The sequence below is a fragment of the Eupeodes corollae genome, chromosome 3, assembly GCF_945859685.1.
Source record: "Eupeodes corollae chromosome 3, idEupCoro1.1, whole genome shotgun sequence".
In the NCBI taxonomy this organism is placed as follows: Eukaryota; Metazoa; Arthropoda; class Insecta; order Diptera; family Syrphidae; genus Eupeodes; species Eupeodes corollae.
This window is the reverse complement of record NC_079149.1, coordinates 19,152,771-19,394,641: the sequence shown is the minus strand read 5'-3', so window position 1 is coordinate 19,394,641 and position 241,871 is coordinate 19,152,771. Positions and strand designations below refer to the sequence as shown.

Here is a 241,871-nt window from a genome sequence, read left to right as displayed (position 1 = left end):
CAGATAATTGTTTAAGGTAATAGAGAAAATGCTGCTGTCACACAAAATTGAAATACTAAATGCAATGGAACAAATTTCAATTTTGATTGCATTCGTTGTAAACATTCTTTAAATTTTGAATTAAAGGTGAGTTCCTTTAAGCTTTAATATTATTTAGCAAGGAGCTCTGCCAGCGTTAAATAATAGATACAAGTTTTTTTTCTGGTAAAACTTAATTTATTTACTTTCATTTACTATGGATTATTTATTTTGAAGTTGCAAACAGCACGTTGCTATTGGCTGAAACATAAACGGTCTTCAGCTTCGGTTTCGCCTGACGTTTACAAGCTAGTTGGAAGAAGAAGAATTCAATGAAGCTTCGACCTCACGTTTTATTTGACAATCATAAGAAAATAACGTAATGTTACGTAATGTGACTCCAAACGGGAGCTCTAGTTCAAATTTGCTTTGCCTGACAGCTGTAAAAAAAAACAACAAACAAAATACATTTGCTTTTGAAGGGGTTCCCATTGGTTATTATAGGCTGTGTAAGCTACTTCCGCGATAAATTTAATTTTTTCGATTTCAAAACTCATTTTTTTTATTCTGAGAAAAAATAACACCTTCTAATGACAGAAGTGCCATTTTTAAAATGACATATTGGAAGTCTCATTCAAAGCAACCTCGAAGCAGGCCCAACGGTACGCAGATGAAATATTGAACCGTGTTTGTGTTTCAGCCATATTTGACACGTCGTGTCAAACTCAGCTGGTGTTTAAAGTGCCTTGTTAATTGTTAAATGGTTGACATTTGCGACAACAGAGGGCTTTTAATTGATTAAACATTTCATTAAAAATGTTTAATTTAAGCATAGCCACTTTACACCATAATTAAAGTCATAATATACAAAGAAATTTGAAAAATTGTGCAGAAATTTGAAGAGATTGCAAGAGTTGCTGATGTATTTAGCCCTTTGCATCATTGTAATACGCTTAGTTGAAAATATTGTTGCTGCAAATGCAAAAGGTTGACCAACATTTGAAAATCATGACTTAGACGATGTGTAAATAGTTCCAGGTCGCGCGAAAATTTCTATTTTAATTGAAATCTAAATTTAAAAATCGATAACAACATAAAGATTGGTAAAATAGTCACTACCGTTTTTTAAAATTCCGTCACTGACTCGAATTTTTGTACATTAAGTTATAATCATTTCTGATGCGTAAACTTCATGTCTTGGTGAAGAAGTTATGTAGTTTGGTGAAGATTTTGAAAACTTGTTCAATGGTTCAACGATGCTTTTAGGATGGAAGTTTTAAGCTTCTAAGTCTCAAAAACAACACAAAAAACGTATACAAGCGAAAGTCAAAAATTAAACTGCGGATGGAATTAAATAATAATTTTGTAATTAATTAGTTTTGTACCATTGTTAAAGTGTTAAGAAATCAATCCGAATCCATCTGCAACTCAATCAACGGATTTTATAACCACCATACATATGTTAATCCTCTTAAAGTTACTGAATTTCGATTTAGGAACTCGTTTAGTAAACCCGCTGTCTATTTTATTCTTAACTGTGTTGTAAAGGAAGAAGGATATGAGATAGGCTAGTGAAACTTGTTGTGGTAAACTTTACCGCACTTTACTTCTCAATTGCCTTCTAAGTCCAAAGAAGCAGCGAGATTTGCAAGATTTATTCTTCGTTTGATGTCAGCGCTGGTGTCGTTGTCTGTGTTTATAGCGGTGCCTAGGTAGACAAAGTCCTTAACTACCTCGAAATTATAGCTGTTGGCAGTGACGTTTTGTCCAAGACGTCGTTGTTCAATGGCTTTTTTTGATGACAACATATACTTGGTCTTGCCCTCATTGACCACTAAACCCATCTTCTTTGCTTCCGTCGCAATGCTCAAAAACGCTCCACTGACATCATGCTTTGATCTTCCGAATATGTCAATATCATCAGCGTATCCGAGTAATTGGATGGACCTTTGCAAGATTGTGCCTCTAGTGCTGACGGTTGATTCTTTCCAGAACGATATTGGAGGAGTCGCATGAAAGTGCATCGCCTTTTCTAAAACCTTTTTTGACATCAAATGCATCGGATAAGTTTGACAGAAATGCCAAAACTAGACATTGCTTTTTGTACGATAGTGGACTTTCCTGGTCTGAAGCCACACTGATAAGGACCTATCAGTCTGTTGACGAACGGCTTCAGGTGATCAAATAATACGGTAGAGAGGATTGTATATGCTATTGTTAGGAGACTGATGCCTCTGTAGTTGGCGCAGTTTAGAGGGTCTTCTTTCTTATGTATCAGGCACACTATGCTGAGATTCCACTCATCGGGCATGCTTCCTTCCGACCATATTTTGCATGAGTTGGTGCATGCTCCCTACCAAGTCATCGCCTACTGCTTTAAATAGTTCGGCAGCGATGCCGTCAGCTCCAGTAACTTTGTTTGACTTCAGTTTAGATCGTCCAATTAGGGTAGACGGAATTGTTGATCTGCGTCGCCTAGTTTGAGTGTTTCTATTCCCTTACAGCGAAATTCCGTTCGTCATCGCCGGTATATAATTTGGAGAAGTGGTCTTTCCATATTCTCAACAAAGAATCCGGTTCTACTACAATGTTCCACTGACCGTCTTTACGTCTTCGTTTCGTGGCTGATACCCTTGGGAGGTTTTTTTACCTTTTGGTAAAATTTACGAACCTCATTCCTGTTGCGACATCCCTCTATCTACTCGATCAAGCTCTTCTCGTGCTCTCTTTTTTCCATCTAAGAAGCCGGTGTTCCTCTCTCTCTCCTCTTCTCTCTTGTCTTCTGCTCGTAGTGCTCGTGAGCAGTCTTTTACAGCCATTGCAATATTCAGGACTTCAAAACCAAGGTTCACCGACATCTCTTTTCAAACCTTCTCTCCTTTTGCTAGGGTTCACACTATGGTCGCATTCACAAAGCTAGTGGCTACGTAGTCTAGGGATTCTGATTGGCTAAATCTAACTACAAAAGTAGTTGAAATCTCCCCTCCGACGTAGTGTAAAAAGTTTGGCTACAAAGTTAGTGGAGAATGATTTTGACGTTTTACAATCAGCTGCTCGGTAAGGACACAATAATTCAAAATGAAATGAATCTTTCGGTATTTAAATACAAATATAAATCAATCATATCATATCTTCTATTTGGTTTTATTGAATTTAAAAAGAAAAAAAAACTATTTAAAGTTCTGAAAACACAAATGATTCTGTTTTTCTATACATATTTTTATTTGTCATTAATGTGACAGTTCCCGAATCCGGATTGACTAGCCTTGCAGTGCAATTTTGCATTAACAAAGCTAGTTGAATTTTGACTACGTAGTCACTAGCTTTGTGAATGCACCATAAGTCTCTGCAAAATAAGGGCAGTAAATCCCCTTTAAAATGCGCTTATTAAACGTCAAAAAATGTTACTTTATAAAAATTTTTAAAATTTCTTAACCATGGATTAAATATTGACTCGATATTGGATTGCGAACAAATGACAAAATCATAGTTTTTTGTATGAACAGTGTAATTACACATCTTGTGTTTTGTGTTTTTAGCAGGTGAGTTTTTCTTTTTAAGTTTTTCTTACACCCGTACGATATTGTACTTTAAATCGTTTCCTCTACTGTACTTCAGCACTTTATTTCAACAAAAAGAACTCTTAATCTCGAAACTTTATGTGGAAAAAGCTTTAAAATGCGCACTTTTAAAGTTAGAGTAAACTCTCTTCTTCATAGAGCATGACGTATTCTTCTTAAGACTTAAGTTAATCGAAAATCAAATGAAAAATCCCATTGACATCTCTTTTTCGGCGCACAACAATATTAAAAAATGAGCAAAGAAAAATGCTTACTTTTTAAGAGAACCTAATGTCTACCTGTCTACAAAACATAACCTAGGTGTTTTTCTGCTTATGTTGTACCTACGTATTTTTATTATTTTGCCTACTCAAGGTGTGTTTTCAATTTCTTACAAAAACATCCACTACAGGTCTTTCAAAAATTAACAAAATATATATGTTGACAAAAAAAATATAAGTAAACATAAATGTTTAAACGGAAATGTAGGTATATAGAATGAAGTATACAAAATCAAGTTCCGAATTCTATCTTGAATCTTCCGAAAGCAATTTCCGTCAATTTATTTTAAGTGTCACATTTTATTTTTCAATGTTAAAGTGCCCAACTTAAATAATGTCATTACGCTTTATGATATGTGCAAAACGGTATAACGATGACTTAATATCAGACCCATTCACAACAAATATGTAGCTATAGGTATGCTTTTTAACAGTAAAAAGTCAGCAGACAAATTACGTGTAGATATAAAATTGTTATTGTTTTTAACAACCAAAAAACCACCACAAAACAATGTGGATTTGAGAGAGCGCGGAGGTATACTTGTTTTTATTTTTTGGGGGGATGCGCGTAATTTGATGACATAGGTGGATTTCATATAAATCGTGAAATAAGGCGTATCCATTTTTTTAAAATTATTTCTTAGATTTCACTTAAATTTGTGAAAAAAATGTAGGTAAATGGGCAACTGTGGCGCATGCGTGCTATTAAGAACAAATTTAAAGGCACAAAGTTAAATTCACTACAAAACGAAGTTTTTTTTATTAGATTTCCTTTAAACATCGTGGAATTGTTGTTCAGGTCTAATAAAGGGTGGTTTTTTTGAGGTAAGGATTTTCATGCATTAGTATTTGACAGATCACGCGGGATTTCAGACATGGTGTCAAAGAGAAAGATGCTCAGTATGCTTTGACATTTCATCATGAATAGACTTACTAACGAGCAACGCTTGCAAATCATTGAACTTTATTACCAAAATCAGTGTTCGGTTCGAAATGTGTTTCGCGCTTTACGTCCGATTTATGGTCTACATAATCGACCAAGTGAGCAAACAATTAATGCGATTGTGACCAAGTTTCGCACTCAGTTTACTTTATTGGACATTAAACCAACCACACGAATGCGTACAGTGCGTACAGAAGAGAATATTGCGTCTGTTTCTGAGAGTGTTGCTGAAGACCGTGAAATGTCGATTCGTCGCCGTTCGCAGCAATTGGGTTTGTGTTATTCGACCACATGGAAGATTTTACGCAAAGATCTTGGTGTAAAACCGTATAAAATACAGCTCGTGCAAGAACTGAAGCCGAACGATCTGCCACAACGTCGAATTTTCAGTGAATGGGCCCTAGAAAAGTTGGCAGAAAATCCGCTTTTTTATCGACAAATTTTGTTCAGCGATGAGGCTCATTTCTGGTTGAATGGCTACGTAAATAAGCAAAATTGCCGCATTTGGAGTGAAGAGCAACCAGAAGCCGTTCAAGAACTGCCCATGCATCCCGAAAAATGCACTGTTTGGTGTGGTTTGTACGTTGGTGGAATCATTGGATCGTATTTTTTCAAAGATGCTGTTGGACGCAACGTTACGGTGAATGGCGATCGCTATCGTTCAATTCTAACAAACTTTTTGTTGCCAAAAATGGAAGAACTGAATTTGGTTGACATGTGGTTTCAACAAGATGGCGCTACATGCCACACAGCTCGCGATTCTATGGCCATTTTGAGGGAAAACTTCGGAGAACAATTCATCTCAAGGAATGGAGCGGTAAGTTGGCCACCAAGATCATGCGATTTGACGCCTTTAGACTATTTTTTGTGGGGCTACGTCAATTCTAAAGTCTACACAAATAAGCCAGCAACTATTCCAGCTTTGGAAGACAACATTTCCGAAGAAATTCGGGCTATTCCGGCCGAAATGCTCGAAAAAGTTACCCAAAATCGGACTTTCCGAATGGACCACCTAAGACGCAGCCGCGGTCAACATTTAAATGAAATTATCTTCAAAAAGTAAATGTCATGGACTAATCTAACGTTTCGAATAAAGAATCGATGAGATTTTGCAAATTTTATGCGTTTTTTTTAAAAAGTTCTCAAGCTCTTAAAAATCACCGTTTATGTTTATTTATTTTATAATTTCGAAAGTAAAAACTAAATAAGACACACTACAAAAGTTTACACTTTGCCATTAAGGCATGGTATGTAGCTCAAGCTAAAATTAAGCTTCCATACAAAATTCTTAGTGAAGCTAGAATTAGCAGAAACATTTAAATCAAGTGGCACACAGCTCTTTAACTAAATTTGCATATTTTTGTCTCATAGTGTACATTATTGAGCTGTCAAAATTTAGCAGGCTGATAAATTACTCTGTGCATTTATTACGAGCTTAATTTTGACAGATTTGTTGAGGTCCTAGCTAAAAGGCGGATTGGTTGGTGGGAGTTGAATGTCCTTAGAAAACAGGTGTAAATGATATTGCAAACATAAATGAGAATAAACATAATATCTTCTGCTGAATTTTTATTGTTCAAAAGGTTCTGTCATGAAATAAACTGTATTTTGTGTGTTTGCTTTGTGCCGTATTTAAAGAAAATTGATACTTTCGGAGCCAAAAACTAAATAAACCACGATAGACGAACAAAGTGAGTCGGAGTCTGGAGAAAAAGAATTTGACGATGATTGTGAGGCAACATCCCTCAATTTGGAACCTTTTGGAAGATAGTTTCCACAAGTTCAATTGCATTTTCTACACATCGTTCTTCTGTAAAAAAATTAAGCTTAGATTTTTGCTGAAGTTTGGAGGAAAAACGTGAAGAAAGTTTTAGCTCGAGCTGCTGTGTGAAATACAATATATTTTTTAAATGTCCGTCTTTCGAACTCTAAAACTCAACATGGCACTGTATAGTTCGTTCAGTTTTATTGTCCCTACCAAACATTTGCTTTGGAAAATGCTCGTTGCTGCGTCAAAATTGGAAAAGACTCGACCGAAACCTTCGAAACCACCAGAGGACTTCGACAAGACGATGTGCTGTCATGTAGCTGCTTCAATATATATATTCAAAATATTGTTCTTGAAAGAGTGGTGCGCGCAACACCAACTCCAATACAAGTGGCACCATCTTTCAAAAATCAGATGACATCGACATTACGGGAAGAACCAAACGAGCAGTGACGGGTGCCTTCTCTAATATCGAGTCTGAGACGAGGAAAATGGGTCTTGATGTTAATGAGGACAAAACTATCGTCAAATAGAGTCGATTCACACCGCAGACTTAGTCAAAACGTGACAATTGACAGGTATAATTTCGAGGTGGTAAATGAATTTGTTTATCTGGCACTGCTGTTAATTCTGCAAATGACATCAGGATGAAGAGTCTCTTGATATCTTCGAGAGGAAGGTTCTGCGTACGATCTATGGTCCGGTTTGTGTCGACAGGCAAAGTAACTTCTGTCGTAGAACATATAAACTGCGTGTTGACGCTTAAGATGGGTGGGGCATGTCGAACAAATGAAAATCGAAGCTCCAGCCCGTAAAGTATTCAACACCAAGCCGGTGAAGTGATCAAGTTGAGGCCGACTCACGTCAATTTGATATACAAAACTGGAAGCAGCAAGCTATAGAGATCAACTAAGCTGGTGAAAGTTATTACTTGAGGCCCAGGAGCACAATGCGCTGTAGCGCCAACTAAAGTAAAGTAAATCTTTGGATAAATAGGTAGTTTTTAACTCAATTTCCAACAATTATATCTTTTTAATGCATCTTGATTTCAAGAATTATTCGAGTAAGTGTGTTTTTTGAGTAGACTTAAAGGAAGATAAATGTAACGTTGTCAACTTCCCATACAAGAAAGCCATAATTATTAGTATTGTGTGGTTTGCTCGCTTTCGAACCACAGATCGGTCAAGTCATGACCTTCAATCTCAGGCCAAAAAAGTAGGTATGTTACATTTAATTGCTCCAAACACTGAAAAATTGATAAATTCAGAACATTATCATCACTTGAAGCATCAATATTTTCCACTAGGCGTTCTTTACGATGATGCACAGTTGTCACTACATACATTCGCAACGCTTTAAACTTAATTTTTGTTTTAATTTTAAAAGTTGCTTCCCTTGAATCGACATTATTTTAATAAATGTCGGTCCATTATTGTAAATGGAAAATAGGCGACTAATATTTTGACACTTCAAATGACAGGTGTCAAATGCCAATCTTTTTCCTTCAATATTTCATAGCATATTTAATAACTTTAACATTTCTAAAAATATAAACTCAAGTACAAGTAAAGGCTGTTTTTTAGAAGCATAGAACTTAAAAATAGAATAAATCATTAATAATTTCTTAAATTGACATTCAATTTACTTTATTCGAAAGAAAAACTTCTGGTATTTTAATTTGCATATTATGATTTCTGATATGTGTGATTTGAAGATTTAACTTTCAATAACATTTGTGACCGTATTTTCGCGATAACTCGAATTGTTTCCTTCAAGTCGTCATTCATTTAGAGCTTAACGACGTAGACTAGACTTCATATGTCCTCACAGAAAATAGTCAAGTGGAGTTAAATCACAACAACTGACAAGAAAAATTCACGGTACTGTAACATGAAACTATTTGTTTTCAAAATCGTACCTTGTCACATGTTGCTTTATAGCCTTTTCACCCATAACCGGTTTTTCAGCTAAATGTTTTTGAACATCCGAAAATCGTTCACACCGAACACATACGCGTTTTCATTTGACATTTAAATACTTGTAAGTTTTACACATGCTGTCAAATTCTTTATTGATGAAAAAATTTGTGAGTAAAAAGTTTTTTCTTCTCAAATTATTTGTGAAAACAAAATGAATGATAACCAATGCAAATTGATTTTAGAGAAGAAGAGTTTCAATTAAACTTCTGGGGATGGGTGGAATGGGCTCACGACATGAACCAACAAGAACTACAAGCTCGCTTGGCTGCAGCTTTCCTCTTAATTCACTTCAACTGGTCCAAACAATTCACTAAGGAGAAGCTAATTGTGTAGGAAATATATCATAGAATCAACAACAAACAAAACTGTTACAATGAAAATTCATTTTATTTAAAACATTTTCTTCTTCTTTCACAACAAATCCAATCCAAAATACTGAGCTTATGACTATTGCTTCTGTTGGTCAAATGTGCCTTCAGAATCGGCATGTATTGTGGCCGTCCGAGCAACTTATAGGCGGGGTTGAGAAGATTCTGAATGATTTCGTGTAGGTCCTTATGGCCGGAGCAGTTCTTAGTTCCAGATTCGTACCAAAATCACACTCATCCAAAGCGATCACTGAAGCTGTTATGATGGGCTGCAATTTATCCATGACTATTTCTTTGGTTTTTTTCTTTGAGGACTCGCCTGGCTTGTCCAAAGGACTGAGGATCTTCTTGATGTTGGAATCGCTCTTTATCAAGGGGCGATAGCCCACTGTTGTAGTTTTATTTACTGCAACAACGATTCCCACATTGTGGAATGTTTTGACGCAAATTTTCCTAGCCCGCTGCGAAATAGCCTCCACCAAAAATTTTCTTTCATGCTTATTCTCCTCCACAAATGAACTTATCCTATCTCATATCTCCCAAATCCTTGTGATAGAATGAAGTTATACTGGAAAGTATTTCTCCAGCTAGTAAGCGAAAGTGTCAAACATATTTGTGGCGACAAGTTCGAAGACGCTTCCCTTGGAAACGGCATTTAGAACTATGAGCAAGTCTTCCTCATCCTTGTGGTCATCACGCTAGTAGTCATAGTGAATTCCGGTTCCTCGCCTAACAAAGAGCGTTTGAAACTCTGGGGGATCATAAAAGAACCGCCAGTGCCGCATATAGTCACTGGGGATTTTATTCTCGACGTTGGCAGCTCCCCAAAGTTTCCTTTTTTTCGTTTTTTTTTTTCTCTTCCACATTCTGTAAATAAAAACAAAAATTAATCATTCTTACCACGACCAAATTTATTTCAAAATGAAATAGGTATTTGTTTTGACAGCAGCCATCAGCTGTTTTGTTTACATTAATTTGAGCGCTGAATGTTTCGAAAGGTATGTTTGCTAAGATCAACTTTGAATTCTTACTAGTTTTCGAGAGGTTTTATATAAAACTTGTGGTTTACCAAAAATGTATGACAAAACTTGAGTTTTCGATGTAGGTTTTGAAAACTGATAATTTCGTGAAAACTGGGTTTTGGACTTGGTGTGAAAAGCTTATTATCTTATTGAAACCATAGCTCTTGCAATTCAATTGATGAATCATGGCTCTTTAGCTGTCACTATTGATTGTAACGTTGTTGTTCAGCATCGTTTTCAAAGAAGTACGGACCAACTATTCCACTAACTCATAAAGTACACCATACAATCAGTTTTGTGGATGTAACGGTGTTTCAGTATGAACTTGAAGATCATCGTAACTCCAATTACTATGATTTTCAACTCAAATTAAACTTCATCACTAAACAAACTTTGCAAACCAAAATTAATATTGAGACCATGATTTACAAATATATTAAAAAAAAGTGAAAGTGTCACTCCACTTGTGTCAAAATGCAAATCAATCTATAAAGGGACTTGCATGCGACCCACACTGTTAACTTCCCATCTTGTCTGTCAATTTGTCTCGCTTGAATCTTTAACAAAATCTTCCTAACAATACTTGAGTCGCAAAACCATTTCTCAACAGTGTTTTGCTGTTTGTTTTTAAATGTTCTTACCAATTTTGGTAGAATTTCTTGAAAGTTTTTATATTCTACATAAGAAAAATACAGATTGGATATTTCTGAGAAACTTAAGCACAGAATTAAATCATTTTGAAGTCAATACCTTCAATTATTCACGAGACAAAGAGAATCGAAGCATTTTGTAAATTTTAATTTGTATGAAAAAATTGACTGTTGGATTTTTATACAACATGTGGATGAATGTTGAAGTTGATCTATATTTTCTATAAGATGAAATTAGTTTGAAGCCAATATCTTTAATTTTGAAAAAGATATTTAAGTTGAAAACCAGTTTTTACCAACTTTTAGTAAATTTTGTTTAGGTTTTATTGTTTGCAAGAAAATTGTCAATCTTCCTAAACGAATGGAAGTACAGAGTCATCTCTCTAAAAATCTTATATTTAGATTTTAGGAACCTTGAAACTTCGAGAACTTTAAAAAAAAAAATCGACAAATTGGACCGAAAACAATAATTTCCTATGAAAAGTTAAAAATCACTTGAAAGCAGATAAAATGGCCGCCATTTAAAAAAGTGTTGCTAACTTAAAGTTCAATGCCTCTAAAAAAACATCCATTATAAGTTTCTTTACATTTTCAAGTGAAGAAAGTAGTAATTTGACTTGTAAATACTTATAAAATTAGGTGCCAAAGAATTTTATTCGAGTTGTACTTGATTTTGCTCTGGAACACCTTCAAATATACTAAACTTGCTGAAGCTAAAAGAACTTATAAAGTAGCTGCTAAAATTCTAAAAATAACCACGAATAGATTAAAATTTATACATTAAATTAATATTAATTCCTATAACCACCTTTAATCAAAATGATATCTCTACTTATTAATTAATAACAACGTTGTCATCCGGAAATAATTTTAACGTATCTTAAACCTCTTCAAAATTGTACTTACTTTGTAATTTTTAAACATTTAAAATGTAAAATTATTCTTCAATTGAGATAAGAATATCAACAAAATTTTCTTATCACTATAAATAAATAAAAAAAAATTAATAGACCTCTTAATGTGCTAAAATTAATCACCCAGTGACGTAGTGTTTTGTTTTTTATTTTGATTCAATCGAACGCATATTTTATCTCTTAAATAGACAATAAAAGCGAAACTCTATCAAGACGGACCTGAAAAATTGATTCAAAACAAATCTAACATTCAACTGCGAATTTTGCGGTATAACGAGGTCAGCCAAAGTATTCATACCTCAGTATCATTTTAAAAGGCATTCAGATTGGAACAACGCTTTCGTCGTTAATATAGGTTTTGAGAGTTGGTGTCAACCTTTAGAATATTATCTGACGTTCAACGCACGTGCGCGTGATTTTAAGTGTAAACTAAACTTTTCTGGAGAACCAACTTTTATTTTCTCTTTAAAAGCCAAACAAAAAGTATCTTAAAGATTTGTTATTGTAGGTACAATCCCTTTCCTGTTGTACTCATATCTCATATATGTCGTCGTTTGAAGTAAGGTGAAGGCTGATATACTCGTAGATAGGTAATTGTGAGTTTTCTCTTTAGAATTCAACGACACGACGACGACGCGACGCGACGGCGGACGACTTCAGATACCTACGTCTTTACATGGTTTTGAACGCGAACAATTCTATCTGTACATCCAGTATTCTCTAAGTACTCGTTCGGTTGAATCGATAAAGATCCATAGTCGCATAACCAAAGTTGAGTGCGGTTCAACTTTTTGTTTCAAAGTACCAACTTCCTACATTACACATCATATATGTAGGTACCTTTAAAAAATTTTTGTGTTGAAGTGAAAAAAGTGCAAAAAATTATATCGTCCTTAATTCAAGGAGAAAAATCATACAAAAATTTCAGAGTGAAGTTTGTGAAAAGAAATATAATTAAATATTCATACCTCTGTTTCCTTCCTGAAAGTTCTACCTTTTCTTTTCTTAAAATTGCCATACCAACGAATCTCATTGATTAAACTTCTTCAAGTCAAAGCAGAGTCTCAGGGAAGAAGGTAAAATTTTGTTCTTTTTTTGTTTTAATAAACTTAAAGTAAAAGTATCTTAATGTTACGTTTTGTGAAGGTATCTATATACATTTAAAAGTATCTAAAGGATAATATAACTTTGCATGAAGCTTTAGAGAATATTAAATAACTTAACAGCTACACATAATTTATTTGTTTTTTTTTTTGTATTAATTTATTAATAATTTTAACAACACCTTGAATTTCAAAATCACATATCAACCACACCACACCACTTCCCTGATTTGAATTCACATCACAATAATTCACAACGCACAAAAAAGGGTGAAACAGGTTTTTCGAATTTTTGTTTTGTATTGAAATCGAATTTATGTACCTAACATTTTCAGCGATTCTTATGGGAAAACACCTAAAAAAGATAGAAAAGAATCTAATGGAAATTTTAGAGGGCATTCCACTCAAATTCAAGGTCAAGTACAATACAGAGAGGTTGACAGGGTAACATTCCCAGTCAATAAAAAAGATACTTGACAACAAAAAAAAAGATACAACAAATCTAACCACACTATCTACTGAATACAATGCAAAAGAATCTTATAGATACATTTAGAGAAAATTTCGATTGTCAGTTACTCGTTTAAAGTTGGAATGTCAAATTATATTTAAATTGACTCTGGTTAGTTACACTAAATTGGTCTGATGTCAGTCTCTATAAAGAAATGCCTTAAAGATAGAAAGATACAAATGCATTCTACATGAGTTCCTAGAAGCACCGAGTTGATTAAGTCAAGAAGTTAAACATAACACTATATTATAGTCCACCTACAACAAACAATATTGTCCTCAATAAATTTCTAATATTTTCCCAGAAAAAGACTGTCTGTCTATGGTAAGGTCGGTAGTATATATGAATCTTCATAAATTAGATACAAATTTTCCAGGTGAATTAGTACCCACCGACGCAAAGTCATTGATTATTTAATGTAATTACTTTCTTTTTGCACTCGCCTTGCAACAGTGATGGACGCTATTTTCACACACAATATTACTTAAGTTCTTCCTGCTGGGTGTTGTTGTTTTCTTTTTGAAGATACAACATTACAGCATAAATAAAGTATAAAAAGATGCAAAAATGTACCTTAGAATTCAAGACAAACAAAAAGGAAAAACATAACACTTTGTTTATGTGTACCTTCCTTTTTATTATTCCGATTTAATGAAATTTCTTTTTCCTAAAAGGGTTAAAAAAAGCTAAGAATGAGGACTAAATAATGAAAATTGATTATGTAGCATGGCATTAATATTGATTGTAAGAATACAGACTTTTAAAGACCTTAAATAGAAATTAAAATTTCAAAGCATGGCCATAAAGGATTCTATCTTCATTTTGGTCAAAAATATGGACTAACTTTTATACAGGTTTTCCAATCAGAGATTTTAATTTGATATTAAAAAAAAACGACCATTTCCTAAAAGGAACGAATAGGGTTATCCATTTTGCGGTTTTAAAAGTAAACGTAAATAAACATAAATATAAAATATTTCGTTTTCATGATATTTATGGCTGAAACAGAAACACGCTTCAGGTTCGTCTTCACCTGACGTTTACGAGTTCAGCCATGGGAATTCAATGCATGCTATCACAATGGAGCTTCGACCTCACGTCGATTCTTTTGAGGTAATTTTCTATCACTTTTTGACACATATTGGGTGGTATCTCAGCCATAACTTGACGAATGTTGGTTTTTAAGTGCTCAAGAGTTAAAGGTTTATCTGCATAAACACGGTCTTTTACGTAGTCAGCCAGCGGGGTCAAAATACATGATCTTGATCTATATGGCTCTCTTGTCTCTTCTATTACTTCAAGCCGTCCACCGTCAGTTGTTTAAGTACCCATTAGACGTATCTACGACGACGTTGTGCACGGTCAGCTGGTTTCAGTTTTTGTGTGAGCTGGACTTTTTATGGATCTATGTAGGTGTTGATCCAAATTCCTTAGAACGGCAAGGAATCGACACATTCGGGTCTTCGGCAACACTTTCACTTACAGCAGCGATATTTTCGGTGGTACAAGCAAAACGATACCCGGGTTTTGTTAAAACATCTATCAATAGTATAGTAGGATTTTACACGAATAATAAAAACAATATCCGTAGTATGAATACTACCGATAAAAGTTAAAGTAGAATCTTACTACGGATGGGTTTTCAAATTTATACGAGTCTCGAATGGATCTTATGTTATTTCGTTCTCAAATGTTGGCACGATTGAAATTACATTTGTATCTCGATGGAAGTGTTCGTTGAGTAGTTGTGCATTTCGAATCATGTGTGTTTTCCATTGGGAATACATTGACATTGTTTAGTTTTGTTAGTGAAAATGGACTAACCGGAATTAATTTGCAAAAATAGAAAAGATAATTAAGTTTTGCTATGATTCCACCAAAGGTTAATCTCAGATAGATTAAATATATCTTTTTGGTGTTTCCACTGCACAAGAAGATTTAAAAATGATTAAGTTTGACAGCACTTGGTGTTTTGATGTTTCTTATTAAAGTGCAAGTGAGATAGTCTGATTCATGTTAAACAATGAAAAACTGAATAGATCAGCACCATATAAGAATATGCTAACCCCCTTCTTGAAGTTTTTATTTTATGTCAAAGCTGCAATTGTTATATGAACGTTATTTTTTATAGAATCTCAATTTTTAGATATTTTTTTACCATTTCTTCTTGAAAATTGTCCATTTTAATAGTTTTAGTTGTTTTTTTTGCTGGAATTATTTTGACTTTTGATTTTCACAAAACTTTCTTGTATTTGTGTGTTTTTTGTATTATTATTCTGACAGGTCTTCTTTCAGTTGTACCAATTTTTAAATACAAAAATCAGGCTACTGCCGATGCGTTTTCTTGGGAATTTTCTGCTACACTATTTATAGAATGCCAAAAAACACGGGTGATGATGCATAGGCCTCACAATTTTTTTTTTTTTTGAAAACTGCAATTGATTTGTGAATTGTGTGACAAGTACCATGATCTTGTTGAAAATAAACACCTATCAAATCAATGTCTTCTACGTAACAGTTGCACCAATCTCATTTTCGAAGAAGTAATGTTTAATCATAAAATCTGCTCAAAAACCACACCAAACGTTAAGGAGATGCTTTTCAACAACCCAAATAAGACAATTCTGTTTGTTAACTTAACTTCTCTGCTGTAAAAATGGGCCTTATCACTAAAGATGATTTTTCCCTAAATGTCGGCATTATATTTGTTGTTAGTTGTTGGCAACTATTCGACTTGAGCTGTTATGCAAACAAAAAACAAATCTTTAAAAGCCTTGCAAAATACGATTTTATGTCGTTTTCTGAATTCTTAATTCAATTAATTAATAGACAAACAGTAATTCCTTTAATTGTTATATAATTTTGATTTCAGTAGGCCTTATTTTGAGTGGTAGTCTGAAAACTTAACCATTTCTGGAATTGCTGATACATTTTTGTGTTTAAAATTTTTATCAGATCTTTGATAATTGTCGAACATTTAAAGAAACCAAGAAACAGTTGTGTGTACTGCGTAACAAAAGAATTAAGCCATGGAAAAAAAAACCCAAAGTTCTGCCTTCAATCCACTTCTCTTTTTAGTTTTAACTATTTAATGAAAATAAGTCTTTTTCTAATTTTTAAATACGCTAGTTATGTTGCTGATAGGGGCACCTCTTTAAAAGAGAATCATTAGAAATTTTGGAAACTTGTCAACTTAAAGAAAAAATCAGATGGCTTTTCAGTAAATTTCACTTACAAGAACCTTTCATTGGATACAATTCAACAATTGTTTGAGACTGTAACGCTTTTGATGAAGTATAAGCTACTTGTAGTCATATCCCTGTGCCACAGAGTATAGTCCTTGATCTTCTGTCCGTTTTGAATGACGACTCCTCAGCCGCTCCCGATGGTATTCCCACGATAGTATTAAAAGAGTGTAAAAATGCTTTAGTTACGTTCATATTCAAACTTTCTCTAAAAACAGGCAAATGTCCCAAGATCCAATTCAAGAAAGGTAACAAGGCGGATACAAACTACAAAAAAACTACAGGCCTATTGCAAAACTTTCTTCTATTCTTAAAGTGTTTGAACAAGTTGTTTGTGAAAGTGTAACAAAATTTTGTGAAACAAGTTCAACAGTTACAAATCTTCTCAAATTCTCAAACATACGTTCAAACGCTTTAAAATAAGATTATGAAGTTGACTCTGTATACATTGACTTTACTAAAGCTTTTGACCAACTTAGCTACGAAACTTTTTTATTTAAAATTAAAGCTCTTGGTTTTTCACCATTTTTCTTAGCTTGGATCAAATCACACCTTGAAAACAGATCCTATGAGATAAAATTTAGAAATGATCGTTCCAAATCTTTTGTTCCTCACTCTGTTGCTACCCAGGGAAGCCGTCTTGGCCCTTTTCTGTTTATACTGTCTAGTAACGACGTAACGTCATGTCTGCGCCCAAGTGAAGTTCTTATTTAAGAATTTCTACATCACATTAATTTTAAGTAGTATTCACATGAGCGCGACCAACGAAGGACGAATGAATTACAGAATGTGAATTTTTATACGTTTGAAGACATTATTTCCACACAAATTTTGAACAAAACGATAGCAATATAGTTTCTATTTGATTTATGAAACATACTTTTACTTTTTAATGTCATATATTAATAAATTTAAGAAAACAAATTTATTCGTCGCGAACAAAATTTAAGTTTATACGAATTGTCAAACTTTATTCGCGTTCCACATTATCCACACTCGCAACGAATAAAATAATCGCGCGTACTTAACCTAAAATAATCATTCTTGTTCATTCATTCGCGACGAATTAAAAACTCTCATGTGAAAGAAATGTCAAAATCGACGAATATTCGTTCATTCGTTGGTCGTGCTCATGTGAATAATGCTTTATTGTTTATTGATTTATTATCCATTCCTGACAACAGTGGTCACACAAAGAAATGGTTGCGTGTTGTAAGTCACTAGGCCCTGGTTCTCTACGGACTGTTGCGCCACCTAATTTATTTTTTTATTTTACTAATTTAATTTTTATCGTGATAAAGTCACCATTTTTAAAGACAATTTTGTAATTTACAGTAATGTTCCCTGCCTGTCAAAATTTGGAAGATGACAGATTAAAGTTACGCTCTATGTCAAAACATGAGAGATCCGAAAGTGACAGCTTTTAAAAAAGTGGAGTGTTCCAAAGAAAACCTTTTATTTGAAAACACTTTGTTCTTTTGAAAAGAACTTTTTGGCCAAAATTTTACTTATGAGCATTACAAAATTATGGGAAGAAAATCAAAATATTACTCTATTTTATCATGGTTAATATAATAAATGAGTCTCTGGAGTCTTTGAAGATTCCTAGAATATAAACTGACAACAGTTAGTTTTTGAGATTTGCAATATGTATGTACTTATTCCGTTACGTATAAATACACCTTGTTTCATTGTATTTAGATCGTTTTCCTTTTATAAGAATTGACTTTATTCGTTCATTGTTCGTTATTATTTTCTAAGAACCATTGAAATGATACGAAAAGATTCATTCGTTTGTATTGTGTTTCCGAATGCTATTAAGTACTTAAATAAATAAAAATCTTATCTTACAAATAAAAGTGTTTTATATGTACGTGCAACTGAAACTGAAAGTGTGTAAACTTATTCCTACTCGCATTTGTTTGGATATCATGTTCTTAAATTCTATTGTTATGGGTTCCAATGAAAATTGATATTATCTCGTTATAGGTTATATACCAGGAAACTTTACGAAAAATATTTATTTACTGTTCATATATGTGCATAAATTTAATACGTTTCATAAACAATATAAATGTTCGATCGTATTAATAAAGTCATAAAACACAAACAAAATCAATTGATTTGTTTATTTGAATACAGTTTAAAAAAAAAACAATGAAACTTAAATTTGACCCATCCTTTGTATACGTATGTACAAACACCAATTTCATTACTTGTTCTTAAGTTACATTTCATTAATTATACTATTTACATGAGAAATGAACGACTGTTCCTTTTTTCAGATCCCCAGAGCTATTACTAGCACATGAATTTTTAGTGAGTGAAGGGAATTAAGTTCTTTACTACGTGACCTCAGATGTAAGCCAGCAATTAGCTGTGTATTTCAAAAAATTAAATAATTTCCTAGCAACAAGCCAGTGAAAATATTAAGGATATCCATGGTTCAACATCTTAAATCAATAGATTAAATATTCTTACTAATTTATTAAGTTTATCTTTTGAACTGTCAAATTTTGTGTGAGAAATATTTAACGCAAATCCAAAGGTTTTAAAATTATTCAAAAGGTTATTGTGACATTTAGGATAAGGCGTGTTTAAGAATATTGTACTTATGATAATTGAGAAAACTAGAACAAATGATAAAAGTTAAAAAATAGATCGAATATATCGAATTGATAGTTGATATTTTTAGTATTCGATAATTTTCACCTTTGTTTTGTGTTTCGAAACTTTAAGTATTTGTCTGAGACTTTTATCTTTGATTCGAATTGAGCTGAGAGTTCTTCTCTGAACACGTCTCATCTGTCTCATACCTATGGGCTGAAACAGAAACACGCATCAGCTTCGGCTATGGCTTCGGCTGACGTTTACGAGTTCAGCCATAGGAATTCAATGCATGTTATCACAATAAAGCTTCGACCTCGCGTTTCATTTGACAGTCGAAAGGAAATAACGTTGTGTTACTTAATGTGACTTCAAACGGAATTGTAGTTCAAGTTTGCTAAACATTTTCTTTGTCTGACAGCTCAATAGCTGTAAAAAAGTCAACAAACAAAATACATTTGCTTTTGGAGGGATTCCAATTGGTTATTAAAGGCTGTGTAAGCTAATTCAGCGATAAAGTTATTTTTTTTCGGTTTCAAAACTTATTACTTCTTTCATTTTGAGAATAAAATAACAGCTGCTAATGACAGAAGTGCCATTTTAGAAATGTCATATTGGAAGTGTCATTCAAGCAACCTCGAAGCAGGCCCAACGTAACGCAAACGAAACCGAAGCTGATGCGTGTTTATGTTTCAGCCATAAGGTTTTTAACGACCAGCTGACTCGAAATCGCAGCAGCCACTAGTTGCCACCCCTGAGTTAATATACGTTTAAAGACATATTTCCACAAAAATTCTTAACAAAACGATAGCAATAAAGTTTCTTTATGATTTATTATGCATACTTTTACTATTCAATATCATATATTAATAAATTTAGTAGATACGAACTGTCAAACTTTATTCGCGTTCCACGTTATTCACACTTGCAACGAATAAAATAATAGCGCGTACTTAACCTAAAAAAATCATTCTTCTTTTGGTTTCGGTTGTCAAAGTCAAATTTCATTCGCGATGATAGGAAAGAAAAGTCGAAATCGACGAATAATCGTTTATTCGTTGGTCGTACTCATGTGAATAGTGCTTAAAATTTTGTTGAAATATTCTTTTCTGTTACTGGCTAAACACAGTGGTAAAGCCAAAGCAGAGCTGCAATGCGAAGTTGAAGCCGAAGCTAAAGAGCAAACTGAAGCAAAAGTTCTGTGAACTTTTACTTTTGGATTCATGCGGCGCAGATTTTTGACAATTGTATGGTTTATATGGATAGTTGAGCGATCAAGCTGAGATCTTTTGACTTGATGCTGTTCAGATTTCAATTCTTGTTGCGCTTCACTACTGTGGACGTATTTTGCTTCAAAATACTCCTTCTAGTGTTTTTTAAAGCTTCAAGTTTCACCATTGTTTCACCACTGGTTTGTCTCAGTGTCATTCTATGTAAAGTGAAAAATAATTAAGACAAATTAAAAACACCAATTCTTTGTTAAATCGATTTCTTTATTATAAATTAGAATGACAAGCAATTCTATGACTTTGCCTTGTGAATCCTGTTTGACGCATTTGTATCATCAAGGTTTGTTCGTATCTGCCTCTCCGTTTGGCATCCCTGTATGTTCGAACAGGTTAATGTTTTCAAGTTAATACCAGAACAACGCTTTTAAATTCTGGATAATTTAATTGAAAAAATAATTCTTCGGTAGGTATAGCTCATAGAGCACTTCGTCCACTTTAACGGTGTTTTGGAATGAAGATCATTTCTGGTTAAATGGCTTTGTCAATTAGAAAAATTGTAGCATATAGAGTATTTGTTTGGATATCATGTTCTGTTAGGGAATTAGTCAAGCCAATTTCCACCATAGCATCAATTCATGCCCTGGTAGAATTATCGGGCCTTAGTTCTCCCAAAAAATCTGCCGTAACTGTGAATGAATAGCGCTTTTAAGCCATGCTGACTGATTTTGTGTTTCCGAAAATTGATCAGCTAAGCATTGACTACATAATCAATTTTGTGACAACTTTATTTCTTGAAAAGCTCCTACTAACTCGAGCGTCGAACTTGTCGAGTTGTAGAGGCTGAGTAGGGTCAATAATTCTCGAGAATTTATCTCCAGATCAGTCCTGAAACCAAAGGTCGCTCACATACCTTCACCCCTCCTTTGAATTAGAATGTTATTGGCCACACCACTATTTTGAACTCGTTCAGAACTATAAACAGTAATATTGATTACACCATACCGCATCCTCAGTTTAATAACTATAGCTTCAAAGTGACTATACCTCCCAGGTCTTCTTGGGAGAATACATCATTTTTGAACTATGATCCTATAAACTTTTATACAGACGGATCCAAAATGGATGATGGGGTTGGTGGAGGCTTATACTCAGATAGACTAAACTTAAGTCTCTCCTTTCGTCTACCCGATCATTGTAGCGTGTTCCAAGCTGAAATCCTGGCTATAAAAGATGTCATATACTGGCTTAAAGAAAACGTTAAATCAACTAATGATATACGCATCTTCTCGGATAGTCAAGCTGCGTTAAAGTCCCTAGACTCTGTCTCCAAACCCTCACTAACAGCCCTAAATTGTCGATCATCTCTTACGGAGATGGCTACACAGTCCAACATTCACCTTTTCTGCGTGCCGGGCCATAGAGATATTCCAGAAAATTGCAAAGCTGACGAACTTGCAAAAAGCGGAACAACTTAACCTCTGCTGGCTCACAATGCTAGAATAGCTACGTTAACTCATGCTAAAGCAAGATATCATAGAGAAAACAAACTTCAGGTGGAAGAACACCACCACCTGTTCAGCGACAAAACAATTAATCTCTCTGAGTATATTGCACATTAGCTACGTTATAGGTGTCCTGGCTGGGCACTGCTTAATAGGAAGGCATGCTATTCGACTTGGAGCACCTGCAAATGATTTTTGTAGGAGTTGCATGGACGAGGAGGAGGAGACAATCTCCCATCTTCTGTTCACATGCCCTGCCTTATCACAAAGACGTAGAATCCACCTTGGAGACTAGTACTTCAACGATACCAGCGATCTAAAAAAATCTGACATTATTTGTCTCCTACGCTTCCTTCGGAGCTCCAAATGATTCGACGAGTTAAGCTGATCAACTGATCCATGTGGTACCACAACGGACCATACTTTGGTCTGAGTGTGTTGGACTTCCCAACCAACAGCCACTTTTACCTAACCTAACCTACTAACTGGATCCATCGTTCGAGCAACTTAACGCCTCTCGATTACTTTTTATTGTATTTTGTTTAATTATTATTTTTTTCCGACAAACCAGAAGCTTTTTAAGTACCGAAAGCCAATATTCAAGCAACTATTGACGCCAAAAGTATTCAAAAAAAGGGGATTAATCAAATAGTCCAAAATTAACTTTTTACTTGTAGTGTATACTTTTTGAAGGCATGTACCATTTCACAATAATAAACAACAACTCTCTAATTTGATTTATTCCGATACGAATAGTTCTGATTTTATAATTTTATTTGCATATAAATAGTTCAATATCTACCTTGTTCAATTTATTCCCCAAATAAAACCAATTCATTCTGTTTCCTTTGAATTATTTAAAACTCCTACAAAAATATTGTTTCTATCGCGAATTTTTCTTGGAATCAAAATGTTGTCGAACAAAACATTAGCATAATTCACGTTCTCAATCTTTTTTTGGGATTAGGGAAATATTTCCACAGAAAAATCAGGGTAGACATATTGTCAAGGAAAATGGCAACAAAAAAAAAAAAAAACCTTTTGAGGTGTTAAAGTCTAAAATCTATGTAAATCAAATCCAATTGGAAATTTTTACTGGGAATAAGTTTTAAGATTTTACATTACAGATGAGCCATGAAAATCCTCTCCGAGTGATAGACGTGAGATGAGTTATAATAATTTTGTTGGAAATTTGTAACTAATAGAATAACGCTGAAGCAATGTAAAGGCGAAAAGTTTGTTTAAAGATTGATTTCGTACCCTGCTCATGCGAAACGAAGAATTTCAATAGAATGGTATGTTTAAACTTTAAAGAAAACAGAACGAACAAATATTATTCGGGACTTCCCCAATCTACAAAATAAAATACAAAATTAAAAAGACCCACGCTTTAAACAACAATAAAACAAAAATGTCATTTTCCACACTCAATTGTTTTAATTAGTTGTTTCGCTGTGTGATTTTTGGTTGAGATTCTAAGTTTATCATCAACAGCTTGTTATTAACTCATTCTAACAAATTTACCAAATTAAATAATAATTAATAAAAAGAACAAGATTTAAGGAATTTCAAGTAAATTGGATAATACGAAAATTATCAACTCAAAAATGGTTAAAAAAAAACAATAAAAAAAGTTTTGAAAAATGTAGATATTTTAGAAATGAGACAAAAGTTTTAAATATTCGGTTTATAGGGTTTGACACGGTTTAATGAATTTTAAAAATGCTTAACAAGAAGTTTTAAAGATACAAATGTTAATTCTATTTTGTGTTGTATTGTGTGTGGTAACGCTTTTGAAAAATTGCTAAAAGTGTACTTTAAGGCGAAAATGTATGACAGTTTGAAAACACCATAATTCAAAAACGTGCAGAAGAAATTCATAATGATGTGAAAAAAAAGTAAAAAGAGGATAACTTCCCATCCTCTCTCTCTGTCGATTTGTCTTGCTTAAAAGTTTGTCTATATGTACTCGTATCAATTTTTACCAAATTTGCGTGCCATTTTGTGTAGAATTTATTTGTTTAAAGAAAAAATGGACTGTTGGATTCTTATATAAAAATTACTGAATATCGAAAACAATATTTTCTGTGAAATAAAATAAGTTTGAAGCCAATATTTTTAATTTTTGGAAAGCTATTTGACTAGAAAGTAAATGTTTACCAAGTTTTAGTATTGTTTTTTTTAGAGTTTTATTTTTTTGTAAAAGACTGTCAATTCGATTTTTCTCAAAATTTTTCCTAATGTTGAAAACAATATTTCTTATAATATAAAATAAGTTTGAAGCCTAAATTTCAAGTTTTTATAAACATATTTGAATCGATATTCAACTTTTACCAACGTTGAGTAATGTTTTTTTAACTTCCCATAGGAAGTTATTGTAATGGGTTCGATTTGTCAAATTGAAAATTTTGACATTTCTCGAGGTTTCAAGGTCACTAGAGTCGAAATAAAAGATTTTTAGAAAGATGTCTGTGCGTGCGTGTGTACGTACGTTCGTACGTTCGTACGTTCGTACGTCCGTACGTCCGTCCGTTCGCGACGTTTTTTTCGTCGTCCATAGCTCAAGAACCAGAAGAGATATCGACTTCAAATAAATTTTGTTATACAGATAATAAGGCAGAAAGATGCAGAAAGGGCTCTCAAGAAAATTGCGTGGGTGGTTTTTTTACCATAGCAGTTTAAAAAAAAGGTGAACATTTTGGTTAACCCTAAATATCTTACGAACCAAAAACGCTAGAGACCTGAATTAAATTTTATATAATAAACTGTAACGTGATCTCAAAGAAGTATATTTTTTGAAAAAAAATCTATCTAACGGTTTTTTTTTCTAAATCAAAAAAACTGAGAAAAAAAATTAGTCACCTCCTAAATTTAACGACTAACATATGATTTCATCTCCAAAACAGTTTTGAGCAACGGAGAATAATGTTTTTGAAATCTGATAAAATTTTGAGAAAAATCGAATTGACAGTTTTTTTTTATAAAAAATAAAAATCTAAAAAAAACATTACTCAAAGTTCGTAAAAATTAAATATCGATTCAAATATCTCTTCAAAAACTTAAAATTTAGGATTCAAGCTTATTTTATCTTACAAAAAATATTGTTTTCAACATTCAGTAAAATTTTGAGAAAAATCGAATTGACAGTTTTTTTACAAAAAATAAAAACCTAAAAAAAAATTAATAAAATTTGGTAAAAATTGATTTTCGACTCAAATATCTTTTCAAAACTTTGATTGGCTTTAATTTACTTTTATCTTTCAAAAAATATTGTTTTCAACATTCAGTAAAATTTTGAGAAAAATCGAATTGACAGTTTTTTTATAAAAAATTAAAAACCGAACAAAAATTAACAAAAGTTGGTAAAAATTGAATATGGATTCAAATATCTTTTCAAAAACTTGAAAGTTAGACTTCAAACTTATTTTATCTTATAAGAAATATCGTTTTAAGCATTCTGAAAGATATTGAGAAAAATCGAATTGACAGTTTTTTACAAAAAATAAAAACCTAAAAAAAAATTAATAAAAGTTGGTAAAAATTGATTTTCGACTCAAATATCTTTTCAAAAATTGTAGATATTGGCTTTTAACTACTTATATCTTTTAAAACATATTGTTGTTAACATTTAGTAAAATTTTGAAAAAATTCGAATTGATAGTTTTTTTTACAAAAAATTAAATACCTAAAAAAAATTTAACAAAAGTTGGTAAAAATTGATTTTTGACTCAAATATCTTTTCAAAACTATAAAATATTGGCTTCAAACTAATTTTATCTTATAGAAAATATTTTTTTCAACATTCTGTAGAATTTTTAAGAAACTCTACAAAAAACAATACTAAAACTTGGTAAAAATTTACTTTCGACTCAAATAGCTTTTTAAAAATTAAAAATATTGGCTTCAAACTTATTTTATTTTACAGAAAATATTGTTTTCGATATTCAGTGATTTTTATATAAAAATCCAAACAGTCTGTTTTTTCATAAAAAATAAAATCTACAAAAAATAGTACGCAAATTTGGTAAAAATTGATGCGAGTACATATAGACAACCTTTTAAGCAAGAAAAATCGACAGACGGGATGGGAAGTTATCAGTGTGGGTCGCATCCCAGCCTCTTTTTATATTTTTATTTTTTATAAAAAAAAACTGTCAATTCGATTTTTCTAAAAATTTTGTCAGATGTCAAAAACATTATTTTTCGTTGCAAAAATTGTTTTGGAGATGAAATCATTATGTATTCGTAAAATTTTGGAGGTGACAAATTTTTTTTTCATTTTTTTTTGTTTATTAAAAAACCGTTATATGGATTTTTTCACGTTACAATACATTATTTAAAATTTAATTCAAGTCTCTAGCGTTTTTGGTTCGTATGATATTTAGGGTTAGTCAAAATTTTCACCTTTTTTTAAATTGCTATGGTAAAAAAAACCACCCACACAATTTTCTTGGGAGCCCTTTCTGCCTTTTTATTTGTATAACAAAATTTATTTGAAGTCGATATCTCTTCTGGTTCTTGAGCTATGGACAACGAAAAAACGTCGTGAACGTACGGACGTACGAACGTTCGTACACACGCAAGCACAGACATCTATCTAAAAATCTTTTATTTCGACTCTAGGGATCTTAAAACGTCGAGAAATGTCAAAATTTTCAATTTGACAAATTGGACCCATTACAATAAATTCCTATGGGAAGTTAATAACTAACAACGTTCACTTTTGAAACAAAAACTTTATAGTTGGTGACGATGTTAAGACATAGCAGTTTTGCATATTTTTCAAAACCTGCTTTTAAATTTTCTCGTAAATAGTTTAACAATGAAAAAAGAAAACCGACGATGGTAATTCACATGCATCTTAATAATCGTTTCAGAATCAGTAATAATCCGTGTCCAATTTTCTTTTGAAATTATTTTAACTGATGTTCAAATTTAATCTAAACAGTTTGGATAAGCTCCTTCAGTTTTTATTGTTATAACTTAATTTGTTTCAGGATTAGGAGTTTTATTAGGTGCAAATATTTGTATCATAATTATTATCATTATGTTCAGAGAAATCTCATAAAGATTTTAAGTAGGATTCTGAAACTCTGTATAATAGTGTCTCATAAAAATAAACAAAACAATCTCGATTAAAAGTATGGCAGAAACGAACTTATAAAAATGAAGTGTTTATGCTTTATTATCGTGGCGTCATCGTTCTCAATATAAATTGAAGACTTTTCAAGCAAAATAACGTGGGTCTGTCACTTGTCAATAGTGTCAAGATAGATGTCTATATTTTGAGTAAAACTATTCTAAATAACATATACACGTAACAACCCACTTTATTTTTGTTTCCGCGTAAGCGTAATCTATGTTTTTATACTTTTAGCATTAATGTTCTTGTGTGGGTTTCAATGTTTATAAATCTGCTACTCATACTCATTGGATATATTTTTTTAATACCTTTGGAATAATTTTGTTCCTGCAAGAATAAATATCTTTTACTATACTATAAAACCCATACTTGCGTTGTTTCGCATATTCACAATATCAAACAAATTTCTTGAATGAAACCCACACTGATAAATGAATGTTGGTTCTCTTAAAGATTTTCAAAATATATTGTGATACGGCAAATTTTCATTTTAAAGAACTTTAATACAAAATTTCAAATAGTGGTGTTTTCTGTTAAACCAATTAAGTAATATTTTTGATAGGACTTTAATTTCATTCAAAAGAAGCTATAGTTTTTTTCTTAAATAATATTTTCGATAAAACTAAATAAGTTTGTAGTCAATAGCCGCGTTTTGTTGAAAAATCTATCCATAGTATAGTAGAATTTTACAGGAATAACTAAAACAATATCCATAGTATGAATAACACCGATAAAAGCTAGAATATAATCTTACTTTGGATGGGTTTTTGACATTTATACGAGTCTCGAATGGATCTTATTTGATTTCGTTCTCAAATGTTTGAACGATTGCATTTGTATCTCGGTGGCTGTGTTCGTTGAGTAGTTGTGCATTTGGAATCATGAGTTTTCCATAGATGAAAAAAAAATCAGTCTGTTAACGAACTTTTTATACAGGGTCATACTTTTATCGGTTTTGAAAGTAAAGTTTAATAAAACACAGAAAGAGATACATTTTTGATAAACATTTAAGACTTTGAAGTTTGGTAATAATAGTCAATGTCATTCTGATGGTAGCGATTTGCCAATTTTGAAAGAAGGTTTTAACTAAATTTGCGGGTTATTAAATTGTTATGCGATCCACTATCGTCAATCGAAAACATACAACTAATAGCATGATACTTTAACTGACAATTAATTTTGACAGGTTTCACGAAATGAATGACACTTTATGATTGTGAGTGTAAACGTTAATTTAGAGAATATTAGTTCGAAAATAATCGAAGAGGTCTGCAATTCTAAAAGTCGAAACTTTTGAATCGATGAGGTGCAGCGAAGATTAAAAGAGATTTTTTTGAATGCAAGGTTTAAGTATATCCATTCAAAATATAGAAATTACTACTTTTTGTACATAAATTAACATCAATTCATCCAAAAAGAAAAACACTTAAAATTAACTTAACTTTATAAGTAATTTTTGTATTACTTTATTTGTAATTTCAAATATGAAGCTATTGTAATCGGTAGAAATACATATTATATCTCAGCGTTTGAAGGTCCCTAAAATCCAAATTAAATATTTTTAGAGATATGGTTGTGGTTGTACGTACGTTTGTATGTATGGGAAGCTTTTTTCATCGTCGATATCTCAAGAATTAGTACAGATATCGACTTTAAATAAATTTTGTTACACATAAAATAATGCAGAAAGATTCAAGATTTCTTGACCATAGAAATTTAAAAACAGTGAACATTTTGAATACTCCAAAATATCTCACGAACGAATAACACTAGCAATTTGAATTGTGATACCAAACTTATATAATTTTCTTATAAATAAAAAAAAATTAACACCTCGATTTTTTTACGAACGAAAATTAATTTTATCTTTAAAATAATGTTTGAGTAAAAACATTACTAAGAGTTGGTTCAATGATTTTCGACTTAAACATCTTTTAAAAAATTGAAGATATTGACTTCAAACTAATTTTATCTTATAAAAAACATTATTTTGCGACACTTATTAAAATTTATATAAAAATAAACCAGTTAGTAATCTGTATTTTTTTATGTAAGAAATAAAATCTTTAAAAATGCCGTTAGCAAAAACAGATTTTAGATTCAAACTATTTAACCATATGCAAAATATTGTTGCTAACTTTAAGTTCATTTAAAACAAAAAATCAATTGACTTTTTTTTAAAAACATCAAAAAACTGATAATAGGTGGTTTTCGACTCAATTATTAGGAGAACAAGGAAAAATATTGACTTCAAATTATTTATTTAACACAAAAAATTGTTATAAATATTTTGTTAAGGTTTTAAGCAAGACAAATCCACAACCGGAATAGGGAGTTATCAGTGTAGAATGCTTCAGAGCTTCTTTTTGAAAACTATAATGAGCTTTTATAAAATTTAAACGTCAATTTTTATCTTAAAAATCATAATTTATAATTTAAAAACATATATTAGTCGTCAACTGAAAGAAGATCTGTCAGAATAATAACTAAAACAAAAACACAAATATAAGAAAACTTTGTGACAATCCAAAGTTAAAATTAACTTAAGTAAAAGAAACTAACTAAACTAATGAAATGGACAATTTTCAAGACGAAATGGTAAGGAAACATCTGGAAATTGAGATTCTAGAAAAACAGTTCATTTCAGCTTTGACATAAAATAAAAACTTCAAGAAGGGGGTTTGTTCGTAGACTACTGCATTAACTTGTATTCGCCTCAATTCTTTATATTCATGATTCGAGTTGAAATGAGCTTGATTTAACTTAATTCCGGTCGGGAGTCGATTCAAAATTTGTGAAGAAAAACCTGTGTGGAGGAGTTGGTTTAAGAGATAATGCATTATGGTCTGTTTATTTGCATGTTTGTGTACGAAAAATATAGTTTTGGTTTATATCAAATAAAAAAAATTGCACATGGAGTAGGTAGCGTATTTTTATATTTTGCTGAACTATTCAGTTCCTTATTTTTTAACACAAACCAAACTATCTCTCTTGCATTTCAGTAGCATTTGATAGGGTTTGGCATCAGGCTCTCTTATCGACAATGCGTGCTTTCGGTTTTCATGAATCCCTCCTTCATTGGATTAGTAATTACCTTTCGAATCATTCGATACAAGTTGTATTCTATGGATTCAAGTCTGAAAACCACAAAATAAATGCTGGTGTGCCCCATTGCTCTGTTTTATCTCCAACACTCTTCCTCATTTTTATTAATGATCTCTGACTGAAACATCTAATTCAATACATTGTTTCGCTGACGATAGTACTCTTAGCTTTTCATATTCGTTTTCAGATTCACATACGTCTTCTTCGGATGTGGAACTGCAACAACAAAATATGATAATTTCATTAAATTCCGACCTAACAATGTACAATGGGGAATAAGAAACCGCGTGGAATTGAATGCTTCGAAAACACAATGCTGTCTTGTATCGTTAAAGCGAAATATACCCCGCTGCCATTATCCATAAATGGCACTTGAAATCAAGAAAACTAAACATCTCGATATTCTCGGTATGTTTATCACCAACCACCTTTTGTGGAACGATTACATACGCGATGTGGCCAAAAATTAAGCAAGATGTTTGGGTTTTCTAAGGCGATGCAGAAAGTTTTTCTCCCCCTCTGTTCTGGCTGTTATTTACAAGTTTTATATACGTCCAAAGCTTGAGTATAACTCCCATATCTGGGCTGGTGCTCCTGTAACTTACTTAAACCCTTAAACCTCTTGGATAGTATTGAACGTAGAGCATTTAGATTGATTGGTAATATTACCATCATAAGATCATTTACGTCACTTGAACATCGGTGAAATGTTTCTTGTCTCACCCTCTTTTACCGTTATTTTAATGGTTTATGCTCTAGAGAAATAGCCAGCTGCATTCCTCCCCTTAAACAGTTCAACCGTAATACTCGCGCTTCTAGGAATGCTCATCAATATACCCTCGAGCCCATCTTCGGTCAAGTACAGAGATTCGTTCTTTAGCCGTACTATGCGAATGTGGAATGCCTTGCCACACTCTATCTTTCCCAGCTATTGCAATATTCAGGAATTCAAAACCAATGTGCACCGACATCTCCTTTCAAACCCTCTCTCCCTTTCCTAGTGCTCACACTGTGTCTACATAATAAGGGTAATATATACCTTTTAGTGTGCGCTTATTAAAAAAAAAGAAGAAACATCGAAACGCCATTTGCATTTTAGAAAGTGCTGTCAAACTTAATCATTTTTAAATCTTCTTTTGCGGTGGTAACACCAAAAAGATTTATTTAATCTAAACAGTGATAAGCCTTTGATGAAAACATAGCAAAACTTAATTATCTTTTCTATTTTTGCAAACTAAGCCCGGTTAGTCCATTTTCACTAACAAAACTAAATAATATCAATTTATTCCCAATGGAAAACACACATGATTCCAAACTCACAACTACTCAACGAACACTTCCATCGAGATACAAATGCAATATCAATCGTACCAACATTTGAGAACGAAATCACATAAGATCCATTTGAGACTCGTATAAATGTCAAAAACCCATCCGTAGTAAGATTCTACCTTAACTTGTATCGGTAGTATTCATACTACGGATATTGTTTTTGTTATTCGTGTAAAATTCTGCTATACTATTGATAGATTTTCCAACAAAACGCGGGTATTTTAATCAATTTTTAAACCATATTTAATATTGGGGAAATCACCATTATCACTGACTGTCTCCTTTGATTGAAATTAACTTTAACCTTTGACCACTTTTTCATATATTTTAATTCTCAAATGAACTCTGAATTTTTCCAATTAACTTAATTATCATACAAAACCCATCATGCAAGTTTCTTTTTAATTATTTTTGAGGCATCCAAAGGAAAAAAATAATTACCAATCATAATTTTCAAGCATGTCTTTCAAATTTATTTTTGAAGTAAAGGAAATTGAAAATTAAAGGTTACATTTCTTTCTTTTTTTCGGTTCTTAAAATTTAATGTTGACAATAAAAGCTCTGATTTTTAATCTGATATGAGTTGTTTAATACATTTTATATAACTTCAAAAGGTTAATTAAGTTTTTTTTTTTCGGAATTTTAAAATGGAAATCTTATACCAAGAGGAAAATTTATTATCTTCTAATCAACTTTTTTTCAACTCGCACGTCGTTGGTGCAAAGAATATCAACGTCTTTTTTTTAATCAAATTGATTAAACTCAAGTGATATGAAAAGTAGAAAGAACATTAACGTTTGCATTTGAGTGTGCAGAAAAATGAACACTTAATTTAATTTATTTAGCGCAGAATATTTTATGAAAGGAATACAAGGGAAGGGAGTAGCATATATGATGAACTGAGTTTTCATTCTATGGGATATCATCTAAGCGCATCTTTTATACGCTCGTAGTATAACCACTGATGCGAGTTATAGTTAGGGAGTTTATAAATAAACTTAATTTTGTTTTCCAATTTAAAAAAGTTATTAAACAAAAATGTGCACTATACTATATGTGACACGTATGACGTCCGTAAAAAAAGGAGTTTTAAAACCGTTTTGCGTTGGGATAAAAACAAATGGGAATATTTGGTTTACAAAACAAAATTACACAACACAAAAGATAAACCGTAAAAATAGTTAAATACATTTTTTTTGTTGAATGTTATTTTCTTTTGCTACTGTTTCATAAATAATTAAAAATTGTAGTTTTTAAGCGGAACTTGCTCAAGAAAAGATTTTTAAAGACGGGCTAAATTAACGTAAATTTTTCGAAATTCTGTTTCTATATGCCGAAAGACCTTGAACATTTTAGTACTCATATTGAAAAGACAAATAATTACTTAAAATTTAATAAAAGAAAAAACAAACTTCCTGCCATCAGCACAAAAATTAGCATGAAATGATGGATAGCATTTCTCTTAGCTTGATGATGATGATGCATCATTGATGGACTTTTTGAATTGTTAATTTTATTTGTTCCAGTTTTTCGTTAACTAAGAATTGAATGCCTTTTAACAATCAAGTTTAAAAAAAAACATTAATTTATACAGAAAGGTGTGATGTGTGATCAATTTAAGCTATTCGACACAGTTTTTGTCACGTAGTGATGTGTATTTTTTATTTAATGAATATTAAAAACGCGTGTTTTTTAAAAGAAAAACAATGAATGTTAATATAGAGGGTATGTCAAAAAAAATGGAAAACAATATGAGCTCCATGACTGATTCGGTATATGTTTCGTTTTCATGAATAATTCAATGTCTTCAATAACTTCAAGAATTGAATCTTTAAGGCACTAAATCGGAGATTTTGCATTTACCTTAATTTGTTTAATATATTAAGAAGAGGCTGGGATGCGACCCACACTGCTAACTTCCCATCCCGTCTGTCGATTTGTCTTGCTTAAAAGTTTGTCTATACGTACTCGTATCAATTTTTACCGAATGTTAACAACAATATTTTTTGAAAGATGAAAGTAGTTTAAAGTCAATATCTACAAGTTTCGAAAAGATATTTGAGTCGAAAATAAATTTTTACCAACTTTTATACTTTTTTTTAGATTTTTATTTTTTGTAAAAAAAACTGTCAATTCGATTTTTCTCTACATTTTTTAGAATATTGAAAACAATATTTCTTATAAGTAAAAATTAGTTAAAAGCTATTATCTCAAATTTTTCAAAAAATATTTGAGTCGAAAATCATTTTGGACAACTTTTGTTAATTTTTGTTTGGTTTTTATTTTTTGTAAAAAATATTGTCTATTTGATTTTTTTCAAAATTTTACTGAATGTTAACAACAATATTACAATATATACAGAATCTCAAAGTTTTGAAAAGATATTTGAGTCGAAAATCAATTTTTACCAACTTTTATAATTTTTTTAAAAAAAAACTTTCAATTCGATTTTTCTCAACATTTTTCATAATATTGAAAACAATATTTTTTATAAGACAAAATAAGTTTTAAGCCTAAATTTCAAGTTTTTGAAAAGATATTTGAATCGATATTCAATTTTTACCAACTCTGAGTAATGTTTTTTTTAGATTTTTATTTTTTATAAAAAACAACTGTCAATTCGGTTTTTCTCAAAATTTTATCAGATGTCAAAAACATTATTCTTCGTTGCACAAAATAGTTTTGGAGATGAAATCATATTTTAGTCGTAAAATTTTGGAGGTGACAAATTTGTTTTTTCATTTTTTTTTTCGATTTATAATAAAAAACGTTAAATAGATTTAAAAAAAAAATATACTTCTTTGATATCAAGTTACAATATATTATATACAATTTAATTCAAGTCTGTAGCGTTTTTAGTTCGTAAGATATTTAGGGTTAACCAAAAATGTTCACCTTTTTTCAAACTGCTATGGTAAAAAAACCACATACGCAATTTTCTTGAGAGCCCTTTCTGCATCTTTCTGCCTTATTATCTGCACAACAAAATTTATTTGAAATCGATATCTCTTTTCGTTCTTGAGCTATGGACGACGAAAAAAACGTCGCGAACGTACAGACGTACGGACGTACGTTTGTTCGTAGACTACTACATTAATATGTGGTGTTGAAGCGAGCTTGAAGATAGCCTCAATTCTTTATATACCTGAACCGAGTTGAAATGAGCTTAATTCGCCGCGATTCCGGTCGGGGATCGAAGTCGGGTCAAAATTTGTGAATTAAAACCTGTGTAGAGGAGTTGATTTTACAGATAATGCGTTATGGTCTGTGTATTGGCTGGAAAGCGACTCACACTGATAAATCCCCATTCCGGTTGTGGATTTGTCTGGCTTAAAACCTTAAGAAAATATTTAAAACAATTTTTTGTGTTACATAAATAATTTGAAATCAATATTTTTCCTTGTTCTCCTAATAGGTTTTTGTGTTTTAAAAAAAGTTGTCAATTGATTTTTTTTAAATGAACTAAAACTTAGCAGTGCCCTGGCTATGACATTAAAATTGTCTTAGGAGATTTTAATGCCAAGCTAGGAAGAAAAGACATCTTCGGTGGCATAATCGGGAGATACAGCCTGAACGACACCACCTCCGACAACGGATTCAGGCTGGTCGATTTCGCTGCTGGGCGAGACGTTCTGGTAGCTAGTACGCAGTTCACGCATCTTAATATCCACAAGGGGACATGGAAATCTCCTGATCAATCAACCGTCAACCAGATTGACCACTTTGCGATCGACGCACGACACTTCTCCAGCATCCAGAATATCCGAACATTCCGAGAGGCCAACATTGACTCGGACCACTACCTCGTTATAACCAAGGTACGGATGGATATCCCGATCCAAGCCAAAACAAGGAAGTACTGTGAGAAGATTCGACGTTAGACGGCTACAATCGCAAGAGACTGCCATGTCCTTTTCCGATCGAGTCTCTAATAACCTTTTAAGGAGTCCTAAGCTTCCTGCATTAAGCATTGAAAACCAGTGGCAACATTGCCTTGCAGCCATCAGAGATGCCTGAAGTGCTAGGTTTCACCCGGCCACCACAGCGAAACCCCTGGTTTGACGACGAATGCCGGCAAGCGCACGCAGCGAAACAAGAGGCATACAAAACGGCGCTGCACAAAAGGACTAGAGCTGCTCGCGAGCTCTACGAGCAGAAGAGGAGAGAGGAACACCGGCTTCTTAGACGGAAAAAAAGAGAGCATGAGATGCGCGCGATCGAGGAGATAGAGGGATATCACAACAGGAATGAGGTTTCTTAATTTTACCAAAAGGTAAAAAAAACCTCCCAAGGGTACCAGCCAAGAACCAAAGCCTGTAAAGACGATCAGGGGAACATCGTAGTAGAACCGCAGTCGATGCTGAAAATATGGAAAGATCACTTCTCCAAATTATATAACGGCGATGACGAACCGAATTCCGCTGTAAGGGAGATAGAACCACTCAACCAAGGCGACGCAAATCAACAATTCCGCCTACCCGACCTTGACGAAGTGAAGAAAGCTATATCTAAACTTAAGTCAAACAAAACTGCTGGAGCTGACGGCATCGCTGCCGAACTATTCAAAGCAGCAGGCGATGACTTGGTACGGAGCATGCACCAACTCATCTGCAAAATATGGTCGGAAGAAAGCATGCCCGATGAGTGGAATCTCAGCATAGTTTGCCCGATATATAAAAAAGGAGACCATCTAAATTACGCCAACTACAGAGACATTAGTCTCCTTAAAATTGCTTATAAGATCCTTTCTGTTGTATTATGAGAACGTCTGAAGCTGTTCGTTAACAACCTGATAGGTCCTTAGCAGTGTGGATTCAGGCCAGGAAAGTCCACCATGGACCAAATATTCGCACTATGGCAGATCTTGGAAAAACCCAGGAACTTGAAATCGATACCCACCAACTCTTTATCGATTTTAAAGCCACGTATGACAGCATCTATAGGGAAGAGCTCTACAGAGCAATGTCTAGATTTGGTATCGCTGTTAAACTTATCCGTTTGTGCAGAATGACGATGGAAAATGCACGCTGTTCTATCAAGGTCGGAAAAGATCTCACCGATGCATTTGATGTCAAAAAAGGTTTCAGACAAGGCGATGCACTGTCATGGACTTCTTCAACATCGTTCTGCAAAGAATTGTGCAAAACTCAACCGTCAACACTAGAGGCACAATCTTCCAAAGGTCCATCCAATTACTCGGAGATGCAGATGATATTGACATAATTGTAAGATCAAAGCGTGATGTCAGTATAGCGTTTTTCAGCATTGCGACGGAAGCGAAGAAGATGGGTTTAGTGGTCAATGAGGGCAAGACCAAGTATATGCTGTCATCGAAAAAGGACACTGAACGACGACGTCTTGGACAAAACGTCACCATGAACAGCTATAACTTCGAGGTAATTAAGGACTTTGTCTACCTAGGCACCGCTATTAATGCAAACAACGACACCAGCGCTGAAATCAAACGAAAATAACTCTTGCAAATCGCTGCTTCTTTGGACTTAGAAGGCAATTGAGAAGTAAAGTCCTCTCTCGAGCATCTAAAATCACCATCTATAAGACACTCATCATTCCGGTTCTCATTTATGGCACTTAGGCCTGGACCCTGTCCAAGAAAGATGAGAGCGTCTTAGGATGCTTCGAGAGAAAAATTCTTCAGGTGATTTTTGGTCCCGTACGCAACTGTACGGGCTGTACAGCAACACTGACCTGGATAGGTCATGTAGAGCGAATGGACATCAACGCTCCAGCCCGGAAGGTCTTCGAATCCAATCCCGAGGGACGGCCGGCGCGGCGCAGTAGAGGAAGACCGTGACTCAGGTGGCGCACCCAGGTGGGAGAGGACCTCAACCAACTTGGCGTGCGAAACTGGAAACAGCTAGCTAGGGACCGAGTTGGTTGGAGACGCATGTTGGTTGAGGCCCAGGTCCGCCCCGGACTGTAGCGCCACCTTAAGTAAGTAAGTAAAACTTAGCAACAATATTTTGCATATCATGAAATAGTGTGAATCTTAAATCAATTTTTGCTAACGACATTTTTAGTTGAAAACCAATTTTAGTTCTTGAAAGATTTTATTTCTTATATAAAAAAAATACAGATAACATTTTTTTTAAAAAAATTTAGCACAGAATGAAATCATTATGAATTAAATGGGAATATCAAGTTTTAATAATTTTGCGTAATATTTTTTGTAGATTTTGATTTTTATGAAAAAACTAACTGTGGGATTTTTATATACATTTTACTGAATGTCGAAAAATTATATTTTCTTTAAGACGAAATTAGTTTGAAGGCTCCCGGAAATTACGATAGAATTTGTTTTTGGAAAAACGCCAGAAAAATTCTTCATACAAAATTCTGGCTTTTTTAATAGGAAAAAATCCCAAATTTTTCTGGCAAAATTTCGGAGTTTCAAACATTTTTTCCTAAAAATTTTCTGGAAAAAAAATATTTGGAAAAAAGCCAGAAATAAAACTGTATTTTGTATAAATTGTTGTAATAAATAAATAGTTTTACTACACATTCCTTGTCTCTATCATCTATTGTAAGAATTATTGTTTAGTTTCTTTCGCGAATTCATCATTGACACTTGAAGTTGTGAAAAAAAACATGCTACGTTGTGTTGTTGCAGTGCAGACATATGAAAATATGCTCAAGTGGAACTTAAAGTTGCAAGATCAAGCAGTTGCAGATTCAAACGAAAATTAAAAATGTCCATGCTGCCAGGAAATCGTAGGAGACACTTTGCAAGTTTACATTTAAAGTTGCAAAATATTTTAAATTTCTATGGTCAAGAAACCACCAACTAAATTTTTTTTAGACTCATTTTTGAATCTTTCTGCATTATTATATGTGTAACAAAATTAATTTCAAGTCGATATCTGTACTAGTTCTTGAGATATGGACGATGGAAAAGGTTTCGCGAACGTACGTACACACACAGCCATCTTTTTTATGTGGATTCTAGGAACTTTCAAACTCCGAGACATGCAAAGGCGGATCCAAACTTTTTATCGCGTGTAGCACGCAAGAATTACACATTTCAAAATCTCTTTTCACTTCAAATCTCAAGACATTCAAAGCTTTGAAACGTTTATTATGTTTTTAACTTAGCCATTAGTTTATCAAAAGTGTCACTTTTGATTTTTTTGGGACATTTGTATTATTGAAATTTGTGTTTAAATCTCAGTTCTAGAATAACCAAAGCAAATTTACTTCAAAAGCATTTTTAATCAACAGAAATCAATTTTGACATCTAAAATGCATGACTGGGTTGCTAGAACTTGCTAATTTCTTCTAAAAATGTTGTTTAAAAATATTTCATATATTTTGAGATGTAAAAATGTTCCTACAAAATAAATTTTTCTTAAAAATTTAAATACAATTTAATTTTTCAAAAAAACTATATTTACTTATTTTTTTCGAAAATCATTTAAAATTTTAAATTTTGTCTTAAAAATATTTTTGATAAGCACTAAGTAAAGTGCTTATAAATGTACATTTTGAATTCAAATTTCCTTAAAAACTGTTGAGCCCTTTCAGAGATATCGGGTTTTGCAATTTACATTTAAGATCATCAAAAATCATCATAAATTTTATGATTTGATCATTGACAAGAGCTTGCACAGAAAGAGATTATTAATATCGGTCGATTACTTCTTGAGAAAAGTTATAAACAAAATAAATGTTTTATCTGGGGTACCCTTCGGGAGCAATACAAAAGTATGTTTTTCATGTAAAAAGAGGCTAAATTAAGAGAAAGTTTAAAAACTGAGGACTGCTGTTATTTTTTGTATTAATGAAATGAAAAAAATGTCTTAAGCTAATGGGCTGAAAACCTTAATTTCAATGAACACGATTGTTTGGACTGTAGGGGCCAGGAAAGAAAGACAGACGGACGGAATCGGAGTACTCACTTTTTTCGACATCTCTACCGTCTTAATGTCGTGTTTATTTAAAAGCTCTAGTTCGACATTTTTTACTAATGCAAAACTTGCTATATAGTTCTAATATGTCAAAAGTAAAAATAACTTCAATGGTCAATATTACTTTATTTACAAAAAAAAATTTAATAATGAAATTGAAGGCAAGTTTTGGGAATTTAAAGGCAACTTAATATTTAATTGATGATCTCTTATTTAAGGTATATTCTTAAAAACCTGGATATTTGCTCTTTTTCTTAGAAACAAATTTTATGAAAATAATTTAAGGCATGACTGAAGTTTTTTCAAATTCTAAATTGATTGAAAACAAAAATTTTAGTTGTTTTTGACAGCAAACCACTTTTTGGTGAATGTCATTAAATTACTAACAAATTTTTAGTTGAAATCTTTACTTATACAACTTAACTGTATAAGCTTTATGGCTCACATGACCCTCCTGGACCGTCCATTGGTCAAAAGTTGATGATGATTGGTCCAGTCTTCAGTTAAAAGTAGTACTTGAAGCAACAAAGTTTAAGGAAGTAAAATACAACTGTTGTTTTCATTAACAAAAAATAAAAATATAATGGGGATCATATCCATTATACGATTAGTTTTGAATTGAAGGGAATTACTACAAAAAACAAACAATTTATCTCCCAGGGAGGGGGCCATGACCCCTACGACCTTCCCTCTGGATGCGCCATTAAACATATTGAAATTTTAGTTAATTGAAAGAAAGTTAAGTTAATTTTAAGTGATTTTCTTTTTGGATGAATTGGTGTTAATTTATATACGAAAAGTAGTCATTTCAATATTTTGAATAGATGAATTCAAAACTTGGATTCAGACAAATCTCTTTTAATCTTCGATGCACCTCATCAATTCAAAAGTTTCGACTTTTAAAATTGCAGACCTCTTCGATTATTTTCGAACTAACATTCTCTAAATTAACTTCTACACTCACATTGATAAAGTGTCATTCATTTCGTGGTTTCTAAGTATGTAGCGTTATTTTGCATTTGACACCTGTCAAAATTAACTGTCATTTCAAGTGTCATTCTATAAGTTGGATGTTTTCGATTGATGATAATGGATCGCATAACAATTTAATAACCCGCAAAATTAGTTAAAACTTTCTACAAAATTGACAAATCCTTACCATCAGAATGACATTGAATATTATTACCAAATAATATGAAAGTCTAAAATGTTCACCTAAAATGTATCTCTTTGTGTGTTTTATTTAGCTTTACTTTCAAAACCGATAAATGTATGACCCTGTATAAAAATGTTCCTAAATATTTACTCAATTTTCTTGCACTATAAAAAAATTCTCCATTTATCGCGTCAATTCATTTGCAAACAAATAGAACAAAAATTCATCTCAACATCCGTAACAATTTCCCTTTCAATAAAAGTTTAGCCCAAGTTCAGCCAAACATCAATAATGTTGTCTTATCTATTGGTCGCAATAGAAAATGAAAAATACGGCTCGATACACATTGATGTGCCTTTTATTTTTTTTATTATTTACTCGTATTTTCTAACAATCTCGTTATTCGCATTTCATTTGAAATGATTGAGATTTATTTGTATTTTGTGTCGTCCTGGCGTCATATTGTCGTCGTCGTCGCTCATCGGGATGTTCAGACAGATGTACACGTTATTTGCAAGGATGAATGAAATTTGATTGTACCTGTTAATTCAAATGTAACAAAAAGGTAAGCTTATCTTATATAGAATCAAGAACGTAACAAAAGGAGGGGGATGGCGTTCCTTTTATTCGTTTTGTGCCTACATTTGTTAGGTTAAGGATAATGCGTGGAATTAAGTTTGACCTTTGTAAAGAAAATATCAAGTAGCTAATAGTTTAAGGCAACAACGTAATCATCCACATTGCTGGATTGGCAGCGGTCTTCCTCTACTGCGCTGTCCTGTGGGCGTGGGTTCGAACACTTTACAGGTCAGAGCATTGGTTGTCATGCACTCTACGTAACCCAGCCATCTTACGTAACGTAAGTCTACTGTACAGCCCGTACAGCTCGTCGTTCCATCTTCTATTTCACTCACCTCCGATGCATACGGGACCGTAGATCACACGGCGAACTTTTCATCCGCTTTTGTCATAGTCCGCATGCTTCTGCACCTTACAGCAGGACGAGGATGATGACGGTCTTATATAGCGTCACTCTGGTTGCTCGAGAGAGGGATTTTATACTCAGTTGCTTTCTTAGCTCAAACAAACAGCGGTTAGCAAGAGTAATTCTCCGGAGCATTGGTAGAGGAAGTCCTTACCTACCTTAAAGATACGTCTGTCGATGGTGACGTTTTGACCGAGACGTCAATGTTGTTGGTCCTTTCTAGATAGCTACATGTTCTTTGTTTTGCCCTCATTAATCATTAAACCCAATTTTATCGCCTCTGTCTAAATACTCACAAAAGCCCCACTGAAATCACGCTGAGTTCTTCTGATTATGTCAATATCATCAGCATGTGTCGGTAACTGGGCATATTTTGGAAAGAAAGTGCCTTTTTTGGTGTAGTAGGAGCTGCGCACTATTTTTTCAAGGACAATGTGTTGATAAATCGCAAGACAGAGCATCACCTTGTCAAAAGCCTTTTTTGAAATGTTATATTAAGTTGTTTCCAACCTTTAATGGAACAGCGCCATTCTCAATGGATGAGTTTGGCAGGGATGTCAAAACTAGTCATGGCTCTATATATGTAGCTGGTCTCTGTAGATTATGTCATATGCGGCCTTGAAATCGATGAATAGATCTTGGGGGTCAGTTTAATGTTCTTGGCTTTTTCCAGGATCTACCCTTATGTGAATATTTGATCGAATGTGGACTTTTCTAGCTTAAGACCACACTGACCTTTGAGATTGTTGATGATGGACTTTCTACGTTGACATATTATGGCAGAAAATATTTTGTAAGCGATTTTAAGTGGAGTGATTTCTCTATAGGTATATACTATAAAGGGTCTCCTTTTTTCAGTATCGGTCAAACAATACTGAGGTTATATTCATCGGGCATGCTTTCTTCTGACCATATCTTACAGATAAGTTGGTGCATGCTCCTAATTAAATTATCTTCAGCTGCTTTGGAGAGCTCGGCATTCAAGCCATCTGCTCCAGTGGCTTTTTTAGACTTCAGCTTAGATATGACAATCTTCACTTCGTCTAAGTCCGGAAGACCGAATTGTTGGCTTTCGTCCTTTGTGTTGAATGGGTCATCCTGTCTGACAGCGGAAATCGATTCGTCGTAGTCGTGATACATTCTACTGGAGGGGTTATTTTCATATCCTCAGCATTGATTGCGGTTCTACTATGATGTTTTCAATTTCGTTTTTGCAGCCTTCGGTTGGATGTCTATGCTCTCGAGAATTTCGTTTCACCTGCACATAAAACTTTCGAACTATATTTCTGCTCTTGAAACTGACAACGTCGTCAACCACAAGGTTCTCATGCTCTCTCTTTTTTTTTCTGAGAAGTCGGTGGTCCTCTCTCCGAACTTCGAAAAAAGGTTTTTTTGTGACTCTGTCGAAGAAGGATTTGGCGTCTCTTACCATTGTAGCCGTTCTACGTTGTATCTTCTCCTAGCATCTCCCTGTTTTGACTTGGGTATTGAAACCCGAAGTGCTAACTTGAGTACAACGAAGTAGTGATCTGAGTTGTTAACTCCTCGGAAAGTTCGGACATACTATGATCCTGTAAACGTGTCTAGCGTCGATCGCAATATGGCTAATCTAATTAGAGGTAGATTGATTTGAAGAACTCCAAGTTCCTTTGTGCATCCTGAGGTGTAGAAAACGAGTACTGGCTACCATGGAGTTTCGATCAGAAGCAAAACTGATAAGCCTGAATCGGTTATCGGAAGTATTGTCGTGCATGCTGTTTTTCCGATAATTTCACCAAAGATGTCTTCCCTTCTCAGGTTGGTATTAAAATCATTCAGGACGATTTTAATATCGTAGCCAGGACACTGCTCGTATGCTTTGTCTAAGAGTTTGAAGAACATATCCTTAGTGTTATCATCCTTCTCAATATAAACAAATATCAATCATTTTATTTTAATATAACTACGGTCCAATCATACAGCCATTGCATAAAAACGGCATCAAACAGTGACACGTTGACAATAAACAGGCTTTTCAACAATCCTTCTTGGATTTTCCGAGCTTCAAATGCTTCAAATCATTCTTCTTATTTACTTAGCTTCCGGGTGAAAAAAGGATTTCTCACTGGAAATAATTGTTTTCAATAAAGATCCCGCTCATTTTGATGCATTTCAAGGATGCAATTAGTGAAGATAACTAAAATCCTGTGTAAAATTAAATTTTCAAGTCTTAAGCCTAAGCTTTATAGCAAGATATGGCGTCATTTGTAGAATGCTGAATTTTTAAGATCTTCTGGTAATCAAAACCTGAGTTTTCGTTAACCCCACGAGCTACATCGACTATATAGTCTCAGTTGTTCCTAAGCGACGCACACTTCTTTGCGCCCCAACAGCTCAAATCTGTTGACTTGCCACCTCGACAACTCAAAAGTGGTTTAGTTTTTTGACCTATGACTTTAAAATTTCCACAATTTTTGAAGTGATTTTTTTTACAATAACAACTAAACATTAGTTGGAATCTTGTATATTTCCATATTTAGTATTGACGTACTTTTCAACTGTCAAAAATTATCATTCAAAAATGACAGCTGCCAACTTATGAAATCCTTTATTGGAAAATCCTTTAAAAAAAGATTACTCGTATGTTTTATGTCAAAAAATACGGTTGAAATGCAGTATCTGATAAAAATTTGTAATCAACAAAACACACAACAAGGTGTTTCTGATTTGTGTTTATATTAATTTATTAAAAGCGTTAACATGTCAGTTTCAGTTTAGAATTTTTCATGTCCTTGGTTGTTTTTTATCTTTATTTGAAAAAATTTTAAAATAATTGTGATACGGCCCTGACACTTTTATTTCAATTATTCTCTTGAATGCTTTCTTTACAGTAAATCACCAGCGAATGTTAAAAAGGATAAATAGATTTTTATGATCAAATATCTAAAAGATATACATATGCACCTATTTAGGTATATACGTATGAAGCAACGCACCAACCGTTCATTGAATTAGGTTCAATTACTTTTGATCTTTTGTGTAGCCTTTAAAGTTACTAATCTAATTGTGAGAAAAAAAAACTTCTCTTTCGAACCTTATTTAAAGTGGCTCTATGTAGCTATAAGATGCCTTAGGCACTTTTGGAATTCCATTTAATATTAAAATCTCTTTTATATGCTTAAAATAATAATTAAAAATAGACAACAAAATACTGGTAAAAGTGTCTTTTCTTAACTTTCAAGTATCAAAATATATCTTATACCACAAAGTACCCTCAAGACATCTTTCACACTATTATTTAGGTCTCTTGAGATCTTGAGATATATACCCTTCTTGGCCTTAGATATATGTATGCCTAACAACCATAACCATATTATAGCTTTGACATTTTGACCTAAGCAAAACCAATGCCCGAGGTAAAATTTGTTACATTTTGAGTGTTTTTTGAACCCGAAGTAATATTAAGTAAACAACAAAATTAAGGTATACCTGTACATACATATATATTTGGAGGTATACAAGTTCTATGGGTTGTAGGTTAAATATCTAACCTATGTAGAGGGAGAAAATGATGGCCTATTGATGTGCATATTCATGGTCTGTTGACTCAATTGGGGAATACAGTTTGTTGAAGTGTCAATGTCAACAACAAGTGACAAGTAAATTTCAAAATAATGATGAACACGTTCAAAAGATGTTTTGAGAATTTTGTGGCAGGTGAATAGATACATACATGCCAAACCCACCTACGGGTATATCTAGCACAAAACTTTTTGCTTATAACAAAGTCGGTTGTTAAAGCACGCAGTTTGATGAAAAAATATGTTTTGTTAACTGAAACCATTATTTTGCCATGCTTCACAAAGTATACAAACATGTTCTTGCACATGGACTTTAAAGTGTTTCTGTTTTTGAAATGCTTTCGTAGCTCTTTTTAAGATAACTCTGACTTTCGATTGAGATGATGGGCAGGTTCAGACAAGGCGACATTAAGGACTTGAAGTTAAGGAAAGTTTTTGAAATCTGAGTATCACATTAAAGCTGCCAAAAACTTGCCTTCCAATTAAGGAAATTTTATTGGACAGTTGACTAGAAGAATCTCCTTATGTCAAAATGACAGCTGATCATGTTTTTTTATCACTCAATTGAAAGCTGAACTCTTTGACTTTGTGATGTACATATGTATTTGCTGCACAATTCTATTTAATTTACGGCTAAAGAAAGAATCTCTGTACTTGCAGGGCTGGATTTAGAGGTCCAGAGGCTTGGGGACAGTAAAGAAGCGGAGGCCCTCTCGTCTAAATTATTTTCAAAATAAAGTAAACCATTTTTTTCACTCGAGTTTTTCAATAAATAATTTATTGTGAAACCAAGTAGATTCCTTTAGTATTGAACAAAAACATATAAAAACAAATTTTTAGGGTTAACAAACCTTTCGAGCTTTTTTAGCCGAACAATATTATTTGATTAATGCTGATTTATAATTTTCATTTTTGAAAATGAGCGCAATTTGTTACCATCAAAACCAAATACATTCTCAATGCAATTTCTAGGTTTGGGAATGTAGCTCTGAAATTTTGATTCTCGAGAATTTGGTAGTAAAATAGTTCCGGCGATTGATCTGTTCCATAGTTCTTCTCCTTTTTGTATGAGTCAATCAAAGACACAAATGAAACCAACCCATTACCAAGACTAGGCTCTAGTTCATTCCTCACGATGTCTTTTTGCTCTTTATTAGGAGATATGTTGGTTAGAGCTTCTTCGATTTTCGAATAGCCGTTGACTAATTCTTTCGTTGTTTTAGCTCGACAAGACCAACAAGTGTCGCTGAGCTTTTTCAAGACTAAAAACTGGCCGCTTTCTTCTCCGATAATTTCTCAATCAGAACTCGGTGCCGCTCTGTACTGACTGTGAAAAACGTGTAAGAATTCTGCACGAAATCAAAGAATTGAACAGCCGATGAACAAATTACCAATTAGTCAATAATAGTTTATTTTTCCAATAATTGAAGAACTCCAAATCTTAATATACAGCTTTCGCCCCTGTTGCCCTCCCCTAAATCCGGCTCTGTGTACTTGCAAGTGCGACCAAAGAGGCTTAAGTAAATTGCAGGAGCATTAGCCTAGATATGGAAGTTATGCTCAAGCTTTGCACTATCGTCGCGTCAGCTGAACAATGTATTGGATTATAAGTCGCAGACAGAAATGGGAAAAAGTGTTGGAGATAGAACAGATCCGTTGTTTGAATTTTCACGAAACTAATAATTTAAACTAACCAAGGAATATGGTTGCAAAGGAGTTTCATTTTGAATAGTCCGCTATTTGAGCAGCTGTCACTTTTGAATTTAACAACTTTTGACAGTAAGTTATATAATTTAAATTAAAATTCACTACAAAAACCGTAAACATTTTGCAGTCACAGTTCGCAAAACTAAAAAAAATCTCTAATTAGAACTTGAAATACATTAAAGCTAAAACTTTGCACAGAAAAATCATCTTCAGTGTTAGGCTCGTTTTCAGCTCGGCGACTTCGTTAAAAACTAGAGTTGTCAAAACTGTTACGTTGAATGGAAATGAATCGTAAGAAGGAGGGAATATTGATGACATTTGTTTTTAACAAGATGGCGCCACGAGCAAAATAAGCAACAAAACAAAAAATTATCAGAATTGGACACAATTTTGATCTAAAACATTAAGTCTTTTTTCCTAAAGGTTCCATAATCGATTTGAAACCCTGAAAATGGAACGCGAGTTGGTCCTGGACATTTTTATGAAAAAGATATAGTACTGCGAATTTAAGGAATTTACGAAGTAATTTTGTTGGTAACTCATTTACTTCAATAAAAGTCCTCAATAGTTGATAGTCTTTGCGTTACCTAGATTTACAAACAATTAAAAACAACTATAAACAATAAGAGTTTACCTTGTTTAACAAAAACACCCACACACTTTATCAAAGCTTAAAAGGTTCATAACAAATATGAAGTCCAGTCAAGGCTTACACATACAGTTTTGGAATTATACTGACACAAATTATTAAATATTTTTGTTTTAAACGAGACTTTTAGTTTTACTTTGCATTGACAGCTAAACCATTAAAAAACATGCGTTTTCAACACAGTTTTAAATGTTTGTTAGGTCCACAGAATTGATTCTAAATAAATGAGAAAACACAACACTTCGATTCAGCCAACAAAATGTATTCTTTATTTAATTGGCTTTACTTGAATTAAGATTTAGTTACAACGGATATTATTATTAAAAAAGAGGCTGGAATTAGACTCACGCTGATAACTTCCCATCCTGTCTGTCAATTTGTTTTGCTTAAAAGGTTTGTAGGATTTCGTGTTCTGTTAAAAAAGTTGCCAATTGAATTATTCTAAAAAATTTAAAAATTATTAACAATATTTTGAATATAATGAAATAGTTTGATTTCTTGTAGATTTTATTTTTTCTTATGAAAAAGCGGACTGTTTGATTCACTGAATGTCGAAAACAATATTTTATGTGAGATAAAATAAGTTTGAAACCAATATTTTTAATTTTTGAAAAGATATTTGAGTCGAAAATCAATGTTTCGATTTTCAAGAAATTTTACCGAATGTTTAAAACAATAATTCTCATATCTCATGAGAAATATTGAAATTAGATTAAAGCCAAAATCTTAAAGTTTTGAGTCGAAAATCGATTTTTTCCTACTTTTGTTAATTATTTTGTAGGTGTTTAATTTTTGTACAAAAACTGTTAGTTTGATTTTTCCCAAAATGTAACTCAATTTTGACAACAATATTTAAAAAAAATAAATTAATCAAAAGCCAAAAAAGTTTTAAAAAGTTATTTGAGTCCAAAATCAATTTTTACTACCTTTTATTATTTTTTTTTAGGTTTTTATTTGTTGTAAAAAAACTGTCAATTCAATTTGTATCAAAATTTTAAAAGATGTTAAAAACTTTATTTTTCGTTGCACAAAATTGTTTTGGAAATAACATAATTTTTTGTTCCTAAAATTTTCGAGGAAACAAATTTTTTTTTATTTTGTTTTGATTGATAACAAAAAACGTTAATTGGATTTTTTCAAAAAATAAACTTGTTTAATTCAAGTCTCTAGCGTTTTGGTTCGTGAGATATTTAGGGTTAACCAAACTGCTATGAAAAAAAAACCACCCACACAATTTTCTGGAGAACCCTTTCTGCATCTTTCTGCTTTATTGAGGCTTAGGCTTGGGGTAGGTCGATTTTTGTCCCCTTTGTCAATGTCACTTGAACACATGATTTTTTTAAATATATTTATACGTGAGCTCATCTTAATCCCAAAAATGAACAGACAAAATTGTAATGATACAGAATATAATACTTTGTATGAATTTGATTTCCTGATGATCTAAAATAAACCAAAGTAAAATTTGTTTTTCTCCCAAAAGCTTCAATTACCCACTGATATTCGTTAGCGAATGTTTAATGACCAAAATTCCTCTCTTAAATACCTTTCGTTAACGCATATTAATTAATGACATATAAGAAGGAAATACAAACTTATAAGTAAGCCCTTAAAACCCACATGTTTTTTATAGGTCCTTCATTATGGTCAATAAAATTTTATCGTTTATTAAATATAAACCTGACACGTTACTTATACAATATATTGTAGGCAAATAGTTAAACTATTAAAAGCCCTTAAGAGCAGTTAAGATATTAATAAGTGTTCCCTCTTAACAGCAAATATAAGAAAGACCGACGACGACAACTCGACGAAAACGTTGGAATAGTTACACGAAGCTCTGTCAGACAAAATGTAAACAAATTTGCCAGCGTTATTTTGTGGGTGCTTGAAGCAATTATTCAACTGCTGCTAAGAGCTTCAAATTGGACAAATAAAAAGAGAATGTTCATGCCGCCATAATATTTACTTTGAATTGTTTTTTATCAGCACTTTCAAAGTCAATAGTAACTCTTTCTCGTTCGGTAGTTGGAAAAATTGTTTATTTTGTATTTGTTTTAATTAATAATTCTTCTTTTTTTTTTGTTAAAACAGACAATAGCTATTTTCAGCAAATTTGTATTGTGATGGAATCATGTTGACCATCATAGAGTAACGTCTATTTCCATAGCGGTTAATTCAATTTATTATTGTTTGTTTGTTTTATTTATTTTTATTGTTTATTTATATAATCTGAATTCGAAGGGACAGTGAACTGTAAAAGTTTACACACAAAAAGTTTAAGATACCTAAAAATGATTTTTATACCTTTAAACTTTGAACCTTGAACATGGTGGCAATATTTTTATAATTACTAATAACATTCAATTATCAGTTGATATTTTTTTTAATAATTAGCGAACACTAAAAGGGTTTTGTATACCTTTAATATGCCAAAGACACAGTTTGAGCATTAATAAAAGAGGGAAGGGATGGATAGGAGGTGCCGGTGTATATTCATTTTGAATGCCTTAACATTGCAATTACAGGTAAAGATAGATCGTGGCAAGGCATTCCACATTCACGTAGTACGGCTAAAAAATGAATCTCTGTACTTCATAGTGCGACCGAAGTTGGGCTCAAGGGTATACTGATGGGCATTCCTAGCAGCGCGGCTATTACGGTTAAATTGTTTGGTGGGAGGAATGAAACTTGCTATTTTACTAGAGCATAGTCCATTAAAATAACGGTAAAAAAAGGTGAGACAAGAAACTTTTCGTCGATGTTCAAGTGACGTAAGCGAGTTGATGATGTTAATGTCACCAATCATTTTTAAAGCTCTTCTTTGAATACTGTCCAAGAGGCTTAAATAAGTTACTGGACCACCAGCCCAGAGATGAGAGTTTTGTTTAAGAAGTTTTTTAGATTGTAGCCAGATCAGACGGGAAGGAGAATTTCTTGCATTTTCCTAAAAAACCTATAGACATTTTGCGACATTTTTGGCGACATCGCGTATGTGATCGCCAGACAAAAAGCGGTTGCTGATGCACATTCCGAGGATGTCGAAATTTTAAGTTACGTTGATGCAAGTGCCTCTCATGGGTAGTGGCAAAGAAGGTATATCTCACTTTAACGACACAAGACTGTATTGGGATTTCGAAGCATTAAATTCCATACGGTTTTTTATTCCCCATTGTACAATACTGTGTAGGTCGGAATTTAATGAGCTTATCATATTTTGCCGTTGCAGTTCCACATCCCATGAGGATGGTTGTGAGTCTGGGAACAAATACGAGAAGCTAAGAGTGCTATCGTCAGCGAAACAATGTATTGGATTTGAAGTAGCAGACAGGAGATCATTTATAAAAATGAGGAATAGGGTCGGAGACAAAACGGAGCCCTGTGGCACATCAGCATTTATTTTAAGGGTTTTAAGACTTGAATCCGTCCAAAATAACAGGAATTGAGCGGTTCGAATCCAACAAAGAAGAGATTCGTCAATACCATAGGCACGCGTTTCCGATAAAAGAACAAGATGCCAGACTTTATTAAATGCCTTTGAAATATCAAGTGCAATAATCTTACTTTCTCCAAAACGATGCAAAGATTTGTTCCACTGTTCGGTGAGATGAACCATGATATCACCAGTGGACCTATTGCTACGAAACCTGTTTTGCTGGTCATTAAGAAGATTCCGTTCTGCAAGATATTTCTTAGGCTGATAATTAATCAGCGTTTCCATGGCCTTAGAAAGAAGGGACGTTAGCGCTATTGGTCGATAATTTGTGGGGGAAGAAGATTCAACTTTTTTGGGATTGGCTGAACAAATGCAGTTTTCCAACTACTCGCAACGAGCCCAGAAGAATAAAATAGATGGAAAAGCTTACGTAGTAGTGGAATTACACCTTTTCATTATAATAGTGGGGATATCATCAGGGCCAGAGGTTTTATGAATGTTGTGATCTTTAAGAACTATCGCGACAGTTCCAGAACTGGGGGAGCCATGACACTACCTAGTGAAGTGGAATTTTCGGCAAACTGCCTTCCAAATAAGTCAGCTTTATCAATAGACCTTAACTAAAGAAGTATTGTTGACAACAAGCGTAGGAACTGAGGAAGAATTCCTCATGTTTTTACTAATGACCAATAATTCTTACTGCCTCTTTGACATTTTCCATTTATCATTCCTTTTTAAAAAACCATCAAGAAGTTTATTAAAAAAAAAATTTCTTCATAAATTTATATATGTATTCTTAGAAATCTTTCTATAAAATCGTTTTTTGTAATTTAAAAAAATATACCTGATGTGATTTTGGGGACGAATTCAAATTGAATCCATTAAAACCCATCAAAAAAGTGCAATTTCATTGACAGCAGAAAACCCTTGCTTCTAATTTCGTACAATACTTTAGTTGTTTTTGAATGATTTTTGTAAAATTTTTGTTCATCCTATGTACACGACTTCTTTGGTGGGCAGTTAAAAAATTGATGCTCTTAAAGCCAGTTCAAATTATTATCATCAAAATTGACACTGATTAAACCGAAGACCCAACAACAAGAAAAGGAACAGAAAATGTATAGAGCTACTTAAATTCGAGGTTGGTGTGGGCTTAAGTGAGATTTGTACTGCCTTTAAATTATATAGCCTTTGGTTGATGTAATTTTCTTTATACGTTTTAAGGTTTACAATTTCAATAAAACAGACAACTGAGATACGAATACATTTTCAAACACCATCTATACAATAAAAACTAAGGATTGCAGTCTCACTCAGTATATTCACATTAAAATTATCTCGAAGATAACATTTAAAAAAAAAAAAAAAAAAACTCCACGAAGAACTACCAAGAAAGCTTCTACGTAGGAAAAGATAGGAAAAAAGGATGAAAATGAAAAACATCATATGGTTTTATTTTTAGACGATATAGCATTTTACAGCTTTGTGCTGAGGAGTCCGTCGCTCGTCGTCATCGAGTTGTACTTTGCGGTGCTAACTCTTAAATTTGCCCTAGATTGAAGCGATAAGTTCAACAAAGTTATACAAAAAAAAAGTTATATTTTATGGAGACCACAAATTGCTTTGCCTTTTTCTCATGCGGATTCTTTTGGAATATATAAAAGAAAAGCTATACAAAGCTGCTAAGGGATCCATTATTATTAAAGTGTTTTCCTTTTTCTTCTTGAACGTTTGTCTTTTTAAGGTATTGCTGTGTACTTTACGGTGCATATCTCAATTTTATAAGAGACGTGAACAGGATAATGATAAAGAGTTTTATACTTTTAAAAGGATTTTTTGTTATTCTTTTTTAATCTAATGACAAAAGTTTGAATCAAAAACTTTGTCAAAATGTGTCTAATTTAGATTTGTAAGATCCAAGTTTTGACTTTTCAATTCTCTTCAATTGAATTAAAAATATTTGACTGTAATGAAAGAATCATATTCCCAAATAATTATTTCGAGAACGATTTTAAGAAAACTTTGGTTTAAAAGTATTCGTGGAGTGATGGCGTAATATCGTGATGCGTAGTGCGTTGGACTGTCATGCTAGAGGTCTTGGATTTAATCCTTGTCTGTGCTATCTAAAGTTTTTTTTTCACAGGTACTGCCTCTTGTGAGGAATTGAGTAATTCTTGTCATGAAAACTGCTATCTCAATTAAGCCATTTTATTCACCTCATAACTGTAGGTCCATGTAGGTCCGAAATTGTGATTGTTCGTAATATAAAACTGTTTTGAAAGTAATGTATAGGGCGAGGTATATTCCTTATCTGAAAATCTAGACAAAGAGCGGATGTTAATAGTAATGCATTATCTAAGGTTTCTTATGATAAGTTCATTGTCAACAGAACAGTGGACAAAAGGATACCTACTTTTCTTTCAGCTGTTAAACTATCGCAACTCAGCGTGAATTCAGAAAATTTTTCAATATCGGAATTGTAGGTCATGTGTCTCTTCGTAAATCGACTTGTTTGTCGGTGGAAACGTTAAGGGTCATCAGTAGTGTGCAGAATAAACGTAATTCATTTTCCAGAACAGTTAAGTCGCCAGAAAACATCGAACAGATAAGGGCGGAGATTTTGAGATTCCCTAGGTGATCCGCACGTAAAACATTCGGTTGCTTAAGGATTTCTTATAAAAGAAATGAATGCAGAGAAAGTGTGGTTTCAAGAGGATGGCTCCACAACTTATATAACAAAAAGGTCAATGAATTTCTTCCGTGAACAATTAACCAAACGGCTCATCTCTTTTAGGGGCGATTTTCAGTGCACAAGACGATCACCAGATTTATCCCTTTGTAATTTTTTCTTGTGAGTCTACCTAAAACCCTTGATACTCGTATACACTCGTATACACGGGTCATCCAAAGACTGCTAATTCCGATATAGGCACAGATATGCTGAAAAAATGGACAGAAATTACAATTTTTAGTGCGTTGACGAGGACCGTGGCGAACTTAAAATGTCGTCTATAAACCTTGAATTTTTCCCAGTACACATCCTCTAATTTTGATTTAAATAAACCTGCAAAAAAGTTTGTTTTACAAAAATGTATTTAATGCCATTTAAAGAAACTCTAATTTTTTAAAACTTGTATTTGAAAACCGTAAGAGCGTTTTTTTTAATACATTTTTTTCAATTTTAGTTTAAAAATATTTCTGGTATGCAGTTATCAAGAGCTTATAATAATATACATACGTTTTACATTTTGATTTCGTAAAAAATGATGAATCGGTTTGTTTTTGACAAAATTAGAATTTTCGATTTTTGGCCTACCTACTGTTATTTTTAGTCTTAAAACAAATTTAAAATCCTAACGCGAATCGGCTGAAAACCTTAGTTTTCAAATTTAAAGTCAATCGACCGAATGCTTGGGATGTAAGGGCTAGCACAGAAGGAATACACCCACTCTTTCTACTTCCCTACCATCGTAATGTAATGTTTGATTAAAATCTCGAGTTTGATTTGTTTACGAATGCAAAACTTGCGAAATAGTTCCTATAGGTCGTATAGGTAGTAAAAATTCAAAAATTTTTTGTTTAAAATCAAAAATTGAAAAATAAGCTATTTCTTGTCAGCGTATTTGAAACATTTACTATATTCAGAGGTATTTTAAGTAGGACTTTAATTTGTGTACATTTAAAATTATCAATTTGAATTTTTTCCAAATAAAAGACAATTTTGAAAAAAATATTATGAATAAGTTGAAATAGATTTTAAGCCAATTTCTTAACTTTGTACTCAGTGCCGGATTAGTCTCAAGCCTCGCTTGAGCTAGGGGCCCCTCGCTCTGACTACGAACAAAAAAATTGTTTGAAGATGCACCTTCAATAAAAAACAGCATTACATTTTTTATACTTGCCATAAATATAAGAAAAAAGAACAACAAAAAAAGAAACAGTGTATACGTGTTTATAATGAATTATGACTCCCATGCCCCATTCCATCCTAATGGGCCCAACCCAGCGATGCCAGAATGAGAGATTTTTACCTTTTTTTTTCGGATTTTCGACAGTCAGCTCAAATTTTTTTCACGTTTTAATATCTAATAAAAGTTAGCAGGAAGTACAACTAAAATTAACTTTCGAACAGATTCGAAAGTAGCACAAAGTAACATAGCAGGGCCCCAGAAAAAAACAATATTTTCAAATGTTACAAATGATGAAATTCTTGGTTCTCAGCATAATGGTAACTATTTGGGAATTTTAGAATTACTCGCCGAGTATGATCCTTTTCTTAGTGCTCATTTAGCTAAATATGGCAATAAAGGAAAAGGAAGACCATCATATTTGTCTTCAACAATTTGTGAGGAATTGATTAAAATATTGGGAAACCGGGTTTTAGAATTTATTGTGAACGAAATTATCCAAGCTAAATATTTCTCCATAAGTGTCGATTCCACACCAGACATTTCTCATACTTACCAGTTGACTGTAGTGCTGAGATATGTCAAGTCAAACGGAGAAGTAGCAGAACGTTTTCTGGCCTTTATTCCAATGGCCAGTCATAAAGGGGAAGATCTAGCGGAAGCAATTTTGAAATTTTTAAATAAATATCATATTAACATCAAAAATGCGAGAGGGCAGTCATACGATAACGCTTCAAATATGTCAGGTTGCTATAATGGCCTACAGGCGCATATTAAAAAAATTAATCCTCTCGCACATTACGTTCCATGTGCAGCGCATTCCCTAAATTTGGTGGGAGTGCGTGCTGCAGAGTGTTGCATTGGTGCAATAAGTTTTTTTGGATTTGTGCAGACCTTGTATAACTTTTTCTCCGCATCAACTCATCGCTGGGGAATAATGCAAAATAACATTGAAAACGGATTAGTTCTAAAAAAAGTATCTTTTACAAGGTGGTGTGCTAGAGCCGACGCAACGAAAGCTTTATCAAAAGGTTTCCTCGATTTTCAGAAAGCTTTGCAGTCTATTATTGAAGACAAAACACAAACAACACAAACAATTCACGAGGCTCGTTGTTTGATCAAAGAATTTGAAAAAAAAAGAAAATGTAATAATGACACTTTTCTAGAATGCCATACCGGATCGGATAAATGCAGTAAGCAAATCCCTACAACATCCAGCCATCGAACTTACAACAGCAGTCGAACTTTTAAAATCGCTCTTACATTTTTTGGCACCGCAGCGGGAATTGTTTGATGAGTATGAAATGCAGGCAAACCAAAAAACCAACATCGAATACAGTGATGAAAATCAGAGGGTTAGAAGAAGAAAAAAGTATCATGATGAAGGAAGTGGAGAAGAAGTCTTACTGAATGGAAAACAAAAGTTTAAAATTGAAACGTATTTGCCAATATTATAGATATGCTGTACGGAGAATTATCGCGAAGATTAAAAGCCTATGAGGAAATTAATTCTCTCTTCGGATTTTTAAAAGATTTCATGACAAAGACGAACCAAGAGATCAAAGACGCATGTATAAAATTCATTGAATATTATTCTGACGACATCGAGCCACAGTGTGCAATTCAAGTTTTTTATGTTGCAATCAGAGGATGCACCAGAAAAATCTAAAATTGTGGATGCCGAGAAGTTACTCAAAATAATTTCAGATAAAATGGTCCAATCAACGTTCCCAAATGTTATGATAGCCTTAAAAATATATAGAAGTTTGATGATTTCTAACGCGACTGGTGAACGTCATTTTTCAAGACTAAAACTTATAAAAAATTTTCTGCGTTCATCAATGTCCCAAAAGTGATTGAATTCGTTAGCAATAATGGCGATAGAAAACGATGTTCTGGATGAGGTCAATTTTCAAGACATAATAAGCGATTTTGTTTCAAAAAAAATTAGAAAAGTCAATATTAAAACTTAACTTGGAAAAAACATTTTTCTTTCTTTTATTACATAATAATAAAACCAAAATTGAAACTTTTGCGTATGATTTAACTCTCCAGTTTTATAATGAAACCGTAAGTATACTTATACATTATGAATGCAAGATAATTTCTAATAACTTGTAGTTAATCGAAATTGTCTGAGAACCATGAAGTTGTTATATATATGTATATGCTTTGTTGAGATATCACTGCATGCATATATTTACTACAGTTATTAATTTATATATCAACTGCAGACTGTTGTCTAAGATGTTTCAAATGTTTTAGTTAAGATTTATAAAATGACAGATTATAGCTGATTATTCCTCAGGAGGTTACCTACACCTTCTAACCTAGCTCAAAAAGAGCTTATAATATCGAAAAACCATCGGAAAAGGGCCCAAGAATTACTCTGCCTAGGGGCCCATGACATGGTTAATCCGGCTCTGTTTGTACTCAAGAGTTTTGAGTCTAAAATCAATTTCACCAATTTTATCGGTATTTTTTGGAATTCTTTTTTTCTTGTTTGAAAATTGTTAAGTAGGTTGTTCTAAAAGTCTTACCAGATTTAAGAAATTTATTTGAAAAATATTTTGAAAATAGTATTATGCTAAGTACACAAAATAATTTTCCAATTTTTTGAGTTAAATTTTCCATTGTTTCTGTAGATTTTTCTTGCATAAACAATAATACTTGAGTCGAAAACCATTTCAGTTGTTTGTTGTTTTAGTAGATTTTCGTATTTTGTTAAAAAAAGTTGTCCGTTGAATGTTTCTAAAAAATTGACGAAAAATTACTAACAATATTTTGTATACTTTAAAATAAGTTTGATTTCAGGATCTGTTTTTCTCAACGATATTTTACAGTCGAAAACCAATTTTAGTAGCATTTCTTAAAAGTTTCATTTATATACAAGATATCGCGATTCGAACATCAATTTTTACTAACTTCGCTTACTATTTGTTGAACATTTTATTTTTTCTGAAAAAAATGACAGTTCGCTTTTTGTAAAAATCTTACTGAATGATGAAAACAGTATTTTCTATTGGATGAAACTTATTTTAAGTCAATATTTTTAATTTTTGAAAAGATATTTGAGTCGAAAAAAGTAAATTTTTTGTTTGGTTTTCATTTCTTGTAAAAAAAACCGTTGAGTAATATTTGTTTCAAAATTGTACTAGTTTGGTATAATTTCACAAAATATAATATAAAATTTAAGTCGTTTGCGTAATTAGTTCGTGCGGGTTCTTTTTTAAGTGCGTTGCTGCATTAATATCTTTATAACAACATTTATTTAAAGTCGATATCTCTACCAGTTCTTGGGAAATGGACAACGAAAAAAGCTTTCCGACCGCACAGACACCTCTCTAAAAAACTTTTAAAACGTCGAGAAATGTCAACATTTTTAATTCGACTTACTTACTTACTTACTTAAGGTGGCGCTACAGTCCGGGCGGACCTGGGCCTCAACCAACAAACGTCTCCAGCCAGCTCGGTCCCTAGCTAGCTGTCTCCAGTTTCGTACGCCAAGTTGGTTGAGGTCCTCTCCCACCTGGATGCGCCACCTAAGTCGTGGTCTTCCTCTACTGCGCCGCGCGCCGTCCCTCGGGATTGGATTCAAAGACCTTCCGGGCTGCAGCGTTGATGTCCATCCGCTCTACATGACCTAGCCATCTAAGCCGTTGGACTTTAATTCTGCTAACTAGGTCAGTGTCGCTGCACAGCCCGTACAGTTCGTCGTTATATCTTCTCCTCCATTCTCCATCTATGCGTACGGGACCAAAAATCACCGGAAGAATTTTTCTCTCGAAGCATCCTAAGACGCTCTCATCCTTCTTTGACAGGGTCCAGGCCTCAGCGCCATAGATATGGTGATTTTACATGCTCGAGAGATGACTTTACTTCTCAATTGCCTTCTAAGTCCAAAGAAGCAGCGATTTGCAAGAGTTATTCTTCGTTTGATTTCAGCGCTGGTGTCGTTGTCTGCATTAATAGCGGTGCCTAGGTAGACAAAGTCCTTAACTACCTCAAAGTTATAGCTGTCCATGGGACGTTTTGTCCAAGACGTCGTTGTTCAATGTCCTTTTTTGATGACAGCATATACTTGGTCGGCCTTCATTGAACACTAAACCCATCTTCTTCGCTTCCGTCCCAATGCTCAAAAACGCTCCACTGACATCACGTTTTGATCTTCTAATTATGTCAATATCATCTGCGTATCCGAGTAATTGGATGGACCTTTGGAAGATTGTGACTCTAGTGTTGACGGTTGAGTTTTGCACAATTCTTTCCAGAACGATGTTGAAGAAGTCGCATTACAGAGCATCGCCTTGTCTAAAACCTTTTTTGACATCAAATGCATCGGTAAGATGTTTTTTTAATTCGACAAATCAGTTAAAAATAAGCTGTTTCCTGTCACGATATTTGAAGTCGACAAATCCAAACACCACACATAAGTACAGTATTTTATCGATTTAAATTTAAAATAAGATAAAATCATATTATAAGAAACTAATATTTTGATTTTTCAGACTTCCTTATAATCGTGTTGCACTGTAGTTTCTTAGAGCAACATGAGTTTCGATACAAAATCCATAAGGAAATATTGAAAACTTCATTCTACAACGTTTATCAAGAGATTTTGAATGTCCGGAACAACACATACTCTAGCTACATGTTTAAAATGCCTTACTTCTGATACTTAAGTCAAAACTTTTTTGTTTCTCTTTCAATACTGTCAATAACTCAAAACAATTCAAAAGAGCACGAGAGCTAATCAGTTATAAGTTACAATAATAAACTACAAACAACAAATTGTGTCTATTTTAATTCCTGCGTTATCAGAGTCAGAGTCTCTGAAAGACTACATATTTTTTTTATTTTTGGCGCCTCTCTACATTCACTCATCACTCACGATCATGAGCTTGAAAAGAGGTCAAGAATTGTGCCAAAAATTTTGAATAAACAATAAAAATAAATATTGGACAAAATATTTTTGTGTCAAAATATAAGAAAATTTTTATTAATTTCAACTTAATTTTAGAAATAGACAATATACATAAAACTTAATATAAAAACATCAACAAAACACTCTTCTCATTCTCTTTTTTGTTTAAACAAATTGAGAATTCAAAAAAATACTCTCGAACCTTGATGCCTTGAATCGGACGTTAGAGAATAATCGGTATAAATTAATCAAAAGAAAAACACAAAAGTTTAACATGAGCATAAAATTGTAAAATACAAAATAATTAATTAAACAAAATAAAACTCTATATTAAAGAGAAAACTATTGCACTCTCAAACGCATTTAACTATAGCAAAAGTTATTTGTTTTATTTAAAAATATATACATACGTATACAGAAAACGAAATAACAACAAATGAAAATCTGCTACACGCAAACGCTCAGTGGTTTTCGAGTGGTTGCATTTGATTAAGTTTAATACTCGTATAGCGATCTTTCCTAACTTGCTAATTGTTTACAAATTTCAATGTTAATTTAGTGTTTTTCCTTATTGTTTTTATTTATTTTAAAGCGTCTGTGTCTACCTTGGATAAGTTTTGATTCTATTTTGTTCTAAATTCATAAATGAAATAGCAAATAAATTAAAATTGAACAAAACAAAACATTAGTATCTTTCTGATGAAGTGTACTAATTGTAGTCCAGATGCATTTCCTTTTGTTGCTATAATAATATTAAAGTGCGTGATTTAAAATAATTATAATATATTGTTATAGCGACATAAATGTGTAGTAAAATTAATATGCAAAGATTTATATTGTGAGTAACTAAATTTACGTTTATTTGTGATAAATTTCTATAAGGAAAAATTAGAAAGTGATTACTTAATAGAACTTCTTATAAATACTTTAGTTCCTCCTTTTTTCTTATTATTTATTGGTTTTTATTTATAAAGAAAGGATTAATAGTTTACTTTTAACAAAAAAAAGTTGTGTGCTAAAATGTGAAATTGAGGCTTTTAAGACAAGTGCTACATACGATTGAGAGACACATAAAACTCTTAAGACTAAAGCTGCATAGATTTTTGAAGGTTATAAAGTTTTCAAGGTTATTTTTGTTTTGATTCTTTTTGTATAAAAAATAAAAGGTATACATATTTTTGAAACAGAATACATAATTATACATATGTATATGTTTTGAAACAAAGAAAACAATGAAGTATTATTTTATTTGTTTTTTGTTTCCATTTTTTCAAAATCTGAGAGTTTGAAGAAAATTTAACAATTTTACTGTGGAATTTGAGGAATAATAATATTGTTGTCAGTTCAAAGATAAGATTTTGTTTTTGCTGCCAGACGGGGAGATAAAGACAAGATTTAATATTTCTTAATAACAGAGGCATAGTTTGAGACTAAATGTCTTTACGAAAATTGATTTTTATTTTTGTTTTATTGAAGTTCACTTAGCTACAATGTTTGTATATTATTTTCATATTTTACTTTATCAGAAGATATTTTTGATGTCAGAATTAATTTCCATTACTAGAGACTTACACGCAACATTTGTGTGATGCGTGGTAAGATAGGAAGAGGGTACCAACTTTTTTACGTGAAGATGCTCATGGATGGAAGGCTTGTTAATTTCTTGAAAGGGTCAGTGGTCTCATCATATAAATATTATTCAAGCAATTGACAATTTTCTTCAAGTTATCAATAACTGCTTTACGCTAAATCTTGATCTAAAAATGTAATATGAGTGTTTTTTAAATGTTCATTAGCTTATTTTATATACCTACGAATTTAGTGATACTCAAGACTTTTCAGTGCATAAATATGAAAAAGATATGCGTTAAGTTGTCTGATTTAGAAAAAAAAGTCTAGTTTAAAATTGCAAGAAACATCTTTTTTTTTGTAATTTTCTTCGGTTTCAAAAGTAAAGCTAAATTAACTTACTTTTTTGATAAACATTGTTTTTCAGAAGATTAATAGCTTGTCATTCTTTTGAAGTAATATTGTGCGGTATCACGTCCATAAATTGATTAATTTTGGGTTTAATGTGTCAAGGTTTAAGAAATTATTGTCTTTAATAAGGGGCCCTACTAAGTAATTCGATTCTACAATGAAATTGCTCGAATTCGAAAAATTAGTACTTTGTATCTATTTGATTACTTTCGAACCAACGAGAATCGAATAGTTCTAGTAGTGCCAACTATATTCTTATAAACGAGGAACTACGTAAATCGAAAGTAGAATTCAAAACAAGGAAAAATCGCAAATAATAACTTTTCAACAAATGTGTTTGCGAGCGAAGTTTTGTTTGTTAAGGTGTAAGTAAAATGTGAAATATGAGTTCCATCTGTCACCCCAATTACACCTGGAATTCGTGATTTTTCCAAAAATAGCGTTTGGATTTTCGTTTATCTTCCTCATTCATATCAAAATTCATCATCAGCAGGGACATGACACTTACGATTGAAGTCAAAACTTTGGCAAGTATTCTGGACATGGTCTGCTGTGAAATTTCAGCGTTCTTGTTACCACCGATTTGGTTTTGTCAACCTCCTCTTGCCAAAAATTTCAATACTGCTGATAACTTAAAGATAATCCGAACAACATTTTGTCTTCTACGAGTAGTCATGTCGGATGATATGGTGTTAAGTAAGAACATAATTCCGTCTTTAGAAAGACGGTAGCTATTAGCAAAACTAAAACAAAAGTATGTATATATTTTTTATTAAGAATGCGTTAAAATATTCGACCGTATATAAAGGGGGATTTTTTGAAATCTATAGGAAATTTTTTCAAAAGAAACATAAAATTCAGAAAATGCATGAAATCTTTATTTGAATCGATAGCACGGACCATATAACTTAATGTTTGAATATTATTTCATGCAAATGTTGACCTTGGTTGCGCCTCAAATGGTCCATCCGCTAAGTCCGATTTTGCCAATGATTCAATGTTGTCTTCCGATGCGTCAATTGAAGCGGGTTTTTTTGTATGGAAATGAGCTTCAACATAGCCCCACAAAATATAGTCTAAAGGTGTTAAATTACACGATCTAGGCGGCCAATTGACCGGTCCCGAACTTAAATTAAAATGTTCACCGAACACGCCTCTCAATAAGTCCGTTGTTCCACGTGCTGTATGGCATATGGCACCATCTTGTTGAAACCTCATGTCATGCAAATGAAGCTCTTGCATTTTGGCAAAAAAAAAGTTGTATATCATCTCACTGTAGCGCTCACCATTCACAGTTAAGTTACGATTCGCATAATCTTGGAAGAAGTACCGTCCAATAATGCCACCACCCATAAACCGCCATTAACTGTGACTTTTTTTGGATACATTGGCAGTTCTTGTAATGTTTCTGGCTGATATTCACTTAAAAATCGACAATTATGCTTATTAACGTACCCATTGAGCCAAAAATGAGCTTCATCGCTGAACACAATTTTTCGGTAAGAAAGTGGACCACTGTATTTTGAAAGGCATCACACCTAAATCCCTCAGCAAAATTTTCCACGTTGTTGAGTAAATGAGGCCCCATTGCTGCGAACGGCGACGAATCGATAATTGATGGTCATCATTAACACTGGCTGATACAGCTGCGATATTTTCTTCTGTTGGCACTCTACGTAAGCGTGTTGGTATGTCAAACAATGTAAATTTGGTGCGTAATTTAATCACGATAGCACGAATAGCCGCTTCAGTAGGTCGATTAAACTGACCGTAAAATGGAAGAAGCGCGAGATGAACTTTCTTAACAGAGCACGCATTTTGATAATGAAATTCAATAATTTGCAAGCGTTACTCGTTTGTAAGAAGATTCATGGTTGAATTATAGACCAACCTGAAGATGTTTGACATTGAAACAAAACACGAAACGTGTGCCAGCTGTTTAAAAAAAATGTTGCTAAAAAGATAATTGCTAAAAAATCACCATTTATATGCACAAACCTTTTTTCGCTCAGTTCCATTATTTTGTAACTATCTCTTATTTTTCTGCATTCAATTTGCTCGTACCGTTCTTCATTTCCTTGCAAATTAAACCAAATTCCACCAGTATCCATGTTTTATAACAATTATTCTTGACCAAAATTTTGATGTTTTCTTTTGTTTTGTTTTATTTTTTAAACTGTCAAACAACTCTCGATACTCGTTCCAAACCACAACTTTTTTTGAAAACAAGTTGCTATAACCGGAGTCCGATTCTACTTTCAACGTAGTACGATTTAAAAATAGAATCGGAAATGAGTTTCGAATAGAATCAAAAGTAGAATATGTACATAGTAGGGCCCCTCTTTTGCGAAGTTCTATATACAAATTGCATAATGTTGGAGGCCGATTGAGTCTTAAATTGCGGACAGCAAACTTCTCACACAATAAAGTCATAATTGGCCATGTTGTGTGGCTTGTTGACATAACTTTGTTGGAACCACATATCGTCGAAATCATCATTTTCATTTTCAGTTCAAAAGCACATGTCATACAACATCAGCAACGACTTCCAATCTCTTTGAAATTTTGCACATATTTTTTTACCGATTTCTTCTTTATGAAATCTTTCTTTAAAAAACGAAAAGGTTTTAACCTCATACAAAATTGAGCTTCACTCAAAATAATTTTGTGATGAAATTGGTTTTAAAGTTGCTGTCAAAAACTCGGAATTAATTTCGTCATTTATATTTTAAATACTTATGTATGAACGTTCTTCGTTTCCAAAATAACTTTGATGGAAAAGTGTTTTACCGTTGAAACTCTTGTTATTGACTGAAGGATGTGTATGTACATAAACTCTGTTTAAAATCTTTTCTTGTATTTTAAGATTAAAAAATGTTCTTGCCAAAAAAAATTAGTTTTCAAAAATTTAAACGCCAATTTGTATTTAAAAATCGTTAAAGTGTCTTTTTTTTATTTTACTTTAAAAATGTTTTTGGCATGCAGGTTTGAAGTGCTTATAAATATACGCGAATAGGCTCAAAACCTTTATTTCCAAATTTGAAGTCAATCGACCTAATGCTCTGGGCTGTAGGGGTAAGTACAGATAGCTAGACGAACAGGGTGGAATCGGGGGACCCACTTTTTTCGAATTCTCTACCATCGTGATGTTATATTTATTTAAAAACTCGAGCTCGAATGCAAATTAAATCAATTCTTCGATTTTCATTTGGAAAAGTTCATCATGATCTTTAAAGAATGCCCTTCCGAAGGTTAACATTTCAGAACCCGTAAGGGCAGAACATTAACAAAGAAAATAAATCACAGTTTCCCCTTCATGTTGGTGTCCATAGCTACGGCAGTGAGTATTGTCAGTGATACCCAGCTTTTTTGCATGCAATGTCCGGTATTTTCTATCACAAAATGTTGCCCTTTCCATGATGAATATTAATCCTTTCGCAAGTAAGCTATAAAGGTCTGAACCTTGCAGTGTCAACTTATCAGCACGTTTATTTTCACTAAGACCACTTAGACCTGGAACCCAAAAAAGAGTGACACGGATGTTGATTTTGAGGCAAGAAAGTTCCGACATTGTTGGGCCAGTATAGAGAATGTTGTGGCCAAATTGATAGCCATAAAAGCCATGTGGCTGTCAGTGCAGATAACAGTTTTTGTTTAAGTTTAATTTGAGTATTTTCATGCTTCTCTAATTGGTATCTATTCCGCTTGGGATACATCGGTACAATAAGGTAGCCGAAAAGACTTAGAGACATTTAAGGACTCATAGAAGATTCTCGACCTAACTAAACACTCTATATTTGACCTGTCAGTAAAGATAAAAAGGTCTTTCGTAACCCCTAACTTAAATATATTTACTGAGGTTCAAGGCTTGAATGCAGTAGTTGGTGTTTTATGCAAAAATATCGCTTAGTGTTGCCATGCCCATAAAGTCTGGAAAACCAATAGTTTGATTCTTTAAGCCGTGCTGCACGATACTGAATGTTTAATGTGTTTGTCTACTGGTAAGAGGTGCTGAATATAATTTTTGGCATTTTTTTTACAGGATTGAATACAATGCAAACCATATTCGATTTGCATGACCAAAAATAACGGCAAAAAATACTGCAATGGCATAAAGAATTTTTGGTCATTTTTAAGAAACATGAGGAATTCTTCGTCTTTCTCGGTTCCTACGCTTGTTGTCAACGACACTTCTTTTGTTAGCTCTATTGATAAAACTTACTTGTTTGCAGGGCAGTTTGCCAAAAATTCCACCTTACCAGATAGTGTCAAAGCTTCCCCAGTTCTTGAACGTGTAAATGATTCTATGGGACCAATCTTTTTCTTACTGGAACTGTGGCGATAGTTCTTAAATATCTCAACAATCATTTATCCGCTGGCCCAGATGGTATCCCGCTATTATTCTAAAGAGGTGTTCTTCTACGCTAGCAAAACTACTGCGTAAGCCTTTTCATCTATTTTATTCTTCTGGCCCGTTCCCAGTAGTTAGTTGCATTTGTATCTTCTTCTCCCACAAATTATCGACCAATAGAACTAACGTCCCCTTTCTTTCTAAGGTCATGGAAATGCTGATTACAGTGGAACAAATCTTTACATCGTTTTGGAGAAAGTAAGACTATTGCACTTGATATTTCAAGGGCATTTGATAAAGTCTGGCATCTTGCTATTTTGGTATTAACAAATCTCTTCTTCTTTGGATTAGAAATTTTCTTTCTAACCGCTCAATTCAATTTCTTCTGGATGGATTGAAGTAAATAAATGCTGGTGTGCACAGGGCTCCGTTTTGTCTCCGACCCTTTTCCTCATTTTTATAAATGATCTCCTGTCTGCTGTCTTTTAATTCAATACATTGCTTCGCTGACGATAGCACTCTTAGCTTTTCATATTCGTTTCCAGACTCACAACCCTCCTCTTCGGATGTGGAACTGCAAGGGCAAAGTATGATAAGCTCATTAAATTCCAACCTACACAGCATTGTACAATGGGGAATTAAAAACCATGTGGAATGTATTGCTTCGAAAACCCAATGCTGTTTGAGATATACCCTCTTTGCCACTATCCATGAGAGGCACTTGCATCAACGTAACTTAAAAGTTCGACATCCTCGGAATGTGCATCAGCAACCACGTTTTGTGGAGCGATCACATACGCGATGTCGCCAAAAATACCGCAAAATGTCTATGTTTTTTGAGAAGATTCAAGAAATTTTAATCCCCGTCTGATCTATCTACAATATTAGAAACTTATATATGCCCAAAACTTGAATATAACTCTCATCTCTGGGCTGGTGCTCCAGTAACTTATTTAAGCCTCTTGGACAGTATTCAAATAAGAGCTTTTAAAATGATTGGCGACATTAACATCATCAACACGTTTACGTCACTTGACCATCGACGAAAAGTTTCTTGTCTCACACTTTTTTACCGTTATTTTAATGGACTATGTTCTAGTGAAATAGAAAGTTGCATTCCTCCCCTCAAACATTTTAATCGTAATACCCGCGGTTCTAGGAATGCCCATCAGTTTACCCTTGAAGAGATTCATTTTTTAACCGTACTATGCGAATGTGGAATGCCTTCTCACGCTCTATCTTTCCCTGTCATTGCAATGTTCAGGAATTCAAAATCAATGTACATCGACAACTCCTATCCAACCCGTCCCTCTTTTCCTAATGCTCACACTGTGTCTTTGGCATATTAAAGGTATACAAAGCTCTTTCATTTGTCGCTAATTATAAAAAAACTAGCTATTCTTTGAACCTTCCTTAGTTTCTCGAAACTGTATTTCTTGTTAAGCACAGGTCAACAAACAATCGACCCATAGGAAAAAACATGACGATTAACGGTTGTGTACGTAAACATTCTCATCTTCGATTGGAGGCCCCACTTTTTACTTAAAGTTTTTCTACAGAAGTAAAAGGCAATGCACGAGTTCTTACCTAGAAAAACTCCTTTGGAGTCGTAGGAGGACAAAGACAGGATTTGACCGTTCAGTCGGGTAGCTGCTGGTTATGAGCTACAATTTATTGAACTAAAAATTGCACATGCAAAAATTATAACTATACTGGTATACAATAAAAGCGCTCTTAAGGAAGTAAATTACCACCGTACACTGGGGCGTATGTGTAACTTTTTTATACACATAATTTATTTTTTAATCTATTTTAATTGTTGAAGAGTTTGAGTTCAAAATTAGAATTTAACTTATGTTTTTTTTTAACATGAACTTATGTACACATATGCATGTACATACGTTTATAGAGTACATAAAGCTTACTTATGAAAACGATTTTTCACAGCTGTTTCATTTCTCTTAAGAACATTTAAACCTTTTGTCTATATCTACTTATAGTCATTTCGTTTAACAAATTCTTGACTACTTCTTGGTATTTTCTTTAGTAGAATTAAGTCTTAAATTGGCAACGTTTTAAAATCATCAAATTTAAATTAAGTATATAAGGAGTATATATTTAACTCTTACGTAAAAAAAATAGACAAGAAGAAAACATCATTTGAAGTAAAATAATTTTAGATTGTAATTCATGGAAATACCACACAAATTCACAAAAATTTACAAAACACAAACGAAGAGCTTAATTTTTCTTCCAAGAAAATTCATCTGAGTTTAACGAGGCGTATGAGTAATATAGGTACGCACTTCTAGAACTTCTACGTCTAACCAAGCATTTAAAAACAAACTTCTTCTTTTATTTTAATTGGTTTGGTTCTTTTGTATGGAATTCTATCTGCTCAAAAAGTTGTATTAGTTGAAAGTTTAACCATAAGAATTTATTTTATATTAAAATAAAAATTCTTAGAAATTTTCTCAAGTGTTTTTTTTGTTTAAATTTAAAATACTCTAGAATTATGTATGAAGCCTCAGATTAAAGATTACACTCAAAATATATTATTTATCAGATTAAAAACACAATCTCAATTCTTCGTATACTCGTTATATAAACAACTTGTCTTAAATGCCTTTTACTACTTTAAAACATCAGAAACTATAAAAACCTACACATATTTCAATATAATTTGCAGAATACGTAATATATAGTTAAAATCCAAATTATATACAAAACAAAATTTTTATTAATATTATTATTAATTATTAATACAGTATAATGGCAGAAATTACATCACAATCGGGACTTCGATCAAAATTGGGAGATTTGGTTGAAAATAGCTCATCGGCTCTTACAGAAGCAACTGAAGTTACAAAAGGTCTTAGAAATGTTGTTGGATGGTTAAAACAGGTCACTCTCTTGCATTTCTAACAAAAATTAAAAACAAAAAAATTTAAATTATTATGTGTTGTATGTGTTGTGTACTGTACCTATACCTACCTACCTACCTATACATACATTTTCACTGTTTTTAATTTGGACTTATTTTTATTAATATGAAAATTTGGTCATAAGTAAAAGTAATCATTAAATTGTTGTGTAACTATGTTTGTTGTATAATTTGTAACTTCTTATAATATTTATCCAATTTTTGTTAATTTCCTCAATCGTTGTAACAGATGTCTATTGTCTTTTTAACTTTTTGTTCATATTTTTATTTAAAAACAAAAATATTGTCAGAAAATAAATGTTGGCATATTTGGATGAAAGGTGTTGTTTGGTAATAATTTGTAACCAAGTTCATACATAGATGTGTAAACCTATTTAGCACGATTTTTAAATGTTAAGCACTCTCCCACTTATCACATATCTCTTCTTAACGTAATAATTATACATCTTTTGGTTTTTATTTGTGCGTCATAAGTTCTAATTGAAATGTTTTACAGATCATCAAAAAACCTTAAGAATTCGTTTGAAAATGTTTTGAAAACAAAAATAAATATTCAATGGTTGTGAGGTATTTCATGTTACCCAAAAAAGTTACTTTTTTATTAAACATACCTTAACTAGTTCCCTTAAACTTATATACGAACTAAAAAACTTGGTTAATTTGCATGAATGCAGGGCTTACAACTGTGAGCCGTGTTCTTATTTGCGTGTAGTGTATTATTAGACAAGAATTCATATAGCTTTGTGCTAGCTGCGGATATGAAACTTTTGTTCAACTTTTTATGTGCTAAAGGATGATGGGAATATCGGTTCAAAGACCCTTATAGCGTGACAGTATTTTTACTCGCATTATTTTTTATAGTTTTTCAAAATATTTCAATTGTTTGTTTATGAAGGATGTCATAATTTGTCATCATAAAACTTAATTTGACAGAATTAAGATTCTACTTATACATTTTTTGTATTTTAAGGGAAGAATATGGTAAAAAAAATAGTTCCTTGAACTTTTGAAGGGAAGAATATGGTAAAAAAAATAGTTCCTTGAACTTTTCAGTTCAGTTTTTATTTTAAGGACTTCCTTTTACTTCTTTTAAATGAATGATGATTAAGCAATACAAAATTTTAACTAAATTTAGTCAAGTTCTTAAACTTAAGTGAGAAATCTATTGAAAACTGTCTACAGCTTTATTTATGTATGTAAACGGTGATTTTTTAAGAGCTTGAAAACTTTTTTTAAAAAAAACGCATAAAATTTGCAAAATCTCATCGATTCTTTATTTGAAACGTTAGATTGGTCCATGACATTTACTTTTTGAAGATAATTTCATTTAAATGTTGACCGCCGCTGCATCTTAGGTGGTCCATTCGGAAAGTCCAATTTTGGGTAACTTTTTCGAGCATTTCGGTCGGAATAGCCCGAATTTCTTCGGAAATGTTGTCTTCCAAAGCTGGAATAGTTGCTGGCTTATTTGTGTAGACTTTAGACTTGACGTAGCCCCACAAAAAATAGTCTAAAGGCGTCAAATCGCATGATCTTGGTGGCCAACTTACCGGTCCATTCCTTGAGATGAATTGTTCTCCGAAGTTTTCCCTCAAAATGGCCATAGAATAGCGAGCTGTGTGGCATGTAGTGCCATCTTGTTGAAACCACATGTCAACTAAGTTCAGTTCTTCCATTTTTGGCAACAAAAAGTTTGTTAGCATTGAACGATAGCGATCGCCATTCACCGTAACGTTGCGTTCAACAGCATCTTTGAAAAAATACGGACAATGATTCCAACAGCGTACAAACCACACCAAACAGTGCATTTTTCGGGATGCATGGGCAGTTCTTGAACGGCTTCTGGTTGCTCTTCACTCCAAATGCGGCAATTTCGCTTATTTACGTAGCCATTCAACCAGAAATTAGCCTCATTGCTGAACAAAATTTGTGGATAAAAAAGCGGATTTTCTGCCAACTTTTCTAGGGCCCATTCACTGAAAATTCGACGTTGTGGCAGATCGTTCGGCTTCAGTTCTTGCACGAGCTGTATTTTATACGGTTTTACACCAAGATCTTTGCGTAAAATCTTCCATGTGGTCGAATAACACAAACCCAATTGCTGCGAACGGCGACGAATCGACATTTCACGGTCTTCAGCAACACTCTCAGAAACAGACGCAATATTCTCTTCTTTACGCAGTGTACGCATTCGTGTGGTTGGTTTAATGTCCAATAAAGTAAACTGAGTGCGAAACTTGGTCACAATCGCATTAATTGTTTGCTCACTTGGTCGATTATGTAGACCATAAATCGGACGTAAAGCGCGAAACACATTTCGAACCGAACACTGATTTTGGTAATAAAATTCAATGATTTGCAAGCGTTGCTCGTTAGTAAGTCTATTCATGATGAAATGTCAAAGCATACTGAGCATCTTTCTCTTTGACACCATGTCTGAAATCCCGCGTGATCTGTCAAATACTAATGCATGAAAACCCTAACCTCAAAAAAATCACCCTTTATTTGTTCTTTTAATACAAAATATATGTATTTTCCAATCTATGACGTAATTTTTTAAATGGTTTATTGAAAATTAAATAATAAAATAATAAAAGTTGATTGTTTTTGTTTGAAAGAAAGTTATTAAGGGTATTCCAATAGGCGTTAGGTTTTTTTCGCCTAAATTGAAAAATGTCGAAAGTACTCAAGACAATTTTATTTAAATTTTGTTGTTGTACGATTTGGGCAAATTTACTAAACCTTTGGGCGTAAAAGGTTTGTTGGGTTTTAAGAAATTTCAAGTAAAAAGAAACGTTTGGTCCTTTTTTCCAATAAAATAAGGCCAAGGTCTTAAAAATCGCCTGATAACTTTTGTCACAACAAAATTTCACAAAGCTCAAAATCAATTGTAAACTTCCAAAATAAATTTTAAAATATCATAACACCCAAAATACGCATTGACATACCGCCCAAAATATGTCATGTGTTTCAACATTTGAACATTTCAGAACCTTAAAACTCAGAACGTCAAGAAACCGAAACAAATATATTTGCCCTTATTTCATTTTCAGAAACCTGAAATAAATGGTTTGCTTGCTCACAGTGTGAGCACCCAGCATTGTCTGACATTAAATTTTAGGGTTAACGAACGGAACCTTTCGAGCTTTTTTCGCCAAAAAATAGTTGATGATTTCGAAATCCAGTTCTCGGAGTAAATCGCTTTCAATGCTCAGGAGAGAAAGCTTCGATAGTTGGTTTTGTCCCATCGTGGTTCGAAGCCTATATTTTATAGTTTTTATTTTTATAAATAATGAGCTCTCTCCAGTGAAATTTGTTACCATTCAAACCAAATACATTCTCAATACAATTTTGAGGTTTGAGAATGTAGCTCTGAAATTTTGTTTTTCGAGAATTTGGTATTAAAATAGGTCCGGCGATTGATCTGTTCCATAGTCCTTTTCCTTTTTGTATGAGTCAATCAAAGACACAAATTGAACCAACTCATTACCAAGATTAGGCTCTGGATCACGCGTATATATTTTTAACAATGTGATTCAGGAATCCAAATCTCGAACGTACAGCCTCATCGGCATGCAATCTTTCAGTAAGAGAAACGGATAGCTGGTCAATTACTGGGATGAAGGTGGATACCTTGGGTGACACATTAGCATCTTGTGCTATCCCGCAATCGAGCGGATTAAAACCTCACATTTCTCGTTCTGGTGTGGGTGCGTAATTGTACATATCATCAGTATGGGATATTTTTTTGTCTGCTTCCTCGTATTTATCAAAATCATTTCGTTTGGATTCCACGAACGATTTCAATGATTCTAGTGCACGCATTGCTGATTTAAGAATAATTTTCGGGTCTTGCAACATCTTGTTTGCAGCGTTGAATCACTCCAAGATATCGTTCCAAAATGTTGTAAACAAAGTGGTTTCGAGACTACTCATCTTCTTTAGAAGATGCGTTGCTTCATTCCTCAGGATGTCTTTTTGCTATTTATTGGAAGATATGCTGGTTAAAGCTTCTTCGATTTCCGAATAGCCGTTGACTAATTCTTTCGTAGCTTTAGCTCGACAAGACCAACGAGTGTCACTGAGCTTTTTCAAGACTAAAAACTGGCCGCTTTCTTCTCCGATAATTTCTCAACCAGAACTCGGTGCCGCTCTGTACTGGCTGTGAAAAACGTCTACGAATTCTGCACGAAATCAAAGAATTGAACAGCTGATGGACTAGTGTTAGCAGATGCCTTTCCCACTAAGTTCAGAGAAAGCCCATAACAACGTACGAACGCCGATACATGATTTTTCTCCAAAATAAGAGCTTATATCCCCTTATATTTGCCACTCATTTTTGCAGCATTGTCATATGAATGGCCGCGGCAATATATTTCAGTTAGTACCTTATCACCCATAGAACCGATTGGGGTACTCCTCAAGATGGGTAGTAAATTGGAAGTGCTTCTTATCATTTCATTTCAAAATTTTCCGAAGTCTCTATTGTGTGGCACCCGTTTGTGGAGGCTTGGGGGCTTCTGCCCCGGTTGCTCTCCCCTGAATTCGGTCATGTATTGTGAACCATGGTGCCCCACTGGAACCCTCCTCTACAGTGAGCCCAAGCAAAGGGTTTTTATGAAGTCATCATTTAACAAAAAACAAGAAATTTTTTGAACGTTAAGACATTTCTAAATTTGGGTGATATGACATTCTATTTGTGACTTTGTGAAGTTTCTATATTTGGACTTTATGTCATTTTATGATTTGGGTTAGATGTCGCTGGGTGATAAGACATAAGAAACAATAGAAATCATAACCGTCGTAATGCCCATAATAAGTGTCAGAAAGCGCAATTCCTATGTCATAAAATTCAAATTAAAAATTCTTTTGGGAAAAATGACAACTAGCAATTTGGGCGTTCTTTAATTCAAAAATTATTTGGGTGTTTTTTGGCTGCTTTTTTTTACTTTTTGGTCTTTGTGACGAATTTGGGCTTTATGACATTTAAAGATTTGGGTGTTATGGTTTTTAGCGAACAGACTTAACGCCATAGCAATAAGAGTTCTCCTTTTGAAAAGAAAGCTATTTTTGCAACTTTCATATTTGAAGCTGACATCTTTTGACATTTTATAAGCAAAAACGTCATTGCTGAAAAGGGAACGATGCATTCTTAACAAAGCTTTGAAATAGTTAACATTTAATTCACAATAATGATTAAAATTTTGTCACAGTTCACAAAACTAAAGGTTGTCCTGAATTACCTTCTTGTATAGCAATATTGAAATTGATGGAAAATTAAAGCTGTTAAGACAATTTAAATATGTAAAGAATCAAGAAAACGTATACATCGCTCAAAAAGAATTGAGAATATTGCTGAATCGCTTTAGCACTCAGTTTTGACGAAATCCCAAATTTTTAAGTTTGTCGCCGATCTTTGGAATAAGGTATTCTACAAACGATTTTCAACAGTATTTTGCTTAAAGTCTAAGGTTAAACACAAACAGGCTTCAGCTTCGGCTTCGCCTGACGGTTACGAATTCAGCCATAGGAATTCAATGCATCGTAAGGAAAAGAACGTAATGTAACGTAATGTGACTCCAAATGAAATCTCTTGTTCAATTATCTGAACATTTGCCTTGTCTGACAGCTCAACAGCTGTAAAAAAGTCAACAAACAAAATACATTTGCCCATCGATGGATTTTCATTGGTTATTATAGGCTGTGTAAGCTACTTCCGCGATAAATTAAATTTTTTTGATTTCAAAACTCTTACTTTTTTATTTTGAGAAAGCTACTAATGACAGAAGTGCCATTTAAGAAATGTCATATTGGAAGTGTCATTCAAAGCAGCCTCGAACCAGGCCCAACATAACGCAGACGAAGCTGATGCGTGTTTGTGTTTCAGTCATAAAGGGTTTTTAGGGTTCAGATAACCCAAGAACTCTCCCCAGAATGATTCCCTAAAATAAAAAATAATTTTAAGTGATAAGGCCCATTTTTGCCGTGGAGGTTCAATAGCTAGAAGTCTTTATTTGACTCTATATTAAATTTTTATATACTTTTTATGAGTAGGAATATTTTAGGTGCTGATTTCGAATCCAAACTTCGATTATAGCTCCTTGCTAAGATTTTAAAAATATTCCTTTTCAACATTAAAAACTTTACCACGGATTCGTCACAAAAACAAAAACTACTTTACAACCTTTAGGTTAAATATTGTTTACGCCAGCGATTCTTAAAAATGTATGTAAGACAGGTAAACATTGTTTTCGAAAATTGTATGAAATAATGAAAATATTTAAACTGAATATTGAAAATAGGGATTATAGATTTGAAAAACCATCATTAATCTTTTTTTATTCCACGGCGATAAGTGCTATGTCTTGTAGAGGTGATTACAATTGTCTATTGTCATCTTGTGGTTTCATAGCTTTAGACTTTTTGCTTTGGGCTACATGACAAATAAGGTTTATTATCGGTTCCACTCCACAAATCTGCCAATAGATCATTTAAAAATGCATACAGTTCCTCTTTCCAAATAAAATAAGCAACCATTAATTTTTCTTAAGAAATACTCAAAAATGAAACCTCTCACTGTACAGCTTTCATTGTTGTGTCCAGTTATGAAAAGCTTGAAGATTTGAGTGTTTATTGCATCACTTCTACTCTCAAATCCTCATTTGGAAGGAAGATTAAAATGTTTAAGTTGTAAAACAAGCATTGTTTTAACTTTCTGTTAAGAACTATGCCTTGAGTCACTCTAAACTTAACTTTAAAGGTACTTTTGCATTTTTAAAGCAATATACTCGTATTTTAAAAACTTGACATAATATTATAGTTCTACTAGAGTCTTCTTGAATTATGTAAAGTTTTTGCTATACTCATGGATAAATGTCTGGTTCAATGGAGACTTCATGCGATCATTTGATTTATCACTGAACAAATCATAAAAATTATTCTATCATAAAGTCATACAATTTATAATTTTTTCTCTCATATATGAAAAAAGTTCCTTTCATCACATCTTTTCAAGCTGAAACAACGATTTTTTCATTTATGCTTTTGTGGCTTTTTAAAAAAATAAATAAATACATATATGTATATTTTTTTTTGTTTCGAATTAACCAATTAAAATAAACATATAGATTTATAAAACAATTCCTTCTTATTATATTATAATAGGCTTCTATAGAAGTTAGAGAAGCTGGCAAAAGAGCTGTTTCACAAATCCAAACTCACCCCAGTTTCATATCTCACGAACTCGATTCGAGCATCAGTGTCGAAGAAGACGAACAATCTAACCAAAACTCCACCACCGATAACCAGAATCGCAATCAATCATCGAATAAACTTCAGTGTGATTCGCCGAAGCAAATTTATCGAAATAATTCCATTATAAGCCAATTGGAAAAATCAAGAAATACCAATATGAAAGATTTGAAACCCTTGACCATTTTGCACTATAACGATGTGTATAATGTTGATTCGAACTCGGATGTTGAACCTGTTGGAGGAGCAGCAAGATTTTGTACTGCAATCAGGTCATTCAAAGAATTGGATCCTTTGATTCTTTTTTCTGGGGATATTTTTTCACCAAGCATGCGTAAGTAGGAAATCGATTTCAGCACTAAAAATGTACTAAAACTTGTTTTTTTTTTCAGTCAGTACATTTACCCAAGGTGAACAAATGGTACCAGTCTTGAATGCTGTGGATACACACTGCGCTGTTTTCGGAAATCATGATTTTGGTGAGATTTTACAGAATTATAGTTAAAAAATCTTCTAAACCTTAAACTTACTCCATAATTTGTGGAATAATTTAAAATTAGTACAAGCCTCCTTTTATAGCTTTTACTATTTTTTTTTACTCTTAAGCTTTATTTCCCATCGACGAAATTTGAAAACGTTAATACTACTTTTTTACTGTTCTTAGAAGTCTATTGAAATATGATCAAAACCGTTCTAGGAACTTACGAGTAATTCTTGGTATTCATTTTTTCACTTTTTGATAATGGGAACAAATTCACAGGGACTTATTTATGGAGTGAAAAAGTTGTGAAACGAATAAATGTTATTTTTTTCTTTTCACTTTAAGATCACGGCCTTGATATACTCACCGATCTTATAAAAAAGACCAACTTCCCCTGGCTTATGTCAAATGTAGTGGATAACGAAACCGGACGACCTCTTGGTGGTGGCAAAATCAGTCATTTCATATTCCATAATCAAACCTCAATTGGTTTAATTGGTCTTGTAGAGAAGGAATGGCTTGAAACTCTACCCACAATCGATCCAAAAGAAGTTACTTTTATTGACTACGTAGAAGCTGGTAATAAGCTAGCTGAAGAGTTACGCAACGAAGGCTGTGAAATTGTAATTGCACTGACGCACATGCGAACACCAAATGATATAAATTTGGCTAAGCACTGTCCGGGTATTGATCTGATTCTCGGGGGACACGATCATGTCTATGAGATTTTGGATATCAATGGTATTAAAATTGTCAAATCGGGTACAGATTTTCGACAATTCTCAAAAATCACTCTCGACAAGATCAAGGGTGAGAATGGAAAGATCCAAGTCGAAGTGGAACCTGTAGATGTGACTTCAGCTTATGAAGAGGAACCTGTTCTTAAAGCTGAATTGGCGAAGTATTCTGGTAAGGTCTTTTAATCGTATTTTAAGTTCTTTGATCTCTTAGAACAATGTTATTTTTTCCAGAGGTAATTGAATCAAAAATGACCGAAGTCCTTGGAAACTTCTCAGTTGAACTTGATGGTCGATTCTCGTCAATAAGAACCTCAGAAACAAATCTTGGTGACTGGGTGTGTGATGTTGTTTTAGCAGCTACGGGCGCTGATGTTGTTGTCATAAATTCTGGAACATTCCGATCCGATCAAATCCATCCACCAGGTCCATTCACAATGAAGGATCTTGTCAATATTGTTCCTATGAGAGATCCATTGATTGTCGTAGAAGTTACAGGGGCTTGTATATTGGCAACACTAGAAAATGCAGTTTATATGTATCCAAAGCTTGAAGGACGTTTTCCTCAGGTATAAATTTTTTAAAATCACTGATCTAAGAGTACAATTAAAAGTGGTTCTTTTAAATTTAATAGGTCTCTGGTGTAACATTTGCATTTGATCCATCAAAACCACCAGGCCAACGAATAGATTCACAACTTGTTCAAATTGCTGATGAGTTCCTAAAAATGGACCAATTATACAAAATATGCATCAAAAGCTACATGTATGGTGGTTGTGATGGATTTACTATGTTTAAAGATGCTAAAGTCTTGGTAAGTTTACCATCCCACCCAAGATTCTATGTTCTTGAAATTTTTCGTTTTTTTTTTTAGATGGATGATGACTCATGTCCAGAACTTGGGCTGGTATTACAAAATCATTTCAAAGCGATAAATATGCGAACGGGAAAGTGTCGAAACTCAAAACATCGTCAGTCGTTAGTTACGCTCTCACGAAGACACAGCATGGTTCAAATGTTAGATAATTTAGACCTAGATGGACCATCACCTTTAAGAAAATTATCAATTGGACATAATTCAAAATCTATTGACCATAGCACAACTTCTTCGAAGGTAAGTTACTTCTATTATTTAAGTTATTTTTTAATCCTTAACAAAATATTAAATATTATATACAGTATATAGTTTTTGATTTTTTTTATTGAAGCTTCCTTAGAAGAACTCACAATTTCTTGACAACCTGAGAGACACTAAAAATATTTAGTCTTACTTACTTACTTAAGGTGTGAACTAGGGCCTTACCCAACAAAATTGTCCATCTAGCTCAGTTCCTAGCTAGATGTCTCCAGTTTTACGCTCCAAGTTGAGTGAGGTCACTTTCCACTTATACGCGCCACCTGACCCGCGGTTTTCTTTTACTGTGGTGTCCTGTGGGTGTGGATTCGAAGACTTTCTGGGCCGTAAAGTGTTCGAATCCATCTTTTTCGTTGGAATTTAACCCTTCTGGCTAAGTCTAACTCGCTGTACAGCTTGTACAGCTCGTCGTTCCATCTTCTCTCGAAACAACCCAAGGTGCTTTCATCCGCTTTTTTCATAGTCCATGCTTCTGCACCGTATAGCAGGACGGGGATGAAAAGAGCGGTAGCAAGAGTTATTTTTCGTTTGATCTCCGCGCTGGTGTTGTTTTCTGCGTTTACAGTGGTAGATGAAGTCCTTGACTACCTCAAAGTTAAGTCTGTGTTGTTTTGACCAAGACGTAGGTATTGTAGGTCCTTTCTTGATGACAGCATGTACTTTGTTTAACCGTTAAATCAGTTTTTGCCGCTTCTGCCTCAATACTCACAAAAGCCCTATTGACAACACGTTGAGTTCTTCCGATTATGTCAATTTCATCAGCATATGCTAGTAATCGAAATGACTTTTGAAAGATAGCGCCTCTAGTGTTGACGTATGAGTTCTGCACTAATCATTCAAGTACGATGTTAAGAAATCACCTTGTCTAAAACCTTTTTTGACAACGAAAGGTTCTGTTAAGTTGTTTCCAGCCTTTATGGAGCAGCGTGAATTCTCCATCATCATCCTGCACAAGCGGACGTGTTTAACAGGGATACCAAAACTAGACATACAAATTATAGGGAATTCTTATAAACTCGTTACCACGCTTGCTGTCAACGACAAACGGTTTGTCAGATCTCTTGATGAGGCTAACCCAAATCTTTGCAAGGCAGCTCAAAAAATATCTCGGAAACATGGCTTCTTACCAATAGCTCTACTAGTGATCTTATTTCACTTGATATTTGAAAAGAATTCGATTGAGTTTGGCATCGAGCTCTCTTACCTTATAATCGGTTTTGATGACTTCTCCTTCTTTGGATTTAACCTCAAAGACCGTAGTATTTGAAAGATTCAAGTTTGCAAGCCACAAAACAAATTCTGATGGTGTGCCCCAGGGCTCTATCCTATCTGCGACACTTTTTCTTATTTTTATTTATTATCTCTTGTCTGAAACTTTAAATGTACTCACCTATTTCTCTGAAGATGGTATCTTTAGGGCTGTCAAAAAAAAGTTACCTAAAATGTTTGGATTCCTAGGCAATGCCTTTTAATCTGGCTTATATATCTGTAAGATTTATATGCATACATACATGCAAAGCTTGAGTATAATGCTCATTTTTTAGCAGGTGTTTCAATACCTCGTTTTAATGTCATAGACAATATTCAAAGAAGAGCGTTCAAAATAGATGGGATAATAACATCATTGATTCATCTACGCCTTTTCAACATCGTTGTAAAGTTTCTTAACTCACTCCTTTGCACCGCTATTTTTACAGACTTTTATAGTACAATGGCCAATTGTATTTCCTTCTTCAAACAAATCACCCGTAAAACTTGCACCTTTATAAATGCTTATCAATACACCCTCAAGGCCAACTTCATCGTACTATCAATTGCAGATATTCGGTCTTTAACCGCACCACGCGAATATGGAATATTTTACCACTTCCTATCTTTTAAGCTCTCTCCCCTTTGTAATTAAGAAACGACACTAGATTTTTCAAAAATTAAGAAAATATGGAAGGATTTTAAACTTATTTGTATCTAATTTTCAGATGCTGAGACGTGCATCCTTAGACGATTTGGAACAAATGAGTTGTCAGCTAGCGCCGAAAATTCAACATCGAATAATACAGATTCAAAGTGAAGAGGTAAAAAAGTTTAAAAAATCTAATAAAAAAACATTTTTAAAAACTTACCAATTTGTTTGTATTTTGTTAGCATTATAATCAACTTCTACTTAAAAAAGAAACAACCATTAAAAACTCAGTAATCACCGAGGCCGATGATGAATAGTAAATTTAAACTAATGCAAGAAAAGCTTTGAGAACGGATAAGTTACAGACAATTTTTTTATTTCACTAAATTTAATCATACATAAATAATATATAAACATAAATAATTATTATTTTACTAAAACAAAACAAAAAAAGAAAAACATATAATTTTAGTGAAAATTTAACTCAAACAAAAAAGCTTTAAAAAACACAAAATTTATATAAAATTAAGTAGGTAATCGTTTTCTTCCATTTCAATATAATATTTATGTAATGTGTTATGATGTACTGTTCACAGTTCCTTTATTGTATTATTATAATAATTATAAATAAATAAAAATTAATTTATTTTTTGTTATATATCATTTTCCTGCACAAAGTTTCTTTATCTATGTTTTCTTTCGATGATGAAGAAATCCATAAAAGAAAATTTAATTAAAAATAAAAATAATCGAAGCAATATAATTGTAATAAATTTTTAAATAAAAATAAAAGCTTTATATTTAAGAACATTTATGGAATGATCGATAAATTTAAAATAACAAAAAATTTTATTCAAAAATACAAAAGAAAAAGGAACTAATGAAAGTTAAACAATGCACTTTTCTATTTCTATTTAAATCTCTTAAGCCTGACATTAAGTTAGAAAAAAGAAAAACTCATTTAAATATTAAAAGATATTATTTTAAATTATATCATTTTAATAAAAAATATATATTTAAACAAATAAAAAAAAAAAACAATATAAAACATAGCATTTAAGATAAATCTTTGCAACGAGAGAAGTTTTATTTTAATATTTTGTTTTTTAATTTAAAACTATACCGAATAATGTTTGTTTTTAAGAAAAAAAAACTAATTTATTTAAATTTAACAAAATAATTGAATTATTTTATTTGGAACAATTTATTTATATGTCGTACCTAGTACCTACCTATAACCTTACAAACAAGAACGGTGCCTCGTATTTACAAAATCCATTTATTTGTGTTCATTATTTACAGATTGTATTTTTCATATTATTAATATTTTGTTTTTGTATCTACAATAAATTTTGTAAATATTTTATTAATAACAAACAAAAAAAAACCTTAATAATAATCAACAAAATGAAAATAAATAATATATACATAATTGTATAATAACAAGTAGGTTAAATAATGTTTCATTTCTTAAGACATCAGTCCTCTTTCGAACTTTCAAATTCAGGATCCTTTAAGATCCTAAGAGATTATGGCCGGGAAAATTTCAGACAGATTGGGTACCCGTATACCTTTTTTTGTTAGTGTGTTACGTGTGAAGGGGCAGCTAATCCAAAACAGCTGGGTTGGAGATGTCAAAATCCAAAGGTATCCAAGAATTTTTAGTATATGTGGGTATCTGAATCTGACAGAACAGCTGATTTAAATATGGTTGAGTTTGAAGGAATCCAATAATTAATTTCCAATGTGTATGTTTTTCTGTAAAAATCTAGTGAACTTGTAAAACTATCTATTGAAATTGTTATTTTACAATAATATTGTTCCTCGAATTCTAAATGCTTGTCTGATTTTTCTGAACAGTTGAAAGTTATTTATCTAAACGGGCCTTTTATAGCGATCATTAAGAACAGCTGTCATCGGAAAAAATGAAATTGGAACACAAATTAGTGGAACGGTTTGTTTCACTTTTGAACATAGAAGTACCACCTGTTCAGGAAAATTTATTCCCATCTGGGAAATAGATGATGTACATTTTTAGAGAAAAAATTGAGGAATTAAACTTTTGTGTGTGTTTTCCGATCGATCAGTACATAATTTTCATTTCTGGTGAAAGAAAAACACCTTCAAATATCGATCCAAACATTTTCCAGATCAATTTCAAGGATAGCTATAACTATGGGCGCATTCATAAATCTAGTGACTACGTAGTTAAAAGCTTTGTGAATGCGAAATTGCACTACAAACTTAGTCAATCCGGAACTGTCATATTACTGACAAATGGAAATATGTAAAATAAGAAACATTTTTGATTTGATAACTTTAACTTATGGTTTGTGTTTTTAAATTTAATAAAATCAAATTCAAGACAAAATCTGAGGGATTTATATTTGTGTTTAATTACTGGACGAATTAATTAATTTTGAATTCTTTTGTATATACCGAGCAGCTGATTGCTGCTCCACTAACTGACTCCACTAACTTTGTAGCAGAATTGTGTACTCTACGTCGCGTCGGAGGGTAAATTTCAACTACTTTTGTAGTTACATTAAGCCAATCAGCATTCCTTAACTACGTAGCCACTAGCTTAGTAAATGTCCCTTATCAAGTCAAGTCAACTTATGTCAGAATGACAGCTAATCATGTTTTTTCTTTCAACTTAAAGCTGAACTTTATTTCTTTGTAATTTATTTAATTTCCATTTTTATACAATGTTTTGTGTAAAAGGTCTCCTTGTTAAATTGGAAAAGGAATTAGGACTTTTCTTTACAATACAAAATACTCTCAAGTTTTTTGTAAATAATAATGTTTTTGGTACTGTCTGAAACTTAATGGTTTGTCAAATAAAGTTTGAAATTATTGACAACTTGTTGCCTTGAATGTATATTGCGTTTAAAGAATGCAGTTGACTGCAAATGAAGTCCCTTATGTTGTCTGAATCTGCCCAATGTAAAAGCGTGATCAGCTGATTTTTATATATGTAAGTGGACTTTACCAGAGATTTTTCTTGAGAAGCTATCTTAACGTCCAATTTTTTTGATGCTTGGCTTATCTAAAAGTCTCCTTTATTGTCTTAACCTTACCATTTACGATTAAAAACTCACAGGAGCTGTTCATCCGGCAATAAGGAAACGAACGTTTAGAATAGGCAGGATCAGAAAATATAAGTAACTTGAAAGTAAGACAAATTTCTAGTATCTCATTGGCCAGTTGCCAAAAAATTGACTTCCAGTTAAGGCAACTTTCTTGGGAAGTTGACTGAAAAGTTAATCAAAATAAAATAACCCTAACTATCAACACAAGTCTACTTATGTTAAAATGACAGCTGGTTATTTTTTTTTTAATTCAATTGAAAGCCTGATTATGGGATTGCCAGCGAGCTTGCATTTTTCAATTATTGCTTTCGCTTTCGGCTTTTTCGTTTTGAATTCGACCAATTAACGAATTCGAAGGCGAATTTGAAGTGTCATACTGTTTGTTGGCGAGTTAAAATACGATAGCTTTTTTAGCGGATTCAGAGGCGAAAGAGTATTCATTATTGTTCACTGTTCGATTTCGTGGATTCTTTCTTATTGATTGTAATTATATAAAAATGTGACTTAGCTTTATTTTAATTTTCTTATAATTTATCCACTATCCACAATAAAATATACAATTTCGCATAAATCAACGCAAATTTCACAAATCCATTAAAACAAACAAATTTTGTTTGGAAAGCTGTCAAATCACTGGAATATGGAAAGCAAAAGTCAAACCGAAAGTGTTAAATCACCGGAATATAGGAAGAACTATTTTCGCTTCGCTGCGGATTCATTAATAAGACTCGAGCCGAATTTGAAAGGTCGAATTGAAAACGATCCACAAACCTCATAATCAGGCCCCAGAACTTTATTACTCTATGGTTTATTAATTTCCTGCACAATTCCATTTAATGTTTTGTCTAAAAGGTTTCCTTGTAAAATTGAAAAATAAATAAGTAATATTTCTATACAATATACAAATCGTGATAATTCTGTAACTTGTCAAGTAGTGTTTTGTAGCCAATCATTGGTTTTGGTAGTTTTTGCACGGTGGTAGAGGTTAGTTAAGTAAAGACACATACTTTGTTAATATTTACGTTCAAATTATTCAGTTGATTGCAAATAAAGTCCCTTGTGTTATATAAATCTGCCACTTGGTTTAAGATTTTTCTAGACGTTCAACTTTCCAATTTGTCTTAGTTGGAATGCAATTAACTGACAGCTGGCCAATCAGATATTTGGAACATGCCTTGCTATTTAAATTCCTTATGTCGTCTCAACCTGCCCATTAAAAAATAAATAAATTAGATGGCGCAACAGTCCATGAAGAACCAGGGCCTATTGACTTACCAATCTCAACTATTCCTGTGTGCGAGTAATGTTGTCAGAGATGGAAGGGACCTACAATTTATGTGCCGAATCCGAATGGCTAATTTGGGAAAGCACTTTTTCATGACAAGAATTACTCTTGGAGGATTTGTCAATTCCTCGAGTTAGGATCTTAAGCCATCGAGTTTAAAGAAAACCAAGTTTTGCTTTGCAAATATCTTTATTTGATCAACTTCCAACTAAGACTGTACTTCACTTACTTAAAATAATATTTGCCATCCCAATTTGCCATCATCCTCGTTAAGCTGATCTTAGGTTTTTTATTGAATTAGCGGTTAGTGCAAACATTTCCACTTGTTGGATTGTACTTTGATGAGCTGATGAGTTGGTACAAAAATAAGATATGCAGTGAAGTACGAACATAATAATGTTAGGACGTAACTCTCGCAAGAGGCAGTACCCGTGAAAAAGTTAGGTGAAGCCAAGACCCCTTGCATGACAGTCCAACGCACTAACCATCACGCTACGGGTACAACCTGCCCATTATGATTACAAAATTATAGAAGCTGTTAATGAACCTGGTCGTTAATTCTGCAAAAAGCTTCGCGAATATGATGCCCAGCTTCATTTGAAATGAAATAAAAAATTAATGCAAGCAGTCATTGATCTTGATTTATTTTGTTATATTTCTGAAAAAAAAAACTCCCAAAGAAGCCTCTAGGGTCTTAACACTCTCAAAAACACTTAATTTTGGAGATGTCAATACTTTACAACTATTCCTTGGACTGTATACATAAATAAGAGCCAAAGGTTCTTGAAACCTTATTTCAAAGATCAATGAATTTCAATACGAGTACTTTCCGAATTTTTAAATAAGAATTCCTTTTACATCTTATTGTATTGTTTGGGTTAGATTGTTACGTTTTGGCCTTAACTATTTTATAAAGCTTAAATTGGCGCCCAACAAAGTATCCAAAAAGCCAATATGGAATATCAGGCGTTTTTTCCTTTTAAACTCATAGCTGTCAAAAAAGATCTGTTTTCATTGTATCATATTCATAGCGCTCGGTTTGTTTTTGAATCAAAGCCAGCTCGGACCGTGCTCTATGAGTTCTGAAAAAATGATCGTGCTTTTTGAGTAAAGCTAAGGACGGTTCACTTTACGTCATTTCCGCGTGCAATTAAAGCGACAGATTTCAAAGTCGACTTTTACCAGTATATTCGATAAATAATTCGGAGAAGTGTTGTATCAGACTTACTTAGGCTCTACGCAGTGCTATGCTCTGTGCTTAGGGGCCGGTTATAGCTATCAGGAAAATTTGAGACAGGAGGAATCTGAAATGTTTTACTGATGAGCGTTTTAAATTAAATGTCACTTTGAGGCTTCGCGCCTCAGACAATTTTGTTACTGATGCTTTCTTATTGCATCTTATTGCATAAATCTGTAACATGTTCAAAAACTAAAAGCAAACATTTTACTGTTGGATTTTACTCATAGCTATAACCGGTCCCCTAGGCGCCAGTTATAGCTATCATTTGGTCATAGAGGAAATATATTATCTAGAGTCCCGACCGGTACCCGTCCTACCTGAAACATAATAATTTATTTCCTCTATGTCATTGGTTTTCATCATTGAAAACAAACATTGTAATTTTCTTGACAAGTCGTTTATTAGCTATAATTAAAAGTTTCTGTCATTGAAAAAATGTTCCTGTTTGAAATCCACCGACAAATTTTTACTGACAGAAATCTGTCATTGGAATTGTGTGAAATTGGAGCACAAATCAGTGGAACGATTCACTCTTGAATATAAAAGTATCAGCCGTTCAGGAAAATGAATTTCCGTCCCGAAAATAAAAAAACACATTTTTAGAGAAAAACAAATGCGTAATTACACTTTTTTTTCCTCAAACAAATTATTTGGGTGATTTCCGATCGATCATAGTCAAACAGTCAAATATCGATTCAAAAATTTTCCGGATCGATTTCAATGATACCTATAACTGGCCCCTTAAAACGAAAAACGCCTGTTGTATTTGGTTTTACACTTTAGAATTTCAAACTGTGTTGACGACTTTGTCCATTATGAAGCTCATTTCTGTTTAAAATGCTTCGTATCTCTGCCAGTGATGATAGGCTCGCCGGAGATGATACGATAAAGAGCATACACCCTAATTTAGTCAAAATTATGTCAAAAATTAGTTTATTTACTCTGCAACAACTATGGAAGTATTAGTCTCTTAAATATCGTTTACAAAATCCTGTCAACTATATTATATGAACGCCTGAAGTATTTACTGACGATTCGCCCTTACCAACGTGGTCTTAGGCCTGAAAAATCTAAATTCTAAATCGTTACAAATAGCCTCTTCATCGATTTTAAAGCAGCTAAGATTCTACTTACGATCTATGGACCGTTTTGTGTCAACAGGCAAAATAACACGTTACAATCATAAACTGTACGAGACTTGTCATCGGCCATTCAAACAACTGTTAAAATGGATAAGGCTTGTTGAGCGAATGAACAACGAAGCTCCAGCTCGTAAGGGATTAAATACCAAGCCAGAGGAAACAAGAAAAACAAGCGGACCTCATCTTGGGTGAAGTGACAACAGGACACCGATAAATACCACAGACTTGGCGACTGATTGGAGTAAGGTACATGCGCCTCAAGAAGCGAAAAACTACAAGACAAAATTAAAATGCAATGTAATTTTATATTTTTTTAAATATTTTGTTTTTATTTAAATAAAATAATATTGAAGGTCATTGCACCTTTTACATTAAAACTACTTTTTTTCTCAACTACTCTTCTACTCTGTGGAAATTATATTTCTCATTTGCCTGACAGCCGTTACCAATCGTGGTTCACATCCAGCACTCGATGATAAGTAATTCTCTGGCGAAGCCTTCAACAAATTCAGAATCTGACTCAATTGCAAAGTAATGGATAGGCCAAGTTCTTCCACAACATTTCCCAAATACTCAATATCAACTGAGAGCTGCTTAGCAGCTCCAGTTTGTAATGTTTTGATTTGTAAGATCTGACTTTGATACATGACGCAACATTGTTCAACGACCAACGATAGCAGAACATCAGCACAGGGAATACTCTGCGAATACTTGATATTACAAGTTTCCAAACCAATCTTGAGGAGAGGTGATGGCGAGAGGAGCAATGGCTCCAAGTGCTGGGGCAAAGTCAGCAAATACTGCCCAATCTGAGTGATGCACTCTTGAGGAGCAAAACTGAATGCAGGCATATCGACTCCAACTGGATTGTTGGGGTTGTCTTGTGGTTGAATGTTCCTCAGTTGCTGTTCAATCGGAGAGAGGAGAATAGTGAGGCTTATGTCGTGAGTTTCAATGAAACTCGCTTTGAGAGCGTCATAGATCGAAGGGAAGAACCCTACTGCAGAGGGATCAGTGCGTTTTTGTTGGGAGTCTCGGATGCTGTTGAGTAGACGCTTCAACTCAGAACCCTCGCAAATAGAGAATATTGTGAGTTCCTTACTCGAATTGAAGTTAGTTAGTTTTTCCTCCAGCGAACCTAGTTTCTCGTACAAGATCTTCTCGAACTTGGTCATTCTAGTTTGAAAATCGCTCAAACATTGCAACAGAGACATGCAGTTCTGCAGCAAGGTCCAATTCTGCTCGGAATGGATGCTTAGATTCAGTTGTCTTTGAGTTTTTACGTAGTTCTCCAGGACTTTCTTTAGAAACCCGTTAAGAATTCCAATTAATTTATAAAGACTTAGATCACCGGTAATGACTTCACACCTCTGGCAAGCCTCCTGTTGCCATTCAAAGATTTTCCTATTCGAATCCTCCAACTGATGGATGGAATCTCCAGCATTTGTCTGTCCAAAAGCTATCTTCTCGATGTTGTTGAAAAGGTGATTCTCTTCGATACGTGGATACTGTTGGATGAATTTCTGGAAATAGTCAAATACCGACTCAGCTAGAGCCGAGCTTTGATCTCTCGAGAGTGGAACTGCGTTGCTGCTCAACATCGAATTCAATTGATTGACGAAGGTTTTGTTAGCATTTGCAAATTTCTCCAGGACTTCCAGTTTTTCATTGGAGTTCTTGAGAATCTGAAGAATTTGAGCATCTCTTGGGGGTTGAAGGGCAGGAAGCACTTCGGTCAGAATGATAAATGGTTGGTCTTTGGATAAGTCTCCAAAAACCTGCTCGCACCACTTGACCTGCTTTTGGGCATTCTCAGCCAAATACTCGTAGAAATTCATGAGGAAATTGTTCGAGTTGTCTGCCAGTTCTATGGTCTCTTTCCAATGTTGTTGGAGTGACGTCTTCTGGACAGCACGATAATACTGCTTGAGTTGGGGAAGACGGGAAATGGCATCAAATATCTTCACGTATTTCTGGGAGTTATTCAGATCCGACATCGAGAAAGCCTGGACAACACTTGGACTTGCAAGAGCTTCGAGTCTGTTCTTGAAATCCTCCACCTGACTGACCCGTTCAGAGTGTCCCGATAACTTCTCCTGGGCCACAAGAGACTTCTGTAGAGAGACAAGTTTCTCGCAAACCGATACCAAATCGTTCCTCTCAAAACTATCTTCCAACTCCGAAATAAGATTGCCCCAACCATCAGATTCTTGAAGACTCTCCTTGACAATTTGTAACTTGGTTTGAAGTCGGTTGAGTTTCTCCAGAGATTCCATACAATCACCGGTTTCCTCTTGAACAGCTTGGACTTCCGAACGCACTTGGCCCATTCGCTGCTGCAGGCACTCCACATCCGAGTGAAGGTTCTTGACATCTTTGATGATTCGAGGAAGATTGCCAATCAACTGTTGACTGGTGTCTTCGACGGCGAAGTTTACCTGCTGGACATAGAGTTGAAGTTTCGAGACGAAAGATGAAATGAAGACATTCTTATCATTGCCTTCAAAGTTCTTGAAATTTGTATTAATCCAATCTGTGGAGTTAAAGTTTGTTTCGGATAATGAGGATATATCCATGGTGTTTTGATTTAAAAGCTGTTTTTTGTATTTTTAAATTTGTTTCACGAGAAATAAATGAAAACAGAATTTTTCTTTTCTTTTTAAAACATAAATATTTACGAAAAGATTTTGGTTGACGTCGACCTATCTGGATTGACGTTTCTCAAAGAAAAACGAAACCATTCAGACCTATTTTAAAATTGGACGCGTTCGTGTCTGATACTGAAGTACTGATCAACATGAAAAAATGATTTTTATAAAATAGGTTATTTTTTGGATTATATAGGTACATTTGTTTTCAAAAATACTAGACGTATGGTTTTTATTCTGGCAATACTTTTTTCGCTCCAGCGACATGATAGTTAGTGTGTTGGAATGTTATTCCAGAGGTCTTGGGTTCAATCCCTTTCTGTGCCATCTAAAGTTTTTTTTCACGAGTACTGCCCTCGCGAAGAATTGACAAATCCTCCAAGAGTAATTGTTGTCATGAAAGTGCTTTTACAAATTTGTTTTTGCGGCCTTTAAGAAACGTGTGATGTAACACCGCTGACCTTATTTTTAGGGGCTATTTGAAGTCACTTGTCTTCACACATCCGAGATGATTGATGACCTGGAAGAGAATATTCGATGTGTTATTGCTGCCATATGGCCATAATTTCTAAAATAGTGGTGTCCATTGCGACGGAAGAGTAGAAGATGGATTTAGTGGTCAATGAGGGCAACATATTATGAAGTCATGAAAAGTGGCAATGAAATGAGGATATCTAGCTCTAAACATCACCATGGACATCTATGACTTTGAAGTAGTTAAGGACTTTGTATACCTAGGCACCGCTTTGAAATCAAAGAACGACACTAGCGCAATCAAACGGAGAATAACTCTTGCAAATAGCTGCTTCGTTGGATTTCAACGTTGAACGTCTTAGGATGCTTCGATGATTTTTTGACTGGCCTGCATAGATGGAGAGCGAAAGAGAAGATACAGGGACGAACGGGAATCTACAGCTACACTGACCTGGTTAAAAGAACAAAAGTACAACGACTTAGATTTATAGGTCATGTTGAGCGAATTTTAACTGGTCGCTATGCTTCCTCGATAGTGACGTCGATTCCAGCGCAAATATGATTACAAATTTAATTCTTTGTGGAATACAAAATTGTATCCCGAATAGGTGAAATCTATCAAACCCAAAGAGAACTCATGGTTTGATTAGAGCTGTGAAGAGGTTATTAGGTTTAGAGATGTAATGAGTCCTCCTGTTCTTGAGAGCGTAAACGATTCTATGGGACGAATCTTCTTTCGCACTCGTGCAGTTGCAAGAGTACTGAAAGACCTTGACATACACAAATCCGCTAGCCCGGATAGTATTCCCCCTAAATTGTTCTGAAGAGGTATTCTTTACCGCTGGCTAAACCATTGCGTAAGCTTTTCCATCTTTTATACTCTACAGGGCTCTTTCCGAGTTTATGGAAAATAGCATTTGTCCAGCCAGTCCCTAAAAAAGTCAAATCTTCCTCTCCCTCTAACTATCGTCCAATAGCACTTACGTCCCTTCTTTCAAGGTCATGAAAACGCTGATTAATTATCAGCTCAAGAAATATCTCGAAGAACAAAAGCTTCTTAATGACCGACAGTATGGCTTTCGTAGCAATAGGTCCACTGGTGATCTCATGGTTTATCTCACCGAACAGTGGAACAAATCTTTACATCGTTTTGAAGAAAGTAAGATTATTGCACTTGATATTTCATAAGCATTTGATAGATTTTGGCACCAAGTTCTCTCTAATCGAAAATGCGTGCTTTTGGTTTTGATGAATCTTTTCTTCGTTGGATTAGAAATTACCTTTCTAACCGTTCAATACAAGTTGTATTGGATGGATTCAAGTCTGAAATTCATAAAATAAATGCTGGTGTCTTCCAGGGCTTCGTTTTATCTCCGACTCTCTTCTTTATATTCTAAAATGATCTTTTGTCTGCCACTTCTAATCCATTAGACTGTTTTGTCGATGACAGTACCCTCAGATTTTCATATTCGTTTTTAGATGCACATCCTTGTCCTTTGGATGTGGAACTTAACGGCAGAGTATGATAAGCTCATTAAATTCTGATCTTAACAGCATTGTCCAATGGGGAATCAAAAACCGTGTAGAATTTAATGCTTCGAAAACTCAATGCCATCTCCTGTCGTCAAAGAGTAACACACCCCCGATGCCACTATCTATGAGTGGCACTAGCATCCAAGAAACTAATCAACTGTCAGTACTCGGTATGTGTATCACAGATCACCTTTTATGGAATGATCACATATTTGATATTGCCGAAAATACTGCCAAGTGCTTAGGATTTCTCCGACGGTGCAAGAAATTTTTCACCCCTTCTGATTTGGCGGTAATTTACAAAGCCTTTATTCTTCCAAAACTTGAATATAAATCGCATATTTCGACAGGAGCCCCTAAAACAAGTTTAAGCCTTTTAGATAGGATACAAAAAAGGGCTTTGAAAATGATAGGAGATATACCTATAACCGAAACATTTACATCTCTCGAACACAGGCGCAATGTTTCATGCCTTTCGTTGTTTTACAGATACTTTTACAAACGCATTTCCAGGAATGCTCATCAGTTTACACTGGAGCTCAATTTCGGACGTTCTTTTAAGTATAGAGATTCTTTTTTTAACCACTCATCGAGAATGTGGAATGCTTTACTCTGTTTTCCCTCCCATTTCAAAAGTCAAAATTTTAAGACTAATGTGCACCGGTATCTCCTCTTTCATTCTTCTCTATTTTCCTAATACTCGCACTGTGTTTAACCGTAAAAGTGTTAAGGGTATTAATATCCCCTTGAGTGCATTTACTTCATAAAAAAATGGACATCAACGCTCCAGCCTGGAAAGTTTTCGAATAAAATCCCGAGCGACAGCGTAGCAGAGGAAAGCCACGAATCTGTGACGAATGAACTTGACCTCAACCAACTTATCGTGTGAAAATGGAGGCTGCTTGCTATGAACCGAGCTGGCTGCAGACCCATGTTGGTTGAGAGCCATTTCTCGCTGCCCGGACTCTAGCGCCGCCTTAAGTAAGTAAGTGGTCAAAAATTGGGCCACTTGCCTGAAATTAGTTCGAAATTATTTCTAAGACAAAATTATAAACCCCTTTTGTAATAAAGCTACAGTCTTGGCCATAACGTAAAATTAAAACTTAATAAATTTAGATACCCTCAAAAAGCCTTACGTTTGTGTTTAAATTTTGAAAAGCAATATCTCAAAAAAATCACGTAGAAGCATGATTTTCTAATTCTTTTTAGAATAAGGCCATCGTAACCCATGATTTTCTAACCGTTTTTGAATAAAGCCATCGTAACCCATGTGAAAGTACAATTTAGTTATAATTTCATTTTTAATTTTGTATTTAATTTAATTCTTTTGAAATCCAAAGTCTACTTACTACTCACCCTTCAAAATATCAAACATTAACTTTACTGAACTGACTCATCCATCCACCGGCATACAGTTTGAGAAGCTCTACCACTAATGACATTTCGATTGTTTACAAGTTTATTTTTTCAATGTACAACACCACAAATCAAAACCAAGCGTCATTTTTATTTTTCTCTTCAAGTTTCAATTTTCAAGTGTAAACATTTTGATTTTTTTCAAATCATCATAAATAATTAAATTAATTCGATAAGAATAATATACAAAAATGTCAGAAGCATGGGATATGGAAATAAAAGCAATTAAAAACAAACGCAACACTTATCGTGAGAAGCTAGAAAAACGTAAAAAAGAACGACACGATATCCTTTCGTCCACTGCCACCTTGCTGTCGTCACCAAACAGCGGCAGTAGCACCAAAAATGATAACTCCGAAGATTCCCAAGCTCCCATTAAAACAGAAACAGGTAAAAGCCTCATAGACCTTCATAAAGTGTTTCCCTAAATAATGACTCCTTTTTTGGAAAAACCCACAGAATCCGATACTGAAATCGAAAAGACAATCCTACAGATGCTGTCGTCTAGCTCATTGGTGCTTCCTATCATATCCACTCAACTTATTGAAAAGCTAGAGAGGAACTTGGAGAAATCAGCTCCCAAAGAGTTGGTCAATTATATTTTGGGTAAACTATCAAATCAAGGTGCAATTGGGATTAAGAGTGTCACAATCGGCAAAGAAGTTGGCTGCGAAGTGATCTCTGTGCAAAGAACAGCCGTCCTAAATCTCTACAAAGAGTTCGTATCAGAGTCTTATGGTGTCAAAGATGAGTTCAAAAGGAAATGTAAGTTTGAAACCATCAAAATATTCCCCTTTTTTATAAAACCTCTTGATTTCCAGATGAAAATGATGAAGATGACGATGATAGCAACTCCAGAAAAGCCATCAAAATAGACAACGATCGTAAAATGAACAAAGACAGTAGCAGCAATGATGCTTCCGATGATATCATGGTTTGTTTTTCGTCCCTCTAAAACCACTGATTCCCTGATTCATAAATCTTATTCCTTCTTTCACTTGCAGTCTCTACTCTCGATGCCCTCAACTCGAGAGAAACAAAGCAAACAAGTTGGTGAGGAAATTCTCGAACTTTTGACTAAACCCACAGCGAAGGAACGATCATTGGCGGAGAAATTCAAATCGCACGGAGGAGCCCAGGTCATGGAGTTCTGTCCCTATGGAACCAAAGTCGAGTGCCTCAAAGCACAACAAGCCACTGCTGAGATGGCTGCAAAGAAGCGTCGTGAAATCGAGCAGAATACAGCAAGCGAAAAAGCCGAGGATTCGAATGCCGAGACAAATTCCAGTAGCACTCTGGATGAAACATCAACAACTAACTTAGGGGAAGAGTGCAAAAAAGAGGAACAGCCAGCAACAACAACTGATCTGTTGGTTACTCCCATCATCGAAGAGATCATCATTGAGAACTCTGACAAATGCACAAAGTTGCATTTCAAGAAAATCATACAATCCCACACGGATGAGTCTTTGGGTGATTGTAGCTTCCTTAATACGTGCTTCCACATGGCCACTTGCAAGTATGTCCATTATGAGGTCGATGCTCATCCGAATATCAACAACAACAAACACGAAGACGTCAAGACCAATCTCTGCATCAAGCGGAACACAGATCCTAGTGTGACGCTCTATCCTCCCCAGTGGATACAGTGTGACTTGAGGTATGGTATAACCAAGATTCTACCTCATCCAAGTGTAATTCTGGGATTTTCTCCTTTTAGATACTTGGACATGACTGTTTTGGGGAAATTCGCAGTGGTAATGGCTGACCCTCCGTGGGATATTCACATGGAATTGCCATATGGTAAGTTCTTTGTCTTTCTTCTTACAACAAATTCTTTTCTTCATATTTTGTGTGTGTTTTTTAGGAACCATGTCAGATGACGAGATGAGACAGTTGGGAGTTCCAGCTCTGCAAGATGATGGTTTGATATTCCTTTGGGTAACCGGTCGAGCCATGGAGTTAGGCAGAGAATGTCTAAAGCTCTGGGGGTAGGTTAAAATGTCCATTTTTCACTCAAATTTATTTATGTGTCCATTTTCCAGCTACGAACGTGTCGACGAATTGATTTGGGTGAAAACCAATCAATTGCAACGAATCATTCGAACTGGACGAACTGGTCATTGGCTCAATCATGGCAAAGAACATTGTCTCGTTGGTATGAAGGGAAACCCAACGAATCTCAATCGTGGATTAGATTGTGATGTTATTGTGGCAGAAGTTCGAGCTACCAGCCATAAACCAGATGAGATTTATGGCATCATCGAAAGATTAAGTCCCGGGACAAGGAAAATCGAATTATTTGGTCGACCGCATAATGTTCAACCAAATTGGATAACTTTAGGCAATCAATTGGACGGTATTCGTTTGGTTGATCCCGAATTGATAACACAATTTCAGAAACGTTACCCTGACGGTAATTGTATGGCACCAGCGCAGGGCGCAAAGAAGTGAGTGACTGAAATTTCCTGAGATTTCTATCTTATTTGTGGGCATTTATTTATATTTGTAAGAACAAAAACAATAAAAACGAAATTTTTAAATTTGTTTGATTTTTACATTTACTAAAGTTGGACAAGATCAAAAACAAGCAACTCTATATTACGAATGCTTTTAATCGATTCGAATTAATGGGTGTTTTTTAGTATTTGGAAGAAGTAAGCTGTTTCTAAGTTCTAAGAAAGCATTTGAGTAGCACACCCCCCTTTTTTTAACTCCCGACCAACTAAAGGGTCGATTTAAAAGACCCTTCTTATCATTTCCACTCTGCTTACGATGCAGAGTTTCAAATCATTTTGGGTTATTTCGAGAGAAAAGTTCTATGAGTGATCTACGAAGACAGAAAAACGAGCTAAACAGGGATGTAGACTAAGCCAGGAGAAAAAAGTCAAATGTCTGAGCTGGCCCCTAATCCCCACAGGAAATTGCAGAAGAAAAGGGCCGTTGATTTGGTGGTCCATACACTAGCTAGGTATCGAGTTATATAAAGATGTTCGTTAGGTTCTAGTTAGTTCCTAGTTCACACAGAACCTGTCTTGCCACATCAAAGCAAATAAATCAATTATAAATCAGGATATCACTGAGCTACCTTTTCCTGATAATAAAATACTTATAGATTGATAAGACTTCTTCCGTTACCTAAGAGGGTTTCTCTTGGCAACTAGAACGCGAAGGATGAATTTAGAATCACTAAAAATGTAGAACTTAGCATTTTTGGCAAATTAGTAATTTTAACAAAGAAAATTACAGCTTGTTCTTTTGGTTTAAATAAAATATATGTACTTACTTAAGGTGGCGCTACAGTCCTGTGTGAACTGGGGCCTCACCCAACAAACTTCTCCATCTAGCTCGGCCCCTAGCTAGATGTCTACTGTCTAAGTTAGAAACTTTCCACTTGTGCGCGCCACCTGATTCGCGGTCTTCCTCTACTGCGCTGTGTGTGTGGATTCGAAGACTTTCCGGTCCGGAGCATTGGTTTCCATGCACTTTACGTGACCCAGCCATCTTAGTCGTTGGAGTTTTACCCTTCTGGCTAAGTCTATGGCGCTGTACAGCTTGTCGTTCCATCTTCTCATCCACTCCCCTTCGATTCATACGGAAACGTAGATTACACGAAGAACTTTTCTCTCGAAACGACCCAAGTTTCTTTCATACGCTTTTGTCATAGTCCATGCTTCTGCACCGTATAGCAGGACGGGGATGATAAGGGTCTTATATAGCAACACTATGGTCCCTCGAGAGAGGACTTTACCACTCAATTGCTTTCTTAGTCCAAAGAAACAGCGGTTAGCAAGATTAATTCTTTGTTTGATCTTAGCGCTGGTGTTGTTTTCTGCGTTTACAGCGGAGCTTAGGTAGACGAAGTCCTTGACTACCTCAAAGTTACGTCTGTCGATTGTGACGTTTTGACCAAAACGTCGGTGTTGTATGTCCTTTCTAGACGACAGCATGTACTTTGTTTTGCCCTCTCTACTCTAGTAGAGTGTTTTTGGGCGATGTTCATTTGATCTACATGTCGCAGCCATCTCAACCGTTAAACAATCGTTTTAGTAACGAGTTTGCCATTTTTCAATTATTGCTTTCGGTTTCGCCTTCTTCGTTTTGAATTCGACCAATTAACGAATTCGAAAGCGAATTTGAAATGTCAAAAAATTAGCAAGACCTTTTCGCCAAATCATTTGTTCAAGCAAGGCCAGTTCAACAAAGTCGGTCACGAGTAGGCTTGGACAACGAAAAAACCAAACCAAAGTCAGTAACTTATAAATACTTTGAGTGGATCTCGTCGGATAGAAGTATGTAAAAATGCTTTTTTCCAGATTTTGACAAAACGCGTGCGGAGGTGGATCGTCTTGCTTTTTTGCAGTCACATGGTAAGTTTCCAAGATGAAAGAAAAGTTATTAAAGACGACGATGATTCATATGGAATTATTTTTGACTATATGCAGAACCTTCCACTGCCTCATATCCCAGTCCAGGAAATATTTTATTATAGGCAGTTATGGGTAAAAGTTTTCTCGGAATTTACTGTATAAAAAAAAGAAAAGTACCTTTTATCTACACACGGAGGCATAGCCAAAAAATCTCCTAATGAAGTATGCAGTTTTGTTTGGCATTTTATTTCAAAACAATATTCCAAGCAATGCCAATGAGCTATATGTGTTTTCTGATGGTTGTGGAGGACAGAATCGAAACCATACAGTGGTGCGTTTTATGCACAATTTAGTTTTGGAAGGTCGCTTTGAAAATATTTATCAATATTTTCCAGTTCGAGACAACAGCTTTTTCCCATGCGACAGTACTTTTGGTGTAATCAAACAAAATCTTAAATGACAGAATCTATACTCCGGAGCACAATAGGCGGAGTATTTTCAAAATTCCAGCAACCTATTCATGGTTCGTTATGTTAAAACAGAATATATATTAAATTTCTAAGCCTGGTGGCCCCTCCATTTAAAAAAAAATATCGGAGGAATCTGTTGGAAAAAAGTACCAAGGAACTTGAAAGTATCTTTTAATATATCGAATTTTGGAATGTTTGTTTACCTCCAAAACAAGATCGAAGCACACGATTACATCGACGGACTTGTGAAGCAATGGCCCAATCACTTTTCCAACAACTCAAGTTTAAGATATTAGTAACACCATCGATGAAAAAAAAATCGAGGACATTCGAAAAGTTGACAAGTATAGCCCGGAAGAGTTTCAAGTTGAAACAATGTTGAAACTTTTCAATTCAATTCACTTTTTTTTTCTTTTCTGACGAAATTTCAAAAATAGAATGGAATTAAGATAAGTTTAACTACTTCAAAAATATATTTGAGGGTGTTTATTTTCAAAACATGACATGTCCAAAACGGTTTTTGAATTTTATCTTTTTAGCATTTTTTAAATCTGTAACGAACGGAATCCAGCAAGATGTCTTAAGGGTTAGGCTTTTCTGTGTTTGTTTAAGTTAAAATCCCACGCAAACATAAAATACTTAGTTTTTTTCGTTTCCTGAAAAATTTTAAAATGTGGACATGTCATGTTTTGAAAATGAACGATTCAATTTATCTACAATCCACAGTAAAATATTGAATATTGAATAAATCTCCGCACATTTCACAAACTTAATCAAAATTTGTGGAAAGCCATCAAACCAAAAATTTCAAATCACTGGAAAATAGGAAGAAAACGTCAAACCAAAAGTGACAAATCACTGGAACATAGAAGAACTATTTTCGCTTAGCCGCCAATTCTTGAATAAGGAAATACGATGCTAGTCGAATTTAAAACGTGGAATTCAAAACGATCCGCCACGAACCTCATAATCAGGCCCCAGGAAAGGCTAACAAATTCACTGACCTTACAACGACATGTCTAATGCAAGCCAAAATTTGTTCATAAGATGTTTCGTTGATGAATTAAAAATAGGTATTTCGGGTTTAAATTCCTACCTCCACGTAAGAGTACACATCAGCCAAGTTCAAATTTTAATCTTTATTTAAAAATGTTGCATTTATTGCATATTTTTTCATAACTTCCAATGACGTATGTAGAAAGTAATGATACTTAAAAACTATGTTTTCCAAGACAAAATACGCTGAATTTAAAATAATGCATAAATAACGACTTATGTATAGTTTCATTGCAGAAAAGGCTTTATCAAACTATAGGTTAGTTTATGCATGCCGTCATGAATGGAGGTAATGGGCAGGTTCAGGCGACATAAGGGACTTGAAAGTAAAACAAGTTTCTAGTATCTGATTGGCCAGCTGCCAAAAAAATGCCTTCCAATTAAGGAAACTTTATTGGAAAGTTGTCTGGAAAGTAAGTCATGAAAAATCTCCCTAACTTTCAAGTCAAGTCAACTTATTTCAAAATGACAACTGATCATGTTCTTTCATTCAAGTGAAAGTACTCTATAATTTATTTATTTATTGCACAATTCCATTTAATGTTTTCTGTAAAAGGGCTCCTTCTCAATTTAAAAAATAAATAAGTTTTATTTCTTTTCAATACAAAAGACAAATCGTAATCAACTTGTAGCTTTTCTGACGAGTGTTTTTTAGACAATAATGTGTTTGGTATTTCTTGTACTATAAACTAAAACTTAAAATTTGTGAAGTAAAGTTCTGAATTTGAAATTCATGACACTTGAAAAAATAACTAGTTTCCTTGGTCAAAAATTACGTTCAAAGAATGAAGTTGACTGCAAATGAAGTCCCTTCTGTGGCCTGAACCTGCTCAACGATCATGTGAATAGTGCTTAGTTGACCAGCTCCCACAAAATTACCTTCCAATTAAGGCAACTTTATTGGAAGTTCGGCTGGAAAGTTAGTTAAGAAATATCTCCCTTACTATCAAGTCAAGTTTATTCCTACCAAAGTGACAGTTGATCATGTCTTTGCATTCAACTGAAAGCTGACAACAAAAGGGTCTTAATTTGCAAAGGTCTTCATGACCAAGGCAACTAGTTAGTTTGTCGAGTGTCATGAATTTCAAATTCAGAACTTTACTTCGCAAACCTCTACTTTAAGTTCGTAGTATAAAAAGTACCAACAAAATTATTGTCTACAAAACACTCCTTAGGCAAGCTACAAGTCCACCACAATTTGTTTTGCATTGTTAAGAAATAAGTTACTTCTTTTTTCAAATTGACAAGAAACCATTTTACAGCAAGCACTAAATGAACTTGTGCAGAAAATGAATAAATCATTGAGTAATAAAGTTCAGCTCTCAGTTGAATGAAAAAACATGATCAACTGTCATTTTGATAGAAGTAGACTTAATTTAAAGTTAGGGAGATTTTTCTTGCTAACTTTCCAGTCAACTTTCCTTTAAAGTTGACCAATCAGATACTCGAAACTGGTCTAACTTTCAAGACCCTTATGTCGTCTGAACCTGCCCATTATTGAAGCCATAAAACGGTCCTGGGCCCAAATATCGCTCAATTATTTGACAGCACCCTATGAATCAATACACTACAGGTTACTTAAAGTAATTTAGAAATTAAAGGAAGTATGTAGCTCAGATAACAAGAGTTTCAACTAACCAAAAGAATGGGACAATCTAAGGGAGTCTCTTTCCAAGAAAAATTGAGCACCAAGTTGGCTTACATGGCCTTATATTCTTTTTTATCAAGCCCGGTGCGTGTTGCCTGAAAAAGTTGTACTCAAATTGTACGTTGGGATCCAAAACTTTAGGTCCCTTTCGTTCCTAATATTTATCGGTAACAAAATCGTTGTCTAGGAGTTGTAGTCACAAAATTTAGTTTTTGTGTCGGATCAAGAGACATCTTTGGATGGTTTTAACCCATAAAAAACCCATTGGTAGAGATTAGGCTGAATTTGTACCCATTCAAAGAATACTAACCTTACCACCTCGAAATAATAAATTTAATAATATATGAAGAAGCAAATGAGTCCTAATTTTATTGTTTTTCAAATCAATTCTTCTTTTCTCTATGAGAAATACGAGTACAGTACATTATTGGTAATTAAGTAATTAATTTTTTTGCGAGTAAATTAGATAAACGTCTTATAATAAAGTTATTTTACGTTTAATTAAGTTTCCGTACATTAAATGAATGTGATATATCAATGATTATAATTACTTTAAATCTATATAAACCGTTAATTAAATATAGTGACTAAGTGATTAGATATTTAATAGTTTAGGCCGTTTCTTTAAATATTCCTTTTTAGAGTAGTTTCTAAATTAGATAAGAACAATATTAAAATTACAAAAATTCTTCTTAACGCCAATTGTTGCCTTGAGAGGCTTTAATAATACCAAATAATCCCCTACAATTCCCAAGGGATCGGGATGAGCAAAATTCCAAAAACTAAAACCTCAAAAATCATCAAAACAAAAAATAGAAGAAATAAATAAACAAATTTTAAAACAAACAGAAACATTCACCGAAAAAAACATAAACAAATCATTTCGAAAAAAAATTATTTATTTTTCACAATAAATGCAAAAAGAAAAATTATGTATAAACAAAATGCGTCTTTTTCTTAAGAAAAATATTGAAAAACGAAAAAAGTCGAAACATAAATAAATAAATTATTAAATCAATCGAATTTAAAAAAAAAAGAAATAAGAAACAAGAAAGAAAGAGACAAAATAAAAGAGGTAGAAAATCAGTTCTCAATATCGTGGGGCGTAAAGTGTTGAAATAAAACCAATAACCGGATATCATTTCTTCTTCTTGTTCTTTCCTGAAGCTGGTGCTTCTGTGACACCAGTAATTGCGGAAAGTTCTTTCTTGAGGGCCAAAAGGACTTCAACTTCAGGCTTCCAGACGGCGGCATCGGAAGAACTCTTCAGTTGACGGACTTTTTCACCCTACAAACAAAAACAATTTTCTGTAAGAATCTAGGAATCAGTTGGGTGGTTCAAATGTTTCTTACCTGCTTTGAGATTTTTTCTTCCAATTCCTTTACTTTGCCCTCATCGATGGATGCGGCTGGAGTTGGTGATGGTGTTTTTGTTGGGGTCTTTGTTGGTGTCTTTGTGGGTGTCTTTGTTGGTTCTGCAGGAACAGCTGCAGTCGCAGGTGCTTGGGCTTGAGCGTTGGCAAGTTGTTTCTTAAGATCCAATAAAATGTTGACTTCAGGTTGCCACACCGATTTATCTGCTTTACTCTGCTTGAGAGCACGAACTTTCTCACCTTGGGTACTCACAGCCTTTTCCAGATCTGCCACACTCAAAGAACTTGCTGCTGGGGCACTTTTAGCCGGAGAAGAAACAGCAGTTTGGGCATTTGCCAATTGTTTCTTCAAATCCAAAAGAATATTAACTTCAGCTTGAACGACCGCTTTCTCGGCCTTACTTTGCTTTAAGGCACGAACCTTATCCCCTTGAGCAGCGATTGCCGCTTCAAGCTCAGCCACAGGCACTGACGCCGCCGCACTAGAACTCGAATTCGATGCTGCTGCAGATTGAGCTGCCTCCAACTTCTTCTTCAAATCCAACAGGATATTTACTTCTGGCTGCCAAACCGCCTTGTCAGCCTTGCTCTGTTTCAGGGCACGCACTTTGTCTCCCTGTTCTGCGATGGCCTTTTCCAATTCAGCCACCGACTGGGCACCACCAGAACTCGAACTTACAACCTGGGGACCGGCGTACATCTTCTTGAGTTCGTCAATACGAGTCTGTTCGATCTTGGTGAAGATCGGAACAGGTTTGCCAATTCTGTGACCGGTTTTGAGAAGAATACGGATCATTGGTTTCTCGGGAGTGATAAGCGGTTGCTTGACGTTGAGTTGGTCGAACATTGTCCTCGCTGTCGTGGGCATGTAAGGGAATAGGAGACTCGCCAGCAAGCAAGCGATATTACAACTCACACCGATAATAGTGGCAGCTCGAGCCTTCTCATCGTCTGTGCCCTTAAGAAGCACCCAAGGCTGCTGAGCTTGCATATAGCCATTACCGTGTCTTGAAATCGACAGAATATGCCGCACTCCATCCCTGAGACGTGCCTTCTCCATCGACTGCACATAGCCCTTGAATTCACGATTCACCAAAGCCAACAAAATCAGTTCTTCCTGAGTGAGCTTCATGTTGGGAATGGTTGAGTCGTAGTTCTTCTCTAGGAAGACCAGAGCTCTATTGACGAAGTTGCCCAGATTATTCAACAACTCTGAGTTATTCCTCGCTCCCAAATCATTCCAACTGAAACTAGAATCCTGTCCTTCTGGGCGTGCTGATGCCAAATAGAATCGCCATACATCGGCTGGAATACCGGTTTCCTGAGCATCATTGCCAAAGACTCCAATACCTCGACTCTTGCTGAACTTGCCATCCTCGTAGTTCAAGTACTCGGTGGCCATGATGTGCGAAGCCAGGGTGTGTCCCTTATCTGTCGCCAGCAACGATGATGGGAACATAACCGAGTGGAATGGGACATTGTCCTTTGCCATGAATTGGAACAGCTCAACATTCACTCCCTCCGCTGGCTGCCACCACTCAGTGTAGTGATCTTTACTGTATCGCTTGGTTATAGACACATAGCCATACGGAGCGTCAAACCACACATAGAACACCTTCGATTCGAAGCCTTTCAACGGCACAGGGATACCCCACTTCAGATCACGGGTAATGCATCGTGGTTTGAGGCCTTCCCGCAGCCATGAGCGGGTAATGACTCGAGCGTTATTCGTCCAACCACTCTCCGACTTCTCAATCCATTCCTTGAGTTTTGGTTCGATCTTGGGCAGATCGAGGAACAACTGTTCCGAGCTTCGGATCACGGGCGCTGTGTTGCAAGTCTTGCAGCGCGGACGGATGAGTTCGATAGCGTTGACTAGTTTTCCACATTTATCGCATTGATCACCACGAGCGTCTTCGTAACCACAACCAGGATGAGGGCAGGTTCCTTCTACAAAGCTGAGAGATGACATGAAAAAAAGAAACTGGGATTTAAAGAAAGAAAAAAATGCGAAGATCGAGCAAAGACTAACCGATCAGCTAAAAAGCGATCACACTTCTGACACAGCAGCTGCTCCACACTCTCGGTGAGGATGAAGCCAGCTTTGTAAATATCATCGAAAGCCTCTTGAACAACTCTAAGGGAATACAATCAATCAAAAACAATCTAAGAAGAAGAAGCGGATCTCGATAAACTCACTCAGTTTGTTCTGCTGTGGTAGTTCTTCCAAAATAGTCGAACCCAATGCCAAACCACCGATAGATGGAGTTATGCAACTCAAAGTACTTGTCGCAGATCTCTTTAGGAGTCAAACCTTCGGCCAGTGCTTTGTTCTCAGTCGCAGTACCGTACTCATCGGTACCACTCACATACAGAGTATTGTAACCGCAGGTGCGAGCGTACCTCGCAAAGATGTCGGCCGAAAGCACACAACCAATGATGTTTCCCAGATGTGGAACGTTATTCACATAAGGCAGAGCTGAGGTGATCAAAACGTTGCGTTCTCCCTTAATGGGTAGCACAGTTCGTGGTTCCTTGCGTGGTTCTTCTTTATCGTACCTGAAGACTTTCTTAGCGGCGATCTTCTCCTCCTCTGTGATGGTTTCGGCAATATTTCCGCCCGATTCGGCGAGAAGTTTGGATGAGTCATCGCCCGGAGTCGAGAGGACGACATGGTGAAGTCCGCCGAATCGATTCGAGTGTTGAAGGGAGTTGAAACTGAGCTCCTTCAGAGGTTGTTCCTCGAGAGCGGCTTTGATTTCAGGAAGTGCGGTGATTTTACGATACCATGCTAGTAGGTTCTCGATATTTTGAGCACCTTTGAGGGTTCCATCCGGTGCCAGAAGACACCAGACACACAAGTCAGCTGTGGTTATCTTATCCCCGGCCAAAAATGGAGACACCTTCAACCTATCGTCGAGTTTCTTGACCAACGCATTAAGAACTGGAAGAGCATTTGGGTCTGCACGATGGCCAACGCCCATGTTGTGAGCCAACGCTGGAGCCAACTGCGTAGCTGACCATTCCAACCACTTAAAAATTAATTACATTTTTTTCATAAAGAACAATTCCCTGATGAAACATTAGCCTTTACTTACCTCATCCCTTAACTTGCCCTCGTTGGGAAAGAGTAATTTCGCTGCCGCTGTTGATGAAAATAATTGCAGCCCACAGTCTAGCTCTAGGATGGGCAATTGCTTAAGGCCTTTAATTGCAGGATCTAGAGAGAGGGTAGTAGATGGCCATTAAAATCCATTTATAGACACATTTTTATATTTCAAAGGAGAGAACCTACCATTGAGGTTAATTTTTTTCACTTGGACATCCTTCTTGGCGAATTTTGTTAACACTAAGAGTTTTAATCCAAAAGGATTACCTTCGTTCGTGTAGATAATCATTGTTGAAACTTAAGTTTCTAGTTTGAGAGCTTGCACTTAAATTTACGTGGCAAAATTTTGATGAAACACGCGATTTGTGCTTGCACCTCTCGGTTTTCGAAGAATGAAATTTTATTCAATGTAAAAGAAGGGTTGTGTGGTGCGGTGACAGTTTGATGACAGCCAAGCAAAAATGCTTTGAAAGATGACATTTAGCGACAAGAATGGTACCAAGTGCATTATTTATTAAGAACGTAATTTACGATATTGAGTGTTCGGGTGTTAGACCCGTAATCAAGTTATAGCCTTTTCAAATGAGACGAAAACCTGGGGTTTTCGATAAAAAGTTTTAAAAAACCAATAATTTGTTCACACCGCTCGTTTCAGGGTTTTGTTTTACATTATCCACTTTGACATCAGCTGTCAAGTTTTCCATTGATCAAATATTTCTTGAGTTTGGTTATTTAGAGAGAGGTCTAGAAATATCAGGCTCTTGGAGTATGTAGGAAAATCTTGAAAAAACAAATACAGGATATTTATTTTTATCTATGAGGCTCATTTTGACTTCGGAGTCTATATTAAAAAGACGCTACTGTCACTGTTAAGTGAAACATCGTAACGAATCGTTCAACAATTCCAATCAAAGTTCTCTGTCAAAAAAAAAACAAATCTGGCAAATTTCAATCAGGAAACATTTCTTAAATCATCGCAATAAGCGACTATTGGTTGATTTCAATAATAAAAGCCGATTGGGAGCTATAACTGGCCATGTAGAAGAGAGTTTAAGGATATAGGAGATGAAAAATCATGAAAAAGAAATGTATCCTATGTAGTCATGACCTAACTGACGTCTTTTAATCTTATATCGTAAATTCTATTACTTTCAATGAAGCAAGACAATGAACAGAATTGGCATCACTGCAAATGTCATTTCTGTTTATGAAATTTAAAAGCACTTTTCAATTTTCTCGTCTTACTTTATTTACGTTTGGTAACGAAGGCTTCATTCGATAAACAAAATATTACTCCTATTTTTTAAAAGTCACTAAATTTATATAAAACCTAAACAATGGGTGAACGCAAGGGTCAAAACAAATACTATCCACCGGACTATGATCCAAAACGAGGTGGTCTCAATAAGTTCCTGGGAACTCACGCCTTGCGTGAGCGAGCTCGAAAGCTCCATGTAGGAATCCTGATTATCCGTTTTGAAATGCCCTATAATATCTGGTGTGAAGGATGTAACAATCACATTGGAATGGGTGTCCGGTACAATGCTGAGAAGAAGAAAGTCGGAATGTATTACTCCACTCCGGTGTACCAGTTCCGAATGAAGTGCCATTTGTGTGACAATCATTTTGAAATCAAAACAGATCCTGGGAATCTAGATTATGTTATAATATCCGGGGCAAGAAGACAGGAGAATCGTTGGGATCCATTGCAAAATGAACAAGTTGTCCCCGAGACGAAGGAAGTTCAGAAGCGATTGTTCGATGATCCGATGTATAAGTTGGAACATTTAGCGAAGGACATCAAATCAGGTGAAGATGCGAAGCCGGTGTTGGAGAAACTTTTTGAAAGAAACGAAAACGTCTGGGACGACTGTTATGAAGCGAATTCAAAACTTCGAGCTGAGTTTAGAGTAAGTTTGAACAAATCCAAGGAAACTAAATTTTTTCAATTTTAATGTCTTTTCAGAAACAGAAAAAAGAAATAAAGATCCAAAAGGAGTTGGATGACAAATTATTGCAAAGAAGCAGTCTGGAAATCGGACTCTTGCCTGAGAGTGAACAAGATCGTCAAATGGCAGCTCTCATGAAACTACAATCCAAACCAGCCAAGGAACGAGAGGAGGAGAAGAGACTGGATATTCTGACGAGGCCAGCTCTTCCCAGTTCCACACAAACTACATTTGGTGGTTTAAAAAGACAAAAGCTCATCAATTCAAAACTTAGTTTAAAAGACTTGGGTATCAAAAAGAAGAAGGAAGATGATGCACAACAAAAGCCTACCGAAGCAGAAAAGAAAACGACGTGTGAATTACGTGAAACAGATGAAGACAGTAAAGACTTAAAAACTGATCAAACCACCAACAATGGATGTGAAATTAAAAAGAGTAGTCTGGGACTTGTGTGTGATTATTCAAGCTCAAGTAGTGATTAAGTCTATTCAATCATTTGCACAAACAATAAATAATTGGAAGGATTTTTTAATTTAAGAAATGTTATTTGCTAGTCTTTATATAATTTAAATATATGTTTACAAAAAAGGATTACAAACATTTGTTTTATATTTTTTTACCGAGTTCTAGAGCTAATAGTAGAGTAGAATAAATCTGGTGTTTGCATGGTAGGTTATGGACCGCCATAGGAGCGATGAACAAAAAGTATGAAGCTTCAGAAATTGTCTAAACATTTACTCACAATATTGGAATACTTTAAACGAGCCAAGGTAGAAATTTAGCTTGGGATGCCTCCTTGAACCATCCATTTCAGTGGAAGTTCCACTATATACCCCTATTATGGGTATATCGTGAGATATTTTCATTGGCGAACGAACACATTCGACATACCATGGTTGGCGAACTTTACAATTCGAGTTCGAAATTCGGTGCTACCATACAAAAAAAAAAAAAAAATAGGTGTAAATAAACGTCAAGTCATGAATGTTTAAAAAAATGTGTTCATTAATTGATAATTTTCATATTTAATAAAAATGATAAGCAACATAGATTTGTTTTTTTGGAGAAAACGAAAATTACAGAAAAAAAGTAAGAATTCTTCGATTACGCAAGAATATTCGAGACAACTCTAATTTCTTGGAACTCCCTAATTATCTGTAAGTAGAACAAATATTTTGTATCTATTCAAAGTTCATTTTTTAAGTCATAATTATTCCTTAAGTTTCAGATTATATTTTAAACTGAATATTATTAGAGCAGCCTAGGAAAATATTTTGACTTAGGCCTGTCACAATGCCCGGTTTCCTTAGTATTAAAAGAAGTTGTGTGTGCAATTTAAAACAAATTATATGTCCAACCTGGATCAGTCTCAACATGTCATCCGATGAGAAACAAAACGCATGAAACTACTTTTTTTAACGGCCAGGTTACCAGGAGTATTAGGATGTGTTGACGGAATCCATATAAGAATCAGTATCTTAGCAGACAAGTTTTTTCCCCGAGAGTAGCTTTTGGTTTTTAGCTCAAGTTTTTAAGGAGTATGACCATAAAATGTGTATTCGTTATGCTGACTTAAGATATCCTGGATCAACCCATGATTCCTTTGTATGGAACTCCAGTAATTTTAAATCAGTTCTTGACACGTTGTTGTATCAATGAACGTTCAACAAATAATAACAGGAATGACGTTCACATCAACGAAGATTCGATAACGACAATAGAGTGAGATCAATGTTCGAAAAATGTTTGACATTTAAGTCGCAACAACGGTTCTCATTTCGCCAACGGTAATACAAATATCTCACACGTTTGTTCATTCGATATGGTAATAGGGGTATCTTGGGCTTGACCAGTAGTCTGGCAGTTTTTTTGCAGTCGCAATTTGGGTAAGCGTTCAAAGATGATAACCACATGAGTAATATAAACAAAATTAGGAAAATCCTGATTACAAAAAAGTTTGTCCTAGATATATTGGTTGCAGCCTTATGCTTCGTAGAAGGATTTTAATAATTTTTTAAATGCACTTTTTCAAGTCAAGTCCCTCATAACTTTTCACTTTATTTCCGAACGCTCACCCCCGACCACGGTCCATATGTATGCATTTTGGTTATCACTCCACTCTCAAAATTTGATACCGGCTATTGGTCTTTTTGAGGCTATCAATATTCATGAGGTAGTTTTTCATTTTCAATAAAGTTCGTGAAGGTGAGGGTTTCTCAAAGCTAAATCGCTATCTTCAATATTCAGTTTAAATACTGTAAGTATTTGTTTCAATTTTTAAAAAAATTTTCTTAATTTGTTAGATTTCGTAAACCTTACATAAATATTCAGGAAAAGCTAAATTATTTATGCTTACACGGTTCCCAAAAGAAAAAGGCGAAACGGTTTGAAATAAATTTTGTTTTCATATCGAAAGCATTTTAAATTTATTGAAAAACTATATTAGGAACAAAAAAAATAAAGAACAGTTTTCGGATTTCAAATCAGAAATAAATATTAGATTTAAAATTTATTTTTCAAAACCAATAAAACAATAAATTCAATTTTTCACAAGACTTCATCAAATGAGTCAAATAAAGACTCATAAGCATAACTAATGGGAATTTCCAAAATCTAAGTAAGATTCTTAGCCCGTTTTACGTAATCGTAAACTTACGAGGCCCGAAAAAAAAAACTATTGCGAAACACGTTCCTGATGGAAAATTTCATACAATTTTATTACGATCGAATTTCGTGGTGCGGTTTTTCCGACTTTGTAAACTGAATGAAAATTCAATGTTGGCTTATAGCTTCTTTATTGCAATAAAACATTATTGTACCTGATGACAATACAGCTATCCAACTCGTTCAACAAGGTATCTAAAAATCTACCTATCCAAAACAAATTATCTGATACTTGATGTGGGTTTTAACTTGGAAGTATCTGTTTAACTTCTTGTTAATATATACGTGCGTCGTAGGTTTTCTTTTCTCATAATTTCATCTTCTTATTATTTACTAATTTATTACATTAATTTTTAATTTTAAATGTTGGCGAATTTGTTGCCGTTCGTAATAACACCGAACTAAAAATTCTCAAAAACGTTCCACCTAAGTTCGACTCACAAGACATAACAGGGCCCTTAAACTGTTTCTAGATGAAAATAATTTGAACTTTGCAGAATCATCGTCATACAATTTATTATTAAGAACTGTGTTGTGTATTACCTCAGCCTTAAAAAGATACCGTTGTTGGTTGTCTATAACATTCAATAAAAGAAGCATATTTTAAAAACCTGATATGACAGACAAATTATTATAAGCAAGGTTTTAATTCAGTACAACTTAAACCTTTAAAAAAGTATTGGTTTGTTTTGTGGGACAGACCAGTGTTATTATAAATTTCATTTAAAACACAGTGGTGGTCAAAAATAATAAAAATAATCTTAGCTTGCAAATTCTATTCGCAAATTCAATTAAAAGTTTATTGAGAAAGGCATAAGCAAATTAAAAAAAAATACTTATTAACTGTCTATTTTTGAGAGAGTTAGAAACAAAATGAATTAAGGTATCATTAAATAGTTGCAAGGAGGTTTTTATATTTTTATGTACATTCCACCCAATAGCTCGTTAGAATTATATGAGGCACACATAAATAATTGTATTTTTTATCTTTCTAAACCAAAAAACGATCAACATGTTACAATTCTTGGTAATTTTAATCTGCCTAATCTTTGTTGCATTTATGATTCAGATGATCTTAATCTTATTCCATATAATATTAGGCTTGAAAATGAATGTTTAGTTGTTGATTCTTTTACCTCTTTTGATTTAGTTCAAATTAACAAGTATAAAAACAGTTTAGAAAGAACACTTGATTTTTTATTTGAAATAAAGAACTTTGTGTATCAGTCAATAATAGCCTTTCTCCTATTTTTTTAAATTCAATTCTCCATGTGGCTTTTACTTTTGAATTCAATGTTATTAACTTTTTTAAACCAAATCAAGATCGAATTAAATACAACTTTTCGAAAGCTGATTTCAATAACTTTTCGAGTTATATTAACAATTTTTCGTTGCCACCAGACACGATCGAATGTCAAAATTTATCAGAATACTGTAATAATTTCTTAAGCTACCTGAAAGAGGGTATTGATCTATACGTGCTTAAAATTATTTGTTTTAACGCATCTTAACCTCCTTGGTATAACAGACAGCTTAATAATTTAAATAATAAAAAATAAAGCATACAAACTTTCAAGAAAATCTCCATGTAATTCCAATCTGCGTACAAATTACTTAAATTTGGAGAAGAATTTTAATGTTTTTAATTAATTCCTATATAAGCATTATATCAATGAAATTGAATATAAACTTAACTCCAATAGCAAATATTTCTGGGCCTTTATAATTAATTAATAAAAGAAAATCTAATGGAATACCAAAATGTATGCAGTATTCAGGATCGACTTTAAATAATCTAACTGACATGCTTTCTCTGAGTTTTTAAATCAAATTATATTAATTCAAATAATAACTTGACTTTTTCTGATGAACACTCCTTTAGCAATATAATCATAGGACACTTAAGTATAACTTTACCAGAAGTACGGAATGCATTAAATAAGTTAAACGAAGATAATAATGTTGGCCCTGATAGAATTCCCCCTATTCTTTTAAAAAAGTGTGCTTCTGCTTGTTGCAAAATATTATGCATCTTTTTTAATAACTCACTTCATCATGGGTTGTTTCTTTCTGAATGGAAAACTTCCTACATAAAACCAATCCATAAACATGGTTCTAAACAAGAAGTTTGTAACTATCGGCCTATTAGTAAACTATGTGCGATACCGAAGTTATGTGAAAAGATAATTTGCGGAAAACTAAAATTTTTACTCAAAGAAATAATATCTCTTTTTCAACACAGTTTCGTATCTGGTAGATCCACTTCTACGAACTTAGCTATTTTTACTAATTATGTAGTGAATTATATAATAATAGAGAAGTATCACCATGTGGATGTTATTTACACAGATTTCGCTAAGGCATTTGACAGGGCGCATCACCATATTCTATTGAAAAAACTTAAAAAAATCGGGTTTCATTCTAATATGCTTAACTGGCTAAAAACATATTTAACTAATCATTGTCAGTTTGTACATATTGATTCAAATCTAACAAATCCTATAATTGTTTCATTAGGGGTTCACCAGGGAAGCCATTTAGGTCCGATCTTATTCCTCGTTTTCATTTATGACTTATCTAATGTACTTCAAAACTCAATGTGTCTCCTGTTTGCAGATGATCCGAATTTTTTTAGACGTATACAAAGTACAAGGCATTGCGATCTTTTGCAAAAGGAAATGAAAAACTTTCTGACTGGTGTAAGATAAATCAATTAAATCTGAATATTCCTAAATGTCAATCACTCTCTTTCACTCACCGCCAATTTTCGATTTACTACAATTATAACATTGGAAATCATACACTTGAAAAAGTTTTTACAAAAAAAGAGCTTTGTGTTATTTTTGACCATAAATTAAACTTTCGCAAGAATATTGAATTTTTAGTTAAGAAATCGAAGTCCATGCTTGGTCTTATTTATCGAAACTCTGTGAATTACACAATCCTTATATTTTGAAGCTTCTCTTTATAAGTTATGTATGGTCAGTTCTAGAATACTTACTTTAACGAACCATTAACTCGAAGTGTTAGAGAAATTAATAACTTATCAAATTATATTGACTTTAATTTTCATACTAATAGAAATACGTTCAAATATATGCATAGTTTATTTTTTTAACTTTACGTTCTTAGTTTATAACATAATATTTTAAATAAAACTTGTCTATTGAGTATACTGTTAACTCTAATTGATGTAATAAATAAATAAATTAAGAATGGTAGGTACTGTATTTTTGTAATGGGAAAAATTGTTGCTGGTCCTTAAAATCATGGTCGTCGTCGTTCCACATTTATTTTAGTCAACATAATTGCATCTTTCAATATAGAACTAACCACCTTCACCTTGTGGAATACCATCAATTAGTTTTAATTTTAACCTTAAGATGTCCTTGTTTTTGGCTCCTCTGTTTCTTTTAAGTTCACCTTAGACATATTCCCAATGGCGGTTCCAGGGTGGTAGGTTGATCGTAGGGGTCATGACCCCCCTGGGAGATAATTTGTTTGCTTTTTTTTCCGAAGAAATTCCCTTTAATTAAAAAATAATCGTAGTTCGTTAAAGGGTTTGACTCCCATTACATTTTGTATATGAAAACAAAATTTGTATTTTACTTCCTTAAACTTTGTTGCTAAAAGTACTACTTTTAACTGAAGACTGGACCAAGAACATAATATGAACCGGATATTTAGCCTTATTCCAATAAAAGCATAAATTCATCAACTTTTGACCAATGGACGATCCAGAGGGGGTCATATGAGCTATAAAGCTTATACAGTTAAGTTGTATAAGTAAAGATTTCATCTATAGATTTATTAGTAATTTAAAGATATTCACCAAAAAAGTGGTTTGCTGTCAAAAACAACTTAAATTTTTGCTTTTACGCAATTTAGAATTTGAAAAAACTTTAGTCAAAAAGATTTATTTTCATAAAATTTGTATCTAAGAGAAAGAGCAAATATTCAGGTTCTTAAGAAGAAACCTTGAATAAGAAATCGTCAATTTAAAAATATGTGAGTTTTTAAAAAAAAATTCTCTAAATTTTGTGTTCTTATTTTTTCTTCTTTCTACAAGAAAAACATAGTTTTTCAGAAGGGTATCCCCCCCATAAAACCTTCATTTTTATAAGGTTTCTCAAGAACTAATTGACCGATTTCAATAATCTTCTTTTTCTGTGCAAGCTCTTGTCGATGATCAAATGATTTTTGATGATCAAAAATGTCGTTATTTTTTATTTTAAAAAAAATATTAATTTTGTTTACAAAACTCTACTCTACAAGCACTTTAATAAGTGCTTACCAAAAATATTTTTAAGACAAAATTTAAAATGATTTTCGAGAAAACAAAATAAGTTACATTTTTAAATCTTAAAATATAGGAAATATTTTTAAACAGACTTTTTGGAAGACATTATCATGTACTAGCGACCCAGTCGTGCATTTTATTTCTTTCAAAATTGATTTGCTGTTGAATACAAAAGATCTTAAAATATCTTAAAAAATTAAATAAATCTACTTTTGAAGTGAATTTGCTTTGGATGCCTAGAACTGAGATTTAAATGCGAATTTCAATAGTATAAATGTCCCACAAACAGCAAAAATGACAATTTGTTAAACCAATTGCTGATTGACAAACATAGTAAACATTTCATATTTATTGATATAAAAGCTTTCTTGAGATTTGAAGTGAAAATAGATTCTGAAACGTGTAATTTGTGAGTGCCACTCAAATATTCAAGAACCAAGCATTTTTCTCTCTACAATTTTTAAGTTTTGTTGACTCCTTTAAGATCAAAATACGATTAAGTCAGTCTGATAGCGATAGTAATAATAGACTCCCGAAAGTTTAGCCCGATAAAACTATGCAAAAAAAGCCCAACAGATCTTCATATCAGATCGTCTTTCTTGAATTTTTGTAGCGCTCTTTGCATTAATAGAAATGAAAACAAGAAAAGTATATTTTATTTTTCGAAAAAAAAGCTACGTTTCAAAACAATTTCTTACATTTCTGCGTGAAACTATTGTGTTTTAGCTCTTAAATATGGCATATTTAAAAAATTGTTGGAATCTTGGAATGCTTTCATATGTAGAGAGTCATTCAAATTAAATAGTTAGACCATACCTTGCTGGACAACAGTGTTCTAAAATAATTTGATAACTAAAGTGGCCACTTTAGCAATTGAAATCTGTAAATGTAAGATTAAGATCCACATTATGTTGTTTAAATTTTGTTTGCCTCCAATAAAGAATATTTTGAAGCGGTGAATAAAAACTCATCTAAGTGTGTGAACCCCCTTGATTAAAAGTATGGATACGCCCTTGCATGTTCCACTATTTTAAATTCAAATAATTTGAATGGGCTTTCCATTAAGTACATTTTATTATGGAGACTAATTATAGCTTAATTGTATGAGTGCTTCGGTTGATTGTTTTCAGTGAATCCTCATTAATTGCCATTGCATTGCTAAGGGTCCCAATTCAGTCCCCAGCACATGTTTTTCATTTAATTCAAAAAATTTGCCTAGCTCCAGAGGATAAAACAAAACTATTATAGCTCATAGTGCTTTCACTAAAATCCTTAACTCTCTTCTTCGTGTATTTGAGAATGAACTTAAAGTTCTTTGATCGTTTGACATGATTTTTTGCTAAACTGAAATTTTGTCTTGTCGATATAATTACATTGAATAAGTTCTCCAAACGGCCTAAAATAAAGAAAGACAATTACCTTTATTACGGTTGTAGTTTTAAGGAAATTACTGAAAAAACGACATAAAACACTGAAGGCGATAGGTAACTTTCCGGTAGAACAATTTTGGATGGGTGGAGGGCAAAGACAACATTGAAGGGTCTTTTTTATTACAAAAACAGTTTACTACCCAACAGCTCCTTGTATAGTTTACTAATTGTTTCTTTAAAACACCAATCGTAAAAATAAGGATGAATATGCAACTTAACGATGGTGTATACAAAAGATGTAAATGCTTCCGTTAAAAATCGCATTACTTACTATAAGATTAGCTCAGAATAGAAAATCATTATAAATTATATATGACCTTTAAAGTTTGTTATTTTACATAAAAATGGAATTCACTTTCAAAGGAGAAAAGAAAAACAAACAACCTTCTCACAACTGCGTAGGTAGATTTTACTTCATCAACAAAAAAACCTTCTTCCCATCGAAAGGGAAAATTAATCTTAACTATAATTTAATTGTAATCAAATAAAAGTTCAATTAGCGCATTATTTGTATGCTTACATTTGTTAACATACGTACAAAGGTACGTACTTGTTTTGATTTAACATTAAAAAAAAAACTCAAATAAATTGCCCACAATAATGCCTTTCTAATAACCCATTAAATTGTTTCCGTTTCCCTTAGTTTCTTATGGTTATTTAACATGTTAAGATAAAATAACTACATGGTTGTAAAGACTTCTGCACTATGCAGACACTGATTGGTTTATTAAAAGAAAAAAACAAATCAGTGAAAGTGTTTTTTTTTTCAGTATGAATATAAACAATTAAACTTAAAAATAAATAATGATAGAAAAAAAAACAACAACACAATAATTACGCAATTAACAACATTACTGATTATGGTGCATTGTTGTGATGTCTTATGGTGACAATATTACAATAGTTTGTTACGCATATAACAGTATAAGGCACATATGCACGTGAACATAATTCTATATGTGAAATGTTTTTTAATAATTTTGATTTTGCAGTTATGTTTATAACTCCAATTTTAACTGAAAGCTTCTTGAATATTAATCTCATTTGGAATTGGACTTCAGGCATGACTATTAAATCATGATTTGAATAATTAGTAATTTTATAATTTGTATTTCATTAATATACAAATAAAAGTGATTTAAATTTGCACGTAAAATTAAATAATTATGTAAATAGATGAAATACCTTTTAAGAAAGTCAAGACTTTAGTTATATAAGATCCGGTAAACAAATTAGAGTAAAAGTCATCTTCAAAGGTAAGGTATGTATTTAAAAAAAATCAGTTATGATTATGATATAAATGAACCCTTTAAAGAATTTTTAATAAATAAATAGATTTAAAACAGAATGTATTGTTTTCGAGTTTCATGCTCAGCTCTTTTGTCTATTTAGAACCTTCTGAATAAAAAATTGATTTTAAGATTTTTATTGATTTGTCTTGGTGCAGACTTTAATAAAATATGTAATTTTATGTTAGGAATAAGCTAAAATTACTAAATAGAATTTATATAGACTTTATTCTTCTCTCTTTTCCTTCTTGGAAGGTATTTCTAAGTTTTTATAATTCAATTATAATTCATACGTATTTTTTCTTATAATTGGCATATTATTATTTTGTATTAAGAAGGCAGTGAAAAGAACTCAATAAATAATGAAAGAACAAAAGAAAAATGTGCCTAACTATTAGATTGATTGTTTGCAATCGAGAGTATTTCATGCGTGATGTTTGCCTTTTTTCCATTGAATTCCAATAGAAACAAATAAAAGCAGATCACTAGGCCTATTTTTTTTTGCTTTGCTCAAGAAAATAAGAATCAACCTAATTATTGTTTTCTTCATCAATTTTCTGATCATCGATAGTGACTACGCAGTAATAATATTGTAAACAAAAAACTCTCAATGTACATTAAGAGGCAGCTCATATTTTAAATGGGTTACAATTTAATAATATTTTGCAGTTTTTCGATTGTCTTTTAAATTAAAAGGTTTTTAGTTTTTATTTTAGTTTGATTGTCGATTAATGGAAGTTCTATAAAACAAAAATATTGATTAAGGAACAAAATTGACTTATAAAATTCGTCTAAGTGACGTGCACTAAAAAATGTAGCGGACACAGGCAAAAATTGAATCAAGACAAAGTTGTATATTCTTGCTCTAAGAAAAAATTATAAAAAATCATTTCTTTCGTGACTTCAATTTAGTGGCATTTGACAACTTTCGCTTGAAGTGTTTATTTTTACCCTTTACGAAAATGGATTGCTTAGGATTAAACTAATTTCAATTAAAATCTTAAGTAAATATCTAATATATAAAATTCTCCTGTCACAGTGTTAGTTGCCATACTACTCCGAAACGGCTTAACCAATTTCAATAAAATTTTGCATACACATTCGGTAGGTCTGAGAATAAGTTTGTATCTATTTTTTATATCCCAAAGTGCTATGGTTTAATTGCATCAACTTCGAACACGGTGCAACGATCTTGCGATAGTATTCAGTGACGCTAACTTACCACTTAGTTATTTCGGTATACATTCAACAAAACTGTAGAAATGGTAGCGATTGTTGCTCACAATGTCTCACTAATAAATGAAGAACAAAGAACCGTTTATGACTACATAATGCTCGGAGTTTCGGCAAGACGAGAAACCATTATTCTAAATAGCAAATTTCGAGATGAAAATATATTATACCCACTGACTATCAATAAGTCTCTCCGGCTTAGATTTGAGCACTTTATGTTTTTCACACAGACGTGGCGTGCTTTCGAGTGGTCAAACCATCCAGCTTGTTTGTATTGGAGAAGGATGGTGTCACAAAGAATATTTTTCACTGTTTTTTTTAGTATTGTCATAATAAGCGATATGTTTATAATTTTAAGGAATTAATTTCAATAAATTAAAAAAACTTTTTTGGTGATTTGTTATTGTCACCGTTTACAGTGCTCTATATCTCTCCCACTTATATACCACATCTTTACACACTTACAATAAGTTAATTATTTCTAGCAAAATATTCTCAAGAAATTATAGATAAATCTCTAGAAATTGAGTTGACCGACCATTTGCGACAACCTTTGGAATCTGGTGATATTATTAACATTGTTAGTACAAACTAAACAATATTACATTAAAGGATTAAGATGTCATAAATTAAAACCCTCAAAATAAATATTAATGTGCCCCAGGGCTCCATTTTCTATTCGATCCTATTCCTCATTGGTAAAGGGTTGTTAAATTTTAAGGCCAAAAATTGATTTTGAACAAAACACAAATTATATAGGAAATTATTGATATTTCTCTTTATTGTGATATTACTGGTGTGGATCCATTATGTATGGAACAGAATATTAGCCAAATGGGGGTCTCTAACTCGGCGTTGCACTTTCATTCGGATGGTCCATATTTTCGATGGCTCTGAATGATAATTGAGGTTTACGACGTAAATGTGCCGAATTATGTCATCCTTTAGCTTTTGAATTGTTGCTTATGTCATATCGCCCTACACCTTATCTTCCAAATAACCACAACACGGGCATTGAACTTGTTGCACAAAAGACCTATTATTTAGCTAGCTGTGTGACAAGTGGCACTGTCCTATTGAAATCACATAGTACTACGTTCATATCATCCAATTCAGACCATACAAACTTGCTTATCATCTCACGAAATATAACACCATTCACAGTAACTACCATATCAGCCTCATTTTGAAAAAAATACGGCCCGAGGATGCTTCCAGTCCATAAACCGCACCAAACAGTCACTTTTTGTGGGTACATTGGTTTTTCGACAATCACTCTTCAATTATCATTTGCCCAAATGCGGAAATTCTGTTTGTTGACGAATCTCCTGGGGTAAAAATGTGCCTCATATATTTTCTGTGAAAATTGATAATCCACTGTTGCCATATCTTGCCACCATTCTTACCATTGGCATCACTTCATATGGTCAAGAAGCTTTAGTTCTTGAATCAATTGCTCCTTGTAAGCATGTAAATGCAAGTCTTTATGCATAATGTTCATTGACGAAGAGCGTGAGAGGCACAATTGTTGGCCACAACGACGAGTCGAGGAGGACGGTTCTTTACCTGTTAGAGCCTAAACTGGTGTTTTCACATCTCTTTCTTTTTTGCACAATTTTTCATTTGGACAAAAATAGCATGAAGTGTACGATATGCATTTTGATTTGAACGTTCATTTTCAGAATAAGCCTGTCATTAATATTGATAGTTTTACATTTTGGTGTTTAAAAAACAGCCTTGCCCTCAACCCTTTAAAATGCCAGACGATAACTTTTACTAAAAAACGAATCGGTAGTGTTTTCGATTATTGTATATCACAGCAAAAACTCTGTCGCTTCTCCACATTCAAAGATTTAGGTGTTCATTTCTGTTCCAACTTATAATTTACACATCACATTAATTGTATTGTTAATAAAGCAAGTTCTAAGGTTGATTTTATAAAACACTGGGCAAACGAGTTCAATGATTTCTATGTTACTCTTTCTTTGCACAATTATCATTTTCATCCTCATCTTGAATATACTTCGCAGGTATGGACTTATTATTACGAACTTCATAGAAAACGTATAGAATCAATTCAACATAATTTTATTCGGTTTGCCCTTAAGGGTCTTCCTTGGGTAAATCCTTATCTGCTTCTGCAAATGCAATCTGTTAATAATGACTTAATATTTCTTTATCAACTTATTAATCTTGAAATTGATGCACCGATGCGGTACTCATCACCTGCGTATATTTACTTTCTGAAAATTCTGAAGTGTAAAAAAAAGAATAACTTAACGCGAAAATCGAAACTCTCCTTATAATTGTTTTGTCACATCAGATTTTATGAATATAGATCTTGAAAAAATTTAAAGAAAACTGTGGTTTTTAAACTACGTTTGTAGACAACACGGTTTACAATAAATTTTATGATGCTTTTGTAAATTAAAAATCTTGTAAAATATAGTTTAGATCATTTTAATATCTCACTTACGTACTTTCTGGAAATTCTCATTTTTTATGAGTCCTTAGCTTTCTACAAACCTCAAAATAAATGCTTCCATGGTTTTAAACATTTTTTTTAATTCATTTTTAGTGATGATTTCGGATCCAAAATTCCATTTCATTGTAACTAACTGTTTTAAATACATTTGCATACAAGACGACTAATTCTTTACAACAAAAAATTACTTTTAAAAACTGTGTTAACATAAATAGCTCAAAGTTTTTTCCATAAATTATATAGCCTTTTAAATAAATGAGCAATCCGAACGAAATGTGGCTATCATATAGAAAAAATATTTAAAGTTAGTTTATTTATTTATTATTGGAATTCCATAATATTTTACATCTGCATATACTCGTATGTTTACTTAGGAGATATGTAAAATTAGATTCTTTACAGCTTTAATATAGATAGTTAATAATAACATACAAATAATTTAACTGAGAAACAATTATTCTTAAGGGAAAACCTAAAAGAAAAAACCCTTATCTGGTACTTCAAAACTAAACATTGCACATAAACACAAAGGCGATATAAAAAATACCTAGTTTAAGAGATTAAGAATTAGCTCATTATTAGAATAAGAACATCTTCTAAATTTAAAAATTGTCTTGCAAAAATTACAAGCTGGAGTTGTTTAACATTAGCCTTATAATGAAGCCTGCTTGTAGAATAATGCCTTGGCAAATTAAGCATTAATTTTAATTTTTTGTTTTGCACTCTTTGAAACTCTTTTAAGCAGGCTTCAGCGCAGTCAAACCACACTGGAGCACCATAAGTGGGTGTAGGCTAGAAAATAGTTCTGAATATCAAAATTTTATTATGCACACCAAGACCTGATTTGCGGTTTATGAACGGGTACAAAATCCGTATTAAGAGATTAGTTTTGTTAATCGTGTTGGCGATATGTTTTTCAAAAGTCAGTTTCTTGTAAAGTTTTACCTCTAGGTATTTATCGTTTTCAGACCAAGTGATATCGACAGCTCCCGGAAATTACGCCAGATTTTTTTTTTGGAAAAAACGCCAGAAAATTCTTCATACAAAATTCTGGCTTTTTTTCCTAGGAAAAAATCCCAAAATTTTCTGGCAAAATTTCGGAATTTCATGCATTTTTTCCTAAAAATTTTCTGGCGTTTTTCCATTTACAGAAATGCAAAAAAGGCTTATTTGGCTTATTTCTGGCTTTTTTTCCTTTTCATGTTTAGGGCTGTTTTTTCCTGTTGTGATAAAATGTCTACAATATTGACCAAGTAGCGACTTTTAAAATGCAAAACATTTTCTGGCTTTTTTCCAAATTGATATTAGGAATATATCAATTGGTTTTCTGGCCTAATTTCCATTTTGGTTTCTGGTTTTGTTTTCCATTTCTGTCTGGCACAATTTCCAATGGTTCTGGCTTATTTTCCACAAAAGATTCTGCTTCTTTTTCCATTTTGTAGCAGAACAAATTTTCTGGCGTTTTTTCCAAAAAAAATTCTGGCGTAATTTCCAGGAGCCATATCGACGGAGTTTAGCTGTAACGAAGTTTGTGACAAATAATCTGGTTTTCTTCGCCGAGAAAACCATATAGCTTTCCATTTTTGAGCATTGACCTTGATTTTCCACTTATGAAAATAGTTTTGTAGGGTATTAAGTGAGTATTGTAGAATACTAACAGCACATTAAGGCAATAGGCTAGACGAAAAAAGTGTTCTGTCGTCAGAAAAAATAGCAAATTTAGTGTTTGCGTCTAAAGATGGTCGGACACGTAAACGGTGAAAAGTATGGGTTCCAAGACAGGTCCTGTGGAACTCCACTAACTATATCATAAAGAATAGAGTTTACACTGCCTGCTAATACAGCAAACTTTCTGTTTTGTAAAAAGCTTTTTATTAATTTAATTAGGTACTAGAGACAACCAAACATCATAAGTTTGTAAATTGACCCGTGCGTCGTCGTGCCAAACAGTGTCAAACTCCTTTTCAATGTCCAAAAGAACCAGACTAGACCGATAATTTTGAATTAAGGTTACTTTTGACGTGATTTTTAAATCTTAAAATTTGATGGCTTGAGGAGTGACTAGGTCTAAAGCTATACTGCTAATTAGGGTATATGTTTGCAATCTCGATATGATTTAGTTATCCTCGATTGATTAGCTTTCAAGCAGTTTATCACCCGTACTTAATAAGCTAATAGGCCTTTAACTATTAGGATTATTCTTAGCTTTACTAGGTTTTCAGATAGTTATAACTTTAGCTTTCTTCCAATAATTTGGGAAATACGAAAGAATCATACAATAACTGAAAACCATTGTTAGATACTTGATGGTAAGTCTTTAAGTAACCTGTTGCTCATACCATCAAGACCAGATGATTTTTTGGGTTTTAATTGTTTAATCAAAACCTTCACTGAACTATTTTTAAAAAAGTTGTTACTATTTATGTAACTCTCTAATAAATTGAGCTCAATAAGCTAACCTTGAACAATATTTTCAGTCACAATGTCACTGAGATGAGAGTAAATGATTTTGGCAAAAACAGTCAGCTAATGCGGTTACTTTTTTAGATTGAGTAACAAGGACACAGCCATTGACTCGAAGAGGAGGAATGATTGAAATTTTTTTTTATAATTTTCGTCACCTTCCAAAAAGGTTTGGATCCCTTATCAAATATCGGGTAATATAATTTGATTTGAATAAAAGTATTGGGTCTTAGGAATAGATAATTCAGCTGCTCTATTTACAGCTTCCATACAAGAATATATGAAACCATCAACCTGTTCAAATGAAGTAATGGAATCGAAAGAAACTTTGGTTTAAATTTTGAGATATATATGAGGTATAACGTTTCCAATTCTAAGCAAAAAAATTATAACTTGCAGGGACCACACTACTTTATTCTCAAGGCAAGTGTATATTGGCAAGTGATTTGAACGCAAATCATTCATGATAACAGGTTGTGAAAAACGAAAACCATTATTTAAAATAAAAAAGTTGAGGAATTTTGGGATGCGCAACTTGGGTAACATGTCGGTTCGAGAGTGTGTAGCGATCTACTCGTATTAAATGCAATAATATCACAAAATATATAAGTTAGTTTGTGTATGTTTTCAATAACGAAATACGAATTTGTATTTAATTTTTCTTTCACTTGCAATACAAATCGATTTTATTGAGTGTTAAAAACAGATATACCTACAACAAGAATTAAAATTCTCTTTCCCATAAATCATTTTATGAAAATATAAATCTAAAGATACAAGTGCCTATAAACGTTTTAGACAAATTCCTCAAACACCAATATGAAATTTCAAATAAAAGAGATAACACTGCACAAAAATAGCACAAACAAAAATATAATACAAAAAAGATAAAGTGAAAAACCACTTTACACTTAGGAAGAGCGACAAAACATACTACCATCCAGTGTTTATGGTGCCAAAAGAAAGATTGCTCATAGAAAATAACAAGAAAAAAAATAACTAAGAAGCTCTATCAAAGTCAAGCCATTTCTAACAATATAGGCTTGAATAAAAAGTACCTAACTAACTTGCACTCTCTTGGTTTTTCTATGGCCATGTTGTTTTGAGAAGTTGAAATATCTCTACTACACTCTCTCATTCACAAGACTTGGTGGTTAGGTTAAGGTATACAAAAATTCAAAACCGGCTGAAGCCACAATTGGATCTGGTATGGTATCGTATCTTTTTCTTGTCGCAATGAGGGTCTGCTGAAAGAAATCCAATTGCCAAGCGTCAGTTTTTACTGAGCCATCGTGCAGAGCTGAGGCTTCGATATATACCTTTCCTATTCACGGTTTATAAGATCTCGTCGTCGTCGTACCAGTCGTCGCCGTCGACTTGACTAAAGAGAATTCTCCAGTTTCGGTCTAAAAAATAATTGGTTTTGTAACTTTCTTATGAAATTCGTTGTTGTTAAAGATACAATATCTATATAAGATACAGTGACGCACGAAAGTTAACCGTCAATATTATATTGAAACAAGTGATAAAAGTTAATTGGTTGTGTACACATATTTCCAAAGGGAGTGAAATATAGATTATTCGATAGTTTTATCATTTTGGTGAAAACAATTTGCCTACTTACCCAGTGAATGTGAATCGGGCCACATAACCACATTTTTCATTCTTTTTATTCTTCATATTTTGTATTCTTCGGTTGCGTCCGCCTTACTTTTCATTGCTCGCGAGAGGTGCAAATCTATATGAAGGCACCACCATCGTGGTTAGTGAATACAACAACAACAACAACAAGACGGAAAAAATAAGATTGTAAAGTGAACCCCGTCATCACTGAGTGATCCAAGAAAGTTGAAAGCAAAAAAATAAGAAATAAAAGAAGTATCTTTACTTCATGTGAAGCTGCAAGCGCATTCCGGATGTCGTTTATGATATGAATTGAATCGCGTGAATCGAAACGTCGCCATCATCATCATCGTCGTTGACGTCTTTGCTATCATTTTGTCGTCGCCGTCCGTCTTGTTGATCTTTCTTGAATCTCCTATATATGACAAAAGTGCAACATAAGATCACATATACCTAGTGCTAATAAGGAATCTATACCCCCCACTGTGCCGCGCGTATCCCTCTTATTTTCCTTCTCCCTGTCCATTCTGTAATTGAAGAAGACTAAACAGGTTACCTATCTGCAACTGGACACTCGTCGCGCTGAGGATATTCGGAGTATATAGCGTGTTAAAAAGTTGAATTCCACACCTGGACCTGTAGCTGGAACAAGGTGAATTGCGATCGGGTAGATGATAATTGCTCCAACAAGCTCCTCTACACAACTCTGTACTCTGTAACGATTAACGAACGAACAAAATATAAAACCGTTTCTTGTACTATTTTCCTTGCGCACCGGAAAGTTGGACCCAATCTGAAATCAAACCTGATACTTAAATAAATCACTTTTATTAGGAATAGCAGTCATATTAATTAAAGGTAGGATTTTTATTTTAAATCTTTTTTTTTGTTGTGTTTTTTCTCGAAACCTTAAAACTCTCTAGATCTCTCAAAAAGTGGATTAATCTTCTCCTGCAGGCTTCATTGGATGGTTCATGGTTGGAGATGTCTTTTTTAGAGATGACTTGATAGTCAAGTTCATCGGAATGGAATTCCTTTTTTAAAAAAAGATACAAAATTAATGTGCTGCTTCAGAGATCTTTTCTTCGCTTCGCGAAAGTGAAAGCAAAGTTCGGAGGGACACGCAATCATTTTTCTTCTTTTTGTTTTTCCTTTTTTTTTTAATTTTATTGCATTAACTTAAAAACTGAATGACTATTTTATTTGAGTGCCTTTTTCACTTAGTGGAAAAGAATTTTTAAAAAGTAATCAGCACTCTTTATTTTTCATTTACTTTTATAGATAATTTATTGTTGGAATATAAATGTTAGTACCATAGCACCTGTGGTAGATTTTAATGTAAAGTTCAACGAAATAGAAAGTTTTTATTATTTTTTCTTGTCTGTAGGTACATACATACATACAAAAGAGTTTAAGAAAAATACAATGAAAAAAAAGAAGATAAAACGAGACACAGACAAATGACGAGAAAGATACGAAATATATGGTGAAGAAAGATACAAAAGTTACAATAAAATGCAATTTTATTTATTTTTCGTTACAGTTTGTAGTTTTAAAAAAAATGACTTGTCTGTCTTTTTATTTTTCTTGTTGATCTTGTTTTTATTTTTTGGTTTTTGTGAAACCCAAGAAAACGTTCTCGTATTAAAAATTTGGATGTTACTTAACACATCACTTCCAAGGTTTTTGAAGGGAAGCTTTTATTGTTTTACATGGTTTAGGTATCTTAATCTTGATTTCATAATGTTATGTAATTTTAATGACTTTTTAACTTTATTTTTGTTTAACGATTTAAATTAGTTTAAAATTTAAATAGAGTTAAAACCTTTTTATAGTTAACATAGTTTAGAAAAATGGTAAACTAAATCACCTTTGGAGTGTATCCGATTATCAGTAAAATATGTTAGAAATTTTAAAGACACTCTTTTGTAACACTTCTTATTTTTAAGTGAACGAAATTAAATATGATAAAAAAAGACTTAGATTCAAAGAAGACTCACTTTCAGTTCTCTTAGTCGAATTGTCTTCTTTTAATTTTGATAGTTTTAAATTCAGAAAAATTGAATATTCACTTCCAATAAAACGAGACTAAGCTGAATTTTTGTGGTTTAAAATTATCCTTATTTTGGACCCAAGCAAAAACTTTTAGGATTTTTCGTATAATTTGGATATTTAAGGACAAATGTATAGTCAAAACTGAAACCAAAACTTATATTTTTAGAAGTTTTGGTTTCAGTGTTTTAGTCTGGAAAAAATATATTATTTTTTATAGAAAATTAAATTTCAGAGTAGTACTGCCATTAAAACACTTCTATCTTGAAATAAATATTTGTTTTGCATATTTTTTAAAAACTCCCAAAAAGATAATTTTTTTCCAAATTCTAATTTTCTTTGAATGGAATATTTGTTTAAAAATTTATTTATACATTTTAAAAAACTCACGGTTTTGTATTTTGCTTCGAGATGCTTGTATAACTAGATGCTGTATTTACTAATTAGTTCCATCATATAGGGAAAGTATACTTAAAGAATTTCGTGTTAAAAATCAGAGGTTTAATTCCAATTTAATTATTTATTTTTTGTTTAAATTAACACTCTCATCATTTAGTTGTTTATATCATTAGTCTGTCAGTGTTTCAGATCACTTTTTTTATTCAACCCTCGAGGAGAAATTAGATTTTTCGTTTTGTTGCTATAATTTTAACTTAAAACACGCAAAATAGAATTTTGCAAACATAACTTATTTTTTGCTGTTGTTAATAATCGCATTATGAAAATCGAATTATCGAAGTTTGTTTTGCTAAAATTGTTGTTTTGTTTTGGATATTTTACTGTGTTTTAGATGGCTCGACCTAATCTATTGAAATTTTGAACATAGCTTCTAGGGATAATCATTTTAAGTTTTTTTTTTATATTTTTCACAATTTGCTACAACAACGTTAAAGTAGCTCAGGTAAATATTGCTGACTATAATTCGTTAAGACACGGTTTATCTTAAAAAAAAGAAACAAACTGGTTTCTATGATCAAGTCAAGTATTTTGTTTAATTACCTATTTTCTTTTCTAAAGATGACATTCATTTGTCATCTTTGCTAAATCAGTTGTGTTAACATTGATCAACATTGATAAAAATAGTTACAACAAGAATTTTTAAATTATTTTTTTAAAAGTCAATTTGGTATAAAGTTGGGATGGTAACTTAAAAACATAACTTGCAACGAAAAATACAAAAAGTTTTCGTTTGATTTTTTTTTACTTATGAAAGTATTCATTATTTTTTGTTATGAGTATTTTAATTTTCAATTGTTTAATGAGCTGAATTGATTGATGAAATCTTACAAATGTTTTGACTAAATATTGTTTGCTCATAATCATGTTTAAATTTAAGAAAAATTGTGCATCTGAGGAAATTGTCACCGGTACCTGTAACAAACATTTAATAATACATCTCCTTTCTTATCTCAACAATCTTCTTCTTTTATAGTTTATTCGAATAGTACTTGTATTCCCATGTTAACCCGTGTTGTTGAGTTTTTTAAGAATATACTTTTAGAAATAAAAAGAAGATCTCCCTAGAGTATAAATAAAGTATTTTTAGAGAAATGTCCAAAACAAAGAGAGAAAAAAAAAAATTATTTTATCTCCAAAATAATTGTATGCAACAAAGAATAACGTTTTTGACAACCGAATTGAAAGTTTCTACTCTCAAAAAATAAAAACCTAAATATATTTTCAAAAGTTAAAGACATTGAGCCACATTTATAGTTCTTTGATAAGTTCTGATTTTGTCTTTGCGAAACTAAATTGCAGTTTATGTTTTTCATAGACAATTTAAACTCCTTTTTAAAACGATAGCCTGGAGTCTTAAAATAAACACGATGAAACTTATGTTTAAGCAGTATTTAAGTCTATAAAACGTCAAAAATAAACAAACTGATTGAGAAAATTAGGTTGCAAGAAATTTTATTTGAAAATTTAAAAACAAAATTAAAATGTCAAAAGACTAAAGTATATAGTTACATAATAGAATGTACATGAAGTCTCACCCGGCTTAGAATCAATTCTCGCACTATTGCCGTTTGCAATGCAAACAGCATCTAACCATTCAAGTTAGTCTTTCAGTCTTTTGCAAACCATCTAGCATTCAAATAAATTAATAAAAAGTTAATAAATAAACAAGTTGTTTTATTGAAAACGGGTAAAACTAACTTTACTTTATATGTACAATGCAATATTTTGATATTTTGCTGGATGATGGAAAGCTACCACCTTACAGAAAAGAAAAGCTCTACTTTAACCCAATAGACACCTTTAAAATAGATAAGGAAGACTCTCATGAAAAGAAGATCGAAATTCAATAAAAGGTTTGCCAATATCTGTGTATTTCCAAGTCTTAACAACACCAATTAGACTTACATAAAATGTATCAACTAACAGCAAATAGAATAATTTAAAGGATTTCAAAGATGTTGGCTTTCCAGCTAACGCATTTTATTTTGTTCACCTTTACAAACCATTTTTTATAGGTTCAAGTGAAATTGTACTAGAATTGTAGCAGAATATACCTTAAACCTGTTTCTAACTAAACAGAGCTGTCAAATTCTTTATGAATAGCAGCTGTGTCTAACCTAGATGTAAAAGTTAGACTCCAGTTCAAATACATAGACTCGGGTTTGAAATAAGACTATGAATATGCCCCATTGACTTAAAACTGGTTTTTTCTTATATTATAAAAATTTTTTCGACATTAAATAAATGTTTTATAAAAATCCTACTATCAGTTTTTTCACACAAATTAAAATCTGCAAGAAATTGATTTAAAAGAAATGTCACTAAAATTGTTAAAAATTAGTTTTCGACTAAAAATCTAGTTGAAAAAATATATTTTAAAACCAAAATATTTCATCATATGGAAAATATTGTTGGTAATTTTTAGTTAATTTGTTTGGAAAAGTTGAACTAAAAACTTTTTTTAACAAAATATTAAAGCCACAAAAAAAAAAACAAAAAACTGATAAGAAATAGTTTTCGACTCAAGTACAAGGAGACAAAAAAAAGATATTGGCCTCAAATTATTTATTTTATCAGTGTGGGTCGCTACCCAGCCTTTTTTCTTGAGTTTTGTTTTTAGGATATAGTTTTGCAGAAATATTTATTTCAAGTACAAAAATTAAAACAATGAAGTTATTTGTTTCAACGTTTTTTTTTGTTTTATTTTCTTCTTATTATGCAAGGAGTACACAATATCCAATAGTTATGTGACTGTGTCTTAAGACTTTAAATTTGGTTTGTTCTTAAAACATTTTGATTTTTTTTAAACCCTTTGATAATCTTTAGCACATTATGTAATATATTAATGGAAATAATTAGTTCCTTGTAACAACAAAATAATTCTTGCAGTGTAATTTTTTCACGGCGGCAGTTTTACTACTAGCTTAAACTTAGGTGCTCATATCTTTCTTTTATTCTGGTCTTTAAGACTATTTCAGACTTGATTTTTTAACTTACATCGACGAAAAAAATAAAATGTATGCCAATAGTTGTGTAAGTTAGTTCATTGTGACTTTTATAATTTTTATTTCTGAAACTTAATATCCTTAGGCCTGGTTTTTTAGTTGGAAGTTAAAATAAACAAACACACTACGTGTCACATGAATAAGGACAAGCTATTTTCGTTTTTAGTTTGCCGACAAAAAATGTATGGTTTAGGTTAATACTAGTTTTATTAAATGAATCAAAATAATTTGTTGTAATGTGTGCTTCTTCCTGATTTCTGAATTACTTCAAATAACCTGTGGAGTATGCATCTGTAGAGTGCTATCGGATAATTGAGCGAAATTTAGGCCCAGACTCGTTTTATGGCTTCAATAATCTCTTCGTTTTTTGGTATTGCCGTCCTTCTTTGTAGACTTTTCTTGAAAGCCATTCCCACAAGTTTTTCAGGTCAGGAGTATATGGGGACTATGGTAATAGGTTCAAATTTTGCCCGTGATAACAGGCTTTTGTTGTCCGTGCGGTATGTAGTGATGCATTAACTTGTTGGAAAGTACATCGTTGTCTACCAAATACTTCTGTAAGGCTCGTTTCTGAATCGATTTTTAAGTGATTTTAGAGCTTTGAAATCCAGTTGCTGTTCCGTAATAGGTGGCTGCTCCCTATTCCTTAACACCACCTCCTTTGCTGTGACATTTTTGAAGATAGATTTCTTACTTTCTTAAATCATTAAAATAGTAGCTACCAGGTCAGTCTAAATTATTTTTTTTTAATCGAAAAAGACGACGGTATGCCAAGCTCGATTACACCTGCGGTGATTTGTTGCAAAGTAAAGGTTTTGCCTCTGACGTGCAGTATTCGATGGTGTTTTTTTCTTAATTTTTTGTTGTCGTATATGGTCTGCCGTCTGTATCACCCGAGCAACCAGTCGATCTACTAGTTTCTGCCTTAATTTTACTTTTGGAAAGCCTTGAATTTGAGGCAGCTTCCACTATCTGACGCCTTTCCTGAAATGATGTGACTTTTTTACTCTTCTTTTGTGGTATTATTTCCTTGAAATAGTTGTATACAACAATTGGACTTCTTCTAATTTTGCTGGCTATAAAACGGCTGGTTTTGCCGTGATCCCGGTAAGCTCGAATTTGGCCTATATTCTCCTTGGTTAGACCCTTACCTCCACCCATACTTCTTGATTCTATCAAATAATACTCGTACGAAAATCCCAAGTAATCAAAGTATCCTTTTATGTGATTTAAAACACTCGAATATGTAAATTTAGATGTTGTTATTATTCATGAAAAGAAGAGGTACTTTTTATGACCTTCTTCGTAAAAACCGCCATAACACGTGTATTAATCAACTAAATCCAAAATGTTTGTTTATAATATAAAATTAATACATAGCTCATTTATTCCACATTTGGGTTTTTCCAACAAAAAAACTCAAGGGTAAACAAATAAAACGAAAAAAGCTTGACCTAATTCATGGGACACGAAGTGTACATATGTTCAATGTATTTGTTCATTTAATTGTATGATACCTTGTTGAGTTAACTGTTGTTTAACATAAGTCTACAATACCAACCGAAAATGTTTGAATTTTATCAAAATTTACCTGTGTTCTCTTTAAGCAGTTTAAATAAATAAAGCAAAGCCAGAAAAATGATCAAAAGTTAAATTGAATCCCCTCAAAAGAGTAGTTTGTAGATAAATAAATATGTTTTAGTATTTACTTTATTTATTGTCATACAAATGTTCTTTAAGATTCTACTCATCTTTAACACAAATAAAACGTGATTTCATAGACAAATTATGCATTTGTTTATTAATTCTAAGTTTAATTCACATTTTGCTTAAAACAAAAGAGTTGAACACAAAACCTTTTTTTTTAAATCTATTTCTGTAATAAAAACTAATATCTTCAGTCTTTGCTTGGACAACGTATATTTCTAATAGGTTAAGAATATCGGTTTACCGGTATGTGAAAAAGTTCTCAGTTCTCAGTTATCTTTTATCATTTTACAATTTTATTCTCAATCACATTTTATGCCGATTAAATAAAACTCACCAACCATCTTTTAGTGTAACATAAAAACAAGTACTCAATTGTTGAATTAATTTAATTTTGTTTTTTATCTTTATTCTATAGATGAATTTTTGTTTGTTTTTTTTTTTGAGGGAAAGTGCAATCCAAAAATACGCAAAAGTGAAACTTAATTGAATCATACCTACTAAATCAAATCAACGAGAGAATAATTTTATGTGCTGATGATCATTATAAAATAAAATATCAAAGAGAGATGCTTTTTTTTTAAACAAGTCATTCGTGTTCATTTTATTTAAATAAAAGAAATACAAAAATATGGCATTGAGATTTTAAGAAAGAAAGCTTATTAATTTACACATTCCATCATCAGCATATTATCAGAGCATCAGCACACAAGCCGCACATGTTCCCACTCATGTGTAACCAAAAAACCTATTTATGCTCATTCTAAAACTTTAATGATGTGCACCTATATATTTGGTTATTCGAATATTACACACCTTATTTATAAATAGAAAATATTTAAATGAAATTCTAGATGTTTATTTATTTGATTGGATTGAGAACTTTTTTTTTGTCTAAAGTTTAATGCCCTAATTTTTGTTATAAATAAATAAATTCTTTAAATAATATAAACAACAATATTTTTATTTTTGTTGCAGGAAACGAAACCCAAATTCGCCTAAAATGGATAATGGATAGTGAAAACATACAAATAAAATAGAAGTGAATTTATAAAAAAATTGAATATTAGTGTCAACAAAAACGAGTGATTCAAAATATAAACATATAAAAAATATGTTTTTAAGTTAAATCAAAAACAACAAAATTTAAATAATACTAATTTTATTTTTTAAATAATTAAAATGTCAACGAATTCAATTATTTGGACGCATATAGCGATATGCATTGGCTGTTTGCTGGTATTTTGTGGTAAGTTACGATACGGAATTATTTTTCTAATAGATTTTTTAAAATTTCTCCTATTTTCGAAATAATTTTAATTTTTTTAAATTCGAGCAATCCAGGTCTTGACATATGCTAAAAAATGCAAGCCATCAAAGTGTAACGAACCTATTAAACACTCTTGGGTTGTACAAAAAAGTCTTAGACTTATAATGTTATGATGTGTGCATACAAATTTATGGAAGAGAAACTATGTCTGCAAAACTCCTCCGACAATTGCTTTAACCTAGAATATCTCCCTCTGGGTCTCATCTCTATTCAAAGATCAATTCCAACATTTTTCAGCCCCAGACGAGGCGAGACCAGATAATGTATGTTGTTGTACGTGTTTATGTTACACAAGGCGGTGTTGTGCGATGATGATGATGTTAAATGGCATTTGGCTTTATTTGACCAAACCATGCGATAGCGATGGTATATAGTGAAGAAAATGCAAATTAAGAGACACTTTACAAAAAGTCGCCGTTTAAAAGATTTCGCTGGTGTAAAAGGAACGCGTGGTTCAATAGTTTGAAAAGAATTCTACTTTTATAGTTTCTTTTTTATTTCAAATTTATTTTCAACCATAAAATAAAACGCATTGAGTATTTTTTACACATCCTAAAAAGCTCAATTACAATTCAAATCAATTTATTTTACATACTCAGAATTTTAAGATTTTTTTTTTCAATTTTATCATATACTCGAGTGCAACTTTCACTCTAAAATTTAGACCTTAATAAATTTGACAAAAATGTTGTTTCTTTGAAGCTTAATGGTGACACATATTTAATTGTGTTAATGTTATAAATACATCATCGAAGCGTATCAAATTCCAATATTTGCGGTATTGCATACTTTTTCTAATCAAACTTTTTCTTCGGTTTGTTATTAACAATAATCACTATGTGCGGTTATACCTAAGATGGCACCACAATGCAGAAGAGAAATGTTGAATTTACAAAAGAAATGCATAGTGTATCTTTAGTATCGCATGTCAGAAAAACAAATAAAAACTATATTGATATGCTTCAAGGGTTATACCTTCTATAGATACTAAGAGTAACACTGGGATTTCATTTTATTTCACGTCTCCTTCCTCGGAAAAATCTAACTAAAGATATCTTTTTCTTTTTTATGGATTCATGGTTTGTTGATTAAATATATACAATTATTGTGAAATTAATTCTTTTTTTAAAGAGTTACATTAAGATATTAATGCATTTGTTTTGTTTTTAAATGAAATTGCCAATTCCATGGTGAATGTAGTTTTATTTCTTTGATGGTTCATGGTAGTTAAACCATCTTTCTAGCCTAGCGTTTCTTTGTTTTAAACAACAATGGTTAAAGTTGTTAAATTATAGGAATAATAAAATATAAAACATGCATCGTGAAATGACATAACACGCTGCTCTTCAAGTGGTAACATGGTCTTCTTTTAAGTGGTTTTATGTTGGTCCCTTAAGTAAAAACAAAATTGGAATGTCTTTCAAAAGAACATGATTTGAATGATTTTTAGGTCTTGATGGACAATTTTTTGATTACCACTTTAAGAAATAACACGGTTATTTTAAATTTATGTTTCAAGGGAATTCTAACAGTTTCTTCTTTAAGTGATTGTTGTTTCATTTCTGGTAAGAACACAAATTTTATAAGTGCCAAATTTTAAAACACAGTTCTTCAAAAGTAACAGCTGCCCAAATAGTGGACTGTTAAAAATTAAACTTCTAATTCGAAAACCTCTTACAAAGTTTCTGGATTTGAATAAATATGATCAACTTAAACCATTGCTTATCATTGATAGACACTCTGATAGTAAATTATAAGCACACAAGTAAACAAACAAGCAAACAAATTGCAGGAAATCACTCAATTTTTTACATGGAGAAGTTTCATAAAACAAAAGGTGACTTAAAATAAGAATGGTCTATAGTCAATTAGGTAATCAATAAAAATACATTCACCATTAAATTCCATCGTTCAGCTTTAAAATTGTTGATTTTTCTTAAATGGCTAAAACTTTTAATGAATATTATTTTTATTTTTATGAATATTATTTCTGAAGCTGGAGTAAATCAATGTAGGTTTTCAATACAAAAAAGTTGTTTCTTTGAGAATATATCTTCTTTTGAAGTTTATAAGGTTCTTAGAGCTTTGGACAATTTAAACTTCATAAAAAAGCACATTTTAATGTAGTTGACATTTAAATATACTAATTTAATTTATAGGCCGATATCTTTACAAGCAGTATTCAAAAACAAAATTTCTAAAAAGTCACCAAATGTAGACTAGTAAGATATGCTGAGGACATCTCTTTTTTCAGCTCAAAACAGTATATTAATTTAGAGGTGGTAATTCAACTGAAGATGCTATTTTAGCACACTGTAGTCATATTAACGATGAAAACAGTTTAGGTACTGCTGTTCTTTATATTGATATTAATAAAGCTTTTGGCAATGTAAATTATGCTGTTTTTAGAGGTTTTACGCATCCTTACTAAGTGACAGACAGAACAGAGTCAAGATAAATGGTGCAATCAGTGAAATTCCAAATATTTATGTAAGAGTTCCTTAAGCACATTTTTGAGTCCAATTTTGTTCTTTATTTACCTAAATAGTGTATTCAATCCTGATTTAAAAGGGAAAATGACTAGCTATTTTTATGAAATAGCTGATGTTTTATTTGAGAAATCTTTGTTTTAAGGCACTAATGGAAATCATCTATTACAAACTAGATCAATCGAAAATTGTTAGTCATGCAAAGCATATACTATGGCCGCTTTTTCATTTGCAAGTCAACTCGCGGAAGTCTTGCAGAAGTTTTTTGCAGTCTCGTTTACATTGTCATGTGAATTCCTTCAATTTCTTCTGCAATAAATGTTTTGCAAGAAGCTCGCGCACCATATTGTCGCAATTTATTGCAGATGTATTTACACCAGGAGAGCAATTAATGTAACAAGAAATTTGGTTGTTTACTTAAAATTGTGAAGTCATGGCGAGAAAACGTCAACGAAAAGATCAACTTGGGTTCGAGATTGGATTTTGAAAAGACGGGAAGCTGGTGCCTTCTATACTAAACAAATAAAATATAGAAGATGCTCAGCAATACTTTAATTTCACTCGCATGACCGCAATTTATTTGGAAGTTTTGATATTGAAAGTGGGTCCTATTGTAAAAAAAAACGCGGCCTAAGAACTATCTGGAAGAAGAAGAGATATTAACACAGCTTTTCGTTGTTTGTCAGCTCGGGTATTCTTCATCTTAAACACCTCTATTCTTACTTACTTACTTACTTAAGGTGGCGCTACAGTCCGGGGCGGACCTGGGCCTCAACCAACAAGCGTCTCCAGCCAGCTCGGTCCCTAGCTAGCTGTCTCCAGTTTCGCACGCCAAGTTGGTTGAGGTCCTCTCCCACCTGGGTGCGCCACCTGAGTCGCGGTCTTCCTCTACTGCGCCGTCCCTCGGGATCGGATTCGAAGACCTTCCGGGCTGGAGCGTTGATGTCCATCCGCTCTACATGACCTAGCCATCTAAGCCGTTGGACTTTGATTCTGCTAACTAGGTCAGTGTCGCTGTACAGCCCGTACAGCTCGTCGTTATATCTTCTCCTCCATTCTCCATCTATGCGTACGGGACCAAAAATCGCCCGAAGAATTTTTCTCTCGAAGCATCCTAAGACGCTCTCATCTTTCTTTGACAGGGTCCAGGCCTCAGCGCCATAAATGAGAACCGGGATGATGAGTGTCTTATAGATGGTGATTTTACATGCTCGAGAGAGGACTTTACTTCTCAATTGCCTTCTAAGTCCAAAGAAGCAGCGATTTGCAAGAGTTATTCTTCGTTTGATTTCAGCGCTGGTGTCGTTGTCTGCATTAATAGCGGTGCCTAGGTAGACAAAGTCCTTAACTACCTCAAAGTTATAGCTGTCCATGGTGACGTTTTGTCCAAGACGTCGTCGTTCAGTGTCCTTTTTTGATGACAGCATATACTTGGTCTTGCCCTCATTGACCACTAAACCCATCTTCTTCGCTTCCGTCGCAATGCTCAAAAACGCTCCACTGACATCACGCTTTGATCTTCCAATTATGTCAATATCATCTGCGTATCCGAGTAATTGGATGGATCTTTGGAAGATTGTGCCTCTAGTGTTGACGGTTGAGTTTTGCACAATTCTTTCCAGAACGATGTTGAAGAAGTCGCATGACAGTGCATCGCCTTGTCTAAAACCTTTTTTGACATCAAATGCATCGGTAAGATCTTTTCCGACCTTGATAGAGCAGCGTGCATTCTCCATCGTCATTCTGCACAAACGGATAAGTTTGACAGGGATGCCAAAACTAGACATTGCTCGGTAGAGCTCTTCCCTATAGATGCTGTCATACGCGGCTTTAAAATCGATAAAGAGATGGTGGGTATCGATTTGAAGCTCCTGGGTTTTTTCCAAGATCTGCCGTAGTGTGAATATTTGGTCGATAGTGGACTTTCCTGGTCTGAAGCCACACTGATAAGGACCAATCAGGTTGTTGACGAATGGCTTCAGACGTTCACATAATACGGCAGAGAGGATCTTATACGCAATGTTAAGAAGACTGATGCCTCTGTAGTTGGCGCAGTTTAGAGGGTCTCCTTTCTTATGTATCGGGCACACTATGCTGAGATTCCACTCATCGGGCATGCTTTCTTCCGACCAAATTTTGCAGATGAGTTGGTGCATGCTCCGTACCAAGTCATCGCCTGCTGCTTTGAATAGTTCGGCAGCGATGCCGTCAGCTCCAGCAGCTTTGTTTGACTTAAGTTTAGATATAGCTATCTTCACTTCGTCAAGGTCGGGTAGGCGGAATTGTTGATCTGCGTCGCCGAGGTTGAGTGGTTCTATCTCCCTTACAGCGGAATTCGGTTCGTCATCGCCGTTATATAATTTGGAGAAGTGATCTTTCCATATTCTCAGCATCGACTGTGGTTCTACTACGATGTTCCCTTGATCGTCTTTACAGGCTTCGGTTCGTGGCTGGTACCCTTGGGAGGTTTTTTTTACCTTTTGGTAAAATTTACGAACCTCATTCCTGTTGTGACATCCCTCTATCTCCTCGATCGCGCGCTTCTCATGCTCTCTTTTTTTCCGTCTAAGAAGCCGGTGTTCCTCTCTCCTCTTCTGCTCGTAGAGCTCACGAGCAGCTCTCGTCCTTTTGTGCAGCGCCGTTTTGTATGCCTCTTGTTTCGCTGCGTGAGCTTGCTGGCATTCGTCGTCAAACCAGGGGTTTCGCTGTGGTGGCCGTGTGAAACCTAGCACTTCAGAGGCGGCATCTCTGATGGCTGCAAGGCAATGTTGCCACTGGTTTTCAATGCTTAATGCAGGAAGCATAGGACTCCTTAGGAGGTTATTAGAGACTCGATCGGAAAAGGACATGGCAGTCTCTTGCGATTGTAGCCGTCTAACGTCGAATCTTCTCACAGTACTTCCTTGTTTTGGCTTGGATCGTGATATCCGTAGCCGTACCTTGGCTACAACGAGGTAGTGGTCCGAGTCAATGTTGGCCTCTCGGAATGTTCGGATATCCTGGATACTGGAGAAGTGTCGTGCGTCGATCGCAATGTGGTCAATCTGGTTGACGGTTGATTGATCAGGAGATTTCCATGTCCCCTTGTGGATATTAAGATGCGTGAACTGCATACTAGCTGCCAGAACGTCTCGCCCCGCAGCGAAATCGACCAGCCTGAATCCGTTGTCGGAGGTAGTGTCGTGCAGGCTGTATCTCCCGATTATCCCACCAAAGATGTCTTCTCTTCCTAGCTTGGCATTAAAATCTCCTAAGACAATTTTAATGTCATAGCCAGGGCACTGCTCATATGTCTTGTCCAAGAGCTCGAAGAACATATCTTTGGTGTCTTCATCTTTCTCCTCTGTTGGGGCATGCGCGCATATTAGGCTTATGTTGGCGAATTTAGCCTTGATGCGGATTGTCGTGATGCGCTCGCTCACACTGTTGAAACTCAAGACTTTTTGCCTGAGCCTAGTTCCAACAACAAATCCACACCCAAATAGACGCTGTCTTTGTTCTCGGTAGCAGTCGCCGTAGTAGATATCGCAGTCTTTTAGTTTGCGTTTACCCGGTCCATCCCATCGCACTTCTTGGATGGCTGTAATATCTGCCTTGCAGCAGTTTAGGGCTTCCGCTAATTGTTCGGCTGCACGTGGTCTGTTAAGGGACCTAACATTCCACGTACATATCCGAAGATCGTTGTCCTTATTTCGTTTGCGTGGGTTGTCAACAGTGAATCCGTCCGTATCCGAGGCTTGTTGTTGCTTCGAGACTATGATGTTTTTACGTGGCCAGGAAGTCACCCCGACGGCACAACCCCCAACCTGGAGGGCCAGATCCTTAGTATAACTCCAAGGAAGGGGAGCCGGATGAACCGCTCCTTATAGGCCTGGGCTCCGAATATGTCGAAGAAGCCCTATAAGGTGTTCACTAAGTAGTTCGACCTTACTGGAACTGTAGACGCCACCGTTGATTCTATCTCGAGAATTCGTCCGCTGCCGCCTGGATAAGGAGAGGTGCCTTAGTGGAAACACCTCTCCCCCCCTCTCTCGTTTGCTGCCCCCAACAACTTTCCACTGGGGTTGGAACCCAATCTCCAGTTGAGGTACTAGGCACCCGATGTTCACCGCGGGGAGGTGAGAGTAGGAGTTGATAGACAGAGGTGGGTTTTGAGAAAAACCTGTGGACGCTTGTGTCCTCTTGAATGCACATGTCTACCATTTGAACATCACCTCTATTCTTATAAAGTGTTAAAAATATTTGTCTGTAGAAAGTGGTATGGCTTGTAAATCATTAATGGGTAAGTATAGAAATCTTGTTGTCATTCCTGCACACAACACTAACAGCTTTTTTAATTTCTGTGCATTAGTAGACTGCACCCTCTGATATTCATACGATCCGTTTACCTCATTATTTCAATCCAAAAATTAAAAAATGTATTTTTAACTTTAATTTTTCGCTACATGACATTATTTGTAAAAACTTGAGGCTTTCGATTGAAAAATATGTACAAACAATTGCTGCTTAAACAGCTTCGCTTTAAAAATTCTGAGAATGGAATTTTTTTAATTTAAATTCAGAACTGTCTATCCTTTATGGTCAATTCAAATACGTGAAAAAGTTTAAAGAAGTACTTCCAAAATTCATTCGAACAATCATGTCTCAATATTTTATCACTGTATCAATAATTCTAATACCCTAAATCATGTTTACCCCTCCGAAATCAATAAATTAAATTATAAATCTGCCAAACTGCTGATCTAGTTTATACGAGTATATGCCTAATAGAAATTTAAGGGACCAGGCTAGTTACACAAAATATAGTTGCCATTTGTTATTATCATTGGACTTTCTTATTCCATCCTTGCTATAAAAATTAAGTTAGTAAACTTTAGATTTTTGGTTTCTAAAAAACACTTAATATTACCCAAAATCTTGCTTTTAATTCCTTTTTGTTTTCAATGATGAAATTATTTGGCCAGTTTATATTTCTAAGATCTCAGAAATTTCTTCATTTATTCTCAGAAATATAAACAATATTTCTCATTTTTGCTGTAAAAACTCATAGAACAGAAGTTTTATGATTCTATTTCTCAGGTAAAACCACGCAAATCTAGTTTTTGTAATAATACATAATATGAAGTCTGTTTATGTTTCACTCTTCTGATTAGAAATCTTAGAAATAGAAACTGGACAATTTTCAAGAAACATCTTTTCACATTTTTATATTCGCACCATCTCTTCAATGAAGACGTTTTATTTTCTTTGTATTCTCAATAATAGACATTTTCAATGATCGCTATAACCTTTAAAAAAAATTTGAAACCAATGACATCTTAAACTGGCCTATCAGAAATATAAGCTGACAGTTCATCTGTCAACTGTGAACACAGAGATGTCTTGTTTAGACACACAGGTTAAACTCTCTTGTCTTTCGGTTTTATATCAATTTTTGTTTGCTAGTTTTATACAAAACGAATTAAAAAGCTTTCAAGAGTTCGTCGGTGTATTGACCTTAACCTCATCTCACTTCTCTTTTAAGATTTTACTTTCCGATTGTTAAAAATAACAACATTATTTTATTTTTGGTCTTTTTTACGTCTGGGAAATATTGTATACCTATTGAAACCAAATTTAGCATAATTTCTATGGTTTTTATCGTTAACCTCAAACTTGTCATTTTAGGGAAATCAAGTGAAATTTATTCACGATTTTAACCTAACCATCAGTAAGGTTTTTACCTTACCTACCTATAACTTGCATATACCGAATCACGACTTTTACATTATGCCTCATTAGATTCGCTGAACTATAACTTCATCATAAAACTACATTGTTGCAAAGTTATGGTTAATGTTATTGTTGCAACTTACAATTCTGCAGTAGAAGACTTCTGAACAAAACTATATTACAATCGAAAGTGTTGATAGTCATGAAATTACAGACTTCTAAATCTGCAATACTTCCTCTTATATGGAACACACATTTCTATAGCAAAGGTTCAATCCAGCCTCAGGTGGTGGGTTGGTAAACCATTCTTCAATTAAATTGCATTTAATGTTGAATTATGTATTGTGCAGAAATGTCGGATGGCCTTCATTTCATGGCTGAAGCCATCTTCAGTTCCATTTAAAGATATAAACAAGTCCGAGAGAGAGAGAGAAAATATAAATGAGTTCGAGTTGTTACTCGTATATTCTCTGTTCTCGTTCTTTATTAAAGTTGGTGTTGTTGAGTGCTGGGTGCTTTTATAACAACATGCAAACTTTTTGCCTGCCATGTCTACGTACGTGAAAATCTTAACTTCTGGTGCAGCTCCGGACTAGGAATGCACAAGAGTTGCACATGCGCGCAATCTTCGCTCGGAAAGCTATATCTAGCCAAGCCAGACGTCCAACAGAGCGAATGACCTTAATCAAGGTCTGATCTAATATCAGAAATATAAAAAGAAAGAAAGAAAACTACAAGGAAAAAAGGAGTTATATCACGGGCAACAGCAGCGTCCAACTACCAACGAATAACGACGACGACGATGAAGACGCGACGGATCGGAAAAGCACCTAACAACCAACGGACCACAAAGAAAAAGAACTCGCTCCGATTAGACGGATTAGTCCTATAAGCGGGTTCTTGTTGGTTAATGCAACAACATAGTTTTACTCCATGGTTCAGCCATCACCAACATAATATCCATCTACATAAAAACAAGGTATCATTGGTGCTATGTTGTGTTAGGACATTTAGCCAGCATATATTGAATGCCTTTAGCAGCGTCATCGAGTTCGTCGTTGTTGTCGTTGTCGTTGTCGGTCGCCTATGGACATTTTAAATAATTACAAACATTCGTATATAAATTGAAACAATACGACGTTGTTTTTTTATTTTATTTGGTTGTCTATAGTCGAAGATGCCGTTGACTAATTGATGTCATTAAAGTTGTTTATCATTCGTATAATGATTGCAAGTAAATGTTCTAGAAGATGTTTTTTTTCTTGTTGCCTGGATCAATGGACTTACAAAAGAAGGTGCCTACATCTTCTAGGACTATTTTCAATTTGGAACGTAAAGAAATATAATTGGTGTTCTTGATTACATCATTACTGTGATTAATGTGAAGGCCACGGACCCAGACAGGTTTCTTGAAAAAAAACTAACCAACGATATGGAGCCTAAAACAAAAATGGAGTACATCCCACATAACTAATTATGTTGGTTAAAAATTTGTAATAAGTGGAAACAGCTATAGTTGGAAATTTATTTAATTATATAAAAAAAAACTCCTCAAATTTTAAGATTTTTTTGGGGAATTATTTACCTTCCCATTCAAAGTACCTAATTGAAATCAGTCTGATTTTTCAAATTTGAAATTTCTCGACGTTCTTTTCTTTGGATGCCTTTTTTCGAAATCCATGTCTCAAGGTTTCAAACACAAGTTTCTTACCCAAAAAATTAAAAAGGAATTGATTTTCGACTCAAATATCATTAAATAAAAAACATATTTTCACTTAAAAATTATATCATCTTATAGAAAACATTTTTGTTAACAATTGGTGTGTTTTGTGCATAAATTAAAGTCATTAAATGACAATAAATCGGTTTACAAAAGCAACTACAGAACTAAAGAGCTACATACGAACGTAAAAAATGCACCTTCAAAAAGTGTATTATCAACAATTTTGAATGACACTTAATTTCAAAAATCATTGCTTTGGTCTTTTTAATTAACTTTTTTTAAAACAACATATTTCGTTGTTTTGTGCTTATCAAGTTACGTTTTTAATTTGAATTTTATTTAAAAATATTTTTGATACACTCAGCTTTAAATACTGCGCATAAACATTTTGGAAAATGCTTTTTACATTTTTTAAAATGTTTTTTACATTTTTTAAAATTATTGAGGGTATTTGTGACATCTGTCGATTCTAACTGCTTCTTTAAAATGTTAAACAAAAAACAATTACAAATAAAACTGTGATTCTTGTTTTCACCCATTTATAAAGTATTTCATACGTAAAGAAGAAGGTTGTTTTTGAGACAATTAAATAGGTACAACGCCAATTTAACTTTGGTTACAAGCGTTTTCAAGTACTGGATAGCTTAAATCAACAATTTTAGCGTTTCAAGTTAAATTTAATTTCTCATCTAAAATTTTAAGGCCAATGGGTGGATCAGTAGTGTTTCAAAAGCTAAAATCGACTTCACCTAACACCAAGACCTAACCAGACATGCAGCAGCTAATAAAATTGGCCGAAGTCTTAGTGGCGTTTATTCTTACTTGAAAAATAAAGATTCGTATGGATAAAACATTGAGAGATGTAAAAAGAACTGCAAAAACATCAGTTTTAAGAAGGAAAAATTAAAACAAAAAATTGGTGTAAACGCAAGTCTTTCAACAGTTTTAAGGGTTATCAACATTTGAGTTATCTTAAACAATTTTAACTGAAGAACAAACAATCTGGAAAAAATAATGGTATCACGTGGTTTTTTCAGACGATAAAACTATTTCATTTCTATGGCCTTGATGGTTAAATCTTCTATTTTCACGATTTGAGAAAATAAAAAGGGGTTAAAAGCTTTATCACAACTACTGTGAAATAGGTAATATGGAAAGCTGTCAGTTCAAGTTAAGGTCGTTATGTCAAAAACTGCTACAACTAGATGTAAGTGAATCTTGGAAAGAAACTTTGGATTATATAATGCAACATTTGTTGACCCAAAAAACTTGACATTCCAACATGTTAATGTTCCTATTCGCCCGATGCGCATAATAAAAGCTTGGACATAGGAGCAAAATTGGCACTTCTTTTAATAACCGTCGTACTCATCTAATCTAAAAATATTAAATATACTTTTGGATGGATCGTACCCTCAGTTAATGGGGGTAGTCATTTGAAGACAAAGAATCATGAATTTCTGCCAGTAGCGTTTAGAGAAATATCGTTGAATTATATCAAAAGGCTGCAAGATTCATACCGGAACTAATTTACGAAATAATTGAAAGTAAAAATGAAAGTACCAACTTCCAAACAAACAAACGATTTTAATTTTCATACCTATTCAGTTGACTCAAACAAATATTCAATTTTTCCTTTGGAACGCTTTGCAAGTGGGCGAAAAAAAACTAGTGGTTGATGTTGGATAATTCTTTAAAAATTATTATTATTTTCTTAAAATCCATTAATATTTTTAAAAAATGTGGAAAGTATTTTCAAAAATGTGTGTATTCAGTTAGGAGGTATAATCCAAAAAAAAGTATATTTTTCTACCGCCTAACGCTTCTCTTCCATCGTAATTCTGGTTGATTTCGAATTTTTTTAAGAATGAAGTACGTGCTATTTTATTCCTATATGTCGTATATGTACAAAAATTTGGAGTTCGTAATGTTTACAATTTTATTATAACTTCTGAATAAATGTTTGAGACATGACATGGACTGTCGTCTGCCTGAGCGGCATTTCTATTTACATTTTGTAATTAAGTAATATTAAAACATAATAATAATTATTATTATTAATAATTTTTATTTCAAATGACTATAAAAAACAAATTGTAATGGAATAAGAACTTTTAAATAAGTTAAATTAAAATAGATATTTTATTTAAATTTAATTTTTTTAATTTTAGGAACTTTTAGTTTAGTCAAAACAAATTTTTAAGACTTTTAGATTAGTTAAATCAAAATATTTTACTTGAATTCCAATGAATTTAATCAAAATAACAACGAAATTTGAGAGGATTTTCAATATAGCTAAAAACATTTTTAAAGGACTTTTAGATTAATCAAATCAAACAAAAATGTATTCGGTGAACGGATTCTTATGCCTGTTATTTATTTGAATCAAAAATGTTCATCAATGATTCGGGCTCTGTATTTTATCGCTTCTTTATAGAATTCGGAAAGGCGCATCCAGTTTGCACCATTCAGATAGTTCATAACCTTTTCAACTTGCAGAAAGCTTTTTTCAAAGTGAACACGCCTTATATCCATCAGCGCCTAAGAAGTGTAATACATGCTCTCTCTCATGCTGATTACAGACGGTGCAAAGATCGATAATCTCATTACGATGGGGCTTAAAGCTTATTAACTTCCCATAGGAAGTTATTGTAATGGGTCCGATTTGTCAAATTGAAAATTTTGACATTTCTCGACGTTTCAAGGTCAATAGAGTCGAAATAAAAGATTTTTAGAAAGATGTCTGTGCGTGCGTGTGTACGTACGTTCGTACGTCCGTACGTCCGTCCGTACGTTCGCGACGTTTTTTTCGTTGTCCATAGCTTAAGAACCAGAAGAGATATCGACTCCAAATAAATTTTGTTATACAGATAATAAGGCAGAAAGATGCAGAAAGGGCTCTCAAGAAAATTGCGTGGGTGGTTTTTTTACCATAGCAGTTTAAAAAAAAGGTGAAAATTTTGGTTAACCCTAAATATCTTACGAACCAAAAACGTTAGAGACTTGAATTAAATTTTATATAATAAACTTTAATGTAATCTCAAAAAATCTATCTAACGGTTTTTTTTTATAAATCAAAAAAATGGAAAAAAAAAATTTGTCACCTAAAAAATTTAACGACTAAAATATAATTTCATCTCCAAAACAATTTTGAGCAACGGAGAACAATGTTTTTGAAATCTGATACAATTTTGAGAAAAATCTAATTGATAGTTTTTTTTTATAAAAAATAAAAATATAAAAAAAACATTACTCAAAGTTGGTAAAAATTGAATATCGATTCAAATATCTTTTCAAAAACTTGAAATTTAGGCTTAAAACTTATTTTATCTTATAACAAATATTGTTTTCAACATTCTATAAAATTTTGAAAAAAATCGAATTGACAGTTTTCTTACAAAAAATAAAAACCTAAAAAAAAAATAATAAAGGTTGGTAAAAATTCATTTTCGACTCAAATATCTTTTTAAAACTTTGAGATATTGGCTAAAATTCACTTTAATCTTTCAAAAACTATTGTTTTCAACGTGCAGTAAGATTTTGAAAAAAATCGAATTGATAGTTTTTTTTACAAAAAATTAAAAACCGAAAAAAAATAACAAAAGTTGGTAAAATTTGAATATCGACTCAAATATCTATTCAAAACTTTGAGATATTGGCTTTAATTTACTTTTATCTTTCAAAAAATATTGTTGACAACACTCAGTAAAATTTTGAATAAAATCGAATTGACAGTTTTTTTACAAAAAAATAAAGACCGAAAAAAATTTTACAAAAGTTGGTAAAAATTGATTTTCGACTCAAATATCTTTACAAAACTTTGAAATATTGTTGAATTATTGGCTTCAATCTAATTTTATCTTATAAGAAATATTGTTTTCAACATTCGGTAAAATTTTAAGAAAAATCGAATTAACCGTTTTTGTACAAAAAATAAAAACCCTAAAAAAATGTATAAAATTTGGTAAAAATTGATTTTCGACTCAAATATCTTTTCAAAAATTTTAGATATTGCCTTCAAACTTATTTATTTTACAGAAAATATTGTTTTCAATATTCAGTAATTTTTATATAAAAATCCAACAGTCCGTTTTTCCATAAAAAATAAAATCTACAAAAAATAGTACGCAAATTTGGTAAAATTGATACTAGTACATATAGACAAACTTTTAAGGAAGACAAATCGACAGAAGGGATGGGAAGTTATAAGTGTGGGTCGCATCCCAGCCTCTTTTTCTGATTAGTTCTCCTCTTATCTTAAATATGGATAAAATGATAGAATTGTTATATTCGCTGCTAAATTAGTTTCTGTCGTTGAGATTAAGTACGCACTTTGAATAATATTGGCTTTCCGTTGATGAACGAGCTTTTTCAATATGCCCATACCCTTCATTCAAATCAGTGACGGATATTACTTGGAAAAGCATCTTCTTCATTTGAAACGCATTCATACTCCAATTCAGGGTCAAGCCACCGTCCTCAGCTAACAAGTTCAATTCTTTTACAACCAGATTTTATGTTTGAATCACACACTACATTATCTTTCTCGGTAGCCTATGCTCGTCCATGTTAAGTACTCTCACAATGTAGTCAATATTCTTTTTTAAAGGTTGAAATAAACATTGACGGAAGACCAGTTCCCAAATAATACATATATTTTGGGGCATTTATCGGCAGAAAGAATATTTTCCTTAAGAAGAAACGTAATAGGCTTTCAACTAGTCCATACTTCTTTACTCTGTGGCGATATTTAAATTATAACTGAAGTTGTCGTAATTTTTGCTCATTATTCGTAGCACAAATATACCCCTATGGAGAAATTGTTGATTCATGGTGAAATAATTCCTCAAAGCAAATCATGATGCACCTAGTAAAGATTGGTTAAATTTTAGGGGCCGATGTTGATTTTGAATAAAACACAAATTATTTAAGAAATTACTGTCATTTCATTTTATTATCATAATATTGATATGGTTAAATTTTTTATGTAGGTAATACAATATCGGTGAAATGGTCGTCGCTGATGAAACCACATATTGTCCACATCCATATTTTCCACTTCGGGCCATACAAAGTTCGTTATCATCTCACGATAGCAAAAACCATTCATAGCAACTGCCTAACAGGCCTCATTTTTAAAAAAGAAAAAATACGGCCCGGAGCCGCCAGCCCATAAACCGAACCAAACAGTCACTATCTTTGTGGGTGCATTGGTTTTTCGTCAATCACTCTTAGATTATTATCATTCACTCAAATATGGCAATTCTGCTTAGTGACGAATCCACTGAGGTGAAATGTGCCTAATCACTTAATATGATTTTCTTCGAAAATTTATCATCCACCGTCTAAATTTCTTACCACCATTCTGACCATTGACGACGCTTGAAATTGTCAAAAGACTTTAGTTCTTGCGTTATTTGCAACTCAAATGCAAGCCCTTATGCATGATGTTCACTACGATGAGTTGAGGGGGACGGCTCTTCAGCCACGCTGTCATACGAACAGCTGCAACATTTTCTGCAGTACGATCTGTATGCACTGGTGTTTTTACATCTCCTTTAAAACTGATTTTTTCAAAGTTTTGCAAAATTTATATTTGGAAGATTAAATTGGTAGACAAAATCACGAAGTGCACAGTATGTATTTTGATTTAAACGCTCTTTTTCATAATAAGCCTGAATAACAAAAAAAAACCTTAATCAGGCTTTTTATCCGGAAATTATCATTGTTAGTTAATTCAGCATAAAATTGTTGACAAATGCGCTGATATTACTTCAATTTTACATCCAAGAAGGTTAAAACTCTTTGCTAACTTCTTTGTCTTCCAATTTTCTTAAATCCATACAAAATTTAATTTTATAATGGATTAAACTCAATGTAATCTTTTGCAATACAGTTTTTGTTCATATCCATGGAAAGATTTCCAAAAAAAAACCCTGACATCAAAAAACAAGATAAATTAATTTCTTATAATAACAAAGTCACTATTAATGCTCTTCAAAAGAAAATTAGCGTATCAATTGAATTCATCTAAAGACAAGAAATTAATAAACTTTTATCAGTTTTGAGATATGAACGAACATAAACTGTTTTATTGTATAGATTTATTTTTTTATAAAAACAAAAGAATTTACATAATTTTTTATGTTATCTGCTTTGAACATATTTAATAATCTGTCTTGAAAATCAGATGTCAATTTAAGACTTTTGATGTCTCTTAGAGAAGTTTAAAATCACTTTCGCTTATTGTTAATGCAGTAGGTTACATTTTTGTTCTCCAATAACAGCCAGATTAATAATTTTAGTCCCTTTTATTTATTTCGGAAACTAAGACGAATGGGATATAGTAAGCTTGAAATGTCTTCAGTCCTACCTTTTGGTGTTCTATAATCATTGTATAAAAAGTCTCATAAAATCTCGGGTCTGTGAGGCAAGTCTTCGTTTTCTCAGCCTCAAAATTGTCGAGCATGCAATTTGTGTCCGTTTTGGTCTCAAACATTTTTCGACAAGCTCAAATTTGTACCCTAGGTTTCGAAATAAGTCGTTGATTTAATAGGACAACATAATCATATCGACTATACAACTGCTACTGCTCCTACACTAAAACTCCAGCAATAGATTTAATAAATTATTTCCTTTCACAAAATCTATATGTACAAGCCCCGTCAAAGCATGAAATAGGTCAAAATAATTAAGTGCAATTCTTTGAAACATTAATCTATTTGAACGGTTCCTTTGCAATTTATATCTAGGACACTTCTTATGTATTTCGAAACAACTCAAACAGGTGTCCTAAAAACTTCAACTGAAACAAATTAATATTCATATAGCAAAAGAAGTACTCATAACTCTGTGTACTGTATATATAAGCAAATCAACAATCCCATTTTCAAGAAGAGAATATATTATCTGACTATTAACTAACCTCAAACCATCCAGGTAACCAGTTTTGCAATCAGAATCTAAACATTGCTGTTCTTCGTCGAATCTATTATATTGGGAAGAACATCTTATTCTTCACATGGCTACAGCCACAACACATGCATCCTCGTAATGTGTTTTTTAAGTTTGCAACACTTAAAATCTCAATAATTGCCTATAGAAGACGTCACAGAAAAACAACGTTACCATCTCTTCTCTTCTGTGATGGAGCTGGACAAACCTGAAACAGAATTCCGTTAAAAATATTCTTACGGAAACTAAACCAAGATCATGACACAATATTCGAATGGAGCTTTGCGCGCCAGCATCAGTTGCGGACACAGAGGTTCTTTCGGGACAACATCACATCTATACCTACACCATCATCACCGGTTTTGAAATCTAGGAGTATATAGCGATACATAGTATCATATCATATGATTTTATTCCAGCTTCCAGTTCTGTGTTTATGGCAATGGCCAGGCCATCGCTAGGCCATGGCCAGGCTATATTGTGAATTAGCTGGTTTATGACATTTGATTTCGCAATGAAGATAAATTATCAATGGTTATAGGTCTTTTGTGTGTGTTGACACACTTTGGGATTCAGTTAGACCCAATTTTTGTAGGTATCTGATAGGAACGGGAATAAAATGTTGTTTTTCAAAACTGCAATTGCATGTGGAAGAAGTATAAAAGAGGTTAATCACTTTAAAAAGGAATTTAAACACATTTTTAACGTTTAACAATTAACTTGATTGTGAGCCTAAAAATATCTACACTAAATTCTTTGATAACCACTTTCACTTGAATACTCTTAACTGTTTTTTAAATACAAAACAGTCACTTAATTTTTTCATCACCTTTAAATAATATGATGTAAGAAAATGACAACTTTCTTTCTTTTAATATGTAAATTTTGGAACTCAAAAGAACCAAAGAAATATAAGAGTTTATAAATTACTCGTAATTAAGAAAAGGTTTACAGAAGTTTATGAAATCTAGGTTCACTACCGTGTATACAATTTGTTAGAAGTTTTTAAAAGATTATTTCTGGTACATCAAATGTGTTGCTTTTCGTTTCCGTAATAATATTGAAAGTTTATCATTAAATAAGAAAAATGGTGTTAACCCTATCAATTAATTAAAAACAATGCATCTCTTTTGCAAACTCAATTTTGATGTCCACCCTTTTTTAAACTTCACATAGGAAGTTATTACCCGTGTTTTATTGGAAAATCAATCAGTAGTATAGTAAGATTTTACACGAATAACAAAAACAATATTCGCGGTATGAATACTAACGATAAAAGTTAGAGCAGAATCTTACTACGGGTGGGTTTATACGAGTCTCGAATGGATCTTATGTGATTTTGTTCTTAAATGTTGGTACGATTGATATTGCTTTTGTATCTCGATGGCTGTGTTCTTTGAGTAGTTGTGCATTTGGAATCATGTGTTTTCCATTGGGGATAAAATCAATCTGTTACTGTTGATACTATTTAGTTTTGTTAATGAAAATGGACTAACTGGGCTTATTTTGCAAGAGAAAACAATCGAAAAGAAAATTAAGTTTTACTATGTTTCCATCAAAGGTTTAGCTCAGTTTAGATTAAATAAATCTTTTTGGTTCCACCGCACAAGAAGATTTAAGAATGATTAAGTTTAACAGAATTTTTTTAAATGCAAATGGTGTTTCGATGTTTCTTATGAAGTGCAAGTGGGATAGTTTGATCCATGTTATACAATGAAGAACTGATTAGTTCGGCACCATTTTCACCAATTTTTTTTTTAATTTGATTAAAACAAAACTTAATTTTTTGTACACAAAGATGCAAATAAACAGACCATAATGCATTATCTATGTAAAACCAACACCTCTACACACAGGTTTCTCTTCACAAATTTTGACTCGACTCCGATCCCCGAAACAACAATGGACCTAAATGGTTGCATTGTGGAACAACTGAAGTGACTGAAAATGGTTTTGATATATTTGACTCTGTTAAAATTAATGCTAGAAATGGTTTCTTTTTACAAAAAAACTTAGTTTATCTAAAACTATTGTTTCAAATAATTTAGGTATTGAAGATAATTTACTGATCCATACCTCAAGAACCAGTAGAAACAATAAATCAAAGCGATGCAAAAAGGACTTTCAAAAAAATATTTACATAATTTCTTACGAACCAATAACGTCGCTAGTCGCTAGTTCAATTAAAATATTATTGTATAATGGGAAGTGATACCAAACTTGTTTAATTTAAAAAAAAAACATCAACTAACTGTTTTTATAAATAAAAAAAAAACAGAAACAAAAAAATAATTGTCACCTTGATTATTTTACAATTGCTTAAAAGTTTGTAAGTTTTTGTGTTGGGTGAAAAAAGTTGTTAGTTGAATTATTCTTAAAAATTTTTAAATTACCAACTATATTTGTCATATAATGAAATAGTTAAGTTTAAAATTCTAGTTTTGTTAAATAGATTTTTAGTCGAAAACAAATGTTTACCAATTTAAGTAGCATTTCTTAAATTTTTACAAATTCGATATGAAATTAATTTGAGAAATATCAAGAACCGAACATTTCTTGTAGATTTTATTTTTTTATGAAAAAAGGACTGTTGGATTTTTATAAAAACATACTGAATATGGACTGTTGGATTTTTATAAAAAACATACTGAATATGAAAACAATATTTTCTGTGAAATAAAAAAGTTTGAAGACAATATTTTTAATTTTTGAAAAGCTATTCGAGTCGAAAGTAAGTTTTTACTATTGTAAAAATTGTTAGTTTGTTACGTTTTCATTTTTGTAAAAAAAACTTTCAATAAAATTGTTCTCAAAATTTTACTGAATGTTGACAACAATATTTTTTAAAAGATAAAAGTAGTTAAAAGCCAATAAATCAAAGTTTTGAAAAGATATCTGAGTCGAAATTCAATTTTTACCAACTTTGAGTAATGTTTTTTTTTTTGGTTTTTATTATTTATAAAAAAAAAAACAGATGTTAAAAACTTTATTTTTCGTTGCACAAAATTTTTTTGGAGATAAAATCATTTTGTATACGTAAAGTTATAGAGGTGTCAAATTTTGTTTGCAGTTTTTTTGATTGAAACCGTTAATTGGATTTTTTTAAATATACTTGTTTGGTATGACGTTACAATATATTATATAAAATTTAATTCAATTCTTTAGCGTTTTTGATTCGTGAGATATTTAGGGTTTACCAAAAATGTTCACCTTTTTCTTAAACTGCTATGGTAAAAAAAAAACACGCAATTTTCTTGAGAGACCTTTCTGCATCTTTCGGCCTTATTATCTGTATAACAAAATTTATTTGGAGTCGATAATATCTCTTCTGGTTCTTGAGCTAAGAAAAAAACGTCGCGAACGTACGGACGTACGAACGTACGTACACTAACAATCTTTTACTTTGGCTCTGAAATTTTCAATTTGACAAATCGGACCCATTGCAATAACTTTCTATGTGAAGTTATTAATTTTATATACCGAAAATTAACAACTGATACAATTTTGAGAAAAATCGAATTGACAGTTTTTTTACACGAAATAAAAATCTTATAAAAACACTACTAAAAGTTGGTAAAAAATTGATTTTTTACTCAAATGTCTTTTCAAGAATTTGGAATATTGGAATATACAAAGAAAAAAAAATCATCACTTAAAATTATTTATCTGACACAAAAATATTGTTATGAATATTCAGTAAACGTTTTAAGTAAGACACATTGACAGATGAGATGAGAAGTTATCAGAATTTGGGCACATTCTAGCCTCAAACTTAAAAAGGAATTTGACAATTGTGTTTCTCGTGATACTACAGGTTTTTCCAAAAAAAATTTGAACATCCGACTATTTGGGTAGTTGTTACCTTTTATGCCACCATGTTTTAGCATTTAAAATCTAAAAACTACGCTATTTCTTAAAGTGGAACTGAAATTGTTATAATTCACAACAAATAAGCTGAAAATTTTGAAACCACTGTTCACAAACTGAATCACTTTTGGATCGTCGTTAAGCACTTCCCTATGCATCCACAGTGAAACTCATTAAAAAATTTGATCTGTTGGAACAAATTAGTCATGTGAAGATTCGAAATCGTATGCGTCGCTCAAATCTGAAAATATTTCTGCTGTAACCAGTAGTAGAAAGATAAAAAGTATGCCGATGCTCCAGAATTGATTCAACGCCATAAAGTTGGAACTGAATAAGGTACCAGTGTCATACAGGCACAAAAATGCGTATTAGTAATGAAATAAAACCATGAACAAAAAATAGCCTTTCTTTTTAAAAATACTCGGTTTTCTATATAAAAATTAAACCTTTATTGGAAAACTTCGAAGTTGAAGTCATCGTAGGTGATTTCAATCTTCCGAACCTCAACTGGACAAAATCATCAGATTTCAACTATTTTACACCTATCAGTCCAACGAGCACCAATGAACTCACAATTATTGATGGTTTAGCTTCTTGTGGACTTGTTCAATTTAATGGAGTTGCCAATCAATACAACAAATATTTGGACCTAATATTTTTCTCCGACACGATAAATACTGACGTAGCTGTATCTCCAGCCGATGTTAAACTAGTAGAAGAAGACCGTCACCATCCAGCTTTAAATATATCACTGAATATAAATGTGTGCAATATCCCTAATACATCAAATGAAAAACTTGAATTCAATTTTAAAAAATGTAACTTTAATGAACTAACTAACTTATTGTGTAATGTTGACTGGAACCAACTGCTCCTAAATCGTAATATTGATGACATGTGTCTAAATTTTTATAGTATTATTTTTAACTGTTTTTATGAAACTACGCCATTACGGAAATCTCGCTATAAATCTAAAACTCCACCATGGTTTGACACTCAATTAAAAAACTTAAAAAATAAAAGAAATAAGGCATGGCTAAAATTTAATAAAACTAGAGCAGAAGAAGACTTCAGAATTTACTCCGAACTTAAAAATATTTTCATTGACTACTCCAATATTCTATACTCTGACTATATTATACAAATTGAAAATGAATTCAAACAGACCCCAAAAAACTTCTGGGATTTCGTGAAAAGTAAAAGAAAAACTGACGGTTACCCAATCTCTATGTCTTTCAATAGCACAACAAGTCATGACTCCCAAATAATTTCAAATATGTTTGCTAATTTCTTCAAAGATGCTTTCGACGTACCTTCTTCTTTTCAGATTTCCGATTCGTTCTTTCCAGCCCAAAATTATCCTCACCTTAACTCACTTGACTTGACAATATGTGAGGATTCAATTGTTCGTTGTGTCTCAGAACTTGATGACTGTTTTCACCCTGGCCCTGATGGAGTACCATCATGTGTTTTAAAAAAATGTGTGTCTCATTTATCGTACCCTCTGTTTGTTTTGTTCAATGAATCTCTTAGAAGCTCAGTTTTCCCACTATTATGGAAAAGTGCATTTATAACTCCGATTCATAAAAAAGGGTCTAAGAATGAAATAACGAATTACCGGCCGATTGCCAAACTTTCCGTTATTCCCAAATTATTTGAGTCCATTATCTGTAAGATGTTATCCTTTAATTGTAATTCAATTGTATGTGAAAATCAACATGGTTTCGTCCAGAATAAATCAACAATTACAAACCTACTTCACTTCACTTCTTTCTGCCTTGACTCTTTCGAAGATCGTAAACAAGTAGATTGCGTATTTACAGATTTCAGCAAAGCCTTTGACAAATTGTGTCACAAGACTTTAGTCCATAAACTTAAGGCCTTAGGGTTTAACGACAAATTCTTGACGTGGATCTCGTCTTATCTCAAAAACAGAAGTTATAGTGTTATATTCAGAAATGAATTCTCCGACCAATTTTACGTCAACTCTGGTGTTCCACAGGGTAGCCATTTAGGTCCTTTATTATTTATCTTATATATAAATGACATAAAATCCGTTATAAAAAACTCCTCCGTTTTAATATACGCTGATGACATTAAAATTTTTAAATCTATTAGTGCAATTAATGACTGCTCACAGCTTCAAGAAGATCTTCATAGTTTTAGGGAATGGTGCAATACAAACCGACTTTTATTGAATATTGACAAATGTAAAACTATGTGTTTTACACGCAAAAAAACAATTATAGATTATAACTATTTATTAGATTCTTCCTCCCTTTGTAAGCTTTCCGTTTTCTCTGATTTAGGTGTTATTCTTGACAGTAGATTAACGTTCAGTGACCATTATAACTTTATAGTTAAAAAAGCTAACAAAATTCTAGGTTTTATTAAACGTTTTTCTAGTGATTTTCGTGACCCCTACGTCTTAAAACTTCTGTATGTATCATTTGTCAGGCCAATACTTGAATACGGCTGTGTTATATGGGCACCACCATACTATTGACTCCATATTGACAGACTAGAAAGTATCCAAAAAAGATTTATGCGTTTTTGTCTGCGTTTTCTTCCGTTTTCCGAAATATTTACACCACCTCCTTATTCTCAGAGACTTTTGCTAATAAACCTCCCTACACTCTCACAACATAGACAATATCTCCAATTTTGTTTTATTTTAAAATAAATTAATGGTTCTTTTATATCCGCAACAGCTCTGAATCGTCTAAATTTTAGTTATAGTCAAACTAGCATAAGAAGACAGATACCTTTATGTCCGATCTTTAGCAGAACTAACTATGGTATGAATAGCCCTTTAAATCGATTGATTTCAGTCTTCAATAAATTTTATAATTTATTTTCATCTGTTAATGACAATGTTAAAAGTAAACAATTTAAAGAAAGCTTTTTTAATTTGTTATAGTATTTATTTATTTCTATATTAATAAAAAATTTAAATTAAAAATTATGTAAATAGCTATAAGTTTATATTAACGTTAGATAATTAACGGATTAAATAAATAAATGAAGTATGTTTAAAGGAAAGAATCCAATACTCAAGACTTTCTATTCCTATAACAAAATTAGTCAAGGTCCCTTGTAATCAAATAACTCTAAATTCAGACTTGTTAATTTTGGAATTTTTCTGCATATTATACTTAATACCGGACAAGTACTTTTGAAAAGTAAATATTTGTGTTTAACCATAACCTACATATTTAATCGAAGCTTAAAAGAATGTTCTTACAAAGAGGCTAATGCTCTTTTCTAGACAAAATGTATGTATACCGACAAATTGTTCCCTATACAAAATTTGTCTAATATTTGCTTACACTGAGTTAAAAATGTAGGTTATTCTAACATGTTATGTCGCTAAGACCCCATTTCCATTATTTATTAACCATAAAGGTGTTAGTTTACTTAACCTTAAATAACTAAATCCATTATTAAAGAATACCTCAAAGTCTTGTTGTTCATGTTCAATAACCTTTATTGATGATGGTGTATACAGGTGTGTTCATCATTGTGCCCACAAAAGTGTCCAACATATATCTTTCAACCACATACCTTTTTTCCAATATACTCTTTGGTCAGAGTTAGAAAGAATCCAAAAGCAAATCTGTAAAACAAAATATAATCAAAGAGAAGATCAAGAGAAGACAAAATATTTGAATATAAGTGCCGCAGCATTCTTCATTCGGTCTTAAATTGCTGTCAGTTATTTATCTAAAAGAATTTAAATTAATTTTAAAAGCTTTTCGGACATAATCAGAATCACGTCAGATGCAGAACCAAATAGTAGGTTTACACTTTACACAGTCGTAACACAAGTTTATGTTTATTTCAATTTATTGATTCTTATCTGTGGGTCAAACCCAGAGGTCTTATAATTTACCTAAAAACAGACATTCACTCAATCTAACAAAAATCTAAGACATTCCAGTTTTGAAAAAATGTGTTCTGGGAAAATGCGAAAAAGTGAAATTTTTATTTTTGTTCTCTCCCATCCATAATAAAAACAAAGTGAAGAAAGGTAAAAAAGATTTCACCCGAAGTTGAGCTTGATCTTAAGCTATAACATCATCGAGACACAGACAGTGCGGTGATAGAAAATAGAGATGTTGATGATAATAATATAACTTTGCCGGCACACGATATAAAAAGAAAAATGCGAGGGAAAAGAAAATGAATGAAGAAGATCAGATGCATATTTATGGTATTAAGTATTGTTGGCAGAGAAATAAGGAAGCCAACATAATGTAGGCTAGTTCTAGATTTGTACTGTTGGTAACATCATCAACAACAACATACATCACATGCTCCACATTATGTTTGTGATGATTTCCATCATAAGTATGTTCCTGCATATTTGTCTTTTTCATTAATTCGGCGCAACTGTAATGAATGTTACTATGACAAGATTCTTAGTTATAGCGACAAATGCATTACAGTAGTTTGAAGTAATATCTCTATCTTCTTAAAGCCTAATAGTCCACCCTAGCCTTTCCAAAAATCGATTTCCCCCTATGATACTGAAGATTATGTCCCAAAATATTTTAGGCGGGGTAAAACTCTAAGGTAATAAGTTTTAGAATTTAAGTATTAAAAGTGTAATAAACTTATTCATGATTTTCTACCACTCTTCCCTCAAGAGCGTTTTACTCAACACTGAATTTTTAAGACAATTTCGAAACAGTTGACTTGAAACTTGGAATATAGCTGATTTTCCTAAGAAGTGAGTATAGGACATTGCATTGGTTATTAGAATTCATCCGAGTATGTTTTATGCAAGTTTTTCACTTTCCACGTTAGAAGTTCGCCATTTGGCCAAAAAATACTGTGTTGTCTTGGCGTGGATCTTTGAAACGTTATCGCAAAAATACTATAAAACTACCAATTTTTAATAAAACGCTTCAAAACAATTATTGTAAGGAATCATAATTATAACAAAATCCCGTTTCTGTTTTATTGATTTGATTTCATTTTGGCATTTAGGATGGCCTAGACCATTTTTTTTTTAAATTCGGACGTCAACTTCTTTTGTTAATACATTTTTCTATATGAAAGACTCAATCCTATAATTTTTCAGTCTTTATCCCTATTTACATACAAAAATCTCTTAATTTAAATTGTTCGTGTTGGGTTAAAAAATTTGTTAGTTGAATTATTCTTACAAATTTTAAATTACCAACAAAATATTTTTCATATAAGGTAATAGTTTAGTTTGAAAATCTAGTTTTACTAAATAGATTTTAATTTGAAAGCACATTTTTACCAATTTAAGGAGCATTTCTTAATTTTTTACAAATTGGATGAATGAAATTCATTTGAGAGATATCAAGAACCGAACATCAATTTTTACCAATTTGTTTGTAGATTTATTTTTTATGAAAAACGGACTGTTTGATTTTTATAAAAAAAATACTGAATATCAAAAACAATATTTCTGTGAAATAAAAAGTTTGAAGATAATATTTTTAATTTTTGAAAAGCTATTTGAGTCGAAAGTAAATTTTTACCAAGTTTTATTATTGTTTATTATTTAAGGTATTTTTTTTTTGTGAAAAAACTGTCAATAAGATTTTTCTCAAAACTGTATTTTACTGAATGTTGACAACAATATTTTTTAAAAGATATAAGTAATTTAAAGCACTTATCTCAAGGTTTTGAAAAGATATTTGAATTGAAAATCAATTTTTACCAACTTTTATTATTTTTTTTGTTTAGGCTTCTATTTTTTGTAAGAAAACTGTAAATTCTATTTTTCTCAAAATTGTTCCCAATGTTGAAAACAATATTTCTTAGAAGTTTAAATTAATTGGAATGCATAATCTCAAAGTTCTGAAAAGATATTTGAGTCGAGATCCAATTTTTACCAACTTTGAGTAATGTTTTTTTTAGGTTTTTATTTTTTATAAAAAAAATGTCAATTCGATTTTACTTAAAATTTTACCAGATGTTAAAAACTTTATTTTTGTTGCACAAAATTGGTTTGCTGATAAAATCTTTTTGTATTCCTAAAATTTTCAAGGTGACAATTTTTTTTCATTATAAAAACAACCGTGATTTATAAAAAAAAAACCATTAATTGGATTTTTTTCAAAAAATATATTTGTTTGCTTACACGTTACAATACATTATATTAAATTAAATTCAAGTCTCTAGCGCATTTGGTTCGCAAGATATTAAGGTTAACCAAAACCTAAACCACATTTTTGTAAACTGCTATGGTAAAAAAAACCACCCACTCAATTTTCTTGAGCGCCCTATCTGTATCTTTTTGCTTTATTGAGCTATGGACGACGAAAAAACGTCGCGAACGTACGTACACACGCACGCACATACATCTTTCTAAAAAGCTTTTATTTCGACTTTAGGGACCTTTAAACGTCGAGAAATGTCAAAATTTTTAATTTGACAAATCGGCCCCATTACAATAACTTCCTGTGGGAAGTTAAAAAATCAATCATTTATCAATAAGGTCGTACTCAAAGTCCATCACCAACATTCTTCTTTTTAATAAAGACATTTTTGGAAATTGGGTAATAAATTAATTTCAAACTTATAAGTTGTTTCATTATGATCTCCAAAACGAATTTTCAATTCGAATTCTGAATATCGCCTTTCAAAATCAGTTCAAAATATAAGATTTATTCCATTTTTGAAATAGAAGCGTATAAAGTTACATTATACATAAACCCCTTAAAACCATTTATCATAATAAGTGGTTTTTTTTTAATCCTTGTCCACTGAGAATAAGAATTTTCTGTTGGAAAATGGAATGAACACAAAAATATATGTCAAAGACATAATTTTAGAAATTTTATCACGAATGAATGCAGATTTACCTCATTTCGCAATAATTCTTCCCACACAATATGCAAAACACGAATTGAGTCTTTGATAGGCACAACAACGCACAACAAATGCAGTATGGTCTTTAAAAAAGAGGTCTTTGAGTTTTGTAGTTGATTGTTCAGATACGTGGTATTCTTAATGATGTATTAAGTACCTTATCACTGCTGTTGGAGGTTCAATTAGCTATTCAAGAATGTATTTAAAAAACAACAAATTAGAACATCAAAAGAATTAATTTATATTCGTTGATACTTGACAAAAGGTTTTTTTTTGTGTCAAAACTTTATTTAATCCCAACAAAAATACTTTAAACTTCATATTAAATAAAAACAAATAGAGATAAACTTTGGATATGATGGTATAACTTTCGCAATCAAATTTTACCTACTTGAATATAATCCACGTGTAAGAAAGTGTAAACAAGAAATATACAAATAAAATTGCTGGTTTTTCGCAATCAAACGTAATTTAAAAGATAATCTAAGCTTGCATACATTCCAGTATTGACCTAGAGAACTATTCTCTCCACACAAAAAAAACACATAATCATTTGGTTAACCACATAATTTGTATGAATGACTTTTATGTAGTGAATATAAACAAATTTTGTATTACCTAATATTTAAGTGTCTACGAAAAACAAAACAACAATTTGACTCATGGGTACTTTAAATGATTGGCATAATTTAATAAATCAGTCAAAGAAAATTGCAACACAATATAAAAATGACGCATTAAATTGAGGTAGGCAGAGCTGCGCAAGCACTCCAATGTGCCAACACACGGATGTGGTATTACCTACCTATGTATATGAAAATAACCCATTAACTGTAAAATGATGACTAATTTTAAGCCCGCAGCCAACTGAAAGCCATATACATACAATTCGCGCAATAAGGCTTCTTCTTGATGAAATGATTATGCGGGTGACAGCTGCTTCCATTTAGAGATAAAAACCCATTCATTGGAGGTCGTGACAAATGAAAGTTGTACACAACAAAGAGAACTGAGTTTGAAAAAAAATGATAAAACAAAAGTAATGAAGGCAAAAGTTATTGAAAAAATAAGAATAGGATAACCACGTTGAAACAAACTAAATTAACTGAAACAGAAACAGACAATTTCTTGACGAAATTCTAGCCTTAAAAATGCTTTGTATGATTCTATTATATATATTCAACATTAAAATCAACATTTTTAATTCTAATAATTTTGTTTTAAATTAAATTTCTATTATTAAAGCATTTGTTAATAATATTACCTAAAATCAAGTTCGAATGTCAGCTCTTTCGTTTCCTTTGAGAAACCAACAAAGAAAAGTATTAAATTAATTCTATGTGTCGTAACATGTGACTTACTCATTGCATAAAAGTTCTAATTAAACAATATATATGTATTATAATACATATATGTATGTAAAAGGTCTTTGGCTTTATAGTCAAACAAATTTATTCAACTGGTAAATAGTTCTTTATTCAAATTTCTGTAACGGTGTTTCTTTTTAATAAAATAATCATAACAGGTTCATTCACTTTATTGCGCGTACCGTATACATATTTGAAATATGGGGAAAAAAGCAATAACCCTTACCAAAACTGAATAAATGTTAGATTTGACTTAAGTAGATTTACATATAGTTTTCTTAGAAACTCCTCACATTGTGTCCAACTTAAAATAATGCTCATTAATATTTAAAGAACTCAATAAAAAATTACAAAACGTAATATAGACATAAGAAAAAGAATAGAATATAAATAAATACTTTTGCTTTTTATTGTAGACATAGCTCATATTAGTCGCAGGTCATTGACTTAAGCAATACCTTGAAAGACCAAATTTAATTTTCAACACCCGCTGCCCACAATACGTTTAGTTTATGGAGTGGAAAACTATGTGGAAAGTTCAACGGCATTATGTCCATGGTAAACACTTCTTGGAAAGATTGTTTCAGTCCGAACTAGTTACATTTCTTCTATAGTCTCCAATTTGGTTTATGTATTTTTTACCTCTTAGAGGTAAACGGGATTTCACTTTCTACAATATTTTGATATGTTTTCCTGTTCGTGGTCTAATGCAGTCGATGCAGAGCAGATAGACTACAATAACGACTTACGAGGTACATAGTTAGACTTGGAGGTTTAATGTAGGCTTCGATGCTCACAAACTTTTATGGTTTTGTTGTACTTCGCGATGGCTATTTCTTTCAATTAGGTTTTCAGAGTAAGTACAAACACATATACATATATTGGAAGTGATGGCATAAGAAAAGACTCGTGCTTATAACCAACACCGTGTTCATTGTAGATGCATATAATACTTTATAATACCATGAACTCAAGTTAAGTACATGGTTGCTTTTTCAAAATAATAAAGCCCACAACGGCTTAGTGAACACACAGCATAGAAAAAAAGTATCTAGAGCGTTTTTTTTTGTTCTTTTAGATCGTAACATAAATTATGTGAAGTAATTTAAAGAATGAATTTATATTAATGTAAAGGAGTTAACAGTTAACAACAGGAACATTCGTTTATAAATTTATTCTTGATGTTCCAAAATGATGAAGAATAAAAATGAAAAATATTAATTTTTTGGTCATTTTAAAGAAAAATGATTTGAAGGTTTTCTCCTCTGATCAATTACCCAAACCAATTCTCAAATTGATTATCTAAAATCATAAACCAAAAATTTAGTTAAGTCTCTTAAGAATGTATAATCAAAGACTCATGAACTTTGGTAATAATTTGGATCATTTGTTTGACAGTTTTTCATTTGAGCTTACTCATTTTGACGTTGCATCATTTCATCTCAATCTTACTTATAACTATTGCCTTTCGGCCTAGGAACAATTTGAATACTAAATAACGAGAACTTAATCTATAACCAAGAAAATTTATAAAAAAACCTTGGTATCTTTATCATTGTTTTGTATTTTTTATAAAACTTAAAACTTAATAAAAAATGAAAGCCGAAATCGATTATAATTAAATTATAATAAATTAAATTAAATTATGATACTTAAGCTACTTAAGACTAACTAAAACCAATTATACTACTAACAATTACTTAAAACTACTTAAGAACTAGAACAGACATAGTAAGCATTTTTTTTGGTGCCACCCTTACTGTCCCTAACCTAATCCTTAAACCTATGTAAGCCGGCCAAGACCAACTTTAAATGACATTTTCAATTGGAAGCCACCAAAACTGGTTCTACTGCCTCACTCTATCTCTTCGGTCCCTTTCGGAAACAGTCCTACTGAACCGAAGGCGCTCGGCTCCGTCCAGTGCGAGGACGTCTCTACTGTAAAGAAGTCGCCTAACTACAGTTTTACGGCTGACGTGGTAGATTAGCGTAACAGTTTCCCTATCCTGTATCAGCCCTCGATTGTCTAAATAGAGAAAATCTTTGAGTGGAATGCTGCCACTTAAAACGTGCACTTTCGTAGTACTCATTGTTGGGGTAGTGACCTCCAAAAATTAAGCTGTTAGTCGACGAAATCGCTATCGCAATGTGACCCCTACCAAGCTCCAGCAATAAATTATCTATTATATTTATGTTGCCTCTGCTTTATAGAACCTGATGGTCGGAATAGTAATGTTTGTACTCCGACTTGTTCTGTGTAGTCCAAGCAACATTGTCTCTCAAAAACCCGAATCTTTTCCATTTGAGATGGGTAAACGTTGAATCATATCGGGCACCCATAGGCAATCATTGGCTGGATAAGGGCCATTTAGCAAATCACCGGTTGCTAAAAACCACCGTTTTGTCAGGGCAAAAGCTCCCCTAGTTCTGGCCAGAGCAGCATTCATATGTCTGTCGAAATACAAATACTGATCCAACCACATGCCAGGGTACTTTACTACACTTTTATTGACCATTAGCTGGCGATTTGGTCCAACGATCACTCGATCTTTCTCGTATCCCTTGAGGCTTTATACAGTGAGTCCTGAACAGAATGTTGATTTTTAATTTCCAGTCATCGCAATATTGTTGAATTTTGTCGAAGTCACCTTGCAGAAGTGTCTTGATAACCTAAATTTTTGGGGCCTTTCTGTACGCGGTTAGGTCGTCGGCGTACGCCATTGCCTGTGTTAGCCCTGTTTTCAGATCACTGGTGTAAAAGCTGAATAAGATCGTCGAGTTAAGCGCTTACCGTCTTAAGCATGTCATAAAGCATATACAACAGTGATTTACTAATGCCAAGTCTGTTTAACTTTAGATACAGACCCTCTAAACATACGGTTTCTTTTTCTCCTTCTCCAAGACAACCGGACAAGTACCCGTACATTACCTCTTAGATTTGTTAATTGTTGAGCTGTCAGATAAAGCAAATGTTCAGTAAATTATGGCCGAAACACAAACACGCTTCAGCTTCGGCTTCGCCTGACGTTTACGAGTTCAGCCATAGGAATTAAATGCATGCTATCACAATAGAGCTTCGACCTCACGTTTCGTTTGACAATCGTAAGGAAAAGAACGTAATGTAACGTAATGTGACTCCAAACGGAAGCTCTAGTTCAATTATCTGAACATTTGCATTGTCTGACAGCTCATCAGCTGTAAAAAAAATGTCAACAAACAAAATATTTGCTCTTTGGAGGGATGAAATAATAGAAATGTCATTCAAAGCAACCTCGAAGCAGGCCTAACGTAACGCAGACGAAGCCGAAGCTGAAGCGTGTATGTGTTTCAGCCATTAGAGAATTTTCGATAAAAAAATACATACAAATTTTATTCTCAGATTTCTGACAGCAAAAGTCAAAAATTCGTATTAACAAGTTTTGTTTATATTTCTGAGAATACAAAAATCTCTGAGATGTTAGAAATATATAAACTGGTCAAATAAATTTTGACATTGACAGTTTGGTCTTTGATTTTAAGGCGCGTTCACAGTTGGAGTGTTAAAACATTCAGTTTACATTGGAAAACCATATGATTTTTTAATAAATCTGACGTCATTTTATTTTTTGAATGCACAACATTTTCGATATTAATACAAATCTAACAGAATTTTAATTTATGTTCAAGCAAACTCTATAATCAAAACAATACATGTTAAAATTGGCATCCATAACCAATTCCAGAAGAAGAAGAATACACAAAAACAAATAAAGTATATAAACTATTGAAAAGTTAAAAACTTGATTTGCTGGAATAACGCAAAAGTCATAAAAGAAATGCGACTTAGAAACAAGTTGACTGACCCACTGAAACTAACTTTAAATTCTTTTAAAAACACGCATAACGCGGTACAGTGGAACAACCTTGAAATAATATTTGCAAAAAATTTATAAAATATATATAAAATGAAAATGTATGACAGATGGAGTACAAAATCAATTAAGCAATTTGACGTTTAAATTATTCCCATTTTTAATTACAAAATGGCTCACTTAAATTGCTAGCACACATATTTGAATGATTTACATATATTTAGTAAACCAGAGACAGAGTGAGCATTTGGAAAAAGTGTAGATGTTGAATATTGTACATTGGGAAGACAGAGCGTTTTAAGGCATATTCACATTTACGAAGTACGGCTAAGGAATGAACCTCTGTAATTCAAAGTAAGCTCAAGGTAAACTGAATTGAATTTCCAGGAGCTCAAGTATTAAGGTTATACTGAAACGCAAGTGACTATTTGACAAGTCTGTTAAAATATTAGAAGTATCACCAAAACCTAGTTTTAAACCTTAATATTTCTACTGTTTGTCTGATTACCATTGTTTTTATTATAAAGACTTGTTTTTTTTTTACTAATATAAAGTATGGAATTGACAGTGACAGAGTACCTCTACCTACCTCATTGTTTTAGGGTAGAAACAAAAACATGTCTATTCGTCTGTCGATTTTGTGGAAGTTATTAAAAGCGATGACCTACTTAATTTTAAGACGGGTTTTCAGCTTTTGAGTTGCGGTGGTTGCTAGTTTGTATGTTCAAACCATAAATGTTAAAACATGGCATTGTGGTGAGACTTGGATCCCATTTATTAGATGTTTTACTAGGAATTTTGCACATCAAGTTTTGGCTGACATTTTCTTTCCCTATATATACTATAAAGCCTTATCTACCATTTATAATAACCATAACGAGAAAGTCTTAAAAAAGATGTGCGCAACAAATAAATTTAAATTGTAAGTTGAGATACAACAAAAATACAAACATTTTTCCTAATTGATCGATCGCGTGCACGTTTCAAAGCTTCTAAGAGGGACCTCTAAGCCCGATTCAAGTAACACGCAACAAAAGGCAAGTGCAAGCGTATATAGATGATTGATGAATTGCGGCGGGGTTGTTCATTTCAAACTTGTTTTTGGCGAAACAGGGAAAAGTATTCGGAAAGGGATAATTAAGTCTTTTTTCTGACAGACAGCCGGCGACGCAGGACTACACTTAACATACATATACACATCGTGATTGTGCGTTGTGTCTTTTCTGTCTTGTGTGTGGGATGTTAAAAAAGTGAAAGTGAAAGTGAGTAATGACAGAAGAAAAAATTTCATAAGCTCAATGTTACGCTCTGCAGGTCAACAAAAGTGTTGAAGACTTTTGGATATACATTATGTATGAAGGTATAGGTCAGAGGTATGTCACTTCGTGAGAAAGAAAAAACTTTGTTTACGATGTAGACCTTAGACAATAATAAGTCGACATAAACCAATTAGTTAAGTTTATAAACATAAACACATATTCACGACATGTAGTCTTTTGATATTGAAGAATAACACGGTCAGGAAACTTATTTGCAAAAGTGTGACTGCAGAATGTTCCCCAATTTTGTTGGTGAATTTTAACAATTTTAGGGCGTTTAAAATTGTCTATAATTCTGTTTTTAGTAATGGCAAAGTTTTTCATTGTCTAATGACAAATAAACAGTTAAAAAAGTGACAGCTGTCCAAAATAATAGGCTATTCAGAATGTAACTTCTTATTGGAAACCACTACATTAGCTTAAACGGAATCTTTTTCATCAAATTCCAATTCTGTAAACCATTGAATTTGAATCTTTTAATATTTTTTTAAACATTGGAATTTTAACATTTGATTTATTTTATTTTTTCTTCCAGAATGCCTGAATTACATGCCTTCGGTGTCCCAAATCTCACCAAAATCTTCAAACTTGGGAATGAGCAGAGGCTCATCAAAGCTAACTGCCAGACTTGAAAGCACTCTGATAGATTCTAGCTTTGCGGATGAAAAATACGAAACACAAGAACATTCGAGGATAGAGCGATCAGCTATGCCAATTCTCAACGATATAAATGCTTCGAAGAAAAGTCCAAATGAGTTAGACGATGATGATGATGAGAGAGATGACGTTAATGGAGAAAAGCTAGAAGCTGGACGATACTTTCAATATAATATAAAACCCACTGAAACATTGAGTGCGTTAAAAGAAAATGTTGAAATAACAAAAAGTTCACGTACAGCAAAGGGTCTAACGGTGGATGATTCTTTTTTATCGAAAGGGGACCTTCGATCGGTTTCATCGGGGTCCCCCAACGCACCCATAGCTCCGAGTTTTGCTACTCCGACCTCGGCGACTGCTCAGGTGCCTAATCAGGCACGACAAAATCCTAATCCAGATATTCAGGATATTATAACGGGAATAGTAAAACTACTTAATGGAAATGTTAATGTTCATGCGAATAATCAAGTTGGTCATAGGAGACCCACAGCTAGTAGGATTAACAATCGTGGTCCGCCAAGAATTACTGATGTGCAGTCACTTCCAATGGACTATGATATTCAGAAGCCATTACCAGATAGCTCAATACGACCACCTCCGTATCCATTTGACCGGCCAGAGAGGCCATTCATCACAGGAGTTCCGATTCCAGAACAAATAGTTCCCTACAGACCTGGTTTCATAAGTAACCGTCCACCGTGGCATAGAAATCGCCCAAGACCACCAATAACCACTAGTAATGGAGGACGTCGACCAATTCCCCAGTATATGCCACCCCCGGATTTGAACGAACACCCTGAGCCTTCCGATCATTTAGAAGTTCCCAATCAACCAAGTCAATCGGAACCATCAGAAGAAGAGGTGCAATTAACGACCTTAGAAAATGAGAACAATGAGACCATTGAGGTAGCTCCAACTGACACAACCTATGACAATGATCTTCCCAAGGACGAATACTCCAACCACAAAGATGAGGATGAGGATGCATCAAACGAAAGTGAGTTCGAATTAGAATTGCCATCAATTATAACCGAGGAAGTTCCTGTGAAAAAAGACGAAGATAAGAAGAAGAAACCTACTTCCAAGATCAAGTCGTCTGAGAAAAAGGTTATTTCTTCTAGTACCGAAGACATTTCGAAGATCATTGAAAGCACATCTGTTGTGAGTTCTATGTCCACTCCAATTTTATCATCATCTTCATCAAACTATGAACCAATGTCGAATGAGGAAGTTATCAATTCTTCGTCAGAAGACATAATTTTTATGACAACTTCGGCACCGAAGAAAACTCCATCCTTAGATATCACCTCAAGTTCGACTTCAACAACTCCAAGCATATCAATTAAGCCTCCTGAGACAACCACTTCAACAGAAGTTATCATTGAAACTATATCAAGTTCAAGCACCGAGGAAGCACACAGCACATCTCTTTCGTCAAGCTCGTCTGCTGTTCCCTATCATCCTCGTCCTGGAATTGTGCTAGATGACCCGGAGTTCAAGCCCGGTGGACATGCTCGACCTCCTCTTGGCAGACCTCCACGCCCACAACCTCCCAACATACAGCCAACTCGTCAGCAGTTGCCTCCTGGGTATGGAGAGATCTTCGATGTTACTCTGTCGGCAATTCAGGGTCCAGGTTCGGGAACTGGCTCCCAGCAAACGATAAACATCAAACCCTATGGTTATGGAGGACAACAGAACGGCGTGCCTGGTAATGGAGACATCATTATCTCACCTTCTGGGGATGATGGTTTTGTTTCAATCGATGGCAAAAGAACTTATATCAACTTGTTCGGAGATCCTACAGATCCCCCAGGCGTTGCAGCAACAACAACAGCTGGAACTACAACTCCAACCACTTCACAAGTTCTGAATGCCTCCAGTCCACAGCCAAAACCATCCTACCCATCCACGCCACCTGGACCGGGAACAGGATACGCCGTTCCAGAAACCGAAATAGTTGATGTAACTCCATCAAAACCAAGCACTAAACCCGCTGTGCACACGAATCAAACACCTTCCCAGAGACCCCATTACAGACCAAGGACCACACAGCCACCAGTGAGGATAGATACATGCATTGTAGGGGATGACTCGACGTGTGATCAGGCACAGCACGAACGCTGTAAGACGGAGAACGGAGTGTCAAGCTGTCACTGCAGACCTGGTAAGTGTTTTTTCTGCAATTGATTAGGATATTTTTTGATCTAACTTTGACTTCTTCCCGTAGGATATTCTCGTCGAAAACACCGTGAACCATGTCGAAAAGTTGTTTCGTTCTTTGTCGGACTTCGGGTAGATCGATTTTATGAGCATAGAATAGTTTGGGACAATAAGCTTCTCGATAGAAGTAGTGAACCCTACAGCCAGTTGAGCTACGAATCTGCTAGAGCTGTGATTACCAATTTTTATTTTGATATTCTTTGTCAAAATTAAACTAACGTTAACCTCCTTTTTAGATGGACTCTGCCATGTCGATGACTCCGTACTCTGATGAATTCATAGAGGCAAAGGTAAACAATATATACAGAGGAGACCCAAACCAAGGATCACCTGGAGTTTTCGTCAATTTAACGTTGAAGGTAAACATAATGGGCTTAACCCACCTTAATAAAGGTTTTCAAGCTTATCTATCCTTATTTTAGATTGAGGAAAATGCTGAAACTCTTCGACCAAATCTCCGAAGTGATGTGCAAAAGCATCTACTGGGTGTAATACATCGTCGGAACAACAACATTGGTAATTCTGTACTCTATGTGGAGTCACCCCAAGGTGCTGTCTCGAGTATTCAAGATTTGGACGAATGTGAATCTAACGAACTGAACGATTGTCATCAACATGCTTCGTGTAAAAATATCTGGGGAAGCTTTAAATGTGCGTGTGAATCGGGCTTCCGTGATCCCTGGGCTGATCAATTTCAACGAGCTGGTCGGGAATGTCAATCCTGTCCGGATGCTTATTGTAATAACAGAGGAACTTGCAGCTACAACGAAGAAGGTGCACAATCTTGTACCTGTGATGGAAGTCATTATGGTGGACAGTGTGAAATCGATGGTGAGGTGCTGGGAGTTGCTATTGGAGCATCTGTGGCGGCCCTCATAATCATTGTCCTTACTTTGGTCTGTCTGATAATGTGGTCTAGAAGATGGCAGAGAGAACAAAAGAATGCTATAGGATCACCAGTTTTTGGGTACATGAATACGACGCCATTAAAGTCAGCAGGTATGCTTCAGCCTGGTTATCAAGTAACCTTGGAGGATCGAATGAGATGGGCACAAATTGCAGATGTTATGGCTCAAGCTAATCATTATGGAGTAAGTGTATTTACAGTTAATTTTTAGGGGCATTGGTCTCATTTATATATTTATTTAGGCCGAACCGATTGCACAGACGCGACCATCTTCGGCAATGTTTGGATATCCTAATCTTCATGCCATGGGACTCAGCACTATGGGTAAGGGTGTCATATTTTTGTTAAGATTTCTTGTGAGATTCTAAATGGTTTGTTCAAATTTCAGGTGGAATGTCACACATGGGCAGTACAATGCAAATGCATCAAAATGGAACCCTTCCACCAGTTCCGTTGCCAAGGTTTGCATTTTTAACTATAAATACATTTTCGTTCTAAATTCTTGTGTGTTTTTTCAAAGCAGATTAGGCCTTGGATCAAGATCAAGTGGAATGCGAACGCTGGAAAATTCAAGTTCTAGTGAGGAAGAAGATCGAACAGATCTTTTGGGAAGAAACTTCCAAGTTCCTCGACCAAAAAGTCGAAGTAACAACAGTATAGCGGTAAGTTTTATTTAAAAGTCCTTTAAAGCAAGATCGTTTTTTTAAGATCTTATTTTTTTGTAGAATCAATCGGGTATTTACTATGACGTAGATTATGAGCCATCTGGAAATAATGGTGGTGGCAATGGAGACATGTATGGTTCACATAGTCAGAGTCATATGTCAAATCATATACCAGGACCACAAGGTATACCAATGAGTACGTATACGTCTGGACGAGCGCCTTCTAGCTATTATATGAAATGATGATAAACTTATTGGACTACACCACGAAATGTTGTTTTATGAATCCTTCCTTTTTTTGGAAGATCTTTGTATATGTAATATGCCATTAAGGACTTAAGGGTTAATAATAATTTTAGCCTATTTTAAGGATAAAAATAGAGACTAAAAATAAGATAAATATTTGTATTAATTTATAACTATTCGAGAAAAAACAATCTTAATGAAAAGGCTATTTTTATGGTACAATAGAAAATACGGTATTCAACAATTTTTCAAGAACGCACATTTTTAACACAATAATTGACACTACAATACACAAAATATGTAAGAGCTGTCAGATATTATTTTGTTTTTTAAATGAGTAATGATCAGCTGTCGGAAAAATCTAGTCAACGTTTTGTTGATACTGATCATAGGCTTATATTAATCTTTTTCTAATATCATCTTCGGTTGCTCATGCAGGAGCCTTTTTTAAACTCTTCAAAAATAAGGCTTTTGGATAACCAATCGAAAACGACATAACAATTGATATTTAATACATATTTGTCAATACATATTAAAAAGATACAGTTTAGAACAACCGTTTATAATTTTAATACGATATTTATTAACATAGATGAATGTAAGTTATGTTGTAAATAGTAAAAATTTTAGAAAATAATTTATTAGTATTTTCAATTAGTTTGACGTTTAATTTGTATGAATAACTAAATAAAAATGTAATAATTAATATATAAAACTATAATAGCAATAGTTTTAAGAAAAAAATATCATAAGAATGTTTTCAATAATATTTTAAACATTGTAAATAATTTTAATTAATAAAATAAAATAATATAATACTATACGCCAAAATAACGGTTGTTTTTTTCATTTTGTTGGTTTTCTTGGTTATTTTTCAATGGTAAGTTAAAAATAACATGAAGTCTCTTGGCATAAAATAAGGATTTTCTTATTTGGACTTTTAATTTTGACAATAACTGTGAACTGTCAGTGTCATACTCTATTGACAGACTGATTGAACTATGGTTAAATTCACGAACGAAAAACATTTATAAATAATTGAAATATAGGTCTTCTCAGGAATTAAGTGACATGAGTCACTTCAAATTTAAAATCTAAAGTCTATCGTTATTGGAATAATTTGATTTATGAAGATTAATTCTAAAAGTAATGGTGCAAAATTTTAAACTATTAAGTTAAATATTAGAGCCACTTTTAGCAATTTACTGAGCTTAAAAGATGATTTATAAAGGTTTAAACGATTTTTACATCTTAGTATCTCGTAAAATTTACTTAAGTTAAAATCAAACAATTTGCTAAATCCCTATAACATCTGTGGATGGAATAGTTCAGTCAACAGTTGGGAATTCCAATTAATAGGTCCGTTTCAGTGAATTTGCTTTGTTTATTTGCACGAACTGTCACATTTTAGACATGTTTGGATGCCAGTTTTTTTAATGAAAGGCAATTAATAATTTACCAGTTGGCAAAACGAAAAGAAAGATTTAAAAATTACTTACTAGTAAATATTTAAACCGTTAAGAATAGGTTGCTTAAAATTTTGAGCCAATAATTTGTGTCTGCAAGAAACTTAAGTAGGTATTCTTATGTAATTTGGCTCTAAAAAGGACGATGTTAACTATAATTTGTTGAATCACCTCCAGTAATAAAGCCTAATTTTGACTTAAACACTCCATTCAGACTTTCAGGCTTCGATACAGGAGCTCAGAACCAATTTTGAGAAATAGAGACCATTGTCTTCAAAAAGTCTAGGCCCGTATTACAAATAACAATAATTGTTAAACATCTTTTGTTATTCTTATATTTTTACGAAACTTGTATTTATTTCGGACTGTTTTTATGTAAAATCCATTTTTCTAAGCAGTTTCTATTTTATTTACTAAAAACAAGTTCTTTAATCTTTATTTTACTTCTTGTGAAATTTTAAAACTAAATAAGTTAGGATAAAGTGTTCTGTAAATAGAAGTCCATTTCAACTTTTTAACCGGCCTCATTTTATTGGATTTTTCTATATAAGTTTACTATTTTTAGCGCCTATTTATCAGTATATAAAGTTGTTGGGCAGAGACTTGACAATTTTGAATTTAATTTGTGAAAGCACCCTTTCACTAGTCATCGAACATCCCACTGTCATTTTATTCAAAATATGTATACTACCAAAGTTCGGAATCGGTGACTGAAACTTGAAAAACAGTAAATACAAATTTCAATCATTACTCCTAACATGTTGTGTGATGCTTCCGTGTCAGTGAGGCAAAAGTTCTGTTGAAGTGCCGAAAATATCACTGCCGTTCAGGGGTCAGTAGCAAATGATCCAAATCAATTCCACAGGTTCTCAGGAAATGGGCGTTCTAAAGACGTCATTATGGCGTATTTTGTGAAAAGATTTTGGCTTACCACCGTAAAAGATCAAGCTTACTCAAGAATTGAATCCGATGGACCATTTGAAGCTACCGTGATTTTGCAAGTTGTCATATTCTTATTGGAAAACTTGATAATAGTAAAGTCATGGTTCAACTACTTACTTCCTTATCAGCAAATAAAATTCAAATTAATGTTTTGCAATAACTGGAACGGTCTAACTAGAAGTTAATGTGTCATGATGGGTAAGGAATAAAAAAAACGTAGATAACTGGAAGTTTAAAGTATTAAAAGTTCCATCGAGAAGATAGTATTTTTTAATGCTTATTTCCCATTAAATTAGTAAATACCACATAATTAAATTTTCTTTATTTTCACAATCTTTACAACATTAGACAATTTAAATAAGCGGCAAATGTACATAATTATATGAATTAATGACAATAACGGAGGTGCAATGTCCAATATCCTAATGAGACGGTGTAACCGAAAAGTATTTTAATTTGTCGGTAACTACAAAGAAACTTACTCTTACGTAGGATCTGTTTCACAATGTAAACGCAATGTTTTGAGTAGCTACCTACCACTTAAATTACTTTCTAGTTAAATTCTCCCGTTATCCAATCGTGCGTTTCACATCCATTAGTTAGTTAGTTGTTAGTTAGTTATTCCAATTTTCCAGTATTTTATGGGTTTTGGCAAAGGACAAATTTATTGTGTCCACCGTTGTTGATGCCATTGATACTTTCTCAAATTGTCATTTTTTTAAAAATTGTCTTAGTTTCTTTTAATAAAAATATTATATTATATTCCATATAAATTACATTTAATTTGTCCTCATTCAAAATACGTCATTTTACTTGAATGCTGAAAAAACGTATCAAATTCATCCTAAAGTTAATAAAAAAAACAGCCATTTTGATTAAAATATAAGATTACAAACATCTTCACGATAGCACTTTTAAGACTCTTAACTGTCAGTTGTCTGCGCTATTGAGCACTTCATCCACCCAACAAGTTACTTGACACATTAACTTCTAGTTAGACCTAATTGGTTATTCTCAAATACTAATGTAAATTTTATCTGCTGACCATTAGTAAAATATAAATAATATAATCCAATAGCAAAGATGAAAGTACTAGATTTGTGTTTTAATTTATTGACAAGTACTTTGACATCTCTAAAAGAAAACGTTCAAAACCACATCCGCATTGAAATGTGTGGACGAACTGTATTACCGATATGTATTTTATTTTTCCAATCATTTTCCAAGCGTTCACCCACGAAAAATACACTGTCTTGTTTTTTTATTTTATTTCCTATCAAACTCGTAAATTTCAAAATGGATCAAAAGCGCGATCAAATTAAAATTGTAGATCGAATAAGAAAGTCAAATCACAAAATCCAATTTATAACAGTTAATTGCTATTAGAAATAAAATTCCATACGTTTCCACCTTCAAATTTGTTCATAAACTGACCACCTGAACGCCACTTGACAGTTCATCGTTGAACTGACAGGTGTATACGTCTCACTTTGGGTATTTTCTTTTTCTTTTTTTGTTGTATACTTTTGTTCTGTGCGAGCGAATGTGAAGTGAGGAAAAATATAATAAAAAATGGCTGATGAAAACGAAAACTAAAATCGCACTGCAATAAAAATTCCAATTAACAAAACAATCTTTTCAATTTCGTTTTCAAAGAAACTCCAAAGTGACCACTTGCACAGCAAAGCTTCAAACAATTGAATAATTCTTCCACAATCCAGATACAGGTGTGAAAATCATTCCTCACAGTGGTAGCGAAAACTATTAAAACAAAAAAGAAAAACACTCGAACAAGTCGAAGGAAAAGAAACAAAAATGGACGGAAACGATAGGGAATCGCAATTCGGACATATGGGCCCAATTTCTCCGCCAGAAATCAAACCAGATATCTCCCTTCTCAATGGCAACAGTGTCGAGGGGTTCTCTCCGGGTCCGGGCAGCCCAGGACAGTTCGTTTCCATCAGCAGCCTTCAGGCAGTGACTGCGATGAATGAATCTCCGACAAACCAGAATCGCCTCCATTCCCAACAGCAACTCCAGCATCAGCAACAGCCGCAGTATCCCCCAAACCATCCCCTGAGCGGATCGAAGCACTTGTGCTCGATATGTGGCGATCGGGCCAGTGGCAAACACTACGGCGTGTACAGCTGTGAGGGCTGTAAGGGCTTCTTCAAGCGCACCGTTCGCAAAGACCTGACTTACGCGTGTCGCGAGGACAAGAACTGCATCATTGACAAGAGACAACGAAATCGATGCCAGTACTGTCGATATCAGAAGTGCTTGACATGTGGCATGAAACGTGAGGCTGTGCAGGAGGAGCGCCAGCGTGGCGCCAAGATGGCCAATGCTCGCAACGAAGATCTGAACCCCACAAGCTCGGTACGGGACCTGACTATCGAACGAATCATCGAATGCGAGCAGAAGGCCGAATCGCGATGTGGCGACAATGTTGTACCTTACCTGCGGGTGGCTCCCAATTCAATGGTTCAGACCGAGTACAAGGGAGCCGTTTCTCATCTATGCCAAATGGTCAATAAGCAGCTATTCCAGATGGTAGAGTATTCCCGTCGCATGCCCCACTTCTCACAGTTGCACCGCGAAGATCAGATCTTGCTGCTGAAGTCGAGCTGGAATGAGTTGCTGATTGCAAACGTGGCCTGGCGCAGCATTGAATACCTGGACATCGAACACGCCAATCCCGATGGAACGGTCGATAGGCGGACGCCAATCAGGCCACCACAGCAGCTTTGCCTAGCTCCCAACTTCACGTATCACCGCAACAGCGCTATCCAGGCCGGAGTGGCCACCATCTTTGACAGAATTCTCTCGGAACTGAGTGTGAAGATGAAGCGCTTGAACATTGATCGATCGGAGTTGTCCTGTCTGAGGGCCATCATCCTGTTCAACCCGGACATCCGAGGCTTGAAGAGTCGCAATGAGATCGAGATGTGTCGCGAGAAGGTCTACGCTTGCCTGGACGAGCATTGTCGCACTGAACACCCAGGCGACGACAGTCGCTTTGCACAGCTGCTCTTGAGGCTGCCGGCTTTGCGTTCGATCAGTCTCAAGTGTCTGGATCATTTGTTCTTTTTCAGGGTCATAGGTGAAAAGCCAATAGAGCATTTCCTTGCTGACGCTCTCAACACTCCACTTCCATTACCTTAAGATGGATTTGTGATGATGCACACGGTTGGACGGGTTTTTATTTTATTACTTAACTACTTCTTCTGCTTTATAGGATTTTGCGATTCGAAGTATTTTTATTTTTCTTTTAATCTTTATTTTTATTTTATTTTATTGGTTTTTTAAAAACAAATTAAAGTTATAAAAATATAAAAGAAAAGAAACAAAAATAGTACATAATGTATTCATTACGATTATACATATTATATAAACAAAATATATAGATTTAGATAATTTATATATAAATATATATTATAAATTAACGATTTTATTTATTTTTGAATGCAATTTCAAAAGTTGTTATATACATATATCTCTTTAAACAAAACAAAAGTAAAAACAAAAAACAAAAACAAATGCAATTTATAGTATCTAATGCTTTTATTGTTTTCTTCTTTTACAAAAACAAATAAAAAAAACTCTGTAAAGTTATTATAAATAAAATATTATTGTTTTTCGTTGTTTCTCCAAGCAGAGGCAAGAAAAACAAATATTAATTATTATAGAATAATAATGTTATTATTGGTCGGTTAAAGACTTTCACTCAAGATATATAAAAATTATAAAAGTTACAATAAATAAAATTTGTGTTTCTTTTTTTGTCGCATTCAATTGGTGAAGCTGAATAATTAAACTTTCGAATCGAATTTTTGAGAATACGTGGGAGTTGTAAATTAATCGTGTGTTGTCAACCTGTTAACTAAATACCAAGTAAGTCTAAGTAATAGCCGACTCTTGTCCCAACTCTTATTATAATTGGAATTGTTGGGTTTAACGTATTGTAGGTTGACATTTCGAATTAGAAATTTTGGAAGCCAATTGGTGAAAAAGATAAAACTCGTGAATCGCAAGTAAAGTCAAATTCTTATCCGTGTTATAATTTGTTTTATTCTATAGGCCATTTTGATATTTTCCGAGAAGAATTTTAATTTAATTTTAGTGGGGACTTTAACACTATTTATTTTGTTTAATTCAAGCTATAAGTATAACTACAAAACTAACTCAAATCTAAAATTATGACTATGAGTGGGGAAGGATCAAGACGAGTTTAAAAATGAATTTGTATTGACCAACCGAAGCATACGGGTCAGGGGTTCGTTAATTTCATAGGAGGTGTGGTGAGTTGGTCAATAGATGAGGCGAGGCTTGCTCGGGTTGCTCAGGTTGCGGGAGTTAGTGTTAAAAGATCTCGAATGATAGAAAGAGGATCAGTCAACTGAGCCAGAGAGATGCCGATGTAAACTGTCGGACAAAATAAAGTGCAAATCCGAAATCTTAAGTCGGAGTAAAATATGTATTTTCATTTAAATACAAATATTATATTAAATTTTACTTCCGAAATTTGTCTACACCCTGATCTTAATGCTATTTTACAAATAAATGATGGGTTATTTACAAAATTGTAGTTAAGAAAGAAAAGATATTGAAATATAAAAAAAAGACAAAATAAAGTTCAAATTCAAAATATATAAGTAAAGTAAATACAAAATAATAACGAGTGGCTCCGCCTTTATTTTGAATAACTTCAGCAAGACGTTTGGGCAAACGGCAGACAAGATTTTTTAAAAATTCAGGTGAAATTCTCTCCAATTTATTTTGGATGCTTTCCCAAAAAGACGTTAAATTGCGACGCTCATCCAAAGGTATCCTGTCATCCAAAATGAACCAAAGGTGCTCAATAGGGTTAAGGTCTGGGAATTGAGGTGGCCATTCTAGAAGGTTAATATTGAGTTGAGCAAAAAAATGTTTTGTAATTCTGCTTGTATGCTTTGGGTCATTATCTTTTTGAAGCAGAAGAAGCTAGATCTTTTCTGACAATATTGACGTAACTAGAACGCGTCATTTTTAGTGTCAGTTTTAATAATATTTCCAACCCCACTAAAGCAAAAACATCCCCTGATCATAAGTGACCCTCCTACATGTTTGACGGTCTTTTAAATGCACCTTTGGCTCAGTTTTTCCGATGGTTTGCACCACACTCGTTTTCTGGCTTTTACATTTTTTAATTCAAATTTGGACTAATCTTACCAAATTGCGTGTTACTTTCTTTGCAAAAGTTAGCCGTTTTTTTATATTAATTGGCCCAAGTAAAGGATTTTTCTTCGAAAAAACGTTTCTTAAACCACTTTCGTTCAGTCGCCTTTGAACAGTCTTTGGTGTGATGGATAACTCCAGGTCTTCTTTGATGCTTCTCTCCGAAGATAATGGTTTTTTTCGAGCCTCAATGTTTATTCTGCTGTCTTCACTAGCTGTAGTCTTCCTTTTACTTCCACAATTTTTTGAAGCTGACGACAGTTCCTCGTTGTACAAAATTGAAATACATTTTTCTCACAACAGAAACAGACAATCCATATTTTTCTGCTAGTTTTAGGAAGGTCAACCCATGTTGACGGTTTAAGACAAGTATCTCCTTTACTTCGGTTGAAAGCGGTTTCATAATATCCTTAACCGAATAAAATGGCTTTAAAGTTAATCTATAAACCTTTTAATATAAATGTTGCTATTTTTTATTTTTAAATATTTAGAAAGAAATTGAAAGAGTAATAAAAATTGCACTTTATTTTGTAGCGTGTCAACTTGATATGCAGCAATATTACCGATGTTGGTGAACAAAAGAATAAACCTTTAACGGGTTTTTTGATCAGAAAGTAAGAAACTAGAAGTTTTTGACGTCATCAGAAGCAAGAAAACAAGAAATTCTCTTTGCTCTTAAATTGCAGCACTGTGAAATAAAATGAACCGCTTTTGCACTTTATTTTGTCTGACAGTGTATGAACAGTATGTCAGCAATTTATCTACGTTTCTGGAATGAGTTTTAAAAGACGACGGCGATCACGATAAGGGGTTAAGATCAAGAATCAAGAATTTTCCCAAGGAAGGTAAAAAATAAAATAAACTAGGTGGCGCAACAGTGCTTTGAGAACTAGGGCCTAGTGACTTACAACTCTCAACCATTCCTGTAATGTTGTCGGTAATGTTTTCATGAAAAAACTTTACCTAAGTGGCAGAGGCAGGGATCCAACCCAAGACCTCTCGCATGATAGTCCAACGCACTAACCATAACGCACGGGTACTAGAAAGGTATTGAAGTGCAAAATGAGGAAATCTTCATTGGATGCCTTATATGCTTGAAATGTTTATAACATACGAGTAAAAGTCCGAGATCTCTTATGCTTTCTACTAAATTTATGGGATGATTATGAAGATAGTAATTACGGGGAGCTGTTTTAATGCGTTTAAGTGAAAAGGTCATTGTCTGGCTGGATGTTGAGCTCTAAGCAATTTTAGGTACACTAGGTTGAAAAATTATCAAGATCCGTTTTGGAGGAGAGATATGTCTTCATGAGTTGCAATGATTTTGAAAAATTTCGTGTCATTAATTTATTAATTGTAAGGATAAAGAGAAGAGGTCGGTTAGACTATCTTGGGGAACATCGGATCTAAATCGGAAATAATATTCACGATTTTCAAGCTAAGAAGTAATCCATTTCAGAAAAAGAGGTTCAAAACCTAATGAGAAGAGTTTGAAGACTATAAGACCATATCAACTTCATTCCCGTTTTTTAAGCCTCTTATTATTAGTGAATAAAACGAACACTATAAGGTTTATGGTGGGAGGTCTATTTTTTAAGAAACCGTTTTGTGCTGACAAAACGTCACTATGGACAGCTATAACTTTGAGGTAGTTAAGGACTTTGTCTACCTAGGCACCGCTATTAATGCAGACAACGACACCAGCGCTGAAATCAAACGAAGAATAACTCTTGCAAATCGCTGCTTCTTTGGACTTAGAAGGCAATTGAGAAGTAAAGTCCTCTCTCGAGCATGTAAAATCACCATCTATAAGACACTCATCATCCCGGTTCTCATCTATGGCGCTGAGGCCTCGACCCTGTCAAAGAAGGATGAGAGCGTCTTAGGATGCTTGGAGAGAAAAATTCTTCGGGTGATTTTTGGTCCCGTACGCATAGATGGAGAATGGAGGAGAAGACATAACGACGAACTGTACGGGCTGTACAGCGACACTGACCTAGTTAGCAGAATTAAAGTCCAACGGCTTAGATGGCTAGGTCATGTAGAGCGGATGGACATCAACGCTCCAGCCCGGAAGGTCTTCGAATCCAATCCCGAGGGACGGCGCAGTAGAGGAAGACCGCGACTCAGGTGGCGCACGCAGGTGGGAGAGGACCTCAACCAACTTGGCGTGCGAAACTGAAGACACCTAGCTAGGGACCGAGCTGGCTGGAGACGCATGTTGGTTGAGGCCCAGGTCCGCCCCGGACTGTAGCGCCACCTAAAGTAAGTAAGTAAGTTTTGTGCTGGGGTAATTAGTAAAGCTTGGGACATGAGAAAAATTAGCAATTGGTCGATAGTGTATCAACTTCCCTTTCCCTTCCCTTCTTGTGATTAGAGTTATAAAACTGATTGGGGTAAATCAATTTTTTTTAAATAGAGTAGTTGAAAGAGAGGTGGAACATTTTCAGCGAAAATGGCAAGTTAAGTCGATAAAACTGGTTTTCAATTGCTGATGGAGACATACAATCAGGTAAGTAAGGACGAAACGAAAAATAACGTTGTAGATCAATTGGCAAATGTATTGGCCACTGGGAAACTATCCGCATTCCAAAGTTCTCTTTCACGAATATTTTCGAAATGAGATGATCAAAAGAAAAAACTTCGAGGAATCTAATCCGAAGTAGAAACATGACTAAGTTAAATACCCTGAACGTAATATCCAACATAGACATTATGTCAGAAGTCGAACTGTTGTCAAAGCTTTGAATTCCTACTCTATTTACTCGAAAAAAGTGCGGTAGATTATTGACACACTTAACAAACACTATTCTTGGTACCCGGCCATGTTGGTGTTAAGGGAAATGAGTGGCAGACTCCTAACTAAAAGTAGACACCACACCTCCACGTACGGGATACTATTAAATACAAAATCAAAAAATGAAGAAGGACAAAAGCATTAGAATATGAAAAAGAAATTTCCACGCACGAAAGCGAAAACATTTCTTGGGATTTCAAACCAAAAACATTTCAACTTAAATTCAAAAAATTAAGAGCTTCATCTTGTTTTAAAAGGCCGCACAATAGATTCAAAGCTCTCTCTGCACTCACCCCAAACTTTATTCGTTCAGAAGAAATATTTTAACTTTTTTTTTAATTATTTTTAATTTAAATGTTCTTTATTTGTTAAAGGAGGGGTCACCATTTATCAAAATGTAGATAGAAATTGTGGAAACTACGATTTCTTTTTCGAGAGAGAATTCTTTTCATTGAAGCACAGCGTAATTTATGTAACAAAACAGATCTCAAAATTGGGTATTTTCTTGCACAAATTAGAAAACAAATGCTGGTGTGCCCCAAGGCTCTATTCTATCTCCAATACTCTTTCTCATTTTTATTAATGATCTCCTGTCTGCAACATCTAATCCTATACATTGTTTTGCTGACGATAATACTCTTAGCTTTTCATATTGCTTTTCAGACTCGAATCCCTCTTCTTCGGATGTGGAACGACAAAATATGATAAGCTCATTAAATTCCGACCTAAACAGCATTGTTCAGCAGCAACCAGCAGGGCTGGTGCTCCTGCAACTTACTTAAGCCACTTGTGATAGTATTATGATGATAATATCATAATAAGTTCCTTTACTTTGCTTGAACATCGTCGTAAGGTTTCTTGGCTGACCCTTTCTACCGTAATTTGAACGATTTATGCTCCAGTCAGATAGCCAGTTGTATCCCTCCCCTTAAACAGTTCAACTGTAATAATAGCTCTTCTATGAATGCTCATCAGTATACCCTCGAGTCCAATTCGGCCGTACTCACAAATACAGAGATTCGTTCTTTAGCCATACTACGCGAATGTGGAATGCCTTACCACAGTCTGTCTTTCCTAGTCATTGCAATATTCAGGAATTCAAAACCAATGTGCATCGACATCTCCTTTTAAACCCTCTCTCCTCTTACTAGTGCTCACACAATGCCTCTGCATAATAAGGGTAGTAATATTCCCTTGAGTGGGTGCTTATTATAAAAAAATCTATATTCATGTTTTTGTATCGTCAAAACAGGCCAACATTTTAGGAAATTTTTCTTATTTTGGAATTCCTATTTTACGTAACTCAATAAATTAACAAATACGATTGGTCGCGTAGCAGGTCGTTTTCGTTTCCCATTTTATATAGAATTTGGAGCCTGAAATTGATGGATTTAATATTTCTCGGTCGAAAGGAAACGAGCCTATTTCTGAGATCTAAATCTATTAAAAGATATATTTATGTTGGTTGAAAAAAAAATCAACATAAGAAAAAGAAAAACAAATCCTGTGTTTATATGGACAATCTAAAATACTTTATATTCGACCCTTAGTTCTATTTAAAAAAAATCGTTTTACATTACAAAAAAACACACACTCATCTTAAAGTAATCGCTGTCGACAATTGGGCGCTCCACATTGACAATATAATACTTTTCCTGGTACTACACCAACTTCATAGTTATAATTCCATGTTAACTCTGTGCCAGCTCTAATATGAGTCGAAGCAAAGAACGCGACCCAAGGGAATCTTAAGTCATGAGTATCAACGAAAACATTTTGCACAAATAAATTCGGCGAGCAGGAATGCTAAAAAAAAAGAAAATTATTCACAACTCATAATTCTTAAAACCTAACAAATTCGCCTTACATTGAAATATCTTCCTAGATTGCCTCTGACCTTAGCATCCATGACATAACAACTTTCATCTTTTCCAAACAATTTTCGTATTGTTCTGAAAAGATTAAAATAAAGCAATGAGTTTCCTGTGTTTGATGATGATTCAACGAAATAACTTACGGCTTCTCATTGGGTTCAGTTGATGTGTCCATATTCTTGTTGGGCTCGAAACTTATAACCTGTCTCTCTTGAGAATCGAATTCCCCATCTGTGCTGTTCTTATTTCCTCTACGTGTCCTTAAACGAGTATTGAATTCTCTGTCTTTGAACGCTTCGCCAGGTGCTCGGAAATCAATATCGTCGTCATCTCTTTCAGGATTATAAAGATCCTAAAATTGGTAAGAGTAAGTCACAAGGTTTACATGAGAAAAATAAGCAAAGAGAAAAACCTCATCTTCTTCAGGTTCCTGAACATCAGATTCATAACCCTCCTTAATTTGCTCAGCCACTTCAATATAATCCAACTCAGCAAAGTACTCATCTCCAGCATCTAGACCACCCTCGTTGGCAACCTGTTCTGTAAGCATTTGACCAGCATAGACACAGATAAATGAACCACGAGGTACGTCGTTTATGCACCGCAGACCCCAACCACGATTTGATGTCTTGAAGACTTGTAATTTCGATTGAAGAGGCTGCTGGACGACACGATTCACACAATTTGCTTTGCATTTGCATCTTGAAAAAGAGTTTAGATTAATACAAAATACAAATATAAAAGAGGAATAAGGAATCAGACCTTGAATTACACTCGTAAATTCCTGTAGGTACATGCTCGTACAATCGTTTGTATTGATAGCCAACCATGTCTATGGGCACTGTAGGCATTCCGTACTTCGCTCCAGCGTAGGTCAATTGCCAACAGGCACATTTTGTTTTATCCTTTTGTTGGAAACAAAGCGTTTTCAAAGTGATTTGCACAGTTTTTAAGTAAACAAGTAAAACTTACGGAACAATCATCTGTGCAGTCGCATCCACATAAGAACTCTTCATCCAAATTTAATGGAACACCTTCAGTGGGTATTCGCTCAGCAGAATATTCACAAGCTGGTGGCATTGTTTCGTCGTAATAGTTCACGCATGGAATCGGCATTTTTTCCTTTCCACACGATATATCCTAGACAGAAAAAAACAAATGACATGAGAAGGAGAGGGGATTTAAGGGACCGAGAGCCTCTTACTTTCTTATTAACGAGACATTTCTCAAGAACATATTCTGCCAAACAATTTGTATCTGGACTGAAATCAAAATTATCGACATTCAATTCATTGTCAGTAACTCGCAAGTATCTATGCAATTCCTCAATATTACGCATTCGTTTGCCACACGGTCCTCGATATATTATAAATTTCTTTGATTTCTGTCTAAACACCTGACGCTCCCAACCGGATAGCAATGGTTTAGCCAGTGGACTGTAGAACGATAGATTATGTGTAATATTGAACGGACACGATGGATTGCAAATGTGAGGAACGTAATTTCGTGGGGGTAGATTCTTTCTTGCAGTATAGTAAACCACCTAAAAGAAAAAGATACAATGTATTTAATTCAAGGCTTAAGATATGAAAGAACTGGAATTTCAACTGTTTACCTTTCCTTTAGGTTTATTATCATCATCGACAAAGATTGTGGAATTATTTAAATGACGAACTGTTGGCACTGGTTGTGCAGCAGAACTGGATGTGGAATTATTATTGTTAGAGTTATCAACTCGACTAACGCTCTTCTTGGCAACCGAACGAATTTCACTGCTTCCGGCTTTGGCCGGAGGCTGTTCAGCTTCTTGGACTTGTTGTGATGTTGAAGAATCGTCTCCGTTGATGTATCGTATGAAAGGTTCTGTGCGCTAAAAATATAAATATAATTTTTATAAATGATGTGAGACCTATAACAATGCTTTCGATTTCTGTTTGGCACCCGTCTTATTCAATTTTGAATCTTAGACAATCGGACACATGAGTAATTCACAGGAAGAAAACGATAAAGATTAGAAAATGATATTTTGGAATAAAACGAGGACAATTTTTCTACTTGTTAGAACCAGAGTCACAAATGAATGGCAGTACATTTACTAAAAATGTAATTCTCAAACAACCAAAGTGTCGCTATAAAGACCCTTATCATCCCGATTCTGGCATACGGACAATTTTACGGGCCCTTATGCATAATCTGCCAGAGGAGGAGAGGATGAAACGACGTTACATACTATAAACGCCTGAGATTACTGGGTTACATAGAGCACATGAAAACCAACGCTTCGGCACAAAGTCTTCTAGTTTACTCCCAAAGGACAGTGACCTCACCCAACTTTAAGTGCACAGCTAGGACCGAGCTAGATGGAGATTTTTGTTGGTTGAGGCCCTAGTTCGATTGTGCAGGAGGACCATGGAGAATTCACGCTGCTCCATAAAGGTTGGAAAGAACTTAACAGAACGGTTCGATGTCAAAAAAAAAGGTTTTAGAGAAGGTTATGCGCTGTCATGCGATTTTCTTAACATCGTACTTGAAAGAATAGTGCAGAGCTCACATGTCAACACTAGAGGCGCTATCTTTCAAAAGTCTGTCCAATTACTAGCATATGATGATATTGACATAATCGGAAGAACTCAGTGTCATGTCAATGGAGCTTTTGTGAGTATTGAGGCAGAGGTGGCAAAAATGGGTTTAACGGTTAATGCGGGCAAAAAAAGGACATCCTGTCGTCAAAATAGGAACTACAACACCGACGTCTTGGTCAAAACGTCACTATCGACAGACGTAATTTTGAGGTAGTCAAGAACTTCGTCTACCGCTGTAAACGCAGAATAAACACCACCGCTGAAATCAAACGAAGAATTAATCTTGCTAACCGCTGTTTCTTTGGACTAAGAAAGCAATTGAGTGGTAAAATCCTCTCTCGAAAGACCAAAGTGTCGCTATATAAGACCCTTATCATTCCCGTCCTCCTATACGGTGCAAAAGCATGGACTATGACAAAAGCGGATGAAAGCACCTTGGGTCGGTTCAAGAGAAAAGTTCTTCGTGTGATTTACGGTCCCGTATGCATCGAAGGGGAGTGGGGAGAAGATGGAATGACGAACTGTACGGGCTGTACAGCGACGTGGACTTAGCCAGAAGGGTAAAATTTCAACGATTAAGATGGCTGGGTCACGTAGAGCGCATATAAACCAATACTTAGGCCTTCGTCTCCACACCCACAGGACAGCGCAGTAGAGGAAGACCGCGAATAAGGTGGCGCGCACAAGTGTAAAGTGACCAACTTGGAGCGCGAAACTGGAGACATCTAGCTAGGGGCCGAGCTAAATGGAGAAAATTGTTGGGTGAGGCCCTAATTCACACAGGACTGTAGCGCAACCTTAAGTAAGTAAGGGCCCTAGTTCACATCAGACTGTATTGCCACCTTAAGTAAGTAAATCTTCTCGTACTCAAAACATATAGGTTGAGAAAAACCAGAACTTGACACTTTCATAAAATTCCACAATTAAAAATATGGTTGACATATGTTTCAAAAGTTTGTTGTACAAAAAAAAAAAAACAATCAGCTTAAGAAAAAAGCTACGACTGTTTCGCACAAATGTCGAATCTTTGCTTCTTTATGGTTGCAGCATTTGGAAGGTTACTTCAGCCATAACAAGAAAGCTGCAAACCTTGGTAAATAGCTGTCCTCGTAACATCCTAAGGATTTTCTGGCCAAACCGTATTTCAAATGAGGCCCTTCAAAGAAGGAATAGAATATAGAATCTATAATACGAAGACGTTAGTGCAATGCATTGGACAAAAGGAAGTAAGTAAGCCCAATACAAGGATGCTTAGGTGTCTATTCAACATGCACTGACCATTTATTTAGAGTAATCCTGTACAAATTATTTATATTCTTAATCCTCAAGTAGTAACAAAGCCGGTCTTACATAATGTACCTATGTCTGGGGAGTAAAATTTTAATGTTTTGATCTGTTGGTCTCCTTGTCCAATTTGATCTTATTTTTATTCACATTTTCACCTTGTTCCGCTTTTAGTATAGGTAGCGATGCATTCCCATACCATTTTTGAGATGATGGTTTTTGGTTTCTTTCTTTCTTTTACTGGTTCCCTTAAATATCTCTAATTTTTTAGCGGGAGCGTGATTGAAAATTGTTTAAGTCACCTTCAAAGCCAATGAACAAGTTTGGTTAGGTAATTTGGTTAATTAAAAATAAATAAACTAGAATTAACTTACACTCATGTATTAAACCGAATATTTAAAAAATCGTAATCTGAAAGTCATCTACTGTGCTCCTAATTGAACAAAATGGCCTCCTTTGGCGGTTTTCAATCTGACAATAAAACCCATCAGAAAATGTAATAAAATCGAAAAACAAAATACTCCAAAATCATTAAGACCTAAGACCACTAATTAAATACTTTTGGAGTAACAAGAGTTCACAAAATACAAAAGCGCGCACGCAGCCTAGACAATTTACAAACAAATACTAAAAAGCGCATTCAAGTTGTTGTTATAGTATTCAAACCCTCCTAATGTTAGCCTAGCCCGTTCATTGCTGCCACTGCCATCCACTCCACATGTTAAAATTCAAAAACAAAAAAGTTTCATAAACAAAAAACATAGATGGCTTCTCCCAATCGAATAAGTTCGGATGAAAACATATCTCGAAGGTTTTTAAGGGGAAGGGAGCGGAATCGTAAAGCAAACAAAATAATAATAATTATGGAGACAGGGCCACAGGGGTAAACTTATTTCATTTTTATGTACGTTTTATAGTAAGCAGAGTGAGCCTGGGATATTTTCAAATTTAAAAATTCACCTCTAATATATTTTGGGCATACCTACAATTTTATATTCTCGTGATTTGTTATTTTTATTGTTGTTGCTTAAAGTATAAGCAATAAATATTTTACCGTTTAGTCCCCGGTTATTTATTGTTTTTGATTTTTTATTAAGTTTTCATTCGAAACTTTGTTTTGCATCAATCAAAAAAGTGTGTGAATTGAGTTTTCGCAAAAGTTTAGTTGTTATAAAAAGCGCGCGGAACGGAAAGTTTTTGTAGAAAGTCTCGTGCTTCTTTATGTTAGTGATCATATCGAGCCTTCCCGCAAATTTATTGTAAGCGCCAAAATTAATTTTATCGTAAACGACAAATCAAAAGCTTACTGCTGGTTCTTGAAACAACTTGTACCCATAGTCAGTATTGAAAATTAGTAATTATCCTTAAGTTAAGAAATAGCAATAGCCTCCAAGGTTCTATGTGTTACTAGCAAATTTTAATAATTAAGTTTTCTTTTTTATTGAAAATGTCGCTTACGATAAAATGGCGGGAAGGGCTCGATATGTCAGTGACTGGGAATCATCAGTATATGTAAAGAGTGTGAAGAGGATACCTTTCACTTTTTTGTGAATGTCCAGGGTCAGGTAAATGAAAAAAGGCAACATTTATAACATTCTCTTTAGACGACATATGCTATGCAAAATCTTGTCCTTTATTGAAAGATATTTTGATATTCTTTTTTCACATAACGGTTTTACGGTTAAACTTTTACAAAAATGGGTCATTTAACAAAATACTTATAGTAGTGCTCATAAAAATAGCAGTGCTGGTCACACTTTATTAGATTGTCAATTATTTAAATAACGGAAATTCTTACAAAAAAAAAAACAAGATTTCCCTGTGAACATACATTATTTCAAAGTCTCTGAATATAGTGTTTATAAAAATAGCAGTGCCTTTGATTTTATAATTAAAAAGAGTAAAAAATTCATTTATTTTATTTTTCGGTAAATAAACATTTTTCTATTTAAATTTTTAAGTATTTTTAAAATAATAGGATACAAAAAAACTAATAAATATTAGCTCAAAAATAAAAAATGGGACGGTGAAAACACTGCACCGAAGAAATTCGAAAACTTATCAGAAAACTGAGTTTGGAGGGAAAAACCTACCAAAATATTCAAGACATCCTAGGCTGCTCAGCAAAAATGGTCAGTAACGCCTTAAATTGGCAAAACAAACCGGAAACGCGAGTCCCAAAAAGGATGACTACTGAAAGAACTGACAGAAAAATGATGCAGTTAGCAAAACAGAAAACTTCCATAAGCTCTAGGGAAATAAGAAATGGTCTAAGACTGTCTGTTGGCGCTGGAACAATACGAAGACGTCTTCTAGAATCGAATGGAGTTTGCCAAAGCGCATAGGCATTGGGCAAAAGAGAAATGGACGAATGTTCTATGGAGCGATGAAAGCAAAATCGTCCTTTTTGGGTCCAAAGGTCGTCGAGAATATTAGAAAAGACCCCAAAATGCAGCAAATGATGCACTATAGAAACAGTTAAGCATGGTGGAGGAAAAATTATGATATCAGCTTGCTTTTTATATTACGGGGTCGGGCCTATTTATCTTATCGGGGGTGTTAGAGATTCACAGCTGAGTAAATCTATTGTCATCGAGCGACAAACACATGATCCATCCTAACATCTAACAGGACACCCAATAACATCATCACAAATACCGCGTTTACAAGAAGAATTGAATCAGGATTTAGCGCCGTACAGACATAGAACGGATCGAAATAGGATTAGTCGATCCAATCCCACTGAAAAAGATGAATCGAATCGAAAATTTGTTTGTAAACCTGATTTGGGGAATCGAGTTATTGGTGTGTGAGGTTTTGCTTGTGTGCGTGCGATAATTTTTTTCTCTCTTGTTTGTTCTAAGCAAAAAGACTCCCTTTAAATGGAGTATTTTTGGTTCTAAGCTGAATTTAATTTGGCGCTCGTCTTTGTGTTTAGATCATTGTTCTAAATTTGTAAGTTTATTTAAAAGTAGCAGTACGCACACAAATAAAACCGAAATGTCATTTCGATTCTATTTGAATTCGATTCCTCGATTCAGTGCCACCATATACCTGGATCGAAATCTCAATTCGATTCGATTCGATTCCTCGATCTCGTCTTGTAACCAGGGTAATGGCTGAAACACATACACGCTTCAGCTTCGGCTTCGTCTGCGTTACGTTAGGCCAGCTTCGAGGTTGCTTTGAATGACATTTCTATTATTTCATCCCTCCAAAGAGTAAATATTTTGTTTGTTGACATTTTTTACAGCGAATGAGCTGTCAGACAAAGCAAATGTTCAAATAATTGAACTAGAGCTTCCGTTTGGAGTCACATTACGTTACATAACGTTTTTTTCCTTACGAGTGTCAAACGAAACGTGAGGTCGAAGCTTCATTGTGATGGCATGCATTGAATTCCTATGGCTGAACTCGTAAACGTCAGGCGAAGCCAAAGCTAAAGCGTGTTTGTGTTTCAGCCATAAAAGTGAAAATTATATTGCACATCAACCATATGTGCAGAGCAAAGGGCGCCGACAAGAAATTATTCTTCGGCCAGATTGTTGGGTATGAGCTGAGCGCAACAACAACCACATTAACGATGCGCATCCTCATCATCGACAACGTTGACGATAAAATCGAAATCAGACCATCAACATACAAGTGCGCAGGCCACACCCCTTTTCATAGTGACGTCGCGTCGTAAACGGTACTGCAATTGGCCACCTGCAGCAGTACCAACAAGTACAACAACAATCGCCATTGATGACTGGAAGTGGTGCGATATGACGAGCTGTAAGTAATCCTGTATTCAATATTCTGTACTATAAGTATTATTCGAATGTGAGAACTTGAGCCGTGCAGACATGCCTAAACAATAAACAGGGGGTATAATGGATGCAACCGAGTATGTGAAAATTCTCGAGGAGGTTATGTTACCCTGTACTGAAGATTAAATTCCGATGGTTTGGGTATACCAACAATACAATGACCCAAAGCATGTGTCAAAAAAGGCAAAATCATGGTTTGCGCAAAAGAACCTATCCGTTATCGAGTGTGCGGCTCAATCCCCCGACCTTAACCCCATCGAAACTTTGTGGGAGGATGTTAAGAACGCAGTTCATAAAGCAAAACCCAACAATTCGAAAGAACTGTGGTAAGCAGTGCATGATTAGTGGAACGCAATACCAGTCGAGATGTGTCAGGTTTTAGTGGATTCGATGCCATGTAGATGCCAAGCAGTCTTAAAAAACAAGGGTTATGCAAGAAAGTACTAATTGTAAGCTAACATTATTTATATACTTTCATATAACTTATGACAGTTTTTCTTACTTCTTACGTTATAGATCCAGTACTTTGGCCTGCACTGCTATTTTTATTAAAAATGCCCGACAACGCGCCTCCTCTAATCTTTCAGTGTAAATGGAGGTAACTCGGAACGGTTAATATGTATAATGCTCAATCTTTTTTTTTTCATTCTCCTTTTTTTACTCTATCTGTAAAAAAAACTTGAGTTCTGCAAATGAACCGTTATTTTGCTTTGCTTTATTCCGTCAAATGTGACAAAAATTAATGTATTTTTTGTGCGACAGTCGATTAGCACCTCTACGCTTTTCTAAAAGTTTTTGCATGTAAGTAGTCGTGTTTTTCTTTTTTAAGTTATTATTAGTTTATTTTGAATAAATTTCAATTAAATTTAGTAAAAATGGGGAAAGCAAAACAGTTAAATGAAGCCGAAAGGGACAAAGTAAAGGCTTATAGTGAGTGTGGTCAATCAATCCATCAAATTTCCAAAAAAATAACCGCAGCCGCAAAGTTATTTCCTCATTCTTAAGAAATGAGCATAGCTATGGAAAAATATGAAGGGCCGGCCATCTTCTGTCATTACAGCAGCTGACAAGCAAATTATTTTGAAGCACGCATCGGATTCACACGACTCTGCAGCCAAGATTAGAGAAAAAACCGGTGTAAAAGCATGTGTGCGGACTGTGCAAAGAGTTATTTCCAATGCTGAACATTTAAAGCGTCTTAAAATACAAAAAAACCACCACTTAACCAACTTCGAAAGACGCAACGCCTCGATTTCTGCAGAGCGCATATGTCCTGGACGAAGGAGTGGAAGCTTGTCGTCTTTTCAGACGAGAAAAAAAAATTAATTTTGAGGGTCCCGATGGTTAGATCGACTGCACAGCTGTGCTGGTGGTGTCATGGTATGGGGAGCTATAACGTACTATGGCACCATTGAATTACAATTCCTTACTCGTCGTATGAATGCCACAGCTTACAATGGTGTACTAAGAACGGCGTTCCCTAGAATCAAGGATATTTTAAGGCCCTTAAAATGGAAGTTCCAACACGATAACGCCCCTATCCACACCTCTAAGGTCGTAAAGTATTGGATTGAGCTCCAAAAAGTACCCTTTCTGATATGGCCGCCATACTTGCCCGACCTTAACGTAATGCAAAATGTTTTAGGGTGGCTAGCACGCAAGGTTTACGAGTCTGGAAGGCAATATCCAACTGAAGCGGAACTCATTAAAGAAATAAAAAGTGCCTGGCAGACTATTTCTCTGGACTATATAAAGAAATTATATGATTCTTTACCCAACAGGCTGTACGAGGTCATAGTTAACCGTGGTGGTACAACATATTATTAATTTTTTTATAATGTTGTCCATCTTTTCACAGTTGACGTTTCTGTCTAGTAAAATTTTGAAATTGCTTAAAATCTGTTGAAATTTACTTGCAAAAATTATTTCTCTTTACAAACTTAAAATAAATAAATTGGGTGGCGCAACAGTCCGTTGTGAACCAGGGCCTAGTGACTTACAACTCGCAACCATTAATGTGTGCGAGTACTGTTGTCAGGAATAGAAGGGACCTAAAAAAAAACTTCCATAAAAAAAAACACTTTTACCCCAGCATTGAGTTAAAACATTCCACATTCGCGTAGTACGGCTAAAGAATAAATCTCTGAGGCCCGTTTGCTTATGCGACTCATAACTATTTAAGTTCCACATAAGTTAATAAGTTCTGCTTAATGGTTTGCACAGAACCCAAAGTTTGACATAAATGAGCCTAAGTGGAACTTATTTTATTGGGAAGAAATAGTAGGGCATAACACCTTAAGTTTCAATTGGGAGATTATGTTGTGTGATGACATTTTAGTAAATTGTTGTGCGAAAAAAACTAGTTCTTTGTTCAAACTAAAATAAAATAATAAAAATTAATTTTGAATTGGCCGATTTGCTGGAAGATGATGTGAAGGTTCTTGAATTGATTGAAGTTGGTGTCCCCCGTTAGGTTTACAATATGAGTTTTGACGAATTGGGCTTATGACTAAAAAGATGACTATCCATGTATTAGAACGGCCTTATAACAGGTTTGATACACGACTTTTATAACAAATCGTTGAACAAAACTTTTCGGCTTCTAGAAATAATTCAATTGCCATAAACCAGCTATTGGTAGCTCTACGATTCTTTGCTATAGGCAATCATCTTTTCAGTATTTCTTGTTATGGAGGAATGCATGTATTAACTATTTTAAAACTAGTTTCAAGAGTTGCCACAGGAATTGCAAAGCTGTACATATAGGAAATATATTAGAATTCCATCTAACATCATCATCGGCCACCTTCTAATTTAGTTTTTATATCCTTGGTAACATTTTTTTAGTGCTTCAACGGTCCTGTAGCTAGCTGAATCCAAATGGGAATTGAAATTCGATGTTATTCTCCCCCAAGCTGTTTCTTTTCCTTTCATTTTAATTTTACAAATCATTTTAATTTTAATGTTAAAGTTCATTTCTGGTAAAATGGTTTCGTCGATAAGCAAACATTTCGAATATGGAACAAAAGAGAATGCCATTAAATTACTTACCAGATTAGAATAATAAAATCTTCATTTGTGTCTTGTGTTATTATTTACGATTCTCAAGTTCAGAAAACACGCTCAACAAAAATAAAAAAAACTTCCCTTCATTTAAGTAGAATGACTTAAGCTTACAAACTAAGTACCAAGAACGACTTTTATGAGATAAACTTAATGGCAGCTCGTTTAATCTTTTAACCGAAGTAAAAGCCATTTAAATGTTCGAGAAATATTGAATACAAATCATATAAACAACTTACCCTTCTTGTAGCATTGAGTGTATTTTTCTGTGATAAATTATTTGACTCCTTATAAACCGGACCGAGACGTGTCGACCCACGATATATCCATTCCGATCGACTTTGTCCTTCGAACAACATTTGCACCAAACTACAATCGACATCAATGACTCGAGCATAAATCCATTTGCCATTATAATCGACCAACATACTTTGGCCCTTCTGAGTCTGCACCATTGGTCTATTGACGGCATATTGAGTGAGATAGTTATGAATAAATTCACGCGATTGATGATGTACATCTTCCCAGACATTCTCCGAAGCTTGACAAACCAAACGAACGTCTTTGTGACTTACATATTGGAAGTAACCATCATCGTAGAAAACCAAATATCTATCGACAAAAAAGCAATCATCAAAGATTAAAAATTGGTTTATTTTCGAGCCACATTAAGTACTTACCTATATTTATTGCTTTGTTTAAGTGGTTCTGCAATGATTCCGGGATAGAATGCACTTGGAATGAGCATTTTCTCCTTGCCTCGTGATAGGGATGTTGCATCAAAATAGGCAATTACACGGGATCCTTAAAAAATAATTACTTTTATAATCTTTGGTTTTGACTTTTAAAGAGAACAGGTATCCTTACCAATGGGAAGCCTAACATTTGGAGGATCAAAATATGCCATATGTTTAGCATAGACCGTCTTAAACATTGGATACTTAGCAAGTTTGGTAAACTTGATTTTATAAGTCTTCGAATGATTATAGCCAGCAGGATAGCCCTCAACCTCCTCGATAACTTTACATGGAACCCAACTAGCAATGGCTTTCGTCTTAACAGCATAATATGACTCATTCACACAAATGGGATTCCGAATAATATCTCCTGGCAGAGGAATTTGCTAAAAACACAAATTTTGTATAAAATGTTTACATTTTTATGAGTTTGGTTTGTTATACTTACACTTCCTGAATTATCCGATTCTGGATTATACATTCGACCACTGTTCAAATCTAACGGCGTCAGCTGTCGAAGTTTTATTTTTGGACACTGATAAAGTGAATTATGCATTTGGTCGGCTTTTCTCTGAAGCGAACGTAATTGTTCGGTTACAAAGTCCGAATCCTCTTGAAGATTCGTCAGACGCTGTTGCAGAATTTGCTTTGTCCATGAGAGTTGCTTTTGAATGTCAACATTATGCATAACTTTGCGAATGGCTCCTTCAAGTTCGGCCTCAAGCATCTCAATGCTGTCCTTGGGTAGAGTATTTTCATCTGAAACTAAAGCAGAAGTTATCATAAGACCGTGATCGGTTGTGATTGTTTTTAAACAGAACTTACCTTTAACCTTGTCTGTAGCTGAATCACTCTCCTCCTCGTCGCTGCTGTCGATGATTTCCACAAACTCTTGACACTTAAATGTGGTTCCATGCAAAAGAGGTTGTTTCATCTTGAGCGTTGAACATAGTTCCTTTTTTAAAAGAAAAACAAAAAACACACAGAATTCTCAAACAACTCATTCAAATCTTGACTTAAACTCACCTCATACGAACTCAAGGACCTCTCATAACAGTCCTCACACACGAATTGTGTCTTTGTGCGCTTCTTTGACACCTTAAAATAATTCAACGAAAAGACTGTGGCTCGATAGAAGTTCTTCGTCGCCCGTTTGCATTCATAGTTAACGCATTCCTTATCATAGAACACCTCCAACGAACCATCACTACTCGAGTCGGTACTTGGGGCTGATGTGGCCGTTTCATTGTCCACATTACTCTCCGTGTCGTTGTCTTCTTTGTGGGATGTATCGATCATTAACAGGGGTTCATCTTCATCATCGAGAACATCCTTCATTGTTGCATCATCACCAGATCCTTGGTTTGTTTTGGAACTTTGGTCTTCTACCACAATTTTATGGACTGGTTGTTCTGTTGGAATGTCTTGGTTTATTTCCATTGGAGTTAGAGGTGGCTCCTCGATCGACACTTCATCAGTTTTCTTATCTTCTGATTCTTTTGTTGCTTTTTCATTTATTGATGGTGATTCCTTTTGAATGGTTTTTGAGTTATCTTCAGCCTTTTTAGTCTCTTCGATGTCATCATCATCATCAATTTCAATTATTTCAGGGACTGCTTTTGCTACTGTTGACTTTTCTACATTTTGACTTGCTCCTGAATCAATCGCTTCTTTAGGTTTCATGATTTCAATTGATGTTCCAATTTCTAGGACAACAACTTCTTTGACAACAACTTTGGCTGCAACTTCAGGTGTTTCCGGAGCTTCTGATGTTTTAATAGGTTCTACTTCTTCAGACTCTTTAGACTCTTCTATGTCTTGGGATTCTTTTGAGGAATCCACCTTTTCATTTGAGTCTTTTTCTTTAACAGCTTCTAATTGAGTTGGTGGCACGTTAGTTTCTTTTTGAGTTATTTCTTTTTCAGTTGGTTTAATTTTAGATTCTGTTGATTTTTCAACTTTCTCTTCTTTTGCTTCTGAAGACTTAACCACATCTTCAATTTTTGTATTTAATTCTTCTCCATGGACGTCACTTTTCTCAGCCACTGTTTCACGTATTTTTTCTTCTGTTTCAACATTTTGTTCTTTTGTTTCATCAATTGGTTCCTCCTGAGATTCTCTTTGTTTCTTTGATATTTCAATAACTTTCTCAGAAGGTTCATTAGGTTCTTCGATTAGTTCATTTGATTTTTCAGTTGTTTCAAGTGGTGAAGTAGCACCTTCTTTCCTTGTTTCTGTATCGTCTTTCTTTTCATCTTCCAGACTTTTTTCAGGTGTTGTTTCATGTTCCCCTTGACCTTCTTCCTGAAATTCTAATGTATCATCTATCTTGTCTTCTATTTCATCTTTATTTTCAGCAGTTTCTTGAATCTCGTCATCGACAGATGCTTTTGGAGAAGTTTCAAGTCTGTCGATTGATTTGGTTTCTTGAATTACAATCGATTGACACTTGAATTCTTTTTCAGTTTCTATCAAATCTTCACTTGTAGCTTCTGTCGGATCATCCAATTTTTCAACAATTTTAGACGATTCCGTCGAATCCTCAACTGGTTCTTCCTTCAATCGTTCGTCAGTTTCCGCAATGTTCTCTTCATCAGTTGCAAGTTTTTTAGATTCATCTTTTTCCGTCAGTTGACTATCAAGTTCTTCTACCATTTCAACGTCTTCATTAGTTTCCATCACTGGACATCCACTTATTTCTAAAATTGTTTCATCAACCTGCATAGATTCTTCTTCTTTTTGATCCTGGGGTTCTTCAAGTTCGGAAGCAAGTGTGTCGTCAGCTTTAAAAATTGACAAATTTTCTTCCATTTTCTCATCACTATCGTCCTTTGTGATTTCCAAATCAGTTTCCATTTTTTCACCTGGTGTTGAATCATTTTCCAACTTCTGGACTTCTTGAATCTCAGATGTCCCAAATTCTTCGTTTGGAATTTCAATCTCAGATTCTATTACTTCCGTTGGTTTATTTTCGGCAATTGATGTTGAGGTCTCCGGAGGGGTAATTTCAAGTGATACTACTTGAACTTTGTTTGAACTTTCGGAAGACTCAATTTCAACTTGATAGACGGAAAATAAAATAAGAAAAATTAGTAACAATACTTCAACAAAAACAAACAATTTGAAGCAACTTGGGGAACTTTGCAGTTTCACCTCTTTCCTAGAGAAATGACAAGTAGACATGTGCACCCAAGGGAACTCAAGCGTGCACAGGTTTTTTTCTCATCCGTCTTTACCAAATTCTACTCTCATCTCACCGCGGTAAACATCGGATGCCTATTACTTCCAATGGAGATAAGGTTCCAACGCTAACGGAAAAATGTAGTTGTGGTTGCAAACGAGAAGGGGAGCAGGTGTTTCCACTAAGGTAGGTACCTCGGTTTATCCAGACAAAAGCGGAGAATGCCCAGGATGGAATCAAAGATTAGGCTTTTTTTTGTTTATAATTTACAGGAACTAAAGGGGTTATTAGTACCCTTTATATGTTTATATTTAAACACAGTGCGAGCATTAGGAAAATATTGAAGGATTTAAAAGAAGATACCGGTGCACATTGGTCTTAAAGTTCTGAACATCAAAATGGTAGGGAACAGAGTTGGCTAAAGCATTCCACATTCTCGATCTGCGATTTAAGAAAGAATCTAAGAAGAATCTCTATACAGTACGCCCGAAATTAAGCTCAAGGGTAAACTGATGAGCATTCCTGGAAGTGTGAGTATTATGGCTGAATCGTTTAAGAGGTAGAATGCAACTGGCAAATTCGACAGAACATTGTTTGTAAAAATATCGATAAAACAACGAAAGGCATGAAACATTGCGGTGGTGTTTTAGCGATGTCAATGTTTCGATTATAGTTCTGTCGCCTACCATTTTAAAGACCTTTTTTGAATTCTATCTAAGAGATTTAAACTTCTTTTAGGGGCACCTGCAGATTACATTCAAGCTTTTGACAGATGAAGGCTTTGTAAATTACAGCAAGATCAGAAGGGGTGACAAATTTCCTGCACGGTCGGAGAAATCCTAAGAACCTGGCAGCATTTTTGGCAATATCAAATATGTGATCATTCCATAAACGGTGATCTGTAATACACATACCGATTGATGACAGTTGATTAGTTTCCTGGATGTAAGCGCTACTCATAGATAGTGGCATCCGGGGTGTGTGTGGATAATGCTGTCAAGATCAGAATTTAATGAGCTTATCATACGATGCCGTTGAATTTCCACACCCGAAGGACAAGGCTGTGAATGAGAAGCTGAGGGTACTGTCGTCGGCGAAACAGTTTAATGAATTAGAAGTGACAGACAAAAGATCGTTTATGAATATAATAAAGAGAGTCGGAGATAAAACGGAGCCCTGGGGGACAGCAGCATTTATTTTATCAATTTCAGACTTGAAACCATCCAATACAACTTGTATTGAACGGTTAAAAAGGTAATTTCTAATCCAACGAACAAGAGATTCAACAATACCAAAAGCACGCATTTTCGATAAGAGAGCTTGATGCGAAACCCTATCAAATGCCTTTGAAAAATCAAGTGCAATAATGTTACTTTCTCCAAAACGATGTAAAGATTTGTACCACTGTTCGTTGAGATGAACCATGAGATCACCAGTGGACCTATTGCTACGAAAGCCATACTGTCGGTCATTAAGAAGCTTCCGTTCTTCAAGATATTTCTTAAGCTGGAAATTAATCAGCGTTTCCATGACCTTAGAAAGAAGGGACGTAAGTGCAATTGGACGATAGTTTGAGGGAGAGGAGGATTCGCCTTTTTTAGGGACGGGCTGGACAAATGCAGTTTTCCATCCACTCGGGAAGAGACCTGTAGAATAGGACAGATGGAAAAGCTTACGCATTGGTTTTGCCAGCGTTGAAGAACACCTCTTCAGAACAATAGGGGGAATACCATCCGGGCCAGCGGATTTGTGTATGTCAAGGTCTTTCAGTACTCCTTCGACGGCACGAGTGCGAAAGAAGATTCGTCCCATAGAATCATTTACGCTCTCAAGAACAAGAGGACTCATGACACTATCCGGTAGCGTCGAATTAACAGCAAACTGTGCTGCAAGCAAATTGGCAAAAATTTGGTTCGTTGAATATGACCATTGTCTTTATAGCTTGTTTGAACTTTTTCCGGATTTCCGCAATAGGGTTGGCTTTATTACCACGGAAACTTACATCTCTGAACCTAATAACCTCTTTACAGCTCGAATCAAACCATGAGTTCTCTTTGGGTTTGATAGATTTCACCCTATTCGGGATAAAATTTCTCATTCCACAAAGAATTAAATTTGTTACCATATCTGCGCTGGAATCCACGTCACTATCGAGGAAGCATAGTGACCAGTTAAAGTTCCTGAAGAACTCATTAAGACCGTCCCAGTGGGCTTTCTCATATTGCCAAACGGTTCTCATAGGAGTTTTTTCTTTAACTGGTTTTTTTGACACGAGAATTTTGCAGATACGAAACAATGCTCTGATGTGCCTAGGGGCGGTAATACACTTCATGTGTATTTATTAGGGTCAGAGGTAAGAAACAAGTCTAGTGTGTTGGCGGATTGACCTGCAACGTCAGGGATCCGAGTTGGCTCATCGACAAGCTGAGTAAATTGATTTAACTCAGCAAAGTTCTCAACATACCTTCCTTCCGGTGTTGACTGGCCATAATAACGAAGCCAAGAAGAATTGTGTTCATTGGAATCGCCCGCAATGTCGATTTCAGTGTGAGGATAATGGGCAACAATTCTTTGAATGGAGTCAGACAGAGCATCAAATTCGTTAAAAGTTGAATTTCTGTCCAGATTTGGACTTCGATACAAAAAACATGCGTTGATGATGTGCTTATTTACCGTGAATTTTGAAGAAGTTAAAGTTACATGAAGTTAAAGTTTGTGTTAGAGCACAATGAGTAGTACCCGTGGCATGATGGTTAGTGCGATTGACTTTCAAGGTCAACTAACAGGACTGCAAAGTCAGATAAAGGAGCAAGGCAAAAGGGTAGATCATCTCTACTCTTTGCTGCCTGGCCTGGCGCAATTTAGATCATAATGGGCGCGCTGGCGGAGACGCGCCTTAAAGTCCTAGCTGTGAATGTAAATTCACTGATTAGGATTGAACGAAGAGCCAATATGTTCCAATTGTTGACAGACTACAGTCCCGATGTGTTTATAGCGAAACTAAGCTAAACCACAAACACAAATTGACTCATAAAAATTACAATATCGTAAGAAGAGACCGGCCCGACTCCACTCAAGGGGGCGGTGTCGCTCTCTTTATACGAAAAGGCATTAATTATAAAGTCATATACAACAATGAATTGCGAAAGCTCAAGACGCTAGAAGTTTGCGTTGTATGCATCTCTCTCTCTCAAGGGAAGCGGATGTATATGATTGCGGCTTATGCGGCTCGGGCTCCGCAGGTCACTTACTTTGCATCAGAACTCGAGATTGTTTTTAGGGAACTTAAACTGAGCTTGGAAGAAAACTATTTCATCTTGGCCGGTGATTTGAACGCAAAACATGAAGATTGGGGAAATCAACATAGTAATCCCAGAGGTAATCATCTTTTTAATTTGATGAATCTTTACAGCGTTGAGTATGGCGTCGACCTGCTGGCTACTGAAAGGCCATCGTATCCAAGAAGCGACTCCTTTCTGGACCTTTTGCTGTACGACACCAGACTGACAGTTACAGACAAAGTGGGTAATCACCCGCGAAACTGCTTACAGACAGTCGAGTACGACAGTGATCACTGCGGACTGGCTGCTGTAATGCAGATTCCGAACGAACGCGTGGAGTTGGAGGAATACGTTCCAACGCATTCTTACAATTACAGTAAGATGCGGTGGCCTCGTTTCACCAATGCCCTAGCGAGAGAACTTCGTTCGAGTGACATAGCCCCACCAAACAACAGAAACCTGACAAATACAGAAATTGACCAACACTTACAACAGATGGACGAAACAATAAAACGAACGATGGAACGGACAATCCCAAAGTACAAAGAACGGGACCAAATGGACGCTTACAGAAACGCGACAATTGACGCACTACGTAGGAACAAAAGTGGCTTACTGACAAGACTCAAAAACTTGCACAGACGACTTACAGACCCACGCGACTTGGAGGTTAGGACACTGAAGTCGTCAATAAAAAATGTCAATCTGTTGATTAAGGAGAACTACAGGCTATCAATTAACAAGTACTGGGACCGCAAGATCCGGTCAGTTAATTCGAGTGACCCTGGTATGTTCCCCAAAATCAATAAGATATTCAGGAAAAAAAACGACAATGACCTTCCGTGTCTTAAACTCCAAAGAACCGAAGAGAACAGAGACGTACTCAGGACAGCTCAAATAGATCCAGAAGAAGCCATCTTTGACGATGACTTTCATATAATTGAAGATCCGAAGGAAAAAGTGGAGGCGGTGGGAGCTGCCTTCCAGCAAGTGTACAAGGTGAATGTAAGCATTCGCCCCAACCACGACCTGGAAAACAGAGCCCTACTTAATCACTTTTACCTCCGTAATGATATCACACATTGGCGATCTGAGAACCGCGGTTTCATGCGGTTCAATGACGATTCCTTGGCAAATGCCATAATCGCCGAGCAAACGGGACCAAGTCCCTCGTTAGTGACGAAGGTTGAGCTTCAGCTCATCTTCAACTCAATAAAAAACAAAAAGTCAGCAGGTATCGATGGTATATCCAACGTTGTGCTAAGACATTTACCGACGGAAGCAATTGACATTTACACCACACTCTTCAACAATGCACTGAATAATGCATATTATCCAGTGCATTGGAAGACCGCTGTGGTTCATCCTCTCCCGAAAAAGGGAAAGGACAACTCCAACCCGTCAAATCTACGGTCGATAAGTCTTCTTCCGATCATCAGCAAAGTTTTCGAAAAGATCATTAATAGGGCTCTGACTAAGGGGCTGCGGACAACAAAATAATTCCGGATAAACAGTTCGGGTTCAAGGCGGGTCCTGACACAATTCATGCTGCGTCTAAACTCGTTTCTGATATCCAATGGAATAAATCAAAACAACAATGCACAGGTGCTGTTCTGGTTGATTTGGAAAAGGCCTTTGACACCGTATGGTTAGAGGGCCTTTACCTAAAACTGAGCAGGCTTGGCATAAGCAAGCCATTGTTGTATATACTTTATGATATGCTTAACGGTAGAAAGTTTGTTGTCAAAAGTGGCAATGTAACTTCTACCACAACATTCTCAATTAAAAATGGTCTTTAACAGGGAGCGGTGAATTCGCCGATTCTCTTCAGCATTTACACCAGCGATCTGATAGGTAGTCTTACAAAGGCAATTGCGTACGCCGACGATCTAATTGCGTACAGAACGGCCCGAAAGGTTGAGGTTATTAGAATTCTCTTGCAGCGTGATTTCGACAAGATTCAGCGATATTGCGACGACTGGAAACTGAAAATAAATGTCCAGAAGTCAGAGACAATTCTGTTCCGAACTCCGTTGGCTAGGGCCACGAGGGATACGTGCAAGAATTGGCGCAAGATGGGCATCGTTGATCTTCACGGGCAGCCATTAGCGAGCAAAAGTGTAGTGAAGTACCTCGGTATCTGGTTAGATCAATATTTATATTTCGACAGACATATAAATGCTGCTCTGACCAGGGCCAGAGGAGCCTTCGCTCTGACGAAACGGCTGTTTTTTAGCAGTCGGCTTGACCCCAGAGTGAAGGTAATTTGCTACATGGCCCTCATACGGCCAATGATCGTTTATGGTTGTCCTGTGTGGTTCAACGTTGCCCCTTCCCAGATGGAAAGGTTTCGGGTGTTCGAGCGGCAGTGTTTACGACGCTGTACCGGCTTATATCGAACAGCCGAATCTTCTTATGTGCATTACTATTCAAACGAGATCCTATACAACGGGGCTCGAATCAACAGAATTGACAATTTCGTGATAAAACTCGTTCGAGGTCACATTGCAAGAGCTATGTCTTCGACCAACAATTTAATTTTCGGGGCGTTCTATCCGAAAGACGAGTATTTTGAGAGTGCACGCTTGAGCGGCTTCATTCCCCCAGAGGCATTCCTCTTTTTAGATAGATGCGGTCTGATACAGGATAGATTGGCAGTTCCGTTAATCTACCACGTCAGACGAAGAACCGTGGATAGGCGACTCCTGTACAATCGGGACGTCATGGCACAAGGCGGAGCAGAGCTCCTTCGGTTCAGTAGGGCTGTGTCCGAACGGGACCGAACTGATAGGGTGAAGCAGGAGAACCAGTTTTGGTGGCTTCAATCGGCACTTGATATTGGGTAGTCGGGATGGGGCTTTAAGCCTTGGCCGGCTTACATACCTGTTTTATAGTTTTAGGGTTTAGTTTTAAGTAGAATAGGCATGGTGGCACGAAAAAAAAAAAAATAAAAAAAAAAGCAAAAAACAAGAAATTAAAAAAAAAAATTAAAAAAACATTAAAAAAAAAAATAAATAAAAATACAAAAAAAAAAAAAAAAAAAAAGACAACGAAATATGAAAAACAAAAATGTTAGATAGTTAGATTTGCTGCTGTGGTTGTTCTAGTTTTAAGTAGTTTATAGGTAGAATAGGTAGTTTAAGTTAGTTTTTAAGTTTTATTTAAGGACCTTATTTTAAGTAGTTTGTAAGTAAAAATAAATAAAAAAAGGTTATTGATATTAGTTTTTTCAAAATTTTCTAATAAAAACAAAACAAATAAAATTTAAAGGAGGTTTTTGTATGAAATTTTATACTCACAGTTTAAGGCAGCTGCTTGCCGAATTTATAATTATTGAATATAAGAATGAAACAACAACAACTTGTGTGTGCTACCACCAAGTTCATAGGCTGGAGTTATAGCTATTTCACGGGGGCCAACCCGATCATCAGACTCCTTTAGTGGTGCTTAATCGCTTTTTGTTCAATTTAATTTTTGAAGAACTTTTGCCCGAGCTGGGCTTGAACAAGCGATCTAGCGTGTGAGGAGCTAGTGCACTACGCACTACGCCACCGCACCCACATGAAAGTTGTAAGCCAATTACAGGTTTTTTCGTTCTATCGTACTATACTGAACCGATTAGCATTTTTCTAAGCACACACAATCGTTGGCTTATGAAAAAGAGAGGAGATAATAGAAAGAAACTGAATAAAACAACAACAATTACTTGTGTGTGCTTAGAAAAATGCTAATCGGTTCAGTATAGTACGATAGAACGAAAAAACCTGTAATTGGCTTACAACTTTCATGTGGGTGCGGTGGCGTAGTGCGTAGTGCACTAGCTCCTCACACGCTAGATCGCTTGTTCAAGCCCAGCTCGGGCAAAAGTTCTTCAAAAATTAAATTGAACAAAAAGCGATTAAGCACCACTAAAGGAGTCTGATGATCGGGTTGGCCCCCGTGAAATAGCTATAACTCCAGCCTATGAACTTGGTGGTAGCACACACAAGTTGTTGTTGTTTCATTCTTATATTCAATAAAATTTATATTGAAGTAAAATAGATCTTAAGGCCGAAAGGCATTAGTAATTAGTGTTATAGTTTAGCTTAGAGTGTCCGTATGGGACCATTAAGTTAGTTGTAAGTTATGGATAATTAGGCTAGTTTTATGAATTTTTGTCTAGCTTTAAGAAAGGTTTAAGATTGAATAAATAAAAATGAATTTGAAAAAAAAAGTGCGATTGACTGTCATGCGAGATGTCTTGGGTTCGATCCCTGCCTGTGCCATCTAAAGTTTTTTCTCGGGTACTGCCTCTTGCGAAGAATTGAAAAATTCTCCAAAAGTAATTCTTGTCATGAAGTGTTTTTTTTTTTTAATTTGCCGTTCGGATTCGGATTAAAACTGTAGGTCCCTTCCATTACTGACAACAGTACTCGCACACGGGAATGGGTGAGAGTTGCCAGTCACTAGACCCTAGTTCTCAAACGGACAGTTGCGCCACCCAATTCATTTATTTAATCCATGATGAGGAAAAAATAATGGCACTAAGTTATACCCATTTTGATTAAATTCCGAATGATCAGAATCTTCACCTATTTGAGTTTCACTCAATTCCAAAACAGCTGGCCTGTTTGATGCAGTATAGACATAGCAGTTCTTTCTTAAACCACGAATATTGCTAAAATCCACACTGAATTCACACAACATTTTATTGTACAAAAACTAGAAAGACAAATTCGGACAATTACCTATAATATACATATGTTCTATCTAGAATCCAATTTGAACTTTTCAATAGCAGACTTTCACTATTGTTATGCCTTAGTGAAAATCTGTATACTGATGCCGGCCCTGGTTAACTAATCTATCAGAAAACATATCAACTCAATCCATGTATATACTGCATAGCAATAAAAAGAGGGAAGAGCACTTCTATAATTTTGTTGGCTAAAAAAAGATCGCCAAACGGCCAAAAATCAGTCTAGAATAAGACTTGCATGACTGGGTGTTTATAAAAACAGAGAGTGAGTGGATTTGAAGAGAAACCTTTCTTCATTATGTGAATGAAGGCCTTGATGTATGAGTTCCAAAATAAAACGTTTTTTTTTATTGATCGACTCGTTTTTCACACATCTCTAGAATTTAGTGAATTTTGCAGCATCCACATCTTTTTTGAAATCTTTTTACAAAAGAAATTAAACATTCTTACCCGTTTTCAGATCTTCTTCTAATTTTTGGCATGTTAAGTCTTCTTCTTCTTCTAGTTTTGCACTCTTCGTATCCGTTTTGAATGTATCAATTTCACTGATTGGAGAACACACACCCACAGTCTCCTCCATCAAAGAATCATTTCCATCGTCTTGTGTACAATTATCTTTAGCTAAGTCATCACTAGTTGCGATTTCTTTTCTGTCTTCAATTTGATCTTCAGGATCAACTGAACTTTCTAGTACTAAGTCCTCATCTTCTGGGGGACTATCAATTTGTTCCAGGTTGAATTCGGGACTACCAATTTGTTCCAGGTTGGATTCAATAGAACACAGTGGTTCATCCGTCTCGGGCTCTTCTGGATCTAAGTTCAATTCTTTGGGCTTAACTTTATCATCATCATCCAATGGAGACCGTAATTTTTCTTCTTCTGCGTTTTCTTTTGATATAGTGTCTTGAGAAAATGTATCTGGTTTTCCTGGCAATGCATCTTCAAAAAATTCTTCATCAGATTCCACAGGATCAAATTCAGACTCAATAACTTTTTTCTCTTCCAACACATTTTCTATTTTTGGGCTTTCAGGCCTGCTTGGTGTCTTTTCTGCTTCTACAATCGCTGCTTCTTTAATCTTCTTTGGTTCATCATAGCCAATGCTATCATCTGAACTCTCTATGTCCGAGAATAGTGTTTCGGATTTGCTTGATTTAACGCCACCATCACTTTTGGTTACCGCCTCACTGTCAATTGCATCTTTGAATGTTTCTTCATTACTCAATTCTGATTGCAATGCTAATTCATCATCTATGGAATCCGCAGCTCTGGTTGCCTCTTTGATGTTTTGTTTATCTTGCACCAGAGAGCCAGAGGATGCCTCCGCCGTATCGCTGCTGGTTGAGACACCACAATTGGTGTCTGTTGTTAAGTCTTTTTTGTCATCACTGTCTGCCTTTGATTCCTCGTGTTTGGGAGAGCTTTGACTTTGAGAATCGATTGTTTTTTCTTTTAAAACTACAGTTACCTTATCAGACATGATTTTAAAATAATTTATTTATTATTTAAACTAAAATTAAACATTCCTTTTGCAAGTTGAAATTTTTTGTTTGAATAAAAATGTGTACTTTTTTCGGGGGCATTAAAATCAAGCAAGCTTTCTTCTTCTTCTTCTACTTCTGCACAAAATTTGACAGGAGCGGTGTTTTTGCAACAGTGCTCCTCAAATTTTCAATTTTTTCTACTGAATGCGTAATGAACGTATTCAGTAAAATATTTAGTGAGGCTCAAGTTGTAATAGCACTTTTAAAAAAAGTTAAAACTTGTTTTTCAGGTAAATGAACAAAAATGTTGATCTTAAAAGCAGAAATTTCAAGCAAATTAAAATATGTTTTTAACCGAACGATTTATTTCAAAATGCGGACTGTGCAGCAATTTTGCGATAATGGTTCCATTTGTCAGGGTTCACCGCCGGGCACTTTTAAAGTCTTGGGACCATTCACAATCAGAAAAAAAAGTAATTCTTCGAAAATTCTTTTCCTTAAGCCTAAGGAAGCCAGAATTATTGAATACATTTTGTTACTAGAGGTCTTGAAATTTCAAGGGATGTCCTGAAATTCCAATAGAGGAGTGGAAAAAATAAGGGTGGGCTTGTAATTCCAAAGGAGATCATGAAATTCTAAGGGAGATGTTCAAACATTAAATGAGGTCTTGAAGTATCAAGAGAAGTCTGTTTATGCCAAGGAAGATATTACTGCAGCTGGCGATATCGCTGGCGAATTATTCAAAGCAGCAGGCGATGACTTGATAGGGAGGATACGCCAACTTAACTGCAAAATGTTGTGGGAAGTAAGCATGCAAATGAGTTCAATCTCAGCATAGTTTGCCTATTATTCAAGAAAGGAGACCCTCTGAATTGCATATAAAGTCCTTTCTGATATGTGAACGTCTAGAGCCGTTTTTCAACATATACAGCTACTTATAATTGTGGCTTCAGACCAGGAAAGTCCATCATTGACCAAATATTGGCATTACGGCAGGTCTTGGAAGAAACTCAGGAACTTCAAATCGATACCCACCATATATATCCATAGGGGAGAGCTATACAGAGCACAACTGTCAAATTTATCCCTTTGTGCAGAATGACAATGGAGAATACACGCTGCTTTTTCAAGGTCTGAAAAGATCTCACCGATGCATGTGATCAAAAAACGTTTTAAACAAGGCTATGCACTTGCGAACTTGCGACTTCTTCAACATCGTGCAAATTTTAACTGTCGAAACTGGTGGTCTTCCAAAGGTTCATCCAATTATTCAAAAACGCCGATTGGAAGATCAGAGCGTGATGTGAGTAGAGCGTTTTTGAGCATTGTGACGCAAGTGGAGAAGATGGGTTTAATGGTCAATGAGGTCAGGACCAAGTATATGCTGTCATCAAAAAAGACATTGAACGACGACGTCTTGGACAGCTATAACTTTGAGGTGGTTAGATCTTTGACTACCTAGGCATCGCTATATATAAAATATAAATTCAGACAATAGCACCAGCGCCGAAATCAAACGAAGAATAAGTCTTGCAAATCATTGCGGGACTTTAAATTCAATTAGTGGTAATGTCCTCTCTGGAGCATTTTTGTAAAGCGAGAAGTAGATTAAAACAGCAATAGCACCATCAACAGCTAACAGTGCTTTAGAAACTTAATATTTATAAAACATATTCAAATAGCACCTTCAATTTATAATCAACAGTTTGTAGTGTCAAGTATGGTACCCCTGATATTGTAGGAAAAAAGCAGTAAACACAGTAACAGCAGCAGGAAAATTAGGACATAGGTCTGATGGTGCTGTTGTCATCATTGTGGTTGAAATTCGAATTTGTGCTGAATGATTAATATACACTTGGTCTAAGGCAATGGACGTTGCTGTTTTATCTGTTTCTCGCATAACATTCTAAAATAAATTCCACCAGAACTATTTTCCGACAGAAATTTGTCTTTAGTGTAAGATTATATAAATGGAAAGATTTATTTCAAAGTAGAATCTTCTGTTCGAGAAAATAAATTTCCATCATTAAAATTAATTTCACAAAAATGTATTTTTACCAAAAAATAATCGTGCAATTAAACTTTTTTTCAAAAGAAAATTTGTTGAGCGACTTTTAATAGATCAGCATATATTCGTATTACAAGTTATTAGAAAACCTACTTACTTAAGGTGACGCTTCAATCCGGGATGGACCTGGCCCTTCACCAATATGCGACCTTAGCCAGTTTGGTCTGTAGATGGCTGTCTCAAGTTTCACAAGACAAGTTGGATGAGGTCCTCTCCCACCTCCTTGCGCCACCTTTGTCACTGTCTTCCTCTACTGTGATGTCCCTCATGACTGGATTCGAAGACCTTCCGGGCTCGAAGCATCCTAAAATGCTTTCATCTTTCTTTGACAGGGTTCAGCCCTCGGCACCAGAAATAAGAAAAAAGGTGATGAGTGTCTTATAGATGATGATTTCATAATTGTTCTATGATCATTATATAAGTGGAGTTGGAAAGCTTAAAAATTAGAGTAATTACGTATGCTGATGACGTTGTCATTTTGGCAGAGTCTCCAGCTTCACTGCAGCTTATGAAAAAATGGGGTCTGGAAGTAAATTCTGCAAAATCTAAGATAATGGTATTCCAATATGGCGCAGGTCGGACCGCAAGAGGAGAAAACTGGAGATATGATGGAGAAGTATTGGAAGTAGTCAAGGATTATGTATATCTTGGAATGACTCTCACGTTTAATTTGAATATGGACAAACACCTCAAAGCCAAGACTGATGCTTCTAGAACGGCCCGAACATGAAGAACATTTTTAATAATAACAACATATCAACAAACGCTAAATATGAAGTTTTTAATGCAACTGCAAAAGCAGTTCTGTTTTATGGAGCACAGATCTGGGGTGTTCGGAAATACGAAATTGTTGAAAATTTGCTTCGATTCTTCCTTAGAAATGTATTTCTCCTCCCTCTAAGTACATGTATCATTTTTAGAAACAGGGCTTTCAACCCTATTTGTATCAACATTGAAGCTGAGCGCAGACTATTTGATACAGGTGATTAACATGGACCCAAAACCGATTGCGAAATATTATGTTGAGAAGTGCCATGCGTCAAAAAACTGGATTCTACAAGGATTGGGTTGATCTTGATGCAAATTGTAATATTATTCTAGAACTGAATAAATGTACTGGTCTCCAGATAAAAAAGCACTCTACTAGGTTATCCAATCGATAGATGAAAATGAAAGGAGCACATTCATTTATTCGAAACTTAACTATAATCTAAATGAACATAATTACTTTAGGCTCGATTTTTCAAGAAAAACTATTGGAACTATTTTTAAAGTAAGAGGTAAACTTCTTAACCTAAATTGTATGCCACACAGAAATGATTTGGTTAATATTTGCTCCTTATGCAATATGGGAGTAAATGAAAACACTATCTACTTCATCGGTGTATGTATGTCTAATATAAAGAGGCTAAGGAGACCTTTTTTCGAAAAAAAAACTATCTTAGCGACAATAAAACAGTAAGTTACCGAGGCGTTGGTCTAGAGAAGAAGAATCATAGATAAACATTTTTAAACTACAATTTTGTTTGTATTTTGAATTAAAAGTAAATTTTACTAGTAACAATTACTTGAAAAAAACTAAAAATTGTATGATTTTAAATTGATTTTAAATTGAATATAAAATTAAATATCATTGTCACTCGGGCACACGACATTTTTGTCATGCCTTATTATTTATTCCTTAAACCAAACAATATATGTAACGAGAACCTTAAAATTATTGAATAAAAATATCTATCTACCGTAATACCTGACCTGCCAAAAAATTACAATAAGTAGATTAAGTCATGAAAGACATTGATAGCTTTAACCAGCCTCCTTAAACAAAACTACTGTTGTTGTTAGTTTTAATGGAAACAACTTTTGCTTTATTTATTTACCTTAAAATTGGAGTTTTTTAAACTATTAAACTATTTTCAAACACACGATCAAGTGTGTAGAATAGTTCGAAATCCAACCACTAATTAGTCAAATAAAACGTGCTCAGTGTTATGCTCGCCTTATATGGGAATATTGGCATCACTTTTATTTAACAAAATTTTGACAGAGCTGTCAAACAAAGGGACGTGTTTTGGAAAAGAAAAATAGTTTTTTGTTTGTTAAAAATATTAAAGTAATAAAAATAAATAGATTTTTTAAATTAATTATTTTCAAACAAAGAAATGGCAGATGATTTACAAAGTTACAAACTACAATTACAACAGGTAAATTTTCCATACCCTTACGAACTCTTCCAAAAATATTTAACATCCTAAAACAAACACAAAAAAAAACCTAAATTTTCAGGTTGAGGCTGCCCTCCTCACAGATCCTGAAAATTCCGAGTTGCTTAAGCTGAAAAAAGATCTCGAAGAAGTAATAGAACTTACAAGAGATCTAATCAAGACACAACTCGAAGAACAAAAGAAATCTTCGTATGTCGAACCAGCCACCTCAACATCGTACTACGATGAAATCGAAGCTGCCTTACTGGAAGCCGAGAAACTCGTTTGCCCGGCAAAAGTGTGGAAAATTGGCGATAAATGCCAAGCTAAATGGACTGAAGATGGTGTCTACTATGATGCCACCATCGAGGGCATAACCGTTGAGGGTGAGGTTAGTGTAATATTCGAGGCATATCAAAATCGTTCGACAACAACGTTAAAAGAGCTAAAAGAACGTACAAGTCGTAATGAAGTCTTCCCATCAACAAAGTAAGTGTCAAATGGGTATTTCCAATTCTTGTGCATTTGATAAAAAACTGTTCTCTTAGACGACATCGACCGAATCAAAAAGAATACCTCAAAAAACGCAAACAAAAGAAACAACAACGCTTCAAGGAACTCGAAGAGGAACGCGAACACGACAAAAACAAGTGGCTTAACTTCACTACGAAGAATTCAAAGAAACCCGGAATGAAGGTAAAAAGTATATTTGCATCGCCCGAGAATGTCGAAGGACGCGTAGGCATCGGCACCTGCGGTGTCTCTGGCAAGGGCATGACAGAATTCACAGTCGGCGAGAAATTGCGGAAAGGCATTTAGTTGTGCTTCTCTTCATATTTTTGGTTAGGCTAATTTTTTCAAACAACTATTTTACGCATAAAACAAAACAAACAAAATTTCAATAAAAAAGAAAAAACTTTTGTCAGTTAAATTTTATCTCAAAATTTTATTCTTCACTTAAAAACTGTGCTCCAAGGATCTCTCTTTAAAAAATACCCTGATCCTCTCTTAAAACAATCGAATATCCGTTCTCCTTTCGATTACATCGAGACTAGTGCTGGGATTGAAGTGGATAACGCCGAGTTCTTTGAGAGCTTTTTGTTTCTCCTCAAAGGGATACTCGTCGCCTTTTAGGGTTTCGAGAAGAAGCATTGCTGACCCTCGAGGAATGGTTAATAACTTACAAATATCATGAACTCTGTAAAAAGAAAAAATCATTTAAAAAATAGACTTCCAAGGGTGAGTGAAAAATAAGGACTTTCTCACTTCTTGAATAGCAAATCTGGGCGCCTAGAGTATTGTCCAAATAAAGCGAAAAGATTTCTTGTCATGTCGTAGTTGAATTGCGCCGCTCCGGCCGATGAGAACTTCGTGTTCATAACCATACTGTCCAGGAAGTAGTCGTCCATTTGTTTGGCTATCAAACGCAGGGCAAGGTTGAAGAGGTTGCTGGAAAGGTCCTTCTCCAGGTTGTGCAATGTTGTCACCATTACCTGAAAAGAAAGAACGATTTTTTAGCTCCGCTAATTGTCCTTCTTTATTCAAGGATAAGGAATGATTGTGGAGTCACTAACATCTGATTCTTGGAAGTTCTTGCATTCTTGCTCACCTGAAACATTTCCCCAGCACTCGTCGAGAGCATAAAAGGTTCTCTCGAGATGTTTTCCGACAGCGATTGCCATTTATCATGACGATAGGGCATTGATTTAGCTTTGATTTCATTCACCGCCTTCGTTGCTAGATTCTTGACAAGCTTCTGTTGCCAATGTTCCAATTCTTCGACAGGATGTTCGAATACTGAGTTAATTTCGTTGGCATTCGGTCCCACCAGAGCCGCATGAAGGTGTAAATAGTGCTGTAGATCAGAATGCGTGTTAAGCTGTCTTTAAAAATACGAAAGAGAAAACTCACAACATTCTCTCCCCACTCTCGAAGCACGGAATTGATATAATTTATTGCATTTAAGACCTGGATACTGTCGACGACGGCGGAGCTATGCAACTGCACCAATCTCCTTCGGAAGTTGTCGATCAATTCCAGTTGAAGGTTGAGGAACTGCAGCTGATGTCCCGGTTGAATCAGGGAGTAATAACGATCCTTGATGGCTTCGAGGAGTCTTATGAACTGATCAGCACATTTGGGTATCTTTAGTTCGTCATGTGTGCCTGGGTCGATGAGTGTCCATGGGTCATAGCCCTGCAGGATCTGGTCCATTTTATCCGCACAAACTACAAAGAAGAAAATAGGCAGTCAGTTGGAATGGAGAGGAAGATGAGAAAGTGGACTGGACATACATCGCTCTTCCAAGGAAATCCATTTCAAAAGATATGTTGGTTGTGTGATGACTGTGATGGCGCTGGGGAAACTTGCTGGATAGCCAAAAGTCTCCCGGAGCTCAGCTTCGAAGGATAGAGTCTCATCGAGAAGATGAGCAAAGAGGTTTTCATCGTGGCAGATTTCGTCAATGTCGGAGGAGAGTTTTTCAATAGACAACTGAACAAGGCCTCGGATGAATTCAAGCTGGAAGATGAAAAAGTTATAAAGGACTTTTGGGCAATGAGTTATTTTCCTTACCCGAATATTAAAATCCACTCTCCCGGCCCTGACACATGCCTGTTGGAAACTCCTGCCAACAAACAAGTGTGTGTCCTTGATCCAGTTGAGGATTTGTGTGTAATACCACTCGGGTTTGTCCAAGCGGTTGGTTTGCTTTGTGCCAGTGAAGTGAAACAGAAATCTGAAGGGAGAGAGAGAAGCTTTAAAACTGAGAAGACCCAAGTAATAAAGTTTCTACCGTGTTCGATATTGCTTGAGGAGAAGTTTCGTAACTGTGCTTATAGGCTGCAGGAGTATACTTGGGGTGATAATTTGCAAAGGTTCGGATTCTTCATTTGGAGATTTCAGCTGCAGAAAAAGAATGTTATTGAAAGTTTCTCCGAGAAGATGTATTTTTTGAAATTTACCAAAAATAAATACTCGGCAATTAGTGTTAACTTGGCTAAGTTATCTTTTGATGGGGAGAACTTAAGCATATCCTGGCCTTGATTTGCCCATCGGATGTTTTTAAGGAGTGTTTCAAATTCACTGAAAATTCAAAAACTTTTTAAAATGCTTGAGAAAGAAATGAGGAAAGACAAACTTTGAAAACTTCTCCTTTAGAAGTCCGTGCCAATAGACAGCTGTTCTAACGGCGAATGATTGCAGGAATGGAGCCTCAACTGAGTCTAATCTGCCAATGACACAATTTCCAGAATCATGAGCTCCACTTAGTGAAAGATACAAGTTGACCATTTTCGTTTCATCTCGTCCATTTATAGCAGAAGTGAGTGAAGCACTGTAAGAGGAATACAAATAAGTGGAGATGATGCCTTCTCTTCCTTTTCTTTGAACTGGAAATGAAATGCCTACCTTATGTCTTGAATGTCTCTGACAACATTCAAATACTCAACTAATCTCTGGAGATGTCGCACCTTTTCTAGGTGTGGTTTTACCCCGTGAAGGATTCGATTTGATTCGTGGATCTTTGCAGACAGCTTCTCTTGGAAACGATTTAGCTTTTCCATTTGAAAATCAATACTTTTGCAAGCTTCTTCTCCGCTTTGGAGAGCTGCTCGGATGCTTGAGGTGTTATTTTCGTCATCATAATTTAACTAAAAAGGGATTTTGAGATTTGAGGAAAAACACAAATTTTCAGAGAGGTATTTTTAGGTACCTTGTCTTCTATTTCAGTATAACGTTGTTTATATTTGTCTACGAGACAAGAGGCACGATAAAGCTTTTGGAAATCTTTTCCAATTTCGTTGTTTAATTTTTCAACGACTCTGTCGTCGATACTAGGCATTTTGAAATGTTGCAATTTTGGGATTAATTTTTTAACAAGTTTTAAAGTTTTTGATCCATTTATAAGTTGAGTAGAGGAATTTTTTTACACGTCCTATGTTGACATCACATTCACCTGTCATAAAATTGTCAGTTGTCTAGTTGTCAAAATTGCTAAAGTGATACCAAGAATAATTTTGTATCGTATAATTCTTGGAAATTAGAAATGATTTTTAAGGGGTCTCTACATGATGAACATTTAAAATTAAGGAAAGAGCTAAATGTTTATAAAAAAAGCTTTATTATTTTGAAAAAGCAAAGTTGTTCTCAGATTTTCTAAAAAACAAGTATCTGTTGCAAGTGTTTGAACTTTTTTAATTTAACTAAGTAGAATTAAAAAATCAAAAATTTCATGGATCTGAAATTTTATAAATTAAATCCACTAAAAGATCAAGTTGTGATTTTAAAAATAGTACGTAACACAATTGTGTTTTAATATTTTTTAAATCAACAATAGGGGCCAGTTATATTTATTATTACTCACTTAAGGTGGCGCTACAGTCCTGTGTGAACTAGAGCCTCACCAAACAAACTTCTCCATCTAGCTCGGTCCCCAGCTAGATGTCTCCAGTTTCGCGCTCCAAGTTGGGTGAGACCACTTTCCACTTGTGCTCGACACCTGATTCGTGGTTTTCCTCTACTGCGCTGTCCTGTTGGTGTGGATTTGAAGACTTTCCAGGCCAGAGCACTGGGTTTCATCCGCTCTAGGTGACCCAGCCATCTTAGTCGATGGACTTTCACCCATCTGCCTAAGTCTACGTTGCTACACAGCCCGTACAACTCGTCGTTATATCTCTTCCTCCAATCCCATTCGATGCATACGGGACCGTAGATCACAAGGAACCATTCTCTCGAACCGACCCAAGGTGCTTTCATCGGCTTTTGTCATAGTCCATGCTTTTGCACCGTATAGCAGGACGGGGATCATAAGAATCTTACATAACGACACTTTGGTCCTCCGAGAAAGGACTTTACCACTCAATTGCTTTTTTTAGCCCAAAGAAACAGCGTATAGCAAGAGTTATTCTTTGTTTGATTTCAGCGTTGGTATTGTTTTTTGCGTTAATAGTGGAGCCTAGGTAGACGAAGTCCTACTACCTCAAAGGTATGTCGATGGTGACGTTTTGACCGAGAGAAAAAGGGAAAAACTTTGAGTTCAGTGTCTACAGAAAACCCACATCCACAGATCGATACATAACAAATGATTCATATTGCTCCACACCCGATCAATTTCGAAGAAGTAATTCTATATGCAAAAATTAAAAAAAAAACTACATAATGTAAATGTTTTATTTTTGTTTGTATTTTTTTTTGTATTTAATTAAGTAAATAGTTTGGATTTTTACAGCAATAAACGCCTTGTCTTTTTTTAGACATAATGTCGATCACTTCATCTGGATCCACATCAATACCTGAGTGAACAGACAGCATTGCAAGTGCGCTTAGTCTTGGATGGCCCATAACGCTTCGGAATACTGTTTTGATCCTTTTCATGGTTGAAAAGGTTCTTTCAACGCTAGCTGTTGTAACTGGTAGTGTGGTAAAAATTGTAAGCAAGTAGCTTATGCTCCTGAAGTAGGTCTTGTCATATATATCTAGCAGTTTGAGAACATCGGAAGAGGGATCCATCAATGAAATTTTTTCGCACCAGAGTATGTACTCCGCTTTAACATCTGACAAGGATATTGCGTCATTGAAGTAGAGTGTTAGATTTTCCATTTCATTTAATCGATTGGCGGCAGCAAAACCTGGAAGCAGAGCTTGAAACGATAGTAAAACGTCCTCGTTGACCATAAATCTGTCAGTAAGATTTTGTATAAGAGAATCTAGACAGGGAATAAGTATAGAAACTCTAAAATAGTCTTCTGGACATGATGTTTCTGGATTAGAGCGCGTTGTTTGTTTCAAAGAAAGCCTTGGAATTTTTATGCTGACTTCAAAAAATGCCTGGCAAGTTGTGATGCGGATTGAAAAGCGTCTCTGAAAAAGTCTCTAGCAGTTTCTTTTATGTTCTTAAGAGAACTTAAGACTTGTTTCGTGTGATTTGTTGCAGACACGAAGGAAAATTGATAAGGGTAACATTAAACTAAAAAAAATTTCGCATACTATGAGGCTTTCCAGAAAATCACTTCTTTGAATTGCTGCTAACAGAGTTGATGCTTTTGAAGACATTGCCCACGTCTTGGTGGATATTTCTTCAAGACTAATAGCAATACAAATGAAAGAATGCTGTCATGCCTTTCAATAAACCTGTTACCTGGTAGTGTAATACTCGATGGTAATCTTTGGATCCGTCCAACGTGAAAGAGGCCACAACGTTTTTAATTTTAGATAAAAGTTTTATTTAATATGAATCAATTTAGTTTAAGAATCCTAGGAATTTAGTTTTTAAGTTGGATAACGTTTATTAAAGGAACATGATTTCAAAACAATTTACATAAGTAGTGAGGAACTAATAAGAGAATAAACAAACTTTTGTTCAAATATTTTTTTTTAAATCATTTCGGGAGGGGGGGTTGCTTGAGCCCTCTAGCCTCCCCCTGGCTACGTGAATGTATTGCTCCTATAAACAAAAAATTGCAGCCTTCCATTCAATGGTTTACAGATTATGCCGTCTACATTTATCAGTCGAAAGCTACATGAAAGAATACCAACAAATACTTCATATAGCTGATGTGAACGGCTACGATAAATTAGTCATAAACCATTTGATCAAAAAACACTCGAAGAGTTTAACGCTCAGCAACATCACTACGTTATTTAAAAAAAAAACACAAGTTTAAATACATACAACAACAACAAATTAAAATCTATCCTAGGATCAACAAAATACTACATACCAACTTATCGATGCAGCGGCATTTACCAAATTTCTTGCTCTAACTGCAACAAAAAATACATTGGACAAACAAGAAGAGCTGCAGATGTTAGATTCAACGAACACCATGCATCGATCCGGGAAAAAGAAAGAGATAGACAAAGCAATAGCAGCTCACATAATTAACCCAGACAACGATAGTCCACACACAATAACTTTAACAATAATTTTAAGCCTTTAAAAAAAATAAACAAATCTAATAAACTGGAGGCATATGAATCTATATATATATATATCAACAACAATCTCATGAACTTAGAACCTGGAACAATTTACTCAAAACAGTGCTTATCACACTCTTTGTTTTGTTTTCTCTTAAAGTCAAGCTTTTGTAAATTGTAATTTATATAATCTCATTGTATTTTTGTTTAATTTTGGTCCGCTAATGATGGTTCCGCAGCTGAGAACCGAAATGCATTCGTTTTTAATAAAAAGAATTCAAATTTAAAAACTTTTTTGAATAATTAATTAATCCGACCACGATCCTGGCTAAATCATCAAAAAATTAATTGTAAATTTAATCCTAGAAAGATAACCTACGTCGAATTAACGTATAAATCATGTGTATCACTTATGGTCTATGAAATATGGTTATCATTCTAGGGTTAATTAAAACTCTTATATTTGATTCATTTTGTTTAACTGTATCTACTCCAACATACTTTGTGAGTTGCTACATTTTAAGAGTACTATTTGTAAAAGTCATTTTGGCTTCACTGAAATTTAGATCAAACAGCACCAACTTCAGGTGTATTTATTATTTCATTTTGACATTTAGGCGGCTTTCTGTTTTTTTTTTCGCTTCATTCTTCAACTCAGCCAGCTCGTAGTCGGCTTTATTTTTATTTTATACCTTTAAGGCGGAATTATTTGTCTTAATTAACAATTTTAAATAATTAATAAAAATAACAAACAACAAAACAAAAATCAATATGGTTGAACCAAAGTCCTCGAAAAACAAAAACACCGAAAGATCCTTCCCTTTGAGCAGAGTAAGAACAATAATGAAAAGTTCCGTGGACACAGGAAACATTTCCAATGAAGTTCTATTTGTTGTTGAAAAGTCTGCAGTAAGTTTAAATTGTTTTGTACTAAAAATCACTTATTATCAATTTTTTTTTAATTTTAAGGAATTATTCATTCAAAAACTGGCAAAAAGCGCTTACAAAAATTGCAAACAAGGCAACACACTTCAATACGAACATCTATCGTCGTATGTGAGTAAAGATGACTCTCTAGAATTCCTGCTTCAAATTGTACCCGAGAAGATCACAGTAAAGGAATTTAAGGAAATTATCTCACAAGAAAAAGAAACTGATGAATCGTCATCCGAAAGTGAAGAAGAATCTCAACCGGTGGTGAAGAAAAAAACACCAAATAAGAAGTAGTAACGAACGTAACCAAAATAAAGTCGTTTAGGATAGTATTTTTGATAAATAAAATAAAGATATTAAAACAAGAAGGATTTTGAATTGTATTTCAATCTTGTATAGCTATGATTACAATGGGCCATTAAACTGGCCTAAGTGTGTCCTATTCCATCACGGACAGGCACTTTAACCTAACATAGCTATAATTAATCTACAGCTCAGGCTGTTCATATAAAGGATACTATTTTCTTTTTATACTCATTCAAAAAAAATCTAATCTAATGGAAGGTTACGCATCGGATACTCGTTGCGTAGCGCTACCTATGTCACATGTTATGGAAAGCTATGTAGTCAAGTCGGTTTTTCTCTGGCCAGTAATATTTAAAAAAGAATTGTTTCATAAAATATTTAGTTCAGTAGCTTTTATACTTGAAATGCTTATTTGAACCATGCTTAACAAATAAAATTCACTTATAACTTGTTTCTGTAAAACAAGTCAAACAATGTTGCCTCTTCTGAGTTCAAAGCCTAGCTTATAATTTCCTACTCACGTTGGATTTTGAAACATAACCTTTTTAAATAGTATATAAAGTCTTAGTATTTATTGTAGGTTTTTTATTTTCGTTAAAAGCCTTCAAATAAATTTGTCTAAAAATTTCACTCCATAGTTCTTCTGGGCCGTTAAAATTAAGTTTTTTTTATCCACATTTTATTTATTTTTGTATTTATTAGAAAATTAAAAAAAAAACTGATATCAAGATCCTTATTTATTTTTACTTAAAACTACTTAGAATAAGGTCCTTAATATAAAACTTAAAGCTAACTTAAACTACCTATTCTACTTATAAACTACTTAAAACTAGAACAACCACAGCATCAAATCTAACTATCTAACGTTTTATGTTGTCTTTTTTTTATTTTTTTTTGTATTTTTTGTTGTGCTCTAAAACTATAAAACAAGTATGTAAGCCGGTCAAGGCTTAAGACCCCATTCCGTCGACACACTATGAAGTGCCGATTGAAGCCACCAAAACTGGTTCTCCTGCTTCACCCGATCAGTTCGGTCCCGTTCGGACACAGCCCTATTGAACCGAAGGAGCTCTGTTCCGCCTTATGCTATGGCGTCCCGATTGTACATGTACAGGAGTCACCTATCCACTGTTTGTCATCTGAGGAGGTAGATTAGGGGAACTACCATTCTATCATGTATCAGACCGTATCTGTCTAAAAAGAGGAATGCCTCTGGTGGAATGAAGCCGCTCAAGCGTGCATTTTCAAAATACTCGTCGTTCGGATAGAACGCATCGAAAATTAAATTGTTGGTCGAAGACATAGCTCTTGCAATGTGACCTCGAACGAGTTTTTATTACAAAATTGTCATTTCTGTTGATTCGAGCCCCGTTGTATAGGATCTCGTTGGATAAGTAATGCACGAAAGAATATTCGGCTGTTCGATATAAGCCGGTACAGCGTCGTTAACACTGCCGGTCGAACACCCGAAACTTCTCCATCTGGGAAGGGGCAACGTTGAACCACACAGGACAACCATAAACGATCATCGGCCGTATGAGGGTCATGTAGTAAATTACCTTCACTCTGGGGTCAAGCCGACTGCTGTAAAACAGCCTTTTCGTCAGAGCGAAGGCTCCTCTGGCCACGGTCAGAGCAGCATTTATATGTCTGTCGAAATATAAATACTGATCTAACCAGATTGCTCGCTAATGGCTGCTCGTGAAGATCAACGATGACCATCTTGCGCCAACTTTTGCACGTATACCTCGTGGCCCTATAGCCAACGCAGTACGGAACAGAATTGTCTCCGACAACTGGACATTTATTTTCAGTTTCCATTCGTCGCAATATCGCTGAATTTTGTCGAAATCACGCTGCAAGATAATTCTAATAACCTCAACCTTTCGGGCCGTTCTGTACCCAATTAGATCGTCGGCGTACGCATTTGCTTTTGTAAGACTACCTCTTAGATCGCTGGTGTAAATGCTGAAAAGAATCGGCAAATTCACCGCTCCCTATTGAAGACCATTTTTAATTAGGAATGTTGAGGTAGAAGTTACATTGGCCATGTTCAGAAAACACAAGGGACTTAATTCGCAGTCAACTGCATTCTTTGAAGGTGCATTTTGACTAAGGCGGCTAGTTAGCTTTTCAAGTGTCATGAATTTCAAATTTAGAACTTTACTACACAAACCTCTAGTTTTAGTTCATAGTACAAAAACGACCAAGCAAAATTATTGTCTACAAAACACTCCACAGGTAAGCTACAACTCCATCACGATTTATATTTTGAATATTACTTATTTCTTTTTTAAATGACAAGGAACCCTTTTATAGAAATAATTAAATGATGTTTTGCAGAAAATTAATAACCCATAGAGTAATGAAGTTCAGCTTTCACTTAACTGAAAAAACATGATGAACTGTCATTTTGATAGAAGTAGACTTTACTTGATAGTTAGGGAAATTTTTCTTGACAAACTTTCCAGTCAACTTTCCAATAAAGATGCCTTAGTTGGAAAGTCATTATTTGGCAGCTGGCCAAATGAACAGCTTGTTCAGTTTTAGGTAAAGACCCTCTAACCATACGGTGTCAAAGGCCTTTCCCAAATCAACCAGAACAGCACCTGTGCATTGCTGTTTTGATTTATTCTATTGGATATCAGAAACAAGTTTAAACGCAGCATGAATTGTGTATGACTCGCCTTGAACCCGAACTGTTTATCCGGAATTATTTTGTCGTCCGCAGCCCACTTATAGTCAGAGCCCTATTGATGATCTTTTCGAAAACTTTGCTGATGCTCAGACGAAGACTAATTGACCGAATATTTGACGGGTTGCAGTTGTCCTTTCCCTTTTTTCGGGAGAGGATGAACCACGTCTGTCTTCCAATGCACTGGATAATATGAATTATTCCGTGCATTATTGAAGAGTGTGGTGTAAATGTCAATTGCCTCCATCGGTAAATGTCTTAATACAACGTTGGATATACCATTGACACCTGCTGACTTTTTATTTTGTATTGAATTGAACATGAGCTGAAGCTCAACCTTAATTTTCGTTCTTTTTTCTGAATATCTTGTTGATTTTAGGGAACATAGTAGGGTCACTGGAATTAACTGACCGGATCTTGCGGTCCTAGTGCTTGTTAATTGATAACCTGTAGTTCTCCTTAATCAACATTGGTTGCATTCACAAAGCTAGTGGCTACGTAGTAAAGGGATTCTGATTGGCTAATTCTAACTACAAAAGTAGTTGAAATTTCCTCTTCGACGCAGGTAGTGTAAAAAATTCGGCTACAAAGTTAGTGGAGAATGATTTTGACGTTTCACAATCAGCTTCTCGGTAAGAACACACGAATTCAAAATTAAATAAATTGTTCATTATTTAAAAACAAATATATACAAATGTATATATTTATTGAATTTATGGATACGATGCATTTTCCGAAACCAACAGGTCGACGCCATATTCAAAGCTGTAAAGATTCATCAAATTAAAAAGATGGTTACCTCTGGGATAACTATGTTGATCACCCGCCAATATGAAATAGTTTTCTTCCAAGCTCAGTTTAAGTTCCATAAAAACAATCAGGAGTTCTGAAGCAAAGTAAGTAACCTGCGGAGCTCCAGCCGAAGCCACAATCATATACATCCGCTTCCCTTGAGTCCAAAGCACTTACTTATAAATATTAAAAACAACCGAAAACGGTGTTTTCAAGGTTAATTATTTTTCAAAATTTAATTTAATGATATCCTTCTTAGCTAGTTCACTGGGATTATCAAAAGAGTAGTCTCCCAGATGAAGTTTGCGTCTTAGTGAAAGAGCAGGGCAAGTGCAAAGAAGGTGAGAGATTGTTTCCTCTTCTTCCTCGTCCATACAGTTCCTGCAGAAGTCATTTGAGGCTACACCAAGTCGTATTGCGTGTCTGCCTATAAAGCAGTGTTCCGTAAGGAGCTAATATGAAGTCTGCTTTGAGATAACAAGTTTTTAGAACGCTTTAGGTCTAATGAAGGCCATATGAGTTTTGTGGCTGCACATGTTGGTAAACTGTGCCACCTAGAGTTTGCTATCGCAAAAGCTGTTTCTTTTAGCAGACGTTTACATGTAGCTATCGGTATACCTATGACCGTTCCATTTTTAGCGAGTTCATCAGCTCTACAATTTCCTGTGATGTCTCTGAGGCCTGGCACCCAACAGAGGTTAATGTTAAATTGCTGCGCCATCTCCATAAGAGACGATCGACAGTCGAAGGCCGTTTGAGAGTTGGTTGAGACACCGTCAAGAGATTTAATAGCAGCATGACTGTCAGAGAAGATGCGGATATGAGAAGTTGATATCACGTTTTCTCTTAGCAGGAGAGAACCTCTTTGTTCGCTAGAATCCCTAAATATAGCATGTTTTTTAATTGAAAAATATTTTTAAAAAATTAGGATTTAAAGGAAAATATTTGAATGCATTACTTTTTAAAAAAATCTCGGAAAATTACAATTGAAATTACAATTCCGAGCAAATTTAAATGATTGGAGGTTTGGCCTCGAAGTAGTACACAATTACTTTTCACTTTAATGTTCATGAGAATTCAAGAATTCATTAAAAAATGTCCATATTCTCTAATGCTAGTTTAATATTATAAAAAGTAATATAGGGTAATTTTGTTTAGTAAATGTAATAACGCCTCCATCGTAGCTCTCCTATACAAGTTCTTACCAATAATCAAATACGGTTCATGCACCTGCTAACGTTTTTGTTTTGTGTTTCTCCAATGACAACTGTCAAAACGTAGGGTTCGGACTCCGCTAAAAGTTTCAAAACCAACTTTTTAAATAAACAAGGTATTAACCAAAACACGGAAAGTTGTTCTTTGAATTGGGTTAGACTTTTAATAAGTTTTATTTCTAAGTGTTTTAAAATCCTCCTGCAAAGATTTTGAAGTTCGGTAATTTCTTGGATCTTTGAGAAAAATAAAGTTAAAGATATTTATCCCAATATTTCATTTCATTCATAAAAATTGCATTCGAAATCTATATTGTCTCATTTTATTTGACATCTTTTTTTAGTTCATTGATGGGTGTGCTGGTGGCGCTGAGTTTCTTATATTCTCAACTCCACAAGAATAAGTTCCCTGACGGCTAAAAAGGTGTCGCTTCGGCCGTTCGTCTTCATGTGAGCACTATTATAAATTTTATAAACAATTTAAAATGATTGTTCAAAATGGTTTTGTTACATATTTCCTCTTTTCCAAATAAATTAAATTATAATCATGTCGATTCTATATTCGGAGTAGTTTTTGACACTAAAACAATTGTTCAAATGTCAAAAATGACAATCTGTTCCCTCCGCAACCTACTTTAGTCTGTAGTTGATGTGAAATATATGACTTTCTTATATGAAACACTTTTTTAGGAGTATGTCTTGAGAAATAGATGCAATCCAATTGGATTAAACTCCGAGCTCTGGCAAGCTTTCTCCACCAACCAGCAACGTACCACGGTGTTTACGTCATTCTGACAAGTTGGCGATTATTTTCTATTTATCTATTTTCTTTTTTCCTTTCCAAAGAATTTTACCTTCTTTGTGTTCCTTCGGATCAGATTCTGTCGTTTTTCTTTTTGTTTTATGAACAAATTATTAAATTAATTTCATTCATCAAAGACTTAAAAATGTTAAATTAATTGTAAAATTCGATTCTGAAAAGAATGGATAGTGGATAGAGTTTGTTTTATATGAAAAAATCAAAAAACTTAATCGATTTGCCGCACATGTTTTCTTTTGCTTTGGTTTTAAAGATGAACTCGAACTGATAATTCTGTGTTTTGGTCAGCAATTAATATCTGCGCAACAGGAATAGAAAATTCCAATTGTTTTTTTGTTTTATTTTTTTTTTTTTTAACTCAGTTAATTGAAATAAAGATTTTTACAAATCGTCTTGGGCAGTTTCATAACATACATACATAGCTAAAGAAGTTAAACTATAAAAACGGCAAAAGACCAAAAGGTAAAATACAAAACTCACTTCCACTATGCCTGGCGAGAACGGTGACCGGGCTGGGTATCGACGTGCCGAAGTCGATTGGAATCGGTAAGACAAAAAAAGAAATTTGTTCTAAGATCTTAGTGTAAGCAATTTCTTAGTTGGTTTACATTTTTGGTCAAAACGGCCATCAAAGCATTTTGATGATTCATCAAATTGTTGAACTCACTATCAGACTTGTCTTGAGATAGATAATAGAACAATAACAATTTTGTGTAGGTGTCAACTTTGGTGTGTTTGTTTTTAAGCTCTTAATCAATTAGATACCTTTGCTGATTGTAGGTACATACTTACTTACTGAAAGGTTCATTTCAAGTCCAGTTGTACTAATAAAACCATAAATTTAGAATATAGAGAACTATTGACATATAAATTTACATATAACTCAAATTGCGTGACTTAAGTGAGTAAGAAAACAGATCTGAAATCTTAAAGAAAGTGCCTCTATCGTGTTTCCCAAGGACGATTACTATAATTTTTTTTGTAATAAAACGCAAACCATTTGAGATAATCGTTAAAACTTTATTTTAAGGTTTATGTGCAATAAAATTAAAAGTTTGGAATGCGTTCCTTATATAATTTTCACAACTCTCACGTCTATAAGATAAACCTCGTTTTTGACGATTTCTTGTTCAAAATTGGCTCTGACACAACCTTACAAGGCGGAATAACTGGCCAATAGCTCAATGTTTTCCAATAAAAAAATTCATAGAACTGCAAAATATAAAATGAATGGTTTAATCATTGATTTAGTTTTATGACTATTCAACAAAAATTAACTGTCTTATCAAAAGATCTCTGGAACGGTATGTAATGGTACAAACAGTGATACCTTCTCAGTGCTTTGCTATTTATTCTGTTTTTGAATACAATCGACTCTGATGAATCGAGTGGAGTGCCTACTGAAGGAATACCAACACACCAAACTATGTACTTGACATAGAAACTGAACTTCCAAAATCCTTCCTCAATTCATCTTCAATCCCTCGGTCTGTAAACTTGATGTAATTAAGAATACATATTTCTTCGATATCGGACATACAAAACCAAGTTTTTTTTTTGGAATTCCAAGCCTTAACTGTGGCAAGTTCCTTGAAATTATCAATAGCCAAAGTTACACCCAATTTTAATTTTTTAAAGCAACTTAAAAAAAACAAAGGTCAAGCGTTTGTAAAGAATTTTTGAAGAATAACTGTTTTTTTTTGTTTACCTATCCAAGTGCGAGTAATTTATGAAATCCCTCAATTCTGGAATTCTATTTGTATTTAAACTTCAAAACTCTTCACTTTTCTAAACTTGTCATCTTTGATTTACTCAACGTTTGCTTTGATTCAAAAGTCCTATTACCAAAGTTTTGTAAAAGCAATTTAAGGTTTTTGATAGGTCTGATTCAATCTAATAAGTCAAGTTTTTTGAAATATGTATAACTTCTTAAAATTCAAAAAAAAAAAAACTTATAGGGGTATTGAATATTTAGAATGAAACAACAACAACTTGTGTGTGCTACCACCAAGTTCATAGGCTGGAGTTATAGCTATTTCACGGGGACCAACCCGATCATCAGACTCCTTTAGTGGTGTTTAATCGCTTTATGTTCAATTTAATTTTTGAAGAACTTTTGCCCGAGCTGGGCTAGGGGTATTCCTGGGCAAAATAGATCAATTTATTTGTGATCTTGATCTGTCAAAACAATAATATCCTTAGTTTTTGGATTCCATTGGGCAAACAAAATTGATTTATTAACTTTCCAAAGAAAGTCATTGTAATAACATTTCTCGACGTTTCAAGGTCGAAATAAAAGATTTTTAGAAAGATGTCTGTGCGTGCGTGTGTACGTACGTTCGCGACGTTTTTTTCGTCGTCCATAGCTCAAGAACCAGAAGAGATATCGATTTCAAATAAATTTTGTTATACAGATAATAAGCCAGAAAAATGCAGAAAGGGCTCTCAAGAAAATTGCGTGGGTGTTTTTTTTACCATAGCAGTTTGAAAAAAAGGTGAAAATTGTCCCAGTCAGAAGGAGATCTAGTGTACTTAGATCTGTCGAAGAGTTTGCGACAGCTCTTTCTGAATGGTTCTAGTTCTTTACGCCATCAATAAGGTTTCTTTTTACCCTTTAAAACGGTTACAGGGCATGAAGATCTCATTGATTTATTTAAGGCTTTGGTGAGATGATTTACAGAAAGGTCTAGTTCATCTTTACTGGAGGAGCTTTTAAGAAGGTTGTGATTAAGCAGTTGTGCTAGTACTTCCCTATAATGCTCCCAGTTAGTATTCCGGTGATTTCGAAATCCCGTAGATGTATTTGCTGCATCTTTGAGCTCAAACTGAATGTATTTGTGGTCAGAGAAGGAATTCTCTTTTGAGACATGCCAGTTTGAAATCATATTGTGGATATTACCAAAAGTCGGTAAAAAATGATTTTCGACTCAAATATCTTTTCAAAAATTTGAAATATTGGCTTCAAACTTATTTTATTTCACAGAAAATATTGTTTTCCGTATTCAGTAATTTTTATATAAAAATCCAACAGTCCATTTAAAAAATATTACGCAAAATTTGGTAAAAATTGCTCGAGCACATATGGACAATCTTTTAAGCAAGACAAATCGATAGACGGGATGGGAAGTAATCAGTGTGGGTCGCATCCCAGCCTCTTTTTTTTTAAATTTATTCTAATAGTCTAAAAGCCGATAGTAGATTTTTAGAGTACTTACATACATATGTATGTATATTACACGGATAAGTGCCTCGATATGAAATGACACAGTCTGGAAGTTATTGAAGATAGTTTTTTTTTGCAACTGTGGAAGAATTAATATAACAAAAAGTGCGGTGTGCCTAGATATCAGGAAAAATATTGCGATTACAAAAATATAAGTGTTAGACATATTACTTTCAGCTTCAATCCTACGCCCCAAACCTGTCGAAAAAAACCCTTTTTAAAACCCTGATGTAAAATAATGTATACCAAAATAAATAAATAAGTCGCAGAATTTCACTTTTGATTTTCCCATCAAATTTACGACTTTGTGCGAGAAAGAGAAACACCTTAAGAACCTTGGAACTCTAGACACCTTAAAAACTAACATTACGAAAGTCCTTATCACGAAATGCATTCCAACATTTGACTTAAAGGGAAAGTTTAAGAAATCCAATATGTCGTCAAATTAGTGTCTTAATAAATAGAGCAACAGTTCTTTTTTTCCAAAATTTGACTTTAAAGTGATCATTATTGAAATCGAATTCGCTTTTTGTCCAACGTTCGTTTCTAAGTAGTAGCATTTACGACAGATTCGAGTGAGTGCTAAAGTGTCCACCAAATTTAAAGTCCGTAAAGATGGAAACCCTATGATAAAAATTACATTTATGCAGGAATTTGTACATCTACATATATTCCTTATTTAGTGCATTAATACCGAAAATAAATTCCTGTACCTTCAACCTACTTGCATGTAGGCATAAAATTAAGGTTTTGCGTTTCTAAAATATTCGAAAAATGTTTGTAAAATATCTTCTCCATAAGGTTTTCACTCTCTGACTAAAATGGATCAGAAAATTCTCCGAGTTTCCAATCAACAGAAAAAAAAATGTGTTTTTTTAATTTATAACAATTTATAACATGTTTCCATTTTTCAACATGCGATTAAGTGGTTAAAAATTACTTCAAAAATAAAGACTATTGCCAATTGATCAAAATAAATAAACCAACCAAAATTAGATCTTTGATTACAAAGCACTTCATATTTTAATGTGTTTTTTAAATCATGTACAATTTAACATTTAGAAAAAAAAAAATTGAAATACAATTTCCTTATCTTCGTGAACGTCGCCGTCTTCGACTACTTCGGGAACGTCCTCTACGGCTTCGACTACGGCTTCTTCCTCTACGACTGCCTCTTCGGCTGCGACCTCTACGCATCCTATCAGTTGTAGCCTACAAAAGTAAACAAAAATTTAACTAAATAGAAAATCCAATAATACAACACAAATATCTCACCAATTCATCCTTTTTTGAGGTTTTGGCAGGCACAGACATACTTCGACTTGGTTGTGGTACCGCATTCTCTTCCTTGTTTTTCTTATTTTTCAAAGCAAAAGGCATTCGTATGTTTTCATTGAACAATCGTATTATTCCCAAATCTTCTCCGATAACAATAGCTTCTTCGAAGCTTTTCTTTAAATTCTTGCTTTTAAGATTTTTACCTTTGAATTTGGCCCTCAATTCTTTTAAAAGATTTTTCTCAGTTTCCTCTTCATAAAAAATTAAAAAAAAAAAAAACATTTATTTAGTAAAATTATCATATATTTTTTAAATTACCTGATTCAGGTTTGGAACTAAGGGATTCCAAGATCAATGGTAAAACATTATCCATATTTTCAAAATTTGATATAATAAATACTATTAATTTCGATATTCAAAAACACACACAAGTTTCTCTACGAAAAATTTTTCAATAAATAAATAAATTGATTTTCGTATCAAAGATTAATTAAAAAAAAAAAATTCAAACACGTCTGAGTAGTGAGGTCAGTTTTACAGTGGAAACGAAGTCTCAAGCATAAATAAACGACTTTTTTTAAAACCATTCAATCTTTATTCCATTTTTAGGTATGGTCTAGGTGACGATGACGAGCCGAATTTTCGACAAAGATCCAACACCGGCGGCTTTGTAGACCTTGGAAACGAGTATACTTATGCTGCAGGTGGTCATCATGCTTCGGGAGCTAACGAAATATTTGCCAGCGAACAGGGAGATAAGCCATGGTAAGTATTGATGTCGGAAATTTTGCAGTCATGATGAACTCAAACTCTTCTCAGGTGGAGAACGAACTTTTTCATATCGCAACCAGTATTATTCGGTGTATGGGATGGTGTCTTCACGTCCTGCCTCATCAATGTGTTCGGAGTTATTGTGTTCCTTCGATCTGGATGGATAGTTGGTCAAGCTGGGATTATAAATGCTGTCCTAATTATTTTCTGTACGGTGGTAATTGCGTTAGTGTCAGTTCTGTCGGCGATTGGAATTTGTGAACGATGTCGGGTGGAAAGTGGAGGTGTTTACTTTTTAATTGCCCATACTTTGGGTTCTCGATTTGGAGGGTCACTGGGGTTGCTCTATTGTTTCGGACAAGCCGTGGGTTGTGCGTTGAATGTGATGGGTTTTGGCGAATCAATGGCTGGATTGGTGGGACAAGCAGGAAACACAGTCTACATTCGAGGATTTGCTGCAGCTGCTGTTCTTCTGTTGGGTGTCATAAATGTCGCGGGAGTTAAATGGGTCATTAAGTTGCAATTTGTGTTGCTAATGATTCTTTTGCTATCGGCTTTGGATTTTATGGTTGGAAGCTTTGTGGGAGAAGATCAAAGTAGCATATAAATTTTTGTTGATTTGTTTGCATGTTAAAAAAAAAAACAATGTTTTCTTCTAGAAAACGGATTCATTGGATGGGATAGTACGACTTTTGTAAACAATTTATGGCAAAAATACGACGATGGTTATTCTTGGTTCCGAGTATTTGGAGTATTCTTCCCTACTGTCACAGGTGTTTTGTCTGGTATCAATATGAGTGGTGATTTGCGGGCTCCTTCAACTGATATTCCAAATGGAACACTTGCAGCTTTTGCAACTTCGTGAGTTTGTTGAATTCTCAAAAATAAGACCAACAAGAACTTTAAAATAATTTATTTTCTTTGTTTTTATTTAGAACATTTTTGTATCTGGTTTTTGTGTTGTTCCTTGGATCGACCTGCACCCGAGCTACTCTCCTTAATGATTTTATGATTTCTGTAAAAGTTTCAGCAATACAATTTCTCCTGCTAGCTGGAATCTATGTCTCGAGTATGTCATCGTGTTTGGGTGCAATGTACGGAACCCCTCGCGTTCTTCAGAGCATAGCAAAGGAAAATGTTATTCCAGGAATCGATGTTCTCGCACAAGGAGTAAGTTACATTTTTATTCTATTTTAATTAGTTTCAATGGTTTTTTCCTTTTTATTAGCGTGGACCCAATAAAGTCCCCCTCTACTCCATGGCTGTAGTGGCAGCTATAACAATCACATTCATCATGGTTGGTGATATTAATTTCCTCGCCCCAATTGTTACAATGCCATTCTTGCTTACCTATGCCTGCATTGACTACTCTTACTTTGCCCTCGCACAAACGTTTGATATTCAAGAACAGCGCGAGGAGAGATTCCGTATTCAGGCATCAAGTCCATCCTATGAAACTCGTCGCTATGGTGCTGTCCAGGGTGACAATGATTTGGATCTGTTGTTTCCAGATCGAGTGCGTCATAAAAACTTACAGGTAAATAAAAATGTCTTTTCAACTCACAATAAAAGAAATGGAATTCAGAATTTTTCTCTTCCTTAGAGCCCTCCATCATCGCAACAAAATACACCACTTCATGTGCCTTCAAGAAACAATGAGACTGATAGAAACAATACAATTGAAATTTACCCAGAACAAAGCACAAATCCAAATCACAGTCCTGACAGTAGCATAGACGAGGTGTTATTCCGCAATGGAGGAACAACAAATAGTACAAACGCAGCCGATAACGATGAAACAGAAGAGCCAGTTGCACCCATCCGTCCTCCAATTCATTCGAAAACAAAGAATTGGTATTCTGGATATTGTAATCGATGGGCTTCTTTAATTGGAGTGCGTTTTTCTAATACGATTGATTGAATTTTGTTTTCATATGTTTTCTTTTTTTTTTCTACTCCTAGGCTGTGACAAAATTATTAGTGATGCTCTTGGTTAATTGGTATTATGCGTTAACTTGTTTTGTTGTAGTATTTTTCGTTTGGTTTTATGTTGGAACAGCTAATCCAGCTGTTAAACCAGGGCTCACAGCAGAGTTTAACCTCTTTGGATGGCTGAAAAGTGTCATATTCCGTTGTTTTGGGTAAGTTTAAACATTTTCAAACATACCTCATATCTACTATGCTCATGTGAACTTTTAGAAAACGAATGCATGGTTATGAACATATTGTTGTAACACCATCTTGCCCGGGTGTTGACCTCTCTCCAACACAACTCAATGATGAGAATGAAGATTTCTCGCAACGAAGACGATACCATCATTCTTCTGTTGTTGAAGGCCATTTAGTTGATGATATTTAATTTTAAATCACACAAAACTGTCCAATAACAAATCACACATGGTGTGATATAAAATAGGACCAATAACTTAATATTTTTAACACAAAACGATAATAATAGTTTTTAGTATAAAATAAAGTTTAAAACAAAAAAAAATATATTAAAGTGTAGCTATATAAAAATAAAAAGTGTAAGCATTTATTCTAAACGTACATATATTTATATATAAAATAAATGCCTTTGTTTTTTTTAATAAAATGTACTCTTTTTAAATGTAATTTTAAATAATATTATTAGCATAAGTTGATATTTTATTTTATGATTTTATTTTCTGATTTCTTTTAAAAATTTAATATTAAAACTAACAATAAAAAGTAATACAAAAAAATATTTATATATACAAATTGTTCGTTGTAGTTATATATACATAATGTACTGAATATTTATTATTTATATGTATACAATGTTTAATTAAAATACCTATAGAATTTGTATATTTCATAAAAAAAAATAAGAAAAATATAAATCTAACATGAACGCTATAATATTAAGTCTAAAATGTGCATATAATAAAATTAATAAGAACAATAAAATAAATTTAAATTTGACATAACTTTGAAAAAAAAGATGCATTAAAAAGATCTAAATTCCGTAATATTGCAATGGCTGGGAAAGACAGAGTGTTTCAAGGCATTCCACATTCTTGTAGTACGGCTTAAGAACGATTCTCTGTACTTGACAGTAGGACCGAAGTTGGGCTCGAGGGTGTATTGATGAGCATTCCTAGAAGAGCGAGTATTACGGTTGAATCGTTTAAAGGTAGGAAGGCAACTGGCTATTTCACTAGAGCATAACCGTTAAAATGACGGTAAAATAGGGTGAAACAAGGAACATTTCTACGATGTTTAAGCGACGTAAATGATCTTATGATGGTAATATCACCCATCAATCTACGAGGGTAGTTTGAAAAGTCCGTGCGAAAATAAAAACTGCTTAATTTTTTTTGGATAAACTTTTTTTATTTTTCAACGTAGTTTCCTTTCTGGCTTATACACTTCGTCCAACGCTGCTCTAGTTTGTTGACCCCTTTCGAATAATAGGATTTGTCCAAGTCTGTAAAGTAGCCATTAGTTTCTGCAATCACCTCCTCGTGTGAATTGATTTTTTTTCCCGCCAGCCATTTCTTCATATTGGGGAACAAATAATAGTCCGACGGCGCCAAGGCTGGAGAATAAGGGGATGTGGAACGATTTGGAATCCTAATTCCAATAGTTTTGCGTCGTGATGCAAAAGAACTTTTTTGTGGGCCAGTCGTGGACGTTTCTCTTCCAGCTCGGTTTTCAAACGGTCCAATAGCAATGAATAATATTCACCTGTAATGGTTTTACCCTTTTCCAGATAGTCGATGAAGATTATTCCTTGCGAATCACAAGTCTCCGCCTTTTTTGTGTGTAGATTAACCCTTAGCAACCACTTGTTAACTGTTCTACTAGACGGTGCGCAGTCACCATAATGCTTATCAAGCTTCTGTTTAGTCTCCTGAGGAGTTTTGCCTTTCATAAAGTAATGTTTAATCAACACACGAAATTCTTTTTCGTTCATTTTTTGACTCCAAACTTCAAACGAATATCAAACACCAACCAATAGACCGACCTGGCTAAAACTTGGTGCGTATTCTTGCAAGACATGCTACTAACTGTAAATAACCTCGATATGCACCAGTAGTGCAATCTGTCTGACTTTGCACGGACTTTTCAAACGACCCTCGTAAATGACCAACGTTCAATACTGTCCAAGAGGCTTAAGTAAGTTGCACGAGCACCAGCCCAGATATGGGAGTTATACTCAAGCTTTGGACGTACATATATACATAAGTCTTGTAGATATCAGCCAGATCGGAGGGGGAGAAAAACTTCTTGCATCTCATTAGAAAAGCCAAACATCTTGCGGCATTTTTGGCTACATCGCGTATGTTTTCGTTCCACAAAAGGTGGTTGGTGATACACATACCGAGAATATCGAGATGTTCAGTCTCCTCGATGCAAGTGCCATCTATGGATAATGGCAAAGAGGGTATATCTCGCTTTAACGGTACAAGACAGCATTGGGTTTTCAAAGCAATAAATTACACGCGGTTTTTTATTCCCCATTGTACAATGATGTTAAGGTCGGAATTTAATGAGCTTATCATGTTTTGTGGTTGCAGTTCCACATGCGAAGAAGAGGGATGTGAATCTGAAAACGAATACGAAAAGCTAAGAGTACTATCGTCAGCGAAAGAATGTATTGGATTAGAAGTTCCAGACAGGAGATCATTAATAAAAATGAGAAAGAGTGTTGGAGTTACAACAAAACCCTGGGGCACACCAGCATTTATTTTGTAGTTTTCAGACTTAAATCCATCCAATACAACTTGTATTGAACGGTTCGAAAGGTAATTACTAATCCATTGAAGAAGGGATTCATGAAAACCGAAAAGCAGGCATTTTCGGCAAAAGGGCCTGATGCCAAACCCTATCAAATGCTTTTGAAATATCAAGTGCAATAATCTTACTTTCTCCAAAACGTTGTAAAGATTTGTTCCACTGTTCGTTGAAATGAACCATGAGATCACCAGTGGACCTATTACTACAAAAGCCGTATTGTCGGTCTTTTTTATCTTCGAGATATTTCTTGAGCTGATAGTTAATCAGCATTTCCATGAACTTTGAAAGAAGGAACGTAAATGCAATCGATTGGTAATTAGAGGGTGAGGAAGTTTCACATTTTTTGGGAATAGACCCGACAAATGCGGTTTTCCATCCGTTCGGAACGAGACCTGAGGAGTAGGATAGATGAAAAAGCTTACGCAGTGGTTTTGCCGCCGTTGAAGGACACTTCTTCAGAACAATAGCGGGGATACCATCGGAGCAGCGGATTTATGTATGTTAAGATATTTTAAGACTCTCGCTACAATACGAGTGCGAAAAAAGATAGGCCCCATAGAAATACTAACGCGCTCGATGACAGGCGGGGTAACTGAGATTAGCTTTCTCTAAAGAGCTAACAAATGGAGTGTCATTGAAAACGAGCGTAGGAACCGAGGAAGAGCAAAAATTCCTCATATTTTTTACAAATGACCAACAATTTTTACTGCTTTGTTACCATCTAAGAGTACCACAGACAAACCTGTTATCAGGCAGTCTTTTCTTTTGGGAATGCAATCATTTATGGTTTCAATACATGTAAAGAAAATATATTCGAAGTATCTGCACACGAGCATTTTGGTGTTACTTTTTTTGTATATAAGGTAGAACTTTTAAAGCTAACAATAAAGTATTTTCGAAGAAAAAATGACGATGCAATAATTTGGAGCTAATGCAGTCTAGATCAAGAAACTTAAGGTCGCGAAAAATGCTTAGAATTATTTGAATTCCAAAAAATTTACTTATCTTTGGCACAATACCTGTATTCACATTAAAAAAATCTATCAGAGTATCGCTGATGTTCAGCTGTAATTTAAGCGAGAGGAGTTCCTAGAATAATGTACAAGAATAATGAGAGTGTTAAGCTATTTTTTCTTTAATTCCTAGAAACGTGTTAGGGACATAAGAAAGCAATTTTTCTATCCAATAAACACTGCCTTCTAAAACTTTAACGGCAATGAAATTAAGTTTCTTCAAAAATATCACTAAAGGGTTTTTAAGTCTTACATAAAGTTTTTTTTTTCAAAAATATCATTTAAATTCCAATAGAATTATAATTACCCAAAACCTTTTGTCCGTTAAGTCCAATTTATCTTTTGCCTATGCAGAACCTCTGGTTATTGATGAAACTTTGGACTCTGAAATAGACACCAATGAAACAAAAATCATCCTTCCGAAAGCCAAAGATGGAAAATAACCAGATGAAGATGGAATTCCGTATGAGTATTTCAAATATGCAACACCGACTTTTACTAATAAGCAAAAATTACTTTTCAACAAAATTTTAACAATAGGTTACATTTGCTCTTCGGTCCACAAATCAGTTTCCCTATTCATAAGAAAGGTGATCCCAAGGATGTTGCACGTCATTTATGAACGTTTTAGCCAAAATATTTTGCGGAGTTCTAAAGAACATATTTGTAAAGTGGTTTGGTGCTTCCAAGCAGGATTAAATATGGAATAAGAAGATCTACGCATTTTTGTTTGATGTTAAGGCAGCTTCTGACCTTGTTTATGTTTAAACTCTCTCAACTCGAAATCTCTACAAATATTTTAAATGTTTTAAGGAATATGTGTATTGGTACACAAGCTGCGATATGGGATGGTTACAATGGTTTGATATTAGGGAATTACAATAAATGAATCGGGACTCACAATAAATGCCGAAAATCCAAATTCATGTTTGAAACCTCATGTCATGCAAGTCAAGCTCTTTCATTTTGGGTAGCTCACGGTAGCTCTCACCATTCACAGCACCGTTGAGATTAGCATCATCTTTAAAGAAGTACGGTCAATGGCGCCACCAGTCAATAAACCGCACCAAAGTGTGATTTTTCTGGGTGCATTAGTAGCTATTGCAGTGCTTCTGCTTAAAACTCACTCCAAAATCGACAATTCTGCTTATTGAAGTACCCATTGAGCCAAAAATGTGCTTCGTCGCTGAACACAATTTTTCGGAAAAAAAGTGGATCTTCTGCCAACTTTCAAGAGCCCATTCACCAAAAATTTTACGTTGCAGTAGGTCGTTCGGCTTCAATTTTTGCACCAGCTGAAAGGCATCACACCTAAATACTTCCGCAAAATAGTCCACGTTGTTGAGTAACAGAGGCCCAATTGCTGCGAACAGGGACGAATCGTAAAGTGATGGTCATCATTAACACTGGTCAATACAGCTGCGGTATTTTCTTCAGTTTGCAATCTATGTAAGCGTGTTTGTGGTTTAATGTTCAAAGATGTAAATTTGGTGCGAATTTTAGTCACAATAGACCGAATAGCCGCTTCAGTGAGTCGATTAAACTTACCATAAAATGGAAGAAGCGCGCGATGAACTTTCTTAACAGAACACGCATTTTGATAATAAAGTTCAATCATTTGCAAACGTTGTTCGTTTGTAAGACGATATATATTCAAATCCAGGTGTAAGCTCATTGCAACGAAAATTTCCAGCAATTCTGTACCCTCTGTAACATTCTAACAAAAGAAGACTATAAGTATTTGTCAAGCATTAAAATCTCAAAGACAATGTTTTTTTGGGAAACAGCTTTACAATGGACCAAACAATAGATTTTTTATTTGGTTTGAATTGGAAATTATTGCACATAAATAAGCTTAAAATTTTCCAAAAAATTAAACAATATCTTGAATGACTTCATTTTTCAAATTAATACAAAAATTAGAAACTCAAAGCTCTTTGAAACTCCATGTGTCTCAAAGCTTGTTCTAAATGTGTCATGAAACGATTTGAAAGGATAGAAAAACCAATCTCTATTAAAAATATGAAAACAATCTGACGAATTTCGAAAAAGGCTTCGTTTCTTGATTTTAAGTAATCTTCATCACTTTGTGCAATTTTAAATCTTATCAAAGTCTTTAAATCTATTTGGTAAAAGTTCTCTAACAATTAATTCTTTATATCATATTAAAATCTGTGTCAAAAACAATTTGTTGACAACAAGACTAGCCTTGCCAGCTGTTCTTAATACCTTTCTTTAAGTACCTAATAACTATGCATGTAAAATCACAAACTACATATTCAACAATTTCACACCCCGTATTTTTGACTTGACATCAATCAAACACCTTATGGGGATTTAACTTCAAAAAAGCAAAGAAAAAAGTAACGAATCAATTTTATTTTACTTCGTGATCAGGACAACCAAAAACTAACACCCACATCCATGGCAACATAGTAAATAAAGCCATTGCCAAAATAATAGGAACACTTAAAGAGAAATATTATTTTATAAATAGTCTCGAGTGGTAAGAAAAAAAACACACTTTTGGTAAGATTTTTAATCTGGTATGGATTTTGAAAATATGTTTGAGCTTTCCTTATATGCATTTGTAAAAATAAAATAATTTTACCATGATTCCTTAAAGGTGTAAAGGAAGGGTTTACTTTCGCTTTACTTCGAATCGTTAGAACAAAACTTTAATATATTTCTATTTGACCTGAAAAATGTTCGTACGTTCTAAGCATTTGGTTTCAAGTTCGTAAGACCATTTAATACCCTCTAAACTACTTAACATCACTTACAAAATCTTCTCTGCCGTAATATGTGAACGTTTAAAGCCCATCGTCAACAACCTGATAGGTCCTTCTCGGTGTGATTTTAAACCAGTCGATCAAATATTCACATTACGTAAGATCCTGGAAAAACCTAAGAACATCAATCGATAACCACCATTTTTTTCATTGATTCTAAAGCCATATATCACAGCTTGTTCAGGGACGAGCTGTAAAGAGCCATGTCTAGTTTTGGCTTTCCTGCCAAACTCCTCCCTTTGTGCGGGATTACCATGGAGAATTCCGGCTGCTCCATAAAGGGTTGGAAACAACTTAACAGAACCTATCGATATCAAAAAAGGCTTTAGACAAAGTGATGCGCTTTCATGTAATTTCTTTAAAATCGTCATTGCAGAGCTCGTGCAGAGTTCTCACGTATCTTGCAAAATTCTGTCCAATTACAAGCATATGTTGAAGACATTGACATAATCGGTAGAACTCAGCGTGATGCTAATGGGTCTTTTGTGAGTGTTGAGTCAGAGGCATCAAAAATAGGTTTAACGTTTAACGAGGGCAAAACAAAGTATAGGTACATGCTGTCATCAAAAAAGAACCTGCAACATCGACGTCTCTGACAAAATTGTAGCCATCGAGAGACAGAACTTTGAGGTAGTTAAGGACCTTGTCTAACTAGGTTCCGATATGAACACAGAAAACAACACCAGCGCTGAAATAAAACGAAGAATAACTCTTGCTAACCTCTGTTTCTATGGGCTAAGAAAGCAATTGAGTAGCAAAGCCCCTTTTTCGAGCGACCAAAGTGTATCTAATAAGACCCTCATCATACCCGTCTTGCTATTCTGTGACAAAACCAGTTGAAAGCACCTTGAGTCGTTTCGAGACGAAAATTCTTTGGGTGATCTACGGTCCCGTATGCATAGAAGGTAAGTGGACGAGAAGATGGAACGACAAGCTGTATAGCGACTTTGACTTAGTCAGAAGAGTAAAAGCCCAACGACTGAAATGGCTGGGACACGTAGAGCGCATGGAAACCAATACCCCGGCCTGGAAATACTTCGAATCCACACAACTGGAGACATCTAGCTAAGGACCGAGCTAGAGGAAGAAGTTTGTTGGGTGAGGCTCTAGTTCACAAAAAAACTGTAGCACCACCTTAAGTAAAGTAATGGGTTCAAGATTGACAGCATAAAATAATTTCTGGTGTGCCTCAGGGTTCTTTTTTGTCTCCGATACTCTTTATCATTTTTACTAATGATATCGTTTTTGAAAATTGTAGTTCTCTCACCCATTTCGCTCAAGACAGTAGCATTAGCCTTACATTTTCGTTTCTAGAATGTGGATATGTTCAACGGAAATGCATAATAATTTAATAAAAGTCTTACCTTGAAAACTTTCCACAGAAGGGCATTAAGAAACCGGTTGGAAATTAATGCTTCGAAAAAACCCAATTGTGTTTTATGTCCTTGAAGCGACCCCAACTTCGGTCTTACTATACAGAGATTCGTTCTTTGGTCGTACTACGCGAACGTTTAATGCTAAAGACAAAATTATAAAAAAATAAATAATGTTTCTATTATTTTGGCCATAGCTTTTGAAAACATTAACATCAATCAGAAATTAATGCATAACAAGGACTCCGTATTTTTTCCTATTGTTT

General features: G+C 34.2%; 13 protein-coding genes across 18 annotated transcripts; 8 read left to right on the top strand and 5 right to left on the bottom strand.

Moving 5' to 3' along the window:
- Window positions 1-11,821: 11,821 nt before the first annotated feature.
- Window positions 11,822-81,755, top strand: LOC129950247 (5'-nucleotidase). Of its 4 annotated transcripts, none has more exons than XM_056062120.1 (10): window positions 11,822-12,579; window positions 68,630-68,765; window positions 75,970-76,390; window positions 76,449-76,535; window positions 76,883-77,446; window positions 77,509-77,843; window positions 77,909-78,088; window positions 78,149-78,388; window positions 80,386-80,481; window positions 80,552-81,755. In XM_056062120.1, the coding sequence occupies exons 2-10, from the start codon at window positions 68,634-68,636 to the stop codon at window positions 80,624-80,626; spliced, it is 2,130 nt and encodes a 709-aa protein (XP_055918095.1). In that variant the 5' UTR covers window positions 11,822-12,579; window positions 68,630-68,633; the 3' UTR covers window positions 80,627-81,755. The 4 variants fall into 4 exon arrangements, with proteins under 4 accessions (XP_055918095.1, XP_055918096.1, XP_055918094.1 ...); XM_056062119.1 differs by lacking the exon at window positions 11,822-12,579 and adding an exon at window positions 59,916-60,368; XM_056062121.1 differs by lacking the exon at window positions 68,630-68,765 and having other exon boundaries at window positions 11,823-12,579.
- Window positions 81,756-87,377: 5,622 nt separating this feature from the next.
- LOC129951329 (conserved oligomeric Golgi complex subunit 7) lies at window positions 87,378-89,779 on the bottom strand. The gene has a single exon (XM_056063426.1). It carries the CDS (start codon window positions 89,642-89,644, stop codon window positions 87,470-87,472), a length of 2,175 nt encoding a protein of 724 aa, XP_055919401.1. The 5' UTR covers window positions 89,645-89,779; the 3' UTR covers window positions 87,378-87,469.
- Window positions 89,780-93,201: 3,422 nt separating this feature from the next.
- Window positions 93,202-95,682, top strand: LOC129949760 (N6-adenosine-methyltransferase MT-A70-like protein). Its single transcript, XM_056061402.1, has 7 exons — window positions 93,202-93,529; window positions 93,599-93,904; window positions 93,961-94,073; window positions 94,144-94,799; window positions 94,860-94,942; window positions 95,007-95,130; window positions 95,185-95,682. Exons 1-7 carry the CDS (start codon window positions 93,331-93,333, stop codon window positions 95,591-95,593), a joined length of 1,890 nt encoding a protein of 629 aa, XP_055917377.1. The 5' UTR covers window positions 93,202-93,330; the 3' UTR covers window positions 95,594-95,682.
- A 5,879-nt stretch (window positions 95,683-101,561) lies between these two features.
- On the bottom strand, window positions 101,562-105,613 carry LOC129949510 (methionine--tRNA ligase, cytoplasmic). Its single transcript, XM_056061018.1, has 6 exons — window positions 105,352-105,613; window positions 105,155-105,276; window positions 104,256-105,088; window positions 104,089-104,193; window positions 102,037-104,014; window positions 101,562-101,971 (listed from the first exon to the last, which is right to left on the bottom strand). The coding sequence occupies exons 1-6, from the start codon at window positions 105,452-105,454 to the stop codon at window positions 101,822-101,824; spliced, it is 3,291 nt and encodes a 1,096-aa protein (XP_055916993.1). The 5' UTR covers window positions 105,455-105,613; the 3' UTR covers window positions 101,562-101,821.
- A 750-nt stretch (window positions 105,614-106,363) lies between these two features.
- Window positions 106,364-107,724, top strand: LOC129950257 (coiled-coil domain-containing protein 130 homolog). Its single transcript, XM_056062135.1, has 2 exons — window positions 106,364-107,075; window positions 107,132-107,724. Exons 1-2 carry the CDS (start codon window positions 106,503-106,505, stop codon window positions 107,594-107,596), a joined length of 1,038 nt encoding a protein of 345 aa, XP_055918110.1. The 5' UTR covers window positions 106,364-106,502; the 3' UTR covers window positions 107,597-107,724.
- Window positions 107,725-124,277: 16,553 nt separating this feature from the next.
- LOC129950999 (mucin-2) lies at window positions 124,278-172,820 on the top strand. Of its 3 annotated transcripts, XM_056062980.1 has the most exons (10): window positions 124,278-125,459; window positions 132,803-133,073; window positions 167,824-170,112; window positions 170,176-170,339; window positions 170,405-170,527; window positions 170,591-171,259; window positions 171,318-171,399; window positions 171,464-171,536; window positions 171,599-171,737; window positions 171,801-172,820. In XM_056062980.1, the coding sequence occupies exons 2-10, from the start codon at window positions 133,007-133,009 to the stop codon at window positions 171,981-171,983; spliced, it is 3,789 nt and encodes a 1,262-aa protein (XP_055918955.1). In that variant the 5' UTR covers window positions 124,278-125,459; window positions 132,803-133,006; the 3' UTR covers window positions 171,984-172,820. The 3 variants fall into 3 exon arrangements, with proteins under 3 accessions (XP_055918955.1, XP_055918956.1, XP_055918957.1); XM_056062981.1 differs by lacking the exons at window positions 124,278-125,459; window positions 132,803-133,073 and adding an exon at window positions 167,025-167,231; XM_056062982.1 differs by lacking the exons at window positions 124,278-125,459; window positions 132,803-133,073 and adding an exon at window positions 167,025-167,342.
- A 3,073-nt stretch (window positions 172,821-175,893) lies between these two features.
- LOC129951282 (protein ultraspiracle) lies at window positions 175,894-178,161 on the top strand. Its single transcript, XM_056063364.1, has one exon. The coding sequence runs from the start codon at window positions 176,210-176,212 to the stop codon at window positions 177,557-177,559; it is 1,350 nt and encodes a 449-aa protein (XP_055919339.1). The 5' UTR covers window positions 175,894-176,209; the 3' UTR covers window positions 177,560-178,161.
- A 5,749-nt stretch (window positions 178,162-183,910) lies between these two features.
- Window positions 183,911-208,559, bottom strand: LOC129949527 (histone-lysine N-methyltransferase eggless). Its single transcript, XM_056061046.1, has 15 exons — window positions 207,411-208,559; window positions 196,787-198,819; window positions 196,586-196,715; window positions 196,209-196,525; window positions 195,891-196,146; window positions 195,704-195,827; window positions 195,263-195,635; window positions 185,898-186,152; window positions 185,487-185,825; window positions 185,255-185,422; window positions 185,045-185,187; window positions 184,695-184,983; window positions 184,426-184,634; window positions 184,276-184,360; window positions 183,911-184,214 (listed from the first exon to the last, which is right to left on the bottom strand). The coding sequence occupies exons 1-15, from the start codon at window positions 208,438-208,440 to the stop codon at window positions 184,008-184,010; spliced, it is 5,958 nt and encodes a 1,985-aa protein (XP_055917021.1). The 5' UTR covers window positions 208,441-208,559; the 3' UTR covers window positions 183,911-184,007.
- Window positions 208,560-212,564: 4,005 nt separating this feature from the next.
- Window positions 212,565-213,647, top strand: LOC129951112 (survival of motor neuron-related-splicing factor 30). Its single transcript, XM_056063123.1, has 3 exons — window positions 212,565-212,716; window positions 212,799-213,205; window positions 213,265-213,647. Exons 1-3 carry the CDS (start codon window positions 212,675-212,677, stop codon window positions 213,533-213,535), a joined length of 720 nt encoding a protein of 239 aa, XP_055919098.1. The 5' UTR covers window positions 212,565-212,674; the 3' UTR covers window positions 213,536-213,647.
- Window positions 213,643-216,677, bottom strand: LOC129951111 (RINT1-like protein). Its single transcript, XM_056063122.1, has 11 exons — window positions 216,429-216,677; window positions 216,125-216,366; window positions 215,856-216,050; window positions 215,680-215,800; window positions 215,511-215,620; window positions 215,291-215,453; window positions 215,011-215,236; window positions 214,628-214,944; window positions 214,326-214,571; window positions 213,983-214,209; window positions 213,643-213,914 (listed from the first exon to the last, which is right to left on the bottom strand). The coding sequence occupies exons 1-11, from the start codon at window positions 216,555-216,557 to the stop codon at window positions 213,725-213,727; spliced, it is 2,166 nt and encodes a 721-aa protein (XP_055919097.1). The 5' UTR covers window positions 216,558-216,677; the 3' UTR covers window positions 213,643-213,724.
- A 3,585-nt stretch (window positions 216,678-220,262) lies between these two features.
- On the top strand, window positions 220,263-220,935 carry LOC129951210 (chromatin accessibility complex 16kD protein). Its single transcript, XM_056063250.1, has 2 exons — window positions 220,263-220,543; window positions 220,604-220,935. Exons 1-2 carry the CDS (start codon window positions 220,406-220,408, stop codon window positions 220,859-220,861), a joined length of 396 nt encoding a protein of 131 aa, XP_055919225.1. The 5' UTR covers window positions 220,263-220,405; the 3' UTR covers window positions 220,862-220,935.
- Window positions 220,936-226,412: 5,477 nt separating this feature from the next.
- LOC129951367 (solute carrier family 12 member 8) lies at window positions 226,413-234,166 on the top strand. The gene is made up of 9 exons (XM_056063477.1): window positions 226,413-226,937; window positions 231,502-231,657; window positions 231,712-232,259; window positions 232,323-232,524; window positions 232,599-232,833; window positions 232,892-233,200; window positions 233,267-233,557; window positions 233,626-233,804; window positions 233,863-234,166. Exons 1-9 carry the CDS (start codon window positions 226,879-226,881, stop codon window positions 234,020-234,022), a joined length of 2,139 nt encoding a protein of 712 aa, XP_055919452.1. The 5' UTR covers window positions 226,413-226,878; the 3' UTR covers window positions 234,023-234,166.
- On the bottom strand, window positions 230,606-231,371 carry LOC129951368 (uncharacterized protein DDB_G0287625-like). Its single transcript, XM_056063478.1, has 3 exons — window positions 231,211-231,371; window positions 230,890-231,143; window positions 230,606-230,826 (listed from the first exon to the last, which is right to left on the bottom strand). Exons 1-3 carry the CDS (start codon window positions 231,263-231,265, stop codon window positions 230,704-230,706), a joined length of 432 nt encoding a protein of 143 aa, XP_055919453.1. The 5' UTR covers window positions 231,266-231,371; the 3' UTR covers window positions 230,606-230,703.
- Window positions 234,167-241,871: the final 7,705 nt, after the last annotated feature.

What these genes read in the sequence shown, in the direction of transcription:
- LOC129950247 (XM_056062119.1), top strand. Translation starts at nt 60,334, where the DNA reads ATGTGTAGTAAAATTAATATGCAAAGATTTATATT. An exon ending in TTGTTGGATGGTTAAAACAG is followed by an intron (nt 68,766 to 75,969) that starts GTCACTCTCTTG and finishes ATATTATAATAG; the next exon opens with GCTTCTATAGAAGTTAGAGA. An exon ending in TTAAAGATGCTAAAGTCTTG is followed by an intron (nt 78,089 to 78,148) that starts GTAAGTTTACCA and finishes TTTTTTTTTTAG; the next exon opens with ATGGATGATGACTCATGTCC.
- LOC129951329 (XM_056063426.1), bottom strand. Translation starts at nt 89,644, where the DNA reads ATGGATATATCCTCATTATCCGAAACAAACTTTAACTCCACAGATTGG.
- LOC129949760 (XM_056061402.1), top strand. Translation starts at nt 93,331, where the DNA reads ATGTCAGAAGCATGGGATATGGAAATAAAAGCAATTAAAAACAAACGC. An exon ending in TCCCATTAAAACAGAAACAG is followed by an intron (nt 93,530 to 93,598) that starts GTAAAAGCCTCA and finishes AAAAACCCACAG; the next exon opens with AATCCGATACTGAAATCGAA. An exon ending in ATGCTTCCGATGATATCATG is followed by an intron (nt 94,074 to 94,143) that starts GTTTGTTTTTCG and finishes TTTCACTTGCAG; the next exon opens with TCTCTACTCTCGATGCCCTC.
- LOC129949510 (XM_056061018.1), bottom strand. Translation starts at nt 105,454, where the DNA reads ATGATTATCTACACGAACGAAGGTAATCCTTTTGGATTAAAACTCTTA. An exon ending in GAAAAAAATTAACCTCAATG is followed by an intron (nt 105,277 to 105,351) that starts GTAGGTTCTCTC and finishes CCCTCTCTCTAG; the next exon opens with ATCCTGCAATTAAAGGCCTT. An exon ending in AAGAAAAAATCTCAAAGCAG is followed by an intron (nt 101,972 to 102,036) that starts GTAAGAAACATT and finishes TTTTGTTTGTAG; the next exon opens with GGTGAAAAAGTCCGTCAACT.
- LOC129950257 (XM_056062135.1), top strand. Translation starts at nt 106,503, where the DNA reads ATGGGTGAACGCAAGGGTCAAAACAAATACTATCCACCGGACTATGAT. An exon ending in AACTTCGAGCTGAGTTTAGA is followed by an intron (nt 107,076 to 107,131) that starts GTAAGTTTGAAC and finishes ATGTCTTTTCAG; the next exon opens with AAACAGAAAAAAGAAATAAA.
- LOC129950999 (XM_056062980.1), top strand. Translation starts at nt 133,007, where the DNA reads ATGTCAACGAATTCAATTATTTGGACGCATATAGCGATATGCATTGGC. An exon ending in CTGTTTGCTGGTATTTTGTG is followed by an intron (nt 133,074 to 167,823) that starts GTAAGTTACGAT and finishes TTTTTCTTCCAG; the next exon opens with AATGCCTGAATTACATGCCT. An exon ending in TCGTCAATTTAACGTTGAAG is followed by an intron (nt 170,528 to 170,590) that starts GTAAACATAATG and finishes TCCTTATTTTAG; the next exon opens with ATTGAGGAAAATGCTGAAAC.
- LOC129951282 (XM_056063364.1), top strand. Translation starts at nt 176,210, where the DNA reads ATGGACGGAAACGATAGGGAATCGCAATTCGGACATATGGGCCCAATT.
- LOC129949527 (XM_056061046.1), bottom strand. Translation starts at nt 208,440, where the DNA reads ATGTCTGATAAGGTAACTGTAGTTTTAAAAGAAAAAACAATCGATTCT. An exon ending in GGTCCTTGAGTTCGTATGAG is followed by an intron (nt 196,716 to 196,786) that starts GTGAGTTTAAGT and finishes CTTTTAAAAAAG; the next exon opens with GAACTATGTTCAACGCTCAA. An exon ending in ATCTAGGAAGATATTTCAAT is followed by an intron (nt 184,215 to 184,275) that starts GTAAGGCGAATT and finishes CTTTTTTTTTAG; the next exon opens with CATTCCTGCTCGCCGAATTT.
- LOC129951112 (XM_056063123.1), top strand. Translation starts at nt 212,675, where the DNA reads ATGGCAGATGATTTACAAAGTTACAAACTACAATTACAACAG. An exon ending in ACAAACTACAATTACAACAG is followed by an intron (nt 212,717 to 212,798) that starts GTAAATTTTCCA and finishes CTAAATTTTCAG; the next exon opens with GTTGAGGCTGCCCTCCTCAC. An exon ending in GAAGTCTTCCCATCAACAAA is followed by an intron (nt 213,206 to 213,264) that starts GTAAGTGTCAAA and finishes CTGTTCTCTTAG; the next exon opens with ACGACATCGACCGAATCAAA.
- LOC129951111 (XM_056063122.1), bottom strand. Translation starts at nt 216,557, where the DNA reads ATGCCTAGTATCGACGACAGAGTCGTTGAAAAATTAAACAACGAAATT. An exon ending in AGAGACATTCAAGACATAAG is followed by an intron (nt 216,051 to 216,124) that starts GTAGGCATTTCA and finishes TTCCTCTTACAG; the next exon opens with TGCTTCACTCACTTCTGCTA. An exon ending in CCAGATTTGCTATTCAAGAA is followed by an intron (nt 213,915 to 213,982) that starts GTGAGAAAGTCC and finishes TTCTTTTTACAG; the next exon opens with AGTTCATGATATTTGTAAGT.
- LOC129951210 (XM_056063250.1), top strand. Translation starts at nt 220,406, where the DNA reads ATGGTTGAACCAAAGTCCTCGAAAAACAAAAACACCGAAAGATCCTTC. An exon ending in TTGTTGTTGAAAAGTCTGCA is followed by an intron (nt 220,544 to 220,603) that starts GTAAGTTTAAAT and finishes TTTAATTTTAAG; the next exon opens with GAATTATTCATTCAAAAACT.
- LOC129951367 (XM_056063477.1), top strand. Translation starts at nt 226,879, where the DNA reads ATGCCTGGCGAGAACGGTGACCGGGCTGGGTATCGACGTGCCGAAGTC. An exon ending in CTTTGTGGGAGAAGATCAAA is followed by an intron (nt 232,260 to 232,322) that starts GTAGCATATAAA and finishes GTTTTCTTCTAG; the next exon opens with AAAACGGATTCATTGGATGG. An exon ending in CTTGCAGCTTTTGCAACTTC is followed by an intron (nt 232,525 to 232,598) that starts GTGAGTTTGTTG and finishes GTTTTTATTTAG; the next exon opens with AACATTTTTGTATCTGGTTT.
- LOC129951368 (XM_056063478.1), bottom strand. Translation starts at nt 231,265, where the DNA reads ATGGATAATGTTTTACCATTGATCTTGGAATCCCTTAGTTCCAAACCT. An exon ending in TAGTTCCAAACCTGAATCAG is followed by an intron (nt 231,144 to 231,210) that starts GTAATTTAAAAA and finishes TTTTTTATGAAG; the next exon opens with AGGAAACTGAGAAAAATCTT. An exon ending in CCTCAAAAAAGGATGAATTG is followed by an intron (nt 230,827 to 230,889) that starts GTGAGATATTTG and finishes TTACTTTTGTAG; the next exon opens with GCTACAACTGATAGGATGCG.